This window comes from Candoia aspera, chromosome 2 (genome assembly GCF_035149785.1).
Source record: "Candoia aspera isolate rCanAsp1 chromosome 2, rCanAsp1.hap2, whole genome shotgun sequence".
Classification (NCBI taxonomy): domain Eukaryota; kingdom Metazoa; phylum Chordata; class Lepidosauria; order Squamata; family Boidae; genus Candoia; species Candoia aspera.
The window spans coordinates 178257611-178545968 of record NC_086154.1 but is presented as its reverse complement, the minus strand read 5'-3'; the positions used below and the strand labels follow the sequence as shown (position 1 = coordinate 178545968).

At 40.6% G+C, this 288358-nt stretch overlaps 3 protein-coding genes and 1 pseudogene across 9 annotated transcripts; 2 read left to right on the top strand and 2 right to left on the bottom strand.

Moving 5' to 3' along the window:
- The first annotated feature begins 32651 nt into the window (after positions 1-32651).
- On the top strand, positions 32652-32732 carry LOC134492638 (U2 spliceosomal RNA; annotated as a pseudogene).
- A 45415-nt stretch (positions 32733-78147) lies between these two features.
- SUSD1 (sushi domain containing 1) lies at positions 78148-133652 on the bottom strand. Of its 6 annotated transcripts, XM_063294966.1 has the most exons (15): positions 133532-133652; positions 131278-131409; positions 128366-128512; positions 127277-127456; positions 119179-119358; positions 117793-117972; positions 114946-115037; positions 113868-114063; positions 111728-111825; positions 110512-110698; positions 108612-108705; positions 106927-107185; positions 105384-105423; positions 103214-103307; positions 97481-97732 (listed from the first exon to the last, which is right to left on the bottom strand). In XM_063294966.1, the coding sequence occupies exons 1-15, from the start codon at positions 133644-133646 to the stop codon at positions 97711-97713; spliced, it is 2016 nt and encodes a 671-aa protein (XP_063151036.1). In that variant the 5' UTR covers positions 133647-133652; the 3' UTR covers positions 97481-97710. The 6 variants fall into 6 exon arrangements, with proteins under 6 accessions (XP_063151041.1, XP_063151036.1, XP_063151040.1 ...); XM_063294971.1 differs by lacking the exons at positions 97481-97732; positions 103214-103307 and adding an exon at positions 78148-78394; XM_063294970.1 differs by lacking the exon at positions 103214-103307.
- Positions 133653-141945: 8293 nt separating this feature from the next.
- Positions 141946-199102, bottom strand: PTBP3 (polypyrimidine tract binding protein 3). Of its 2 annotated transcripts, XM_063294964.1 has the most exons (15): positions 198982-199090; positions 186521-186554; positions 170142-170217; positions 167369-167538; positions 164540-164686; positions 161672-161836; positions 160346-160456; positions 159284-159458; positions 156566-156643; positions 155833-155972; positions 152487-152520; positions 152043-152135; positions 151310-151526; positions 148163-148240; positions 141946-147711 (listed from the first exon to the last, which is right to left on the bottom strand). In XM_063294964.1, exons 1-15 carry the CDS (start codon positions 198987-198989, stop codon positions 147579-147581), a joined length of 1659 nt encoding a protein of 552 aa, XP_063151034.1. In that variant the 5' UTR covers positions 198990-199090; the 3' UTR covers positions 141946-147578. The 2 variants fall into 2 exon arrangements, with proteins under 2 accessions (XP_063151034.1, XP_063151035.1); XM_063294965.1 differs by lacking the exon at positions 186521-186554 and having other exon boundaries at positions 198982-199102.
- Positions 199103-225857: 26755 nt separating this feature from the next.
- HSDL2 (hydroxysteroid dehydrogenase like 2) lies at positions 225858-258790 on the top strand. Its single transcript, XM_063294963.1, has 11 exons — positions 225858-226022; positions 233432-233595; positions 237835-237933; positions 238092-238206; positions 242447-242550; positions 247202-247300; positions 249063-249257; positions 251425-251496; positions 252141-252362; positions 253811-253939; positions 257809-258790. Exons 1-11 carry the CDS (start codon positions 226006-226008, stop codon positions 257919-257921), a joined length of 1329 nt encoding a protein of 442 aa, XP_063151033.1. The 5' UTR covers positions 225858-226005; the 3' UTR covers positions 257922-258790.
- The last annotated feature ends 29568 nt before the right edge of the window (positions 258791-288358 follow it).

Genomic DNA, 288358 nt, shown 5'->3' with positions numbered 1-288358 from the left:
TTAAGCTTTCATAAATTTAGGCCTGAGTTTTCTCCCATGAGATGATCTGTGCAGCCAAGTAATAGGTACATTGTGTCCTTGGCAACTTGTCTTTCTCTTCTACCGGATGTGGGCATAATGAAACCATTGCCATTTATGAGCTGGTAATCTTTGCAAAACTGCTGTATGTTTTTATGTATACGTCCACACAAACAAAACTAAAGTGTGTTTGTCTTTATGTTTATGTGTACTTTCTCAAAGATTAAGAGCACTACAATGCTTGTCACCGGATCATAAAAAGTAGATCATCCATGGGTTATAAAAGGTACCTATTGATGATTTCTGCAGCTGAAGCTGCTGATAAAGACACAAGATCAAGGTAGGACAGGCTGCTTGTTTTCCTGGTCAGGAACCCTGGCAAGATGCTGCTTTCCTGCTAGTCCTTTGGGCATTCTCACTGTTCCTTCCCCACTGTTGCCCACATTGCAGCTGGGAGTATCCCTGAACAAGGTGCCAGATAACAAGGCAGCATGACAAGATGTAATGAGAAACACACTACCATCTTAAACTAGTTTTGCCATCTAAATTTCAAGGAGTTAAAAAGGATAATATCAATGAATTTAACTTCATAGTCAAATAAAGCCTTCAGCTCAGTTTACTTTGAGCTTATGCCCCTGTTAGTACAGCGCTGTTTGAGCTACAACTACTGTACTTAAGAGGGGTTTTCTTCTGTAAGTTTTGCCCTTTTGTTCTTATCATGGCTTGCAATCCTATTGGGGAGAAGAACCATTGAGTGGAATGAGGATGCTTCTGAGTAAATGTGCATAGCATTGCACTGGAAGAAAGCTGGGCTTTCAATCCTATCAAGCAGAGTTGGGCAACTTGCAGTTTAAGGCTACTTGTAGCCCAGTATCCCTTGGCGGTTGGACCCCACCTTGGTGAAAACTTCCCGTCTACAAATGAAAATATATGGGAACTGTAGTGTAAGCCCTAAAATAAGCAGATAACAATTTAAAAACAAACTACTGCAATTGGCTCCCCTTCCAGGTGAGTGTTATATAGCCCCATTCTCTCTGTGAATAGAGCCCTCTCCCCATATTAAACATGGCTCTTGGCCACCAAAAGGTTGCCTGCCCCTGCTCTACTGATTTAGTTGAACGTCAACTTATTTTAAAATTAGTGAGGCTTATTTTTGAGTGAACAAGCATGCATCTGTGCTGCATGGGTAGGTAACCTATCTTGTATTAAACTGGATCCTTGTGAGTATATTTGACAGTCCTGTTAAAAAGCAATAGCTTCATAAGGACCAAAAAAAAAAGGAGTTAAGATGACAAAATGCTATGATGATGATGACAAACAGCAATAATTGGCACATGGCTAATGGCCTATTTATCTCACCCCTTCTGGACCAAATCCTGTTGGATGAAGCCAAAATTCCTTTCCCCAGTGGGTGTTCAGTGTTCCGTATTAAATGGATGCAAATGGCAGTTCAGCAGAGTATTGTGTTTAGAATGGAAAGACTCCATTACTTGTTAATATCTATGAATCCCTTGCAGAGGTTTTGAAATGACTTATTGTGCTGGAAACTTACTGGAAACTTAATACAGCATGTGAAAATTTAGTTTACAGTAATTCATTTTTTTAAAATCAGATCTTTGCTAATACATTTCTTTGCTAATAAACGGGGGGGGGAGGGGTAAGAAAAAAAGAAAAAAATGTGTGTGGGGAAAAACAGAAATTGTGGGCTTGTCCATGCAGGTCATAGACTTTGAGAACATAGTTCTGACCATAATACCCTATGTATTTAACAAATCTTTCTGGTGGTGAATTAAAGTTGCCACTCTTTTTCTTGGCAGACTCTTCACTTTAATAGCCACATGGGAGCCCAGTCTCTCTCCACTGTGAATAACTGTATTTATTAAACACAAAAGGGGGCAATTTTCTTCTGATTGGGTATCCTCTTGCATTGAATGGATATTGTCTCTGGGGAGCGTCTATGGAACCACAGCCAAATCACATGAGCACATTCGGATTCAATCCAGATTTTGATTCAGAGGAAATGTATTGCATTTGTTTACTTCATGACTACAAAAAAAGAGGTGCAGATGATGATAGGGGTCTTTTTCAGTCATCTTGGCTCTGGTCATACAACACATGTTTAAATCACATGGCTATCCTCGTCTTTTCAAGTTGCAGGTCACTTGCTGTGATTTTAAGAAGTACATTTATTTTTAAAAATTTCCAGAAATTCTTGTGACAGTCCGAAGGCCTCTGAAGCATAGATGAGTCTGGAAATCAGCCCAGATCATCCATCTGTTACTATAATTCACTGCTGGGAGAAAGAAGTTGCAATTTCAACTCTCTCTGAATAAAGTAATAATATCTCAAGCCAGCTGGCTACCAACCAGACTGATAATCTCAAACTATTAATTCCTTAAGGTATTTTGGTGATAGGGTGGTTTGTTTGCTTTCTGTGCCTATACTCCTAGTAACATATTCCCAGCCAAATATTAAGCAGCATTAAATCCCATTCATTTCAGTCGGAGACCGTACAGCTTTCACACTGAAATTAATTCGATTTAATTATTTTTTCAGTTATGTATCAGCAATACACACGTATGTTGATTAATATCATTGATGTGATTTTATTTTAAAATTAGTTTTGCTCTTTTATGAATGTAATTGTGGCTTGCCAAAGCTTTAACACAGGAGTGGGGAAACTGATCTACCAGCTGTGTCTGAACTATAATTCCCAGCTTCCCTTATCATTGGCTTTGCTGACATGGTTTTTTGAAAGCTGTTTTTTAAGAATATTTGGAGGGCCAAGAGTCTTCATCCCTAGGGTAGGGTATATGAATAAGAAAAAAAGAACAGTCTAACAAAACTTAAAACTTTTCCAGTTCTGCAGTATTCATATTAGTAAGAATGAAGGATGATGAATCCATAAAGTGATTATTTTTCATCTGGGCAAAGTTCTATTATTCCTGATCTAAAACTGACTTCCATTTCTCATCCATCCAATCAAACATCTTCTATAGCAGGGGTCTGTGGATAGATTTCAGGAGGTCCCTGAACTTGGAAGGAAAAAAAAATCACAACTTTATTTTCACTAACTTCTAATTAAAATTTAGCTTTTCATTTAATAATGAGTATAGGCAATGAAGTAATTTATGGCTTCCAGACTCAAAAAATCTTTGTTAACTTCAATAAACCTCACTATCTGAAATTATTATAAGGATTAATAAAGATGCACATATATTACTATATTACATATTTGTTATTTTTAATATTTTGATAACTGTATTTGAGCATAATTGGTTTCCTTTGTAACACAATCTACATCTATGCATTTATTTTATGCATTTAAATATGCTTTTCTGAGAAGAGGCCACTGACTTCACCAGATTCTCAAAGGGGTCCTATAGTATCTCTTCAGAGATGTCTGCCTGCAGAAATCGCTGTCCCTTTCATGGTTGTTGCAATCAATTTTGGTATTATGTAATAGATAATGTTTATATGAATATGAATTGAGAGCCAGTTTGGTGTGGTGGTTAAGGCACCAGGCTAGAAACTGGGAGACTGTGAGTTCTAGTCCCACCTTAGGCACAAAGCCAGCTGAGGGACCTTGGGCCAGGCACTCTCTCTCAGCCCTAGGAAGCAGGCAAGGGCAAACCACTTCTGAAAAACTTGCCAAGAAAACTGCAGGGGCTTGTCCAGGCAGTCTCCGAGAATCAGACATGAATGGCTTTAAAAAAATGAATATGAATAGATTTTCTGATTAGAATAAAATCTATTTGCACATGTAGTGATGTAAATTAGAGTGTTTATTTCATCCAGCCTCATTTATCCCTCTATTCATTTACAATCCAATCATAGAACTGATGTCAGCCCTACAAGATAGACCAGACTAGGAAACCAATGCTACAAGGTCCGGCCTACTTTTATTGGAAAGCTTTAGGAACAGAATCTTGCAAGTCTGAATGCGCTTCCCCCTCTTTCCTCTCCTTCCCTCTATCTTCGTGGGAACTAGGGAGGGGCTTGTCTGAGATGTTTACTCACGTTACATTTTTGCCCTGGGCTCAGGCGCCTTTTCTGACTGTTGCCTTGTTAGCAGCTCTACCTCTTGTCTCTCAAGGCCATTCCTTCTTCCCTCTGCAACTGGTCAGTGAGAAGTCAGTGCTGTTGTGTTCAGAATGGCTTGTGTATAATATTCTTGTTGGTATTTCGTCATTTAATCACTTCTAGCTCCTTGTAAACTGACCAACATCCTTTCACCAGAACTGTCAGCAACAATTACTTTGAGTTCTTGTAATCTCCAGCTTAAATAATCAGCGATAGTATCCAGTCACTTTGTTTTCTGTCAGCCTCTTTTACAATTGCTTTTGATTTTTCCAAGCATCAGGGTGTTCTCCAAGTACTCTGGTGTTCCCATTAGTGTCCACAATATTTAAATTTAGCTTATTAGTGCTTGCAGTCAGCAGTCTTGTTTACTTCATCTTGTATTGAATGACTTGTTCTTCTTGTGGTCCAAGGTATTCTCAACTGTCATTGTAAGTGGCCTCATTGAATGGCATTCATTTTTCCCAGCCATATGTTACAAGCAGTTGAGAATACATACCTTTGTGGTCAGTGTGACATCTGTGCACTTTAATAATGTTATTTATGGGAGGACTACCATATCTGAATGGCAGAGAATCCAGAAGACCACTAAAGAGCAGCAAAACGATAAAACTATACTCATTCCTCCTCGTGGTCATCTTGATTGTTGTCACACTGATGTGGCAGCCCCAGTTTGTAAGTTATGACTAAAAAGCAAAAAAAGAGGACAGGTTTACAGTATTTGTGCATGAATGCCCAGAATAAAGGCCAAATGAGACATCACATTCAACATGTGATTAGCTTTCCTTGTTTGTTCGCTAAACAGCAGCTATGGCAATCCCCATGATTTCACTGTTTACCCCACCTTCTTGCAGACCTGCTATTTTGTTCCAGAATGAAAGTGTGCTTGGCATCATAACTGCTTATATCCACAGCCTGACTCAGACTATTGTAGCTTGCTGCCCACCTTTCTTTTTAGTAAATAAACATCAGTACAGCAGGACTAGTCACATCTTTAATTTTCCCTTTGCTCTCTCACTGTCTTCAGTAAGGCATATTCCTTAGGGTGTTTAGGATTTAACCTTATAGTGCAATCTTTGTTGATTAAGCACCACAGAATTGAATGGCAGCAACTGCCCAGTAAGTATATACTGGGCCACAGCCTTATTTTCTTAGCTTTTGTTCACCTTTGGATCAGAAAAACAAGCATTGAGGAAAAACTGCTGCAAAGCTGCTCCAGGCCATAATAAGATTAGAGTGGGTGCAATTTTGTTGAACTGCACCTAATGATTATGATAGTAATAATAATTTAAAAGTTCATTGGCTGATGTACCTCAGTTACAAGATGAGACATGCAGCAGATTAAAAATAATTGCACATTTCACACTGAATCTTTTCATCTTTTCATTGCATGCCAGAGCCACTAGCAAGAGGGTGGTCTTGGGCTTGTTGATTTCCAAGAGGTATCTGGTTCCCTGCCTCTGACTGCTGGATTAGATGGAGCTTTGGTTCAATCTGGCAGGATTCTTCGTATGTTCTTCAAACATCCACTGAACAGGATATAAAAAAAATCTAGCAAAATAAAATGGGTCTCAAGTGTGTAGACATATTCTTTAGGAGAGTCACTCTAAACTCTTCGTTTCACCTTGGGGAAGGTAAAATATATGTCTCTGAGAAAGAACATATTGTTATCTTTACTGGAGGCTGTTTTATTTAATTTTTTAAGGAAAAATTAAGGACATTTTTTTATAACCAGAATTAATAAAGATTTCACAACTTATGATAAATGAATGGGAGGATAATTCATGGCTTTCCTTTAATTTGTTGTTTTGGTTTTTCTTGGATACAAGAATTGTAACTCCTTTAGAAGCAACTTGGAAGTATTTGTGTAGTTTGTCAAATGCCTTGGAAAAGGCATTTTCCCTGCCAGTTGAGATGCTGTCTCAAAGTTGCCATTTGTCATGACCTCGTTGCAAGGCACAAAGAGCCTCACAACGTAGATCATGATCATTAAGAAATAGAGGAAGGAGATAATCAAACTAGGGATTAACACAAGCACCCAAAAGCACCCACACCCATGGACCCATAGGCAGCTGAAAAAGAAGGGCGTCGGAGGAACAGAGATAAGCCGCACCTGGTGCCCCGGAGGACACAACCGACGCTGGGAGACAAAGGAAGACACTGGGAAAACGCCCAGGCGGCCATCAAGGGTCCCATCAAGAGGGATCGGGACAATGCAGGGTGGGGAAGCCCGGGGCAATACAAGAGGGTATAAAAGGGGCACCTCCACACCACCAACCCCGTTCCCGTTTTTCGTTCTGTCAGCTATCATTCCAATAAACCAGAAATCCTTAATACCCATTAAGTGAGTCTGTGTCTTATTGCGAAGCGAGGCTGACCCTGACACCATTCAGCCTTGACTCACAGAGAAGTACAAGCAAATATTGCAGGTCAAGCATTATAGATATAGTTGTCCTGGCATATAATCTCCCCAAATGAAATGACTCTCAATAGGCCACCCATTCACTTGTGAAGAGCAATCAAATTATGATAAAGGAAGGATGCATCTGAGAACAAGCCCTAAATAAGTTTTTCCTGCTTTTACTTGTTATTCAACTGTACACCCACATTTCCTATCAACAACAGGAATTAACTGCACACACACACAATCTACCAACCTGCACTTTAACAAAGAGGAATAAAAAAATGGAAGAAACACAGTCTGAATAAATGTATATGAATGAAAAATTTAAACCAAGGCTTTAAACTGGAAAGTAAGAGGGGATAGAGTTCTCTGACTGCCAGAAGCAATACATGACTGCGGTACTGTTAGAAGACCAACATGTAGTAGCTGCTGCTCTCAAATTCCAGTCTTCACTGATGATCCTTCTTCTTAGGTCACTCTCATTTGTCTCTTACCCTTTTTAGATATCAGTCTCCCATTCTCAGACGTTTGTCTCTTAACAGTCCTCCTCATCTCAGGATGTTTTCTTACCAACTCACCTAACTGAGTCTCTTAAAAAACTACTGCTAATTATGACCTCACAAGATTGAAAATATCTGTACTTTAGACTTCTCAAAAAGTGCTGGGATGCACAGGATTATATACCTAATGATATGCAGATGCTTTAAGTGTGGTACCAACTTCAACACAGTTTCCATATTAAAGCTTGAATGAAAAACCTGGGAACCCAGGTTGATAGAGTAGGTGCAACTCCATTTGGGCTGCAGGACTCAGATGAGTAAACCTAAACAGATTGACAATCTGCTCAGTCCTCTTATTGACAGGTAAGTATATGGGCCCTAGACTACCCCAAAAATTCTAGGTAAAAAGTGGAAAGGCGAGTATGAATTAATTCTGGGTAGCTACAGTTTTGCAAGCACTGTTTTGAATTATATAATGTCAGTTTTCATTCTGGACCTTCTCAATCTGTCCTGTATTTCTGTGGTATTCTTAATTCTTTAGATGCTTTAGAAGCTGTGCTTCTGAATGAATTCAGTGAGAAACTGAAAGAGAACACATGGGCATTTAGCTATAGCAGAAAATACTCCAAGCTGCTTCTCTTAAATGCTTGTTACTAGGGCTATACAAAGGTTTGAAGGGGTACTTTGCTTCAACAGTCTCATCTAAAGCATCCTTTTAGGAAGAAATATAGCTATCCCACATCTAAAAGCAGAGCCATGTTACTTCTCTTTGCTCCAAGTTTCTCATCTGCTAAATCCAGTAGCCAGAAGACATTTCTGTCCACAAAGAAAATGTGTGGAGCCAGGGCCACAACTGAGGGGGGTGTCAAGCGGGGCATGTGCCCCGGGCGCCGTGCTGCGGGGGCACCAACATGAGCATTGGGGGGGGCGCAAAAATGGGTGTGGAATCTATGTTTGCCCCAGGTGACACAGACCCCAGTTGCAGCCCTGTGTGGAGCAGAACCACAATGAAGCTCTATTGGAAAAATATTAGTTGGCCCTCACTCTCTGAAGGTAACTGGTGGCAAGTAAATAGATCCAACTTCTTGTTTGGGAATTTTGCTCTAGAACTCAGCACATACATAACAGCAATCATGCTGGGACTTCACATGTAGGTATTGTGTCCTATTGAATACCTAGAAAGTGTTGGAAGTTCTGGCAAATCCGGCATGCCTCATTTGCATGTGAATTAACATGTAAATTGAGTTGTCCCACAATGCAACTCTGAGGAAGCTGTTTGTTGCCACTCGCACTTCCTCTTTCTCTCTTCCTTCTTCTCCATCAGAAGCAAGCACACGGATGTGTGCTGCTCTCCTCCATTCTGGGCACCATGTGGTGGGCTTGGAATTCCCCTTTCTTCCATGCAGCTCTTGGCAGCTGTAGGGCTGAGAGTTTAGGGCAAAACTAAGTATCTAGAAAGAAAAGAAGAACAAAGGAACTTCATCTTTTTCACCACGATGGATATAGCAGAAGCAACAATAAAGTCAGTAAGAAATTCTTTTACTTATCTTAACCTAATCTGTCTAAGCGTGTGATTCTTTATGCTTGGGAGGGCTGAATGTGTAAGATCAATAACCTGTATTTCTCTGACATGCTCACTGAAGCTATCTAAGATAATTTTCTTTTTCGGTGCCAGCTTCTCAGCTGTGTTATAAGCTCTGCTCCTTTCAGTGGTCCTAGCAGGCCACTAAATTGGCTTGAGAAAGGTGAACTGAGAACGATACTCACTTGAAAAGAAATGAGAAGGTAAACCTGAAAACGTTTTCATTTGCCACTTTCTTACAATAGCTCCTGCTGTCACCAAGCCACCTTTTCCAAAGTTGGATTCAGACACCATAAAGGAAACTCATTATGTGGGAAAAACATTCTGGTGGGAATTGTATAGAAAAAACAGGCTGTGGGCAAGGTACCTGTACTCCCTCCTGCTGTTCTTCTACTAGCACTCATCCTGGTCCTTGTTTTTCAGATGCTTGGAAGCATTGTGACCTCGGGGTGGTGGTGGGGGAATGAAAATGTAACCAGCAAAAATAGTTCTTTCTTTAACAGGATTGTGCAGAGATCAGTCTCTACCTCAACATGATGGCCGGACTTAGCAGAATGTGACTTATTATGTCATAGCACATAGGGTATGACTTTGCTCTCAAAATAGCTACCAAGATATGCTATAATCATCATCACGTCCACTGTCCATGGACATTTTACTAAGCTAAGTACAGCGTTAGCCTGATTACACATGCAAAAAGAGTACTATGAAGAAGTTTGAGAATAACTGAAAAATAAACCTTGGCTCCTGAGAGGCCAAGTCCTGCCTTTAGACAAAGAGATACAGTGACCAGGACCTGCGGCTGATTTTTATTTGTATTTTGGTATCATAGGTTAATTGCCCGGTTAGTTTGCCCTGCACTGTCTGAGCCATCCTGCTGCCTTTACAATGATGCAGCCCCAACATCGCTGTTAAAGTAAAGTTGTTGCCAGCAGCCACGGCACCCTCTCCTGAATCCCTCAGAGGCAATTTATTTACTTACTTAATTTCTGCACTGTCTCACTTCCAGCAGACTCATAGTGTCTACATATACTACATAAAAACACATACAATGTAAGTAAAATTGTACCCTGTATACCTTAAAATACCAACGTTCTAGTATAATAGGTGTCCTCCAATGAAAAAAATGTAATTGCCAAAAGCTCTTCTGAACACTCCCTTCCTTTGGATTCTATCTGGATCTCTGGAGAGAGGCTATTCTGGAGATTAGGGGCCACCCCTGAAAAAACATTGACTTCTGGCCCCAGCTCCCTAAAAACTCAGAGGGGGGCAACCCTGAGCACCCCTACCCAGGATGTGCAAACCAAATGAGCAGGTTGTGAAGTAGATGACACTATAGGTATCTGGGTGCTAAGCCATAGAGGGCTTTATAAGTCTACACCAGCACTTTGAATTTGTTGGAGGTTTTGGCAAATCCAGCATGCCTCATGTAAATTAAGTTGTCCCACAAGGCAATTCTGAGGAAGCTGTTTGCCATTCCCACTTCCTCTTTCTCTTGTCCACCCAGGGGGAAGCAGCATGGATACTGCTCTCTTCATCAGGGCCATGTGCTTGGGCCTTGATGAGGGATTCTGCCCTTTTCTTTCACACACCTCTTGGCAGCTGTAGGGCTGAGAGTTTAGGGCAAACTATGTAATTATTAAGAAAAGAAGAACAAAGGAACTTCATTTTTTTCCACCAAGATGGATGTAGCAGAAGCAACAACGAATAAAGTCAGTAAGCTTCTTTTTACTTCTTAACCTAATGTATCTAGGCGTGTGATTCTTTATGCTTGGGAGGGCTGAATGTGTAAGAGCAATAACCTGTGTTTCTCTGGCATGCTCATTGAAGCTATCTAAGATAATTTTCTTTTTCTGTCCCAGCTTCTAAGCTGTGTTAAGCTCTGCTCCATTTCAGTGGTTCTAGCAGGCTGCTGAATTGGCTTCATTGGGTTATGGGCCCAGTTTTTTTCAGAAAGAGAATTTTTCTTTTGGGCTTGTTTTGTTTTTGCATGAGCATTATCGTTTTTGAGAGAATACTCAGCCTAGCCACTGAGGGGTTATCTTGCACAAAAGGAAAAAGCCTTAAGCATAAAGTGAAGGAATGTTTCTTTTTGAAGTGATTTTTAAATCCTTTTGCTAGACAAGATGGCCAGTGTACTGCCTTACAATCCAGTGATTTTTAAACTCAAACCAGGAGAGTTTTATCCCTGGAGAATTTGGGTGGAGAGGCAGGCAAAGATTCTGAATCTGTATACTGTTTTAAAGGAAGATCCTCCTAGTCCAGATCACTGGCCACCCAGGGTTATGCAAACTGGGTGGCCAGTGATCTGAAACTGCAAGGACTAATTATGAGTTCCTTGGATAGATCAATGTTGGTGCAGATCTAGCACAGAGTTACTGCAAAGGGAATGGTGGAAGAATTGTTTAAACTCTTTGGGGAAGGAGGAGATTCCCAAGTTGTTAATTTGATGAGAGAGTTATCCAACTTAAATCTGCAACCAGATGGAGATATTGTTGAGCATATTTCCAAAGTTCAATCATTATTGCACAAGCTTGCATGTAATGATGTGATTTTGGATAATAGAATTCAAGTTGGATTTGTATTAGGATCTCTCCTCCAAAGCTATTCAAGCTTTGCTGCAAGTTACAGAAATTCTACCCAGCCTCTTTCAAATTTAATCCAAGAATTAAAATCTGAGCATTCCAGGCAGGCTTTCTATTCAAATGTAAAACAACCCCATTGAGAGACAAGCTATTTTTCAAAGCCTCAGGGCAAAGATGGAGGTCAGAAGCAGAAAAGTGCTTCAATGACAAAGAAAGCCATCAAGTGCCATTTTTGTGGAAAGAGTGGGTGCTTAAAGAGAAATTGTTGGGCCAGGAAGGCAGAGCAGAAAACCAACAGAGAAAAGGCTTCAGAAACAACTTTTGTTGCATTTTCAGCAATTAATAAAAGTTGCTCTCCTTTTATTATAGACAGTGGAGGCAGTATGCACATGATAAATGATCCTTCTTTCTTTATTGAATTGAACCCAAGTTCAAAGGAAGGGATTGGTTTAGCTGATGGAAGAACAATCTCAGTAGAAGGGGAGGGGCGCGCCCTCTTAAGATGTGGAAATGGAACCTCACAGAGAAATATAACTGCAAATAACGTTTTGTATGTTCCAGGATTGCGAATGAACCTGATTAGCGCATCTGCCCTCATGAAGAAGGGACATACCCTTTGATTTAAGGGTGACAGATGCGAAATAATGGATCAAAAAGGTGTCTGTTTAACAGGATTCCTGGATCAAGGTTTGATTTTTCTCAATTGTGAGAGGCCAGACATGGCATGCGTGGCTAGCCACCAAGGAAAGGAGGATGACAGCGCCACCCTGTGGCACAGACTATTTGGTCACAGAGATTCAAATGCAATTCTTCAAATGAAGAAAAGTGGATTGGCAAGTGATTTAAAAATCAAGGACTGTGGTAAGACTGATGCAAGGCGCAAAACCTGCATACAGGGAAAGGCCACAAGGCCTGCAATTCCAAAACAAAGCACCAGGCGCTCCAAGCAGCCCCTGGAGCAGACTCACACCAAGCTGTGTGGGCCGATTCAGGCATCTGTTGGGGGTAACAGACGGGGGGAAGTAGCAATGACAGTTACCTACAAAATAGATTACCAAGAAAAGCAACAGATGAAACAGAGCCAAATAAGAATCCTCTAACCAATAGCACTGCAGAAGGGGTAGGTGATGATGACTTGTTCAAAGTACCTTACCCAGTGTTTCCAGGTGCAGTGAGCAGGCAAGTCCAGAGAGAGGACATTGAGACGGAGACTCCGCCTGAGTCAGATGATGAGGAACCAGGAGGAACAGAAGGGGCAGAGATGCAGTGTCATCCAGACCTGAGTCTTGTTCCGGACCCGAGGTTCTCATCGCGACCCAACAAGGGAATTCCAGCCAAGCGGCTGTCCTACCTCGCAGGAGTGGCGTTGCCGAAAGAGCCTGCATCGTGGAAGGAAGTGCAACAGCTCCCGCCAGCTGAAGCAAGTAAGTGGATGAAAGCAGCTCAAGAAGAGCTTGAGGGTCTGCAACACAACAACACTTGGACACTCACAAAGTTACCTGTTGGCAAAAAGGCAATTGGTTGCAAATGGGTCTTTAAGGCCAAACAGAATAAAAAGGGAGAAGTCCAAAGGTTTTAGTGTGTAAGCTTCAGAAGGGGATCTGTGGGCTGAAACAAGCAGCCAGGGCCTGGAATGTGAAATTAAACCAGATGCTAATAAAGCAAGGTTTCACTCAAGGCAAAGCTGATCCCTGCCTTTACACACGTCACAAGAATGGCAGAGACGTGTTCATTCTGACATTTGTGGATGATCTGATTCTCTGTTATGAGGATCAAAAGGGCCATTGATGAAATTGTATCCAATTTGAACAAATGTCATGCGCTGCCTACCTCTGAATAACGTTCAGACACTGGTTTGCAAAGCAGGCTCTGGTTTATTTCAGGGTAGGTACAACGTTGTTAGAAAAAAGCTGAGAGTGACAGGAGCGCGCCGGTGCGGGGTTTAAATACCCCGCGCCGGTCAGCGCCCCCTCGCTCCCGGTCACGTCACCCCCCTTTGTCCCATGCGTTGCCCTGCCATTGGTTGAGGGTTTCCAGGATCGCCCATCCTCAGGTTTTCATTCTTCTGCTGATTGCTTTCAGCTGGGCGATCCCCGTTGTATTGCCGCTGATGGCTTGGGTGGCTCCGTGATCCGTTTAGCTATTGTTTGTTAGCCGTTAGTCGTTGTGGGTTGATGGCTACTTAACTTGTACCCCTTCACCTATTTCCTTGTCATTGTCATGAGTGCCATTGCGCTGATGACTTTAGCTCAACGGCACTCATGACATACTGCCCCCTTTCCGAATAGTGTTCTCCCCCGGGTTTCTGGGTTTTCCTCATGGAGCTGTCAAAATGCCACAATTTTTTTTTTTTTTTTTTTTTTTTTTTTTAAAGTTCCCGCCGGAGTAGTTGTCGCCCCTCCCTTTGCTCCTCCCTCTACCACGTGCCTTCCCAGGGTGTGTCCATGGTGCGCATGCTCGGGTTCTGACCTGGCGTGCGCATGCTCCAGCCACACCCTGTTTGTTTGGCTCAGTTCGGCGAGGCGAGAGGCGTGGCTGGTCGGGTGCTTCTCAGCTCCAGGTAGGGCCCTTCTTTTCTTATTTAGAGTGCGTCTCCTTTGTTGTGTCTCTTGGGCGTTGCCCCCAGGTTGCCCTGTTGACTTGCTTGCCACTCCCCCGCGGCCGGGGGGCGGGGGGAGGGTGCTGGCGATCGTTTGTCACCACCCCGTGGGCCCGGGGCGGGGGGAGTGAGTCCCGGGGGGGGGAAGGTCCACCCAAGTCGCGGGCTTGGGGGGGGCCCTTTCCCTTGGGGCACGGGAGGCGGGGGGAGGCCTGCGGGGGGGGGTTTGGTTTTGCTGACCTTGGTTGCGGTTTGTCGGGGTATGCCCGGTGAAATGCTCTGGTCAGGTCAGGCGCGTTAACGTTATGCGCCGCCACCCATTCAGGGTGGGGGAAGTGTTTCCACCTGACCAGGTAGTGTAGGGTTCCTCGTTGTTTGCGGGAGTCGAGGATGTCCCTTATCTCGAAGTGGTGTTGCCCATCGATCATAAGCGGTGCGGGCTGTGGCGTGCTTGGGTGCCATCGGGAGGTGGTTGCCGGTTTTAGGAGGCTGGTGTGGAACACCGGGTGGAGCCTCCGGAGGTTGTGTGGCAGGTCCAGGCGTATTGCTACCGGGTTCACTATTTGCGTGACTCGGAACGGCCCGATGTACTTAGGCCCCAGTTTTTTCGAGGGTTGGGTTGACTTTAGGAACTTGGTGGAGAGATAGGCCATATCCCCCGCCTGGAACGTCGGTTGTAGGCGCCGGTGCTTGTCGGCCTGCTCTTTGTAAGCAGCCTGTGCCTCCTTTAGCGCCGCCGTGATTACTGGCCATGCTTCCGCGATCTTCCGTCCCCAGTCGCTGGCGTCCACCTGGGGTTCCGGGGGTTGAGGTAGCTCCGGGATGGGGACGAAGTCGCGCCCCGAGACTACTTCGAACGGGGTTTTCCCCGTGCTCGTGTGGACGGCGTTATTGTATGCGACTTCGGCGAACGGGAGCAGTTCAGCCCAGTCGTCTTGGTGGTAGTTCGTATATGATCGTATAAATTGCTCTAAGGTGGCATTAAGAACCTCAGTGGCTCCGTCCGTCTGCGGATGCCAAGCCGTAGACAGGGCCTGTTGGGTCCCCGTCAGCTTCAGGAAGGCCCGCCAGAATTTGGAGGTGAACTGTGTGCCCCTGTCGGTCACCACACGTGCGGGACATCCGTGTAGCCTGTACACGTGGATGAGGAAGAGTTTGGCTAGTTGTTGCGAGGATGGGACCGACGTGCAGGGGATGAAGTGGGCCTGCTTTGAGAAGTAGTCCTTCACCACCCAAATGGCCGTTTTCTTCTGGCTGGGTGGGAGGTCCACTATAAAATCCATAGAGATTTCCTCCCATGGGCGGGAGGGTTCTGCCACCCGTTGCAGTAGCCCCGCGGGTTTGCCTGGTGCCCGTTTGGCCCTAGCGCACGTTGGGCAGGACGCCACGTAGGTTTTTACGTCTCGCCTGAGCGCGGGCCACCAGAATTGGCGCCGCGTTAGGTGTAGGGTCTTGAGGAACCCAAAGTGTCCCGCTTGCTTGGCGTCGTGTGACCTATGCAAGATCGCCTGGCGTTGCGAGTCCGGGACGTAGATTCTGCCTTCCCCCCATGCCAGGTCTTGCGCCATTGTTACCTTGTCGGGGTTTGCCAGGAACCAGGGGTCGGTTTTGAGGGCGGCGGCGAGGTCCGTGCGCATTCCCCCTGGTAGTTGCGGTTGCCTTCTTTCCGTCGCCGGTTGTCCCGCCGTCGGCTGCGCCGTAGCGTCGAGCTGCCTCCGTGCGCCGCTTCGGGTGGTCACGGCCATCCCCAGTTGCGAGGCGGATAGGACCGTCCCAATGGTGTCTGGGGCGGGCTCTTCGTCTTGGGGCAGCCGGGAGAGGGCGTCGGCCAGAAAGTTCTTCTTTCCCGGCATGAACTTCAGCTGGAAATCAAAGCGGCTGAAGAATTGGGCCCATCGGACCTGTTTTGGGCTAAGGCGTCTAGGCGTTCGTAGGGCCTCGAGGTTCCGGTGGTCCGTCCAGACCTCGAATGGTTGGGTGGCTCCCTCGAGTAGGTGACGCCATGTCTCTAGTGCCGATTTCACCGCGAAGGCTTCTTTCTCCCAGACGTGCCATCGCCTCTCTGTCTCGGAGAACTTCCTTGACAGGTAGGCGCATGGTTTCAGGAGCCCCGTGGAGTCTTTTTGTAGCAGGATGGCTCCCAGGGAGAAGTCTGAGGCGTCGGCTTGGACCACGAACGGCCGTTCTGGGTCCGGGTGCGCGAGGATTGGCTCCGTCGTGAACAGCGCTTTCAGCTTGTCGAATGCGGTCTGGCACGCGGGAGTCCAATTCAGCACTGTGCCTGGGTTCTTGGCGCGTCGGGTGTCCCCCACCCCTTTGGTTTTGAGGAGGTCCGTTAAGGGGAGGGCTATCTCAGCGAACCCCCGGGCGAAGGACCTGTAGAAATTCGCGAATCCCAGGAAGCTCTGTAGTTGCCGTCTGTTGCGGGGCCGCTCCCAGTTTAGCACCGCTTCGACTTTTGCGGGGTCCATTTCGATGCCGTCCCCGGAGATTCGATACCCCAAATAGTCTAGGCGCTCTTTGTGAAACTCGCACTTTGTGGGCTTTGCATAGAGCTGCGCCCTTCTGAGCTTGTCGAGGACTTGCCTGACTAAGGTTACGTGTTCCTCGTATGTTTTTGTGTAAATGAGGACGTCGTCGATGTAGACCAGGACCCCTTTAAACAGATGTTCATGCAGTACCTCATTGATGAGCTGCATGAACACCCCAGGGGCCCCCGCGAGTCCGAAGGGCAGTACCTTGTACTGGAACGCGCCTAGGGGGCAGTTAAACGCCGTCTTCCATTCGTCCCCCTCCCTGATTCGGATGCGATAGTACGCCTCGCGCAGGTCCAATTTGGAAAAGACTTTGCCCGTGGACAGGTGGGCGAGCATGTCCTTCACCAGGGGTAAGGGGTATTTGTTGGACAGGGAAGCCGCGTTTAGGCCCCGGTAGTCGGTACAGAGCCGTAGGGTCCCGTCTTTCTTCTCCCGGAATAAGACGGGGGCTCCGACCGGTGAGCATGCTGGCTCTATGAATCCCCTGTCTAGGTTTTTATCGATGAACTCCCGGAGGGTTGCCATCTCCTTCGGGGTCATCGAATAGATCTTTGGTCTAGGTAGGGGGACGTCGGGCAGTAGGTCGATCCGGCAATCCGTCTTGCGGTGGGGGGGTAGTTGGTCTGCCTCTGCCTCTCCGAAGACCTCGGAGAAGTCGGCGTATTGTTCCGGTAGGTCTGCTGTGGTAGCGGCGTTGTCTTGTGTGGTCGCCTCCGCTCGTCCTACCGTGGGGTTGCTTTCGCCAGCTGGTACTGGTGCTCGATACTCGCCGTCGCCGAATGTGAAGGTGCGGGTCGCCCAGTTGATCCGCGGGTTGTTCTTCGCGAGCCATGGCATCCCCAGGACTGCAATGGGCCGTCCGATGGGCGTGACTACGAACGACGTGCGCTCGGTGTGAGTGCCCATTTGCAGGGTGACCGGCTCGGTTTGTAGCGTGGCTGGTTTCCCTCCCGCTGTAGAGCCGTCCAGCTGGTGGAATGCCAGCGGCGTGGGGAGGGGGAAGCAGCGGAGGTCGAGTTTGGCGACTAGGTCGGGGTGGATGAGGTTTTTTGAGCACCCCGAGTCCACTAGTGCCGCGGCCGTGGTGGCTCCGTTGCCGGCAGAGAGTTGAATTGCTGCCAATATTACGGAGCTTTTGTCGTTTCGTTGAGGTGGTCCGCGTTGCTGTCCCACCGCCTGCCTCGCCACGCGTCTCAGAGCAAGCGGGGAGCATTTCCCGCCGGCTGGTCGGGGTCGGTATTGTCCTCTTCCCCCCAGTAAGTGTCCCAGCCCTCTTCCGGTGTCGCTGTGGCCACGGTCATTCGGCGGTGAGGGGGCGGCCCCGGGTTGGGTGGTTTGGGGCTAATTTTCGGGGCGGGCTTGGGCGCGCTGGTCGGCGGTCGGTTGGCGAAGCAATCCGCCGTCTTGTGCCCTAATTTGCCGCACCTCCCGCAGGGCTCCCGGTTGAACTTCTTTTTTGGGTATATGGGGCCGGCCATCCCCCCGTGTGGTGCGGGTACCTTTTTCCCGACATAGTTTGTGTCTTCCGTGGTTGTCATCAGGAAGGTGCGGTGCGCGTGTTCGGCTTTTCCCGCGAGGTGGATCCACCCGTGTAACGTTTCTGGGTCGTCGCGGTAGAGGGCCCATTGGAGAACGTCGCGGTTGAGCCCCCTTTTGAAGATTTCCAGCAGGGTGGTCTCAGACCAGTCGCAGACCTTTCCCGCGAGGGCTTTGAACTCCAGGGCGTAGTCAGGGACCGTGCGTGTGCCCTGTTTAAGTCTCTGGAGTGCGCTTTTCGCCCGTACTTTAGCTAGGGGGTCTTCGAAGTAGGTTTTCATCTCTTTGATGAAAGCAGGGAAGGTGGCGAGGGCGGGGGAGCTGGACTCGTACAGTTGGACGTACCAGTCCGCCGCCCTGTCTTGGAGTTTGATCGCCACGGCGGCGATCTTGTCGGCCTCGGAGTCATAGGAGTGTCCGTGCCTCCCCATGAACTCCCTAGCGTTGGTCACGAAAAACGAGAGTTTTGAGGGGGTCCCATCGAAGAAGATGGGGAAGTCCTTTGGGGCCCGGGCGTTTTGTGCGGCCCCGCCTCTCGCTTCCCGGGGTGTGGTGTCGGCCGCCTGTGCCGTCTGCTGGCTCTCCGCTGGCCCGTGTGTGTTCGGTGCTTCGCTCGGGGTGTGGGCTTGTGCGGGGACGTCGTTGGGTGGCGCGGGGGGCATGAGCGCCTGGAGCATGGTCCGGAGTTCCGTCAGCTGAGCCCGCATGGCCGCGAGTTCAGCTCGTGCCTCCTCGTCCACAGCCCGCGCCGCCGCTGGGGCCGGTTCCGTTGGCGCGTCCTCGGGGGTGGGTTGCCGGTGGGGTTCATCGTCCCTCCGCCGCGGGTCCGCTTCCTCCTCCGTCTGATGGGTGTCTCCGTCGTCCTCCTCCGTGTCGAGCATCGTGGGGCTGTCGCTCCACGCCCGTTGCTGGGGTGCGATGTGGGGCGCGGGGTCCTCCGCTGGTTTCGGAAGTCGTGCTGCTCCCTCCCGCGGTCGGGTTGCCTCCGTCGCCATCTCCCCTTGGGGTTGGAGCTGAGGCTCGGGTCGGGTGGGGTGGGCGTCCATGGCTCCGGGAGTCCGCGGTGCCTCTGGCCTCGGTCGGTCCTCCTCTGTCTCTTGCCGCGCGGCTCGCCCTCCTTGCCCGCGTCGTTCCGGCCTCATCTTGCTGGTCTTCTCGCCGTCTACTCCTCCCGCGGCTCGTTGTCGTCCGGTGGGGCTCGGCGAGGCTGAGTTTATGACTCTCAGCTTTATGTCATGCGCTGCCTACCTCTGAATAACGTTCAGACACTGGTTTGCAAAGCAGGCTCTGGTTTATTTCAGGGTAGGTACAACGTTGTTAGAAAAAAGCTGAGAGTGACAGGAGCGCGCCGGTGCGGGGTTTAAATACCCCGCGCCGGTCAGCGCCCCCTCGCTCCCGGTCACGTCACCCCCCTTTGTCCCATGCGTTGCCCTGCCATTGGTTGAGGGTTTCCAGGATCGCCCATCCTCAGGTTTTCATTCTTCTGCTGATTGCTTTCAGCTGGGCGATCCCCGTTGTATTGCCGCTGATGGCTTGGGTGGCTCCGTGATCCGTTTAGCTATTGTTTGTTAGCCGTTAGTCGTTGTGGGTTGATGGCTACTTAACTTGTACCCCTTCACCTATTTCCTTGTCATTGTCATGAGTGCCATTGCGCTGATGACTTTAGCTCAACGGCACTCATGACAACAAAGAAGTAGAAGTGAAATGCCTTGGGAAGGCGAGCTACTACTTGAGGATACAAATTAAGAGAGAGGAGGATGGAAGTTTCCTCCTTAGTCAGAGGCAAGAGATTCTAGAGTTATTGGAGAGCCTGGGGCTGGAAGATGCAAACACAGTGCCAACTCCAATGGAACCAGACTTTCACAAAGTCAAGGACACTAGTAAACTGTTGCCTCCGAACAATGGCTACAGAGAGGCCATTGGGAAGCTGTTGTATCTATCGAACACAACAGGGCCAGATATTTCAACTGCAGTGGGGATCCTCTGCAGAAAAATCAGCGCACCCACCCAGAGGGACTGGACAGGCATTAAGCGGGTGGCAAGATATCTGAAGGGGGCTGCAGACCTGAAGCTTAAGCTGCCAGCAACTGATTCTCCTGAACTAGTGGGAATGTGTTTTTGTTTGGGGGAAGGGCTGTGAGCTGGACTAGTCGCAAACAGACTATATTGGCCCGCTCAACTACTGAAGTGGACTATGTCTCAATGGCTGAGACATGTGCAGAAGTACAATATTTCAAGTACCTACTTGAGGATCTGAGGGTTAGTGTTCCTGCTCCAATAAGAGTCTTTGAGGACAACCAAAGTTGTATAAGACTCTCTATCAAAGAAGGTGGGAGGGTGGACCAAGCACATGGATGTTTGTTACCACGTGATCAGAGAGGCACAGGAGACAGGACTAATAAATTCGGAGGATTGTCCCTCAGAGAACATGATTGCCGACATCCTGGCAGAATTGTATCTAAAAAGCCAATACAGAGCTGCAATGGCATGACAATACAGAGATGTAACAGCATGAGAAGCAGCTGTTGCCCAGCAACAAGTGAGATGCTGTAAATTCTACCCACTGTAGCTTTCAGGTCATCTTGAAGGACAACCCCATATAGATCACACTGCGGTAATCTACTCAGAAGATGACAAGGGCATGAATCACTCTCACCAGGACCTCTTTCTCCATGAACATCTGCCTCTCTTTGAGATGGCCCATGATGAAACAAAGGAGCAAAAAAACATCATTTCATCACTGCCACTTCTCACATTGCTGCAAATCCTCCACTGAGCAAACATTTCTTGCTCCCCACTCCATACAACAATGAAGAAAGTAATTCCTTTTATTCCTTCCCCCTGCCCCATCTACATCCTTATTCATCTTATGAGCATTGGACTAATCTCCGTAGATATCCCAGAAGTTCCTATGGGGATAGGTTTGAAAAGCACTGAACTATGTTTTCCCTTGAAAGAACTGAAGCTCGAAGATGGAAAGATCCACAAATTCCTACAGTGGAGAATTGGATTCTTAAATTGATGGAGTTGGCCTAAATGGCCAAATTAACAGTGTTGATAAGAGAAAATACAGTTTCTGGATTTGTTTCTACTTGGCAACCACTTTTAGACTATTTGCTCATGTTAGAAAAAATTGAAGCTTTAATCTTGGGTTTTGATGATTAAAAGGTCTGATTTTATAGAAATAATATTACTAAGGTTTAACTATTGGTAAGAGATTATATTTGTAACTCCACTTTGCACTTTTATAGTTTTTCTTTTTTCATTAGGTCTATACTCTGTCTTTTCTATACTCTATTTTGCATTTTAACTATGCTTTGAAAAATAATGAAGTTCTTAAAAAAAAAAAAATTGAAGCTCAGGAGCCCGAAGTGTGGTGAGGCAGGAGTTTCTACAAATGGAGAAAAAGACTATCAACAACTTCCACTAAGCTGCAGCATTTTTTAAAGTCTAGTTTTATTATTTCAAATAAACTGCAACTTGAATCAGAAATAAACTGACTCACCTTTCAAATATAGCTAACAGTATGGGATCATAGAGGACCACCGCTGCTTTCAGCGTGGCACAAAATCTTTGAAAATTCACCAGTCTGGCCAGTTGATGTACCCAGAATGGGCATTATCTTGTCCTTGATCTTATATAGCACTTAAGAAAAGGCAGTGCTTTTTAAAGGATCATATCTTCATCTCTTTTTTTTCTGTTTTTACACCTCTTCTCCCATTACCCTGTAGCGGGCAGGTACGTACGTACATGTGCTATGTTGCATGTAAGGAACAGGTAAGCAGGGTCATGTGGGAATGCAAATGTGAGTTGACTTTTCCACCCATTCAGCAGGAAATTCAAACAACATATGTGTCTGCAGCTGAATCTGACCCTGAGGTCATGACAGTACAACTCTTGTCAGATCTGTGGTTGTTTTAGGTGGAGGAAAATTGGGCCTCCCTCCCTCAGCAGTCCATGTTCAGAGCCTATCCAAATTGGCACCATGATCACTAAGGACAGCACCAACTTGAGAGTAGCTACAGCAGGTTGTGTGGTTGTGTGACACCCGCAGTTCCATTCTGTACTTCCCACCCATAATGTCTGCTGCTTCAGGCGGTTCCTCATTCTATCTAGTGGTATGATGGGCCCAGTGGGGGATTCACACAATAGCATCTATTAGAAGTAGTGTGGTACACTAAGTAAATGCTATCCTACCCCCAGAAAAGATCGCAAATATTTGTGTATGAGTGAGAAAAAGCCATTGCTGCTCTCGTGTGAAGGCAGCAACTTTAGACAGAAAAACTACGCTTCTGTTACCATATTGGTAACGAGTGCAACCTGGGAGTTCCAAATTTGAGAGGGATTGAACTCTGCCTGGCTGCTGAGGCTGGACTGGGCTGAGTGCAGGGTCCCAGTCCTGGGATTCTCTCTTGATGGCCTTGGCGTTTACTGCAACAGCTATGGTAATAGTCCAACATACTCCTGAGTGTTGATCAAGGCGACACCTCCCCTTTCTTCAAATTAAATTTTATTATGACTTGAAGCCAACACACTTAGAAACCAATAGACAGACTGTCTGTACATCTTCCCCCTGCCCGCCCCCCCCATGCTAGCCTCCTTGTCTCTTCCCCTTTAATCTTTTTAATTCATTTTCTGTTTTGTGGAGTGAGCTTGGTCAGAGAGCATCAAGAATTCCACAGTCCTGAGCTACATGTATTCTCTTCTACATTCTGTTTTTATTTTGTTTCTGTTTAGTCAAGCCTTTAACCTGCTGACACTGATTTCTTACCAGCCTTGATAGGTTATGTTTGTTCTAAATACCATTTTAACTCCAATGGGGAAAAAGAAGATCACTCAGAAAACCCCAGCAAATGAGCCCAAGAAAAGCCCTGGAACAATTAAGAATTGATGACTTGATTCCAGAACTGAACTGCACATCAGCAACTGCAGAAGGCTCATTTTCATTAAATAAATCAGGCTGATTTACAAGCAGTGTTGGCTCATGAGGCAGAAGCAGAAAATAAGAGATCAAACCTTCCTCCTCCTGCAAGAACCCTTTCACCACAGGTAAACAGGTGAAAAAAGTAATGCTGCATTTAACCCTTCACAGGCTGATCCCATGGCAAACCAGTGTCTCCTTGTTGCTGACAGAGTCTGGTGTATTTGAACCTAAATGCCATCAATGGGCAATACCATCTCTTAAGATGTCCCGCAAGAGGCATTTCAGTAGATAGAAAAATCAGCTCAATTTACTTCACTGAGATAAATTTAACTGTTTCAGAATTCATCTTACCACTAGCTCAAATGATGCTCTCTATCTAAAATAACACGATGAACATCTACAAAATGGGACTCTTAAGAAAGCAGCAATTGCCTTGAGTCTGCTGCCAGGCATCACAATTTCTCAAGTGGGATTATCTATGGTGAAGTGGCTTCCAAGCTCCAGGGACATTTGCAGAATCATATTTAGATTTAATGCCAGTATAATTCCACCCACATTAATTAAAATGAGGAACAACCTGGCTTCTTTTCTGATCTCTTCTAAGAGGTCTTCAGAGGCCTGACAATTAAGCCTCTGCTAGCACCTTCTGATTTGGGGCTTATTGCCAAGAGCCAAACAGGTGGAAAGAGGCAGTTAAGCACCTGACCCATATCCCAGAGAAGCAGGCCTTGGGAAAGGCATAAACAGAATTCTTGTCAGGCTGAATTAACCCCCTCTTGATCTCCTAATTTGACAGAAGAGGTGGAAGTCAGGAATTCTCTGGCCTTGCTACCCAAAATGAACCTATTTTTGTTCTTCGGAGGCTAGAGAAGCTTTCAAACAGCTTCATGACTATTATTCCATCAGACTCACCCTGCCTTCTAATAAGCAGAAATGGGGTCTTGATCTAAGCACCGATCATGACAACAACATCACTGCTTCCACCTGAGATTTATTAAGCACAATGCATCCTTCTCCCAGCTGGCATACATTGCCATCTTATTGACTCCGAAAGGAAGATCTTTTTAGACCTATTGCTCTCGAGCACCTATCACTAAATCCCCCAAATTCTGATACAGTTCCCCAAGCTGCAGTTGCCTTTGTGAGCTTATGCAAGAAAGCACTTCAAGTCTCCAATTAGTTGGAAGTTCAGTTGGGGTCTTATTAAGCAGGCCTAACTTTTTGGTATTTAGGTGTCCATTTTCAATGTTCCACTTGCTGGACTAATCAAGTAAGTAAGCTTAATATAAGAGTTCAAAGAACATCCCTTGCAATTATTATCCCTTGCAAATATTATTAAATATGCAAGCCAGCATGGTAACAACCATGTCTCAGCAGCAATTAAATTATTTAAAGCTAAAATTCTGAGTCTGATGCTATATGGTGCTCAATTGGGTATCTATAAGGAGACCTCTTGTCATGTTTACTGTTTCAATGTTCCTGGTACATCGTAACGTTTCTCATGTCATTTGCCTGATACGTGTTTGATCCTGGCTGGGAGAAGGATTCCTCTTCAGAGAGTTGTTATCTGTTGGCTGCTGGGTTGGAATGTGTTTGGGTTATCTCATGTGTTCAAGGTTGCTTTCCCAGGATGTGTGGACAATGGTTAACAGCACCTGGGAGGGGGTGGTTGCTATGGCCGGGCAAGGGGAGGGATTACGTTTGGAGCTGAGGGTTTTTAGTTTGTATTTGGCGCACTTTTAGTCATTCTCAGCTTTCTCTGTATTTGCATACTATTCTTTTAATAAATCAGATATCATTAAGTACCTGCTTGTGAGTCTGAGTATATCAGGATAGGCAATCACTACATAAAGCTGAGAATCTAAAAACTTTTACCACTAACATCCTTCCAGAGTATCTGTGAGGAAATAAAGTTAGTGATGACTGAACCTACTCCCCGCTTGGGGGAAAGTGAAGATTCCAGTGCGGGGGAACCGGATTCCATGGTAAAGAGAAGGGAAAGGACCCCCACTCCGGAATCGGAGGACCTATCGGAGACCTCGGGTTCCAGCCCAGCAACAGAAAAAGCGGTAAAATCCAAAGTGGTTAAGAAGGCAGAGGGATCACCGGGCGATCGGATGACGGGGGGTGAGGAACAGGGAACCCTATCAGGAACGCCCCAGGAGTCTGCGAAGCCAAGGTATCCACTGTCCCCAAATGTGGTCAGAATTGAGAAGAAAGGGTTGGAGGACTCCGAGGCCACTGAGAAATCACAAGGGTGGGAAGCCAGGATAAGGTCCCTGGAAGACATGATGGCGAAGATGTCATTTGCGTGGGGCGGCCAGGATGGAGGAGGAAGGGAACATCACTACAGATGGTCGTCCCCATCTATTTCGTCCTCCCCCCCTGAGCGTGAGGAAGAAGGACCGGAGGAGGCACCAGGGGGGGATCACCACCGCACAGTCCCTGGTGGGCGTCCCCATCGCCCCCTCGGCGGTCTGAGGACAGAGGAAGGGGAAGAAGTAGGGATGGGAAGAGAAATCCCAAAGTCAGGGTTTTGAATTCCGCCCCCCCCCCCGAGAGGAAAGGTCCCCGGTGTCCAGGAGAAGAGCTGGGCAGAAAGAGAGAAAGAGGAGCCCACAGGGGGCAAGATACAGGGATTTCACTGTCAAGTTTGATGGGGATCCCACGAAGCTGTCATTCTTCCTGACCAATGCTAAAAGCTATATGGAGGAGTTTGGGCGGCTGTTTCCTTCGGAAAGGGCTAAGATAAACGCTGTGGCCACCAAACTGAAGGGGAGGGCAGCTGATTGGTTTGTCCAATTAACCGAGATGGAAGCCATGGAGTTGGAGGATTTCAGAGACTTCCTGTGGGCACTAAAGTTGCATTTTGCTGACCCGTTAGCAAAAGAGAAAGCCAAGGTGGCTCTGAGGGAACTGATCCAAGGATCAAAGTCCGTGGCCGATTACGCCCTAGAATTCCAAGCCTTAGCTGCAAAGGTGGATGATTGGTCGCCAACGACCTTAATAGAAATGTTCAAAGATGGACTGAGACCCGAGTTGCTGAGATGGGCGTTGGGGAGAGCAGATCCGATTACCCTATATGACTCGATTCAACTGGCGGGGAATGTCGAGCAAGCCCACGCTAAGTTCACACAAAGCAGGAAGGGTCCTAAGCAAATGGCTATGATGAGAATGGCCAAGCCACTGGGCACCACCGGCAGAGCGGGGCGCACGGCCTGGCAGGAGGAGAAGGAGAGCCATTTTGCAAAAGGGCAATGCCTCCGATGTGGGAAGGAAGGGCACCGAGCAGCAGCATGCCCGCAGAGGAAGACTGAGGAGCGTCCGGGAAAGTCATCAGGGAAATCCCCCTCCGCGCCCAGGAAGATGAAGGCAGCGCTGGCTGAGACTGAGGCTGAGGACATCCCTTTCTTTGGGAACAAGGGGGAGCCCGAGCTGTCCCAGCCAGCGGGAAACGCCAGCCACCTGCTCTAAAGGGCGCCGCTGGGCAGGTGGTAGAGGAAGGGCGCGACCATATTTCGGTGAGTGGCAACTACCCCACGCTGGTACTGAAGGTGAAGTTGGGCTCCCGCACAAAAACGGTGGAAGTGTGGGCAATGATCGATTCAGGGTGCTCACGTTGCTTAATGCACCTTGATGTGGTGGCTGCTTTGGAGCTACCCGTGTTTCCGTTGAAACGCCCCATGATTTTTACCCAGCTGGACGGGACTACGGCGGGAGGGAAGCCAGTCACCCATTCCACGGGCATGGTGGCGTTGCAAATGGGTACCCACCGGGAGGGGCTGCCTTTTGTGGTGGCGCCAGTAGGGGGTCCTTTAGTCATTTTGGGGATCCCTTGGTTGATCCTGCAAAACCCATATATAAATTGGGTGCACAGGACTTTAACTTTTGGGGATGGTTTCTATCAAGCTCCTGAGGAAGACGACGCCTCAGAGGCTGCAGTGGGGAGGGCGGCAGCCGTGACTCTGCATTTGGCAGCCACCCCACTAGAAGGGTTGCCGGAGCAATACCAGGGTTTTGCAGATGTGTTTGGCGAGAAGGAGGCGAACCAACTCCCACCACATCAGAAAACTGACTGTGCCATAGAGTTGGTCCCAGATGCCCAACTGCCCAAACCTAAAATCTATGCCATGACCCAGAAAGAACTGGCAGCGCTAAGGGAGTTTGTGGATAAAAATTTGGCAAGGGGTTTTATCGAACCAGCTAATTCACCAGTGGGGGCACCTGTCTTATTCTGAGCAAAGAAGGATGGGACATTGAGACTTTGTACAGATTACCGCGGATTGAATGCGGTATCGATATTAAACAAATATCCTCTGCCAATAATAAAAGACATGTTAGCACATCTGGCCAAGGGGAAAATCTTCTCTAAGCTGGATTTGAGGGAGGCGTATTTCCATATACGAATACGGGAAGGGGATGAGTGGAAAACTGCTTTCAATTGTCCCTTGGGATCTTTCCAGTACAAAGTTTTGCCATTCGGGTTGGCAGGGGCTCCTGGGGTGTTTATGCAATTGATCAATGAAGTGTTACATGAGCATTTGTTCAAAGGGGTACTGGTTTATTTGGATGATGTGTTAATTTACACTGAAACGATGGAAGAACATGAGCGGTTGGTGAAACAAGTGCTCAGCAAACTGAGAAAGGCTGAGCTTTATGCTAAACTTTCTAAATGTGAATTTCATAAAACTCAACTTGATTATTTGGGGTACAGAATTTCTGACAAGGGTGTTGAAATGGACCCTGCAAAGATCCAAGCCATTTTAGAGTGGGAGCGCCCGCGCACTCGCAGGCAGCTCCAAAGTTTCCTTGGATTTTCCAACTATTATCGCCAATTCATCCAGGGGTTCGCAGAAATTGCATTGCCTCTCACTAACTTATTGCGAACAAAGGGGCTGGGGGACACACGCAAGGTAAAGAACCCCAGGAGCATTGCTCAAGTGGATACCTGAATGCCAGGTGGCTTTTGACAAGCTAAAAAACCTGTTCATGGCTGAGCCCATCCTGCAACACCCTGATCCCACTAAACCTTTTGTGGTTCAAGTGGATGCCTCTGATTTCTCCATTGGAGCGCTTTTGTTGCAGGCAGATGCTGCTGGCTGCCTAAGAGCCTGTGCATATCTCTCCCGCAAATTTTCTGAAACAGAAAGGCAATGGCATGTTTGGGAAAAGGAGGCTTTTGCAGTCAAAGCCGCTTTGGAGGCATGGCGCCACCTTTTAGAGGGGGCCAGGTGTCCGTTCGAGGTTTGGACAGATCATAAAAACTTAGAAGCGCTCAGCACGCCCCATAAGCTCAGCCCTAAACAAATCCGTTGGGCTCAATTCTTCAGCCGTTTTGATTTTAAGTTGAAGTTAATTCCAGGTAAGAAGAACTTCCTGGCTGATGCACTTTCCCGCCTGCCCCAGGATTCGACTTCAGTACCAGATGTAGTGGGTACATTGTGAACAGAACCTCAGTTGGGTATGCAGGCTGTCACTCGCAGCCAGACTCGTGCGCAGCTGCCCTCTGATTCAGTTTCACTGACTGGGGGAAGGCTCTCAATTCCTTCCCAATTGCAACAAAAGTTTCTCTCCGAACTGAAATCTGACACTTGGTTGCAAGTGAATAGAGACAAGGTTTCTTTTGATCGAGGCTTCGCATGGAAGCAAAACCGTCTCTATGTCCCTGACAGTTTGCGAAGGGACATTCTGCTCAGGTCTCATGATGACAAAGTAGCTGGTCATTTTGGCTTTGTAAAAACCTTACATCTAGTGCGGCGCCAATTTTGGTGGCGTGATGTAAAAAACTATGTTGCTTCTTGTCCTGTCTGTGCCGTGTCAAAACGGAAGGGGGGAAAGCCGCAAGGGCTGCTGCAGCCGGTGGCCAGCCCCTCCCATCCCTGGGAGGAAATCTCCATGGATTTTATTGTCGACTTGCCTCCAAGCCAGAGAAAGACTATGATTTGGGTTGTGAAAGACTACTTTTCTAAACAAGCCCATTTCATTTCGTGTGCCTCTATCCCGTCAGCTCAGCAGCTGGCCCGCCTCTTCCTAGTCCACGTGTACAGAATTCATGGATGCCCCACCCGTTTGGTCACAGACCACGGGACACAATTTACTTCCCAGTTTTGGCGGGCATTTTTAAAACTGCTGGGCACCAAACAGGCACTGTCCACTGCATCGCATCCTGAGACTGACGGATCTACGGAGGCTCTTAATGCCACATTGGAACAATATTTGAGAGCCTTTGTAAACTATCAGCAGGACAATTGGGTTGATCTCCTGCCTTTCGCCGAAGTGGCTTACAACAACGCGGTGCATCAAAGCACAGGGCACACCCCCTTCAGTACTGTGTTTGGCCGAGATTTTGTGCCCATTGCTGACCTGCCTCAACCCACCTCACCGCCTTCTTCCCCCTCTGACTGGGCTGCGCACCTGGGGGACTCCTGGCCGGTGATCCAATAAGCGCTGGCAGATGCCCAATCAACCTACAAACTGCATGCTGATAAGAAGCGGGCGCTTCAGTCTGCCTTCAAAGTTGGCGATAAGGTCTACCTTTCCACCAAGTTCATTAAATCTCCTCAACCCTCTAAAAAATTGGCTCCTAAGTTTGTTGGACCTTTTCCCATTGTTGGAGTTATCAACCCTGTTACTTTCAAATTGGACCTGCCACACAACCTTAAACGCTTACATCCTGTTTTTCATTGCAGCTTGCTCAAGCCTGTTCACCACTCCGATCGCTGGCATCTCCAACCTACACCCCCTCCGCCCATTATGATTGATGGACAACAGCATTTTGAAGTGAAGGAGGTCCTTGATTCCTGCAGGCTTCATAATACCCTGCAGTACCTTATATGCTGGAAGCATTTCCCCCACCCTGAGTGGGTGGCTGCCCACAATGTTCACTCTCCTCTTCTCGTTAGGCGTTTTCACGCTGCTTATCCTATGAAACCTGCTCCTTAGTATTTTGGGGGAGCGGAATGTCATGTTCACTGTTTCAATGTTCCTGGTACATCGTAACGTTTCTCATGTCATTTGCCTGATACATGTTTGATCCCGGCTGGGAGGAGGATTCCTCTTCAGAGAGTTGTTATCTGTTGGCCGCTGGGTTGGAATGTGTTTGGGTTATCTCATGTGTTCAAGGTTGCTTTCCCAGGACCAGTGGAAAACGGTTACCAGCCCCTGGGAGGGGGGTGGTTGCTATGGCTGGGTGAGGGGAGGGATTACGTTTGGAGCCGAGGGTTTTTAGTTTGTATTTGGTGTGCTTTTAGTCATTCTCAGCTTTCTCTGTATTTGCATACTATTCTTTTAATAAATCAGATATCATTAAGTACCTGCTTGTGAGTCTGAGTATATCAGGATAGGCAATCACTACACCTCTAGCTTCAAATGCATCCAATCTTAATTCTTCAAAGCTATAACATGTGCCCTTTATTTCACTCTCAATGTTTTCATATGGCTAGAACTAGGCTGTATGTCCTTAGTCTCATCTGAGACTTTGTCACCTTCGAATTTGGTTAAAGCAAATCTTTGGGGAACTATGTTGTTCCACCTTACCTTCCTAGATCCATTTCTTCTTTAAGGAGACAAACTATGATTTAGTATGCTGTGGCTACTCCTTTTCCTCAGTATTCACCTTCGGCTTTGATAAAACAAGTTTCCCATCTCTGATGCAGTACTATTTCCCTATTTCTTGGATTACCCCTCTCTCTATTTTTTAGCATCTTACATGTTCCATACAGGAGACTTTTCTCCTTGGTTTGAATTATTGTGCTATCCATCAGGCTGACAATGGGCAGATATACCAGCCTCCCTTACAAAAACCACAGTTGTGTATATTCTGATCTACTGCTAAAATGCCCATTGTATACTCAATGATGAACATGTCTCATGTTACCAGTGGTCTGAAAATTGAACTCTTCTTGTGATTGTGAGGTTTCCCCTCTTGCTTTATGACAAATTCCCAGAGGTGTCTGAGAAGGTTGCAATTTTTTTTCAACATCTATGGTTGTAGAAGTTGTTTGATGCCTTCCTTATATTACTAACAGTTTCAGGCTTGTCTTGCAACCACACACACACACACACACACACAAATATGTGTATATATATATATATATATGTCTGTGTCTGTGGCATCTGACATCTTTTTATTATTGGTCTTAGACCATAAACAAGTAAACTGAAACTGTAAATGTATAGATCTCCCCTTCTTCCAAAGGTGGAGTTAGGCCTCACACAGCTGGGCAAGAACAAGAAAGCAAGAACTATACAGGTTTCAGTAAGGTCTCCTTAATCTTGGAAACCATATAAGGAATTTCCCACCTTCATTTATTATGAGTTCATTAAGTCAGAATCTCTTTGAATGATTTGAAACACGTGTTCCCAAGAGTCTTGTCACCTGGAGCAGCCACTTATGACCTAAGCTGCTAAGGGACTTGTTTTTACCTTTTGATTGTTTATCTCACTCTTCCTTCCATTCTTTTGCCATGTTCTGCACAATCTCTCCTAGGCTTCTTGCTGGGGAGGGAGTCAGCTGAATCCTGGCATGGAACCTGCATGGCTTCTTTAAGGATCCAAGCACTGTGCCTCTTCTGTATCTTACAGGAGGAAGACCCCTCATGAGAGGACCCCCATTGCCTTTGGGCTGCTGGGCCCACTGATTCACCAGCAGGACTCTCCCAGGAAGAAGTCCAGAGTGGCTTACCTACCCTTTATATACATCATGTTGTTACAGTATTGGCTACTTTAAGCAGCCATGTCAGATGGAAAGAAGGAGTATAAAACTAAGAATCATAAAACAATGTTCCATAAGCCACTTCAGCCTGTTTTGGGGTATATATTGTCCCATTCACACTATTTCTGAATGCTTAGCAAAATGGGCAAAGTAAGTAGGAGATTCTCAGAATTTTGAGAATCTCCTACTTATTCTGAGAATCTCCTACTTACTTTGCCCAGAGTGCCTTGGACTGCCAGAAGATCAAACCAGTCCATACTCCAGGAAATAAAGCCAGACTGCTCACTTGAGGGAATGATATTAAAGGCAAAACTGAAATACTTTGGCCACATAATGAGAAGACAGGACACCTTGGAGAAGATGCTGATGCTAGGGAGAGTGGAAGGCAAAAGGAAGAGGGGCCGACCAAGGGCAAGGTGGACGGATGACATTCTAGAGGTGACGGACCCGTCCCTGGGGGAGCTGGGTGTGTTGACGACCAACAGGAAGCTCTGGCATGGGCTGGTCCATGAAGTCACGAAGAGTCGGAAGCGACTAGACGAATAAACAACAAGCAACAAGTAGGAGATTCAGATATCAGTGCATATCAAGCTAAAAAGATCATGAGGATAATCTCAGTCAGAACTCAAATTGCACTAATAAAAACAGGAAATTGGACACACACACACCTCGCCTTTCCAGTGTATTAAATGGCTGGTTTATACCAGTGACAGATAGCCATTAGTTTGAAGGATGCAGAATACCCTTCCAAAGAGCTATGCAGGGCCCCTCCCCCCAAACCAGGTCTAATGCTACAACAAACTTGTTCGACTGTGCCGAGAACAACAAAACTCTCTTTGTTCTACACACAGACACTGGATTTTAACTGAGGAACACTGTTGTGTGATTCTGGATTCTGGCCAGAGAGATTCCAGTCAATGCTGCTGTTGGAGAGAGAGATAAGAATAAATGGGCAAAACGGTTGAGTTTCACATTCTTCATGAATTTGTTTTAAACATTACACAGAGTCATTCCCATCTTAGATCGGGAGAAACAGCCTATGTTCGGGTCACAGAATGATGTTCTAAATGAGATACTGAAAGAAAAAGAGCTGTCAAGAGAGAAGAAAAAAAACGTTAAAATGCTCCCGCGGTTTACAATGTTTTATGCTGCTAATTTAGTTATATTGTGTTAATCGCTTCTCGGCCTTTTGGCTAAGATCAAGTGTAGTTATGTTGTGTTAATTTAAAAAAAAATCTATTTTGTAAACTGTCTCCAAGAGGACCAGCCTGAAAAGGCAGCCTCAAACTATTTTATATACATTAAAAAAAAAAACTCAAAATATTGCTCTTTTGGATGAGGGTTTAATTGGTTTAATTTTGCACACTATAATACTAACCTACGTTGCAAAATTGTGGCAAAATTTACTAAGATCATGTATGTGAGAAAACTTTTGATACTTTAATACGCCGTATAAGCACTAGGACAACAATTCATTCTTTCATGAGCATGACTATGCCAAAGGGTCTCCTCTGAGTACAATACTTGAACTTGCAGACAGTAAACTTCTTCACTCAGTGCATAAAGCCAATCCTGGGAAACGGTTGCACTTGAGAAATACCCAAATGCAATTTCCACCATCACCATCACATCTAGCATGGCCAGAGAATGTGGGTTGTCAAAAACAAACAAACAAACCCCCTACAAGTGTAGAGGCTCCCCTTTTTAAGTATAAAGCTTATAACTTTTCAAGTTGGGGGGAGGTGTTGTATGCAAATGCTTCTGTTCACAAAGCTGGCCCTGAAACTCCAGACCATGGTCAATAACCATCAGTATAGCTAGAGATTATACTAAGTACTGAAAGAGAAGATCAATATTTCAACACTTATACATAATACACTTATACAATCAGCTAATCCAAATTTTGTATATTCAAAAACCTGCATCCTTTTCTTGAAACAACAACAACACAACTTGCTGGAAATCATTCTTAAGGTAATGAATAGTAGAAAAATGAGTCTTCAGAGAAAGTCCTATCACTTGTCTTCTTTCATGCAACAGAATCATCCTCTCAAACAAGGATCTCCGCAGATCTGATGGAGGACTGGGCACTGTTATTTTTATTTTATTTATTTTATATCCCACCGTTATTATTTTTATAAATAACTCAAGGCGGGGAACATACCTAATACTCCTGCCTCCTCCTATTTTCCCCACAACAACAACAACCCTGTGAGGTGAGTTGGGCTGAGAGAGAGTGACTGGCCCAAGGTCACCCAGCTGGCTTCCATGCCTAAGGCAGGACTAGAACTCACTGTCTCCTGGTTTCTAGCCTGACACCTTAACCACAAGACCAAACTGGCTCTCTAGCTTATAAGAATTTTGCAATGCACAGATCTGCTTAGATCTACATAAAATGGAATAGGCCCATGAGGTTAAATCTGATTCAGATTTCAGTGTTCATCATTGTTGATTACCTTATCAAGTGCTGATATTCATTTATATTCATTATTATTTATTTCTAATTGTCAACCTAATTTTCACAGTTAAAACCAGATCATCAATTCTAATGGCTACAAATACAGCTATTGTTCCCAGAGGCACTCTCATTATATATAAATGCTATTCTCATGGAAGATTAAGCCCTAGTATTTCTGTAGTAGAAATATAAGAGACTTAAGTTAATGTAATTGCTAAAGACACTGGATTATGAACAGGGAGATCTGTGTTCTAGTTCTCCCTTAGGCACAAAAGCCAGCTAGGGGACTTTGGGCCAGTCACTCTCTCCCAACCCTAGACTGGGGAAGTTGAAAAACATCCCAGCAGAAAGTACTGACAAAACCACTTCCAAAGAGGTTGCCAGGATAACTGCCATCACCAGAAGTCAGAACTGACTCAAAGAACCATAAGAATTTATGTAGCACATTCAGTTATTGAAAGCATGCTTGAATGAAACATTCAAGGATTAATCAGCACAGATAGCAGTTGTTTATAACCAGCATGCTCTCAGTCACAATATTTCTCATAGGAAATAGTTCAGATGCTTGTCTGATACCTGTAAAAGCAATGAAAAATTGAGCCAGAAGAGTTCATGTAATGTACATATATGCCTGTCTGTCCAACAGCTCACCATGTTCTGATGGTCTTTGGGTTCAGATATACAAAACAGAATTATGAAGCTCCTTTGAACTATGTCAAAGGGTATGGCACCAGCTGAGATCCCAGGGCAGGGGAGAGGGGTGGCTGTTGTCATCTGAGAGTCTCTTGTGGCCTTCAGGGGCCCTGCTCCACAAGTGGCTGGTTGTGAGACCCTGTTCTTCAAGTTGGGTTCTGAGAACAGTTGGGAGTGTTGCTGCTCTACCAACCTCCCTGCTGCGTGGCAACCTCCCTGCCTGAGCTGCTTGAGGCCGTCTCGGGGCTGGTGGTGGAGTTCCCCAGGCTTATGGTTCTGGGGGACTTCAACCTGCCATCCCTGGTGCGTGCCTCAGAGGCAGCTTGGGAGTTCATGGCTACCATGGCAGCCATGGGCCTGTCCCAGATAATTTGGGACCCGACTCGAGACAGTGGTCACACCCCAGACTTGGTTTTCTTGTCAGAGCAGTGGCAATGTGATCTGAGGGGAGAGATAGATCTGTCCCCATTATCATGGTCAGACCATACCCTGGTGGCCCTGAGATTCTCTTATTCCACCCCCTCCGCAGGGAGGTAGGACCCATTTGATTGGTCCGCCCCTGGCGACTGATGGACCCGGTAAGGTTTCAGAGGGAGCTGGGGGGTATACCCGGTGATCTGCTGCATGGTCCAGCAGAGGCCCTAGCTGCAGCCTGGAATAGGGAGGCGGCCGGGGCCTTGGACAGGATTGCGCCTGTGTGGCCTCTCCTGTCTCATCGAATCTGGCATTCCCCATGGTTTACGGAGGAGCTGAGGGTGCTGAAGAGGGTTAAGAGACGCCTAGAGTGCTGCTGGAGGAAGACAAAGACTGAATTGGACCGAACACAGGTAAAAGCCGCCATTAAGGCCTACCTTGTGGCAATAAAAGCGGCAAAACATCAATATTTCTCTGCTCTTATTGCTTCTGCAGAATGCCGCCTGATGGCCCTGTTTAGGATCACTCGATCCCTTTTGGGGAAGGTGGGTTCAGTGACCCACCTACAGGGCCATGCAGAGGAATTTGCTGAGCATCTGCAGGACAAAATCGCTCAGATCCGCTCCAAGTTGGACTCCAGGCGTGAGGCGTGGTCTGGAGAGATATCAGGGGAACAGGCTTACTGAGTTATCTGGGAGCAGTGTGATCCTGTTGGACCTGAGGAAGTAGACAGGATCCTACGGACAGTAAATGCCACCACATGCCATCTAGACCTGTGTCCCTCCTGGCTAGTAAAAGCAGTCCGGGAGGTCACATGCGGTTGGGTCCATGCGATGGTTAATACATCCTTGGGAGAGGGGGTGTTTCCGGCAGCCTTTAAAGAGGCGTTGGTACACCCCCTTCTCAAGAAGCCATCGCTGGACCCTACTGACCTGGACAATTTTCATCCAGTCTCCCACCTCTCCTTTCTGGGGAAGGTGGTTGAGAAAGTGGTGGCTTTGCAGCTCCAGAGGGTCCTGGAGGAAACGAATTATCTAGACACCTTTTAGTCAGGTTTCAGGCCCGGTTACGGGATGGAAACGGCATTGGTCGCACTTATGGATGATCTCTGGCGGGAGCGGGATGGTACCAGTGCATCCATCCTTGCTCTCCTTGATCTCTCAGTGGCTTTCGATACCATGGACCATGGTATCCTTTTGGGCGGCTCAGGGAGTTGGGGGTGGGTGGCATAGTCTTACACTGGTTCACCTCCTTCCTCCAGGGCCAATCCCAGTCGGTGTTGATAGGGGAGGAGAGATCGGCCCCGCGGCCCCTTCTTTGTGGGGTGCCACAGAGATCAGTACTCTCCCCTCTCCTTTTTAACATCTACATGAAACTGCTGGGTGAGATCATCCGTCACCATGGGATGAGGTATCATCAGTATGCTGATGATACTCAATTGTATATCTCCATCCCGGGTGAAGTAAGTGATGCCGTGACCACCCTCTCCGAGTGTCTGGGGGCTGTGGGGGCCTGGATGGGGAACAATGGGCTTCAAGTGAACCCTGGTAAGACCGAGTGGCTGTGGGTTAATGGTTCTTCTGTATCCCGGACATTAACATCTCTGGTTCTGGATGGGGTTGCGCTGCCCCAGACAGACCCGGTGCGTAACTTGGGGGTCCTCCTGGACTCACGGCTCCTGCTCGAAGAGCAGGTGGCAGCCATGGCCAGGAGAGTCTTTGTGCAGCTACGTGCTGTGCACCAGTTACGCCCCTTCCTGGACCAGGAGGCCCTTCGAACAGTCACTCATGCCCTTGTTATCTCTCAGATAGACTATTGCAATGCGCTCTACATGGGGCTACCCTTGAAAAGTATCCAGAAACTTCAGCTGGTCCAGAATGCAGCTGCGCAAGCTGTTTTTGGTCCCCCCAGAAGGGCACATGTAACACCACTGCTGTGCGAGCTGCATTGGGTACCAGTTTGCTTCCGGGTCCAATTCAAGGTGTTGGTTATCACCTTTAAAGCCCTACATGGCATGGTGCCAGGTTACCTGAGGGACCGCCTCTTCCCCATTACATCAACCCGTCCCACCCGATTATGCAGAGAGGGCATGCTATGGACCCCGTCTGTAAAAGAATTTCATTTGGCGGGGTCCAGGAAGCGGGCCTTCTCTGCAGTAGCTCCCACCCTGTGGAACATGCTGCCTCTGGAGGTGAGATTGGCCCCATCGCTCCTGGCCTTTCAGCGGAGTCTGAAGGCCTGGTTCTGCCGCCTCGCTTGGGGTGGACAGGGGAATAGAGCTACATGGGGATGGTTGTTATAGACCACTCCTCCCACACTTGGACTGTTTTAGATGTTTCATCACTTGGATTTTTTATTTTTATTTCTATTTATAGTATTTTTACTGTATTTTACTTTTTGTATTATTGTGATGGTTTTAATCGCTTGTTGTAAACTGCCCAGAGGCCTCCGACAGGAGGAGATGGGCGGAGATAAATTAGATAAATAAATAAAATAAATAAATAAATAAACTTTGCTTGATGCAACACAGGACACCCTCTCTCCCAAGATGGCTTCAGTGCACATCAACTGTCACTTCCTATTTTCAGACCTGCCTATGCAGATGAATAGAGGAGAGGATAAGAACAAATGGCCATGACCAGAGAGGTGATGGAACCTCAAAAAGCGGGCGGTGGGGGCTTTAAACCATCTGATACCACCACAGCAGAGGATGATAAAATTCTGGGGCTGGCCCTTTATGAGTTTTGTGACATTTACTATTTATTAAGAACTGAATCATTTTTGTTAAATTTGATTTCAGCTAGATAATCACAAATCCTGTGCTGAGTACTTTGGAAGTGACAGCATTTTATTGTCTCAGAATAAGCCTGCATAAATTAGTATGCAATTTTGCTTTGCTATAAGCAATGTTACAATAACTGATCAGCACAGAAAAGAAAGTGGCAGACCTCATATGTATGCCATCCCTTGACATACTCCCTGTTCTTTCCGGGCACTGATTTTCTAATAAGAATGCCACATTATTCATCTGTCATATTCTGGAATCTGCCGACCAGAATCACACCCACTTTCGATTTTCTGGTGAAGAGTCCTTGCACGCTACAGAGAATTCTAAGAGAACATTTCATGGCACATACAGTGATCATGTGGATTGAAGCGCATGTTGAAATATTTAGACTTTCCCTGCAATTGGGCATCACAGGGGACTTATCTGATGACAGGTCTTGCAGAGAAAGTTTCCTGGTCTGTCGTTACTAATCATCCCAGACCCAAGCTATGCATTCTTCTAAAGATGGTTCCTCTTTTCCTTTTTCTGTAGAATAACCACAGGAGGCCTAATCTGGATAGAGACCCCCATTTCTAGAGAGAGTTTCAGCCACTAATGCAATTTGCTATAGACCCAGGCCAAACCATTCTACATAATCATACTTTATACTGAGAAAAGTAATGCAAGTTTTGTACTGTGTACTTTGACACTCATTAAGAAGGTCCTGATTTCTCAGGGGGGACCCAATCATTAGGATTAAGCAGGAGGACTGGCATGCAATGACAATTCTTTCAATGGGGATGCACAAGTTCTCAAGTGATTGGGGGCCACAACCTTCGAAGGGCCACAAAAGATGTGGTCAATTTCTTTCAATGCTTTTTTTTAAATGGGGGTGGCTTTAAGAGGGAGATCAGAGCAGTTTGCCTTTGAGAGGCCTCCCATGCCTGTCCCATTCTTACAATTATTCTGAAACCTCCACAACCAAGCTATTCTGTGGGGTTGCGTGAGGTGGGGTGGGTGGCATGGAATGGAAGTAGGAAATCTCTTAGAGGCAACCTCCTCCCATCCCATTTTTGAATCCATTTGGCAGCTCCTTAAACCAAGCATGACTTTTCCCATTATTAGGTGGCAGCAGCTGGGGAAAAAGATGCAGCCACCTTAAAGAGCTGTCAACAGGTGCTGGGTGGGCATCCACACCCTTTACCCTTTGAATTCAAATCACTACCCAGTCCTGATGTGTACGTATACAGAATCAAAGCCATCTGTGGTTTGGTGTCTTCTGTCCTAGAGAAGGTAATATTTGGTTTATTTGTTGCAGGGAAATGCTATCCATTATCTTTCAGTTTCATAGAAAACCAGTCAGATCTGGACATGGTCCTATAAAAGCCTAATTAATAAAAAGCCATGAATATTTAATTTTCAATATTCAGAGGAGATGCTTGCCTCATGATATGACACAAGAAGAATATTTTGTTTCCCTTGTAGGCTAAATGCACTTTCTTCAGCCTGTCAACTCACGGTCTCCAGGCCAGCTCACGGGAAAGCACATTTGTTTATTTTCCCTTTCATGCCAGAGTTTCAGCCAGTGTTGCAATGGCTGCCAGGCCACCATTATGCATCCCTGGAATGCCCCCACTTGGCCTCAGGGCTAGTAGAAAATTGATATTATTGGTCATGGCAGAGATTTCTGTGGGCACAACTTGGGAGTACTGGTGGTGCGTCACTCCCCGGGCAGAGCTGCCTCTCTGCTAACCAGGCAACATCTATGACATTTCATAGATTCTTCCATCTGTTCCAGTTAAGTGAGGATTATTCCCATACCACCTCCCTACCACTTTGTTTTTTTAATTATTACAATAATTACCTTTATCCAAATACTTGGGAGCTTTTTAGTTACTGGTGTCTCAGGTACCATAATCACTGAAAGGTATTAACAATTTTTTAAACGTTATTTCTGCCAGTTAGATGATTGGGGCCTGGAGGTTTTGTAACTGAATTTTTGGTACCATCCGGAGAAACAGAATGCTTCAGATATGAATTGCTTTGATCCAGATGCTACATTCTTATAATCACTAAAAGGAATTTCTGTGGTCCAGAAATGCCACCGGGACTTGAAACCTGGAGTAACCATTCAAAGTCTGAACACTGTTAATGAGATGCTACAAATCTCTTGCAAACATTCCAATATTTTTATGTGCATAATACATCCATGAACCTGGTACTTCAACATTTTGTCCACAATGTCAAACAGGTGGGCATACATTATCGGGTGCACACTTTCTTGGGGCTGTGGGCTATACTGGGTTTTGAGTTCTGTGCCAGGGGCCACCTTTCAAAGACAGTCGTTGGGACAAGAACAAAAGGTAGATTTCATTTCATTTGCATTTAATTAATAAATAGTTAATATAACTATTTTCCCTTTGTGTATTTTATACTTCCCTCCTTTTGTCACATTAAAAAGTATTAACTTTGTGCAGCAAATGGCTTTTGGATGTTCAGATAACTCTTATTCATGGACACCAAATAATTTCAGAGAAGAAGAACATGTTGGCGAATAGCTCATGGATGACGCATAGGATTATTCCACTTGCCTTAATTATGAGGTAGCTGAGTGAAGTGGTTGAATGCACTGTCTTTCATTGTGCAATCATCTCTCTAGGAACCTGCAGCCACCCTGGTTTCCCAGATTTCAGTGACATCCCACAAGAAGACATTTTTCTCATGGCTTCATCAGAGCATGGGGTTGGAACAGCCAGGGAGGTGCAGGGTGTATAACAATAACAACACCAGCACTATCCATCACAGAGTAGCAGTAAACTAAGTTCAAAAACTCCATCAACATCCAAAAAACATTTATTTATTTATATTTCAAATTTCTTCACCACCCATCTCCCTCAAAAGAGGGACTCTGGGCAGTTTACAATAAAACTAAAACTAAATACAGATTAAAATACAATGAAAACAGTACCTTGTCAATAAAAATAAAAATATTTATTTATCAAATTTGTCACCGCCCATCTCCTCCCACCAGAGGAATTCTGGGCGGTTTACAGTAAAAGTAGTCAATTAAAACAATAGGCATAAAATATAAATACAATATATAAAAATGTAATTACAATTAACAAATAAATATAAAAATAAGAATAAAATCCAAGTGGCAGAAAGGTCTAATTCAGTCCATGTCTGTGAGGAGCACTCTAAGGCACTAGCCATCCCCAAGCATAACTACTCCCCTCCCCGCCCCAAGCAAGGTGGCAGAGCCAAGTCTTCAGGCTCCTCCAGAAGGCCAGGAGCGATGAGGCTAACCTCACATCCGAGGACAGGATATTCCAGAGGGCAGGAGCTACTGCAGAGAAGGCCCACCTCCTGGACCCCACCAAATGGAATTCTCTTACTGAAGGGGTCTGCTGCATGCCCTCTCTGCATGATCGGGTGGGACGGGTTGATGTGATGGGGAAGAGGCGGTCCCTCAGGTAACCTGGCCCCATGCCACTTAGGGCTTTAAAGGTGACAACCAACATCTTGAATTGGACCTGGAAGCAAACTGGTACCCAATGCAGCTCGCACTGTAAAGGTGTTATATGCGCCAAGGATAGCCCACGTGGCTGCATCCTGGACCAGCTGTAGCTTCCGGATACTCTTCAAGGGTAGCCCCATGTACAGCACATTGCAATAGTCAATATGGGAGATAAGAAGGGCATGAGTGACTGTTCGAAGGGCCTCCCAATCCGGGAAAGGGCGTTCAACACGAAGTTGATATTGGTGATGTTAAAAGTTCTTAATTTAAATTCATAAATGCATGGGGGCCTCTTTAAGGCGCTAAACACCCCCAGAGTTGACTACACCCCCTCCCACCCCAAGCGAGATGGCAGAGCCAGGTCTTTATCCCTTTCCAGGAGGCCAGAAGAGAGGGGGCCTGCCTCACTTCGGGGAGAAGAATGTTCCAAAGGGCAGGGGCCATGGAAAACTCTAAAGCCACCCTTAGAATTTGGGTTTTTCCATAGGGAAAGATAACTTAATGTTGACAAAATATTATCAGAGACACACCCATATTTCTTACAAAACACAATAAAAGTATAGCAGAATTTTTCAGCTCCCATATAATGACTCACCCTCCCTCCCTCCCTCCCTCCCTCTCTCTCTCCCCATATGTATAACAGTTTCTCTGGGGAAATCTTCATTGCATCTTAATTTTTCCTTGCATTTTTCTTGGAAACCTAACCATTGGGAGAATTCAGATTGATTTTGGTGCATAGTTTCTCTTGAGAATTATGTGTTGCATCTTAGTCTTATGTTCAGTCCATTTTAGGAACACACCCATCCCACTCTGGGAAAAAAATAATAGCAGACGTCCTTGCAAGCTTCCCGACCTGTTGCATTTGCTCATTGGAGCATTTGTGCATGTCAGCTCTAGCTAGTGCAGGCATCCATGTGGGTGGGACCCTCCAGTGTACTTCATTCCCTTCTCCGTTTTCCAACCATTCCACTACATCCAGGAATTTAAATTCTGACAGAATTGTTGCTGACAGAAAGTTTTTCAACTATTCTGTATTGGTTAACCAGATTTATGCTTTTCAATAAGGTCCTGGAAACTTGTGAAGAGTTACAGTTTCATGACAGGGAGAAGAATTTTTTGTTAATATGTTATGGGCACCCTTTCGCTGACAACTCTCTAACTTCCCATGTGTTTTAACCATTAACAGCAGCTTCTCCACTCCATTACTCCATCAAAATTACAGGAACTGCCTGCTTGCTCACCACATTAGATACTGATGTAGACATGTCTGAGGTTGCATAACAGAAACTACCTTGCCTATCCTGCCCATTTAGACAGCTGGGAATTTAATCAGGCTTATGCCTGATTAAATAATCTCAGTTCTGTGACAGGGGAGTGGGTGGCTAAAAATCCACCTGTTTGTGCAGGGCTGAGTTTTATTGGGAAGAAGAATTCCAGGGAATGAAGTCTTCTGGAACTGTCTTGGTGTTGTAATAGGAGGGAGGTGGGCCTGACATGAGGACTCAGCCTGGGCTTACCCAGGAGGGAAGCTGTGATTGCGCAGCTGCTAGGACCTTTCTCGTGGGATGATTAAACCTGACAGGTGCAAAGAAATGGGCAAACAATCAGCAAACGTCCAGTTCAAATCCCTCATTATCTTCTGGACACAGTGGAGGGTGGTGGGCTTTGGGAAAAAGGAACATCCCTGTGTTGCAGATGAAGTGGTCCTGGGCCACCACAGCATGCTGGGGATTGGCCAAGTGATAAAGGAGTGAAAGGAAACAGAGAAGAAGGGAAAATAGGGAGCAAAGGAATAAAGGAACTATGAAGTTGAAGAGGGATGGGTCAAGGCAACAATGGATCTGATCCTGGGGACAAGTGGGACTGTGAATTTGGCAAAAAGGGAGAAGCAAAGGCCTGAAGGCCTGAAGCAACCACAGAAATACATTTAGCCCAGAGTGTTTTGGGAACGTTTCAATTTGCCAAATCTTTGTCATGCAAGTTATCAGTCATATAAATATTTCATCTGAGAAAAATAAATGGCTCTTTTTTTAAAAAAGAAGAGATTTCAGGCAGAATCTAAATGTTCCACCACAAGCCCTCCTTTCTGGCATCCCTCTGAGGAATGTTATTTCAACCTGAAAAAAAGGCAGCAGGAGGGCAGCCTACTCTTTCCTTCCCCATTCCGACAGCCCTACCGGGCTCCAGCTCACAGTCTATCCAGGAAATTGCTTCAAGCTTTGGGGGCAAAGGGTTTTTTGGGGTTTTGCAAGGAGGGACTGATTCATACTTACACAAATTTGAAAAGGCAAATGCAATTGCTTCTCTTCTTAAAAAGTTTAGTCTAGTACTACCACAATACTGCATTTGAAATTACCCAAGAGTCCAGGGCAGCACCAGGAGGAAGTATCTGATTTTTATACCAATAAGAATACTGGAAAGAAAAGCTACACTGAGAAAGAGGGTCAAACCCAAGGCCATTTGCCCTGAGCTTCCTTCAAGCATCCCAGCCCATTCAGTAATCCAGCTACTACACAGATTTTTCCAAACTGGATGCCCTCCAGATGTGTAAGGACTACAGCTGCCAGAAATTGGTCACATTAACTAGGAATTCTCATAACTGTAGTCCCTACATATTTGGAGGGGATCTGCTCGGGGAAGATGGCAGAGCACTGTTTCCATTATTAATAGCCTATCTCCCTTTCTTTTAAGAGTTTATTGCCTATGCTGTTTCTGCACTACTTTTGTAAGGGAACGTAAGATTATATTGCTGTCACTGGAAGTTCTGTTACCCAAGGGTTCTGCTCCTGAGATACCAGGGTGGGGGTATCTCTTTGCTACTCTCAGCCTGGTATCTCAGGAGCAGAGCCCTTGGATAACAGTACTCTCTTTGCTAAGTTGGGTGTAGAGACAAGCTTGGGATCCTGGTGGTGTCCTGGCTGCCCTGCTGCTCAGCACAACCCCCTCCCTGAGCTATTGCAGCTGGTCTCCAGGCTGCGGGCAGAGAACCTCCACCTCCTGGTACTGGGGATTTCAACCCCTATGCTCTGGGAGACAGTTCTGGCAGGAATCAGGAATTCATAGCTTCCCCAGCAACTATGGGCTCACCTCAAGTAATCTGACTCACATACATTCAACTTAATTTTTGCCTCTGAGCAGCTGTTACAGCAGCTGTGATTGGAATATGGAGGGGATTTCCATCACCCCTTTGCTGTGGTCAGATCACACCCTGATCCTGATGGAATTGATAGCCAGCTGTGACCTCTGTGGAACAGGCAAACTTACTCGGGTGGTCTGTCCCAGGCAATGAATGGATCCAAATGGCCTCCAAAACTCAGTTGTCCCAGCTCTGTAGCAAGCAGCTTGGTTCAGCGGAGCACTGGCAATGAGAGGCAAGCTGAGTTCTGGACATGATTCCCTTGAGCAGCCTTTTTCTATTAGCCAGTCCCACTTAGCCCCTCCAGGAAATGAAGTGACAGAAATGATGCCTGATGGAGGAGGACAAAAAATGAATCTGACTGAACATGGGTATGTGCCCATGTGCCAGCCTATACTATGGCAATAAGAGTGGTGAAGCACTGTGTAAGGTTTGAGTCTGACTCTGAGGTTCAGAAGGGGGAAACCAAAACTTATGCTGAGCAAAATGGGGAAACTGAAACTCAGGGTGACTCAGCAGAGCGGGAAAGTTCTGAGCCACTAATTGGAGGAAAACAGGAGTACAGTTTAAAACCCCCAGTCAGCGCAAGGGAAAGGCGAGCCAAAAAGTGTGCCAAACAGGGAAGCCCAATTGGTTCCAGAAGGGAATGGCATGAAAAGAACCGCTTAAAAAGGAGCCAGCACGTGGATCAGATCGCCAGAGACAGACGTTCCACTGAGCTAACAGCTTCTAGAGACAAGCTGGAATCATCATTGGAGCCCTGCCCTGTAGCTGCTACGGAACCAGAGCCTTCCCAGCCTTCCAAATTCCACCTGGCTGCCTCGCATCGAAGTCCAGTCACATCTTGCCTTGCCATCTTGCCCAGAAATCTAGCCAAGTCAAGTCTTGCTGTCTTGCCCAGAAGCCCAGCCGAGTCTTGCCGCCTCATTGCAATCCCTAGCTGAGTTTTACCTTGCCGTCTTGCCACTGTCTCCAGCTGAGTCCTATCCAGTAGCCTTGCCGCCTTCGTTAGTCAAGTCCTGTGCTGCTGCCTGTCCACGAACTCTGTGTGCGTTCCTTCCAGTCACCTTGCCTTCAGCTCTCACCAAGCCCTGTCCTGTCGCCTGGCCACAGTTTTCAGTTGATCCTAGCAATGTGGTTTTGCCCAGCGCTCCACCATTGCCCGCTTGGGTTTGACCCTGCTACCGTAAATAGTTTGGTTGTAAAGAAAGATTCTAATTGACTGAGACTAACCAGAACACACTGTCACTTCTTCCTTGGAAGGCAGGTGGTCATCCAGTGACATTTTAAGGAGAAGCCAGCATCAAAATATCCCACTGGACCATTTGGCCAATAAAGATGCTCCAGGCTGAGGGTGGAGAACCCACACCTCCTGGTAATGGGAAACAACCTCCATGCAATGGGAGCTAGTTCTGGCAGGACCCAGGAGTTCATAGCCTCCATGGCAACCATGGGCTTGTCTCTAGTAATCTCAGGAACATTAAATCTCATTTTTGTCTCTGACAGTGGTATGTGATTGGTAGACTCCTTTTGACCTCCATTCTTGAAGAAGTGAATGGGATGCTCTCTAGGCTTTCCCCTCTTGCCTGTGGGCTGGATCTATGTACCTTTTGGCCTGGCCAAGAGGTTTTCAATGCCTCTTTAGAAAACTGTTAACAGCTATGAAAGAGGCTGTGATGCACTGTCTTCTGAAGAGCCTGTCTCTAGATCTGGTAGATTTAGACAACTATCTCCTGGTCTCCAATCTTCCCTTTCTGGGAAAAGTTATTGAGATGGTGGTGGCAGAACAGCACCCAAGTTGAAACAGATTATCTGGATCCTTTACAGTCAGAGCTCAGACCTGGTTTTGGAACTGAGATGGCATTGGTCCCTCTAAATCTGGGTTTCTCAACTAGGGTTCCATGGAACACCAGGGTTCCAGGAGAGGTCACTAGGGGTTTCCTGGGAGATCACAATTTATTTAAAAAAATATTTCTAATCCGGGCAACTTCACATTAAAGTGGTAGGTTTCATTCTTTATTTTTAGTTTAAAAACAATGCATATATACAGGCCTACCCATGAAACAAATATAATAATTTTGTAACTTCTGGCCTATATCTGAGCCTGAATGTGCAGGGGTTCCCCAAGGCCTGAGAAATATTTCAAGGGTTTCTCCAGGGTCAAAAAGTTGAGGAAGGCTGCTCTAGATGAATACCTTTGTCAGGAGCTAGATGGGGGTTGCGCATCTCTCCTTGTCCTCTTAGACTTCTCAATGGCTTCTGATACCACTGACCACGGTATTCTCCCAGACTGCCTGCTGGGGTTGGGGACTGGAGGCTCTGTTCTGCAGCGGTTCCTCTTCTTCTTTAGCGGGCAGTGTCAGTCAGTAGTAGTGGAGGAAGAGCAATTGGTTTGGTGACCTCTATCGTTTGGGGTGCTGCAGAGATTGGTCCTCTCTCTCCTCCTTTTTAATATGTATATAAAGCAGCCGAGAGAAGCCATATGACAATTTGGGGTGCACTGTCATCACTATGATACCCACCTATACATTGCCATCTGGGCTGTAGGGGAGATGCTGTTGATACCTTATCCTGGTGCTTGGAGGCCACTTCTTGTGAGATGGGCGGCTATATATATTTGATAGATAAATAAATAGATGTGAGAGAACAGGCTGAAGTTGGACTCAAGCAAGACAGAGGTACTATTTGTACTCAGAGATTTTCTATTGACTCCAGTGTTATCTCTGAACAGGCAAGGACTGCCTCTGAAGAAGCGGGTTCACAATTTGGGGGTGCCTTCTGCAGTGATGGCTCCTGATTGAGCTGGTGCAACAGGGCTTTGCTAAAATAACTCACACCACCCAATTACATGACTGCGATGGGCACTACAGACTACTCAGAAACTGGAAACTGCTTTTAACTGGTTCTCTGTACTGTTAATAAATTGTTTATTTTAAATATAGTTTTTGTTGTTGTTAATTAGTCACCTGGGTTTTTTCTGGATAGATTTAATCATCATCAGTAGCCCTAAAAGTATTTGGAGGAACAGCAATCTCACTTCTGTGGAAGTTGAAAACCCTGAGTTTCCTTCTTCAGCTTTTTGCTCCTAGAAGGCCATGGGAACTAAAACAAACAAAATATTCCTTCTCAAGGGAACAAGCCATCAATGCCGTATATAACTGGGTCCTTGTATGGGGTATAGAGGTAAGTCTTTAATCTTTGTCATACAGCATTTCAAGGGAATGATGAGAAAGATCCTTGCCATAACAGCTTCACTCAGCATAAACAATGCAACCAGCGGTTCAGTCACTTTCTTTAATTTTCTCAGATAAACTTGCAATTCAGCATCCTTCATAAGTGTGCACTAGGATAGCTCATCTTAGGAAATCTAGGCATTGTGACCAGGAATCTGTGAGTCTGACATTCCTAAGGGCACCAGGGTAGAGGAGATTATAGCAAGGTAATTACGTTGACAGGAGAGAATGAAATGTGACTTTACAAGGGAGATCCTAAAGATGGTGGGGTGGGGTGGGGTGGGTGAACCACATCCACCCACAATGCTACTAATTTGTTCTCTATTGATTCCTTTTTATCCCCTACACCACTCACATGCAAACTCCACCTTTGCTAATATAAGAAACAGTTTCTTTCTGTCCTCCGTCTCGCAGGGAAAAGATGGATTTCACTAAAGCCTCTTCCAGAGCTTGGTTTTTATTGTTGTTGCATCATCAGTGCAATAACAATAAAATGACTTTGGGCCAGTCACTCTCTCTCAGCCCAACTCACCTCACAGGGTTGTTGTTGTGGGGAAAATAGGAGGAGGAAGAAGAATTAGGTATGTCCCCCACCTTGAGTTATTTATAAAAAATAATAAAGGCAGGATAAAAAAAAACTAAAAAAAAGGCAGGCAATGTTCCCTACCACACCCCCACCAAGACTGGCAGAGCGGGCTACTTTATATAAACAGCCATCAAACTCTAGTCTCCTTCACACTGATGATGTTAAAACAAAGCATAGAGCCCAACAGTTCAACCCTGAGCTAACATATTCTCTAATATTGGAACAGAATTATTGGTTTTGTGGCCTTCCAAGCCTCTGCTGTGAGATAGGTAGTATTCCCTGGGTGTTATACTTTTTTTTTTTGTAGCAAGCCAACCCAGCCATGTATTTGTCCATGCTGCAAGGGCATGGTGCAGCAATATCTCATAACAACCAGGAAGTATAGGGAGACTGATGGAAAGGCATCACAGCCCCTGCACTTCAGGAGGAGAGGGGAGAGGAAATTAAAGGACTTGGGAACCAAGAGTTCCCACCTATGGGATGGGAACCACTTGTCCTGCTGTATAGAGGAAACACAGTAAAATTATCTCTGCTGTGTTTCCTTTGGAGCAGCAGATGAGCTGAAGAACTTCTTAAGGCAATCAGCTCAATGAGGGAAGCCTAGTGAAAGCCTCAAGATGTCAAAGGGATACCCAAGAGTTAGCCAATTAGTCCTTGCAGGTGGAATGGCCCTTAAAAATGTAGTTGGATCTTAATAATAGCTCGCCATTGTATCTTCAAATATGAGCAATCTGGCACACTTGTTTCTGTGTCAACAGCTTTGGTGCAACCTGAAACGTAGCAGAAGTTAATCCCATTTTGTTTGTAAATCATCTCAAGAGCTTTATATTAGAATGTCACAACTGCAGACTTACGGTTTCAACATCATGCCAGGAGAGATTTTTCTTTCTTCTCCATGATCTTGTTTCATCTTAGTGAAGGCTTCTGAAGAACACTGAAACTCAATCACTATTTTGTAACACATTGGTTTGATTGGCCATAATAAAGGCCGAACAATAGAGCAAGACTAAGCTTTGAAGACTTGTGCTTTCTTTATAATATTTGCTTTTTTAAAACATATATACCAAAGCGTTGACTAATCCCACCTTCAAGACAAAAGATCCACTCATTCCCATCAGATTCTCATCATTTCCATGCACGCTATTTATATTGCTCTAGAACCAGTTCTGTACCTCTTATTTTCAGCTCATCACCTGTGCTTGGCAGCTAGGCTGATTGATACCTTTTTCTTCCTGACTTGTGTGCTGAAAGCATTAGGGGATTTTGGAAGTTCCACAGCCTTCTGTTTTCCCCCTCCCCCTCCCCCCGATAGTCATCCTTCAATGTCTTATTCCTGGTGTCTAGGCACTGCTAGAATGTATTGTTCCCTCTCAGTCACTTCAGCCTCCTTTGCAGCCTACAATCATGGTTGCTGATGTTGGGAAAACAATCAGGTTGCAAAACTGATGGCAGGATATCCTGCCACTTTCACAGCTCTCAGTGGAATTTTTAATAAAGGAGGAATGATGGCTTGGTAGCTAAGTAGCTTCATCCAATTATAAATGCTCAGATTTTTGAGTGTAAACAAACATACACAAGATGCATGAAAACACTGAGGGGCATGCTATCAAATTGATTTATTTTTTATGGAGTGAGGAGACAGTTTTTGTTGCTCTTGCTTGAGAACCTTTGGTGGTTTGGGATGAGGACTAGACGGAATTATGCTTTTGTAATCTCCTATTAGTCAGCTGGAGGGAGAATACAGATTCAAAGATGCACAACTGTCTTCAGAACAGCTTGGAGGATTGAGGAATGGAAAGAGTGCTGCATGGATTCAATAAGCGCTTACCCACCAGCTAAGTTAGGAGGAGACAATCCCTAGATCCCAGCGGGTTTACGTATACATCCTTGGGTTCCTTACTGCCCATTAGGCTTCCTGTCCTTTCCTGGCTTTTTTTTAAATAAAAAAATTAATGGGAAGCTGGCCCACTGCAGGGCTATCATCTTTATTTGCAGGGTGGGCTCTAGACCTCACTTAGGCCTCAAAGGTGGTCTTCAAAAATAAAAATGGCAAACCAGCACTTTGGTTGAAAATGTGCCCAGCTGCCCAGAAAAAAAAGAAAAGAAAAAAAGGAACCCAAAGAAGGATTAGAGAAGTGATAGCATGGGACAATTTGGTAAGCAAGTCTTTCAAGGCAGACATTTTATATGAGAAGCCACAACATGTTTTCAATTTTCCTAATATGCTCATCAGCCCCAAAGGCCTCACAACTGCTTCCCTGCCTTTCATTTAAGTCAATGTACATATTCCACTAAAAATGGAGTATGTGCCCCTACCTCCTTCAAACCCCACTTTTCCCACCAAACTCAACCATTCACGCTTCCATTAGAAACAGTAAATCCTCCTCCTGCTCTTCCTCTTCATCTTGTCAATTGGTGCCAATGGAAACTGTTTTTACTATTTTGGTCACATGGGGGAAGCAATTTAGAGGCCCCTCATAAACATATACATGTACTACAATCCCAGTCTAGCTTGGCATCTCATCTCATTTTTGATAATGGAAAACAAGTAGGTATATTGGCAGGTAAATACTGAAACATCAGCCTTGCCATATTGGTCACAAGTGTTGAACTGTACACATATAAGCAGATTTGAATGACTTGACCCTACCAAATGGCAGAGCTACGGCAAGTTTATCTGGGGCAGGTATAGGTAAAGCAGAGTTGTGCATATTTGATAAATCATGTGCATTGAGTCAGATCAAGGGACATGGTTTATCTGATGCAGCCCATCAAATTATTTTACCCTGTCATGTTGATTACCAGTGAGTTGAAACTGAAATAAAGGTTCTGAGGATCCAGAGGCTAACAGTCCTCTTCTGTTAAAAGTCAGGCTTGGGCATGATATCGAACACATCTGTTGTACCAAGTGTGGGGAACTATAGTAACCAATCACCAGTAAGATCCAAATAGTCAATCGTACATGAAATGGCCAAGAGACACAGTCTTGTCCTCCCTGTCTTGGGCTGGCCCTGCACATTGTGCAGAATCTGTTCTACATAATATACTGAATGACAAACCGGCCAATCACATTTTAATCTAGTTCTGTTAACCCAGTTCAGTCAGTAGTTCAGTGGGTCGTGCTAACCTGGAAAATTGGATTAATTGCATGAAAGCTAGATCAGTTAACCCAGGGTAAGCGTGCCACATATATACAGCCATAGTGTAATTTCAATTAAGTTATTACACCTCACCTTCACGAAATGAGGAGGAGCAAAAGGAGGTAGAAACTTTTCTTTCTACCTATCCTGACCCACTTAGATTTGTTTGACTCATTTACAAAGTTAGCAGAAATCTCATCTGACTGAGGATGGATGCTGAGTTGGCTGTTTATTTTTGCAGGAATAACTAAAATCAGTTGACAGCTCTCTTTCTGCTTAATGAGCTTCAACCATGTTTTCTTGCTTTCTTTCCAAAATGCTGTGAAGTGTTCCACTTTGCCAGGACACAAGCAACAAAGGAGGCAAAATTGCTAAATCAACTAAATCAGTAAGTCCTGTAACTCTGTGGCTGAGGAGATTAATTTCTGTCCATATCTGGCACAAGAACAACGGTTTTTCAAAGGTCCACTAACTGAATATGATGGGGGAAAAATAGATTTTATTAAACAAGTCGTATGTCCTTGGAATGAGTTTAAGTATTGCAAGATTAATACCAGTTTATAATTTTAAAAATATATATGTCTGCAGTCTAATTGGCGTTTTTGGCTATGGTACTCATAACAATTCTCTCAGATAATTATTGCTCCTATTGTTCTGAATTTTCCATTGTATCCTGACAAAAGGAATAGTAACACAAAAGGTTTTGAATTTCTGTTATTGTGTTGCTCCTAGAAAAGTTGTAAATGTGTGCATTATATGGAAGAGGAGGGACACAGAAACTTTTTTCCTCCTCCTCCTCCTCCTCCTCCTCCTCCTCTTTCTTCTTTTTCTGAAGAAAGATGGAAAGGCTGTTTATTAAATCAGAGAGAATACACTCAGAAATTGGTGCTGCTGTAATACCCACCTACTTCTCTTTCTTCATGACCCCGGAAAAGTGTTCCACAATGCAAAACATGAGGTGTGGTTTCACAGATGGACATGATGCAAACAACTGTGAGATTGTGAGCAATGTAAATGTTCCTGAAGCTGGCAAGATTTTCTTCCTAGTGGAGGCAGGGCAAAGGATGTCACTGATGCCAGATATACTACTCTGGGGCCAAATTCCCCACCCCACCTGACTTAACTGATTTATGTACTTTTAATTACAGCAACAAATGAAAAGGAAACCTGGCATGTTGCAAAGCATCAACATTCCTTCCCAGAACGCCTCTGGGCCCACATAGCCCCCGCAAGCATTCATAAAAAAATTAAAATTGTAGATACTGTAGGTGTTTGGAAGGATGCCTACCTTCTGAGGGAAAAAAAACAAAAGCAAGATAAAATGGTGAGCAATCATTTTGTGAATGTGCAAGGCATCACTCTTCCTCTCTGAGTCAAGCAGCTGTTTTGTGAGAGCAACCACAAATGTTCTCAAAATTCCAGGTGGGTCCCCCCCTCCAAAGGCTTCCCACTCCTGAGATGTACTAGCCCATATAACTTAAGTTATATTTGCTGCAATTCAAGGAATGGAATTACAATACTCAAACCAATGGCTTTTACCATCCAGCAAGAGAGGATGGCTGCTCCTTCATGTGCTCCCCCACTCCCCATTTAATAAGAAGCTAATTTCACCAGGGGAAAAAAAACCCAGCAGCCCTCCCATCTCACCACTTCCTTGTGTGATAAGAACATATGTCTACTTAGTTCAGCTATAGGGAAATTATTTCCTCAGCTGCAACCAGAAGTTAATCCGAGTTGTGATATCTTTGATCACCCACTGATCTCTGAAACTTTCCACTGGTGGGCAAATGTTAAAACCAGTTTCCAGATACGCAAGCAGCAAAAGCAAACATGAACATGAGATAACATTGCCCGAGGCCAAGGATTCCACCTGCTAAAGAGCCCAGCTCTTTGCCCTGACTTCTGAAGGCCATGATTCACAAAAACCATTCTCCAGTGAGTGTTCAGTTTTTCCCAATGTGATGCTCACCAGTTGTGTTGCACAATAACACTTTTAGACACCCTGGTGAAGGAATTCTGGGAGCTGTGGTCCAAACACATTTAGATAATGCCAATTTGGGCAAACTACTATGCATCATAAGAAGATGATGTTCACAATGAGTTTGGTATATTGCTTTTTTAACCCACATTTTCAAGGTTTTTCACAAGACATCGGCCTGTGTATCAGTAGGATTCTAAGCTTTCACAAACACTGTCATCATGCTGGAAACTGTCAACACAAAATCAACACACAATAATAATTGTACCCTCTGGGCATGTTCCTTTATATATTTATCTTTATTATTACAAGTTTTTCATTCATTCATATCCCAGCCAGGTTCATTTGTAACACTGGCAAAGCAATTTGTTACACACTAATACAAACATATTTAAAATAAAAAAGCCTTTTCCATCCTGGAAGCCTTCAAATGTATTAGACCCTAACCCCAATCATTTGTGTTTGGGTTGGCTGGGAATGATAGGAACTGGAGTCTAACGCATCTGGAAAGTGCAGTTTGCAGTGATTGGGGTTACAATCCAACACCTCTGAAGGGCACCATGTTGAGATAGACTCAGTGAAGAGTATGCCAAATTGTAGACCAAATACTAAATTTAAGTTAGGGTCAATTAAAAATGGCGTCTTTCAAAAAAAAAACTATTTACAGCATCAAATCCCAGCTAATTTCTTTGCTTCGTTACACTGAATGTATGTTTTTGACTAGTTTTTAAAACTCTCAATTTATTGCAAACAATCAACTCTAAATTAAACTGATCATGCTTTACAGAGTCATTCAGAATGCCAACACTAGCCCTGATAAAATTTGTACTCAGCGGAAATTAAATAAGTACATCCAGACAAATCATGTGAGCTTTAATTCAGCTTTGTTACACAATAAAATGATTATGTTCAGTTGCAGGAAAGCAAAAAGGGAAGGGTTGCAGTTGACCACAATTTAGTACCAGCATCCAGTTTAAGAATATTTAAACCCCATTCATTCTAGCCACTTTTTGGTGCTAGTTTAGAGGAAAAAAGTTTGCTCAGCACTATTTCAGGTTATGGCCATTTTGCTCATTAATTAATATTAATTACAGCACACATCCAAATAAATAAGTTAAGACTTTCTGGCAGGGCTACCATATCCGGGCTGCAAAAATCTTGATGTCTATTAGAAAGTTAGTTTTATTGATTTCTTTGCTCCCATCTCATGGCCAGCTGGATTTCTGCAGCCCAGGGATGTATATATCTACTGTATGTATGTAAGTACTTATTACCTTTATATCTTACCACAAACCAAATCACCTAGACCTAGCTTTGAGCTCATCTGGACAGCAGATTCAGTTGAGGAGGCAGCCCAAGAGTTTGCTGGCCTAATTCGCTGTCCCAGCAGCTGATCTTGATTCTGCTTCAGCATTGAGGCCTGCAAGTGATGAGGCAAGTTAATGGCAGCAACTGGTGCCAATTTCCCCTCCCATCAGTGTTCCCATCTCCCCTGGCAGCCTGGGGCAAAGGGAGCTTGTAGGGATGTCTTCAGGGCATGATCAAAAAAGTCAAGATGGTGGCCACAGTGGTGTGATCAAATCTCTACCTGCTTTTGATGTGCATCACAATAAAAAAATGGGCAGAATAAAGGGGTAGCTCAACCCCTTTAATGAAGCCTGAGTTGCTTGTGATGTCACAGCAGCTTCTGGGTTGGGCCCACTATTATTCCCTGTTCAAACAAAGATAAAAGAGGAAGGATGCAGCATCAAGAAGAAAGGGAGAAAAGGAAAGGTTTTTAAATGAACGTTGGGGAATTTACAGCTACCCGTTTATTTTTGCTTCAAGATTCTAGGGAAGGCTGTTTGCTTAATAATAGGAGCCAGACTATGAATGGAAAATAGGTGCAGAGAGCCAACAGATGGCTATCCAGTTTGTGTTTTCTCCCAAGGTCTGGCTGTTGCCTAGGGAACTCCCTCTCTGCTGGTCTCCCTCTGTACTTGTCAGCTTGTAGAAGTAGTGGGTGCTTTAAGGCAGCAGAGCTGGACAAACAGGTTAGATCACTGCTCCAAAGCCAGCTACGAGGAAGAAAACAGTCCCCACGCCTTTGGTCATGCAGCTGTTGTCCTAAGTAGGGAAGGGGACCATAACAGGGTTCCGACTGTCCAGTTGACTTTTCCCCCCTCATCCTTAAGTCAGTTAACAGGAGAGGCCTGGATCAAAGCAGCAAACTCTCTATTACCTATTTACACTGACACAGTTTTCCACAACCTGATGCTGTTCCAGATGTGCTTGATGTCTCCCTTCAACCCAGCTGCCTGGCCAACATATCTGCAAGACAATAGGCTGGAAAAGGCTCACCATTAAAGAATGAAGTGCAGCTACAGTATTTGCCTCCAGAGGTCTACTCATTACAATGGCCTATGCTAAGGTAACAATGGACCCCTTCACATCACACAGCAAATCAAAACAAAAGGCAGGGTGGGAATTATGGGAGCACAAAGTTGGAGAAGAGTAGTTTTAGACACAAAGCGTCAAGCCCTAAACTTTCAGAGTTAATACTTAGCACTGCCTACTACAAGTATGAAGACATGATGGGAACTCTACATATTGATGAGCATTATTGACTCAGGGTCTGGATCCTTTTCTTCCCCACAGGTTCCTCACCCCTGCATTAACAGTTGAAATGTTCCAAACCTAAGCTCGCAGTCAGGTTTTGTACTATCTGTGGCATGTCTCACCTGACAGCAGCAGTCCGTGATAATGGCCCCTTGTAACAGGGTCCAGCTGGAGACAGTGGCCCCATCATGGTTTCTATTTTGCAAGGGATGCAGAAAGACAGGAGGTAGCATGTGCCCCATCTGATTCACCCTCAGGGTGATGGATCAGGCCTGCTTCTTATAAACTGGCAAGGCCTAGGCTGGAGAACCTCAGATGCTCTGAAGCAGCTCCTCAGCTTATATCCCTTATTCATTCTCCTTTTCCAAGATAGTAAAGCTGTCTGCCCACTGCCCTGTATGTATCAGTACAGTACAGTATCTACAGGGCTGTTGATTCATCTTCTCCACTTCCTTATAATACATCAGGGATGGGCAACATTTGAGGAGACAAGGGCTGGTGACCTTCTGTAGAGACACAGATGAAGCGAAATGTCACCCCAGGAGAGGGCCAGTTTGGAGGATTTTGAAGGGAGAAACAAACATATGTTGCCTTCTAAAGACCTCCTGCTCCTTTTCCCACAGTTTTGGAAAAAATGAAAAGTCCTGTTGCCATTTTAACTGCTGAATTTCAGCAGGGCAATCTCCAAAGGGGCTTGTAAATGATAGAACAGCAAATCACTTGTCTGGAGCTTCCTCTGAGCATGGGAGGAGATTTTTTTAAAACTAAATATTTTAAAGCATAATCAAGACAAAAATCTACAAAGAAAAGTAGGAAAGGCAAAAATAAATGAGATTTACAAGCACTATGAAATTAAATGAACATTTCAGAACAGCACTGGCTTGGTTCTACATATATCTTACATCAGTTTAAAACTTTGGATCATTATTAAAATAGCAATAACCAAAAATTGTGGGGCTTTATGACATTGTCGCCAAATATGAGGATCTGATCTGATCATTTCCAACAATTTTTAGAAAATGAATTATCTATTTTTAGCAATCAATACTGGATTATTATACCATTGGTAAAACATTTTGAATCTGTTTCCTTGAACTTTAATATTCATTGTATTTTTCTTCCATTGATAGTCCCGTTGTTGCAGGTCAGTTTTATTTGAATTTTGCATCCATTTAATCACACAGTCTTTGATTTGTTTGGTTTCACCAGCAATGTGGGAAGAGATGTAGCGATAGCCATCTTACCCAAGCCCCCTTCCTACACACCAGAGCTTCTGAAAAATTTAGTTTTTTAAAGCAATTGCTGCTTGGTGCTCTTCTCTCTTCAGTGCTGCAGTGTTGCTCGGCAAGTGTTCTTTAACATTCATCACCAACTAGAATGGAAATGTCTTTATTTGGAGAATAAATCTGTTAAGGCAAAAAGGGTTTTGATTATCTCTCTCAGAATCAGTACACATGGCTAGATGGAAGCGTTTGCCTCGTGATTTGAATTAAAAAGCAGTTCTCGGTGTTTCAGCTCAAAAGTTTATCCTGTTGGCATTTCCCAAAGAAATTAAGTAGACCAAAGAAAATTGCACTAAATCAGCAAGCTGTACAGGTTGTTTTTGCTCAAAAAGCTGGGCATTTTTTGATAGGCATGATTGGGATTTGAGTCAAACTTGTTGTGGCTGCTTCAGGAAAAAATATCTCCTGTCTGTCCAATGGTCTGGAAACAGATTAAGAAACAGGGGATTATATCATGCAGAAGAGTGTTGCAGTTAAATTCTTTTAAATAAAGAATTTAAAAACCAGCACAGCATTGAGGGATTACATATGGATCCAGTGGGCCAGCAGAAATTTCATGGAGATGCTGTGAAAGGCAACTAAATTTTGAATTACCTGTCTATAATGTTTTAAGCCCTCAAAAATACTAATCAGCAAACCCCTCCATTGGGCTTCCATACCCTCTAGGCAGGGATGTCCCCAGGGTCAAAAACATCAAGACGGTGGCATGATGGTATGATTGAAGCTCCACTTTTTATTGTTGTGTCTGCCATTTTGATCTTTTGGAACATGCCCCATGGAATCCCCTGTCTCTGGGTGATACTGGAAAGAACCAGCTACATCTCGGTTATTTTATTTTCTTTACTTTTTAAGGCTGTTCTTTCTGTCACCTCTGAAAGACTGCTCCACATATGACATGGAGGCAAAAGTGAGTTTAAGGATGCATTTGACAAGAAGCTACAGCAAATCTTATTACTAAATAAATTTTGGTTATGGCAGTTTCTAGACATATCCTTTTTTCAGTCACATCTCATGTTTTCAAGTATTCACCTGAAAAGTGTAGACCATGAAGTGATGTTCTTATCAATGCAGGGGTGTCTGCTGGGTAAAAAAAAGTCAGGATGGAGGCCACAAGGGTGGGATTGAAACGCCACCTGTTTCCTATGTGCAAAGCTGCCAAAACACCTGTATCAATGTATCAATGTATTTTAAAAAGTCATGGACCTACTTGGCCAAGATAACAATAAATTCCAGAAAGCTGCTGGATTTCTTAAAGTATTTATTTCTGGATTAATTGTGCACAGACAATTAGCATAGCATTATTTTCATGGATCATTTTCATGCACTAATGGGTATATTGAGAAGGGGTGTGTGTGTGTGTTCAGGGACATGGTTTTTCTAGAACTCTAGAATGCATTTTCCCTCAACATGGTGTTGTGATCAAATGCAGAAACCTACAACTAAAATAACTGGTAACCGTACAGTATGAAGGACCTCCTTCCAGTAGAACTGCCCTATGTAGTATGTTTGCGATGATCTGGGATATTGAAAATCTTTCTACTAGTGAAATTAGAGGAGGGGGCAAGCATTCTGCTTTTCAGCTTATGCTGTACCCCTATGAAGTAGTTTGCCCCTAGAGACCCATATGGTGCTTTCTCCAATGTTTCAGAGGCCACTTAAAATGGAGGTTCTCTGCAAAGCTTTAAATTTATAATTTTTAAGAATGGGCATGCCCATTTAACTTAGGCACTGGGGTTGAAATTATATACTGATTTGAATGTTTTAATGGTTTTATGTTCAGTTTTGTAAAATGCCATGAGTGCCTGAGTGATATAAAAATGCAGCAAACAAAGAAATAAACACATTTGCTGCTACAATATAATACCTAGAAATATTTTATTTATTTATTTATTTATTTATTTATTTATTATTCAGATTTCTATTACCACCCATCTCCCCCCAAAAAGGGGGACTCTAGGAGGTTTACAATAAAATTATCATTTAAAAAACACAACACATAAAATTACAAAATCAACGTCCACAATACTAAAATAATAAATATAAATATAAAATCCAAGTGGGAAGATTTCCATTTGGTAGGGAGAACTCTATGTCACCAGCCACCCCCAGGAAGAGCTGTTGCCCTTCCCATCCCAGGCGAGGCGGCCAAACCAGGTCTTCAAACCCTTCCGGAAGGTCAGGAGCGAAGGGGCCTGCCTCACTTCAGGGGGCAGTATGTTCCAGAGGGTGGGTGCCACTGCAGAGAAGGCCCGCCTCCTGGACCCCGCCAAGTGGAACTCCCTTGCTGACAGGGTCTGTAGCATGCCCCCTCTGCATGACCGAGTGGGCGGGTCAATGTTATGGGGATGAGATGGTCCCTCAGGTAACCTGGCCCCATGCCATGTAGGGCTTTAAAGGTGACAACCAACCCCTTGAAGTAGTCCCAGAAGCAAACTGGCACCCAGTGCACTCGAGCAGCAGTGGTGTCACATGTGCTGATCTTGGGGCACTCATCACTGCCTGCGTGGCCGCATTCTGGACCAGCTGAAGCTTCCGGATACCCTTCAAGGGTAGCCCCATGTACAGCACATTGCAATAGTCTATATGGGAGATGACCAGGGCATGAGTGACTGTCCGGAGGGCATCTCAGTCCAGGAGATTCTGGAAATATCCAGAAACCAAGTCTGTGCAGGTTCCTAAAAAGGAGAAACCTCAAATAATGGCAGGCATACCAACTTAATTTTCAAAGAGGATTCCAAGAGACAAGGATTCCTTTCCTTGTCAGTTGCCCTGCCTAAATGCATCTGATAGGCCACTGTGGGAGACAATGCTGGATGGGATGGTTTTTTGGCCTGATCCAGGAGGCCTCTCTCATGATCTTACGTTTGCATGCTTCATTTGGGCAATGCATTTTCTCACCTATCTTTCTAATCTACAAAACTGCTTTTGAAAAATGAAGTTCAAGATACTAGGATTACAATCCTACCATAGTGTAAATCTCACTACATTCAGGTTCTTGCTTCTGAGTAGACTTGTATAGAATGGCACTGTTTGAAACTGAGTTCTGTGAAGAACACAATATGTACAAAATACAGTGCTGTATCAGTCTCCATCCTGGACCTGTTTGGGCATGATGGAAGATGGATCTGGAAGGGTGTTCTACATTCATTCCTACAAAATGTACTAAACTTTTATTTGCCATCAAGGCAGACTGAAAAAGACCTGATCAACTTCATTGTGTACCATGTCATGGTCAGGCTGAACTGCTTTTCCTGGAAACAGTAGGTAAAAGTAAGTTATTCAAACTGAGAATTACATCTGTTTTGGAAGGTAGCAAGGAAAAGGGGAAAATCTCTGATTCTGTTCTATGTTTAGCCTGTTTATTTAGGCTGGCAGCAAACAAAACAAAAACCTCTAAGTTAGAGGTTTCTATGCCATACTCAAATTGAGTTAATAACTGTTTATCTCTTTGGTCTCTGTGTGCTTTCTGTAAGTAGACACAGATCATTCTCATCAACAACTCAACATGTAGGTACTCAACTGCTTGGTCTTTGTTTTTCCGTTCACACAAAACTCACCCTCCCAAAAGCTGGGCCAGGGGATGGATAGGTGGGTGGGACAGAGTACCTGTATATAAAAACAAGCATAGCATCTGAATGGAAGTTGCCATAATATAAAGAAACATTATAATAACTAGTGGTATGATCCTAACCAGCAGTGTGCCAACTGAGACCTTGGGGCAGCATGCAATCCTTAGCTTAATTTTACGTGGCCTTTAGCAAGTGAACTGTTCTGACATTTGGAACAGCAGTGTGTGTGTGGAGGGGAACCTTAAGTTGTAGGGTAAGGTGAAACAGGATGAGAGAGAAAGGGAAGTGACATAAAAAGGAAAGGCATAGCTCTAACCCTACCCCACAGCCATATTGTGGCTCAGACAAGCTTCCACTGTGCAGCATACACAGACTACTATATGCTTGCAATCATAGTGGAAACTTGTGCTACAGTATTGTTAAGTTTTACCAACCCTTCCTTTTCCTGGCAGAAGGCTGCTCTTTCTTTTTCCTGTCATACCGTAGATCTTTGGAAGTAGACGCATTTGTATCGCAGCTTATAGAAATCTTCACAAAAGCAGTTGTGGAACAGGTCAAATGAAAAGCAGGGAGAGAGGGAGAAGGAACAGTTAACATCTAGGTGGCTAGCCAGTGAGGTCACAGCTGGCTTTTCTCTGGTTCAAACTGAACCACGCTGGAAGCTTGCCGAACCAAATTTCTAGAATTATTCTTTCTGTGTTGGAAAATGTACTTTTATTCTTAACATGATGGATGTGGTTTCCTTCCAACCAATCCCATTTTTTCTACAATGTGAGATCTGTCGCCTCACCCACCCCCATGATTAGAGACCAATTGAGATCTGTCGATTTCTCAGAATTTATAATTTTCCCACCCTGGAGCTTGTTCTTTCTTATTTCTGTACTGGTTCACAGCTATATTTAAAAAAAGAAAGGAAAAAAAATCCCTATTTTTGGGCTAGTTTTTGCAAACCATACTGCCTGACAAAAACAGTTTTGCATTTGTTGTCCTTAATACAATACACTGTTGCTTTATCTACTTTTCCCACTAGAATATGGACAATTTTCCTGTTGGGAGCTCAACTGAGGTCCTAGCCTCTACCTGGAATGGGGTGAGCAGAGTTTCAGATTGGACTGTTAGCAGATGGCACATAAAGTTTCTAGGTTTTCCAAGAAACTCCAGGAATTGAAACAATAGAAGAAACATCTAGGGTGGAACAGCTTTAAGCTCGTCTCCAGCAATACTAAGTGGATTTACGGATTTATGATTCTTCTGGAGCCAGGGATTTTCCATCTGTAGTTCTGAATGAGGTTGCACTGTGAGGCTGTTGCTGGATTCACCACTCCTACTGAAAGAGCTGGTCACCTGGTGCACCAATTGCACCCTTTCCCAGAATGAGATTCTCTTCTCACAGTCACTCGTGCTTTGTCACCTCATGAGTGGAGTATTGCAATGCAGCCTACATGGGGCTGCTCTTCAGAAGCTATAGCTGGTCCAGCATGCAGCAGCACGAGCAGTGAGGGGCAAGCCTTGCTAACTTCTGGGTGCAATTCATGTGGCTGGTTGTCACCTACAAAACCTTCCATGGCACAGCAGTTGGTTATCTGAAGGACTGCCTTATTCCCATTGCTTCTGCCCATCCTGTAAGATCCAAAAGATAAAGTACACTTTATGTGCCGTCTCCTGACAAGGCCAACTGATGGGGCTAGAAAGCATGCTTTCCCTCTCATGGTGCCTGTTCTCTAGAACAGTGTCTCTCTTCCCCTGCCCCCAAATTTTGAAGAGCCTTTACCCTGCCCTCTTTAAACAACCCTTGAAGACCTAGCTTCTTCCCCAGGAAAACCAGTCAGGTTGTGTCCACCTTGGCTGTATTATGTTGGGTTTGCTTACAGCATGTCTGTTTCCCTTGTTAATTGTTTGTTTTGTCTGGTTCAATGTATTGCGGTTGGGTTTTTAATTTCTACCTTGCCCAGAATTGTTATGAGTTGGGTGGCCTTAGAAATCTATATCAGAAATAGTGGTTTTTCCCTAATATGAACACTGCTGTAAGAACCTTTGTTTGGAGACCTGAATCACAACTTTCTGCTAATTTCCAATACCAGAGGTGCATTCTGATGAGCATATAGCAGAACCAAATAAAATTTGTCCTCATCCGTACTTCTAATACTTATCAGTATGCAATTAATTTGCGGATGCACTTAGAAATTTGCATATAAATGCCAACAAAGTTGAGTAGCTGCAATGTATTTTTAACTGTGCAGAGAAAAACATTGTGACACAAGTACATGAGGAAGAATTAGTCATGGTACTGACTGAAAATCGTTGTTAATGAAGCCTGAAGTAGGCATATGTCCAAAAGGGGCATATAATGCAGTGCATAAATTTTTATGAGCCTATAGAGACTGTATTAAGGTTCTGCTATTGAATAAGGAGTTGAGAATGAAAATGGTATCATTTCTCTACTCCTAGACAACAGTTAAAAGTGAACCACAAACTAGGCCTAGGTTGGCTCCTGATTATAATAAGCAATACTTATCTGGTGAGATCTCACACTCGCAAAGCATGGGTGTGTAAAAACACAGCATATATCTTAAATCTTCTGACATCTTTGTTTCAAGCAGAGCTGTGTTGAGGTTTGTTAGAAGTGTCTTAGTATCCAGGCGTTTTGTCATTCCCTTAGCTAAAACATGCTAACAACTTTAGAGACAGCATGTGCAATGTACTGCAATATGAAATTAAAAGCAGGAGCAATGCACTCACAGTCATGTTCTTCACTGTACATTTCACATATAGAAATAAGAATGTAAAGCAATATCTGGCCCTCTGACACTAATTGGAGAAGATACACATGGAGATGATACATGTTATAATGGGACTCTGCAGCCAGCAGAAATGGTCTTGTAGAATTAAACAGGAGGGAGCACTATGAACACTGCTTTCAATCCTGAAACATTGCATAAATAAATAAATCTGCGGCATTACATACAATGTGGCAGCATTGGCAGCTGTCCTATTGCAGTCGCTGAAGAAACTAGGAAAGGCAGCCAAATTCTGTTTAGGAAGAACAGCTACAGCAAAGCCGTAGACATAAAAGAGGGATTCTCCAAGACCAGGCCTACAACTGGGCAATGTGAGGCAGTTGCCTGGAGCAGCAAATACTGGACGATAGCAACGAAGTGTTGGAAGGGAAAGTTAGATGCCATGCAGCCTGCCCTGATCTTCCTGTGAAACCTACTCTCTTCAGGGCTGTAAAGCACCTGTTCATAGTGCTGAAGAAAGACCTAACCAGCTTTTGTACGTGTGAGAGAGCATTACCATATTTGTCAGTTCAGGCAATGGGCTCTGGGATGCTTTGCTGTTGACCTCCTCAAATCCCTCAAGTCAGCTGTTCTCACATCCTTCCTCTACTCCAATCTTTAAAATCCCATTTGCTCCAGCAACCCCTTTGCTAGCTAGGAGAAAGCAGTGGGAACTCTCTCCAAATTGATTCTTACTTGGAATAAGTAAACCTACCCTGCTGAATATTCATTTTTCTTTCAAAGATCATCTAATGGATAGTCTCCAAATGCACATCTGGCCATTTTAGGCAACAGACCTATACACCTTTAGACTTACCAGAAATCACAACAAATTCAGAGTAACTAGAGACTGTTCCCTGTGAACCCCCTTTCCATTAAAAAAAAAAACACCTACTTCCATAATTTACTTAGAACAAACAACCATCTTGACTAAGGCGTCTCTGGACTGACCAAAGAAACCATAATTCATTTGATGGATTTTATCCAAGTTGGCAGTCCGTGATGCATGTAACTAGGCATGCATCCACTTGCTTTTCAAAGAAACATTTTCCAGGTGCCTCTTAAACAACATTGCATGCCTTGCCCAAGTCAACAATTCTCCAAGGACTTCAGCATTACTATAATGAAGTCTTTGCTTGGAAAGCAAGGGAGTAACAGAGGATTCCATTCATAAATCCATTTCACCTACTGTAAGTGAGTTTGTCATTTTAAAGTCTTTAAATGCTGTTCCTTCAGTCTTAAAATTCAGGATCATGTCTGCCAGTCTTATCATGCACATTCCATGAAAGCAGTACTCAAAGAACAGGAAGAACTCACGAAAGTCCAAGCAATTAAAGAGAGTGTCATGAAGTGCAATAGATTTATGATTAGACTGAAGGGAAAAAAAACTAGTTTAAAAGATTCCAACAGGTACAGCTAGCAATCACGGTTAAGTGACTTGAGTGTTTTGTAATCCTCTTGGAAATTCTCTTATTTAAACAGCTGCTAGTTTTGTGCCTGTAGAAAAGAAAAGAAAAAAGAAAAGAAAAGAAAAGAAGGCTCAAATGTTAAGGTATAAATCCCGCTGCAGTTTATACCTGTGGTACTGAGGTAGTAAGGTAGGGAGGATGGTTATGACTACTTCCAGATCATGTATCAGCCTGAGATGTGCTAAAGCAGCCAAGGGTATTAGAAATAATCAGTAATAACTGAACATTTCAAAACATCCACTTCGATTTCTAATTTCTTCCCATTTGTGGTTAAAATAGTCACCATTCTGGAACTTCAAACTACATTGCCCACCTAGATTAGATTTACTCAAAGCAAAGTTTGAATGTCACTCTGTGAATCAGGAAACTACAAAGACTAAGGATTTGATCTCATTATCCATGTTCTTAAAATTAGATTGTCCTTTGATTTTTTAGGGGATTAGGACACATCAGAATGCAAACAACATGTCTGTTGCTACCATATCTAGTTTTCATTCAAGTATGGGGATGTGAAATTATTTATTAGCACATACACAACAACGCACGCGATTGGTTTCAGAGAGTGTCGTTGTTAGTGAAACATTGACCAGGTTCTTCCCTTTACCCACTATGAAACAAATGACAATTTCCTCACTGTTTAGAACACAACAGGAACATCTTGAGAAGAAACCAACGCTGTATTCTAAAGTAAAGGCTACTCTATACCACTGCATGGAAATCCCAGAGTCAGGGGAGAGATTTTAAAAGCCCTTACTACATGCTCTGGTCTCATTAACTATCAACCACTGCCTTCCCATCCAAAGCAATTCGCACCTTTAAAAATTTGCAGGTTAAATGTCAAAATTTTAACCACCATGTGTCATGATCACCGTTGCGATGCTTGTGACATCGCAACGGCTCACATAACAATGCAAGGAAATGGGTACCAGGCGGATTAAGGAAAAAGGCAACTAGCTAACAAAAGAGAGCAACAGGTGCTGGTAACAAAGTATCGATTCTAGCAGAGGTGCGGAAGGAAGAGATACAATGTTGTAAAGGAGGTAATTGACAACACCCGACCACGAGGCACGCCCGAACTGTCAGAAAGATTATGAGCCTGATCGCCCAGCAATGACCCATCACCGGCCGGGAAAAACAATCAAGGAAACACCCGAGGCACAGGAGGGACTCCATGACCGCTCACCTACCGGCAACGGAACCAACGGGGCTCAGGGCACACTCAGAGTAAGGAGGGGTGGAGCGCTGACCAGCGCGGGCTATTTAAATCCCGTTACGGCGCGCTCCACTCACTCTCAGCTTTTCTAAAAGGCATGCACTCTGTTCTATCAATAAAGCCAGAACCTAAGCCCATGCTAGTGTCTGTGTCTTTACTGGTTGTCAGGCAGAGCCTGACATAAAGCTGAGAGTCACCAAACCAAAATCGCCAAGCTCCGCCGGATGAAAATTTTTCCACAGGAGAGACCAACTGGCGAAAAACGGAACCGGGGACAGCGATGGAGCCAGCACTTCGCACCAGAGATGTGAAGGACGGCCCGCAAGAGGCAGAGGCAACCCGACAGCAGCTGGAGGCAGTGCACCCCAAAGGAGACGTGGACACCCTCCCTGCCCACACCGCACCCCAGTTCCAGACCTGGAGCTCCAACCCAGACAGGAGAACCCCGACGGAAGTCGAGGTCGGGGACCAGCAACTCCTCGCTTGGGCCGACGGAGCAGGATCCCGGACCGGAACACCCTACTCCACCTGGAGGCTCCGCTACCCCCAAACGCCCGAGCAGGAAGGCGCAAGACTATGTACTGGACAGCATCTGGCAGCACCGATGTCGGATGACCAGGGCACGCCAGACAGGGTCACGGCCCTGGAAGCCAGGGTATGATACCTTGAGCACCTGCTCCTGTCCCCGCCATCGGCAGATGAGGACACGACCCTGAAAGCCAAGGTACGAGACCTAGAACATATGCTCCAGTCCCTAGCAACAATCGTCAGCAAGCGCTCCAAGACTGAGGCGGCACAGGGGGTAAGAGGGGATCGGGGCAACATACCCACCCCGTCAACAACCCCGAGCAGAAGGGGCCAAGCACGAGACTCTGTCGCAGGGATTTGCGGCCCCAGGCCAGTGGGAGCTATCCTTCAACACCCACAGGTAGGGGACCCGCAAATTGGGAGGTTCGCCAAAGACTTCACCATACAATTTGACAGGAACCCCACAAAACTGTCCTTCTTCTTAACTAATGCGAGGGACTACATGGCCCAATACGGCCATTGCTTCAACACAGAAGCCGCCAAAATCTCGGTGGTGGCCACCAAGCTCCAAGACAGGGCTGTGGACTGGTACGTACAGATGTCCGAGTCCGGAGCCCCAGCTTTGGCCGATTTCCATGACTTCCTCGCTGAGCTGAAACATTACTTTGAGGACCCCCTGGTGAAGGAAAGGGCAAAGTGCACACTCCTAGCGCTGTGGCAGGGAAGAAGAACGGTGGCCGACTACGCCCTTGAATTCAAGGTCCTCGTGGGCAAAATCACGGAATGGTCGGAGGCCACCCTGATCGACATGTTCAAGCGTGGCCTCAACCAGGAGGTGCTTCAATGGGCACTCTACAGGGATGACCCAGCCTCCCTTCACAGGTGGATTTGCCTAGCCGGTAAAGCAGAGCACGCCCAGCGCACGTTCCTGCTTGCAACTGCAGATGACAAAATCCTGCCCAGCACAAGAGGACCAGTCCCACAGCTGGGCCCAACCTGGCACGCAGACCAACAACAGAGGCTTGCCTGTGGCCAGTGTACCAGGTGCGGGAAAACGGGCCACCGAGCGGCAGACTGTTTCACAAACAGAACAACGGATTGGCCGCCCAGACCCACACCGAAGATGCTGCACAAACCATCCAACCCCCCCAGACGGCTGACAGGAGCGTTAGCAACCCTGGAAGAGGACGCGGACGCCTACCTTGCAGGGGACGCGATCGACGCCCAAGAACAGCCGGCGGAAAACGCTCCCCACCTGCTCTAAGCAGTGCCGCTGGGCAGGTGGTGAAGAAGGAGTGCAACAACCCCAGGGTGAGTGATGATTGCTCCATCCTGGCAGGAACAATTGAACTTGCTTATGGCCCTAGAGCCATTGCGGCCGAAGCTATGGTGGATTCTGGGTGCTCCAGAAATCTGATCCACCTGGATATTGTCGCCGCACTAAAACTGCCCTGTTTCCCCCTCCCCAAACCGCTGGCGTTCCATCAACTAGATGGTTCTACAGCGTGGGGGAGACCGGCCACCCAGAGGACCGGAATGGTCACCCTGACAATGGGCACCCACAAGGAATCAATAAACTTTGTGGTGACCCAGATAGGGAAACCCATAATAGTGCTCGGGATCCCCTGGCTAGCACGCAACAACCCACACATAGACTGGAGGACACGCTCCATCAAGTTCAAAGACGGGGTCTACCAGGCACCGACACCGGACAAACTAGCTGCTCCGACAGTGGGGAGGGCAGAAGTCGTCGTCCACAACAACGACCCCCCCCCCCAGAAGGACTACTGGAGCAATATGCAGACTTTGCAGATGTCTTCGGAGGAGAGGAGGCGGACCAATTACCCCCCCACCGCAAGACGGACTGCACAATTGAACTGCTCCCAGACGTCCCATTACCCAAGCCCAAGACTACCCCATGACCCAGAGAGAATTAGCGGCGCTGCGGGAATTCTTGGATAAAAACCTCTCCAGGGGCTTCGTAGAACCAGCGAACTCATCGGTTGGAGCACCCGTCCTATTTCGGGAAAAGAAGGACGGCACCCTAAGACTATGCACCGATTACCGCAGATTAAATTCCGCTTCCCTATCCAACAAATACCCACTACCCCTCGTAAAGGACATGCTAGCACACCTGTCAAAGGGAAGGGTGTTTTCCAAACTCGACCTCCACAAAGCATATTACAGAATCTGCATCAGGGAGGGGGACAAGTGGAAAACGGCATTCAACTGCTCCTTGGGCTCCTTCCAATACAAGGTACTACCATTCGGCCTTGCGGGGGCTCCGGGGGTCTTCATGCAACTCATCAACGAGGTGCTGCATGAACACCTATTCAAGGGCGTACTGGTTTACCTGGATGATGTCCTCATCTACATGAGGACACAGAGGGAACACGAGAGGTTGGTGAGGCAAGTCCTCACTAAGCTACGAAAAGCCAAACTCTACGCTAAGCTGTCCAAGTGCAAATTCCACAAATCATGCTTGGACTACCTAGGGTACAGAATCTCTGACAAAGGCGTAGAAATGGACCCCGCGAAGGTCCAGGCAGTTTTGAGCTGGGAACGCCCACGCACCAGGCACCAGCTTCAAAGCTTCCTCGGGTTCGCGAATTTCTATAGGTCCTTCGCAAGGGGGTTCGCGGAAATAGCCCTACCCTTAACTGATTTGCTCAAGACCAAGGGCGTCGGGGAGACGCGCAAGGTAAAAAACCTGGGGGCCGTACTTAATTGGACTCCTGCCTGTCAAACTGCATTTGACAGGCTGAAAGTGCTGTTCACAGCGGAGCCAATCCTAGCTCACCCGGACCCCGAACGACCTTTTGTGGTGCAGGTGGACGCCTCTGACTTCTCAATAGGTGCCATCCTGCTGCAAAAGGATTCCGCGGGAATCCTTAAGCCATGCACCTACCTCTCAAGGAAATTCTCGGAGACAGAGAGGTGATGGCACGTATGGGAAAAGGAGGCGTTTGCAGTTAAAGCAGCACTGGAGGCTTGGCGTCACCTTTTGGAAGGGACAACTTGCCCGTTTGAGGTCTGGACAGACCACTGCAACCTCGAGGCGCTCCGTACGGCCCAACGCCTCAGCCCCAAGCAAATACGATGGGCTCAGTTCTTGAGCCGGTTCAACTTCCAGCTGAAGTTCATACCAGGCAAAAATAACTTCCTGGCAGACGCACACTCCCAACTGCCCCAGGATGCGGAGCCTATCTCCGACATTGTAGGGACGGTGCTTTCCGATTCCTAACTGGGTATGGCAGCGGTCACCCGGGGTCACGCTCAGGGACAGCCTGCCCCCCCCCTTGCAAACAACTACAACGCAACCCGCCCCCAGATGCAGGCAACCTCAAATACCAGGTGGGCTACGGGCAGACTTCATAACGGCATTGAAATCTGACCCCTGGCTCCTCGCCAACCCCAACAAGGTCACCATGGACCAGGACCTTGCATGGGCGGAGGGAAGGCTGTATGTACCCAATTCACAATGGCAGGCGATCCTCAACAGATTGCATGACAGCAAACAGGCTGGTCATTTCGGGTTCTTGAAAACCCTACACCTGACTCGGAGGCAGTTTTGGTGGCCCTTGCTGAGGAAGGATGTCAAGACGTATGTGGCATCTTGCCCAGTGTGCGCTATGGCCAAGCGACCAATAGTGGCCGCTTGTGATTGGGGTGAGAAAATCGCAGATTCCTGGCCGGTCATCAAGGACGCGCTTAAAGAGGCACAAATAGCGGACAAATCACAAGCAGACAAGCACCGGCGCCAGCAACCAACGTTTCAGGTGGGGGACATGGTCTATCTATCCACCAGATTCATAAAATCGCCGCAACCGTCAAAGAAGCTGGGCCCCAAGTTTATTGGACCATTCCGGGTGACACAAATAGTGAACCCAGTCACGGTGCGCTTAGACCTGCCCCATAATCTTAAGAGACTGCACCCGGTATTTCACTGCAGCTTACTCAATCCGGCAAGTGATCCCTCCCGGTGGCACCCATGCATGCCCCCCCCCCAACAGTGACGATAGACGGACAGCAACACTTTGAAGTAAAGGAGGTGCTTGACTCCCGTAAGCAGCGGGGCTCCCTCCAATACCTCGTAAAGTGGAAACACTTTCCACACCCTGAGTGGGTCGCTGCCTGTGACATCCAGGCTCCTGACCTGATCCGCACCTACCACACCACCTACCCCTCCAAACCCACGGCTTAACCTTCCCGAAGGGGGGCAGTATGTCATGATCACTGTTGTGATGCTTGTGACATCGCAACGGCTCACATAACAATGCAAGGAAATGGGTACCGGGCGGATTAAGGAAAAATGCAACTAGCTAACAAAAGAGAGCAACAGGTGCTGGCAACAAAGTATTGATTCTAGCCGGAGGTGCGGAAGGAAGAGATACAATGTTGCAAAGGAGGTAATTGACAACACCCGACCACGAGGCACGCCCGAACTGTCAGAAAGATTACGAGCCTGATCGCCCAGTAATGACCCATCACCGGCCGGGAAAAACAATCAAGGAAACACCCGAGGCACAGGAGGGGCTCCACGACCCCTCACCTACCGGCAACGGAACCAATGGGGCTCGGGGCGCACCCAGAGTAAGGAGGGGTGGAGCGCTGACCGGCGCGGGCTATTTAAATCCCGTTCCGGTGCGCTCCACTCACTCTCAGCTTTTCTAAAAGGCATGCACTCTGTTCTATCAATAAAGCCAGAACCTAAGCCCACGCTAGCGTCTGTGTCTTTACTGGTTAGCAGGCAGAGCCTGACACCATGTCTTGGGTGGTCTTACATCTTAGCATAAAAAACACAAAGCACTTCCTTGCCTTCGATTTACAAATGCTTTCCCTGATCAGGTCAAGTTGATAAGCAACCAGGGTGATGGGAGTTGTAGTCTAACAACATCTAGAGATCCAATACAGTGAAAGTCTCAGCTTCATATATTTTTCTGCTAAGTTTATATTTATTATTTTTTCTAAAAGATGAACTTGATACTTGTATAGATTCTCACTACTGAGGTTGAACGATTGAAGATTATCTGATTTTTTTAAAAAATAGTTTTCTATTATATAATACAAAAGGCCAAGAGGAAGGAAGGACATGTCATTCAAGAAGGAAAAGAAAAGTAAATGCAGCTATATAAATTGAACAAATCAATAAATCAATAAAAATAAACATAACAGATTATTTTTCGTACCATTAACTGTTAATCCTGAATAATCACATTATCCTGCCCTGTCTTCTGTGTGTTTGGCTGTGGTTAGTGGAATTTATCAGAAAGGCTCATAAATTCAGCATTTAGTTCAGAGATCTGTTATTCCATCTTTTGGCACTCTGACAAACTTTGGGTGAGAGATGGGAAACTTATGAACTTTCAGATGCTGTTGAACAAGAACTCCCATTTTCCATGACTATGTTGGCTGGGGCTGATGACATTTGATAGATATAACAGTCTCTGGAGAACCCAGAACAAGGCTCCTATTTAGCCAGTGTTGCTTTAAGATGAAGACCATTTGTGGGTGTGTACTTAGGGCATTCTTGTGCCTAATCTTAACAGGGCTTGCTCAAAACCACAAAACACTCAAAGGCCAGGCCAGTCACCCCTACCTTTTTTCTTAATAACTTTTATTGAAAAAGTTTTTTCAACAGAATTAAAAACAGTACAAATTTTGAATTAAATAAGAATAAATAAAAATATTAAGCAAGTGGAATTAAATAAGAATTTATTTATTCGTGTCAGAAGCATCACAATTAAAATAAGGCATACTGTAAAACATAATATAAAAGTTAAAATATATAAAAGTTAAACAGATTTTGCCCAGAAACTGGCAACATTAATTGCGTTCTGTCGGGCTGTCATGAGGTCCTCAAATGTACATTGATCAGGGCACAGAGGACAAGCGTACATATGTATTGTTGTCTGCATGTCTCACAGTCACAAAGGGCAGAGGCCACCAGATAGTCCCATTTGTTCAGAGTATCTCTGGATCTTGTTATGCCTGTGCATAGTCTGTTCAATGATTTCCATAATTCCCAACTTTCGCCAGACCCAGGTGCCAGGTCCTTTGCTGGTTCCATTAAATAAGAATAAAGAAAAATAATAAGAAAGTGAAAAAGAAATATAGAAAAAGAAAAAGAAAAGAAAAAATATTGTGAAGAAGTGGCTTCCTATCTTTTTGACAGCAGTTATAGATACATTTATATTTTACCCTCTCTCTTTAAGGTTACATCATAATTTCCTTCTTTCCATAAGTTACTTTTCTGATCTTCAAACCCATAAATCACAAGTTCATTTTTCTCTTTTTTCAGCAAAAAGTCCATAAGGGCTTTCCAGTCACTAATAAATGTAGTTATTGATCCTTCTCTAATCAAACAAGTTAATATGAAAAATAAATAAAAATAAAAATTTTGTCCAGTCACCCCTACCTAAAAGGAAACCACACCGATTTCAAGGAAAATGTGGCTGAAGTAAACAATATGGGATCATTTATATTTATTTATTTAATATATTCCAGGACCATACTCTTTCCTAAGCTTGGTATAAAACATAAAAGATCAGTATTAATAAAAATAATTCATTAAATCCTAAATCTGCTTTAAATAATAATTCAGCAGAGAGTTAGCTATAATCATATACTAAAAAGCACTCCACACGGGGCTGCCCTTGAAGAGTATTTGAAAGCTTCAGCTGGTTGCAAAATGCAGGGGTGTGGGCAGTTATATAGTAGAAAGTAGTGAAGTTTATTGTTGTAACCGCAGGTCATAATGTAAGAATGCAATAAAATAAGATAAACTATAATAATAACATTAAAACAATAAAATGATGAAATTATAAAATAAAATAAAATAAAATAAAATAATAAAAGAAGCATTAAATATGAAAAAGGTTACAACAAAATAGAGCCAAAGCTACAACTAAGAACTTAAATATTTCTTCCTAAGTTTAAGTGAGAGCACAGCAAAAGTAGCAACTTGGTTGCTAACAGTTGGAAACATGTCTGCAAGAAGATAAATCAATTTTTCAACATCAGAGCCCTTGAGTGGTGTGGGCAGTTATGCCTAGATCTGCGCACATTACACCTCTGCTCCATGAGCTGCACTGGTTACCGGTTTGCTTCTGGGTGTAATTCAAGGTGCTGGTGATAACCTATAAAGCCCTACAGGCCATGTTATTTTAGGGACCGCCTCTCCCCAGCGACAGCTATCCACCCCATCAGGTCCAGCAGCAGAGGCTTGCTGAGGGTCCATCCACTAGAGAGCATCATCTGGCGGGACCCAGAAGGAGGGCTTTTTTTGCTGCTGCACTTTCCCCCCACCCCCCGGAACATCCTTCCCCCGAGATCAGGCTGGCCTCAACTTTGATGGCCTTCTGAAAGGGCCTGAATACCTGGCTTTGCCATCTCACCTGGAGATCAGAGAGAGGTATGGAGCCCCTAAAATGGCTGTACTGTACTTGAATGGCTGTGCTCTCCCAGGGATTATACACTAAGGCTTTTAATTGTTGAATTGTTTTTAACGTTAGTAGGTATGGCTGTTTTATTTTTTGATATTTTGGTGTTGTTTGTTCTAATTGTAAGCCGCTGAGAGTGACAAATGTGAGATGGACAGAGTCCCCTTTTTGGGAGAGATGGGCGGTGATAGAAATTTGAAGAATAAATAAAAGAATAAATAAATATATATATATTGAATACATACCATAATGTAAGGATGTAAACAAACAAATAAATAGCCAAAGAAAACCATTTAAAAGTTAAAAAAAAAAGGCAAAACTATAAGGCTGTGAAGACAAATGTTTTAAAAAGCTTTAAATGGAACAATAAATGGAACCAAGGACATATTACTAAGGAGAAATGATAGGCTAGTAGACAAGGGGCTCAATCTATGGGATCTTGGTAAAGGCATGACTTATGGCTACCAGTTCTGAACTGCAAAAATATGGTTGACTACTAGATGGCTGCCAAAGATTAGCAGGTTCAGTTCTCCCTTTGCTGCCATCTAGTAATTAACTGGATTTTTGCAGGGTGGGCTGTTGGTTGTAGCGTAGCCAGTTCTTCAGATGACTTGGACTCAGTTCAGGTGGGTCTAGAAATATCCTGGCAACTAGTTCAGCTGTACAGAATTGGTACAGTACAATCCATCTCTCTAGTCCAATGATGCATTTGACATTTGAGGGGGATTGAAGCTTGTATGGAGGATTGGGCCACATCACACATACGTATACAGCTGGTTTTAAGAGAGATTTCTTTTTTCTTTTGTTATCTTAACAGAGTCATGCTTATTTTAGAATTTACACTACAGCCCCCATCCATTTCCCATTTGAAAAGAGCAAAAAATTATGCCATTAGTTTCCAACATTCTTTCTAGGAGAGGAAGATTTTGTGCTCTGAGAACCACAAAATGGAGAAGACCTGATGAGCTGCATGAGGCTGCATGATCCCAGGTTGCCCCTCCCCCAGTTTAGCCCCAACAAGAAGCCTGGTGATTGCATTCTGAAGTTTCCAAGTTATCTTAAAGATAGGTCTGTATAAAATATAACTCAGTGTTGATGCATAGCTGAGGATACATTCATTTGTGCCCTCTGAAGCTGATAAAAGGCATTCCTGCCTATTGCCATTACTTGTGTTCTTCCATGGGCATCATCAGGTCCAGAAGCAACTCCAAGCAATTAACAGGAGCACCAGTAATACTGATGCAATTTGAGAGCAGCACTGAAAGTAGAAACAAGAAGAAAACTCCATACAATATGTATTGTTGAATATAGGAGAATAGTTATATTCCACATCTAAAGCAGAAGGCCAACCAAGGTTTCCTCCTTTTTGGGGGGGGCCTGTGATGATGACTGTTAATTGCCATCAGGTTCCTGTGAAATGAATGGATCCTTTCATACATTTATATACCAGGGAATTAATCAAAGGAACTGGGTTTAATTCATTTTAATTTAAACCTATACATAAAATCCACCCATCTTTGTCCTGGACCACCTCCTTTTTAGAGTTTGGATCCTGGCATGCCATTCAAAAGCCAGGCACTGCTTTTGGCCTGAAAAAACTTGCACACCCTTTGTATAGGTGAACGGCATGTCTGTGTGCTGATAGCAATGGGTGTATGTGAGCATGTGGGAGAGGGAATGTAGTATATGGTGGAAGATCTAGACAATCCTGTCGGAAGGACTTTATGCCAGCAGAACAATGTCCCCAGAGACTTGGGTTGTGGTTTTGGTCACAGCATGTGATAAACAACAAATCAATTCAATATTAGGACAGAAAATAATTCACCTTCAGCTTCCACCCTTTAGCTTTTAGCCTAATTTATCTTCAGCTTTCACCCTTAAACCCTTTAACTGCATTCTTGTTTTTCTTTCATTAGTTGTTTGCCGTTTTACTTTACCATGTTTAAAGAAACTGAACATGCATAAAGGCATCTTTACTGAACTTTTTTTGCGTTGATAGATTGGCTTCCATCCCAGCACAACTTCTTGGCTGGATTACTATGAATACTGTAAATGAAAAAAAGAGAGGGAACTTTACTGTCCTGAAGTCACCCTGGATATTCTTGGGCACCATCTACTGGATGCATTTGGTATCACAGAGTTGGAAAACATGTGACATTTACTTACTGTCTGCAGTACTCAACTCCAGAGGCTACACACTTTTTCTCATGACACAAGGTTAATAATTCATTTAATGATAAAACATAGGCATAGTTGGATTTCCTGAATCACATGGTAAGTCCAAGGCAGCCTTTCTTCAGTATGGGCCTTTCCAATTTTGGAGTTTTTGTTTTTTTAATTACAGCTCCCCTCAACCTCCACCAGCAGAGATAATGTTTGAGAATAATGTAATCAAAAAATGGAAGGTTAATGAATTGGATCTTGAGGTTTTTTCTTCTGTGAATAAAAGGTGATTTATACTCATGGCATGTCCTTTCTCTGAGTGCATTTCTTCTTCAGTGTATGGTTTCCCATATAGGAACTTGAAGAGGGGACCCGGGAAATTTATGGTGGATTGGGTTGTTAGCATATGCCCACGAATCATAAGTAGTATATTTGAAATGCCAGCTGCTGGGGCGCTTGTATGAAAAAAGACATCTCCCCCCCCCTCTGTGGGGGGAGATGGGCGGTAATAGAAGTTTGATAAATAAATAAATAAATAAATAAATAAATAAATAAATAAATCTTGCTCCTGACCATGCTGGTTACTTCCCAACTGCCTCTGACACAGAATATAAATCTAGATCCAGCAGATCTCTTCATATGTTCTAATGAAAGTGCCATCACTTGGCATCAAATTAGGAGTCAAGCTATTTTCAATGATCCAACACTGTGACAGATCAGGTAGATTTCAAGGTGCTGGTTATTACCTATAGAGCCCTCCATTGCATAAGGCCTGGGTATCTGAGGGACTGCCTATTTCCCATGGTTCTGCCCAGCCGGTATGTGCCAGCAAAGTTGGCCTGCTCCTGGCCCCTTCACTTAAGCGTTACCATCTATCAGGACCCCAGAAGCCCGCCTTCTGTGCCACAGGGCCTGCCTTCCGGAATGAGACTCCCACCCTGAAATCCATATACAGTAGTTCCCAACTTGATGGCATCCCATAAAGACTTGGAGCTGGTTGTTCTTCCAGCCCTTGGATTGAGCTGTACGGGGGCCCTTGCTGGGTGTGTCTTTGTTGTTTTGTTTTCTGTCTGTATGTTTTTGGTTTGTAGTAGTTTTTTATACCGCCCAGAGTCAGCTGGAGTTGGGTGGGGTCCAAATGGAATTACATAAATAAATTAATTAAATTTTAGGAGTCCCCATGCAAATGGCTATCAGGGTTTTCCTAATGGAGAAAAACATGAAGGAACAGAGCATGAAAGAAGAGGCCACTTTATGTCCCAAGGTGTTATCCCAAGTAATCCTTGCTTGGCCTATATACCAGCAGTCCCCAACCTTTTTGGCACCAGGGACCGGTTTTGTGGAAGACAATTTTTCCACAGACCCGGGGGGTGGGGGTGGGGAATGGTTTCGGGTTGATTCAAGCGCATTACATTTATTGTCCACTTTATTTCTGCCATTGCTGCAGAGCTCAGCACTTTTCCCACAGTTGCTGCAAAACTCAGACTGCATTCTAACAGAGAATCTAATGCCGCCACCGATCTGACAGAAGGTGGAGCTCAGGCAGTAATGCGAGCGATGGGGAGCGGCTATAAATACAGATGAAGCTTCGCTCACTCACCCACCGCTCACCTCCTGCTGTGCGGCCTGGTTCCTAACAGGCCACAGACAGGTACTGGTCCACGGCGCAGGGATTGGGAACCCCTGCTATATACCATTCAAGAATTCTCCATTCCCAATTTTCACGAGAACTGACAATGGCACTGCTCCCCTTTGTCCTCCTTATCATCTTCTAGGTCCTTACTGACCTCCAGGCTTCAGCACATGTCCAATCATGCTATATACCTGCATTTCAACAGATTCCAGTGAGACCAAGCAGCCATCTGCCCTAAGACCAGCATCTGGTTTTCCATCCTGTTGAACCACACTTCTCATCCTGGCACCTGGTTCACTTCTGCCACTGGGTCATGCGTCTTCAAAAAATAAACAGAAGGGATAAGAGGACCAGGTTAAGGACAGATCTTCATGGAGCAAATGTTATCTAAGTGATCGCTAAAAGTTGACACTGACTTGACAGCACATAATCAATCCATCAATCAAGAGGACTTCTGCCTGAGAATATCTTGGTGAATTAGGCCATAAATATACAGTAACAGGATGTGTAGAAAGAAGCATATTGAAAGCAACAGTTTCATAATGTGTTCTCTTAAGTTCTTGTTTTTCTATGGGGAAATAAAGCAAAACAGGTACACATTAGAAAAATACTCTCCCTTGTCATAGAAGTCAAGATGCAAAACAATGACAATGTGGAAAGCCACATTTTGTAATTACAAAGGACAATATTCCAACCTCCCAGATGTCAAAAGCATTTCCACAGTTTCGGCTGCAGTATTACAGCCGCCTAAAATGATTTGTTCTGCATTCATTCAGAATGGCATCAAAGAGCAATTGAAATTTCAATCTTTGCAGGAGGGAAGTAGGAAAAAAGAAAGATTTTAGCCTCAGTGTTGTAACACCAGCTGGATCTCATGATTCATGTCCACGGGCTACCAATTGGGGTGGGGTGGGAGGTTGGCCAGAGTGTCAAGGGATTAGGGAAACAGCAAATTGGCCCACCTCTTTACATGAGGAATGTTGGAGGCAGATGACAGAGTATTTCCAGTATTAATGTAAATTTATGTTTGATTTGTTTTCTTAAAAAGTTGTTAGCTGGGGGTATAAATAGAATATTTGTATACAGTTTGTCTATTTACCAATATAAATAGAATATCAGTCCCTCAAGACTCCTTTGGGCAGGTCCAGATTACGTGCTCATTTAAGTATTTCACTTCCAAAATATGGTCCTTTTGCCACAAGAAAGTGGTGCTTATTCCCAGATAAAGTCTGAGTACTGACTTCCATTTTCTTCTTGCAGATGTGGCAGTGTTCTTATTTAATAGCTTTTGAAATGCAGAAAGGAGATTCTGAGCATGCAGAGTTTATCAGAGCAAAAGGAGGTTGTGGTTGCTGTTAATTTGCTTCAGCAGGAGGGGGAAATATTCCCAGCTGGTTTTAGTTTGAGAAGGGAACACTAACAGTCTTGCTTTCTGTGCTGTAATCCAGCTCTTCTGGTTAGGAATGGCAGCTAAGCAACTTATAAGCACCGGTTTTGGAAGCACACAAGTAGACATTGAGAGATTAATGGTACAAGTTCACGTTTAGTTCTTATCCCTGTAGCTTCCAGGATCATGGCAGAAGTTTTCATAACAGCAGTCATTCAAACTTTAATGTGTTGTGACCTTGTAAATTGTCTGCTTCTTTCTTTCCCTCATCTGTTGACAGACTTGATAGCCTAGATTTACATTATTTAATTCATTTCCTGATTCCAGCAATTTGCTTTAATCCAGCCCCTTCAAATCTACAATCACAGGAGTCTGTAGATCATGTGACTTGAAAAGCGCATCATTTATGATTCGATATTATTGCTAGCACATGGTCTTGAAAATAACGATTTGTTGGAAAAATATTGCAATTGAAAAACCAGTCTTTCTGATGCTGGAAAAAGTACATTCATATACATTTAAGCATAAGTACATTTTCGCTGTAATTTTTGTTGCAGATGCCAAGAAAGTTGGTTCTCCTCCCCCACCTTTTGTCCTCTTTTCCAATTGTCCGTGTCCTCCTTTGCCTGTTCAGATATCTGGTAACCCTAAGCTACAAGGGGGTTGATGGATCAGTTCCTAGTCACTAGCTGCTGCCATCTAATGGTCATCTGGATTTTTGCAGCCCAGATATGGAAGTCCTAGTATAATTTTAACATGATGATGCATGAATTTTCAAAAGCAGCATTTGCAAACTAAGATCCTATGAAATCACACATACTCCAACATCAAAAGTCTCTCTGGGCATTAGAGAAAAGATTTATTGTTCATTCTCAGATTGGAGATCATGTTTCTCCACATCCCCCCTATTCTTACCAAATTTCTTTTAATTCTTTTTTTCCTCTCTAAAACTTCAGTCAAAAGTATGTATTCATAGAAGGAGCTGTTCTAAACTTCTTTCTTTCAGAGAAACAGATACAATTCAGAGCATTATCTTCCAAACTGATTGCTGCAGCACACTTGGTTTCTAAAGTTGGAAATGCAAATCACATTTACATTGACTGAAGAACAGTCCACTTTTAACTTACTTAAATGTAAGAGAAATAAGAACTCAGTGAAGCAAGCATTAAGCTGAAATTCTGTATCCTTTGAAGGAGGTTACTGAGACAGGTGGGTGTTTTTGGACTGTAGAGTTTATTTACCCAAATGCAGAAATTAAACACAGGTGGAGACCAGAATACCTATCAGCTGTGTTGTGAGCCTGTGGAGTACACTCCTCACATATCTGATGCACATACAGCCTTCCCTGGAAGCTCAAGTTCAAGAGAATGAATCCTTTCCTTTGAAGCAAAAAGCAGGTCTGCATAACTGTGTAGGCTTGCTCCTACCTCGGCGATGTAATAAGGCTGACTAGAGCTAAGTAGTCCCAAAGCTAGAGCTTAAGAATGGACATTAAATGTTACAACACCCAAGCAAACAAAAGAGAATATCGTTCCTGCCCCACAGGTCAGCAGCCTATTTTAGGCAGCCCAGAATAACATCTTGTGTCTGAATCATCCCTCTGTTTTTTCCTAGAATGGCCGTATTTACAGTCCTTCCTTCATTCATTCATTCATTCATTCATTCATTCATTCATTCATTCATTCGCCAAATGGCCGTAGACCAAAAGAATCAAAATCTGTGGAATTGTACAATAATCGAAGGAAAGTAAGATCAAGCAAATAGTGGCATTTGTTACCTAGCAAAGGTCAATATGATGGGATACATAAAATTTGAATAAAGAATACTGTAACAAGCAGTAAGCTTCTATACACTGATTAATAAAAGAAATGGGAGAACAGCCAACAAATGTAAAAATGAGTGAATAGAAAAACAAAAACTTGGGCTTAGCTAGTAATAGAGCAAACACTTTGGTTTCTGATGGCTCTTGCTACAGCTAAAAATTCTGTGACCTTCTTAGACATTTCAGTCCACTGATCTTGCAAAGATGATCTGTAATCCCAGATTATGGTAAATGGGGAAGATTACTAATAAGTGGTTCAATAAATTCAAGACCTCAGTTGTAATATAAGGGTCAGTCTAATAGCACATGTACTATAGACTCAGCCTTGTTCTTTGAGCACAAAGGTGATTGTGATAAGGAATGATAAGGATGGTGATATGGACTCAACCTTGTTCTTTGTGATAAGGAATGATATGATGTTTACCTGCAGTAACCAGTAAGGGCAGGGCATCAAATCACACAAATGTAAAGGCCCTGCTATGTGGGGCATGAAGGATATGATAATACCTAGGTATGAAAAAAAGAAGACATGTAAGCTTGAGATAATGGACATGTGAAATTCTGTATTTATATCTAAGCCCGAGACTTCCCATTTAAACTATGTCAAGCCTTTATCTGCACCCCATAGAGTGGGGGAGGGGAGAAGATACCCACAAAAAGTCAAATACAAATCTTTCTCTTTTTTTTTTTAAGGAAGAGATTAACTATCTAAAAGTGTAGGCTGGGGCCAGACTTTTTATTTTAATCAAAATTTAAGTCCGCAGACTTTCAGGTGAGCCTCAGAAACAATGCAGCCAAGTTCCAGCCAAGGGAGTATATATGTAGTTGATCAAGGGACACAAAGAAGAGTCTTCAAAAAGTTGAATTGTTTTCAGGGTAGATGTGTCCTAGTTAAATACACAGACTTGCACAATTTACAGCAGCAAACTTAAGACTTTTGCTTTAACTAATGTTACTGCTGCAGGCACATAAAACCCTTTATGGCTTGAAAATCTGATAATATTATTGAGGGTTTCTTTGCTCTGGACAAAAGCTTATTCATTTGGTGACTTCAGGAGTTGGATGGTTGGAAGTGAATACCAAGATATTAGAAGCCCTTGAACTACTCTATAGATTTATCATTAAATTTATTTATTTGTTCGTTTGTTTATTCATTCATTCAATTGGTATGGCTGCCCATCCCAACAAATGACTCCTTCCAATTATAGGAAATGTCAAAACACTTTGGTAAAAAGTAGGACCTTTTTATTAATGATTAATAATTAATTTCTAAGTTCTTCCTAGAACAAAAGGATGCTAGTGCTCCTTGGCATCTGTGAAGGCCAACAGGGGATATAGGTTGAACAGCTGCATTGTCTGCATAGAGTACAACAGAAACAGGCCGGTGGATGAGGACTGGGGATGGAATTTTGATTTAATAAAGGCCAAAACAATACTGTTGCTATAGAAATTAAACAAGGGGGCCCAGAATACATCCCTACTTACCTCCATTTGAGATGGAAATAGGGGCAGTTAATTCCCCATTGTTCTTGCATCCAATTTGTGTAAAAGTGTTTTCATGCAATGGCATTACCATTCTGAGAAGATGACAATTCTTTATTGAAGAATTCTGCTTGAAGGGCTGTTCAGCCCTAAGGCCACTGACATGAACATTGTATCCCTTTACATATCTGATCACTCTTAATTCATACAATGCAGGCTCAAACCTGTCCTTCTGTCATTATTTTCTTGCCCAAATCCTTCTTTGTTCAGGTAGAGCCATCAATGTAACAACTCAGATTTACAACTCAGATGAACTTACCTCACACTGCAACATGTTATTCCAGTCAGCCAAGGCCTCTTCAACAATACTCCATCCCACTCCATTCCATAATACTGTCCCACCCAATTTTCTATCCCTTCCTTCAGTTACTTTAAGCCCTCACTCCTATCTAGGATGGGATTTTTTTTAATTGCAGGTACTTCTGCAAACAATGGGATGTTCCCTTAGCCTACCGATCCCTCCTCCTTGTGTGTGGATAGTGCCATTACAAAAATGTTCAGAAACATTGGTACTCCCCTTTGAACTCAGAGGAAAACCAGCTGACAGTTTTCTATCTCAATGGAATTGTGGGAGTTCTGAGTGGCAGGGACAGAAGAAATGAGTTCAGTTGAAGTCAACTGATCACTCCAAAGACTGCAGATTTATTTGCTTATTAATACTTATGGATTCACAGTTCATCAAGATGACATGTGCAGTATATGAACACACACACACACACACACATACTCAGATTACAGAACTGGGAGAAGAAGCACTTGCAGATACCAGCATTTTTGCCATTTTTAATAATGGAAATCCACTCTTTGGGTATATGCCCAAGAGTCCATCAAATAGAGGCTTGAAGTTCAGAGATCAGCTTTTAAAATCTCTTGAAGTCTATGCTGTGCTACAGCTTCAACATGTGAAAAGCAACCTTCTGAATGTAGGTGAGTGGTGTAGTCCAAAATATACTTTCTTGGGAATGAGTCCAACAAAATTCAGTGAGGCATGCACAATCTGTGTGAGTGTGACAGAAGGTATTTTTTAAACAGTTCTTTTCTCCCAGGGATTTTGGGAAGCATGCATGTATAATAAAACAATGCCGCACCTGAACTATTCATGCTGATACAATCTATTTTTCCTATGGTAGCAGCAAATATGGCAAATAAATGAATGGATACAGTAAAAGCCTCTCCTATTTACTCAGCAGATATATATCTGAACTCAGGGGCACTCCTTCCACAGTAAATGGGGTCAGGACTGGAGACTTACATTCTTATCTTATGGATGAAAGGTGCCAACTCCCACAAACTGACTCGTTATCAACATCAAGGAAAGACTGGGCATTATTGTTCTGCAAGATTTAGTTTGCTGTTAGTTATAGTAGTGTGTGTGTGTGTAATTATTGTTTTATTGTCTTGTATTTTTTCCTGTTCGTTTCTTCTGTTTTATGTCTTTTGTTTTATTTGCATTTACATGTTTTGTTCTGTCTTCTTTTTCTGTAGTTGTATTAAAGCTGTACAGTAAAAATTAGTATAATTTCTTTTCTTATATCTAGAAGCACAAGCTGAAATATACCAAGTTCTGGTGCTCAGACTGGTTCTGTTGAACACTGTAATGCTGATTAATGTCTGTGTGCGTAAAAGGATATAAACAGATACATAAATACACACCCTCTGCTTGGGAAATCTTGTAGATAGAAACACATAAAGGCTAATAATGGCCTTAGTTACAGCAGGGCATGGGAAGGCTTGTTTTAAGGGTGGTACTGCTCAAAGCCTGAGAAAGAGTCCTGATTGGATAGAGACTAAAAGACTATCAGAGTCATATCAGCTTCCCAAAGCAGCAGCTGAGCATCACCGTGACTCACAGCGTATCACATGAAAAGTGTGGCTGTTTTTCCAACTTCCACCTCATCAGCTTGTTCATAAAACTGACTGTGGCTTTCATGCTCAGTTCACAGGCAGAACGCCCCATCTACTGGCCACTTGCTGGATACATATCTAATCTGATACATGTTCCTCCCTAATAAAGAAAAACTGTTACTTTTCTGCAATGTTACCAACATGTATGGCCTGCAGATTAGGAACCTCAGTTGCACTTACACAATCATGACTGCAGCCACGTTTTCATGCCCCTCTCCTGCCCTTGTCCTCAGTTTCAGCACTACATTTCTGTAGGAACCTAGGACACTTCAGCATTGGCAGCCAATTTTCTTCCCTGCTCCCCAACCCTGAGAAATGGACTATCCTACTCATTGGGCTTCCAATGTCTTAATGCTTCTATACGCATTATTTAAAACTCATCCCACCTCTATTACCACCGTTCAAAAGGGATTCAGAAAAGCAGGCTAAGTATGATGCCACCACATTTTGCACTCCAAAGAACTTCTTTGTGCAAGTATACTGCTGTCTACAGCCATGGAGCTGCTGTGTCAAGAATGTGCGTATGTGTGAGCGAGAAAGAGAGAGAGTGTGTATGCAAACCAAAAGAGAAATATAGACAAATGATATATTGTGAGGGAGAGGGCAATGTGAGCAAGGTTTTTGATGTTTGTGGAAGGGAACAAAGGCATTTTTGTTAATTTACATTAATCCAGCTAAGCGATAGACAGCTGAGGTCATGTGACCTGTGGGCAGGGCCAAAGAACATTCTGCTAATGGCCATCTTGGAGGTAATCATTGTGAACACTGATGGAACTTCCCTGTAAGCCGTAGACCTGACAAAATTAGACATGTGTGACTACAGTGCTATGGATTTCAGCATGGAACTGAAAATGATAACGGTGTTTCACCATCACCATTTTACCATTCATTAATTCCTGTAAAAGCTTCAGAAATGCATGGGTTGATGGCCAACAAAGCCTCTTTGAGTGAATTGTCACCCTTGGGGAGAAAGAAAGAAAATGATTTAAACACTTGAGGTTTCAGCCCATTGCACACTTGGGCTACCATACTTATGGGTATTGCCCATCTCCTTGGTGTGCACAGAAATATTTCTCCATACATCCTTGTGCACCAGGGTAAAGTAAGGTGGCTGTGCCTATCTTGCCTTTTTTTCTTGGACAACACAGAGTTAGTGTGTTTAGATGGATGGTTGGTTGGTTTCAATTTTAAAGCTATAGGAATAAAAATACTGAAGTGGTGGGTAGCTTCTGCCTTTTAGGATCAACCATCAATAATAAAGGGACAAGCAGTCAAGAAATACACCGCAGACTAGCACTTGATAGAGCAGCCACAAAGGCCTTGGAAAAGATATCCAGATGTGTGATGTGTCTATACCTACAAAGATCAGAATCATGCAAGCCATGGTATTCCCCATGACACTATATGGAAGCAACACTTGGACTTTAAAGAAGCAGGATAGGAAGAGTATCGACGCTTTTGAATTTTGGTGTTGGAGAAAACTCCTGAGAATACCGTGGGCACAAAGGACCAGGCTCAAATTATCATACTTTGGGCACATTATGCAATGATCTAGCTCTCTGGAAAAGCCTGTAATGCTGGGGAAGGTGGAAGGAAAGAGAAGATGAGGATGACCAGCAGTGAGGTGGATAGACTAAGTTACAGTGGCGATTAGTGCACCATCGGGAGACTCAAAAGAACACATTAGCAATAGATTGTCTTGGAGAAAATCCATCTATATGGTCGCTAGAAGTTGAAAACGACTTAATGGCACATAATCAATCAATCAATCAATTCCTACAGGGAGGGGAAGCATAAATATCATTCCCAATGTTTCTAAAGTGTAGATATTAATGTGGATCATTCTGTAGCCAAAACTGCATAATCATACAAACAGGAAAGTGTCAACGAACTTGGAGGAAGCCCAAGGTTCACAGTACAAACAATACTTTAAGGCAAAAAAAAAAAAAAATCTTAAGGATTAAAATCTCCCAAAGCCCAATTGATGACTTAGCTTGGACTGTGACGGGAGAATGCCAAGAGCTTTTTGGGGTGAAGACTCAAAAAGGAGGAATTAAATGTCCTGGATATGTGTTGTTAGCAGTTTGAAACCCTGAAACATTTGGCATCTTATTGCAAACCACCATCCCCCTTGTAAAATACCAGTTGAAATGTATATTGTATTGAAATTAAAAGCAGACCCAATGCTTTCTCCTTCTGTAAAAACAAACAAAAAAGTCTAACCAGGAAAGCGTAACAAAACTTTTCAATTAAGTCCCACAGGCACTGTTCCCTTACAACATGTCTGTGGGATGCTTTGCTGGGGGGAAAGAGACCTCCTCAGAACAACGGAGCTACATTCATTCAGGAAGATCATGTGTAATAGAGATTGACAATCCACAACACACCTGCCAGCACCCCGATTTTGTCTCCCCAACCCCTCCATATTGCACCATCAAATCCAGCACACAATAGTCAAACTGCAGTGGGGTCCTGTTCTGGGGGGATTTGAAGGCTTTAAGGGTGATGATAGGAACAGTTTATCTCCTAGATGTCTCCTGCTCCCATTCCCATATTAGTACTACCGCTCCCCAGAATAAAATCACACCATAGATTACCCCAGCTGCTTTTGGTGACGTCATAGTGACACCTGAAGGCCACTTGCGCCTCTTCAGAAGATCATAAGGCCCAAATGAGGCCCCTGATCTCTCAAATGTTGCACACACCTGACAGATAATATCCCTGCCTGTAGCCCCTGGGGAGGTGCAACCTTGACAGAGGATATTATGCCTCCCTGAACTTGACAAAAGGCAGTTTGAGGTACTGCTGCTGTCTTGATGGAGCCCACCAAGCATAAGTAATTTTTCAGTTATCCTCCAAAGTTAAGGTAGGACTTCTGCTGCTCCTGTAAGCCAAGGGGGCTCCATCACTGTTTAGAAGCTATGGAGGTTCAGCCTAGTTGTCATATGTGAAGCAGGTGATGTTCTCTTGTGGAAATCACTTTCTTCACCCCCCACCCTACAGATGATGCTTTCTCACTTCCTTTCGCTCTCAGTCTTCCTTGAACATTCATCTTTCTCCCTCACTTGTCCTCTCACTTCTTTCAACCCGCTGTTGCTTGGTAGTCTGTCTTTCATGTCACCCATCTCTCTGTCTCATTCTTGCTCGCTCACTCACTCGCTCTTCTTTCTCCTGCACCCATCCTTCTCTTGCACTCTCTCTCTCTTGCTCACTCTATGGTTTGCACTGCCCATTCCACCATCAGCTCCATCTGTTCTTTCTTTTTGTCTCCTCTCTCTTTCTCTCATGCTCTTGTTCAATCTCTTAATCACTCAGTTGTTCAGCTGCTTGTCAATTGGAGGCATTTATCTACCCTTGTAGATAGGAGGCCTGTGTAATGCCTGACCAGTGCTGTTGCCTGTTACCTGATCTTTTCTGCTACCCAAGCCAAAATAGCCATGGAGGGCAGTCACCAGTACAGTCACCAGTGTCAAAGTAGAGGGCATATGCTTGCAAGAGCCAGAAGCAGCCAATATGGACTGGACAGATCCCAGTTCATGTCAGCATCACCATGGTCATTTCCAAAGCACCACAAATCATGCATATAGCAAGGCTTCAATCAAAAGATGGAAAAAGCAATTTGAACACCCAATCAGATAAATATGAAATTAGGTATCCTCAGTTTGGAGCTGGGGATGAAGCAAAGGCTGTGCCATGAAGACTTGTCCTTCAAGAGTGGTTAGCAAAGTATCTCAAGGTACTGATAAGAGGACCACTAGGAAAAACTGGGAGGGGAGGGGTGTTTCCAAATCTCTCTTGGCCATGCAGATCACTCAACATGCTTGATCTAATTCCTAATGATAGTGACAAAATCAGCAGAGGCAAATCCAGCATATCAATTTCAGCTCCTTAGAAAAGGATGGAATAAAAGTATCATAATGAACTTTATGAGTTTGAAGATGGCAAATAGGGAGAAAAACAGCAGAGAGGACTGTTTTATGATTTATGTCCCCAGTCATGAATTATTAAGACTGTACTACTGGACACAAGGTCAGGGCATCAAATCTCAGAGGGCTCCAATATCATTCAAGTTAAATAATAACAATAATAACAACAACAATAACAATAATAATTCTTATCCTGCCTCATTTCTGATCCTCCTCTGTTGGAGGTATCAGCAAATCAGCATGCCTCATTAGCATGTGGATGAGTTCTTTTAGGATGCAAATTCTCCATGTGCTTCTGGAGGAAGCTATTTGTTGCCCCTCCCACATTCCTTACTTCCTCTTCCTCCTTCTTTACCTTCTGGGAAGAAGCATGCAGCTGCAGCTCCTTCCATCTTCAGCCACATGCTTGGTCCTAGAGTCAGAAGGTTCCCCCTTTCTCCACATAGCCTTCAGCAGCAATGAGGGCTGAGGGTAAATTAAGTTTAGGGAAAAGAAAGAAGAACCAGAATAATCAACTTTTCTTCTGAGATGGATGTAAGTGGACCAAATAAATCAGTAAGATTTCTTTTTACTTACTTTTGAACCTACTTTGTCTAACTGTGTAATTCTTTATGCTTGGGTGGGCTAAGTGTGTAAGATCAATAACCTGTATTTCTCTAACATGCTCATTGAAGCTATTTAAGATAATATTCTTTTTCTGTGTGCAGCTTCTCTGCTGTGTTAAGCTCTGTTCCATTCAGTGGTCCTAGCTGTCCACTAATGGCTTCACTCTCCTCCTCTTTCCTCCCCTAGAGCAGGGTTACAAAAATGTAGTGCAGAATATCGTTTTGGCCTTTTTTTTTTTTTTGGTAATGTTGAGAGGGGTTTGTTAAAGGACAGAATAGGTGTCTTAATCTCAGCAGGCCTTAAAACTCTGGCTCACTCCTTTTGAAGTGTAGCTCTTGGCAAGCTGTGCATGTTCATGATCTGATGGGAACTACACCTTCCTGCCTTGGAAGCCGGGCTTTCTTCTAAGGCTCCCCCAAACCGCTTAAAAAGTTAAAGGAATGAGAGGCTCTTCTCAGCTACAAAACTTTGCAGTGTAGCAGCATCTTACCAGCAAATCCTTCCTTTTCCAGATTCTTTCACTCTTCTTTCCATTAGTTTTGGTTTTGTTTCTCAAAATCAGTCAGTATTCCAATACCGCTAACCCTCATTGGAGTGAGTGAATAAATACTTCATTATTCACAAAGGCATGGGGGTACCCCCCAAGGATTCTTTAATTCTGCAAATTTTGGGAATTTGCCAAACCAACAGGTAGAACCCAGTGTATGTGAATGGTTCAGTTCTATTTAAATAAGATTTTTCAGTCAGGGAAGTGTGTGTGTGTGTGTGTGTGTGTAGAACTGAACATGACTATAACTGCAAATATTTGAACAAACTATGTGCCAAACACTTCCATTTTTCAAGTCATGCTTTACTAAGAGAAATTAGATGATGAAGCAGTTATATTAATAGATGGCTGCCCTGGAGAAAGCATATAATGAAAAATCTCACTGTAGAACGTAGTTTCAATAGAATGGAAATTTTTATCCTTGTAAAATAGACTTCACACACACATACACACACACACAGGCATAAGCGTTATCTTTTTTTCTCCACACGATAGGATTTCAGAAATGTTAGACAATCATTCATTGCAATAGCATTCATTGTTCATTCAAGAGCCGATCTGGAGAACATATTTATCTACAAGGTAGAAGCAAACAAAACCTGCTCTCAGCTTGCACTTGGCACATTCAGACAACCTGCTTGCAGGCGACCATACTCTTTTCTCCTTTAGGGCACATATGATTGCAGGTGAAACCAAAGCAGCCAAAAATAATTCTATAACAAGTAATATTGTGCATCCCTTTGTAAATGTAAAAAATGTCAATAAATACCTGAATGTTTGCCACCATAATGCACAGCTGTTTGACGTACAATGCACAACCACAGCTGTCTGACATAGAATGCACAACAAAAACTTGGAAAACACAACCGTCTTTTCCAAGTTTTTTTTTAAAAGCCTGCATGTACTAAAGGTGTATTGAAAAACAAGGATATTTAAGCTATTCTGTGAGCTTTCTATGATGATTAGAATCGTACAACAGAAACAGGAAAATAAATGCAATAGAAGGATGTTGCACATTCCTGATAATAGTTATGTGGTAAATATAGCCAAGAGATAATTAACAAGACTTGAGTGGGAGCTTGTTACATACTTACAACATTTTATAATGAAATATTTGTAGCTACAGGAAAAGTAAGTCTCCTATAAATTTCTTACCCACAAAATTATTCAACACAGGAAATTAGATGACCACATACTGTGGAAAAGAGGCATTTGTGCCGCTAGATCCATGAACTGAGGCAATAAGTACAGCCTGGGCCTACTCTTTCATTAATATTCTAACATTTGAGTCAACCATCTCATCAGCCCCCTTTGGGGGGAAAGACAGAGTATAAGTTGAATTAATCATTCAGGTTCAACTCTCATAAAAGACCCCAAAGCATCTTGGGAACTGTAGTTTAGTCCAGTGTAATGGTGCTCCTATTCATTATCCAGAGTGTAAGACAGAACACAAGAACTTAGATGTTCCAGAAATAAGCCACAATGGAAGTTCAAAAAGAAATGCAAATGAAAGGATCTCTACTTCTCCTAAGCCTTTGGGTAGACTTAGCCTTCACATCAAACATTTCATTTATAGCTCTAGGCATGTGCTTTGAACAATAGGGGTGTCAGCTGTGAAAGGCATTCATCGCATGAAAGGATTGAACAAAGATTACCCATACATTGATGGGATCACATGAATGGAATTTAAGAAGATAAGTCATAAGTCGTAACATAGAACAATACTGGTGGATGATATACAAAATCACCAGAGTGGGATCACCAAACACTAGTATAGCTAAATAATAACTTTAAATTTCTGGGCTTAATAGTTTTATTTGGGTTATTTGGGGCAGGGGGTTGCTAGTATATTTGGTTGATAATGATGACGACGATGATGATACCATTATATTATTTAGCTAAGAGAGATTTGGATTCAGAATCTTTGAAAAAATAAGCAATAGCTTCTAGCTTCTGCAAAGTTCCTTGTATCTTATTCTTAGGATCCTTTAGGGAGACTAAAAGACAGAAGGCTGGAAGAATCCTAGATGTGAGAACCCTGGTTTGTTCTATGATCTAAATCTCTGCAATGCTTCACATTAGTTTATTTATTTGTAAGTGCATCTGCCAAGGTTTTTTCATAGAATATCTCTATATTCTCTGTCATTGCAAGAAACTAAAGAGGTTGGTGCTCATTACATGTATTTCAGTATAGTTATGGAACACTGTAGAGCTGAAACCAACACAATTATCTTCAGAAGAATTTAACATTTTATATAGCGCAGCTTTCAACATCTTTGTCCCACCCTCTTCAACAGAATAAATAGAATGTCAAATTGAGATTCTGAGACATCACTCTGATTTCATATGATATTTTCAAAAGCTGTAAATCTGTCATACTTGTGAACATTGCCCAAAATGTTGTTAATGCAATATAATACAAATGTAAAATACTTTCTCACATGTTAAGTACTGCTGAGAAGTGAGTTAACCTTCTGTGGGTACTTCTTTCCCCTTGAAATGTTTCCAGTCAATTCTCACACCCCATTTTCAGGATCACAGGCAAAAATAGGCAGGCAGACACTGAAGGAAGAAACTTCTTGATGTCTTTAGCGTTATTTTCCTCCATTTCTGTGGTACTCCTAAGACTTCCTTTCACTAGTTTGCAACAGTTTGGCAGCTATACTAACCCAATCCTTATGTCCACCACTTCCACTTAAAAACGAAGTAGAATTTGGAAGTGTTTGTTCTAGCAAAGAATAATCACAGATGTAGTAAAAACAACTTCCAATCAAGATAGATCATTAGAATGGGAAACTGGGAGATATCTGAGGATGGCTATTCAGTTTATCAATTATAAATGCAGGAGGTCAAAAGCTGATTGAGTTAGAAAGATCTAATCTACTTACATCACTGAGGGAAGATCTTTTGCTCCGCCCAGGCAGAGAAATGGACAGAAGGAAGACCATACTCAGGAGTAAACAAGTTCAATGACAGCCAGCAACCATATTATTTATGAATTGGAAATATATATATACTGTTCCCCATAAATTAACTCAAAGTGGGCTGACAATTAATACAAAATATATACATTAAAATGGATGGAAGGAAAGAGAGGCATAAATCTTCATCTCCCATTTGCACAGAGAAGGTCAGGACAGAAGGATAGGTTTTCAGTGAGGGCGTGGGTGATGTTAAGTAAGCAATGTCAGGGAGAAAAGATTTCTTGAATCCTTAGAATCCACTGGTTGTGAAGAAAAATGTTGAACTGAGTTACTTATGGTCTGATCCTGCATTTTTTTCCCCAGTTCACAGACATGCATTCTCAGAATCATGAAATTCAATTCAATGAGATCTTCATTATTGAGAGATCTTAGAATACTTTAGTATACTGTAGTACAATATATAAAGAATACAGAGATGGTTCTTTCAGTGTTCACACTTCATTAAACAGTTTGGGGAGTCCCTCCCACATATTGGAAGTTTCCCTCTATTTTTGCAAACCTTGGTATTCTTACAAACCTACTGGTAATCCAGCTTTATATATGGATGGTGTTACTTTAGCTATGCAAGAATAGTCACTCAGACAGTTGAAATTATTATCAGATGTAAGGAACTAAATAAAACATTACAATATGATGTTGTACTGTTCATGATTCTCCATTCCACTGCACTGCACTGTTTGTCAAAATCTCCCTCTTTCCTCCATATCCAGAATCTTGTGCCTATTGAGCATGGTTAATCCTCTTAACTAGGTTTAAGATCAACAGAGCTCTGACTGTGGCCCTATTTCAAAATAACTAGACATCTCACATCTTTATTTCTAAGCAGGGAGCAATCCACACCATTGATCAATAGGCTGTGGCTGAAAATCCACTTAAATTCAGGCACTGTGATTGCGAACTGATCATGTACAAGTGCAATCACCACTATGCAAACATCACTGGTCAGATGTTTGTATTACCTTGTTTCATATCATTAAAAAAACCCTGATGTAATTCAATATTTTCAGGTACTCAACAGCAATCTTGCTGTGTATCATATTCATTTTGCACATACTTAAGCCACAGTCTGGTCCATTCAAGAGGCACTTCAAACTTTTGGAGAGACTTTTGATTATATGTGAGTAGAGGAAAGGAAAGCGTAGAACAGTATTTTTCAAACTTGGCAATTTTAAGATGTGTGGACTTCAACTCCCAGAATTCTGGGAGTTGAAGTCCACACATCTTAAGGTTGCCAAGTTTGAAAAACACTGGTGTAGAATTTCCTTGGATGATGTAAGATCGTATAACCCACAATTGCTTTTTTCAAAGAATACTTAATAAGTCAATAGAGCCATTTGTGTTTAAACTTTCAGACAAAAGCCCATAGAAGCAGATAAAGCTAATATTAAAACTAACCATGTGTCTACATCTTCAGAAAGTCAGGCTGACCACCCAGTACCCTATTTTCTCTAAGGTCCAATGAGTTGGTATCTCTATCAGCTACAGGAAAACTACTGAAGTTATCATTGTCTTCCTGGAACTTGCTTCATGTTTTCACCAAAGAGTGAAATGTTCAAGGCTGAATTGAAAGAGATAAACCTACCTAGGATGCCTAATGTGTTGATGTCAGAAGTCTGAGGCATTTCCTGATTAATCTATCTCTGTTTTTCTTGTCTTTCCCCTGCTGCAAGGATTCCCCTAAGCAACTCATGTGTTGTTCATTGGGTTGTCATTGAAAAAGGGAAGGTCACCTTCTTAACTTTAAATAAATCATTCAGCATCTGTATTCAAAAGGATAATCTGTATTGAATGTCAGTCCTTGCACATTCTTCAGAAGTGAGATTAGGGTCTTGCCCTCCTTCCTAAAACTATTTCCCAAATAAATGGCAACATGTCCTATCTAATCTCATAATGAATTTTGAAAGTTCTTTACAATATAGTTGGTTCATTTTATTAAAAACTTCATATACATCATAAACTTAATACATTAACAAGCTTTCAGAAAATCCTCAACAAACTGATAATGAGATGAATACTGGCATGGCATGAGTCAATGTTATCAACCTTCTACATTTCACAGCTAGAATAATATAAGGAAAAATCCCTGTATTAGCCTAGCTGTGAAATTTAATCTGTCTAAAGACAGCAGTCACATGAATCAGAAAAGTGAGAGTAGGGTGGTCCTTACTACAATATTGACACCTCACTCAAGGGTTATTTGAAGGAAAGGAAGACAGACTGCAAGGAGTGCTCTCCTCAAAACTGCCTACTTATAGTGCAGGTAAAGTTCTAGTTTTCTTTGTAAAATTGTACCATCTTAAAGATAAAATAGAGGATAGGTTCTCCAAATCTGGATCCTTACACAGACATCAGATGGTAATACTAGCAGCCTGGGAGGGGTCCAAAGTTTGTCAAGGCACCAAGAATAATAATATGGCAATAGCTAATGTTCCTTGTTGGGAAGGGAGAGAGAAAAAACAGTACATTTTATAAAATAACGTAAGTTACTTGTAACTGGAATCATTTCAAATGTATACATACTTTTACTTTCCTTATAGGCCATACATGGGCCTGATTACCTAGGGAAGGAGGGTTGTGTGGGGTAGAGCATTACTAAAACTACAATAAATTTGAAAATAAGGGGAAAAAGATAACTAAGTGAAAAATAAATGCTTTTAATACTCAGGTGATCATCAAAGTTCTGTAAACAATTTTGCTTAATTGGTTTCCACCGATCATTTATCAAAATTGTAAGTCAAAAACTAAATTTAAAAAAATTCTAATGACAAATGCATTTCAGTTAGAGGTTCCCTGGATTTGAGAATATGTTGAAATGTATCTTCCAATTTCCCCAAAGTTTTCTTTCCTGACAGAGACTTGTTTTTTTCTCTTGTATTTTGCTTGCAGAATTGTGTGTGTGTGTGTGTTTTTGAACCAATTTTGCTTTTGAACAGAAAGTGCAATTGTTTTTTCTGTTGCACATCGTTCAACAGCAGGAGTGAGCAATTTGCAGCCCAAGGCTTCCAGAACTTCCAAAGGTGTCCACTAAAATTCAGTGCCAAAATAGCAACTTTTGATGGCAAGATTTTTCCCATTTTCGATTTAAAGAGAAGATGAAATATTTTTTTATTTAAAGCTATAAAAAGGATGTGTTAAGCCTCTGGGAGACCATCCAGATGGCTGAAGACTTTGGCTCCAATCTCTCCAATGTCAACACTGCCTTCCATAATCCTTAAAAGCTAGTAATCATAGGCCTTAAAAGTTGACCTTCAAATGATTACCATTTCTTCTTGCTGGCTGCCCATGCTTCTGATCTAAGAAAAGTCCTTTGAAAGATCTTTGATCATAATTTAAGTGCAACATGGGAAATGTGGGAGCCTACTGCTGTAAAGCTCTCTGCTAAATGAACATTTCACCAAATTTTGCTTTTTTGCAAATTATGAAAGTACAGGTAGTCTTCACTTAATGACCATCCGTTCAGCAACCATTCAAAATTACAATGGCACAGAAAAAATGGCCTTACAACCTGTGCCTGAAATTACGACTGTTGCAGCACTCCCAGTCATGTGATCAAAATCCAGGTGCTTGGCAGCCCGCCTGCATTTACGACTACGGGGGTGCTTCAACTCCCACCCACCCACCTAACTTCCCCCCACCTCTGCCATTTTGGAAGCCCTGCAACCTGCCTTGGGGGGGCGGGAAGCCCACCCGTGAAGCATACCATCCTGTCCCACCCACGCAGATGCGAGGCCACCAATAGCAAGTTCCACCCTTCCCAGCCTGCCTTCCTTCACCCAGCCACCTCCTCTCCCAGTTCCTGACACCTACCTTTGCCTTTTTAACTCAGCCCCCACAGGGGAAGCAGAAGCAGCTGCCTGCCGTTTTGAGTCCTTTTCAGACCCAGCTTCTCTGGCAATCATTGTTTCTTCCACCATGTGGCTCCCTTCAGAATGCTATCATCTCAGCGCCTGATTGCAGGGCTTCCAAAAAGGCAGAGATGGGGGGGAGATAGGTGGGGGGGGGGAGATAGGCAGGCGGGGGGGGGGTTGAAGGCAGTGTTCAGGGCTGAGAGGAATCAAGCCTGGAATGGCTTGGATTGGGGTGGGTGTTCAGGCTAACAGCGGGTAAAATTCACTTAATGATGGCAAGGGGAATTTCTAGGATTGCCATCACTGAGCAATGCCATCTTGCTTTACAACTGCATGGCTTAGTGATGGAAATTCTGGGCTCAATTACTGTTGTTAAGTGAAGACTACCAGTGATAAATTTTGTGAACGTAATGAGAATGGTTGAAAAAAAACACCATAATTTTTCAGCCTAGTCCCATTAAACAGCTCAGCAAAAACATGTACCAACTGACTGGATTCAAATTACCAAAGTAAGCATAGCTCTAGTGAAATCAAGGGGAAAGTCCTGCTGATTTCAAAGGGAAACATTTTACCTGATTTTCAGAAATGTGTATTTTTGCCTTTAACTTGGGCCTCTAATATAAATGTTCTATTATATTTTTGAACGAAGAGTTACTAAGAGTTCTTACTTTAAAAATATTAAAAATGTTTTGTAACTCCCCATTCAAAAATAAATTCAGTGTCTTCCTTGAATGGAAAGAAGATACACAAGTTTGCTATGGACTTAAAGTGAGTATGTGTGTAAACAAACATGACAAGTTTACATGAATAAACAAAGTTATCAAAACCTATTTCTAAATGGGAAGGCGGGAGATGATATTTTGCATATGGATTTCCTTCTCCTGAGTGCTGAAGGACAGCTCCATATTTCTGTGTCTTGTTTTTATTCTCTTCCAGATGATCAGGAGTTGTACCCATTAGATAAAAGCAATTGCAGAATCCCTGAGAAGATGATTCGCTGCTTTTCTGGACAGTATTGATAGCAGTTGATAAATATCCAATCTTATCAAAAAATATTTTCTTGGTGGTTCAGCTGGAGTTTAATGTGCTGCTGCTGCAAAAAAGCAGAAGAAGGTGAAAAGAGAGCCCATCAAGTCCAGTTAAACCAGCTGAAGCACAGAAATACAGAAAAGAAGTCAAAACAACAAGGACAGTCATTAGACATTTGGAAATGTGGTAATCCGGGTATTTTGAGCTGCTTGTCTTTCTCAGCAGCAAAATTTGCCATATTTTAATAGGTTTTGTTGATGGATATATCATCTGTGTGAATCCCTTATAAAATGGTAGCCTCTAGTGATAAGGTTTTATGAGATTCACACAAGTAATAATTTTGAAAAGTAAACCATACAGGCGGATCCTATTAAAAAAAAGAGTTCCACATGAATATATCAACTTTTATAAAATACTAGAAAAAAAACAAATAGGTAAATGTTTACAAAGTTAATAAACATTTATATTGCTCTTCAGTATATAATCAGAATAGTCATACAATAAAATATTAGCAACACTTATGAAAGTACTGGGAAAGATAGATAAAAGGGGCAGTGAAATCCAAGACAGTTAAAGGCTTGAAAAAAGGGAATAAAACCCACTTGCTTGGGACCAGAAAAGACATCATGTAGGTGAGGTTTAGAAGGGAGAACAAAGGTGGCCCTTATTTCAGAGGGAAAGGGGTCCACAGAAGTGCATTTGAAGATCAAGTCAGAAGCAAACTGCACTTGACAACAACTCTTCCCAAGCTGCTTCCCTCCAGATGCATTAGGACTGCCACATCCACAATTCCCAATATATCTGGAGGGCACCAGGTTGGGAAATGCATTACATTTCTTGTGTTTCAGACCACTGATGCTACTCTTTTTACTTTGAGAGAGAAAATGTGTGGGATCCATATCTGGAATGAGAGTATTGTATGCAAACTGGGGTACCTTAAATATTTCAAACTCTTTCCAAATTCCCCTGCATCAATAACCCAACCTGGGGAAGACTGAAAAGGTTTTTTTTTTTAACGTTCAGTATAAAAATGCATACTTTCCAGTAATTCCACTGTTGATTAGCAGGCAAACAAATATTAAAGCTTTCCAGTCTTCTTCCTTTCCCCAACTGTTCCCTAGATATATTCTTCTTGCTTAACATCCCTGGTCAATTCTACTGTGTTTACTGTTTATGTTTACTATGCTTAGTACAGCATTAAGTTTATTGTTTATTTATATCATCAATAATAACCAATAAGAATATATCAATAAGGATCAATAAGAACCCTTAAAATTATAAATTCAGCTAAAAACCTACTTAGAAGTCTCACATTGGGCAATTTGTATTAAACATTATATAGTCAACATCTTGTATCTATTTTCTGCACAATTATCATTACAACTTGGAAGCTCTGCTTTAGGATTTAGATGGTGGGAATCAAATTAGTTTTTCTTCTTCAAAGATTACAAACTCTTTTCTCCTCTCTTTAAATGCGAACGATTTCTGAATGAGAAAGAAGCAGTTTTACTCAATCAGTCCTCTTTGACCTCAGGACTAAGAGTACCCCTTTTGGGGAGATGGGCAGTGATAGAAATTTGAAAAATAAATAAATAAATAAGCAAGCAAGCCAGCCATTCAGCCCTCAGAAAACATGTAAGGAAAAAGGGATAGAACAGAAATTGAGCCTGTCTAAATCTAAAGTTATCAAAATAGTAGAGCTGTCTGGGAACGGGATCTTGCCTAACTATGAACAAAATGATGTACAGACTCATAACCAGCTGAAACGGGAAACATGGATTAGCCCTATTAACTCTGTGTGGAAATGCTCAGACTTATGTAAAATGAAAAATGGAGAGCTTTTGCCTCCTCTTTTAAACAAGATACACATTTTCCTTACGTCTAAGGTCAGAAATGGGTGATTTGTTTAAACTGTGATTTATTGGAGCAAGTCAGATTCTGCACAGTTTGACTGCATTCAAACAAGTGGCACTCACTGTGCTTGATCATTCTTGTGGGGCTCTTCTTGCTAGTTGGAGCAGCTAAATAAAGCAGGAGAGCTCGCCGAATCACTGTCTACATAGCATTTCAGGACTAACGCTTTTGATGGCTGTATATGGAGTCCAAGATCAATTGTTCCTTTTAAATATCTTAACACACGTTTAATGCCAGTCCAATCAGTCTGTGTGGGTTGTGCAGTGTGTTGACTTAAAATATTCACTGCGCTGGTTATGTCTGGTCTCGACCATTGCGAAATGTATAACAAACCTCCCACAGCTGATTGAAACAATTCAGGATCGCACGGCCTCTCCTGTTCTAAATTCTAGTACTCCATGGACATCGGTGTCTGAACTGGTTTACAGTTCTCCATGTGATAATTCTGTAACAGCCTTTCTATCTTCTTTCTCTGTGTCAAAATGAATCCTCCTGTGTGTGTGTGCATGTTATCTCTAATCCTAGATAATTCTCTATTTCGCCTTATTTCTTTAGCTGTATTTCCTTTCCCAATTGAGTGGCAAATGTGTCTACTTGCTCCTGTGTCTTTGTCATGAAACATAAATCATCTACGAATACCAGTAAGATGGATAATGTGTCTCCATCCATCCCTGTATAGAGGCATGGGTCTGCTTTACCAAGCCTGAAATTTAGTTTCTGTAATTTTGCGTCTAAACACAGGTTCCAATTATGTGCTGATTGCTTTAGCCCATAGAGGGCCTTATTTACTTTTAGGATTGCGCCTGATCGCATTTTATCGTACCCTGGCGGTTGGTACATATAGATTTCTTCATCCAAATTTGCGTGCAAGTAGGCAGTGTCCACGTCGAAATGATGCACTACATATTTGTGGACAGCTGCCAGAGTCAATGCCAATCAGATGGTTTCGCTTTTTACTGTTGGTGCAAACACTTCCTCATATTGTTCGTGTTTTCTCTGAGTAAAGCCCTGGGCTACCAGCCTCGCTTTATATAATAATTCTCCATTTTTCAGGATCTTTCTCCTATATACCCATCTGCATCCTATCACTTTCTTATTGTGTGGTACTTGTACCTTTGTGAAAACTCTGTGCTCATTTAAAGAGGCCATTTCTCTGTCCATAGCCTCTATCCATTTTTTCTGTTCAACCACTGGCAATTGCATTACCTCTTGATAGGACTGTGGCTCAATATAAACATGGCAAGCTGTTGCTCTACTAGCTTTATACCGATCAGGAGGAATACCCTTGTTAGTCCTCTCAGACCTTCTGGGCTGCGGTCTTTCCTCCTCTGTGCCTTCGCTGCTGTACTCAGGTGCCTCTGTCTCCTGTTTTATTTCATGTTTTATGTGCCTAGGCTGGTAAGGAGTTGTTTCAGGCAAATATACTTCTGAGTTGGCATGCACTCTATGCCAACTGCTATGTTCTGTGAACGTGGCAGATCGTGATATAGTTACATGTTTACTGCCGTCTGAAAAACGGTATGCCTTGGACCCTGCCTCATAACCAATGAATCTCAGTTTCTTGGCCCTTGGCTGTCCCTTATGCCTCACAGCTTCTGGTATGTGAACCCAAGCATAGCTGCCAAAGACACACAAATGTGCCAGTGCTGGCTGCTTGTGATATAACATGAAATAAGGTGTCTCATTAATAGCTGAATTCCAGATTCTATTAATAAGATCATTGGCAGTATCGCTTCTCCCCAATAGGCTTTGCTCATGCCTGCATCAGTCAACAGGGAGCACATAATGATCTGTAAACATCCTCCTCTTCTCTCCACCACACCATTTTCGGCTGGCGAGAATGGTGATGTGCGCCTGTGCGCAATGCCTTTATGCCTTAGCCAGTTTTGAAAATAGTTCGCCATAAATTCTGAGCCCCTGTCTGTAAAGCCTTTACTTTATGTGTATACTTCTGCTCTACAAACGTGACCCACTGTTTAAATGTCATGAATGCTTCAGATTTGTTCTTTAACAGATACCAGAAGCTAAATCGAGAATAGTCATCTATCATGACCATGATATACCGAGCCCCTCTCATGGAGGGTGCCAGAGGCCCAATTAGGTCTGCATGTACGAGCTGAAATGGTTCAGTGGATATTCATGGTTCAGTGCATCAGACCATTAGACAGCGCTTTTTCTCTGCCTTGCATTCTTACATTTCCCAGACTGCTTTGCCATGGAAATAACATCCCTGACACTCTGCTCATACTTTTTTAGGTAATGCGTAAAGCAGAAACGAGAGACAGCTTGTTTCTGTCCTCAAAAGCCACAACTATAAGTCAAGAGTAAATCAAGTTTATGATTGTAGTTTGCAGTAAATGCTAAACAAACCAATGCAGGAAGAGGCAAGGAGCAACCAAGAATATTCTTTAAATAAGGAATATTTGGACAAGTGTACAAGGCAGACACTTGTGCAAGTTCAGGAAACAATTGTGTATCATAAACTCTGAACTGATCTACCATGTTTAAAGTAAGTTCTAAACCAGTGTTTCTCCACCTTGGCAATTTCAAAATGTGTGGACTTCAACTCCCAGAATTCCCCAGCCAGTATGGGGAGTGGCTGGCTGGGGAATTCTGGGAGTTGAAGTCCACACATCTTGAAGTTGCCAAGGTGGAGAAACACTGTTCTAAATATTCTTAATCTTGAAAATAAAAAAGATTATTTCTCTTTGTTGTCCGAAACAACTGCCTTTTAAAGGGATAATGCTTTTTTTTTTTTCAACCTCTGAGTCAGCCTTAACACTTGGCAACTACATGGACAAGTCCATCTGGTTTTCTTAGTGGCATTTTCAGAAGTGGTCTGCCTTTGCCGTCTTCCTAGAGCTTTGAGAGAGAGTGACTGGCCCAAAGTCACCCAGCCGGCTTTCATGCCTAAGGCAGGACTAGAACTCACCATCTCCCAGTTTCTTGCCTGGTGCCTTAACGCTTTAAGTGCTACACCAAACAGGCTCTTGATGGTGCTACTGCTCTCTTTCATATACTATATACTTTCTTTATTTTGCAGCAAGGAGACTTGGTGAGCTGTAAATTGTTCTGCAGTCTTTCAACCATTTTTTTCTTTTCTTTTTAATAATTTGGGTGGTGAAAAGGATTACTGACATTGCCAATATACTACCTACTCCCTGGAACATGATTCCAAAGTACAATATAAAGATCAGTTTTGTGATACAGGCAGTTTGCCCGATAAAGCAGCAAAGTGGACATGCGCTGTGGGAAGCAGATTTGTACTAGAGTGTTTGGCTTGATGGTTTTTCCCCGGGACCAGCCTTTGAATTTTTTTGTTAACGTGGTTGAAGGTTAACCTAAAGGATTATGTATTAAAAAGATTGTATCAAAGATCCCCAAGCAGCAATAATTATACAACTGCTGGAGAATTTTATCTCTATATATCGTTTGTTTCTCTTTACAATTTTTATTTTTACTTTATTGAATGTATTGGGAAAGGGAGAGCTGGTCTTTGACCTTGAATAAAGTATAATTTCAAGTATGTCCCTGTTTCTCAGGTCAGATATTTAGCTTGTTCTTTTGTACAAATCTCACTCTAGCAGATGAAAGAACATTACAAAAGGAAATATTTAATGCTACCTACCATGCTAGACAGAGTAACAATAAAAAGATGGAACCGGTAGCAGCAACTGAGCCTAAAACAACAATAGTCAAATGCTGCAGTGGGAATGATATATCTGAAAGAAAAAAAAATTAAACAGCACTTACCAAATGTAAAAACATATAATAATGGAGCTCAGCAAAACAGTCTGTAGTCATTTTTATTTATTTATACACACACACACACACACACACACACTATACTTATTCTTTGTTTTACTTTTCCCACATTTTTCAGTGGGAATTGCCTAGAAATCTCCCCTTTATCTTGCAATTTGCAAGGAGCTTTCTCATACTAAACAAGCTGCACAAGTCAAGTACAAGCCAAAGAAAATCATCAGTACTGCACTAAAAAAATAGGAAGAATATCAGAGATGGTGGCAAAGGTAAATTGACAGGCAACACACACAGTGATGTTGCTCTTTGCTCTGACATGTAGGCCATCCTTTACGCACAAGGATTAGTTGCAACTACCGTCAAAAACAAGCAAACAGCAACAAATGAGTCAAATAACCTGAATAGTTTCTGGGGGAGAGGAAAGTCCAGGAAGAGATAAGCAATGAAGTTCAGGATCTGTAATCACCATCAAATTACAACTTGTACAAACCGTCCTCCATAAAGAAACAACATTCCTGCAATCCACAAAACTCCTGTACATTGACAATTTCGTCCTCCTCCCAGTTACAAATAAACTTGGATTAGATAGGCAAATTATCAAACAGATAACTACACCTAAATTAGTACACAGTAAAATGCAAGATACTTTCCCATGCAAAAAGAAAAAGGTACATATAGCACACGTGCTTACATGTGGGATTAAGAGAGCTAGGCACCAGGGTTGTCTTTGGTAGCAATGGAAAATAAACATCAGTAAATAGAGATGCCATGAAGGTTACATACTCAAAAGTTAAATCCTTTTAAAATTAAAATTGTTTTTAATTTTAAAAATTAATTTCTAATTAATTAAAATTAAAAGATAAGTCTTTGAGGTTACACTGTGCTCCCTTTTTAGGATAATAAATAAAATAAATAAAAACACTTTTTATTCACACTGCGCAAGTGGGCACCAAATCATGAGAAGTATGTCACAGTTCTATGCAGCATTCAACTCAGGTGCAAAAGTGTGAAGTCAAAGAAGAAGGTGAAGCATTTTCCAGCTGAAAATAATACAAACTTTAGGAACACTGACCTGAATGCAGGGTTTACTTTTTAAAATAAACTTACATTTTGTTCATTACTTTAAGAACATGCAATGTATTTTGTACAACCAGGACTGCAGGCCTATGGTTCTTGTTGGGATGTCTTGGCATTTCCCTCCTCTGGATGCACACAGTGCCCTCCAATTTGGAAAGGGTGGGTGCCTGAATTTGGAGATCCCCTTTCCAGGCTGATTCGGTTTTGGAAAGCGGGAAAAGAAGGCATGCCTGTGTGAGACTAGGCTGAAGCTGCCATAACTAAAGGTAAAACAGGCATTAAGCAGACAGGACAAAAAGCCAGGAAGCTTGTCTAAGAGATCCCTTTGGGGTGGTAGCTAAGAAGGAAGCAAGTCCTTAAGGAAACAAAGGAAAAAAATGTCACCTGAGCCAGACAAAGGAAGTTGGGCCTGAGCACATGAAAAAAAAAACCCAGTCTCAGCTAATCAACAAAGCAAGAATTTGGGGGGATAAAAAGAGGTCCTGAAGCCCACCCACTCCTTGACCCAGTCTTTGGATCCAGACTTGGCGGCTTCCGTCCCTCTAGCTAGTGCCTGGCAGCCTAGCTGAGAAGGACATGGGTGTGAATGAGCGTGTGTATGTGTGAGAAAGAGCAAGTGTACATTGTAACCAGTAAAGTTTTGCTGTTACTTTAAATTCACTGGGTCTCCATGTATTCCAAAGAACCTGATGTGCCTTGGTGTCCAGTTGAAAATAATTTGTGTATCTCCTTAATTATTTCCCAGCTTCGATCTCCTAAATCTGGATACAACAGTGTGGGATGAAAATAAACTGCTATTAAAAGTATCTCACTTGACATTACAGAAGAGGAAATATTTCGTAAGAGCTGCTCCCATCTGAGTTCCACTTCTGTGTATCCTTGTGGAACTTTCTTTTTTTCCTATAATTTTGTCTCTCTCCCCCAACAGCCCAGCCCTGGTTTCTCAACTGAAAACCTACCTCTGATATGGGCCCATATTACACAGGACTGTGTTCTCATCTGAGGAAAAAAAACATGAATGTGCATTACTTCTTTTCTCAATACATAAAGACTCTAATTCTCAGTAGGGATGGGCAAATCTTCCAATCCTAGGAGTGGGGTGTTCCTCACTTTCTCATGTATCATCTTACATTTTTCAATCCATTTCCACAATTTAAATTTAAACCTTTTTTAAAAAAACTACAACAATATTTGCATGCATTTCACCTAATGCATACATTTTTGCATGGCACTCTGCCACACACACACACAAGGGCCCTGCCCTTGTTCCCACATATGCCTGCAGGAAATATATTCAGAATCTTAAGGATCCTGGGATTGAAGGTTTGATTAGTGGTCCATTTAAGAGATCAGCCACAGAATACCACATACAGGTAGTCCTCACTTATCAACCACAGTTGGGATTGGCAACTCCATTGCTAAGTGATGCAATCATTAAGTGAAATGTCACGTGACCATGCCAGACTTGTAACACCAGTTCTGCAGCAGTCATTAAGCGAATCACTGCAGGTCATTAAGCACAACAGTTACATGACTGCGACTTGCTGCTTCCTGCCGGCTTCCCCATTGACTTCACTTGTCAGAAGCTGACTGTGAAGGTCACAAATGGCAATCACATGACCATGGGATGCTGCGACTGTTGTAAATGCATGTTGGTTGCAAAGCGCCTGAATGGTGATCGTGTGACTGCAGGGACACTGTAATGGCCGCAAGTTTGAGGACCAGTCATAAACCTACTTTATCAATACTGTTGTAACTTTGAATGGTTGTTGAATGAGGCAGTCAGTAAGTGAGGACTACCTGTACCACCATAAATGTATTTGATCGCTGAACTTATCTTTTTTCTCTCCATACAATAACCTTGGAAACAATTGTACTTGATCACACACTATCTGTATCTGGAATCTTAAAACACATTGCATCACATTTCCTGCCCTCTGTTTCTATACTTTTTTTTTACCAAAATAGAGAAATAATACAAACTGGTCAACTCAATATTCCAATATACCAATACTGAGTTGACTAAGTGATGAACTCAGTATCACCTGATTTTGACTTTTGGGGGCAGGAAAAGAGGTCTTATAAAATGGGGGAGAAACACGGCCCCACCCTTGTTCCCACATATGCCTGACAGGAAATATATTCAGAATCTTAAGGATCCTGGGATTGAAGGGTTGATCAGTGATCCATTTGGTGATTATACTCTAATTACTGATTTTTGTTTTTAGGGTGGCTGAGCTGATATCACTCTTCAATTGAACTGAAATCTGTCTTGATCTTATTTCAGAGCCAAATTTCTCAGACTTTCTTACCTCTGTAAATTGTTCTGATGCTGTTTTTAATTCTAACTGCTATTATACTCTTTGTATATTGTCATGTTTGAAAGCCTGTGTTTTCAATTTATTTTATTACCAAGTTCTATTTTGTAAGCTGCCCAGGACCTGTTAAAATGCAAACATAAATCAAGCAAAAGAATGGAACAAATTTTAACAGTATTCTTACCTCATTCCATTTGCTGACAGTCCTCAGTACAATGCAATATTCTTTTCTTGGTTTCAGGGGAGCATTGTAAAATCCCCCATAATATAGTCGGTCTCCAAGGACAAAGTTTAACCTGTTCTCAGGAATGCTCTTGGCTGAGAATTCAGCTGTCACATAGCTATCGGATTCTGAACCTTTGCTGAAGTAGGTTAGGTTAGTCAAGGAATAGCAATTAAAGTTGCAGAGTGGAATCCCAGGAATGACAATCACTTGGTAAGAACTAGAAAGAAAAAGAGAAGCATCAAGTCAGGCTAAAAGCCATTTTTATTCCTATTGAATTTCGCTGCCTACACTGATTTTCTTCAAAATGCTTTCAGTGTTGTTGCTCAGGTGGTCACCATTAAATGGTTTGTATACAAGTGACCCTCCTTATTTGCAGGAGCTCCATTCCAGCCCTAGCCACCAGAGATGATAATACCCTGACTGAAAGTACTTCATGCACCTGCAAAAGCCACTGGCCTTCTGTGCATGTGAAAAGTAACAAAAAACAAGCCAAAACCTTTGAATATGCAAAAACCTCTACTGTAGATACCAGATTCTATTCTCTTTTTCACAATGCAGGTAAGTAAAACTGCAAGGAAGAGAAGAGTGGATAATGTTCTAATAAAGCAACCTGAAATCTTAAGCAATTGAGTAATACCAATGAAAACCAATTAAGGATTTGCAAAGAACAAATGCAGAACTTTTATTTCTGAAAGACTCTGGGCTACAGAGGAAGTTCATATAGTACCGGATATATATTTTCGGTAATGCAAAGCTTCTCTATGTTGTCCACATAGAGCTATGCACCATCCCTCTGTTCTAAAGGCCTGCTCTTTCTTAGCTAAAGGCTGGGGCACTCAGGATCTGTCAGTGACGCTTACATGCAATAGCTACAGTTTTGGACTACGCCTGGGGAGATCCAGGATCAAATCAATTGTGAACTTCACTGGATTATTTCAAAGAACAAAGGCTGAAGTCCCTAAATCCACTTTTGCAAGAAGCAAACCTACCCTTAATCTAGTAGCCACCACTGCTATTGATAAAGCATTGTGAGTTAATAATACCACATTACCCATTTCAACTAGAGCCTCACAGAAATCAGCCCCACTCTTTCTGAACACTGCCCAGACTTCATGTAATTATTCTGAGGCTTGGCAGCCCATATCCAAGGCCTCCAAATGGAACAGTGAATGAGGAGACACTCCCTTTCCAAGACAAACAGCTTACTTAATGCAAATTAAATGAACCTCATTACTCCTTAACTTCAAAAACCTCCCAGAATCAATGTTTGTGGCTATGGTGAAATGGAAGTTATAGCTGTCTCTGTACAAAACTCAAGAGTGATACAACTGTCTGAATTAATTAACAAAAATGATCTGGTAAGTTGGACTTTGGGGTGTTAAACAGCAATCCATCTGCAAATGGAACAAATCTGGATGTATAATATAGTATTTTATTTATTTTATTTTATTTATTTATTATTCAAATTTAATTACCGCCCATCTCCCCCAAGAGAGGGACTTTCTATCATTTCCTTGAATGATAGTAATATTTGAAAGGATAGGAAACAAAATAATCAGAGCAAGTAACATTAAAAAACAAAACAATTACATGAAAGTAAGTGTTCTTGGGTGTCTGAAATATGTAGCGTAAAAGCCAGAGACCTGATTGGACCATTTCTCCCTTCTCCTTTCACAAAGCTCAATAATGGTATAAAGCCTTGTGTTGACATGAATTCTACTTCTGGGGATGGTGGATCTAAAAAAGAAACAGGTGGTCCTTATTACTATAGCATTTATTTATTTATTCATTCAGCATTCATTCATTCATTCATTCATTCATTTTAAAATTTCACACTCTTCATTAGGAATCCAAAATAACTTGCAAGCAGAAAAATCAAATCTGTACCAGAATTGACAACAACAAAACAGAACAAAAATACGGTAAACTCAGCCTTATTTAAACAAAAGCAGCATATAGATTTTTTTTTCCTGAACTGAGGTCATCCCAAATGCAGCAGCAATATAACAGCAATAAATAAAAATAAGATTAGTCCACACCAAAAGCTTTTTTTTTTAAAGCCATTTTTTATCTATTGGCTAAAAAAGCTTAGCCTACCAGCAGTTTTGGCAACTTCTGCCCATTCTCCCAAGATGCCCATTTCCTCATACGGTCCCCAAACCTCTACCCTTAACCTCGGTGTGAAGGAAAAAGTGACAAGTATTTCTCCCTGATCAGGAATTTTCCCACTACTGCCAAGGCTTAAAAATAACCCAAATGGACATAAATTAAGGCTGTTTTAAAAACGTATTGTCACTGGGGGACAGACCAATCAGTAATGTTTTATATAGTAACTTTTAGTGTGTAAAAAACTGCCTGTATGCATTTTATCATATTTGGTCCTTGCCTACAAATGAACTACTGACCATCAGTTTGGTCTAGTGGGTTAAGGCAACGGGCTAGAATCCAGGAGACTGAGAGTTCCAGTCCCGCCTTAGGTCTGAAAGACAGCTGGGTGACCAGCTGGGTCACTCTCTCTCAGCCCAACCCACCTCACAGGGTTGTTGTTGTGGGGAAAATAGGAGGAGGAAGGAGTATTGGGTATGTTCACCACCTTGAGTTATTTATAAAAAAAATAAATAAAGGCAGGGTATAAATAAACACATTCCATTATATATTTATGATTATTATAACCATAGCACACCCTAGAAAGACTCACTAATGGATTCAGCAAGATTCCAGATGGCACTTGAAGAGTTTCCCAGTACCTGGGGGAATATTATTTTAATTTTAAATTCTTTTCACTAGCAGATGCAAGTTAGGGATGAGCAAAACTCACTGCTTCAGAAATAGAATATTGTGCAAAACTCTGGAATTCTCCGTTCCCCCTCTAGACCAATCTGAACTCCTCCTGAATCACATAGCAGTCTGCCCAACTGAGGTCCTCCAGATGTTTTCAAATCCAACCCCTATCATTTTGGCTGGAAATTCTGGAAGGGTAAGTCCAGCACACCTGGAGAAGTCCAGTTCAGGGAAAGCTGCTGTACAATTAGAAACAGTAGTGCAGTGATTAAGTTTTTTAAGTTTACAGATTCTGACATAGCAAGCTTTTAAAGAAAATAACAGCCCTGAAGATGCTGAAACACATTTATCTGCTGAAGACAAAGAGCTTCACCTAGTGGATGATCGCAGATTGGGAGAAAAACAAAAACATGTGCCAAGGCTGCTTTCTGTGTGGCAGGCTTATTAATTATGCTCATCAAAAAGGGATGAAGAGCCACTGGAGGAAGGAGGGTTCAACCATTATCTCCCACTTCTATTAAAATTTAAAGATCTTCTACCTTGCTTCTTATGTGCAATCATGACTTGTGGGGAAAACAGGTCATGTTTAAGATCATATTTATGCAGGAACATTGAAAATTCGACTGTATATGATGTTATTTAACCAAACAAAGGAGCAGGGCTTTGAAGGATGCAAAGTATGTTAAGTTGCTGTAGATTCTCATACTGAAGGGATAACCTTGAGATAAGAAAAACAAGAAAAAATGTAAATCAAGGCATTACCCGCTAATGGGATGCTCAAATGGATGAGGACACTATAATTTAGGTTAGCAGTAGAGATGTTTACAGTGTAATTGCTTCCTGAAGATAAATTGAGGCACAATTCTGGCTTCCAAGAACCTGTGGTGAAGTTAAGAATCATCTCATGACTGAATTCCTTCTGATACCAGCGTAGACCCACTAGGTGAATCTGTAACAAGAATGCATAATTAAACATATCTGATACTTTGAATTATGCTGTGAATTAAACATATCTGACACTAATGGACAGTCTAAATATGTGTACTGAAAAAATGTACAATTTGAGAGAAAAAATCATATACAATGCATGATGTATGTCTCCAAGCAGCTTTCCCCAACCTGGTGGGTTCTTGATATGTTGGGACTACAACTGCTAGCCAACATGGATCATTCCAAACCACCTGGAAGGTACTGGATTGAGAAGGCTGGGCTAAATGTACCCAGTGGCAGAAAAGAAACAGCAAGTGCCAAACTAGATGATAAATAATCCATGTCCTGAGCCTTATTTCAAAACTCTTTGAGGTGATTTGTTCAGACTTCTGGAAAGAGTGATGTCTATTTTGAGCAGTCCACTGGGCAGAGAGGACAAGGGAAGGAAAAAGAGATCAACTTTAAATCCATGGCATGCATTCATAAGAAAGCTAAATGCTGCATCTGCAAATCATTCACCAGACCAAGGAAGTACATGAGCCCAGCCCACCCCCACCTCACATTCTTCTACAGTAGGAGGTAGATTGCCTTGTTCTTTAGGTTTATAAAGGCTGGCTGGTGCTACTGGGAACTGTAGTTCTTCAACACCAGAATGGCCCCAGCTTTATACCTTACAGGCCTATTCAACTTTTGACAATGTGTACCACAATCTATGAAGAGAAAAGGGTATGCCTTCTTCAGAACAGGCATAAGAATACTTGTAATTCTATGCCACCTGACAAAAACTCTTAAGTGAAAACGACATGACATGTTTTTCTTACATAAACCTACACTATACCTTTAGTCCCACTTTGGCTTCTGAACAGGCATCTAAAGGGTTAGCAAAATCAACAAAGCCTCTGAATCTGAATCATAGGCTGGGTCAGCCTATGTATTTCAAACAACAACAATGCCACTCTTGCAGCACCATCAAAAAGAAGTGTGAAAAGAAGTATTTCTCAAAGCTTTTCCATTACTTTCCATTCAACTGCAACTGCGTCTAACTTACTAGGTAGGTTTCCTCAGACTGTGTTCTTCCTGGTACTCTCTGCCATTTAATACAGGTGTCATTAAATATGGAGATGTTGTTGAATTCAACTGTCTTTTCTGGAAAGAAAAAGGGAAAGGGGAAGACACTGAACTAAATGCTCACAAATCTTACTTTTTATCGGGATAATTTATTAATAAAAATATTGAATTTATATAAAAGCAGAGGCCTGGGGCCAAAACAACTGGCTGGTTAGAGCAATTCAGCACATGAAACTACAGTCTACTCTTCTCCTTGATTCTCAGTCTTTTCAGATCAAAATGTCGCAATGGCAGAGAAGACCTTACTGATATATACAGTAATTCTCAAGATTCTAGCCAAGCCATTCCCTTTTGGCTCCTTGTCTTGCCTCATTGCTTTTGGATCAAAAGAAACTGTCTTTCCTGTCTCTAAATACCACATACACTTATTCTCCAGTTGCATTTACTCTTTTGTTCTACACCTTTCTCAATCTTTCTAGGACTTTATATCTTCTTTTATTTCTTCAGCAGTCTATTTTCTAAGCCAATGTATACTTTGAAATACACTGTATTTGAAATGCTCTTTTCCCCCTCTGAATCATACAGAATATTCTGTTTCCTGATCATAAGTACTACCTTATGATCAAACAACCAGGCACCAAGGACTCAGAACAGTTCAGCCCTGAGCTACATATATTCTCTTCTATTGGAACCACATATGGGCATCAAACACTTCAGAAAGCACACAAATAGGAGAAATCTGCATGCAGGCAAACCTCCACCAAGGAACAACTGTTCTTCCTGCATGAATGCCTAAACAGCGAGCAAACCCCCCACTCACTAGCACTGATCATGTTACCTAGTCGGGTAATGAAACGCCTGCAAGCAAACAACCAGGCATAGAGAGCACCAAGGACTCCTCAGTTCACCATTCAGTTTTGCATTGTAAACTACACAGTATATTTCAGCTAAACTAAGTAGCAGCACCTAGCTAACCTTGCTTGATCTTGAAAAGCAAAGCATTGAACATGGTTAATACTTGGATGGGAGGCAATACTTGGATGGGAGACTACCACGATGTACTGGAGCTACAGGTTGCATTGGAAGGTTGAAAAAACATCACAGAAGCCAATGGCAAAGCACAGGATTGAAGCATGACTCAATGGGAACATTACTTTTAGCTTTTACAATTTTTACTAAGAGAAGAAAAGTGTTCATGTTCTGCAGACAGAAAAAACGTTGCTTGTTAAATCCCACTTGGTACCCTCCAGAAGTGTTAGAATTGCATAGCAGTGTCTGGGTTATTTGGAAACACTATATTAATAATCCCTGTAGTGTGATTCTTGTCATGTCCATTATAATTTTAAGGCATGAAGAACATTTTTTTTTCCTTCAAAATCATCATCTTAGGAAATATTCACACTACAAATGAACTGGTTTAATAGTTATTACCATTTCCCAAAGAATTCTGGGAATTATAGCTTTAGAAGTAGAAGCTAAAGTTCTCTAAGAGACTCAGGCTTCAATTTTCAAAGGCAATTAAATTATTTAAAACTGCCACAAATTGCACAGAGTGAACAGTAATAATAGCAATATAAAGAGACCCCCAGACATGCTGAAGCTTCACTCAATATTTAGGAACACATTCTTTTTATTTATTTTATTTATTTATCTAATTTATCCCCGCCCATCTCCTCCCATCGGAGGCCTCTGGGCAGTTTACAACAAATGATTAAAACCATCAGAATAATAAAATACAATAGAAATATTATAAATAGAAATAAAAATAAAGAATAATTTTTGCTGTAGGTATGTAAGAAAATCAAATCTAGGATCACCTTTACACATACAAGTTTAAGAGCTTGAGTTCTGCTACCTCCCAGGTTGTTTCTATACCAGTTTGCTTCTAAACGAGTTTGTGTCAGTGTGTGTATATTTCAGAATTGTGTTTCCATAAAATACAAACAAAATCTCTCCCTGGGAGAACTATCAACATCAATACAAACTGCTAAAAAAACCCCTGAACTTCCCTTTCTTTCTCATCATTAAAAGGTCTGTACTCTGTGTTCCACAATACCATTTTTAAGGTAAATTATCTATTTATTATGGATATCAGTATTTTCTAGAAATAGGGAACCTACCAACCACTGGAAGTATTACCGGATGTGTTATTTTGAGCCGTAAAAGCAAATTGATGGAGTCCGCAATAATCTCCACAGTGTAATTCGAGTGTTGATGTAATTGCAGACACACATTTACAGCCATCTCCGTGGCAGGAGGTTTGATCAACATATCTGTGATTTCCTTTGATTCATTCCCTAGCATCCACATAGTAACCTGTAAGCAAGATAAAAGAAATAAATTCTAAAAAGCAAGAGTCCAAGATCTATCTGTAGAATATAAATTGTTATAAAGTTTAATTAAAACTCTCCAGAGAATCTAGAGATCATAGTTCTGCATCACAATATAGATTTCCAAAATTATTTGAATATAAAAGTTACGGCAATTGATTAAATTACATGACACTGAGTTGGGCTCAACTTCTGGTATGTACATTGATGAATGCTCACCATCCTTTTCTGTAATCTGCTTAACCCCATCCATCTGCTATCCTTCCCCTTCTCAAATTCCCTCAGCCTGGTCAAGCACAGTCACCTAAGATCGCCTTATTTCATATGCCCCAAAACCCACTATAGATTTGCTTCATCCCTTCCCCTTCGATCCTACAAGCGAAGGTAACTCTGCCAGAAGCTCATAATCCTGCCGGCATTGCCTCAGAACTACTCTCACGTCAGTGAACCACCTCACCATGGCGAAGTGGTAATTGTCTGGGAAGGCATGGCAATTACACTGGCAAAAATTTAAAGGGGTTTATAGTGCAGATATATTCTTATAACTCCAGAGACAGCAAGAAACTAGATCAAGATAATAAATCTGCATTAAAAATGGTTTTGTTTTACCAAAGCCTCTTGGGCAAGAAAGAAGCAGTTCTACACAAGTACAATTGTCTCCTGAAAGTTTACAACGAATTCAGAACAATTCTGTCCAGTGTCCAGCAAGAGCCATCCAAATAACTTTATTTCAAAAATCACTTGCCTTTATTACCAGCATTTTAATAAATGCTTATACACTCATACCTACAGTAGACAGTCTGCCTGTACTAGGTAACAAAGACAATTCTATCTTTCAAAGACAGAAGACATCAAATGTCTCACGAACTTGATAGGTTTCATTTACTCCAGCACTTCCATAATGTCTCTTCCATGACACACAAGGGTCTTTCCATGTAACATTAACAAAGTCTTGCACTTCTACAAAAGAAGACCAAAAAAAAAATCAATCACATATACATTCCCCAGAAAAAATTGTAAGAAAAAGCCATTTATCAAGCTAATTTCTTATTTTTATCATGTATTGCTAATCAATTATAAATTAAAATGGCAAGAGTGTAAGAAGAGCAATCAAAGCCTTATCTAGTCCAATATTGTTATTATTATTAATAATTATTATACTTTTCCATGACAGTCAACCAGATGCCTGTCAACAGCCCAAAAGATAGATAGGAGCATAAAGCTACTTTTCCACTTTTGTTCCCTAAACTGGTATTAAGAGCCATGCTGCTCTCAAGAAGGTGTTAATATAAAGTCATAATGACTAACAATACAGCTAGAAGCAGAGGGGAAAATAAAGGTCTAAATCAGAAGGCAGAATATAAATTAACTGATCAGTACTAGGTTGCCCCAGACACAGCTGAAAATCTTGGCTCTCCAGACACTGACCCCTTATTCCGGAACTGATTTACTCAGCAGAAGACTCCTAGACACAGCTCAGCTAAATTAGGTACTTCGTTACTGACTTGAATGAAGCCATATATACGTAAGAGAACTGCCTTCCGCAGTTCACAACAATCAAAGCCACTCTGGGATTTAAACCCTTGGCTTTTTCCTCCTACCTTTCTAAGTCAGTGGATATTTAACCATTCTCTTCAAGGCCCACTGAAGAAAAGTGGATTTTTTTAAAAAAAATTGTTTAAAACGTGTATAGCCGCCCATCTTAAAACCAAACTCTGGGCAGCTTACAACCCAAATAAACTAAAACCAAAACCAGAAAATCCTGGTGCCACAACTACACTTCACAGACCCAACTCACCACATTCTCATCCTGCTCTGACCTCACCCTACCTCAGCGCCTGGGGGAAGAGTCAGGTCTTAAGCACTGTCCTGAAGGGTAAAAGGGTGGGGGTAGGACAGATCTCAGCGGGGAGGGTGTTCCAGGGGTTGCAGTGGAAAAGGCATGCTTCCTAGGACCCACAAGATGGCAATATTTAAGGGGAGGGACCTGGAGCATGCCCACCCTATCCTCTCTGGTGAGATAAGCAAACGTTCTCAGGGAGAGGTGATCCCACTGTATTTTTGTAGTAAAATAAAAACTGAATATTTTACACCCCATCTAATTTTAAATGCCACAAATATGATGACAGGAAAACTGTATCCACAGCCGAAAATGGAAGCATAAAGACATAGCATTTTCTTTCTCCCCTCGCTACTCACACATTCACACAAGAAATATGTCACAGATGATACAAGACTTTGGAAACCACTGCAGACTATTTCCCACACTTAGGAATATAAAGTTCAGATGTACAGTACTTTATTGCAGATCAAAAACCAGATTAAACAAAAATTCAGTAAAGACGTATTTATAAATACCGATTAGTAGTATTTCAATGCAACATGCATTAAATACATAACTTAAAAGCACACTCTGCCCAATTTATAAATAAAGAATTTATTCTTACCTTCCAAATCACTAATCCAATTCATATTACCGAACTCTACAATTTCTTCTGGATCAAAAAGAAGCTCCAACAGGCTCAGATATATGACAAAATGGAGGCTTCATTTTTCCCCACCCACAATGAACTTGAACCAAAAGGATCGCTCTGTGCATTACTGAAAATGAAGCTCTTGCAAGACACAGGAGCTCCAGAAGACTCATACTCTCTTAACTTCACATTATCATTATGTGCCCAGTTTAGTTTCAATCTGCATTACTAGATTTGCTGCATGTGTGCTATTAACAAAGAAGGCCACTGGATGCCAGTACTGTTCTATTAAAATGCAAGACCTCAAAACTGTACCATAAAAACTTCACAACCCTTCTTTTCAAAGCAGTCCTAAAAACAGATTAAGGGAAAGGGTGACCGGCTGAGACAAAATCAAAAACTTGGAATGGCAAATGCATCATGGGTAATAGACTTCATTTCGCTATAGTTTGACTTACTGGTCCAACCTGCATCGCAGCATAATCAATCTCAGCAACAAAAGCTAGTACCTAAGGGATAACGGGAGGACTGTTCTAAATATTCACCTTCAGTTCTATTGTGTTTGTCAAGAATCTTTTTTATTGTTAAAATTGTCTGGATTAGCTACCATGTCATTATGCATGTCAATTTGAGATTGTATAGGCCTGCCTTTCTAAACTGGCCCATCAAGTCACCACCTGAGAATATTCAGAAGAAAAGTTAAAGATGTCCTCAAGTCAAGCTCAATGCTTGATGACTGTATGGACTCATCCATGCATTTTTCTTGGCAATAGCAAGAAGCAGTTTGCTATCCTTCCAGGATGTCTTTTCTATTTCATAGTCTGGCCTCCAAAACCTGGAATTCCCTGGTGATTGTCTATCAAAGTACTAACCAAGCATGACCCAGCTTAGCTTCTGAATCCAGAAAAGATCAGCCAAGTGCTGCCAGCTGCTGAAACACATGCACGTGCACTCGTGCACACACACACAGAGAAGAAAAACCAGTCTAAATGAACCCTGGGGAAGTGGGAGATCTCTTTGAAAATGTGAAACTGTAGCTCAGATATTTGGAAAAGCACTGCATCTGGGGAATTCAAACAGATCTTTTCTACTCCTAGATCAGGAAATACTTGTAATATTGCTTTCAATCTGTTTTCAGAGTGATATTCCCACTATAGCATTATAAATGCTATAGCAGTAAAACAAAACAAATAATTAACATAACTTCTACGATCACACTGAGGATTTCATTAGGCACTTACTTTTACATCTTAAATCCAACATTTCCCAAGATCCATTTCTGGTGCAAACAGAATGACTTTTTGTGCCTGTGGAATAGAAACCTTTCATGCAGTTGTATTTTACGGTGCTTCCCAGTTGAGAAGTTCCATTCCATATCATGTTTGAGAAAGATAGTACAGGAGGTTGGCCACAGGTTATTTCTAAATGGGATAAGAAGGAATTTTAATTAAGAAACACGTTTCGCAATATTACATCATGAGGGTTTATTCCTTTATTTTAAATGGATTCTTTAACAGTGCAATTTCTCCACTGTGTTCTATAATTTGTCCTGAAATCCCACTAATTGTGGCAGGCAGGGTGTGGTGAGGAGACTGCTACTGTAAAACTCCCCTCTAATTCCTACTTGGAGGATGTTAGACAGCTTTGGCCAACAATAATCTTCCCACTTTGGGACTGTATTTTTAGGATAAAGTGGGATCAAAACAAATTTAAATAAAATGAATAATATCAATCAGAGGTGCACAATTTTACAGCTCAGTTCTGGTGGCCCTAATATTAGCCTCATTTAGACATTTGTTATCTGGAGCCTTCAAGAACTCCAAATAAACTCTCCCCCAACCAGTGTCATTTCAGTGACATTGGCTATGGGTGGCTGATACACATACATTCAGCATAAATGTCTGCAGCACTGAAGCCACACTGGTTTTCATATGAAGTGATAATGAAAACAATATATGAACAGTTGCATATATGAAGGTTTCCATGCTGCAAACACTTACATTCAATGGGTGGATGGCTGCAACAGCCTGCTAAGTAATATTGGCAGGAGAATATGGTTGTCTAGATAAGGAACATCTGAATGGGACTCTGCCCACAACCAAAGATAAAATGGAAACTAAGAAATAACGATTAGAATGGATGGGATGAGAGTCATCTACCTAAAATGTACTTTCATGTAACCATTCTGATTCTAAACTAGTACTGGTCGCTGTTATCAGGAATGAACAACTTGACAATAGTCATGAGACTTTTTTCCCCAGCAAGAGAATTTTATTTATGCTGGTAGAAGCAACCTTCTGGTACCATGACAATGGACAGGATGTGGGCAAGGCCATGTCAGTATCTAGCTGGGGAATGAATTCTCTATTTTTTTCTATTGAGGGGGAGGGTGTTTTTATATATTCAAAGTATTAACTGTATGTTAAGTTATATGCTAGTTTTTCAGCATTCCTGCCTCAAAATGACAGGAAATTGTGTCACCAATTTTGGACAGCTATGGTAAAAAGAGGCTCCACAGGCTGCAGAAAAGGTTCAGAGATCAGATATGGTCCTGAACTCGGAGCTGATATTTGATTTTATTCACCTGTAAGGAATACTTGAATGAAAGTTACAGACAATATGTTTACCTTTGCATTCAAAAATAATGTTTTCCCAGTTGCGAGAGATTTTACATTGTGAAAAATTATGCTCTCCGAAAGACTGAAATCCATTTCTGCATTTATAGTATATTGTGCTCCCTAAGGTTGTGCTGTTATCCCAGATAATGTCTGTATTTGGTAGCCACGGTGGTTTTCCACAGTCAATTTCTATAGGGACAGCAGATTAAAAAAAAAAGATGAGCGTTGAAAGTTGAACATACATCAAGTAGTTTAATAAGTAGCTACATCTCTCATTGATTTACATCATTAACGTCATATAAATAGATCTCTGCTAGTGTAATGGGACTTCTGTTTTCCACTTCTTGCTTCCCAAATCTGCTCAGGAAGATCTGGGGTATAGAGAGAGAGCTGAAGGGGGGTATTTCACCAGCATTATCCATGCCACTGATAAACAAATACGAATGGCTATAAACCTTTGTTTACTCAGTGTGTTCATTTAAGAAAAGGCAGTAGCTGCTTTCCAACTGATGAATGTATCGTTTATGAGAACCCTCAACTGTGACTACGGGTCACTGTTGTAACACTTCTTTCTTTTTTTAAAAGAGAATACATAAATTCTCTTTTTTCTGTTTTTTAATATTCTTTTTAACAGAGATAGCAAGGAGAAGCGCACACACAGAAGTTACTTTTATTTCTAGCTTCTGGGTTCAGTTGGATAACCAGGTCAGTGTTGGGGGCAAAACTCTCCTCCGTGCCAAAGACATCTTTGTCTATTCAGCCAGCAGGAGACATCTCAAAGGACACGTCAGACTGAGACTGCCATGCCATCAATTGGAACCACTGACCTATTTGAATTCCAGAACTTAGAAATCCAAACTCAGATAGAACTTAAAAGAATGTATGAAAGAAATGTATTAAAAATTGGAACTGGAGATCTTAAAAAATTGAATTGGGAAAGAGGAGAAGAAATGAAGGTAGAATTTAAAAGACCGAAGACAGACAGAGAGAATAAACAGCATGCTTATCAGTTAGAAAGGGAGAGGTTGTACCGGTGAGTGTGTTCTAGTACAACCAATCCAACACACCCAGAGTTCCTGTAGAAAGGTAGAGGTTTCCAGAATATAGGGAGAGGGAGAGTCTCACTTCCGAGACAATTTGTAAAGGACTTGTCACAATTACAAGGGGAGAGGAGCAGGACAGATGGTCCAGAGACCTTGTGCTAGCAGTATAGTTTTAAGTATATTCAAGGGAAGACAAGCAGAGTATGAATGCATTGTCCAGAGGCCTTTTGAAGAAGCCAGTGGTCCATAGGAACTGTGAGGCAAAGTGGATCCAGTAATGGAGGAATAGTGTCTACCACATAGGCATATAAGTTCCTCTATTGGCATATTCTCTGTATAATGTGTTCAATGTCAAGTCTAAGCATGATTGTCTACTTCACAGGTACTCCTAAAACACATATGGCAGTCTCAAGTCAGCTGACCTCTTAAGTCTCTTTTAAAAGGCTGTATGTGTTCTGTCTGTAGCCTGCACAAGCTACTAACTCAGGCACAGAATATCCTTCTTATCTGGCAGATTGCAGACGTCCTCAATCCACATCCACAAGTAAGGCATAGCTCCTACTCATGTACACAAGGAGTCAGTTTTCAACCCCTCTCTACTGGAGATAAAAAAGATAATTGATCATAAGGCTCATCACTGATCATTTTAAATCTTTTTTTAAATAATTTTTATTGAAGAAATTTTAACAAAGTAAAAACCATAAAAGAAAATAAAGATAATAAAGAAAAACAGTAAATAGTGAAAAAAGAAAAAAAGGAAGAGAAGGAGAGAGAGAAGGAGAAGGAAGATCATAAACAAGCATTTTCCAATTTTCTTGATAGTGATTATAAATACATTTATATTTTGCCCTCTCTCTAAAGTTATATCATAATTTCCTTCTTTCCTTAAGATACCCTTTCTAATCTTCAGACCCATAAATCTCAAGTTCATTTTTCTCTTTCTTCAGCAAAAAGTCCATAAGGGGTTTCCAGTCACTGATAAATGTAATTGTTGAACTTTTTCTAATCAAACAAGTTAATTTTGCCATCTCTTCTAGTTCTGTCATCTTTACCAACCATTCCTCTGTTGTGGGTATTTCAGAGTCTTTCCATTTTTGCGCATATAATAGTCTCACAGCAGTAATCATATATAAAAATATCTTCCATGACTCTAATTGGCTGTCCATTAATCCCAGCAAAAAAGTTCTGGTTTCAATTGAATGTTGATCTTTAAAATTCTTTGTATCATTATATTTATTTCAGCCCAGAAATTTCTGGCTGTTTTACAAGTCCACCAGGCATGATAAAATGACCTTTCATGTCCACATTTCCAACCTAAATTTGAAGTACCTGTATACACCATAGAAATGTTTCTGGAGTCATATGCCAATAGTACATCATTTTACAAAAATTCTCTTTTAGATTATAACATAATCTAAATTTCAATCCTTTTAACCACATATTTTCCCACTGTTCCATCAGTATATTGTGTCCAAAGTTCTTAGCCTATTTTATCATACAGTCTTTAATTTGTTGTTCTTCCGTTTCAAATTTCAATAAAAGTTTATGTTTTAGCAATTACATGTTCATCATGTGTATATAGTTCAACTTCAAATTCTGTCTTCTGCTGCTCAGTTCCAAATGTCCTATTATCTACTTCAAATATTTCTCTTAACTGTGCATACGAAAACCACTGAAAACTAAATCCCAGTGCAGCCAATAGCTCTTTTGATTTCGTCTTATTTTCTCCAAGTGCCTGATCTAACTCTTGATAAGTTAACCATTTTTCTTTACCTGCTGTTTTTTTCTGTAAAATGATTCTTGTGCTGAGACTCATAAAGGTATTCTCAGGCACAGTCTGGGTTTATACCTGTATTCTCAATATGGCACTTCTAATATAATGATTCTTAAAATCTATATTAACCTTAACTTTATCATACCATAGAAAACCATGACATCCGAACCTCAGGTTGTGCTCTTCTATAATTCTTTTATTTCTCAGCAAAATCCACACTTTCATCCAAACTAAGCAGCAGGCTTGAAAATACAATTTCAAATCAGGCAATCCCAGTCCACTTCACTCCTTTGCATCTTGAAGTATTTTATATTTAACATCTGTCACTCAAACAAACAAACAAACAATACTGTTTCCATTTGCACAGTATTCTAACTGGAATTTCTTTAAGTACAATCACATCTGCATTGTTAATCTTCAGTCTGATAGTTAAGTGCTCCGCAAAATTTGATCTCTGGTCTTCTTTTTGACAAAGTGCACAAGAATATCCCATGGTACATTTCTTTATTTTGCAATTGCGTATTGATTTTATAAACTTTATCAATTTCTGCCTCCATATCATCTTCATCTCATCCCAGAAAGACTGAACAACCTTTTCTCTAGTGTCTTCTCCAGGATCCTCTGGAACTGCTCTAAGTCTCAAGCAGAATTCTTTTTCTCTCAGTTCCAGCAACACCAGATTGTCTAGTCCCTCTCCATCTCTCTGTTTATTATTTCTGTTTTACTTTATAAAATTTCCACTTTGTCATTAATTTGTTTAACTTCTCCTATAAGCCACCCTATAGATTCTTCAATTTTTTGTAACTTCCTTCATCTCCTCTTTCATCTTTAAAAAACCTTTTTCCATTCTCTCTTCAAATGCAACCAGCTCACTTTTAACAGATTTGACAGATTCAGATACCTGTTTTCTCATCTCTCCAAACAATTTTTAAAATATTTCTGGAGCAATTCCCTCTTCTGTCAGTTGCTCCAACGAACCTCTTCTTCCTTCACCCTGCTTTGCAGCTTTTCTGGTGATCGCCATTTTTTAAATTCATAATCCAAAAGCAGAACAGCCAGTTTGGTCTAGTGGTTAAGGCTCCAGGCTAGAATCCAGGAGCTTGTGAGTTCTAGTCCCACCTTAGGCCTGAAAGCCGGCTGGATGACTTTGAGTCAGTCACTCCCTCTCAGCCCAACTCACCTCACAGGGTTGCTGTTGTGGGGAAAATAGGAGGAGGAAGGAATATTAGGTATGTTCCCCACCTTGAGTTATTTGTAAAAATAATAAAGGCGGGATAAACAATTTTAAAAAATTACAAAGCTAAGGTAAAAAGCAGGCTTTTCTTTTTTTTTTTTCTCTCATTCGCTTTCTTTATACTCTTAAGGCTTTAATCCATTCTGTCTTTCCATAGTTTTAATGACACAGTCCATCTCCTGCTACACTTAACTGCTTGTTTGGTAAATTCCACCATTTACCTTTACCCTTTGGTGTCAGGCAATGAACATTCCCAGGAAGGTCTGGTCAGCTTGTTTAATTAATTCCGCGTAATGCCAAAAGCACCTTAGCCAAAATCTTTATCTTTCAAATTAATACCATCCCTATTATGTTTATAACTTTCTTAGTTAAAATCTTGATTAAGCTCTTTGCTGTTGTTTTAAAGTATTTTAAAAGTATTATTTTCCTCTTTATTTTACTTTCTGTAATTTGGGAGGAAGGCTGATCCACCAAGAAGTTTTCTTTATCCCACTGTTTTCAAAAACCTCTTTTCAACTGCAAATTGATTATATCCCAAAGTGATTAAGAAACTGAGGGTTGGTGGAACTGTAGCTTCGTTTAAAAGGCTGCGTGTTGTAAGTGCGAACAAGATGTTTCTCCCATGGCCCCCAACCACTCTACTCATGAGAAAACCACAAGACTTCCACCCTGCAGTCACCTCCAGAGGAGCAGCTGTCCAGGGCACATTTTTTTCTCTTTCTCCTTTATCCGGAAAGACTTTCACTGGCCAGAAATCACTGCTGGCTGGAGTTTACTACGCTGCACTGTCCCTGCTACTTTGGAGATATCTAGTCCGCTACAGAACCTCACTCGGAAGCCTTACTTATCATTTTAAATCTTGAGGCAGAACCAGAGCAGAGAAAGGAGTGAGAAGCTAGATATCAGGGCTAGGAAAATGACAGAACTAACACAGTTCTTCTGAGATTTTGATTAAAGTACAGGGAAACAAGCAGAATTTTGCTTCAGATAAGCAAGTCTAGGCAGAAAATTGTGTTAGAATGTTACCTCTTTGTGTGTTCCTCATTAGCCCTTATTGTCTCTTCTGCTTATTTTTTATAAAAATAGAGGATTTTAGGTAAACTCAGCTTTCCTTTTTATTCCGACCTCAGGCTGTGACCAAGATGATTGTTTCTTCATTAACATCTTGTGGGCTGAAATATAATCTAAAAGTTGTGTCTCTTCTAATCTCTCATTATACCATCTTGTCTGCCTGGAATGTGACATGTATTTTTAAATTAAGGGTTTACATAAATTAAAATGCTTTTAAATTAAGGCTTGTGTGCATAGTATCCTTTTTTTTTTTCTTTAATAACCTCTGATTTTGTTTATCCCTTGTGAGCTTGGTCAATCTCCAAAAATGGGTAGGGTTGGCAAAGAAGGAAGGGCTGAAGCCTCTAGTTACATGCATTTATGCTATAAGCCTAGGAGGCTACATTGTAAGAATTCTTTCATTTTTTTCATTTTTACCTTTTAGTCACCCTAAAGGTAGCACAGAAAGTGAGAAGTTTAGCAGGAGGGTGCACAACAGGTTTAGAGGGAGGGTGCCAAGATAGGCACATAGTAGAATAGAAGTGGTGGTGGTATGAACTACCAAGCAACCAAGGGCGGCGAGCAGGGCTAGGATGTGAAGACCCAGAAGGTTTTTGAAAGAGGAGATTTTATTCTAAGAGCTCAGTTGTGCTGTTATATCCATTACTTCGATAAAAATAGTACAAAGGGTTTCAGAAAGCTGCATGAAATATTCTGAAAGTAGCTTAGCATTAGCCATATTCAGATATCATGATATGAAATACCCGTAGGCTCTTGCATGTTCTATTACTCTTCTCTCTTCTAATATAGTTACAATTAGGAAGTGGGGAAAAAATCATTTCTGTTTTGCTTAACCACAGCTTGTACAAGAATTGGTTCTCAGACTGATAAAGATTCAAGTGACTGTTATTCAAACAGCCAGCAGCAGACTTCCCTGTTATCAAGAAAGAGAGCCACCATGCCTTCAGTTCACAATAAGGCTCTGAGAAAGAGATTCAAAAAGTCTTTGCCCTAATGTACACTAAAAGAGATTGGTTCCATACTGAAAATTAGTTCACTTGTTGGAATTCTTATATCCCTATTCCTTTCATCTGAATAAATCTTGCTAAAGAAAACTCTGTGAGAATTATGTTTGGAAAAGAATGACTTTCAGTTCAGGCAGTTCCTCAATAGCCTGACAATTTGTCATATTGACTGGATCAATAAACCGCCAACTATTGTTAAAAGTTAGCATTGTGAACTATTAACTATCAAAACAAAGGCAGCATTTAATTTTAACTGAACTGGACATAAAACATGGAATAAAACAACTGCTTTGCTTAAAACAACAAATCAGGTCAATAGACATATTCATGTGAGAAACAAGTTTTTTACCATCACTTTTCATATTTAAAGTTCCGTTTTTGCCATCATCCTGTAATAAAGTCCATATGGAGTATGCATTTGGGAGAGGAACTAATCCTTGGTAAACCGAAAGACACTTAACAAAACAAAAATCAAGGTTGCCGTTTTGTAGAGATTATGAGTTGACAACATCCTGTGTCTATCAGTAAAAACACAGCATAGTTGTGTAACAACAATAACCCAGTAGGAAAAGGTATCCCGTATGCATATTTATTTATTTTCTTCATCTGCATTCCATTAAAAATAATCAAACAGCTATTTTAATATCCCTTCAGGGCCAGCAAAGGCCTTTTTTCCCTTAAGTTTTCTAGTTACAGCTTTATCCTATTAACTAGTTTATGCAGATTTTGTGCTTTATAGGCTTAGCTATTTTTATATACATTTAATTTTTTTACTTTCTGAAAACTACCATGAGAATACAATTCAAGTGTAATATAAAAATGGTATGTAAACAAACAAGCCTGGATCAGTAAGTCAGAGCAAAAAAGTAAACTGTAAGACATTTATTAAAATTAATTTAAAAACAACACTGTAAAAGTTGTTTTTAAAAATAAATACAATAAATAGAACTGATGTTATCATTAAGCAGAGTGAGGTGATTGCCTCAGGTGGCCAATGCTGAGAGAAGAAAGAAAAGGAGTGATCATAAAATACTGTCTCTGCCCCACAGAGCCAGCAGTGACCCTATTTCCAGGGCTGCAACTAGGGGGGGGGGCAACCTGGGCATGTGCCCCGGGCACCATGCCGGTGGGGTGCCAAAATGAGCGCTGGGGGGGCACCAAAATGGGCACGGAATCCATGTTTGCCCCAGGTGACACAGACCCTAGTTGCGACCCTGGCTATTTCAACCCTGCCAATGGGATAGGATCCTCTCCTGTGTGGGAAGGTGAAAGTCTACGTTGCAGTTTGTGCTACCCTTCTGTCACAGAGAGATGCTGTCTAATGGCCAGCACTGAACTAAAAGTCAACTGCCAAATCATTTTGCTTCTCTAGGAGAAATTTTGGGGAAACCATCTCTCCTTCCCATTATACTCTTAGGCTAGCCTAGGCAGCAGACAATCAAACAACAGCAACAAGCCAAGATTAGCACAATATCTTAAAACATCCCCTGAAAAAGAGCTGTTTTTCCGCTACTGAATGCATGTTTTTGTTTATAATGTCTACTCCTACTATAGATTAAGAATAGGAAGAACTAAGAATTGAAAGCCAGTCTGGTACAGTGGTTAAGGTGCTGGCTTAGAAACCAGAAGATTGTGAGTTCAACAGTCCTCCCTTAAGCATGAAAGCCAGGGTTGTTGATGTGGGTAACATAGGAAGCAGAAGTATTAGATATGTTCCCTGCCTTGATTTATATATTAAAAAGGTGGGATGCAAATCTAATAATAATAGGTAAACTTTTAAAAAAATCTAGAGGACTTGGGGAGCATAGAATGGTTTTCCTGAGCAGGCACAACACAAGAGGATCTTGGAATTACATGAATTTGGCTTTGGTTTCTATGAGATTTAAGGAAGCCATTTTTTTCAAATACTGTATGCTGACAAGTGACCACTCTCACTGGAATAATTACTTTTATCAGTAGACTTCTAAAATGCTTTCTTTACCTTTGCACACCATATCTGCACCTTCCCACTGTCCTCTAGCATTGCAAACAGCAGTTGAGTTTCCACTTTCAAGGACATAATTAGGCTGACAAGAATAACGAACTTGGTTTCCATACGTGGTTTTATCCACAGGAGCTGAAAGAGTGTTTGGGATAGAAGATGGAGGTCCACAATCCACAACTGCAGCAAAGTGAAAGGAAAAATAAAATTCAAGATGCTTCTCCCCCAAATCCTTTGACTTCCCCAGATCTATGAACCGGAGAGGGAAGTGTTCCTTGAGAAGAAATATAAAGCCCCAAGTCTCATTTTCCTCAGAATCAAATCCTTGGAATGGTCCCAAGTATACTAAACTGGAAGAACCAGAGAATCCCACCTGCTTAAGGAGAAAAGCAACTTTGAAGGGAATGACTTTCCCTTCCCATTTCTCTATTTATTACCCACATGAACAGTTCTTTCCCCCACAGGGTTCAAATCTGTGGCAGACTCAGATTTATTTTGAGAAAAATGGCCATGTGTTTAAATGACTGTTTTTCTTGGTAATATAAGAAAAATTAAATTAAAAATTATTTTTTTTAAGAAATCAAGCATTTTCTGCTGATTTAAATCAATATCTTCTAATTTGATATGTTTAAGTAACTGATAATTAGCAAATAGAAGAAATATGATGTTAATACCACATGTGGAATATAAACATTAAGAACAGAAACAAGATGAACTGACAAGGGGAAAAGGAATGAATACACTTGGTCTGGTTTATTCTGACAAATCCAAAGTAATATACTAATTTTAGTATTGTGTCATAAGGCTGATCCATATGATATCAATACTATGAAATACCAATATATTTTACTGGTACTGTTAAATGTGCAGATGTAAATTTAATTTGCACTACACTCACTGTATAATCAATTAATTATATGTGATTTCAAGCGAATCAGACACAAATGCATCATGCTCAAAAAGTTTAAAATATGCATCATGAAATGAAAACAGTCCATAGCCAAACACTGAAACTGATTGTAACAAGTGCTCTTAAATGAAATGAAAACAGGAAAAAAAATACTAACGATTTATTGTTGGGGTACTTACCTATACATTTTGTGCCATCATTAGGAATAAATACTTTGTGCTTATTGGAAGCCTGGAAGCCTACATGGCAAACACAGTAATAGCCTCCTTGTGTGTTATGGCATGAAGCATGCTCTCCACAAATGCCAGAAAGACATTCATTTTTATCTGACAAAGTATTTAAAATATATGACAGAGATTAATCAAATTAACAAAGAATACAGATAACATTATAATAAGACTAATAGTATTATGTTCTACCAGTGTAATAAAGGATGAAACTATCCTGAGTGCATGTCAGTATACTGCATATACATCTGTCGGCCCTCCTAGGTAAACCAGACAGGAAACACAACCAGATGAGCTACTTCTACTTTATTGTAAGGCTACATTAACAGAATCTTGCAAGTCTGAAAGTACTAATCTCCCGCTCTCCTTTTTTATCACCTGATCAGTTTAGGGTGGATTCTTTCTAAGTTTCTTTCTCTGTCCATTACTCAGTTGTGGGCTCCTCCAAGGTCATTCTCACATTCCATTACAGTATCTGAGCTGGAGGGAACTAGGTAACAGCATTTGTTATAATTAACATGAATTAACAAATGAAAGAAAGATGTCTGTTGTGAGACTGCAAAACCAGCTGAAAAGGGGAGGATGCAATAGATCTGAATAAAAGTAGTCTGATTTTCTGAAGTGGAATTGATGAACACTTCAGGGAAGTGAAGGTTTAGGCTTAACTGTGAATGAAAGGACTAACAAGTATGTCAGAAATTATAAACTAGCGTTATCTGGGTTGTTGTAGGTAAGTATCCACAGGTTGGTGAATGCTGATAATGGAAGAACCAGATATAAGTTTGGGGGGAAATTGTGTGACATTCTTAATGAGTATGTTCCAGGGAAAAATTGCTAGCTGAGGCAAATGTACGGAAAATTGGGCTGGGCCATTTGGAGACCCAAGGATAAGGAGTTGTGACTGGTGAACATCTTTTAAAAAGATCTGTTTGTTTCAAACACAGCTACAGGGGGAAGTGTCAGAAAAGACAAGATAGCAGAAGTTCTGTTGTGATACAAACCACAGCCCTTTTGCACATGTGCACATAAGGGCAGGGATCACATGATGCTGCTGCTTCCAACATCCTCCCAACCCCAATATTGATCTCTTGAATATTAGATAGATAGTATGATACAAGTAAAATAAATATATCAAAGAACAAGGCAGTTGTGTTTGACAGGGAAAATACCATACCTCAGCTGCACAAATCTTGGTGACCACTAGATGGCAGCAAGGGGATAGAGTTTTCTGCATCTCTTTGCTGCCATCTTGTGATCACTTGGCTCTTGCAGTTCAGATAAGGTATATCTATTCTAATCCTTTCTTTTTTAATAAGCTAAGTGATCTTGGACAACTCATCATCTCTCAGTCTAACTTACTTCTCAGACTGGTGAGAATAAACGTATGTGTCTATGTATATGTGTGTGTAAGGGTATCATCAACACCAGCAATAAGCTCCATTCACTGAACTTACAGAGACTCTTTGAGCCTCCTTAAGATCCTGACCACAAAGGATGACAGAACAGTTCATAAGTTTTGCCACCTCAAAAGCCTCCCTCTCCCTCCCTCTCTATTTTTAGATCCATACTGTATTAACTTGTCTTCTAAGAGGAGGAAGCTCTTTCCTTTCAGGCAGTGATGGCAAAGTGAAATAAAAGAACGGAAAGTTGCATGCCAGGAATGATTACCATGCAATTTGTTCAACAAAAATTATCTTAAGGTTGGGAATATGGCAAAGCAATTTTTAATGGACAATTCCTGAGAATAGCAGAGTTGGAAGTCCTGGATCAGGCCTGGGAATAAAAAAAGAAGACATGTGCCCCACTCTCACTAAAGCTCCACCAAAGCTTCAGGCCTTTGGCGAGGGAGTGTGAGACCCCTCCCTTTATTCCATATCTGTCGCACCTCCAATCTTTCATCTTCTACCTTTCTTTTTATGTTTTATTGAGGTTATTGTAATTTCTTTTATTGTTGTGAGTCGGGCGGCATACATGTTTAATACATTATTATTATTACTATTTTAGAAACCATTTGGTGCTGTTGTGCAAAGTCTACAAAAGAGCTTCACAACGTGACACAAGAAAGTACTAACAAAGCACCTCTCTTCAAATCGTTAAAGTAGCCACTTCCTTCCCAAGCTGACAGGGCAGTTTGAGAAGCTGCTCCTAACTGTCTCTGCTGGCATATCCAAGCACAGCCCCTGGTCCACAAGGAAAAAAGGGAAAGCCACGTGAGTGTGCATGGATAGGCATGCAGCGATCCATGGGAGCAGATTCTGAAGCAGCCATACCTTTGGGAGCCCCTACTCTCTGGGGAGGCTAGGAGGTAATGATGTGACCCTCTACCTTATAGGGCTAATTATATATCTGGTAAGGTCAGGGTCTGGTTGTACTACAGCCTAGGCCCTTTCCAGAGAGCTGGTTGGCTGCATCTTTAGGAGGGTATGGGAAGTTAAGGGAAAATGGGTGAAGAGGCTTAAAGGATCAATTCCACCTTTTAAACAACAACAACCACCTCCAACTTCAAGCTGGGTTCAGTCTTACTGTTTGCTGGGAGCCTATGTATCAAAATGGGTACATTAAGCTCAAGGTTTAAAGAATGCTTTTTGCCTATTAACCCCACACCCCATGATGATGCTGGCCATGACCCTGGTCATCCCTGGGAGGCCAAAATTTTATTTATTTATTTTATTTATTATTCAAATTTAATTACTGCCCATCTCCCCCAAAAGAGGGACTCTGGGCGGTTGAATTGCTGTATTGTGGTCCCTGGTTGCAAGGCAGCTGTCTATGCCTGCATGATCTGACTAACATTTTTAGTGTAATTGAAAGCATATTGCTGTAGAACTGCCAAAGTTGGATACAGTTTGTAAATATTCACCTACCATGACAGAAAGTCCTCCCATTTCCAATAAATCCATAATTGCATTCACAGGTGTCTTTGCCATCTTTTTGTACACATGTGGCATTTGCATGGCAAGTGGCACAAACATCAAGAAGTAGATCTCTGGTGTTTTCTGTAAAAACAAAAAAAGAAGAAGGTAATTTAAGATGGGGAGATAACCTGTTAAGTAACCTAGACCATGTTTTTTAAACTGTTCCACAGAACCTTGGGATTCCGTGAAAGACTAAGAACAAAAAAATAAAAAATAAAAATAAAATTCAGTTGAACACAGCTATTTTCTATCACTAGAAATTTGCCTCTTGATCAGGAGTTCCAGGGTTCTTTTTTTTTTTAACTTACCATTTCTGTGGACTGAAATAGCTTGAAAACCTCTACACTAGACAGCTGGCATTTTCAGTGCTGTTATTTTCCCGGCATGTCCTTGCAACCTAGACAACTAGGCACAAGAAACATATGGACTTATACTGAATTCTGGACCCAACATCTCATAAACATCTGAATCCACAGGGTACAGGATCACAACAGACCTATGCTGGTCTATGAACATAAAATTTGATTGACAGACCTAACATCAGCATTCTCAACTGACATGCCTGGGTGGGCCTGCTCTCACAAAGACCTGGGAAATTGCCACAATGATAGTATATATTTTTAAGGGAGTCTAAAGTAGACTGTAAGCAATGGGGGCTTATGGAAAACTGGTCCAAAAGGAGGGCATCTAGGTGAGCTGTTTGCTAACTTCTATACTTGTAATGCTGCTAGGTATCCCACTGAGTAAATTTGAGGCAAATAGGCATGAAAGCCAGCCGGGTGACCTTGGGCCAGTCACTCTCTCCCAGCCCAACTCACCTCACAGGGTGGTGGTTGTGGGGAAAATAGGAGAAGGAAGGAGTATTGGGTATGTTCCCCACCTTGAGTTATTTATAAAAATAATAAAGGCGGGATAGTAAATAAATAAAATAAAATAAATTTCCAAAAGCTAGGCCAATACTGTCCTCAAATTATTCTACTGATCTGTAGGGCTCTTTGGCACAAAGAGAAGCTTTCCTCCAGTCCCAGTGCATCCAGCAGCTTCAGAAAAGCTCTTTTCTTTAGGAGAGCAGCATAAGGTATCTAGAGTATTTTGTAACTTGGCATGAAGGGCTGTATGGCTTCCACGCACTTTTTAGCATGTAGAAAGTAACGTGCAACCCTTGTAACAGGACAACATCCGCATTTTGGAAGTGTTGGGCAAGCCCAATGGCACATAAACCTCTCTCTCTCCGCTTTGCTGTTGCTTGTATTTGGTGTTTTTTCCATCAAGATTAGGGCCAGCCTTGTCAAAAGCTAGACACTGCTCAAATGACTATTACATTTTTTAAAAGTGTTTTTACATCACTGAACATAAGGATGCTTGAAAGTCAGGGGAAAAAATAGAATAAATAAGTTGGAAAATGTTATGAAAAAGCAGGATTCATTCTTAAAGCGCTGAGCTGTATTTATCATATCCCACCCAGATGTGTTTCCCCTCCAAAACAACAGACACGTGATGCATTCTACAGCCATTTGTCCACCTGCATTCTACACATGACCAGAGATACTCTCTCAGCACTATTCACAGTCAAACAGCAGAGGAGTGAGCTGATAACTGGCATTCACAACACATCTGGAGGGCAACATGTAGCGGCTTTATCATGTTGCTGTAGGGACTCACTGCAGCCCTCTTTTGTATGTTGCCCCCTTGAGATTACTTGCCTCAGCCTTTCTGTACCATGTTGACTTTTGGGGGAAAAAAATCCCTAATCATAACTGAGTAATACTCCTTTTTTAAAAGATTTTTTTAATCCCACCTTTATTATTTTTATAAACAACTCAAGGCGGGGAACATAACCTAATACTCCTTCCTCCCCCTCTTCTCCCCACAACATCCACCCTGTGAGGTGAGTCGGGCTGAGAGAGACGGACTGGCCGGGGTCACCCAGACGGCTTTCATTAACCGCCTAAGCTTTCGAGTTCCCCAGGGCTCTTCGTCCGACAAGATGTTTCAGAAAGCACCGGAGGAGGAAGAGTGAAGATGCAAACATTTTTCCAAAATTCGCCCCCGGCTCCGCCTGTAATTAACTGCCTAACCCTCCGCCAAATCCGGCCCCGGCTGTTTCGGAAACCAAGATCTGGAGCAGGAGCGTTGCCCCGAATTGAACAGTAGGTCGAGCCGAAATGCTGGATTTAACCTGAGGTCTCCCGCGAATGCTTACCCCGTTTCTTCTCTTCCTCCGAATAGCGGGGGAGAAGCAGCAGCGCCCACAAGAGCAGCAGTAGGCACTGAGGACGCGGACGGGCCTGCGTCGCCCCCGCGGGCTCCGCGTTCATGTCTCCTGCAGCGATGGTCCCCACCTCAATTCGTCTCAGCTCAGAGAGGCCCCGGCATGGGCGAGGATTAGCCTAGGCGCGGTCGCTCCCCACGCCCTCCTCCCTCAGCTCCAATCTGTCTTCGCCCCCTTCCTCCCGTCGCCCTTGTGGGTTGCAGGAAGGAACCGCTCAGCTGGGCTCGACCCTTCCTGCCCTCTCTGTTGGGTAGCAGAGCGTATATGCGCCCTAAGCCTCCAGTCCTCTGAATTGCCCCTCAGTCACTCTTCCGCCTCCATTTTATGGCCTTTTTTCTGTAAACCACCAAGAAGCTAAATGTTATACGTGCATATAAATGCAGCAAAAGCATTTATAGTTTGCAGCATCGAAGACAGAGAAAGGTGGACCCGCGTTCATACACTACCTATGCTTGAAGTGGAAAACAGGTACAGTAGTACAGTAGAAATCGGCTGCACTTTTTTTAAGAGGGTCGATTTGCCAGGCTTTTTATATTCAAAGGCTTTGGGGCCTTTGAATTCTAAAGTGAGAACGTTGGAGCAGAGACTATTGGAAATCCACACCTCTCACCAGAATAGATCTGCTGAAAAAATAAGACCAAAGATCCCTGAAAGTAAGTTGCAAATATAAAATTAGTTATTATGTAAAGTCTCCTCTGAGCCCAGCTACAGGTTTAAACAACAAAACACATCTTGATCTTTCAGTTCTGAACTATTTTTCGATAGGGGTCATCCTGTCCAAGTGGCTGTCGTGATAAGGATATCAGTTGACTTTACAAGCAACTTCCAACTAGCAGCCAAAAAGGAGATAATATACTGGTTGCTGTATGATTTCTCTTTCTAGCAGGTAAACCGTTTTCTTGTTCAGATGGAGAGTCACACTTCAAAAAATACGTTAACGCAGTCAAGGACTTTTAAAGGTTTGGGGAATATTTCTAGCTTCCCCATCCTTTTCTCCAGAACATACTGATACAGTATGATTTAGAGCAGAGTTTTCAAACTGTGTTCAAACTGTTTCAGATTGTGTTCATCAAACTTGGTGGGGCTCTGCAGAATTAGGAGCAAAAAAAAAAAGTTACTCAAATGCAGCCATGATTATCTATGGAAATTGTTCCAAGGTACAGTAGAAAAGCCAGGGCTTGTCAGCTGACATTCATAAGCCCTCCTCCCGTTCCCCCCCCCCCCGCATGTTTATGTTTATGACTTACTGTACTGCATCTTGATCAGGAGTTTTGGAATTTTTTTAAAACAAGATCTGCAGCCTGGAAAGGTTTGAAAATCCCTGATTTAGAGCAAGAAAACAGCATATGCTGCCTTGTGTGTAAAAAAAGCACCTTCAGGACTTCCTGTGGGGACATGGTGGACTGAACAGCTGTGCCCATGGGCTCAGTGGGCAGAACTGATAACACAGCAGTTTTTTGGGGCTCAGGCAGGTTTTTCCTGAAGCCCAGGAATGTTTTTCCGGAAAAAGGAAAACACCTGGAATCACCCCATCTGTCCTCCAGACGGCTGCTTGCAGCCAGAAGATCGCAAACAGCATTCGCTCTCAACTGGTAAGAGCAGCCAGGAGGCTGGGACATCACAATTTCTAAGCCACGCTGTAACCTTAAAGGGGCACTAAGACCGGCCACCCCATTTCTAAATCACCCAATTTATATTTCTTTTAAGTATGTGTACCCTAAGAGAGGTTTTCTACAGCAAGGAGAAGCAGGTTCTCTTGGTGCTTATTGTTATTTTTTGGATCAATTTTTTTTAAAAACAATTCTTTTTAAGTTTTGGACTTTGTTTTCCCTCCATATATTAAGGAGGATTGAGAGTAAATAATTCTCTCCCTGTTATTATTTTTGTACTAAATTGGAAGATATTAGCATTTTCCTACACGTTGAATCAGCTGTTTTGAACTTCCAGTTTTCTGCTTCTACTTTCCCTGGGGAACTGTCTGCATATCTCACTTTCGCTTATGTAAACACATTTTGGAATTCTTTCATATCTTTGACTTTTGCTGGTTAAGCTTCTAGGGGGCACCATAATCCACTGCTTGAGACATGGAGGATTTTAAACAGACTTTCTCTGACTTCCACCGAGATTTTAAACAGATTTTTCTGATTCCTATCAAGTTTTATGCAAGGCATTCAGGACATTGTGGACAAATATGAGGTCTAAAATGTGTCATCTGGTTGGGGATGTCATGGATGAGACTGAGGAATTTAACAGCGAGAGAAACATCTCTTCTAAGAGTGAGATTGGGACTTCTGTTGAAATGCTGGGTGAAGATCAGATAGTCAAGTAGAAGAAATTAAAGGGAGAGATTCAGTGCAAGCCCTAAGTGAAATTGATCTTCTGATGGAACGCCATTGAAAAGAAGGGGTTATTATGTATTGGAGGTCTCCTGAAGAGAAGTTGGAGTTTTTAAGGGGGGCAGTTGGGCTGTTGGATTTTTTTTAAGAAAAAAGCTCTGTGAGCATTGTGGGGATATGTAAATGCTCTGGTTTATTTTGAAGTGGGATATGGGTTTAAGAATATCTGGATTGCTTTTAGGGTTTGGCTGATTTCATTTATCTTTTAACGATTTGGATTAAGATTATTAAGGTATCAAAAAATAATAAATGTCTGATTTTGGGTTTAATTTGATTAAGATTATTAAAATTACTGTATTATCAAGTACAGTGGCAGACAATTTATATGTTTTTTAGTTTGATCTTTATTATAGTAGACAGGAACGTGTAGAATAGTAGTAGGAAGGAAATAAATAAATGTTATCTTTTGGGAAGTTGATTAGGAGCTTTTTTTTTTTCTTTTAAGATAAAGGGAGGGAGCAGCTGTATTTAGTTCTTGTTATAATGTGCCAGTGGAATGATTTATGAAAATAATGTGATTTTGGTTTAATATAGAGTAAGGGATTGATTATGGAAAATTGTTGTATATCTATGCTGTTAAAGAAGAAGTCTTTAAGAAGTCACCTTCTTGTAATTTTGAAAAAAAATATCTTCTGTTTCTACACTTTTTTAGTTTTTTTTCTTTGTAGCTCTTACTTTTTCTGTAGCTTTTCTCTTTGCTTGAAACTTAATAAAATTATTAGAAAAAAAAAAGCAGCTTCAATATTGCAGTTCCAATCCAATGAAAAGGGGAGGGGATTCTGATGTAAAACAAATAAACAACTTTGAAATGTTCAGACATCTGATGTAATTTGCTCATGGATGTCTTGTATTGTCTTGCCTTTGGTGACCGTCTCTACCTTCACCAGTGTGGAAACAGCTTTTGCATCCACTTTCTACAATCATGTCCTAGGTATAGTGCATTTTGACAATGAATAGCCATTACCTGTAAGTATAGAGGCGACATCAGCCCCACTAGGTAGACTAGATCAAAAAATAACTCCACAGGTAAAGTAGAATTACACTTTATTAATATAGGCTATAACAGAATCTTGCAAGTCTGATTGTGCTGTACCTCCCCTCCAGGAATCAGGAAGGGGAGGAAATCAGGGAGGCATTTGCCTGATCACTTCTGAATATTATCTTGTTTCCCAGGTCCTAAAGAATGCTTCATCCCCCTTGACTAGGCAACGGTTTCTACATATTTCTGTCACCTTCCTTATTCTTTACTGGTAGGTACCTGAGGAGTGACTCTCCCAATAAGAGTCTACCTACAATCAGTCTTTGCAGTGCTATGCCATCACTTCCTGTAATGGTGCAGCTAGGATTTGCTCCTGAGTATCAAAATCCAAGAGTTCCCCAAATAACAGAGAACATGAGATGAGGGAGTAACAAATGGACTCTTTAATCTGGCCTTACATGTTAATATGTTTTAGTCAGGTGGCCGATAAATTATAGGTTTCAGATAAATCTGTAAATTATAGCTTCCTTGCTTGCCTATGTGCTATCAAGTCAAGGTCAACTCTCAATGACCACATAGATAGATTTTCTCTAGAAGGATCTGTCCCCAACCTTCAGATGTTCCAACAGTGCACCTATCTCTACTGTAGCTGAGTCCATCCACGTTGCTGTTGGTTGTCCTCTTTTCTTTCACCTTTCCCAGCATTATAGACTTCTCCAGAGAGCTAGGCCTTTGCATAACACATCTGAAGTATGAGACCCCTGAAGTATGATAGCTCCGAGTTGATTTGTTCGATGATCTGTTTGCTTTCTTGGCTATCCATGGTATTCTCAGGAGTCTTCTCCAATACCAAAGTTGGAGAATGCTAGTCCAGTATGACCATTGGGGAGCATAATCAGACTTTACTCCTGTAGTTCTGATCACTGTTTTTGATTTGTCCTACTACACTGTGATTATAGAAGTGGTTATAATATGTGGGATGGAGAAAGGGGAGGCAGAACTGGTCTTTTTAGAGGTTGGCATGAAAGTCCTGATGGGCCTGTATCAAGGCAGAAACTGTTAATATGTTTTCTACTACAGATTAAGGTTACTATGGTAACTAATCATTTTGGCTGGGTGAAGAGGTTGAATTTAATTGTCCCCTTTTCAAGTGTTAATGGTTGCATTGCCTAAGGGAGGAACTTGTTTTAGTTTCAGTTTCCCTTCTGTGTAGGCTTGCAGAGAATATGCAGCTGAGAGAAATCTCTCCTCTCAGCAAACAGCCTTTAAATATGCTTGTTTTCTGTAAATAAAATTATTTTTATAGAAATGCCTGGTGTGTGACTTTTCTGATCTCTCCTGGGCCAAATGCTTTCTAGCACTCTGCCAACAGAAACCACCTCCCCCCCTGCCTTGATGGCCTTATTTTTGAGATACAGCAGAAGGAGCAGTTTCCCCATCTTCTTTCCCCATCATTGCATATTCTGTTTTCCTTTTATTTTTCTACTAACTAAATCCCCCCAGTTTCAGTAGGACATTCCATAAATCCTTCATATCCTTAGTCAATACTGTTAGAAATGAAACACAACTCTCCTGCATTGTGCTGGACATCTTGCACTGGAGCTGAATTATTTTTCCTTGCTTATGCTAACTTGGGGGTACCTATATGTGTCACTCCCTCACGTAATTAACAAAAATGTCTGGCCAGTGAAAGGTTCAATTGAACCTTCCGAGATGCAGGCAGAAAGGTTCCCATGATGCCTGTCCCCATCAATAAACACTGGTTATTTTGAAATTAGTCTTAAAAGAACTTCAGCACTGAAATCTGCAGAAGACTTTTTATTCAAACACAGTCTCGTCTTTAAAAGAATAATAACAGTTTAACAATATCTCTTGCGCCCTTCAACATTTTACGTTCTTCTGGGCAAAAACAAACAACAAAACTAAACAAAAAAGGCATAAATCTCTACATTGCAAGCTACCAAATATATATGAAAGACATGAATGGCTGGGGCAGCAGTTGCCTTTTTTTATAATGAAATTAAAATTATTCTTCTCTAACTTAGATAAATGGAAGTGAGCCCAGAGCCTCAGTGAATACAGATCACCCATTCACAATGGAACTTACATTTATTTTTATACGTGTTGCTGTCAGTTGCTTCCTGCTGAATGGCTGAGATGAGAACAGCAGAGCATGATGGAGGGCTGCCATTGTGCACATGAAATAGAGAGCAAATACTGTCCTTCTGGCTTGTTTGTAATCAGATTAATTAACAATTGCCTCCTGGTTTGCTGATTAGACAACCATGCAAGCATAAGCAATAAAGTGTGCTGGAGCAGATAGAATTGAAAAAAAAAGAGTAAGAGAAAAAAGAAAGGGGGGGAAAGGGAACCGCCTGGAGTCTCTGGTTCCCATCAAAATGCTTCAGTAGTTATTGTGATGCTTGAGTGTTTTTCCTGTAGTAACATGCAAAGGGAATATAGCATGCCTTATGATGTTAAGCAACAATATCTATTCCATGGACTAGGGTTTATTGCTTAGCATGCAGCTGTTGTGCTAAACCGAACTCTGTAGAAATGGCAGTCAACTGAAATCAGCAGAGTACAGAAAAAGGGAGGCTATTGATGCTATGTAAGAACATTGATCAAGCCAGATGCAACAGCAGAGCCATTAAGAACCTTCTCTTGTAATCTAAGACAAGGACACATGGCTAAAGTTAGTATCTAAACCAGGGTTTCTCAACCTTGGCGACTTTAAGATGTGTGGATGTCAACTCCCAGAATTCCCCAGCCAGACAGCGTGCTGGCTGGAGAATTCTGGGAGTTGACATCCAGGCCGCAACTGGGGTCTGTCTCACCCGGGGCAAACATGGATTCCGCACCCATTTTGGTGCCCCCCCCAGTGCTCATTTTGGCGCCCCTCCACGCAGCGCCTGGAGCACATTCCCCGCTTGCCCCCCACCCCCAGTTGCGGCCCTAGTTGATGTCCACACGTCTTAAAGTCACCAGGGTTGAGAAATGCTGTATTGCAGAAGTCCCCAGATCATTGTTTCCCCTCATCTTCGGCCATCCCAGCCAAGCTAACTCAGGAAAGGGCCCCGCTATCTAGAAAACACTAATGCACCTGAAATTCACTCTTCCTCTTTAACTGACTATAGCCCAGGCTAAGTGTTTCTTCCCCAAACTGTCCCTGCCAGTAAGTGGGTGGCCAACATTAAGAACATTACTACTTCAGAATAGTGGATGCATCCAAATTGGATGATCCAACACTGCAATTTTAATCCCCATCCCCGTTTTTCATGTAATATCCTAGTACACCATTGGAAGTTATTTAGAGACCTCAGTCATAGAAAGATGACAAAAGGGCAAAGTCCATTCCCCTTTCCTCTTTTACACTTAGCAAATCTTCCACAGCTTTCCCACAGGTTAAAGGAGCAGGAACATACTGAAACTGGGCAGCTTATGAAAGCAGGATGTGATTGCTACATCACTGCAGCTCTAGTCAGGAACCTCCGGTGTGCTGTTATGATTGCCCCATCATGCCTCAACTTTTTTTCCTCCACAACTTTTCTTAATGTAAAGTGAACATTCGGAGTGCAAGAGCTGGAAATGAGCATGCTCCAGCACAACCCCAAATTTCCAATTCTTAATATTTGTATCACACCTTTCCTCCTCCTCCAAAGAGCTGAGGATGCTGTAAAAAGTCCTTTCCGATTTCATCCTCACAGTCAGCCTCTGAGGTAGAATGAGAAAGGACCCTGGATTCAGTCAACTAGGAATTTCAGGGTGGGATTTCAAGGCACGAGTCACATTAGTGAATTAGGAGAGATAAGCATAGACACATCTGCAGCAACAGCTATTTTTAGATGGTGATCAGGGTATGTGGGCAAGAACTTGGGAGTTAAAGTGAAAATTTGAGAAGTAATGGCATCTGCTGAGGGACAAAGGGGAAATGGGACAGATGTATTTAACTGCTGCATTTGCATGATGATGTCACCACACATACAGTATGCCATCATTGCAGTTTCCTGTGGCCACTGCTGGATAATGGAATGGCATTTGATAAATTTCTAGCTTGCTCATCACTGCGCCGTTAACAGTTTTTGCAAATGCTTTCATGACCTTTAGAATACTGTCATCATGATAAATTAATCAGCTCTTCTTGTGTGTTTGACTACATAGCACAGCCTAGCAGCAAATAAAATAGCATGACATTGGTCTAGTGAAATGGCAGCCAACGAGGTGTCCAAACAGAGAGGGACAAGATTATGGGATCACCTCTGCTGAAAGACTTAGCTAAATGTCAGTGTGAAAAAAATATTTGCCCCATTTTCCTCAAGTCACTCCCCCAAATGAAGCAGAGTAGAGTAAGAGGTTGGAGACAGTATTCTGAATTGATGAAATGAACAAGGACAAAACAATTTGGAATGTTTTACTCATGGCAAAAAGGTTCTTAACTTTTGTGGGGTGGGGTGGCGAGTGATAACTTGTAATTGATCAACTGTGTGCTGTTACGCTTTCTCCATTAAGTCTGCCAGGCAGGCTCAGATGGCCAGGTGTGCGTGAACTACACTGGATAACTATTTCTTCTAAGAGAATTTGTCTGAGAACAAACTAAAACAAAACAGTAAATTATTTGTCTTACATTATGTATTACTTTTATAAGGCAGTTTTGTGAAAACATGATTATCAAAGACTTGAGACAAAATCCAAAGAGAGCAAGTATAGATGGCCAATAGAAGAAAGAAACACAAATAAAGAGACAGACATTAGCTTAACAATTAAAAGGAGAAACCTAAAGTAATAGACAAGAACGCAGAAAAATTTGAGAGTACAGATGTCATGACATTTATTAAGAGGCATGCTACAACTAGAGTTTTAGAAAAAGAGTTAGGTAGATACTCAAGTAATAATCAGCAAGTACACAAAACTTAAAAGAAATGGAATAAACAGCAGTGTACAGAAATTCAAATTAACCATGCACTACGCAGTTAGAAAATAGGTTTCTTTAATATTTCAACTTCTTTGCATTTATAACATCAAGTCATCTCAACATGGAATCCTTTCTCCCCTCCAATGCCACAAGCTGCTTAACAAACAAAAGCTGGTACTGTTGCTTATCAAAATATACAAGACAATTGATGTTCTTTTTTTTAATAATATAAAAACCATTTTATACTTGTTCCCAAAAACCTTTTTTTTTTGCCAGGTAAAAAAATGTTGTTACAAATATTTACAGCATTTTTTTGTGTTAGATGAATATTTTTACAAACTTAAAAAGGGATTCGTGAACACATGAAAATTAGGGAATGTCTGGCTCCTGTAATTGTGTGCCTTTATTTCTCTGAATACAGTATTAAACATCCACACCCCTTCACTTAGGCCATTTCATTTGGTTCACATTTTTTTAAAAAACTTGTCTCTCATCTCATTAATTAGTCCGTTCACCAACAGCAACCGCATAAAAGGCCACCTTACATGGAGTCTTTCAAGAAAAATATCTCAAGAGAGAACTGGCAAGATGTCTCAGTAAAACCAGAGCAAGCAATCTTTGGTCATTGCAAATGAGGTGACAATCTGATGCAACATTTTGTTTGGTCGGCAACTGTATTTTGAGAAGGTGGGATGATTTCCCCCCCCCCAGAAACTGGAGAATGAATTGGGGGGAAAATGAAAACACAATTAAAGAGATTAATCAAAAATATAACTGGTTAGGGTTTCCTCCTCCACCCATCATCACTAATAATGCACATTAATCCAAGAATGGGAATTTCTGCAAGAGCTCATTTATAATAGAGGATCTTTGGATATAAGGATCCTCCTACAAATTTATTATTTTCCAAGTTAAAACCTACTGTGAGAACCATAAAGCCAGATGTCTTGAATCCTGCATGGCGCGGCATGATCCATGTAACAATGGTAGAAAGCAAAAAGAAAGAGTATAAACTGACTGAAATAGTAAGCAACCAACTGCACATAATGACATTATGTGTTCATGGGTCATTTGGTATTTTACTCTATATAAATGCACATTTCTTTGAACACAAGAGTACTTATTTTAAAGACTGAAAGAGATAGCAAAAAAAAATTACAGAAATCTACTGAAGGCACATAAACTTTGGTCCCATTTTGTTTTCTTCTTTGTAAAAACCCTGAAATTAGATTTCTGAAGCTTTCGATCTTTAAAAAGTAATTCCTAATTGTTAAGATTTGCTTTAAAAATTAAGAACAGTCTCATATACTACATACAGATTTTTGCAAAGACAATTAGGAGTGTTTGCTTCAAGAACATATTTGTGCAAACTTCAACAGTTTTCAGCACACCAATTCAAATCTGGCAGTTGTAATTAAAATTACTAGTCCATAAGAGTGTCAAGGCAAACAAAATGGCTTTAATACAGTTATCTACTCAGCTCTGCTCCTCTGAACATAGCAATATATGCTATATATGACAAGATGAAGACTGGAAGGGCACAGCTCAGATTTGCTATTCCCAGAAGCACCACCATGGCCTTACTCAGACATACTGAAATAGGCAGCAATGGACTTCCTTCGCAAAATGCACCCTACATGCTAAACTTTAGAGTAGGTTTCCATTGTACATGGAGCCTTTCAGTCTGGGAAAAAGAGATGCTGCACAGACAACTCAAGGCTACTTTTGAAAATATAGGCACAAAAAGCCTACCAGCAGTGTTTCTCAATCTTGGCAACTTTAAGCTGTGTGAACTTCAACTCTCAGAATTCTGGGAGTTGAAGTTCACACAGCTTAAAGTCGCCACGGTTGAGAAACACTGGCCTACAGAGTATCCTTCAAGCACAGTAAGAGTACAAAAGGTGAGAAACAGGGAAGGCAACCAAGTTAGGGCAAGGCTTCAAATGAATGTTACTTTGATAGAAAAAAAACTGTGGACCAATACTGAAACTGAACCACTGATTACATATTAAAATTTGGGCACATATATACCAATTTATTACTAAAGACAGAGTGCATGGTATGAAGAGGCTGTAAGAGGTTGCAGTTCTGCCAGCATAATGCAGTCATCCTTCCTGAGCCAGCCTTGAAAGAGAAAAATTAGGAATTTTTCTTCCCATCTTACATTCAAAGGTAGCCACAGTGTGTGTTTCATTGTTAAGCTATTATGGCTTTACCTCTAGGAGTAAGATTCCTAAGGACTGTGGGTGATTACTTGGTTGAAAATGTGAGCCAATACTGTTTTAAACTTAGGCCCTCCACACCCCAAGGAGGCTTGAACTTGGATCTTTCTGAAGGCATTTTAGCTCTGATGTATTGCTGTCAGATTAGGAATATGCCACATTCTCTAATTTAGAAGGCATTTCCATCACAAATAATGTTGATTTATGAAACTGCAAAATCCCCATTCATAAAAAGCACTATTCAATATACAAAAGGGCACCTCTGCTGCTACCTTGTATGTATATAAATATGCACTATACATTGATTAAAAACCAATTATCTTCAATGCTTCAACCCGAATACTAGAGGTGACAGAAATGCCTGATAAAGATTGTTACTTCAACTGCACTTCCAAAGGAATTGCAAGGACCACAGAGCTTTACAGCTTAACTACGGAAAATAAAGGCTAAGAGAACAAAAACTGATTAACGTGATCAAATAATTTGGAAAATTAATTTCCTATACTAGGGTGTTTGACAAGGCAATTTCTGCAGAAAATTATGCTACCCAATAACCACATCCTTAATTAAGCCCCTTAATATTCTATGTTAACATTAATTATCTGTTGCTAACGTTCTGCAGCAAAGGAATAAAAGGACAAGAAATGGTAACGTCTGCTTTTTTCTTAATCCAAATTCAAGAGGTTGCCTTCTAAAACATTTGACCAGAAGGAGAAAATCAAGCTATTGCTGTAAATGGAATTCCTGTTTTAAATGCAAAGTTTGTACTGCCATTTCTTATATTTGCAACTCATGGAAAAACAAGCTTGCCAAATAAAATCAAACTCAATGTTAAACACATGTACACTACAACCATGATTTATATAGAATATAATATAATTATGAGACCTCACAAAATGAATATATCCAACATAAAATCCAAAACATTTGCCAGCATGTAACTATAATTATATGTCCAAAAACTCAAGACTGGAAGTAGGAAGTCTTATAGGAACTAAGGTATTTTTTAATGTTAAATTGTCCATGTATTTCTCTTAATGCTACAAAATTGTTTTGTTTTTAAGATTAGTAAAATCAATAAATTAAATGCTTGCAATGTTTATCACCATAAAACATAAGGTATTTCACATAATAGACATGCGCACGCGCACACACACAACACTCTTGATATTATACACATTAATGCTCTCATTTTTTTCCTGCTTCAGTTACATTCATCAACTCCAATTACACCCCCCTCTGTAGCAGCATTAAACACATGGTGACCAAGCCTAAAAGTAATTTAGCAAGTTACAAAATGAGGCAAATTTATTGGTTCTCTAATCCAAGAAGCTATATAATGGCTTAAGGGGCTGTCATCCTGAATATACTTACTTTGAGCCATGGTCCACTAAAATTGATAGAATGAAGGGGACATACTAAGGCTCATGTGCCATACCAGAATCAAGCACTCGTTTTAATCACTTTGCTAAACTAAGAAAATACATTGCTACCCTAGGGTTGGTTTATTTTAATTGACTGTTATTTTCAAACAGCTGCAAGTCATAGTTAGAGTGGGATCAGATCTTACTGGACACTAGTGTAGCTTTACATAAAGAAACACACGTTGACAAAACAAAACATACACATGCTAATCAAGTGTCCAAATTGTAATTATCAACAAACTATCTTCCACGCACAACTGTATAAATTTAAGGCAGCCAGTGTCTCACTGCGTATCCTTTCATGCTACAGCAATGTTAGTAAGAAACTTGCATCTCAAAGGTAACTTATGGTTTTATCATTTAAAGGAGTTTAGAGATTGATCTAAAGCTGTGAAATTCTTTTAGCCAAGCAAAAGCTGGTATTCACAGAATGATCTGACCTACTAAACATTCTGAAGACAATGAGCACACTACATATTGTCACATTCCATTTCTTTTTCTAAATCTTTGTCTCCATTTTCAAATCAATGGAAAGGATTAACCATCCTTATTTACGAGAGGAATATTTTATAAAACAGTGAAATTTTTCAGTAGACATAACATCTCGAGACACCTCTAAAAACATTGTATTACAATCATAGAAATAACTTGAGTATACCTATATTTCACAAAAAAATAGTAAGATTGCATCTTCCTCTCCAAAAAGGAGCGAACATTCAGTCCTGAAGTTTTGACATTTATGAATGTAAGCCCATCTGCACTGAGCACAACAAGCCCATTACTGTTGGGTGAAAAGAATCCTGAGGCAAAATATTCTCAGAGTCAGTAACTCAACTGTTAGATATCAACCAGAAACTGAGAACATTCTCTATAGCCCAACAAGGGCACCGCTCAACTGCAACCCCTAAAATATTGTGAAGAGGCCTAGAAGGATGTGCACTGAGTTATCTTCAGTCCCAACCTACCCATCCCTATACCAAAGCACCAAAATCTGATTTGACTATTAATTATTAAAAACATCTTTAAAATCACCAAATGTTTAAAAACTAAGACAAAGGGAAAAAATATCACAAAGCCACAATACAGTTAAAGATATTTCAGATAAAATTCTAAACTATTATATCATTATAAGCACATAATAAGGCACATAAGAAATTAAGTAAATACACAGTAATTCTGATTTAAGTATTAGAGATTATAGTGGTACAAAAAACCCTTGAGGTTTAACTTTATATTTTTAAACAAGACCTTACCAAAAATAACCTTTCTAAAAATCTGTCAAACCATATGACAGACCTGTTTTTTTTTTCCTTAGGAGTGTAAACAAATTTTTTTTCTGAAAGAAATGTACAAAACTTGAAATCAGGACATATTTCTTCTTACATTTTCTCCAATATCTTATTACACTTCATCTCATAGTAACAACAGCTAAGTTATCTCTCACTCCATGATTTAATGCCTAGTTAGAATTGTCAACAAGGTCACCTTAGGACAATTTACCTGTGTTGGTTACAGAATTTATTGAATTTCATTAGTTTACTCCATGGAGAAATAAAGCACTGCCTTTTCTCCAATATTTTCAGTAGAGAATGATTAAAACATTAGCTAATTGGTAAAAAAAAATATATTCCCACCAAAAAATATTTTGAATGTAATTATTATATAAAGTAATTTGCTAAAATTATTTTTAAAACATTCCATTGGTCAAATTGTTTGACAGGGAACAGAAATGTTGTGTAACATTGTTTGGGAGTAAAAACTAAAATTATGTTCCTGAAATCACCAAAAAAAAAAAAAAGATGGGTTCTACTAAAGATGGTAGATTATTAACAGAAAACTTTGTGGAGGACTATTTGCCATTAGAGCAAAAGATATGGAAAGGTAACCCCATGATTTGTTACAATGTATAGAAGTACACATGAACCACACAAGTTTCATTGTTCAAGGATGCAGCATTGGTTTTGTCTACTATGGTCTCTGCCTGAATTTTTTACTGGAATTATGGGCAAAGCGTTGAACTCCAAAAGGTCCTCAATGCATCAGATTCAGATTGTAGATTTAGAAAAGGAAACTCTGAGGTGATGATTTTCTCCAAGGTCATGATTATGAAGCTCAGTAAGGGCCTGGATTGCTTCTTCCACAGTGCCCAATTGGATAAGAGCCATTTTGTGGTCTTTTCTAGAAGGGAAAAGGTAACAATTAAGTTCAGATATTTATAATTCATCATCCTCATTACCACCACCTTTACGTTCTGCCTGTACAGTACTTATTTCTCAAAACCTTCTCATTGGCCCTTCATACCACTTACATTGCAAGAGAAAAACAATGCTAAAAAGCTCAGTTATTAGTCGGACTATTTCTGAATAATATTTTGCTTCTGAGTCAGTATGCTAAAGTATTGCTAATGTTAACTCTGTTAAAGCAAATACTTTTCAGCTATAGCTTCCCAGTTCTATGCTTTTAATTTCAGAAAAGGAGATACAAAGACACAGCCAAGCTGTTCAGGTTTATGTAACTATGTTTTTTCCTCCCAAATGAGTTCAATCAATATTAATTCAGTATCATATTATCTTCTTCTATCCCTATGAATGAAACTGATGCATTCTTTATACAAAGTGCGGAAACTTACGGAAAGAATTTGAAGGCTTTCACAGTACATCCAGTACTAGCAAAAAGATTCTTCAGGTCATCAACTGTGATAGAAGGCCTGTAACATGTAATTAAATACCCAATATTAGCAAATATTCATGGATTCTTAAAAAATTCTTGACACATCCCCTTTGGTCCTGTTCCCATTTGCACTTTACTACAGCATAATCATGTGCTGATGACACCCATTTCCCCCCTTTTCCTCATGGTGTTCTTATCTCATTCCCAGCCCATAGGTTAAGACAGGTGTGAGAACTAGTATAAAAGTCTTATTTTCACTCTCCTTTGGCATTACCTAAATACAGACTCAAGGTACACAGAATCTGCGAAGCTTCACTACCAACTATAATGGAGCCAACGTCCTCTAACTGATACAGGGGAGCGCTGGGAGGCGCTGGCATGGCCCATCTGCTCCGGTCACTAAGCAGCCTGCGCTGCAGCGATTTCTCTCTCAGCTCTTGCCCTTGCCAGGGCGCTTTTGTTTCCAGAGTGCTTTTCATATCTTTCAATCCCCTCCTCCTCTCCATTTTTGAAAACTCTCCTCCAGGCTTTTAATAAGTAAAAGACATGGAGAACTCTGCTATTTGATTTGGGGAAGAAGAGGGGATTTTTTCACTATTTCACTTTAGCATTTTTACTTTTAGATGCAGCAGCTCCACTTTTTCTCACTGCACTATTGAGAACATAAATAAGAATGTTGAACTGGGCTTTTGTTGCTTATTTTGCTGTTCCCTCTATTTGTCAGTCTCACCCACCCACCCACTCACTCACTTGCACAGTCAGAGACATCTTTGCACAGCTAGTTTCAGTTTTCTGATTTCACAGAACTTAACTAGTCGCACAACCAAGGCAGAATCTGACTCTTTCCTCCCTGAGGCTACCTTGAAGGGCAGAGAAAAGAATCCAGTGAAACCCAGGAAGACCCCAGCACATCTTGCTGCAGATTAGTGGATATTTTCTCTACTGGCTTGTGAGGTACTGAAAGGAGAATCACCTTGCCTGTAACAAGTGGCCCACTCGTAGTTCAAGACCCATCCAGCAGTAACTCAGAAAAGTTCACTAGAATGATAGGGACTGTCTAGGGCAATGTTTGCTAACTTTGGCAACTTCCAGATGTATAGACTTCAACGCCCAGAATTCTCATCAATGGCCAAGCTGACTATGGAATTCTGGGAGTTGAAATCCACACACTTGGAAATTGCCACGGTTGGGAAATGCTGGTCTAGGGGGACAGCAAATGTTATGTCAGCATTGTTTTGTGCCAACTCAAGGATGAGCAGATAGCACGTTAATTCAGAGATCCACAGTCTACAGTATCAGATGCACCAAGCAATGCTAATTCATGACTGTTTATGACATAATGAAGGATTAGCATTAAAGTTGCCAAGAAGTTGTTTGTTGCTGCATCAAATGAATACAGCTTTCCCCCTGAAAATAAAACAATAGTCTTTAGTTTATGAAGGCCAAGAATGGAAACAACATTATTCCTGCATTAGTCAAATTATCTTGAGCTAAGGCACTGAGCCTTCCACCAAACGGGAACAACCTTACACTTACAAAGATATAATGCTTAGAAACAACTCAATTAAAATGTATTAGAACTATGCTTAACGTTTCCTAATCCATGTCAAATGCACTTCCTTGGCTGGAACTGGGCAGTGTCTCTCTGTAGAACTGCATGAAAATGAACTATTGGCTAAAATTAATTGTCTGCTATAGGCCCTTGACTCAATTAATCCTTGCAGGTAAGTTTACCTCCTTCTGGAAAAAAGTATAGCCTCAGGCTTGCCTCACTGTGGCCTTTCAGCTCAATCTCTGCTAACATTTGGGCCAGAGAAACACATAAGTCAAACAGAGTCCCTGATTTGGATCTGCAGAATAATAAAGTCTCAGCCCATTGCAAATGGGGTCTCTATAGTAGACTTTTTGCTATACCTAACTTTTTCTCCACCAGTCTCTCCATTTAATATTTCCATTACCAAGGATTAATCTTTTGCCCTTGCATGTATCAGGGAAGAGAGTGGAAAACATCACACACTGAGAGTGCATCTGTCCATGTTGGAATGAGGTTATTTAGACAATCCTAAATATCTCATTGTGCTGCCCCTTATACCATTGTTGATGCTCCAAGTTAATATTCCCCTACTTAACCCCTACAGGTTAGCCTGATATTGAAGTTGCACATTTTCTTTCTCATCTATTGAGATTTCTATGAAATTTGCCAAATTTTATTCAAATGCAATTGCTGTTAGAGGATGCTGGATTTGAATTATGCTCAAGCTTGGATGTTCTGGCTAAATATGTCTTGCACAGAAGATTGTCAGCATTTATGTTTGTCACTAACTTCTGCCCTCTCTAATATGTTAATTTCTCATCTTGTTTTATTAGCTAATATTGTTTTATTGCTTTCCTTTTGGTCTTTGACTATAAATTAAACAAACAAATACACTCCTTTGAAGTTTTATTTATTGTCCCACAGATAATTAAGGCTTTTTATAGTCTACTGGCATAAATACATTTCATAATACAAAACTGCAATGAGACAGCGGAGTTCATATTTAGGGCAAAAATAAAAGAGTGTTCTCGGGATTGATGATTTTACCGCTCTGATATTTTTGACAACTATAATCTACCCTTCGTATTTAATTTATGCACATGAAACTCAACAGCTTATGAACAGGCACAACAATTTTGAGATTCAGATACCTGTAACTTCTGAAAACAGCTTACACATCGTATAATGCAAACTGCTGCTGGCAAAAAGAAACTTCATTTCTACCCTATATGCAAATTCATAAATTCAGTTTTTTACATTATTATCACGTTCTATCAATCGGTTTCATATTCTGGTAATAAAAATTGGCAGGAGAATAGTACAATGGTCTCTGGATGCTCCATATAAAATAAGAAACATCCTTCTTGAAATGCTCTCTTAAAAATCGTAAGTGCTGTGCCATTACCAACCTCTCAGATCAGCTACTCATATCCAGAACTGGCCCTATGATACGGCAGATTCCCTCAAGCAGCTGATGAAGAGGGCAACAAATAATTAACTTTGTTAGGCTGAATGCAAAGGAGGGAGACAGGACAGAGACAGGTAGCGATCTTAAGCGAGACTTAGACTTACGGAATGTTGGAGAGGTGAAGAGTGGCAGATGGAGGGAAGATATTTTGGAAGTTCTTGGAGCCAGGTTTCTTAAAGCGATGCAAAGGGCTACTGCTATAGTCCTTGGTTAGACCCTGGTCCTCTTGACCCTCACGAGGGAGCTGTACTGTCTGATGCTTTGAGAGTGTAACACGGAGCACTTTTCCATACAGTTTTTGTCCATTTAAATGATTCATGGCTAAAGTATTTAAGACAATGAAGTTAAGTTTAGGGGAAATTAGATAAAAAGATACTGTATCAAGGGGAACTTCTAAAAGACCTATTCCAATAATCAGTCAGTAAATTAGATTCACCTTCTGCTAATTCTCAACTGATTTTTTATGCTGCTTTCCAATATGCTATTTACAGCAAAAATGCTTCATTTTATAATTTTTCTGAATTAAGATTGGGTATGCTCTAATTATTGTTTATTAGAGAATCAGATCCCTATACATAATTAACAAAATGTAGAAAATGAAGCACATATTAACTTCACATTAAGAAACTTCAGTTGAAAAAATAAAGTTCCATTTTTAATCAAATGGAAATCAATATCCTGTTGCAAAGGTAAAAGCAGCAGTAATGTTAAGTTTTAATTCTTAAAGTTTTGCTGAATTTTTAAAAAGAAAATTTTCATAGATGCCTACTATAAAGTACAAGGAATGAGCAGTTTATACAATGCAATCACACTATGTTTTATTAGCATGGTTAATACCTAGTTGGGCTTGAGTTGCATCTGCCATCTGAACTAAGGCATTTTCCTTCTTATTAAACATGATTTTTACACGGTGGACATCACCATAAACACCTGCAAAAGTAAAACACATTTTGAATTCACTTTGTCCACCAAAATCATTCTAGTTGTTATAATGTATATAGAATATAGTGCCTGTGTTATGCTAAGAATAGCTTCAAAAAGAACATATCTAAGAATTGTGCAAGTACCAGCAGGACTTCATCACAAAACAGATATGAAAAGCTACAAGTCAGATATACTCTTATTATTTACAAGAGAATCAAGTTCCTATGCATAAACTAAAAAATATACAGACATCACCCAGTATTTTTATGAACACAAACTAATACAATTTGTATTCCATCATGAAGCATTAGCTTCTCAACAATGTTAATTTATGTATGTATACAGAAACTAACTTACCAAACAAGATAAAAAGCCCATCTGGTGTGATTGCCTGCACAGAATAACAAGACAACAATTTTGCAAGGTATAATTTGAAAAATCCTGAATTATCATATAGTATCAAGGAACTATGATAGGAATTTAGTACATTAGTAACTATATTGGAGTACTATTGGGCTGTGTATGTTTGCTTTAATATATTCTATACCATAGTACTGTATATAATTCACATCATTTTAGCCACATTTTTCATTGATAATATTGGTCACAGGCCAAATGGTTTTTTAGATCTTAACAAGCAACATAGACTGAACTGCCAACTATTTTAATTTGAACTAAGTCTGAACTGAGATGTTGGGGGGTGCATTGTTGTTAAAATCAGCTCTGTTATATATCTATGGCTGAATTTAAATGCATTGTTATTGGAAAAAGTAAGAGAATTTATTTATTAATCTATCAAATTTGTCACCTCCCATCTCCTCCCACCAGAGACTCTCTAGGCGGTTTACAATGAAATAATGAAATAAATATGTAATAAAAGTGCACTATATAAAAACAATTACAACTAGCTAATAAATATAAATAAAAATAAAGTCCAGATGGCTATGACCTAATTCAGTCGGTTGGGAGGGGCACTTTAGGGCACTAGCCAACCCCAGGCATGACTATTCCCCTCCCTGCCCCAAGCCAGGTGGCAGAGCCAGGTCTTCAAATTCCTCCAGAAGGCCAGGAGCAATGGGGCTAACCTCACCTCTGTGGGCAGGATGTTCCAGAGAGCAGGAGCTACTGCAGAGAAGGCCCGCCTCCTGGACCCCGCCAGATGGAATTCTCTTACCGACAGAGTCGGCAGCATGCCCTCTCTGCATGACCGGGTGGGATGAGTTGATGTAGTGGGGAAGAGGCGCTCCCTCAGGTAGCCTGGCCCCATGCCATGTAGGGCTTTAAAGGTGATAACCAACACCTTGAATTGGACCTGGAAGCAAACTGGTACCCAATGCAGCTCACGCAGTAAAGGTGTTATATGTGCCCTTCTAGGGGCACCAAGGATAGCCTGCGCAGCTGCATTCTGGAACAGCTGGAGCTTCTGGATACTCTTCAAGGGTAGCCCCATGTAGAGCACATTGCAATAGTCAATATGGGAGATAACAAGGGCATGAGTGACTGTCCGAAGGGCCTCCCGATCCAGGAAAGGGCGTAACTGGTGCACAACATGAAGCTGCGCAAAGGCCCTTCTGGCTATGGCTGCCACCTGCTCTTTGAGCAGAAGTCGTGAGTCCAAGAGGTCGCCCAAGTTACACACCGGCTGTGTCTGGGGCAGTGGAACTGTCCTAACAGTCAGAAATCACGCTGAGACGAGGAGTAGGTCTCCAGTGTTTATTACTGCTACATAAAACAGAATCCTAACAAACTGAAGAAGCATGGGAAAAACCCAGACAGATAAACCCCAAAAGTTAAGGCGGGTCTGATCTGTGTCTCTTTGAATGGCTGCTTAATTCCTCAGTACTACGCATGTGTTTTCTCCCCTGGATAGAGGCCCCTTCCAGCTCGCCATCAGTACTCATGACAGGAACCCCATCCAGAACCAAAGATGACAAAGTCCTGGATATGGAAGAGCCATTAACCCACAGCCATTCCGTCTTACCAGGGTTCAGCTGAAGCCTGTTGTCCCCATCCAGACCCCTACAGCCCCCAGGCACCGAGAGAGGGAGGTCACAGCATCACCTACCTCACCTGGGATGGAGATGTACAATTGAGTATCATCAGCATATTGATGATACCTCATCCCATGGTGACAGATGATCTCACCAAGCGGTTTCATGTAGATGTTGAATAGGAGTGGTGTGAGAACTGGACCCTGCAGCACCCCACAAAGGAGGGGTCGAGGGTTAGATCTCTCACTCCCTATCACCACCTATTGGGACCAGCCCTGGAGGAAGGAGGTGAACCAGCACAAAACCACGCCACCCACCCCCAGCTCCGAGCCGCCCCAAAAGGATACCATGGTTGATGGTATCAAAAGTCACTGAGAGGTCAAGAAGAGCAAGGATGCCACCATCCCGCTCTCACCAGAGATCATCCATAAGTGTGACCAATGCCGTTTCTGTCCCATATCCAGGCCTGAAAACTGACTGAAAGGGGTCTAGATAATCTGTTTCATCCAGAATCCTCTGGAGCTGCAATGCCACCACTTTCCCCAAAAAAAGGAGGTGGGAGACTGGACAAAAATTGTCTAGTACAGTAGGTTCCAGCAATGGTTTCTTGAGGAGGGAGTGCACCAGCGCCTCCTTAAAGGCAGCTGGGAACACCCCCTCCATCAAGGATGTATTAATCATCACCTGGACCCAACCACATGTCACCTCCTGAGCTGCTTTCACCAGCCAGGAGAGACATGGGTCTATATGACAAGTGGTGGCATTTACTGTCCAGAGGATCCTGTCCACTTCCTCAGGTCCAAGAGAATCAAACTGTTCCCAGATAACTAGGTAAGTACACTCCCTTAGTATCTCCACGGACCATGCCTCACACTTGGAGTCTAACTTAAAGTGGATCTGAGCAAAAGTTCAACATACTCTTTTTATATAACCTATCATCACTATATTAGATACTCAAGAGCTTGAGGCATGGAATAAGGAACTGGAACGTCTGGTACACATATGTAGTAAAGACCATTCTGGCTATATGTTATATTTCTACAGATTTATAAGTAACTTAAAAATACCACTGCACGTCTATCAGTTAGGTATGTATCTTTTTAGGAAGAAATTGGCAGGTTCAGTTAGTAGCAGAAATGTGGTGCTCAAAATGCAACACTGGTTCCTAACAATGAGGTTGTGTGCTATAACATTCTCTTTTGAAAAGAAGTTACTTAACATATTGATTTTGTTCTGAAATACTCAATGGTCTTTGTGGATGCTTACATTCTTCTACCAGTATTCAGAAACTAATAGGAAAACATTGGAAAATATCACTGCATGCTTTTACAGTCACAAAAAAAAAATCTAATACTACAAGGTGGGAATGACACTTAGGCTCAGTGAATTACCCAATGGTCTGAAGAGCATACCCCTCTTTCTTTATTTGAGCAAACATTTTACTAGGAGTCCTACTGGGAGGATTACTTAATATTTGGACTGCATATATTTGTATGTTTGATTACCCCTTTTCCCTGTTTTCAGGTGCACTGACAGATGTTAACTAAGGGCATGACTATCACATTAACATATACGTAGGAGTTTCTTGTTTACAGTGTAAGATGTACATGCTTTTGTGGGATTATGACTTCTTTTCTTTTCCAAAAGAATAAAAACTATTAAAACAAAAGCTATGTTGGAGTTGCGACATGTGCGCCACATGTTAGCCTTACATCAGGATTGAGATTGCTAACAAGTAAGACAGAATTTCCAGGCAATCCTGTAACTCCAGGGAGAGCCATCCGCCCAGTCATTGCAGAGGTGGAAATTGCAAGAGGACCAAGTGCGCTAGGAACAGCCGGGACTGATAAACCTGGAAAAGCCAAGAGTTCCAAAAAGGATTTCAGTAGAAGCAAAGGTAACTCTTATTTTAAAAACTAAATATAATCTGGAAATGCACTGCAATGTATTTCTCCTCACTGGATTAAATATCACAGATGTCTCCAGTCCATTTTGAAACAGCAAATCAAATCAAATCAAATCAAATCAAACTCTCATGCCAATCTCTTAAACTCCTCTCCATGTTTTATGGAGGAAGGATTCCTTCAAAACACCATATTGCTCAAGGCTTTGGTTCTCATGCTTCCTGCTAGTAATTAAATACAGATAAAACAACGCTCTTATGTTTCCCTGCCCAATGACAGTCTAATAACAAAATGTCCTTAATTTTCTAACTGGAATTCAAAAAACCCAGAACAAAAAAATAGTCAAGCAGTATTAAAAGCTTTGTTTTTAGTGCTTCATCGATGTGCTGTTAAATATAATAATAAAATGTGAAGCCCACCATTAAAAAGCTGCTAGCACATTTGTCAGCTTTTGGTTCTAAGACATGTATAAACATTTGACAACCTAGACGAAGTATTAAAAGCAAAAAATCAGATCTTTAATATACTAAGAAAGACTCACCTGCAGCTTGGGGAAAGCCAATGGCAGGAGCAAAACCAGCTGCCCCTGCATAAGGTGAGGAGATGATACTTGGAGTGCCTGAAGAGGGAAAACAAATTAACCCAGACTGCAGAATTTTAATTTTATTTTCTAGAGGAAGCAAAAAGCTAAAAAAGTTCCTAAAAAGATTCCTAAAAAAAAAAAAAAGATCCTTGTCTTAGACTTATTGCATGGGATGAATATACCCTCTGGTCACTTCAGTTTATGTGGCTTCTCTGCCCTGCTTCTACTTGAAAACTATACTGGCAATTAAGGGATGAAGAATAGCTGTACAATCTTTTCCCTCAATATTGGTATAATTCTGCTAGGCATTTTAGGGCCTGCTCCTCTGATGCTACAGAACCAAAACCCAAGTGCAAACAGATGTACACATGCAAAAGCTTCACCTTAGTTTATTAACAGGAGCCAGGTGTTTCAGCCTTCTTTTTATATTAAACTAGGTAATGTTATTTAATCTTTTCTGAACTCTGATGAGATAGCAGAAAAAAATGCAGTGGCCATGTCACCTGATTCATGCTATCAACTCCTTAATCTCTGAAGACTATTTAACTGATTTTCAATTTTTAGGTGGAACCACAGAATTAAAAACAATTGGAGCAACTTGTGGAAAATGTAGACTATGATGTGCAGAGGTAAGCCCTGAACAAAGAAATCAAGTAGGCTCTATTTCATGAGGCCTGTTCACATGCTATAGCTATGACACTTTGGAAACAGCAGGAAATTGCCACATTCAGGGCTGCAACCTTTCATGCTGTCTGAACTCAATAGCTTCCTAAACCTCTTATCTTTAGTCACAATATGGCAGTTACACAAATACTGCAAAACACTATATATTTTACACTTATAATACAGCATGCATTGGTACTGTGACTTGTTTTTGGCAATATAGGCATTCATCATTTAATTCACACTTCTGCTCTCCATTATAATTCATTATGCAAACAGCCAGCAACAAAGAGCTTATTCAGCCAGATAGGGCCTGCGTGAATACTGATACCAAATACATACAATACCCTGTGTTTTAACACTAGAGTTTTTGCATACAACATGTAAACTCTCTTTGCTGTGTATCACACAAATGGATATCCTAACAAACTAATTAATTCACTTGATACTGGGGCAACTTATGGCTGCTTGAAAGAGAAAGTGAACACATTTTCTCGCTCTTAACACTGCCACTTACCTGTTCTTCCAATTCTTTAAGTTTAAGTCTACAGTTTACTGTAGCTGTTTTGTATATTAGATAGTTACTGATAAAAACAGCAGACTAGGAGGAGAGGAAATTCACAAAATTCTGCATTCACCTATGTTGAGCAAAAAGGTCTGGGTTCAGAATGCACCTTGTTCACCAAGATACAAATGCAGTATTTTGGGAATTCTTTCCAGGACACAATTTCTGCCTGAACATTGCTCATCTGGAGCTCCCAATTGAGTAAGTATGTAGCTTACTTAATCAATTATCTGCCTGGATGAATACCTGAGCAAACTACAAGCTCAGGCCAAATCTGAGATCAATATAATTCTCAATAGTCTGGTTCTGTTTTAGTTCTGGGGACAGCCAATTCCTGTTGGGCTGACCCCAGAGAATACCATGGCTAATCAGAAGAGAAAGTCTGCATATGAAAAAACTAAGAATACCTTTCTACAAGGGGGAATGGTTTCCATTGCACATTTAGAAGCAAGGGTAACAGTTTTTTCTCTGGTTACTTTAGAAATGTTCAGGTTTTAAAAATGTTTTATTATGAGCTACCTTGAGATCAATATGTTAAACCTCAGTATGTTAAATATAATTAAAATAAATTACTGATTATTTTCAAAGTACCATTTCTGGGCAAGGCTGACAGTGATTACTGCTTAACACTGAGAAAGTTTGGATAAAGCTGAGTTTGATACAGTTCCAAAAGCTTATGGATCCAATGCTAGATTCAAGACTTCGTTTCACTGGAGATGGACAGGGACAGCAAGACCCCATTAGTTCTTTTGTCCCACATACTACAATGATAGTAATTACCATCTTGAGTAGCATCATTGTGAGCAAGATGATATCCTAATCAGACCTTCCTAAAATGTCAGTGTCCCTTCACTCTTTATAAATAAAATTTCCCCTGGAACAAGGGGAAGCTAAATTTATCTTCATTATTCTTCTGGGAAAATTTTCTAATATTTTCTAATTTTCTAAGGAAGAAAAGTTTGGTGATGATTTCCAAGAGACGCTGGCAAAGGGTTGTGCAAGTATGCACAAAGCAAGATTGTCAAAGAGAAATTTTGCCAGTTACTTCCAGTATGCAGGGTTAACAAACTCATGTTCCTTGCTGGGTTTTTTTTTTTTTTTTTTAAGCCCAAACTTGACAAACTCTCTCTCACATCCTCAGAGATGCACAGGACACAAAAAGTACTTCGTTAGAGAATCTCAACTTTTGCTCTTAACAGTTTCATAATTTAGATACCTTTTACAGTTTTTCTTAAGCAGTAGTGCTACAACTGAAAAAAATTAACCTAACACTATCATCTATATTCATAATCAATATTTTTCAGAGCCCTGTCTTCCAAATGGTGGGATGCACATTTTACAGCTCTCTAATACAGTATGTCTCTTGGTGCAAAGAAAAATCTCAACAGCCCATGGTCAAAGGCAAGAGCAATTTGCTCTATCTCCATCTACAAAGGAAGAGTTCTTACCAAAGGCAGCAGCCATGGTGGGGTCGAGGGAAGGCTGCCCATCCCCTGAAGGAAGGTCCAGACGTGTGAAGTCTCTGCTTTTATCATTGTTATATTTTACATTAAGGCTTGTTAGCTTAGAGAAATCAATACGAAGAGTGCAGCAAGCATTATAAATATTTTGACCATCCAGAGCCTATGAAGATACAGACAAGCTAGGGTTATGAAACGCTAACTTTCAGGATTTTTTTATAATCTAGATCGCACAGATACATGCAGAGTTGCAATGTGAACATACTCTGGCTGGAGCAAAGGGGCAAGTGAGTTCACATTTTCTATGTTTCTCTAAGCCCATTGTTTTATGTGCTTTGTAATATGAAGGAACTGTGTTGCTAGAGTTCTGTAACTTTGTGATACATAAATTATACATCCAAACATAGTTTTGAAATTGCATTTCTTAGAGACTAACCACCAATCATGCTTCTATTGTAATATTAATACTGTCAGGTTAGTAAAATATGGCTGCTAAATGGCAGAAAGTGTTAGGAATGCTCTACTAGATGATTTGAAAGGTTTGTACTGTTAGCCAGACAGGCTTCGTGGAGCACCTGCTTAAAACTTGCAGAGCTATTCTGAAAAGATTCTATTATCAGTCTTAACAGCCTGCCAGAGTAATCTTTCAAACTGGAACAATCTCATTAGCATCTGACTTTTATTTACAGCAGGGCCAGGGTAAAGAAAAAAGGGGGAGGGGAGAAAATTGTAGGCACCTCTGATAGGAAATGAAATGGACCTTTTGAGAGCTACGTTTTATGCACTGCGCTGTCATCATTTAAATGAAGCATGATTATGATTTACAAATATGTCCCATCATCACACATGAACTCTTTATGCAAAATCTTTGACTGTATGCAAAAAAATAGCTGTATAGATTATTATTGCACTGGTGTGGGCTGGAAACATATTTTGTACTATAAAATTCCAGCATAATACTTGTGTGACGTAACGCCAGAAAAATAAGGCAGTTCATATGCAGAAAACTCTTAGAATGCAAACATATTAGGTATCTAGTTGCACACTTACCATTTTGGCATACTGTGCATTCAGAAGATCAGCATATTGAAGCAAGGCTTGAAACTGATTGTTCTTTGTAAAAGTTATGATCTTCAAAACTGTTCCAAACTTGGAGAAGATCTAAATAAAAAGTCCAAACAGTCAATTCATACATTAATACTTTCTTGGGAGCTTGAGATATAATGGATATTTCAAATAATCTAAGTCTACAGGCATGGGGATTTTTATTATAATTCTGAAGTGTAGCACTCTGAACATAGTATTAATGTTAAGAATGTTACACACTGGGAGTTGTAACAAATTTCGTAAGTGAAACAGTTATCTCAATAAAGACAAAAAAATAATAAAGACTGATTTTTCTTCAATATCTACAAATTATAATTGAACATTCTGTAGTTAAATTGGCCAGTTACATTACTGTTTATGCTGCAAAGAAAATTTCACTTCAGCTTGAAGGCTTTTTTGTTTTTTTTTAAGATTTACAGACTAAATATTTACATTAAAAAAAAAGACTAAAGTATACCACAGATCTGAGAAGTATGTTCAAATGACCAAACAAGGCTGCAGAAAGCCTTTGAAAGAGCCATTTTGCAACACACAACATATCATCTCTCACTGAATTGTTAAAGCAGCTGTGTCTTTTGCAAGGCTCAGGCAACTGTTTTGGAAGCTATTCCCAGATGTCTCCACATGCATGTGTGTGAACATCTGTTTTGCTTCACTGGGGGGGACAGGACTTTCTTTTTTGAAAAGCAAGCAAAACAAAATAGTTGTGCATACACAAACAGGTAGAGATAGCCAGAAACAACTTTCAAAGCAGCTATGCAACCCTTGCAAAAGACATGGCTGATTTAACAATCCAAAGAGAGACATTTCATTTGCAACCCTGCCATTCAAAAGATTTGCACAACCTAATAACATTAATCTTGGGATTAAACGTACCTCAAAGCTATGATCTAACAAAATTTATTCATTCCAGTTTTAAGTTTCTCCTTTTAATTCTACAGAATCACATTATTACAAGCTGATTGTGCTCCTTGATTTGCATCGTGTTCATAAGCAAATAATTCAAGTGGCATGTATAAGGGAGAGAGGAGGATGGAGTGGACATGTATGACCTGCTGACTGGCTCACCAGCGCTGTTTGTGGTATTGTTTACAGCATGCAAGTTATCCTCTAGTAAACAAACTTTTTCTTTCTTTCTTTTTCATTTAAATCAGAGGAAGGACAATCATTCCTGTGTTAAGATATTTGGGAGGGGAAAACACCTGATAACCGTATTTTAATGGCAAACATACCAGCATAAATAATTACAAGGAGAACATTTGTTTATACCTGATATAGGACTTCTAGAGTAACAGGATAGAAGAGATTTTCCACGATAATTCGAAGAACAGAACTCTGAACAGGAGGCAGCCCACTCTCAGTAACTGGAGCACCTGTGAGGGCCATGCCTCCAGACTGCACAGCGTTCACTGCTTGTAATGCAGCTTGAGTTCTCTGAGAGGGAGATAAAATTTTGATATATCTATCACATATGCTAACGATATGACATACAAATTATGAACAAAATCCTACAGAAATCAGTAGGATTTCAGGGGATAGTCTTATGCTCCCTTTCTTTGCATCCATCTCAGTAATAGTGCAGATTACTGATTTTTCATTCTGCTGCATCTCAAGCTTATGGAGACATCTAAAATACGTTCTAAGTTTTTGGAGCAACAGAATATAAGGTAAAATTAATCCATTTCCAAATCATCGTTTCTTTTGACAAATACTAGCCAAACAAGATATATTCCTTCAAAAGCTTATTCAGCTGTGCTGTGGCAGCACAATTCTACATCAACCTCATCAGCAAAACCCAGGGAAGTAAGTCATAAGAGATATGGATACAGATGATATAGTTGCTGCTCTGAGAAATGTACTTGTCTGAGACCCGCTAGACACACTGCTCCACTGCCATGTTGAATTCCAAATATCATCTTGAAGTGGTATATTGGATGAATCTTGCAGACTGCTATGATCCACCATCCTCAAGTGATTTCTTGCCAAAAAGCACTTGCTGCTATAAAACAGTTGACTCCAGCAGAACATGAATTTGAATAGACAACTCCGTACACATCACTGTGTTTTCTTTTAAAGATTCAAGACTATCTCAAACTGGTCTGCAAATTCCATTTTCTCTTGAATTGGTGGGATACAAGTACAAATATCAAGATTCCTTCCAGCAGAACAGTTAACTATGCTTTACCTTAGTGGCTGAAAATATGGAGCTTCATTCTTCATCAGATCTTTTCACCATAGTCAAGACACAAATTTTATCTAAAGTCTAAAATAATAAATTGTTCCTGGACAGAAACATATGCAAAGCTCCCTGCTTAATTTGGATGTGTGATTTCACATTCATTCTGTCTTTGTTCCTCTATGGCATTTCCCAAGACCAATTATGCAATACTGTTGGTTCTCAAAGTCTAACGTAACAGAGGCCTAATGGGTGTAATAGTTAAGGAGTTGGGACAACTGCCAGGGAGACCCAGGTTCAAGTCCATACAGCCATGGAAGTTCACTGAGTGGTCAGTCACTCTCTCTCAGCCCAACCTACTACCTCACAGGAATGTTGTTGTGAGAAGATAATAGGAGGGAGCAATGTATATGCCACCCTAAGCTCCAGAATGAAAGGTGGGATAGGAATCTAACAAATGAACAAAATATATGTATAATGGGTTTATGGAGTAAAGAATCCTTAAGAATGCTGTTAGGTCCTTCAACCTTGAATTGAAAGGAAATCGTCCTCTTGACTAATTTACTGCTTACTACTGTAAGTCATTAAAGTTTTATCTCTGTTTGCTGTGTTGAATATTATAGCTGATAGATATAGATTTGAATTTTGATCAAGATGAAGACAATTTGGCAGTATTTTCCTTTCTACAGGGCTGAACTCTGAGATACTGGATCCTTAAATCAGAGCAGGGAACCTCAGAGGTTTGGGACTATAAATGATAGATTTGGTGTGCAAAAACAAGGTATTTCGTTGTTGCTGTAGTCAAAAACATCTGGAGCATACCAGCATTAGGTTCTCTACAACATTTTTGCAAAACAAAGGCTTTGTAAACAAAAATTTATGAGCTTTGAATGTGATGCTAACAAGGGAGTTCTGTCCTATGGGCATAAACTAATCAAAAATGACTTTGTAAGTAAAACCTAGTGTAATGTTTTAATACCATATCATATACAGTATGCATATCAAAGCACAGAAGAGACAGAATGTAAACCTCAAGTGAGAAAAAGTTGCCAAGAAAACTAGATGGACATGTCCATGTAGTTTTGCTTTTAATATGTGCCTGAGGTGATTGGAGTTGGGCTGTTTTGACTGCAAAGGTGATCATCTACATATAGTAACTGGATACTATGGGTGCTCTGTATCAAATACATAGGTTTCTTATAAGCATCTGATGAACATTTTGTTCTTGGACCAGCCAAACTGGATCAACATTTCTCCTGATGCAGGTATTTTCCTACATGTACTGTATACTTCCTCAAAGATCTTCAGTTCCAATCAAGTAGCTAAGTCTTTTCTCTTCAACTGTCATTCATCTGAGAGGGCACAGTATATTTCTCTCCTATGTAATCTGCCAGAATTTGGGTTGAACAAAATTGAAACCAGATAATTTGTTGAGGAGAAAAAAGGCTAAGTGCAAAAAAGGCTAGGTATTTTCAATTCCATAATGAAATATTACTGTTACATCAATTTAACATATATGGAATGAGAAAGAAGAAAAATTGCAGCACTATCAGCCAGACATCCAACAGTAAAGTATATTTCCCAATTTCACAAGCAGTTGGAACAGCAGAATTACCACTTCTTGGAAACAATCCATGGCCCTTCTGATAAGCTGAGGCCTTACAAATACACACACACAACACAAAAAGTTGAAGTGGGCCATAATAGTAATAAAGAAGTGGATCCTCATTAATACTATTGAATCTGGGATGGTGGCAGGGAAATGATGCAACATGCACGACTATATTATTACACAAATGACACAACTTGGTACTCGCATCAGAAATTGGGGTGCAAGTATATATTGGCAGCATTTGTATGATGATGTCATGTTTGTAGGTTGTCATTCTGATAGCACTGCAGTTTGCTGAGACATGACTGTATTGAAGGTCACATATTTTACTCAGAAGTAGCATACTTACAGCCTGGTTGGGTAGATTGTCAGTCTTAAGTTCTCTATGATTGGAATACTGAATATAAACAGGCTGACTGCGAAGGTGCGGAGTAACAGGAGTGTAGTAGTTCACCATAGTAATAGCAGCTTCTTCTGAAGCCATTTCTAGAAAAGCCTGAAATTCATACAGAGAAATATTTTGACTGGAAAACCACCACCGTAACTGGGGAAGTATGTAATACAAATACATGCCATCTGTAGTACTGCCATCTGTAGTACTGTTTCGCTGTAAGCCACTAGAAGTCTATACCAATTAAAGCAGTATATAAAGGATAGAAATAAAATAGCAAAATTGCATTAGTGTTACCACCAACCAAAGAAAATTTTTAAATATTATTTTTTATCTCACTGAAAAATGTATTTGCTTAAAAGAAGGTTTGGGGGTTGGGGGTGTGCGCCTTCGAGTCAGTGTCGACTCCTGGTGACTGCTTGAACGAGTCACTGCAGTTTTCTTAGCAAAGTTTGCCCTTGCCTCCTTCCTAGGGCTGAGAGAGAGTGACTGGCCCCAAATCACCCATCTGGCTTCCTGCCTGAGGCAGGACTAGAACTCAGTTTCCAGTTACTGGCCTGGTGCCTTAACCACTGCTCCAAACTGGCTCTCAGTTCTTTATTAGTGTGATGTAAATAAGAATTAGTTGTAAAACCTGGCCAAGTCAGTATTTGATTACGCCAAGTACACATCTAGCAACCTGATGTGGCCACATGCCCTACTCTTATGGAGAGAGACCCTTATAAATACATAGCCAAAGCCAGCTTGCTTTCACACCCCAATCCCAAGTGCATAATAATATTATGCTGCAAAAGGGCATTGCAGAAAACTAATGAAAGTCTTTTTTAAATCAATTCTAAATAATAAAACTGCAGCAGGAATTATTTTGGAAAGCTTTTTTAATTTTCTGAAATACAACAAGAAACCTAGTTTTCCTCCTATTGGAAGAAATACTGAACTGATGCTCTCCATTCTTTTCATCTTCTGCGAGCAGGAAGAAAGGATAACATGTTGGAGCTTTTCATTTTTAATTAAACCAATCAAATTTCATGTGACATCCAACTAGGGGAACTGAGATTTGTTCAAAACTAAGCTCTGGAGGTTCATGAATTGAGTACATCAAGTCACATTTTCTCATTTTGTACAAAATCTACCCAGTATTTTGCACATTCCAATTAACATCTTTCATAACCAGAATACAAGATACACTTGTAATTATCCCAGTATACTGCCCCAAATCATGAATCATGGTATTTTTTAAGCTAAAACCCTGGATATTTTAAATACAATTAAATAGTTCATGAAGTTGGTAGCCGTTAACCTTTAGGAACCACAAAATGTTTACAAACTAGACATTACATAGTTAATATTTTAATGGAATTATATTCAGTAAGAAAAATAAGTTTTATAGGGTTATTTGCAGCATCTGAATTCCAACCCGTTCTTAGATTAGCTTTTGACCTAGTCTGGAATTAGATTTAAAGTTCTAGCCATTTATATGATTGGCTAGAGTATATAGCACCATCTTTAAAGGAAGCAGTTATGCTGAAATTGAAACATTTTCACAAAATCTAAATTAATGTCTGAATTTAGGTGTGGCTGTATACCAATGCCCAGTCTCTTCCAAATAAATAATTAAGGCAGTGTGAAGTATATGAAAGACGTGCTTCTCAAGGCATTAGTGAAGAACCCCCGCCTCAAACATTAAAGGGGCCAAAGCTTTTGGAAGATTTGCATGGCTGCATTGAAGGCTGTCTGGATTGCCCGAGACCACCATCAAAATGAGGCAGCTGTGCACCAAACACATATGTATTAAGAACCAGTAAGAAACTTTAAGGGACCCACAGAGCTTTCCAAATGATGCAGCTGCTTTAATGCTTTTGAGAAGAGGGTCTTCACTCACATTAATATGATTTGCAAAGCACCTTTTCTATTTTTTTTTCACCACCCTATAAAAATAGCCAGTATTTTCAAGCTTTAGACATATTTTGTTTTCAGTAATTTCTAGACATGTCGGTAAAGCCAGCATGTCCACATTTGGATATGAACTTTGGAAACTTACATTTCTATTAAAGAAGAAAGTATTAAGAGCTCAAACCTTCAAACAATACATGCATGTAACCAGAAAAGATCCTATGCAAGAATTCTCCTGCCACACAAAGCTCATTTTCCTCAAGGAAATTTGAGTCTTACTAGGACTCCCTAGTTGGCCACATAATGAGAAGACAGGGCACCCTGGAGAAGATGCTGATGCTAGGGAGAGTGGAGGGCAAAAGGAAGAGGGGCCGACCAAGGGCAAGGTGGATGGATGACATTCTAGAGGTGATGGACTCATCCCTGGGGGAGCTGGGGGTGTTGACGACCGACAGGAAGCTCTGGCATGGGCTGGTCCATTAAGTCACGAAGTGTCGGAAGCGACTAAACGAATAAACAACAACAAGGACTCTCAATCTGAAGGCTGGAGTCACGCTCTCTGAAATTCAGGAGATATCCTACAAGCTGCTTTTTTGTAGAGTGAGAATCACAGAAGCTTGAAAATGTTATCTCGAAAGAATAAATGATCCTCAGCTGAAAATGAATATTTAGTTGCTGGAGATGTAGCTGGACAGCTGGATTCAACTTGCATTCAGAAATGAGTTATTTCCCAGTTTCAGGTAAGAATATTTAACTTATATCTGAGCCAAAACCTATGTACCACAACTGATGTGGTACTGAAATCTAATAATTCTAAAGGTATCAGACAAATTCATCATATATTACACACATTATTTTCTGTAGTAGTTTATACAATGCAAAACATGCACATACCTGGCTTTTTCCCTTCAACATCAAGAGATTGGTTACTTTGCCAAAAGGTACACCTAGAGAAATTACTTCTGCTTCAGTGACATCATTTGGAATTTTACGAAGATGAAGAACTCGAGAAGGGGAGCAGGGAGATCTGTCTCCTTTAAATTTCTTGTTGTCATTCCCATTAGCTAAAACGTATACACAAAGTACTTCAGCATATGAAGTATACTCAGTACAAGTTGCATTTGCTGTGTGAACACTAAAATGTAAAGTTACTTCAAATTAACTAGAATCAACAATAGTTAACTTGCATTTTGTTTGCTTATTAATCTTGTGCTTGTTCACTTGGTTTCTTTGTTTTAGTATTAAAAAACCTTAACACAAGAGATTTAGAATTCTAATTATGATCAGTTAACCTGCATAGTTTATTTCACTAAGTCTTTTTCTTTTGGCATGTTTGCAAACAGAAAAACTGAACCAACAGTCAGAAGATTTATGAAAGTAGGATCTGCTACTAGTGGCCTTCTTTTGCAGAAATGTTTACAAGTACATGACCTAGGGATTGTTTTTTTTAGAGATTATACAAAGGCAAAGGGAATGACAGAGCTGGAAAAGATCAAAGATCCAGAGTTTAAGAATGAGAAAACCAGAAAATAAATAACTGATTAAGCAGTGTTATTTATGGGCATTTGCTAAAATATACAGTAGTATGAGTATACCAAGAGACCAGGATGAGGTTTAATGCATCTTGGAAAAGAATGTAACAGAACACATTGTCAAGTATTTGCCAGAAATGCTTAATCCAGATCCCTTAGCCAGCATATGCATAGTAATCACAGGTTGCCTTTGCAGGAAATAGTTTGCCATCTGTAGAGTCTCCAATTTAAATGAAAATGCTTCCATTTGCTGCTCAACTGGCAGAGGGAACCGGCTGGCAAATTACAGAGGAGGAAGTACAATAATTGGACAAGGTTTATACATGTGCCTGTCAGTATCGGTCTCTGTCCTGGGATCAGACCAGGAAGTTTAGAAACCATTTTCTGTCAAATTTTAACAGCACTTCTAAATATCTACAACATACCAAATGGTTAACAGATGATGTTTTTATTAACATAGAAAGGATTCAAAATTTAGTATTTGTTACATGCAAAGATGCTTTTCAATGTTTTTTTTTTTTTATCATATCAAGGTTCAAGTGGATCAGACACTGTCATTCCTGCTCTCCTTGTACTTCTAAAATTATTTAGTTTGTAAGTTAAATACAGCCATTTTTTCCAAACTGGGTGTCTTCAAAATTCTGACAACTTCAGCTCTTAGAATTCTCCAGGCAGCATTCCGTCTACCAGTAGCTTCAATGTGGGAAAACAGAAAGTGAATCATCATGTTGTGATTGCAGCCTGCACAAGCTGTGAGCACAGACACCCATATGCATTTCCCTAGGCTCAGATATACAATAGATACTCCCTTGTGGGAGAGATGCATGCTCTGGGTCATGTATAAAGCCCGGTTACCGCTGCTTCTCTGTTGGAAAAAGCAGACTGGTCTTTTCACTAAACATGGGGCAGAACTGAAGGAAGAAATTTTGTCAGAGATCTGTGGATTGAGGCTGAACTCAAGTGGGGTGTATCATCTCCTTCGCAGCTTCTGATTAAAGTGGAATCTCCCTCAAAAGCTACAGTAAATTCAGGTAATGAAGCAAGATAAACTTTTTAAGCTTCAGCAAATTGCTATTTTGATGGTGATCTAGCCAGGAATTTCTATCAGATGTTTTCTTTGTGATGTTAAGCCATGCTGGATGTTTTTATTTCTCTGTATAAACCCTCACCTCTTCCCATTCTTCAGGGTAAGCATGAAGATAATTATTTTATTTATAATCTTCTTGTAATCTGTAATATTATACTGCAATATCTCAAGAGAACAGGAGAATGTGCCATTTGTAGCCAACCATTGCTATCTAGGGGTCTGCTGGGAGCACTGTATTCACTTTTGTAATTTGTTTTTTCAAGATGGCAACTGCATCACTGGGATACAAACAGCTGTCATTTATATTTACAAACACTAATTATTTGCATTTTAATATTTAAAGTTAAAAGGGGGGATTACATTTTACTTCTTTTAAAAAAATTTTTATCTCTGATAAGATTGGTCTATCTTCCCAGGAAAGAAGGGTGGGCTGAAATCTCTAGGCACACACCTCTATGCTACATGGCTATGAGATTACATTGTAATCTCACACACACCAAGGTTGGGGAGAGGGTGCCAGGTAAACGCTCCCTGGAAGCAGATGGTGACAGCAGGAACTACTAAGCTGCTATCCCAGGAGACAGAACCAGGATGTGAAGACTTAGAGGGCTTCTGGGAGAGGATGCTTGAGACCTCCAGCCTTCCACTCTATGGGCTCAGCCACCTGCTACACCAGCCCAGCCAGTTTAATCCATGGTTAACATCTCATAAAATCAGGAACTCTGATATGTTCCTCTTGTAAAATTCCAGTCTTAAAACGTAAGAACAAACTATAGTTTCATACTTTGGCTTACTTCAAGAAGACATGCCAGAGTTTCTGGTTCATATGATGGAGTAAACAAACAATGGATGCATGCAAACATGGTCACTGATTTATTCTTTGAGGTAAGACATTTTTCCCACAGTTCTAACCCATCTGCTTTAAAAAAAAACCAGACTGGAGTGGTTGCAGCCATCCCTATGTGTCTCTACATTAACCCATTGAGAAAATCTTTACAAATAGGTAAATGTTTACAGCAGAATGTGAAAAATGCATTCTTAATCATACCTGTAGCAGGAGTAGAACTGCTCATCGTAAGAGGCCCGTATGTGATACCAGAAGGAAGAAGCTCATCAGATCCACGCTGAAAAGGAAATTGTAAATATATTTGTTCCTCATTCTGGTATTTATAGAATATACTTTCTGATATCAGTTAAGGCAGGGTCATTTTTGTTTGAAATACAATAAAAAGACATTAAAATCAATTTTAACATAAATGGAACATCTATTTTTATTCCATTATGTGTTGCATTTTAAGATGATTAGGATGCTGAGCAGAAAAACATGATATATTATATGAACAGTATATAAAAGCAAATACTTGAAGAACAGTACTTGCTAAATAGATTCCATATTAATATATTTTCCCATTTACTAGTTCACAATAATTAATTGATCATAGCTTTATATTCTCACACAAGCTGGCTGCTCCATATACACATCTGATACCGCTTTCTCTTTTTGTTGTTCACTTTACTCTACTTCCATACATAATTAAATATGCCAAAACATTCTAGAACCATTCTGCTAACAGTATGTTGTATTTCAAAATTGTTTTCTAAATTACCAAGAGCTTACTCTTTTCACAAATACATCTGATCAGGAGATGAGATCAAAGGGATCTCAGATACCATTACAGACAAAACAATGGATGCTTCCGTTTTAAAAAAAAGAAAAAACAAGCTATATTGAGGTATGAGTAAGTCAAATTCTGACTCATTTAGCTTACTGCTATTTCTACAAGTGACTTTATTGGGTATAGACCTTGCTAGCAATATATAAGCTTATGGGATCTGCATATCCTGTAAAACTGGATAGGATATTCCATAGAAGTAGCCATATCCACTTGATGTGGTGAGACAAAACATTACTATGATGTATAAAATGTTGATCAACGCCAAGGAGATTGAAACATAGCTATCATTTTATGACACAATTATGTTTTTCTCCAACAAAATTTTCTTTCAATATCTTGATGCATCAAAACTCACAGCAAAGCTTCTGAATTAAAAAATATTTCTTTTATTTGCAACTTCCCAGGAAAAACAGAAACAACATATCATGTAGTGTGCCAGGAGATACAGCCTAATATACAATAATAAAATTTAACTTCACACACTAAGAGAAAGGAAAATCAGCACAAGGGAATTACTTTGTTTGTCAGTTCAGCTGCTGCTGTACCTACTTATAATGCCATTAGTCATCTTTTAACTTTTACTGCTGCGAATATCAGTAAAAATAGAGGACAAGTATTTCAAATGTCATGTGCCACATATGTCCACATGAGAAGGTTCAATGCCTAACACTAAAATTACCATATCCCAAATTGACCAACTTAAATAGCAACAAACCATCAGATCTTTCTATGAGCCACAGTACATGGTATCTGTGGTACCCCATGTGAAAGGCATGGATAGTTTTTTTGTTAATTATTAAATAAAAATTACAGGAGTTGCTTAAAATTCCAGAGAAAATTGTGATCATAATAGGTGTGTTCTTAGAGGATGCCATTCAACTTCAGAGGAAGAATCCAGCTTCACTTATTACAGATAAAAGGACCAGATCATTCAAAGTTTTCCCTCAAGGAAAATGGAATAACAGCACAATGGAGAAGCCAAACAGAATTATTCTTGATCATGTATTAGCATCAGTACACTTCCAAAGATTTGGTGATAAGTTATCTATTTGATCTCAATAAATTAAACAGGCTTTGGGATAAAATTAAGACTGTTTATTCAGCAAGAGGGTAGAGGTGACAACCACAATTCCAATTAATGCACAGATTAATATCTACAATCCTGAAATGATATATACATAACTGGTAAAAAGATTCTTAAATTACCAAAACTACATTTAAAATTAAGCTTAAAATGCATAATCAACTGATCAGTAAGTTCAACCACAAAGGGTTTAACTCTCTCTAAATTAAGATACTGAAATTTATTCTCAAGCCACAGTAATCATTCTGAAGATCAAAGTCTTATCTGATAATGGGCATGGATTTGTTTTAAAAATGACTGGAAACAAAATGAATGCACTTCAATTAATTTTATTTTTTAAAATATAACACTAATCACAAATATAAATATCAAGGGCAGATGATACAATCTTTTGCCACTCTAGCTCTGATAAAATTCCTAGTTCTGATTGCTAGACCTCTCTCTGGCCAGCTGCTTAAACCTCTACCTAGTCAATAGTTATGCCTCAGTACTACCATGTTTTACAGCTTTACTCATTATATTGTAAGTACTGTATGCATTTTTTTAAATTAAGAGCCCCCAACGTGGTGTTTTCTGTCCATTCTGCTGACAGAAATCTGGCAGCTTTGATGTTTTGATATAAAGCCTGTAAGGTTTATACAATTTAGAGGTAAAATACCAAATTTACAATCAGTGTAAGATTTGCAAAATCTTCCACTACAATAAGTAGTGAGCAACTTAGCAGATGTCCTCCTTTTAGCAACCTGTGAACCACAAGTACCTTCTCCATTCTGTTGGGAATTTGGCAGGCATGATGCCATTAAAGAATGATGCAACTTCTACACATTCCATTTGGCTGGGAGATACCACAATTACAAACAGTGGAAGGTCAAGTGGTTGCCCACTGAAGTCAAAAGAAAAAGTTAAAGAAGCCTTAAGAGAGAGAATTATTTTCCCCACTGCAAACCAGGGGGATTTAAATCTGCCTAAAGAAGATTTAAACTACATTTTCCATTGATACTTCATATATTTCCTAAACTGTTATCTAAATCTTCCGAGTCATCATGCCTGCAGACAGAAGAATAGAAGCAGAAGGGATTGAGCAACAATCACCAGCACAAGCCAGCATTTCAAAGAATTATGGTTTAGCATTACTTACATATGTAGCTGTTGATGCTTTCTTGGCCTACTGAAAGAATACAGGAACCTGCAATCATACTAGTTTTCTTTTCCAATATTGCTCCCTTTTGCTTACTTTTTTCTTGGCCCATCCTTCTTCTCACAGAGACAAAAACAATAAACAAAACTGAATGATCATGACTGACATTCCAAGTAAGCTCTGAATTACTTAATGAATTAATTAAACTTGTTAGTTAAAAGAACATGATAGTTTTGGAAGCCAATCAAGGATATGGAATTTGCTGACCTGCCATAAGAGCAGACATTGATAATATGGCTAATGGTAAAGGACACTGGAATTTGTAATTTAGTTACAAACTCATAGACTCACAATCCTCATGCAAATATTGGTATTTGAAGAACAATCAAGCTGGTCATAGAAGACCCTCTTATATAATTCAATATATTCAGCAAAAGCACTGTTTTATATAGCAATTAACTGTAGGGTTAGTGTATTAATATATCCAGATTTAATTGAAATAAATCCAGTTTAAAACAAACAACTAATATTCTTTAGTCCAAAAGAAAAAAAAATCTGTTGTAAAGTTGCTAATAACTGACCACTCCCTATTCATATTTGAAGAAGCAACCGACTTTAATATCCAAGCCTGAGTCATTCTTAGGCAGCACTATAAAACCTACTTGGGCTGGAATCTGCTACATACATACATACATACATACATACGTGTGTATGTGTGTGAGATGGGGTACTAGCTGCACATTTTAGTAAACAATAATTTGTTTAATATTGGACAAACAGTATGCTAGTGCTCACTGTTATTGCCTATTCCTCTCAAGATAAGGCAGAGAATACCCAGGGTTTGGATTTAACTTTCCTCTTCAACTTGCCCTGACAAATACAAGTTAGAGCTCTGCATTCATACAACACAGTAAACAAACTAGGTACACTACAACCTGTAGGTAGAAATTCTATTTGCTGAAGGAGTCAGATAATATGATTTGAGCAACATGAGGGGGATAACCACTAAGCAGAGTTATGGCTTAACTTGCCATCCAAACACGATCAATGAAAAGGACTAAGTATTGCTTAGGGTGGGAGAGGGAGGATATGACCTAACCCTAACCCCCTAGCATGGTGTAGGCTGTATGTCAAAATAGGAAAAATAATTAAGGCCTACAGTGCCATCCTTCATTCCCCATGTACATCAGAGACAGACTGAGAAATGGACAAGGCAAATTAATTCATAAGCAGATATGCCATGTTGGCTAGCAGCAAGCCTACTTTCCAACTTGGAAAATCCAGAACTTTGCGGGACTAACTACACAGTTCTGCAGTGACTGCCATGCACACCTACATACCTCAACTCCAAAGCTAGAAGGAAGGCTGGATATTGTCTGGCTGCCATGCAATAAAACCATCTAAAGAATATTAGATGTACAGAGTAAAACAGACAATCTCCTACCTGCTATGAAGCATTAGGTATAAACTGCTTGAATGTCTTTGGGCTGCAGCACCCAACAGTGTGTACCCTGGCATTTCACTTGAGAAAATCTGGGGGGAAGATCTCATCACTACAGTATTTGGCATTGTTGACCAATCCATTAAAAGTTATCAATCCTTGTCATTGCCAATGATAAACGGTTAAGTGCAAAGCTGTATTATTAAGTTTACACAGCATTAGTCCTAATATTAAATAGTTATATTTTAAGTCTTAATATTTTTAGTCTAACATGTTATCATAAAGAAAGTTCTTACAATCTCTTGCCAAGGTGTCTAATTCTTTCTAATTTTAGGAGTTTCATATTCAAGAAAAATATATATTAAGCGTAAGTTACTAGTTGCAATCAAAGTATGCCAAGCAGTTTCTTTTTTGCTCTAAATAATCTATGTCCCATTAGCAGAGAATTTCACTTTAAGGTTTGCAATTTCTATTACTTTAGACTTAATTTGGTGAAATGTAAAACTTATTTCTTAAAAACGTAAGACACACATAACTTAACTAGGCCTCCAAAACCACCACAGAATGCTATGTCCTGATCTACAATAACTGTCACCTGGGACCACCACAATGCATCCATGCTCCTGCAATATATTTAATACCGTTTAGCCAAAAGAGTTGTAGCAGCAAATTTCTTGCATACTTTGCTTAGAAGAAAAAACATGTATCACCAAAGAAATGTACCTCATTTTATGAAATTATTTAAAGCAATTTAGGCTAAAACAATCAATCCTGACACAGATAAAAATATTTTGGAGAAGAATTAAATGAAAAATAATTTGAACTTCCATTTTATCATTTATATTGTCCTTTAAAAAAATTAGCATGCAAATCTCAAAATTTTACTCAACGAATAAAAGGACAGGAAATATGCAGAAACACGCCAAGTTTATTTACAGGTAGTCCTTGAGTTACGTCCATTCATTCAGTGACCAAAGTTACAACGGCACTGAAAACATGGACTTGCAACTGGTCCTCGATGTTCTGGCCATCCCAGTACCCCTACAGTCATGGGAGAAAATTTCGGGCCCGCCTGCATTTATGACCACATCCCTGCCACTGCCGCCCCCAGCTGGCCATCATTCTTTGCCTGGGAAGAGGCGGGAACCCCAGGCAAGCAGGCTGGCAGGTGAGAGCTACAGGTGGGGTGGCAGAGAGTGCGGGGCTTGAAGTAACACAGCACTTGCTGTGGTGCGGAGTTTGCTGCAGTGATGGGACTTGCAGCTGGCCAGCACTGCTCAGGCTTGATCAGAACAATTCCAAAGGAACATTATAGTTCTCCTACAACCTACAGGTTTGTTCCTCTGGAAATCTGCCTACTGCTTATCATCTAAAGGTTTACAATTTATAAGCAAACAGCCAACACCTCCCCTTTTTCAAAACTTTTGGAGGGTGTTCCTGGGTACCCTTCACATAAATGTGTATACATGGAATCAGCAAAGACTGCAGGTAGCAGCATGTCAACCTATCTTCCAGGTCTGTTTTTATGGAAAAGGGAGAAGGAAGTGCTATGTATGCCATCTTGAGCTCCTGAAGAAAAGGCAGGATATAAATCTAATAAATAAATAAATATGGCTGGATTGAAAAATTCCATCTTCACTAAATATTTGTACCATTTGGGGGACAACTGGAAATTCTTTATAATGAAGTAATTTGACACATGTAAACAGCTTCTGGTACAGATATCTAAATTCTGTATAAACAAAATTTGATTCAGCTACAAACTTAGCAAATCCACATTAAATCCTATGCATGAGTTAGGCTGTTGTAAAGAAACAAAATTAAACTGATCTCAGTTTACAAGAAGCACCAAATGGAAGCATATTCAAGTATTTATATAGATTCAGAAAACAAAAGGGGGGAATCATTTAGATTTACAAATGGCCTTGGAAACTAAATATAGAAAATGTTTAGAAACAAAATATTGTGGAAGAGCTAGACCTATTCAAAGAATGCAATTTCATTGCACCAAATTACTTACATAAGATAACAAGCTTCACAAAACCAACAACATGCCTCTTTACTACTGGTTCAGTGAGTTGATCAGCAATCTCCCTAGAAACAAGGTTCTTAGTTTAACAGAGAGAGTGAGCAGCTGTTTCAGTCTTGCTTTCTCACTGGCACAGTTTGCGTGCAGCTAATTTCATTGTCTAATGTATCAATTACTCAAGTTTCCTGCTAGATCAGTATCAGGATCTGGTGTGTCTTTTAAAAAAAGCACACAAAACTGTAATTCAAGAGCCAATAGAAAATATGACAATCATTGAGGGAATTAATTCAGTATCTGTATATAGGACTAATAAAAATAAAGATACTTGAACTTCAAGAGATTCTTACCAGATGGTCAATCAGAAAGAGCTTAAAATATTCTTAAGAGTTCTCTTTTTACCAAATTGTTTAGGGGAAGAAACAAAGAACTTTCTGAATCAGTGGCATAAATAGACTCATGAAGTCTCCAAAAATACCTCCTGTGCTTTGATTCCTTAATTGGGAAACTCCAAAAATATCCTAAAGGACTGCTTTAAGTTCACTGTTACCCCTTTCATTTCTATGAAGGCCAGAATGGGGAAGCCAAGAGATCAATTGCATAAAATTGCATAGATTCTAAACACAATAGATCTTTGCAAGGAATCAAAGAATCAATGCAAGGAGTTCAAATAATGAATTTTTATACATGTAAAAATTGACCATACCAATGAGTATTAGGCAATGTTATATTAAGAGTAAAACCTCTTTATTCAATGTTTCATGGATTTGGTATGGTCAGAATCTATACTGTCTATGTATTCATTCTAGCTAGATTTTTGCCAGTCCATTTGAACTTTTAGTCCCAAATTATGCAATAAAGTGAGAGTTATGCTCCCAAATTTTCCACCAACTATGTGAACTGAAAAGCAAAAGACCTTCTGCAATTTCTGTAACAAACCTAAATGATTTTAATATTCTACCTGAGACATTTAGTATTTATGTAAAGTTACATGACATAAGGCTAGGATTTTATTTCACTGCCTCATTAAGAAAGCACTTTTAATAAGACTGATGAAGAAAAAAATAATCTATTTCATAACTATAAACTTTAACTATTTTTATAACTCCAAAATTTAGGGCATGTACCACTGAGACAGTGAAGGAAAATAAGTTATTAATACAACTTAACAACTGAGTGGTGACCTTTGTTACAAGTAAAAGTCTTTTTAAGGATTTTGTTACTGGTCTTATAACAAGATGAACTATGCTTTAAGCCCACAACTCTATCAATGAAAATGGAACTGGTGGTTTATGGATCTGCTGATTAAAAACGGGTTGAATATGGGAATAAGAGAACCTTGTTGTAACTTTAAAGAGGGAGAGATAATGAACTTGTTTGTAACTGCTGTAAAGACTGGAAGTCGCTTTTCTTTTCTACCTGCAGTCTTTTCTTTTTCTTTTTTCTGTCTTTTTAAATTTCACTCTATATAATTTCATATTTATCTTTTACTTATGTGAAAATCTTTAATAAAAATTATATTTAAAAACATTAATGAAAATATACCCTCTTCAATTACAGTGGATATAAAAAGTCTACACACCCCTGTTAAAACGTCAGGTTTTTGAGATATAAAAAAATCAGACCAAGATAAATCACTTAAGAATTTTTTCCACCTTTAAAATAACATACAAGCTGTACAATTCAATTGAAAAACAAACTGAAATCTTTTAGGGCAAAAAAAATAAAATAAAAATAAAAAACTAGAATAATGTGGTTGCTTAAGTGTGCACATCCTTAAACTAATACTTTGTTGAAGCACCTTTTGATTTTCTGACAGCATTCAGTCTTTTGGGGTAGGAGTCTCTCAGCATGGCACATCTTGCCTTGAGAATCTTTGCCCACCCTTCCTTGCGGAAGCGCTCCAAGTCTGTCAGATTGCAAGGGCATATCCTGTGCACAGCCCTCTCCAGGTCACCCCACAGATTTTCAATTAGATTCAGGTCTGGGCTCTGGCTGGGCCATTCCACAACTTTGATCTTCTTCTGGTGAAGCCATTCTTTTGTTGATTTGGAGGTATGCTTTGGGTCGTTGTCATGTTGAAAGGTGACATTCCTCTTCATCTTCAGCATTTTAGCAGAGGCTTGAAGGTTTTGTGCCAAAATTGACTGGTATTTGGAACTGTTCATCATTCCCTCCACCTTGACTAAAGCCCCAGTTCCAGCTGAAGAAAAGCAGCCCCAAAGCATAATGCTGCCACCACCACGCTTCACTGTGGGTATGGTGTACTTTTGGTGATGCACAGTGTTGTCTTTGCACCAAACATACTTTTTGGAATTATGGCCAAAAAGTTCAAAGACAAACATCCAAGCCTGGGTACATTTTGCAAAAACCTACATCAAGTTTGACAAAAGCATGTGGGAAAATGTGTTATGGTCTAATGAGACCAAGACTGAACTTTCTCTCTTAAGCCTGTCTTATTATGGAACTAGTATAATCATAAGCAGTCATATGACATAAAAGTCTATTGCTGAGAATAAACAATTAAGAGAAGACATCTTACAACAGAAGGGTTATTTTGAACAAACTCAGAACAATATGTGTAGGACAATATTTAAATTATTCTTATGTAAACTTCAGAAACACATTGTGCTATCTAAATGAAATAACTGACCAGGAACCCTGTTGCTTTTATTATGATGAATTTCTTCTGGTCATGTTTCTGATTAATTTAAATTTTAAGCAAGCAGAACAATATTTACAATTCTATTTGAACAAACTGCTCCAAGATCCCGGATTTCAAACTATTCTACTGTAGTATATATTAGAAACTTCTGGCCATGTTTCACTTCACAGGTCCTTTTTTTTTTTCCTGGAAAAACAAATTCTACCAATTCTACCAATTGGAGCCAGGAGCAAACTGGTGCTAAAAAATATGAACCCAGAGGTGTAGGACGAAGTGACATGCTCAGTGTACAGGTTTCTTTTTAATGCCAAAATTGGAGCTCTCACACGCATATACTCCTTCTCACAAAGCTTTATGACCTAGTTTAGAAGGGGAAAAACAATTTAATGTTTGCTATTTTGCCATTTTTTAAACCAGTGGTATTTTGAAACCACAGCACAAGTAACCTAATGCATCTTTTCCCAGGATTGTGTATCAGCTGCAGAGGAGAACACCAGATGCCCAGAAAAAGACAAAATCTCCTTAACAGTGTTCATGAGAGGCGCTATATGCATCTCCACACATCTGCAAATCATACTTTGCCCTTTCAATCTCAATTACTACTTTGTACTACAATTTTCCGGAAGCTTATTAAGGATTTCTTAGAAAAGGGGTTCTCAAATAATTTCAGGTTGTAGAACCAGTCAGTTAAAAAAAAAATTCCTGGAACCCCTGATCAAGAGACACAGTTCTAGTGATAGAAAATTGGCTGTTGAAGTAAACTTTTTTTTTTTTGCCCTCAGTCTCTCATGGAACCCCATTAAGTTCTCCTGGAGCTCCTTTTCACCTCTAGTCTAGAAAATCCTGTCTTAGAGATTAATGATGATAGTGACTCTTTTGACAAGACTCCTAAAAACAAAATGCTGAAGATTTATTCATCAATGCATACTCATAATAGATTGGGTATGTTTGCACTTCTAACTCATACAGTGTATACTAAAGCCACACTAAGAACTTTCAGTTAATTAAGTACATCCTCTACTGCCAAAAGTGGCACGTGTCCTCCAGATGGCTACATAACAAACATCACAATCCCTTGCTACTGGCCTTGCTGTTTTGGAATGACAGAAGTTGAATTCTGGGAGATCTCTGGAGCATCAGTTTGCCTACTACTCCTTTAGCAAACAATCTAAACAAAACAATCTAAACAAAAACAACCTACGCTATCAAAGAATTATTTTGCAGATTAGGACACCATAAAGCTAACATTGAACAGCTCAATGTAAAACAAGTTAAGAACTTTGCCAACAGAATATAATGACTGCTTATTAAACTGCTAGTGCTAGGAAAGAACAAATAGGCTCTTTTAAAATGTTCACTGCTTCATATTAGTTGTTAGGATTTGCACATTATAACAACTCTCTTCTACAGACAGACAGAAGTGGTGAAGCAGATTACAAACAGATTGAAGAAAAACAGCAAATCTAGAATGAAAATATATCTGTAACCAAACAAAGTTCATGGCATCAAGAGAAAGATACAACTTAAGCTAATGAAAGTGTCAGACCATATAAAATAAGCTTATTGTGCATCTGACATGAAACCTAAAGATATTCAAACAAAATTGTGATTAGCAAGAAAATACACTGATTTTTTAAAAGCCACTGCATGTAATCTGTATAGCTTTCTATTGTTTATTTCTCTGAATTAGTCAAGTATTACATCCAAAAGTCAACTTTCACCTGGTATGCCTGAATGAAATGTCAAGATGTCTACTGGTAATAAATTACCATCATTTGAGAGGCAGAGCAGACCAAATACTTGCAGAGACTAAGGGTCATATACATGCAGTATTCTCTTTCTGCTGTATATCCCTGACAATAGAGCGTTCTCCATACAGGTGCAAACATCCTAGAGCAAAGAGCACAACAAAAGACAGAAGCATCTTTTTGCCATCTTCTTAAGGGAGAAAAAATAGTTCAGAGAATGCGTAATTTCTGGAAGTTCAAGTCCTCTAAGCCAACCTTCTCTGCAAAGGATCCCTTAATCAAATGAATGAATGAATGAATGAATGAATGAATGAATGAATGAACGAACGAACTGTGAATTTCACCTTAAAGCATGGGTAAGGAATTCTCCATTTCAATAACCTTCCATCCAATTCTGCAAATTCTTCTTGTGGAATGGGTCCTTCTTTTTCCTAACGCTAACATGTTTCCCACCAGTGTTTTTTCTCCATGAAGTCTCTGACACCTATATTGCTCAGGAGAAGACTAAGAAACCATATATGTGAAAAAAAGAAGGAAATCATATGTGTAAATGGATTAATAGTGTGTATATGTATGTGAACACTGGCAGACAGAAAAGTGAGGCATTTGTGTTTACTCTTGACTTTTGATGTATCCTCCTTTTCCAGGCCATCATTACTTTTGCTTGGGGAAATGTGACCTTCTGGGGAAAGGGAACTCTTGCTCTTGCTAGAAAGACCTTGAATCTGACAACGCCTTGCTTGGGAGGGGGAGAGTGATAGCTCCACCTGGGGATGGCTGGCCCCATAGCACCTCTTAGTGATTGTGTTCCATCTCCACTTGGATTTTTCATTCATTTTATTATATCTTAATGGTAATTTAGATGGCTGTGTTTTTAGTGTTATTTTACTGTAAACCATCCAGAGTCCCCCATTGGGAGAGAAGGCCGGTGACAATCAATCAATCAATCAATAAATGTGTTCCCCCTTAGCCCAATTTTCGTCTCTTGACTCATGAAAAATCTGATACTGTAACGCATTATATAATATATTGTAACGCATTATATAATTTGGTAGTGGTAGGGGCTTGGATGATTCAGAGCATATACAAGAAAGGGAGACTTTGAAAGGTTCCCTTTTTAAGCTACAGGTAGTCCTCGACCTACAACAGCAATTAGAACTGGAATTTCCATTGTAAGCAGTGTGATCATAAAGCGCGACTGCATTGCTTAGCAATAGCAATCCCTGCAGTCCCGGTTGCCATCATTAACTGAAGCCCGCAGTCGTAAGGCAAGGCAACTTCCTGCCTGCTTCCCACAACCAAAGTCAGTGGGGAAACTGACAGGAAGTTGCAAGTCCCAGGCCTGCAGGCAAGTAAGTGGCTGCTGCTGGATGGGGGAAGGGGCAAGGGAGTGAACTGGGGTGTAGGGGAGGGCGTGAGAGTGCGCAAGAAGCACTGTGGATTGGGGAGGGTTGGGGAAGGTACATGAGGGTGCGTGAGAGGCACTACGCAGGTCAGGGAGGGTGCGCGAGAGATGCAGGGAGGGTGTGCAAGGGCGGGCCAGGGAGGGTGTGCAAGGTGATGTGTGAGAGCCACCCCGCAGATCAGGGAGGATGTGCAAGAGGCACTGCGGGGGCCAGGGAGGGTGCGCGCGAGTGCGTGAATGGCCAGTGCAGTGCAAGCACAGAGGGGCTGAAGGAAGGTGCGCAGGTGGGGGAGATTTACCCCAGCGACTTGTGACCTTTCCTGCCAGCTTCCCCACTGGCTTTCTGGGGAAGCTGGCAGGGAAGGTTGCAAATGGCAATCATAATGATTGTGGGGCACTTGGCAACTGGTCATAAATGCACCAGGATGCCAAGCACCCAGATTGCAGTCATGTGACCGCAGGGGTGCTGGGATGGCTGGAACTCTGAGGACCAGTCATAACCACCATTCGCTCAGTGCGGTCATAACTTGAAATGGTTGTGGCTCAAGGACTACCTATATATTACTTAATGACTGCCCTGTTCAGTGACCATTTGAAGTTACAACAGCATTGAAAAAGTAACTTTACAGCTGGTCCTCATACTTTCAACCATTGCAGCATCCCTGCAGTCATGGGATCAAGATTTGGACACTTCTCAACTGGTGGGCATTTATGACCATTGCTGTGTCCTGTGGTCACATGATTGTCACCTGCGCACTTCACAGCCAGCTTCTGACAAGCAGAGCCAATGAAGAAGCCAGCAGTAAAGTTGCAAGTCACAGTCATGAGATGTCTTGCTTAACAACCACAGGTGATTCCCTTAACAACCACAGCAGAAGTGAGGTCATAAGTCTGTCATGGTCATGTGATGTCTTGCTTAACAACTGCATCGCTCAGCGATGGAGTTGCCGGTCCCAATTGTGGTTGTTAAGCGAGGATTATCTGCATACCTATTTTAGGCCCTGCACAAAAGTTTTCATGTGTTTCCTCTGCTACCAATTTTCAGCAATAATATTCAGAGGATCATCAGGGCCTGCAGATCACCTATCCCTGCTGTTAACCAGAAATAATGGATGGCATCCTAATTATAATCAACACACGTAGTAGTAAGATACATTTCTCAGACACCAATGAGAACTTCTAACATGCCACAAGAAGACTGAAATGGTACTACTTCTCCCTCTCACCTTTTTGGAAAGACGAAGGACTATTTTAACATTTCAGTAATATATTGCTACCAAAAATAAACAGGTGAAATTCTTGTCACATGAAAAGTTGCTTACGTGAAGCCATTTTTTATTCAACTCATAAAATATACTTAGAAAATGGTGTCTGAATGTGTGCTTCCTATTTTGGAATTACGTTATTCCACCTTTCAGCAATAATCCAAGCTGTCTTCAATTCTAGAACGTAGAAGGATCTCATAAGACTTCAGAACTATGCTCTCAACATGATCTACAGCTTTTCTTCTCACTGATATGCTACAAAACCTGAAGTTTGCTGTTTGTATAGTACTCCTCCAATAAAATCCAAGCACAGGTAGACCTCAGTTAACAATGATACTTGGGACCAGAATTTTCATTGCTAAGTGATGTAATCATAAAATGTGACATCACATGACTGTGCTGCTTGGCAATGGCAGTTCAAGCAGTCCCCAGTTACCGTTGTTAACTGAGAACCACACAGGTTGTTAAGTGCAGTTCTCAGGTGATCATGACTTCCAACTTCTTGCCAGCTTCCCCACTGACTTTGCTCGTGGGAAGCTGGCAGGGAAGGTCGCAAATTGTGATCACGTGACTGTGGGATGCTGTGACGGTTGGAAATCCGGCCCGGTTGCCAAGCTCCCAGATCGTAATCATGTGACTGTGAGTGCGCTGTGCCAGCCAGAACGTTGAGGACCGGTCATAACTACCACTCGTTCAGCACTGTCACATGTTTGAACAGTCACTGAACAAGTGGCCATTAAACAAGGACCACTTGTAACTTAAACATTCAACCTAAAGAATAATTTAACCTAAAGACCCTAAATAATTCAGCTCTGCTATAACACACTGTTAACTTCCTGGTATGAATATACAGCAAGAGAAAAATAAAAGGACAATAGAGGGTTTTACTTTCTAAGCCTGTCAATGATACTGCCCTATGTCTGTAGTCCAGGGGCATACACATTCACCAAACTCTTCGTTGACAGCATACACTGAGAGCAAAAACTCTGGAATTAAGGTAATTTTAGCATTAAAAGGGGATGGCAATGACACATACATCCTGGAGAAGGCCTACTGATGTGGTTGCTAACTGTTGACAACAACCCGATGGCACATAACAATCAACTGTGCATACAGCTCTACTGTGACCATCTGCAGCTATTTTAAAAACAAAAATATCCCTACATCACCTGAACATTTGTGCTTTCATCTGTGTGCAAATACATACTATTTGCTATAACACTATAATTACAGCACTCAAAATATTATATGAATTATCATATTACTCATTAGCAGTACCATGATATTAATGATTCGGTTCAATAAGAAGTCTAATCATCAACTCTCTATAGCTCTTGTAACAAAGCCATAACATGATGCAATAAGTCTCTTTTTGAATTCACTGTAGTACATTGCCAGAATTTAGTTTTGTTTTTAAATCCTATCCCTTATTAAATCAATGTTCTAACAAATTATGGTATTTGTTTATATGCTAAACCTTATCTTTAAAAAATGTGCGACAAACGTCTAATAAAAACATTCTTCCTTTAGAATGCATTTTTTTGTACATCTCTTAAGGATGCATTTGACAGTAATGTATTTCTTTTTCCAAAGTTTGTTTAAGTTCATAAATTGCGTTGCCTTCTCAAATAGCTCAAACAAAATTCAGCATGCATTTGCTCTATGTTTTTATATTATATCTTTTTTGTTTTTGAGGTCACAAATCTATTGTATTCTCTTATCTGGGAATGAGACTCAGTTAGTTCAACAATACTTACTTCTAAGTGGATATACTGTACTGTATATATAGAATTATAATACACGGGTTCTTTAACTGAAGTGGCTCCTATAAATTATGCATAGTCAGAAATTTTCCTGAAAACATTTATCATTAGGAGTAGGCAACAGGATGCAACCATATCTTCAAGGTTACATATCCCCCATTCATTTGCACTGGCCATACTAATTAAGATACTGGGAATTATAGTCCATTGAATTAATGATGCTCATAATGATGCTTTTAATTTGGGTTGTATTTTTATTGTTAGCTGCCTGGAGCTTCATTTTTTTTAAATAGGAAGGCAGAGTAATCCACTGAATAAATAAAAGTCCTAAATATCTGGAAACCACCAGTTGCCTATCCCTGCTTCATAACATTTAGCAAAGATTAGGATACAAATAATCTTTGTGTAGTTCAAAACTAAAGCTCACAATGTCATTTTCATTGTATATGGTGCTTAGGGATTACAATGCTATTCTAGACAGAACTTCTGAAAAGCATAAGAGTAGTTGAAGAAATATTCATCCATTTGTCCCTGCAAAACATTTGAAAGCGATGCTTCACAAAAAGTATTGGCATGAACAAAGCATCTCTTTTTGAAATGTTAACACAACCTTTGCAAGGCTCATGTAGGTATTCTGAACACCTCCCCTCCCTGACTCCCTGTGACCTGTGTATGCATGCCCAGAAACACTTCAGCTGGGACTACCAATACAGTGAATGAGCTGTACACATGTGAAGACAGCCAAAGACAGTTTTCCAACAGCCACACAAACCTTGCAAAGGGCTTGGCTACTTCAGTTCTTTGAAGAGAAGGGCTTCATTCACACTGATGTGCTCTATGTTCCTTTTTTTAAAAAACGCTTTGGACTGCTCTATTCAGCACCCAGAGTTCAAAAACAGGTTGCAGATTTTTATAGTTACTTACCTTTGAACAGCATTCCAGCACAGGAATGGGGTGAAATGCACATATTTTACAGCTGGACTGAGACGCAGCATGTTAAGTTATTTACTATCCTTAGTTGAATTGGAAGAAACATAAATTACGAACTCTTTTAAGAATTAAAGAGTTAAGATCCACTTCATGAGAAAAGAAATTGGACGGAAACAAAGCAATGCCACAAGAAAAAAGAAATGATGCACAAGTTTCAATGTGTTATCCAGAAATAATAAAAATGTGGATAACAAGTTTATATGAAAGGACAGAAAAAGATTCCTACCTTTAAACCGACTGCTATAAGATCTGTAACAACACTGTGTGAAAACAAATGGGAGAAAATGGAAAAGTTAGAAAAGCAGTTATTGTACAGGCAATGATAAATAAAGCTAAAGGAAGAAAAATTATAAGAATGAAATGAGTTATGGAGTGTTTTTGCAAAAGAAATGGGACAGTTTAGTAACATATAATATGAAAAAGAGAGGCTTAGAAAGAGCAATCAGATAAAACTTTGACCAACTATTGTTAAAGGATTCCTGTTCTATTACACAGTACAAAAGGCCTTTTTAATTTACTTGCCAAGCACACATATGGATAAAACATGTCATACTTTTTGGAGAAAAAGTCTCTACATTCACATATAAAGAATCAGAAGAACTATAAAGAATCTAATGAACCATGCAAATAAGACTGCATCCCACATTACATCTTTAAGGATGGTCACATTTATTAGTGAGAAAAAGTATCATTTCTTTTATGTGTTGTCTATATAGTGAATGCCACTATCAGAGATATGTATCTTTAAAAAGCTATAGTAGATATAAGTAATGGGAAACAGGTAGTAATACTCTTTTAGGGAGAATGTTTTCATAAAAATAACAGTTCAAAAGCAGTATCATACAGTCTTCTCAAAGAAGCAAGACAACCCCTAATGCATCCAAGCCTTATCATAGAAATATATTTCAGTAGGAATCAAAAGCTATGACCATGCTGGCTGAGGTTGTAATCCAACCCATTTGGAGGGCACCCAGTTGGAAAAGACTGAATTATATTAAGCTAAACAATGTAACCACATTAACCATCATTATATAATTATTTCTGCCTTTCTTAAATCCAAACATAACTAATCCAAAATGGAGGTAACATTTTCCACAGTGTGCCTCTATAGCTAAAATGAACTGTAGTCTTCCACTTTCAGTACTAGTACTCTCGGACATACTCTAGCTAGAGCGAAATATCACTATCTTAAGAAAGTCTAACACTTGAGTTGCTGAAATAATGATGCATTGCATCAATCAACTAACTTCCTTTCTATTAGTCATAGATATAAACATAAATCACCATAACAATGCAGCACCACTGAGATTGCTAAACAAGAAATTTGACTGAAGGGGAATATCTGTTCCCAGTTTGCATTACCTGGACAAGTAGTTTCAGATATGGTTCCACAAATTTTTATACAACCTCTTTCTTAATCACAGTTCTTTGACAAAAGAACTATGCCTTATTGGATAAAAATGAACATTCCTGAACAGGTATCATCAAGCTATGGTGGTCTTCATGCTTCAATTAATTCTTTCATAATCCCTAGCTATTAGCCATTCTGTCAGGAATTTATGGGCCGTTGTCAAGTTCAATTAAAAAAAATCTCAAGGTCAACATAAACTGAAGCAAATTTAACACAGTAACTCAGCAATACACGTATTAACTCAGGAGAGTCTGTACATTGCCTGGTAACAGCCTTAGGTAAATCATAATAAATGAATACAAAAAACTCTTGTGTATACATTACAATAACTAAATTCAAACCTGAATGGAAAGGAGGAATTGACATGTAAAAGTTGTCATGTAAGGAGTATTACATGAATTTTCAATTTGCTCTTGCTTATCCAAAATTAAAGGACTGAACATCCATACATATACACCAAGAGTTCTTATGGCAAGACAGACATTTCTATAGCCAGAATTGAAGAAAAGGTCACAAGTCTCATAAGCATTCACAATGTCTTTCTTACGATATGTAACAATAAAAAAATAAGCAAAAATATTAATAACACAACAGTGTATTTTAATAGAATCAGAAAATACAATCAGAAAGAAATTTAAGCATAATGATTAGAATGAACTAAAACTGAAGGGTAAAAAATCCATATAATATTAAATAAGCATTTACTGTGTGACCGCACTATTTATCAGAAGCTTCTAGACTTACTGCAATAATTGTCAGAAAATTTGTCATTTAGATCTACTTGCCCATAGCCAGAACTAGGACGTTAATGAATGAATAAGCTTAAAGTTATGACTACAGGCCCAACTGTCAAATAAGATTTGGTTCTTCTGATAATGCTGTTTAAGACTTGTACAAGAATAGGAACAGCTAGATTTTCCTAGTTAAGGTGTTCAATTGTCAGAAATTAAGTGCATATATTTAATCCTGAATCTACATCGTTTACATCTGAAAAGTTTTAATTCAGAGGGTAGACTTTGTAGGAAGAGTAGACATTGTAGGAGAGAGCTCTTCAGTCTATGACAGCAAAAAAGCTTCCACACAGAACACACCACCAAATCTATCATCTATAGCCAGGCTCTATACTACAACCACATTTGTTCTGACCCACTTGACACAGATATTCAACTGATAGAATTGTAAGAGGCATTCAGGAGAGTGAACTACCCACCCAATGAGATCAGTAGACAAATCAATACAGGTAGGAGACAAATCAATACAGGTAGATCAATTTCAGAGAGGACCTATTAAAAGGCAGACCACAGAAAAGAGAACAAAAAAACACCACTGGTTGTCACCTGCAGCTTACAGCTCAAACCACTCAAATGTATCATTAATAAACTACACCCCATACTGAACAATTGACACTGCACTTTCTCAGGCACCGGTTGGCAGGCCCATACTTGAATACAGACAACCACTCAACCTAAAGCAGATTCTCACAAGCAACAACAAATACTAGGACAATGATGCCAACAGGGGAATCAGACCCTGCAACAAACCCAGATGTCTGCCTTGCCCCCATGGACCCCAACAAGTACACAGATGATTAGAAGTGCCTTTTGCATGAGCTTCCTCCAGTGAGATATATACCACCATCTGCCAGCAATGCCTCTCTGAATTCTACAAAGGACAAACAGGAGAAACTTTGTACAAAACAATTAATGGACACAAGTTTGTTATCAGGACTTAAAACAAGGGCAAAGTAATAACACAGCATTTCAACCTCCCAGGATACTCTGTGGCAAACTTCAAAGAGTCAGTCAGTTTTGGAAAAATGGGACTTCCAACAACACCGTGAGAAATCAGTGAACTCACATACATCAACATGTTTCAGGCAATCTCAGAAGGTCTTAACAAAGTGGGTTTTTAACACATTACAATTGTTAATTGATAAAGTATTTGTAATCTGTCTCATGTGTAATCTGCATCTGCTTAACCAACATGTCTTTCTCCCCCCTCACCCCAATTTAAATCCAACACCAACCTAGCCACTCCATGCATCTGATGGAATGAATTGCAGCTCATGAACACTCATGCCTTTTAGTAAAATTTGTTAGTCAGAAAAGACTGTAATTCTGAATTGTTATTGTGTTAACAAATCATATGCAGAACAGTTTGTATTGGGGAGTAGCCCAGAACAGCAAGAATCACAAAATGTACCAGTTCAGCTAACCCAGAAGGCCAGGTATAGCCAACATGTAGAGATGGGAGTGCATGGAAATAAATCAAGGCAGGGGAAATTTCTTCTGAGGATTTGTCCTCTGAATGAGGAATAGCAACACTGCAATTATCTAAATTGGTATACAAATATATTCACCACTTTGATTATACAAACCAAAGTGTTTAATTCTCTCTCAATCTAGCATATCTCAAAGGTGAACTGAAGGAAGATAAAATAGAGAAAGTTCAGTCCATACAACATGGAAGCCCTTGGGGAAGGAGACAAACTGTAACATTTATATTATACTTCTTCTGTTTAAAATTCCATTTTAATATTCAACAACTATCCAATTTTTCTACATTTATTTATCAATGTCAATGAATTGTGGGTTCTAAACGCATCCACTGAGTACAATTATATCTCCCAGCAAATATTTAGCATTTCACAGATACCGGATGGCATCTTTTGGCCATCAAGGTTTAAAGAAATAATTTTAAACATTTACATGAAACTTGTCATTTTAGATGTTTAGGAGCTAGGTACCGCAGTCATTCTAATGGTATAAACATTATTGTTCATACTGTTACATTATTATAATACACTTTTTTCTAACCTAGCAACTATAATATGAACAGCTTCATCACGACTAACTAATGGTCATACTGTCTGGAGCTGATGAAATATTCAGGCCCAAATACTTGGAGGGCTCCACATTGTATTGGAGAAATATAAATTTCATGTACAACTACAGTACAGGCTTGTCAGAATTTGCTCACCTAGGGCCTCATTTTCATAATTTTTAAAAACAGGCTAATTAACCTCCTGTTCAGTAGGCTTTCTTTAAAGGTGGATATACCTGTGGATCAAATTAGTGATCATTGCCAAATAGCTATTTTCATAATTAAAAAAATTAAATAATCATATTGTTTGCCTTTTGAAACTCATCTGTGTTCATGCATCCACATGTCTGCAATGGGAATAGGAACTGCTACAAATATCATATGCGTAAGCATTAACTGCATCCTGTCCAAATTGGTGGCATGAAAACAAGCACATGAATTAACAGTTTGTCACATTGTTCTGTCATGAAAGTCTTTAACATTATGGTAGTATGATTGCAGCTCCTAAACTGTATTTTGAAGCACATTTGCCATGTAATTTACAAAAGTTGGAAATATTCCTTTCAACCATTCAAGCAAATTACAGATAAGTAGAACTGCTAGACCAGCAAAGGGAAATCTAAGCATCGGGTCTTTTAAACACTTCATTACGTTGTCAATTCCCAGCTCACTCACACTGTAGCAGTTATAATACAGTGTGTTATTAAAGTCATTTATTAACAGTTACCTTAGATTATTGAAGCAATGGAACATACCTTAGATTATTGAAGCAAGAAACCAATCTAAAATGTTTAGAAACAAGTTAGATTTTTTTCTGATGAATTATCTGCAACTTGAATAGATTTTCAACATCTGAATGTTCTGACATTCAGAATACCTGCAAATCCAATTCCTACACTTGTAATTTCTCAGTTCTGTGAAATTCAGGGGGCTGAGGCAAGGAGGTGATTCTCTGTCATGGCCCCTATGTTACGGAACAAGCCTTTACATGAAAGTTCAACTTGCCCCAACACTGACAACTTTTTGGAAGCAAGTAAAGATGGAGCTCTTCCAGATGGCTTTTTAAACTTGCGTGTGTGTCTGTAGTTAAAATGATGCCACCTTGTGACTTTTTTTCTTTATGATGCTCCATTTTTAAATTGTACATTGGTTTTTAGGTGGACATTTTATTTCGCTGTGGTTGTTCTATAGGTTTTTGCATACCACCAAGAGTCTCATAATTATGGCTCTATAAAAATTTAATATACATGAATATTACACATAAAATGATTTGGTCTAGTGGTTAAGGTGCTGGGCTAGAAACCAGGAGACAGAGTTCTAGTCCCTCCTAAGGCCTGAAAGCCGGCTGGGTGACCTTGGGCCAGTCACTCTCTCTCAGCCCAACCCACCTCACAGGGTTGTTGTTGTGGGGAAAACGGGAGGAGGGAGGAGTATTGGGTATGTTCACCACCTTGAGTTATTTATAAAAAAATAGTAATAAAGGTGGGATAAAAATAAATACATAAATAAAATGTTAGATCAAAATATAGTTTTGACAACTGGAATAATATTTAAAGTGATTCTTAAATGTCTTGTTTTGGGAGTAATGCCAAAATATTCAGTGGAATTTATTTTCAAAGATGCTAGCATATTTAAAATTGAACTGATAATACACTAAACATTCTACAATATGGTCAGACTTCAAATGAGTTTCTAAGAAGCAGCTGCATCCTCAAGCCACCTAGCTGCATTTGAGGAAGGCAAACAGCAAAACCTGTTTTTCTAGATCAGTTGGAATCAACTGACATTTTGGTTTCTCTTTTGCCAGAATGACCTCCACAGGAATAATGTATTGGACCACTGTAAAATCAGTTTAAGAATTTTAAGGACTGGTACCTGGATTTGCTTGCTTCTAAACTCTCAGTATTTTCACTATTAGGTAATAGGCTCATGGCAAGGATTGTCTTTTTTTTTTTTTTTAAACACTACATAACATTTGAAAATTATAGATCCTTTATACATTGTTACATGTCCTATGCATGAACCATTCCATGTCCAGAACAGATGTTTTGGGGTGATCTGCGTCCAGACTAAAATAAGCACAGAAGTATTTGGGAAAGGAGGGTGGAAGGAGAAGAGGAAAAAACCACACCAGCAGCAACACTGCCACTGTCTGTGGGGTAGGGAAAGGAAGGCATTAAGAAGATGGGGGTGGCAGTCTGGTTGGATATGCTGTTCTTGAAGCCAAGGACATTGGTATCAGCTAAGGAATAGTGGTGAAAGGAAACTGCTTGAAGATCAGTGGGCAGAGCAGCACACAGGCCATGCAGAAAACCCAGTGCAAAATGGGTACAAAACACTGGTATAGGTTTCAGATGGAAATACAATTTTTGGAGTTATTTTGAAAGGAATGGAGAGAAATAGAAAGTGAAGTGGAAAGTACGAGTTTTCTTGCAGTGCAGAAAATTTGAAGAAGAAATTTCTGACCCTGAAGTTAGCCTTCTTTTGACTAAAACCAAATCAAGGCAGCAGGCCATTCCCTTCCAAACCTGCTGCTAAAGCATTGACTCAGGCCCTTGACGGTTCAGTATGGCTTCTTGGAAACCCCATCCACCTTCTGCGCATACCCGTGCATGAACAGAAACTCTTTCTACTGGTGCTTCATTGAAGTGAAGCCCTATTGTCTTCTATTTCAGAGTTATCTGATAGCAGTGTTCCACCTACATCACCTGTGCCAGGTGACATAGTTTATCCTCCATAGCTGCAAAAAGAAAATCCATCCTGCAGAAGCAAGTATGAATAACTTCATAATAAAAGTCAGTGGATTACAGCACAAAGCAACAGGCAAAAAATACTTCTTAGTTTGGCTATATAACCAACTCTCCTTTCCAGATAGTTGAAATTGCGGATTTCATTGATAGGGTTCAGTCGTTTCTTACCAGGATACAATTCGCCCAACAGAGTATATATTGCAAAGGACTCATTAGATAAGTGTAAGAAAGAAACTAAAGAGGTCAAACAATCTAGTGGATAGTAGCTATCCTGTATCTGGATGGCTAGAGCAACATCTACATGTCCTTGTCCATCAACCAAAGAATCCGTTTCTTCCATACTGAAACAATTAGGAAACACACATGCTGCTGAATATTTACAGAAAAGGCTATCACAAACTGTCAAAATAACTTTAAATGCCTAATACAAAGCTTTGTCATGGATAATATTGCCAGTGTACCCAAGATGAGAAGAAATTTAGAATTAGGACACTAATCCCCAAGCTAATGGCATATACTTGAGGTTACAGGTCATGTGAACGGGAAAGCTACATTCCAGAAGTACTGCCAAACCAGCATTACTCAGTCATAGTAGAAGAAATAAAATCCAAATGTTTTGGTTGTTCCAGGTTTTGGCCAAAATAAAATCCAGAAGATTCCCAGCGATTTTATGGAAGGGTCAGACATGACTCAGTGCTTGCACAGGGAACCTTTCACCTTTCACAATAGAGCAAAGCTGGTATACTGCACAGACACCTCCTCCTCCTCCTCCTCCTCCTCCACACAGCCAGCTTGCTCACCCCGTTTCCCAGCCCCTTCCTTTCCTTCCCTGCCTCCTCTCAGATACCACTGATGTCCCATGCATTATCTACCAATCTACCCAGTGCCTTCCCTCCCAAGCTGTTGTTGCTCCCAATCTCCATATGTGATTGCCAAAGAACCCCCTCAGCTTTGGTTTTTTCCTGCTCCCCACCCTGCTCCCCACTTCCCTTCTGCCTGGATCAATTGCATGCTGATCTGCATCCAGTACTATCTGGTTCCTCATATGGACCAAAATAGCTGAAACACACTTATAATGGTTGGACCACGAAGCACCCAAAAGCAGCTGTTCTGTATACAGAACAATTCATGCACAGAATGTTTTGCACAACCCTGGTTGCAGTACTTATTTTATGCACCTCCTATCAGGACACTTCAGTGCACTTTGCAGCAGCTGCTCGGAAGAGAGCACAGGGAACCAACTTAATTTTCCTACAAGATGTCCAATAGGACACATTAGTGGAATGCTTGAAATGCTATTATCAAAAACTAGCCTAATCCAATGAAAATTTATAAACAAATTTGTGAAGAAATACCTGAAAATGTGAGGACCAAAATTCTTAATACAGGTCTAAAGAAATATTGAAATTTGATAACAATCCCAAAACCTATTTCTATAGCTTTGAATAGCACAAAGAAATGTTTTATTTCAGATTGTGTGAAAGTTTGAAAAGAAAGGAAATTACAGAATTAAACCACAAACATTAAAAAATGTACATGGATGAACCATTCCATGTACAGACTAATCTATCCTGGCAAAAGTATTTCAGAGGAAGAGAAAAAGCTAATAATACAGAAATGCAGTGGCAACTAAGGGGTGGAAGGTTAATGGTCAAGCCACCACACAGGATGTCCAGAAGAGAAAGGGTCAAGTTAGCAGTGGTTAAGGGAAGCTAGGGAAAGGAAGGCACTGGGAATATCAGTAAGGGGACACAGGCCATGCAGAGGAGGAGGGGCAAGGTCCACTAGCCTTGCTCCGTTCCCTCTGAGATGCTTCCACATTTGTTTGGGCCAAAACAAAAACAACCAAACTGTTCTGGGTTTCAGTTTTACTAAACCCAAGCTCACCCAGATCAGTTGACAGAACTTCTAAAACACAATGTGTTTACTTCAAGTTTGAAACAAAATATATTTTCTATTTCATGCACACCTTTATTAACTATAATAATTTCAGAGCAAAAATTGATCCATTAAAAATATGTTTACTGAGAAAATTTTAAAGAAAATCGCATTACTGATTTGGTGGAAATAACTTAGACATTTGGATTCACAAATTCCTGAAAAAGTAATCCAATATGTATCAGAAATATTTTTTTCTGCTAGTGTAGAAATAATTTGAGAATTGAAAATGCAGGAAAACTTGCATGTCTCTTTCAAACTCTAAATAAAAGAGAAAGTTATTGATAGGGACTAAATTAATCACCTTTGTAATATTCAATGTTTTTTGTTACTGACTTAACCCACACTGGTAGATTACTGCTCATAAACTTCAATGAAGGTGTCTTCATCCTGCACTATACTGATTTGAGCTGATAATAACAGTAATAATATATGCACACACTTGTTTTTTGTTAAAATAATCATTCTGTTATTGTTGGCTAAGAAAGTTAGCTAGAATAAAATTAATACAAGTTACAGTTCGTGATGGCTGGTCCCCAACTTACCACGGCAGATGGCGAAAAGGTGAAAGGTCCCCTGTGCAAGCACCGAGTCATGTTTGAACCTTTGGGAGGACGCCGCTTTTGCAGCGTTTTCTTGGCAGACCATAGGGTAGATATCCTCCCCCCAAAATTCTGACAAAATAGTTGTTTATGTATCTTCCAAAAAATAAAATTGAAATCTGTATCTCCTTCTAAGTGAAAAATATGAATTCAAGTTACATCAAATATAAAGATGTTATATTCAATTGATTTAATTGGAATATAACCTGTGAGATTCTTTGACAAAGAGTTGCAAAGCCCAGGAGTAGCCACTAAAAACCCTGTGTCTTGCATACCCACCAAAGTGTCCCAAATCACAGAAGAATAAAAAAAAGTCTCTCATACAAATCTTAAAACACAGGCATATAAGGAAAAAGATTTCAAATCTATCTGCTCATCAGTCATATAGGTGAGGCTTTTATACTTATTTAGGACTTTGAGGAATTATTGGGACACAATCTCAGAAAGAGTGCCAGGGTATCAGAGCCAGTAAAAAAAATTAAATGTTCTTCATAAATCATGTTTAATTATCATTATCAATATGTTCTATGAAATCACTTGTTATTCCCATTTTAGAATAAGACACATAAGCAAAACTAGTACCATTTTGGGCATTTCCTGCTTCTGTCCAATTCCTCCATGCAGTGACCACAGTGCATCTATATATAAAGGCACAAACAACATGTTCTAATCCATCAGACACCCCCTCCCCCAAGACAAGGCATTAGACACTTATGCAGATCCTGAATGTCCCAGTTTCCTTGCTTTAAATGTTTTATTATTATTTATTAGATTTAATATAGCCGCCCTCTCCAATGGCCTCTGGGTGGCTCATGAAATATAATTAATAATTAAAACATACATGGCATTTTTTTGCCATGTTACATACATGGCAAAAAAATACAAGAAAGACAGAGGAAAAAAGCAAGAAAAGAAGTATAGGCTAATCATATTAGTGCTTTCTATTTCCTGAAGAAAATGACATTTGTATTACTACCAAATACTGAGCTAACAAAGGGAGAAAATGTTGGAAATCTTTTTAGAAATGAAATTCAACATGGTTTAATCATATGATCACTGATATATCTCCTTAAAATTTCCAAGATAGTGTGTTAGTGTTTCATACTGTATTATGAGTAGTTGAACCTATCTTTTTGCAATATAACATTCAACATGGTCAATGAAAAAACTTTAACATGCAATAAAGTTAGATCAACCCAATAATGTCAAGCTACCACTGAATCTCTATATAAGAATTACTATATATCAAGAACCTGAATTTCATTAAGTTTTAGAGCTATTTAAATTACAACAAAATCATATATCTATCTCCTCAGAAGTCTCATTATATTCCATAGTTATTTTCCCAAGTTAATTGTTATAGAATTGCAATCTTAAACAAAAAGGTGATAATACCTTACGTAATTTCCTTATACTCAGCAAGGCTTGAATATAAATATTCCACTACACATTTGTTTAGACCTAAAGGTCACTACCAATAAATTAAATTCACATTTCTTTATACTTAAAACACTTCCTTGCCTGGATAAATCTGAAAAGAGGTTGTATTACTAAATCAGATCAACGGAACTTCTGCAGAAATGTTTCTTATCCTGTTTTTTTGCTGAAAGCTGATACCTCAGAGAAAAAGAATGTTCAACTCAAATATTAGTGTGAAATTATGCTCAGAATAATAAATATCCTATCCCAGAAAGCAGTTATCTAAACATATTGCTTATCAACAACCACAGAACATAAATTACATATTCCAACGAGTTTTAAAAGCAGTCAATAGAATGGAAACTATTTCTAGCACTGGAGTGTCAAGACAGCAGCACAAAGACCAAGGTACAGACAGCTGTCTTTCAGCCATTATTTAAACATTTTATCAGCCAAAACTGCAATAAGAAACATTAGGTCTGGTTTCATGGTGATGTGAGACAGGAGTTCCAATTAATTAGTTAAGGGATTTCATCAGTTCAAAATCGAGATTACACTTTTACGCTTTCTCAGTTCTCACTCATGACAGTGCAATATATTATGGAAAGCTCCTGCTCACTTCGGGGGAGAAAAAACACTTTAAATGGTCGAGTTTTGCAGTATTTTCTTGGGCCCGTCTGCTACCTTTAACTTAAGGCGGCGCTCTCGATTTCCTGGTTCTATTCCTCTCTAGTGGTTGCAAAGGCGTGACGCGCTCGACAACTCTCCCCACTGTCTCTATGGGAGCCTCCCATCCTCGAGCGCACATTCGTCTGGTTCGCGACCCCCCCCCCCATTTGTTTGCACCTCTGGACCAAGAGCACAACTTCGAAAACGATCCCACTGGCAACTCCTAACAGAACTAGTCAGAGCCACACCTGACAATCCGGGGGGAGGAGGGGCGGGGAAGAACCCTGCGCACCCTTCGTCCTTTATTGGCGCAAGCAGAGAGAAGAGGAAGAGAAAGCGGGTGGGGGGGGGGGGAGAAGCGATTGGCTGCTTTTTTCGGAGCTGGCTTTTCCTCTACAGAGACAAAGGCCATCGAGGAACCCATCCCAAATTGCGCGAGAACTTTGGGGCTGGGTTATGGGCGCCGGCCGGCCGGCCACACCTGAGGAAAGTTAAGAGCGCGTTTGATCTCGCCTCGCCCGGGGAGCGCGGAAGCCCGGTTTCTCCTTCGCCTTCCCACGCCTACCAGGAAGCAGATCTAGCAACAAACTCCGGAGCACTCCCTGGTTCGGTGGGGAAAAGAAGAGGAGGGGAGAGGGAAGAAAACAAGATCTAGGAGGGGCGGCGGGACTTAATCCTCCGCTCAGAAGCCGTATTCCGGGTGAGGACTTGACCGCAGTTTCCGTCACCCCCACCGTAGGGGGGAACGATGAGCATTGTAGTCCAAGGCATCTAGAGGGCGGTGGGCTGGGGACCGCGGCTCTCCCTCGCCGCCTCGTTTCACTTCCTCGCCTGATAGCCGGACCGATGTCTTATTTGCTCCCTCGCCCTCTTCCTGCGTCTTACTCTGCCTGCCCCGCCGCCAGCCCCCTCAAGCGCTGCGTGATGTTTGGCATCTCCAGAGCCACAGCAGCCGCCACCGAGCGCAGGACGGCCACGCGAGAATGGAGGGGAGGGGGGTCCTTTCGCCTCCTCCTCAGCGGGCGGCGGGGAGGATCCGCCCGTCCCCAACGGCCGGGGCAATGCAGGTACTCACCCATCCATGGCAAGACAGGAGGAAGGAAGCGGCGAGGGACGGGACCGGGCGAGGGGGAAGGGAAGGGAAAGGGAGCCGAACAACCGCTCTCTCAGGAAGAAAACGAGAAAAGGAGGGGCGGAGGGGGCGGGGTTGCCGGCGGCGCGCATGCGTGACAGATGCACGACGCCCTGCCAGCCTCCGCCTCTTCTTTCCCCGCCCCCCGCCAGGCCTTCGGGATGTGCGCGAGAGCGACTGGGGGAGGGGAGCACGCAGGGAAGGTGCGTGGCTGCGTTTGCCGGCCACTGGGGACTGGACCGCCACCGCTCCTGTCCTGCGAGCGTGCCTGTTCGCGTGACTGGACGTGCCCGAGAATGCGAAGAAAAATGTAGGAAGGTGCGCGCGGCTGCCTGGGAGGTCGCTCCGCCTGAGCGCTTTGGAGGCAGCAGCAACAACAGGCGGCCGCCGCAGCAGCTGAGGGGGGGGATGCGCTCTAGGGGCATTGTTTTAAATTAAGGAACCAGCAGACGGGCAAAAAAAAAACCACTCCCACCAAGGAGGACAGAAATGTACAGGAAAAGTCACTCTTTCGAGTACCCAGCTTGAGGTGTCTCAACGTTTATCTTAAAAGTTTTTCCACCGTCCCGTTGTACTTACTTCCTGATTGAATACATTTTTAAAAAGCAGTTTAATCAAAACACTACGAGAATATGTGTAAGCAATTAGGTATTTACTTTCACATTTGTATACTGCTGAATCTTCACAACTCACAGTGACTTACTACCACTGAAATATGTTAAAAATATACACAGAATAATAAAACCTCAAAACATGGTGAAAGGTCCCCTGTGCAAGCACCCAGTCATGTCTGACTAGGCTGACCATATTTCCTTGAGACAAAAACGGGACATTGGGATGGCAAAACGGGACAGGGTTAAACTTACGTAATATTATATTCCATATTCATGAAAAAGTAAGACGATAAAAAAGTTTAGTTTTTAAGATCCATTTGCTGGTCCTTGCTGGGAAGGTGCAGGAGGGGGAGGTGTGGCAGTGGTTGGGTCGGGAGAGGCTGGTGCAGGGGTGGCACTGGGCGGAGAGGTTGCAGGAGGGCTGAGGGTGGCAGCGAGCTGGGACAGGAGGACAGGAAGGAGGCAGCAGGCTGGAGAAGCACAGAAGGGCTGAAGGCGGCGAGCTGGGGCAGAAGAACAGGAATGGAGCAGTCTAGTGAACGGTTGACCCCGACAACCTGTTCCTCTCTGGAGCGCCCTTTTATTTTATTTTCTTCCTGCTGTTTTGGCCTGAGAGCCAATCGGCTTCTTTTCTGCTGGGCGCGCTTTTCTGACTGTCTTCCGCTGCACTGATTGGCGGCAGCGACTCTTCCTCTTGCTCACCGCCAATCAGTTGTTCCTGCAGTTCCGCTCTAGGTTTCCCGCTGGATTGAGAACTACTGCCAGTGGGTAAGTCAGCCTCCTTTTCAATTTCAATTTCAGTTTTTTCCCGCTTTTCCCAATAATGGCTCCAACATTTTTTTAAAAAACAGGACAAAATTGATATTTATATTAAAACAACAGGATGGTTGGGAAATGTTAAAAAAAGCAGGACTGTCCCATTCAAAATGGTACATATGGTCAGCCTATGTCTGACCCTTTGGGGGGATGCTGCTTTCGCGACGTTTTCTTGGCAGACTATAGCGGGGTGGTTTGCCATTGCCTTCCCCAGTTGTCACCTTCCCCATCAAGCTGGGAAGGATGGAAGGCTGAGTCAACCTGAGCCAGGTACCTGAGAATCCAGCTTCCGCTGGGATCAAACTCAGGTCATGGGGAGAGTTTCGGTTGCAGTACTGCTGCCTACCACTCTGTGCCACACAAGGCAAAACACAGTACTTCCTCATAATAATTGTAGTACATAATAATTACTGTAAAAAATAGACATCCAACTAGACAATTGTCGTAATTCCTGAGAGGCCCTCTGCAAAAGCTGGGTCTAGAGGTTTTTGGCAGGCTGTCGGAGAGGAGACCACATTATTCCTAGAAGGCAGCTGCTTCTTCACGGAGGGGCTCCTCAGGTCAAGTTGGAGGAGAAGATTCTGTAAGTACCTGGGTGTCATCCCATGTATGGCTTTAGAAGTCAAAACTAGCACTTAAAATTGTGCTCATGAACCTATTGGCAACTACACAGAGTCTGCAAAATAGGTGTAATATAGTCACACTAGCCAGCAAGAAGGCCACTGTATTTCCAAATGGTCTTCAAAGGCAGCCCCATCTGCAGCACACTGCAGAAGTTTAATCAAGTAATGGTACAGGCCTGAGTCACTAGCCAGATCCTGCTGCTCCAGAAAGGGCTGCTGCTGGCACATAAGACAAAGCTGGGCAAAGGCCTTTCTGATCATGGCCTCCATCTGCTCATCTAGCAGTAGCTGTGAGTCCAGGAGGATTCATAAGTCACAGGCCTGCTCCCTCAGGAGTAACACAAATCCTTCAAGAGACCAAACAAGCTGGCAAAAAACGGTGATGAACAAACTAATTCAGTCTTACCTGGAGTCAGTTTAACTTTTGTCCCATCCAGATCTCAATGGCCTTCAGGCACTGGGACAGCCCTTCAGAAGTATCTTCAGCTGGGCCCAGGGTGGTAATATAAAAAATGGTATCATCAACATATTGATGGTATTACTCCCTGAACCGCCTGATGACCTCGCCCAGCAACTTCATTTAGATATTAAACAGTAGGACAAGAAGACCTACCTAGGGCATCCCATGAATAGCTGACTTTTCCTCCCCCAGTACCAGTGACTGGAATTGCTCTAGGTAGGAACAAGAGAGTGCCCCCAATCCCCAACCCTCATAGGTAGTCCAGAAGGATACCATGGTTGAGGGCATCAAAAGCTGTAGAGGCATACAGTCCCTCTATAAAGGTTCCAACAGTTTCACTAGAGCAATTGATGCTGTTCCTGCTTCATGCCTGGACCTAAACCCTGTCTGAGAAGGGCCCAGATGTTTCCTCTAGAAAGCTCTGCATCTACACTCATTATAATTAAATATACCACACAACATGCTAAGCCATAGTTTGCTGGAGTCAGAAATTGATTAAACTGGAACTGGCTGGGTTCACACAGCATGCTAATCACAAACCATGGCTTATGACAATAGCTAAATTCATTCAGTTGTAAATTACAGACAGGCAGACCTATAGATACTATGTTGTGATCACTGAAATATTTTGGTCTGCTATTAAAATGTGACAGAATTGTAATTTTACACATTTACAATAAAAAGCAGGCTATGTCATCATTCTCAGGCTACGAACAGTCAAGACCTTAAATTCATATACTGCAATGGGCAAACAGTTACATTCTGTATGACTACTCAGAGATAAATCCCCTTGCGTTTGATAGTGTAGGCTAATACATAGCAGGGAAACAGCTCCAGCAAAACATTTGCTTCTGAATGGCTGTACTGGCTGGGAATTCTAGAACAGTCCCAAGATGTTTTGGCTATGTTCCTTGTATGCTTTGCTAAGATGTAACACTGGCCTGGTTTACACAACACACTGTTTTATTTATGGGATTTTTACACTACCGTAATCTCGCTGGACTCTTACATGTAAACAAACAAACGATAATTTCCTATGTTGTGAGAACTTAACCAGTGAAGGTATCATGTTTGAAAGTTTTATGCAGGGATGCTATTCAATAAAAATATTCAAAATGGACTAGACATTGAGATAAATTCAGAAGTTTCCAAGTTGACATAGATATAAAAATGACTCCTGGCTGTCTATTTTTGCTTGCCTTGTCTTCATGAGATCGTTCTGCTTGTTTTTCTGAATGCATTGGAAGAGACTGCATAAGGATTTGCATAACCACATGTGAAAAAGCCATGCTCACTTTGGTAGGCTGAAAGAAATGAACATAATTAAAGACAGAAGGGAGCATCTGTTTTTTTGAATAATCTTTTTTAATGTACTTCTAATATTTTAGTTGCAATTCCGTACTTGCATTGGCTTTGGGCCAAACAGTGAAAAGTGATTGATTGATTGATTGATTGATCATGCTTGCATTTTTCATATTTGTATACTACTGTAATCAAAAATAACTCCTGGCTGTAGGTGTTCATGAGGGGGTTGTTGAATAAAGGGGGCCAGTGATTTCACGATGGTCCAATGACTTACATACTAGTGACTGATACTGGGATGCAAATATTAAACAGCAGGTTTTACATTGTGATGTCACAATGTGTGCATTGTCACTTTTATACCATGTGGCTAGATGCTAATGTCCACACTCCTGGCATTCATGCAGACTCTTAAAATGGGTTGACACACTGTGCTCATTTGTAATGCAGTTTGTTTATGTGAATCTAGCCATTGCCATTTGTAATACATACTGCATTATTTATATTTAGTATGTTTTATGAACCCAACCTTGGATTATGCAAAAAAAAACACCAATTAAATCCTGGCTTACTGTAATGTGTGAACATGATCGCTGTGAAAGAGTAGCACAGATGATGGATTAGGAATCATGTGGAATCTGTGGCACTCCCTTAGGATTCTTGAATGGACTTTGCATATCCAACAGTTGCTGAGATAGCAGTAACCATGCTATGTGAAAAGATTTCAAATGCATGTTTGTGTTGAGAGCCAATCCATATTCACATAACTTTTGGCCCTTTTCCCCACCTTACTGAATGTGAACTAGGGCCCATGCTTTTCAGAAACAAGAGGAGAGAGTTAATTGCGGTTAGATGTCTGCATTAGGCCAAGAAAACAAGGAGATAGGAGCCTCAGCCTGAAACTGTGTTTTAGTTGTTGAAGCTGCCAGTTCTGTTTGTTTTGATAAGAGATGCCTAAGCTTTTATGTAAGAGAGGAAGAATTGGGCCTTGAATTTCTTCCATCCCATAAATACATTAGTATAGAATGTTTCCCACCAGATTGTTCAGTTCTCGGTATTGCCAGCCTTAGGCTTCTAAAAATGTGCATCACATTTTTTTTAGTTTTCTTTTTTAATTGCTATCACGCTTTAGTACTCAAAACGTTTGCTGGCATAATTCTTTTTTACACCAATGGATGAAAAATGTCCAATGAAGCAGTCACAGCTATGGTTCACACATGCTAAATCAGGATTTGTTTTAAATATGGTTTGTTAAACAATCAAGACATGAGCCAATGTCAGGCTTGATCATAAGGTATGTGTATAATAGCTATAAATATATGGCAGTCCTTTTTAAATTGCTTTTGCCTTGCACCTGTGCACTGGACAGAATACAAAAGCAAGGCATAAGTTCATGTGCACAAACAAACCATGCATTCTTGTTTGTGTATCATACTTAGGCTGCTATTTTAAATGTAATGGGTCTGAGGGGTTTAGCATCTTCAGATGGGCAATATTCTTAATCTTTTCAAACTATGGCACATAAGGGACATTCCAAACAACAATCAGACTCAAGTTGAGGCAGTAGCTGGGTATATAGGTAGTCCTCAGTTAACAATGGTAATTGAGACCGGAATTTCCATTGCTAAGTGATATGGTCATAAAACGTGATGTCAACTGACCGCATCGCTTAGCAAAGGCAATCCCTGCAGTCTCTGTTGCTGTTGTTAAGTGAGAATTGCAGGTTGTTAAGTAAGGACCTCCGCATGACTTCCTGCCAGCTTCCAACAAGCAAAATCAATGGGGAAGCTGGAAGGAAGTCGCGAGTGCTGGGCAGCTCACAAGGAGGCCAGCAAGTGGGTAAGTGGCTACCAGGGACCAGTGCAAGTGCAGCCAGGCCAGGGGTGGCTGCTGCCAGGAGCAGGAGGGCGCACAAACTGCCCTGCGCTCTGCCGCCCCTGCCACCCCCAACTGACTTTTACTGTCTTCTTCCTCCCACTGCTAGGCTGACCATATGTCCCGTTTTGAACAGGACAGTCCCATTTTTTTAACATTTCCAGACCGTCCCATTGTTTTAATATACAGTAAATGTCCATTTTGTCCCGTTTTCTTAAAAACCTTACTTAAAAATTTGAAAGTTCCCACAAACCTGTCAGAATGCAGTCTGACTTTGAGTGGAAGGAGGGGGAGTTCAGCAGAAACAGTGGGAAAAAAGCAGCAGAGCTCAACCCTGTGGGAAACCTAAAAAGAAAAAAACAGGATCAGCTGATAGGCAGTGATCAAAGGAAGAGCTGATTGGCTCCTGCCTTGAAAAAGGCGGGAAGAAAATAATGTAAAAGCACAGCCAGAGGAGGAATGGCTTGTTGGGGACAACCATTCACTAGACTCTCCAGCCCAGCCTTGCCTCTCGCAAATGAAGGAATCCAAAGATTCCCAGCCCAAGAAAACCAGAGAAGTTCCTGCCTGCCGATCCAGCCCATCGCCCAGCCCTGCCTTGTTTTGCCATCCCAATGTCCCGTTTTTGTCTCAAGGAAATATGGTTAGCCTACCCACTGCTCTGCTGATGAGGCATGCCCAGCCTGGCCCTTTGCACAGCCCTAGCCACCCCAGCCCACCACCGTGGCAGAAAGCCTCAGCTGCCCCAGCCCGCCCCAGCCCTGCAGTGCAAAGCTGCCCCAGCCTGGCCCGACACCGCAGCACAAAGCCCTGGCTGCTCCAGCTGCAGCCACCTCACCACCCTGAGCTCCACGGCCTCTGCCACCCTGTGCTCCACTGCTTCCAGCTGACCCTTGCTGTCTTCCCGCTCCTGCTGCTGGTGAGGCACATCTGGCCTCCCCCGTCACGAGGCAGATGCTGGCCGTGTGAGGCTTGCTTCCTGAGCTCTCACAAGGACACCATACAAGGCCTCAGGAAGGCCACATGTGACCTTGGGAAGTAGGCCTTGTACACCTAGCAGCTGCCTCATGAGTGGCCAGGCCGGACACGTCTCGTTAGCAGTTGGAGGAAGAAGGTGGTGAAGGTCAGCTGGGATGGCGGAGTGTGGGACGGCAGGGGCTGCAGAGTACAGGCGGCCAAAAGGGCATAGATAGGGGGAGATAGGCAGGTGGGGGTTCTTGAAGCACACCCTGCAGCCATAAATGTGGCTGGGGGGCCAAGCGCCCAAATTTTTTATCATGTGATCTCAGGGGTACTCCAACAGCTGTAACGTTGAGGACTGGACATAAATACCATTCATTCAGCACTGTCATAACTTTGAATGGTTCCTGAATGAATGGTCATTACATAAGGAGTACCTGTAGTTCAATCTGGAACTGGGTGTGTATGTGTTCCATCTCAGATTTCTGGAGATAAGTTGCTGCCAATGAAAAAATGAGCACAAATATATCAGTGGAAAACTGCTTTTATTGATCAGTCATGGACAAAAGACCAGGCCCCAATATTTATACTAGGTCTGGTCATCCCAAAGGTTTAATATTGCCTGACAACTGCAAAGATGAATGTGGCTTTCCCTGCCTCTGTTCTGTGCCTGAAGAAAGCTGAAAGCTTGATTCACATACTGCTCTAAGATATGGTTTGTTAAACAAGCTTTACTTTATTAGGTAAAGGGCCAACATGTGAAGCCAAATGATTTTGATTTAGAATATTACACAAATCCAGACTATTGTGGCTTCTAACAAATTATGACCAAAACAAACACAGCTTATTGCAGTGTGTGAACACAGTCTTAAAATGAAAGCAAATAAAATGTATACTATTACTGAATGGAACTATTATCAAAGCCACTGTAATAGACAATAATAGTTTAACATCCTTTTTTAATGTATCTGAAACATCCAGCCATTCATCCCATGGGAAAGAGTTCCACAAAATAATGGTCACCTCTACAAAGTCTTGCTTCAAACATTGGTCTAAGCTAGTGTTTCTCAAACCTGGAAATGTTAAGACATGTGGACTTCAACTCCTGGAATTCCCAAGCCACACACATAAATGATAATGGCTGGGCTTCACACAACAAGAGCTAAGTCACAGCAGCAAAACACATTACAGTTAATATATTTTGTGAACCAGCCTTAGGGATCTTAAAGACACTACAGGAGACGGGACTCTGATAATAAAGGACAGATAGGTTCGTGTGGGTACAAGAAGAGCTTAAAAATATCCTGTCTTCTGGCCATTTAGAGTTTTAAAGATAAAAACCAGCATTTTAGATTGGGGGAAAAATATACTAGTATCCATTCCAAATAGTGCAATATCCATATGATGTGGCTGGCCTCAGTGAACACACAAGCAGCCTCAGTCAGTACCAATTGAAGAGTTCAGGTCATCTTCAAAGGCAGCGCTATGTAGAGCACATAAATATGACATAGCCTGAATGTAATTCTAATATATTCATAAGTTAAATTAGTTTTTCTAAGCAGCCTTGCAACTGGCGTAATCATTAATAAAAATTACTCCTAATTACTACTGCCTCCTGTCTTTCAAGAGACAGTGATTTGTCCAGAATCCCATCTTGCAAACATTCTTTCTTTTGAAAGAATGTAGCCTGACCCAGATTAACTAATTTCCCTACCCATGGGAACTGTGCTTTGTCAGGATCAAACCTAACCCACATTCCAACTTAAATTGCCTCCAGACACCTGGCATTTGTAGGTGGAAAAGATGAATAGAGTTGCATGCCAGTAGCATTTTGCTGATGCCATATTCTAAACAGTTCAACATGCCAGCATAAAGCAGTGTACTATCATGGTTTAGGTTTTAGATTAGGAGACACAAGTTCTAGTATATACTCCATTGTGGAAACTCACTGGGTGACTTTGGTCTAGTCACTCTCAGCCCAACCTCCCTCACAGGTTGGTTGTTGGGGGGGAACTAGGAGGAGGAGGGAGTGCTGCGTGTGTGATCTTGAATTCCTGACTTAAAGATGGACTATATATCTAATATACAAACAAATAAGGCATGGGACCATGATACCTTTGAAACTGTCTCCTTCACGAACAATCTGCCCATCCTGTCTTGGATACATGGGTGGGGATGCAATAGGTCCGTTCACCTTACAAATAGGTGGGGAGGCAGCTTGGAATCAGACTTTCTCCACAATGTCCTCAGTCCACTGGAATAAATTCTAATGTAAGACCTAGTTCCCTCACTTGCTATAGAGAAGATGTGTCTTTTCTGGAAAGCTTTTGGAGATGAATGATCATTAAAGATGCAGGGCTATTTAAATTTCCAGTCTTAGTTTTGTTGCATTTTGTTTGAGTCCATTTTTGACTGTGTTTATTATATTTTATTATGAGAGTTATATACAGTTTTCAATTTATGAAATCCATTGCATGTCACTTAGATTTTGAGAAGTAAGTAGTATATTAGTAATGCAAATAAACTTCGGGACAATTTTCCTCAGCATATCCCTAGAAATGTTAAAAAGCATCTAGTAAATCTAAGGCCCTTGGGAAAAACAGACTTCTCAAGCATTACACCTGAGGCTGACCTGTCACAAAGATCTAGAGCACTGCAAAACTGTGGTTTTGAAATCCCTTATTCAGCATCCCAATGGCTACTAAAAAGTCCAGACCTAATCTATTGCATTTCTGTTTCTATTGTAAGTTATTCACCAGAGTGAACAAAGCTATTTCCATCCTGAATTTGACCCTGACCTGAAATCTGAATGGATCTGAGTAATCAGTTTCCTTCAAGGCTATTTGACTGGAGAAATATCTGCCTGCTCCGACATCTTGCTAAAACATGGAAGCATGGATACTTAGTGGTAATATTTTTTTGACCATAAATTGTTTATGCTTTTTCAAGGGAGACCGGTTTAAGAATAACAGTCATCTACAGAGAAATATAACACATTTTAGAGATGAAAACACTAATGCTTTGAACCAGTAATCAGGGAATGTGCAACTTTAATTGGACCACACCAGTCTTGGAATGGAATATCAGGGGCTACACTGCAAAAGGAAGCAGATTTTAAAAATGGAAAAGTAAGGTGAAGACTTTTTGGTTAAGTTCAACTGCAGTGACTATATGAATATATTTGGCCTTTGTCTTATCCCAAGATTTTTATTGAAGTTATAATAATTTTTTTATCTCCTAATTTGCAGCCCTGGGATTTTGGGGCAGTTTCTCATTCAAGTACTAACCATGTCCAACATTTCTTAGCTTTTTCAGATCAGTAAAAAAGAACACAAGTGTGGAATAGAAATTTAATTAATTACATTACTGTAATTTGATTAATTAAACTGTTAAATATTAACATACACAATTTCTTATAATATTCACACTTGCTACTTGTTGTCAGACCCCTGTACTCCAAAGGCAGATAAAGAATGAGAACACTATCCAATATTATCGAGAACAAAATGAGGACTGGGCAGACACAGAAACAAAATTAAGCAAACTGTGGCAGGCAAATTTGATTTATTTCATTTTATACTGCTAAATATTTGTAAATACATGGATGTCACTTTGCATCTTTTCTGTTACAATATATTTGTAAATATTCTGTAATATTCCATTTGTGTACTCATATAACCCAAAACCCCAACCTTATACGTATTAAAAGGTTTTTTACAAAAACAAAACAAAGTATTGGAAAACAGTCCATGAGTTAGAAATCTGTCATTTGCTTTCTTTACCTGGAAAGGGATGGTCTGGAAAAGAAGAAAAGTAACTAAGCTGGTAGAACTATCTGGCTAATGATCTGTGTCCATTATCAGGCTATGAGTTCCAAATCAGAGCTTCAGAATTGCTAATACATAGGATTACACTGGTGGGATGGCCTAGAACATAATTTCCCTTTAGATGTTTCCTCAAGAATGTGTGAATCTGCATTTGTATTTCCTAATCTAAGAGCTTTGATGTCACTGATGAACATTCCGTGAAAGCTCACAGTAGCAAGGGGTGGAAAAGTAATTGATACAGTCTTGTTCTTGCCCTTCAGGAGGCCCCTTCTTGTAAAAACCAGGCTTTTGACATTGGCACACAAGAAAAAGAAAAGTACTTCATCTCTGTATCCTTAAAAATATCTCCCTTAGTGTCATGTTCACTGATTCAATGTAGTTTATACATCGTAATGTTTCACATGCCATGGCGCTGACATGCATTTCTGTTTGGGAGGGAGCTGCTGTGAGACCTTGTACCAAGCTCTGCATGTGAAATCAGTACAATGGAATGTGTTTGGGTTATTTTCTCTGTTCAAGGACTTTTCCCGCAGACCATCAGAAACCGTTAGGAGCACCTGGGATTGTGAACTTGAGAAGATTCTATGGGGGGAGGGATTTCAAAAACCGAGGGTTTTTAGTTTGAATTTGGCGCGCTTTCATCATTCTCAGCTTTCTCTGTGATCCTGCATACTATTCTTTAATAAATCAGATATCTTTGAATTCCTACTCATGAGTCTGATGGTGTTTTAGAATAGGCAACCATTACACTTAGAAGTTTAGCAAATAGACCCTTTTTTTTACAGGACACGTATGTTTCTTATTAAGGCTAAATTTAAAATCTGACTTAAAATACTATGGAGAATATTTATATATTTGGCATATAAAAAGAAGTTGTCAGTGCTGTCCTGCAAGGAAGCCAGTTTAGCTGCTATTTCCTTTTGCTACTTAGAGTTGTAGCTAAAAGAAAGTGCTTACTATGTACTGTAACTGCAGCCATGGCTATTCAGAAATAGGGTCCATGAATTCAGTGGAGCGTTCTCCCAGATAACTAAGCTGACAGATTTGTTGAAATCAGACAGAAATTGTCAGAGAGGAAAGCTAGAGAAATATTACCCAGGGATGAAGTAGATGGGCAGATAGCTCAAATTTACATGAACTTCTGATATTTCAGAATGCAAAGGGGTTATTAGACTCAGATAAACAAGATAATACTATCGTTATTCAGAAAGAAGCAGGGGATTTATTTATCTTCATTATAATTTGCAATTCAGCAGTTTCACAGTGCAGTTTCCCCCTCTAAGTATCTTTGTTTAAGAGCTGGGGAAGACTGTGATAAATGAATATATTACCCACATTTCTTTTTTTTTTTTTATTGCCAACTCAGAACCAACGTAATTTAAGTGTTTAAAATGCAAGTTATGAATACAAATAATTGTTTGATGATTAGTAGTTACACATATATGAAATTATACATATTTTATATTGGCTTCAATGCTCTCAAAAATACTGACTGAAGTCCAAACTTTTGGAAGTTTCACCCAGCTATCTTTTGGAAGAAATTAGGTGGGAAGAGCCAGGCACTTTTCTTCCTTGGACAAAACAATATGGATGTGAGCACTTCAAGAACCAATAAAAGGTTGGGGGTTGAAGTAAATGGCCATAACACATTTTTAAAAATTAAAAAATAGAACATTTCCTGCCTACATTTTCATCAACATTGTGATGTGTCTGGTTTTATGAGATTTTATTGTTTATGTTCGGAGTTTGATTTTATTGTAAACCGCCCAGAGTCCCTCTCTTGGGGGAGATGGGCGGTAATTAAATTTGAATAATAAATAAAATAAAAAAAAACATCTAGTTCTGATTAGCAGCCCTGCTGGAATGTGGGACACGTAACACATCCTTTCCTTACACTGGCTGCTACTGGCAACGGATCTCTACCTAGGCATCCTCTCTACCCGGAATATACTAATGTCAGCTTTGATTCAATATCTTTGTTCTTTTCCTGTGCTTTGACTGCTTGGCTCAAAGTTTTGGACTGGCCCTCCGTAAACTGCTTTATAGTGTCTTAATGTTGCTTCCATCATTTTTTTCAAAGCTTTAAATTCACTAGTTTTGTATACAGTATTGAGAAAACAAATCTATTTTTCTGAAGAAAACCATGAGACTTCATTTTGACCTGAGAGCTGACTTTGCTTCATTGCATTCCACAAATTTATTTAGTGGCAACAACTGTGAATAGATGAGATGCAATTCAGTTCCCTTTCCCCCTTTCCTCTTCTTTCTGCCCTCTCTTCTCAATTGCTCTACCACAGCCTTTCTCTACTTTTTGACCCTGGAGGAAGCCTTGAAATATCTTTCAGGCCTCGGGGAGCCCCTAAACATTCAGGCTCAAAGATAGGCCAGAAGTTACCAAATTATTATATTTGTTTCATGTGTAAGCTTGTATATATGCATTAACAGTGTTCTTAAACTAAAAATAAAGAATGAAACTTACTTTTATAATATGAAGTTGCCTGAATTTGAAATAATTTTTTAAATAATTCATGATCTCCCAGAGAACCCCTAGTGACCTCTCACAGAACCCTAGGGGTCCACGGAACCCTGGTTGAGAAACCCTGCTCTACCATTTCCTTGCTACCTAATTGTCCTGTTCAGACTATGCAACCAGGCAGAGTAATATCAAAAATACTCTTTATTAAATAACTATTTACAATAAGTAAGTCCTTGAAGTGCAAAGAGCTGGGTTCAAACAAGCCCAACTGGGCCACAACGATACAGCAGAATAGGACTCCCCAACGGGAACTGGAAGGCTGGAAGAGACTGGAACGCAAAGTGCTGCTGAAGCTGAAGACACAGGTCTCGAACTGGAACAATACTTGAGCTGCTCTGGCACTGGAACACTGGGTGGTGCGGGTGTCCCACGCTGGACTGGGAGCCAGTAACTGGATCTCGAAGCAAGATTATGAACTGGAAACGAGGCTGGACTCAACTAGGAACTCTGGACTAGGCTGGAGACTTGGAGCAAGGCTGGGAACTCGGAGCAAGGCCAGACTTGGCTGGAAGCCCTGGACTGGGCTGGATTCTCTGGACTGGAGACTTGAAACAAGGCTGGAAACTCAAAGCAAGGCTAAACTGGGATACAGGTTCACAACGAGATAGGTGTGAAGCTCCTGAGCAATGCTGAGCACCCGGAGCACGGTTGGGCTGCATGAAAGGCAAGCCACAGTGCTGAGGATCAAAGGTGCAAGGAAGCTGCGCGGAAGATCATGGAGTTTCAAGGCTGGATGCAAGGCTGAAATCACTGGGCACAGTAGATACAGAATCCTCAATGGCCGCAGAGGCAGGAAATAAGTCCTCTTCAGAGAGGAGCAAAGGCACTGATTCCTCTTCAGCAACAGATGCTGTCTCCGATGCAGGTAGGGACTCTTCTGCTGAAGCTGCAGGCTTGAGGGATCGATTGTAGCTCACTCTTTGCGCCTCTGCCTTTTATCCCGATCCTTCGCACGCCTAGACCCTTCTGCAGCCAATTGGGCTGCCTTCTCTTTCGCGCACTTTTCTGCCCATCGTTGGCGTGCGCTGATTGGAGGATTCAAATCCTCCCCCGAATCCTGGCCAATCAGCGCCTTGGACTCTTCCTGCGCTGCTGGCTCGTCTTCAAGTTTCGTTTTCCCTGTTTCAGCCCAGTTAGTTTCCATTTCCTCCTCTGACTCAGAAGGAGTTTTGCTTTCTGAGTCAGAGGCAGGCTTGACTCTGACACTAATGAAATAGTACAGTCCTTCCCAAGAACAGCATTAAAACACCTTGCATACTGTATATTGTGGCAGATGTTAGGAAGTTGGTATTTACCAAAAGTTCAACCTAGCCATATTATTTGAGGTTCCTTTTTGTTCCAGGTCAGAGTTGAGCCTATATTGAATTTAACAAATACAGTTTATCTGTCATGAGTGCCGTTGAGCTGAAGTCATCAGCGCAATGGCACACATGACAATAGCAAGGAAACAGGAGAAGGGGCTCAAGATAAGTAGCCATCAACTCACAACGACTAACGGCCAACAGACAATAACTAAACGGATCACGGAGCACACCCAAGCCATCAGCGCCAATACAACGGAGATCACCCAGCTGACAGCAATCACCGGATGAATAGAAAACCCGATGATGGGCGATCCCGGAATGCCAGCGGGGCCTCACAACCCCTCACCCACCGGCAGGGCAACGTATTGGACAAAGGGGGGTGACGTGACCGCGAGTGAGGGGGCGCTGACCGGCGCGGGGTATTTAATCCCCGCACCGGCGCGCTCCTGTCACTCTCAGCTTTTTTCTTCCGACGCTGTAACTGCGCTGTGAATAAATCAGAGCCTGATCCATCGAACCAGTGTCTGAGCCTTATTCAGAGGCAGGCAGCGCATGACATTATCTCTTGTGTTATTGCCTCCTCATAAACAAACACATGAGATATTTATTATATACATTTAGGGTCTATCTTCACCCTAATTTGCTCAACTAATCCTAACCACAGCCCTGTAAATATTAGAGTCCTCACGCTGCAAATGAAAGTCTAATATACTATATCCCTTTTTTTAAAAATCCATGGCAGAGCTGACATTTGAACTGGGGACTTCCTATTCGTTGGCTCATTCTCTCTGGTTCTGTTAAATACTGACAAAGCCACGTCTTCATACCTGAATCTGCCAGTATTTGGAAAAAAAGGAGCAGCAGACTCTCAGTTCTCAGGATTCAATACCTGATTCATTTCACATTGTCATTTGGCAACTGCTGTGCCATGGCACACTCGATGCCCCCACTTCTGGAGCTCACCTGTGAGATGTTACGCTGATGCTGGGGGAAAATTAGGAGCTGTGGAAGTGGCCTTAGGCAGGAGTAGAACAAAACAAGGATTTTGTCACAAATGTGCTGATAGAGATAGATTCATAGGAGGAAGGGACAGATAGAAGAAAGCAAGAATTCCAGTAAGGAAGTATGGGAAAGGGAGAAAAACAATATAGTAGAAATATTGCAGAAGGCACAAAAGGGGGGAAATTATATGAATTTAAACAAAAAAGAAAAGCCAGAAGAAAAGCCAATCTTGTGCTTTTATCTTTGCAACAGGAGCCTAGATCAGAAGATCTGGCCTTGCCAGTCTTCTAATAGGAAGACACTGGCTGAGCAAGGTCCTAAGCCAAAATGTACTTGCTTATCAATGTCTTAGCGCTAAGTACGGCTTAGTATGCTGTTTGAATCCAGCTATCAGGATTCAAGATAGCTCCTTTCTTGAAAATATTATGGAATAATATTGCAGGGCAAAGTCCTGTAAAATAGGTCTCTACATCAGTTAAATAACTTTGAAAAATAGAATAAATGCAAACATTTACAAATTTTGAAACAGTGTTAACAGTCTCCATGACTAAAAGGGACACTCCAAAATCTCAGGCAGGGATCTTTCTCAGTTATCTTACTTTTTCTTTTTTAACTTCTGCAAAACACTTTTAAGCGATTATAGAATTTCGGGACATGACATTCAGCTCAATGAGTGGGTGTCACTTATTTATTTATCATATTTATATAGCTGCCCATCTCACATAAAAGTGACTCTGGGCAGCATACATTATTATTGCTTAGCACGGTACTGTATGTCCAGGATAGCTTCCAACATAATATTTATGAGAAAACAACAACATAGCATTACAGCATCCAGTGGGTGCAAAATAGTTTAGTATGGGGGGAGTGGGACCTTAATTTCTGCAGTGCAGGAGAAAGAACATACAGCAAACACAATATTGTTTAGCTTTACAGCCATGTATATGTGGATATTTGGCTGTCTTTGTCAGATGCTAATGATTTATTTCATGTATGTTAATCTGCCAAAATATGATAAGTGTATGCAATATGTGTGCTTAAAATGAAGGAGGATATGTTAAAGCTCTAATTCTCAATCCTAATTTAAGAGTTATCTTCATTAAGTTGACATTAAATGGCTGATCTAGAATATTTAAATGAAGCATAGAAAGCAAATCCTGAGTTCCTGCTGTACAGAATTATAATATTTAACAGCAAAAACAAAAAAGCACCCCAACCCAAAATTATCTATAGAAATGGTTAATTTCCAGCTGTTTTAGAATTTGCAATTAACTATAAAATGGTAGGCTAATATGAGATGTTATATTAAATAAATATTTCATGCAAGGTGTTAACCACTCAGATACAAGTACTTGTCACTTTGACAAATGCATGTTGCCATCTTCACATTTGGAATGGAAGAATTGGCATGAAAGAATTAATATGCAAGCAAGCAAGATGGGTTGCTTAGCCTGCCCTCTATTTTCCCACCCAGTTTTCTCTCTAGCCCTCTACGCTCATTTTGCAACTTGTTTAGTTGATCTCACAGAAAGTATAGGAGCCACTAGGGATTTGCAAAACTTCACCATGGGTTCTATTTTTGATCATGTTAGGGTTTATAATAAGATAGAGTCAAAGCAATATAATAAGTTGATTTTAAAGTTGACCCAACACTGACAGAAGGAAAATGTTTTTCAGGAAGCCACAAATGCCTTAATCTACAGAAAAAAATAGTACGTAGGCATTCAAAAGCAGTATCCACCGATGGAAGGAGAGGAGATTTTTATGCTAACTGTTCCTCCAGCTATTAAATAAAACCATTTGGCTTTTATATGTTTATTTACTATTTAAATCTACTTCAAACTTTATTAACATAAAAACTGTCTAGTTTTACTTTTCTGTTTACCAAATCTTAAGGAAACTATAGATCTAAGTTAGCAATCTGATTACATGTTGTAAAAACAAAGTCTGAGCCATTATTTATTTCTTAATTCAAGAAGCCTTTGAAAGAATTCTGTGAGGCAAAAATATTTCAGCATCTAATAAAGCCTAATTTAAATGTCTGTAACCTATACTACATCCATCCTTCCACTTCCACATACAAATGCAAATTTCATTATTTGAAAGCCAGCTGTTTTTCCTTTTTCCATTCCCCAGTGCTTGGTTTATAATCCTGAGACTTGAAGAATTCAAAAGCTTACTCTATACTTTATGACCTTTTGTTGGACAAATAAAGGGATATTTCTATATGGATTCCTAATATTTAAATCAATGTGCAAAATATTTTCCCATTTGACCACCAATTTGTCCATTGCAGCCATCGAAAAATAGTTAAAGTGTTATATTTAGCTTGATTTTATTATCTTTTAATATGGATCACTTGCTTTACTCAAAAAATTTCCCCCATTCCTTGTGTTCAGTACACCACTTCCTAAACTAATTCTTGGAAACCTAATTAGTAAAGGGGGAAGCAGAATCTATGGCCCTCTATGTATTATTGGTCTACAACTTTCATTATCCTTGACTATTGCCCATGCTTGCTTGGGAACCATAGTATTTATTGTACAGCAGCATTAGGTGCCAACAGGTTTTCCACACATACAGCATAAGGAATAATCTGTAAACATGGGCATAACGTGATAACCCATAGCAGAGGATGCTTTATTAGAAAATTGTACAGGCATACTCTTCAAGTTTTTCTTAATAAAATTAAGTGTGTGTCAGTAGGGTTCTGCTGTGTATCTAGCTCTGCCTTACTAGAGGAACCCACTATGTGGAGCAACAGAATAGTGAAAATAATGGTCCTCTGCTGACATTAATTAATTATTAAGTAGATGTCTTTTACCTGTTGTACACATTTTGGATTCATTCAATTCAGAAATCTTCATTAGCTGATCATCAGTTTCCCTCTATTTCTTATCACCCAAATCAAATTTAATGTTCCCTACATCCCTAATGCCTTCTTTAATTGCCAAACCTTTTAGGTATATGGTTAATTATTAGTTCACCAAAGGCCTGCAGTAAGCTGTTTGTAGATTCAGAACTGATAGGAAGCTCAACTTCTTTCTACTAGACCGGTTCAAGCCCCACACCACACCCTTTCACAACTGCTTGGGGTGCCAAGATTCTTTCAGTTGCCCCTTCCTTCCTTCCTTCTAATCCAATCAACAGGCTGTGACCTTCCTGAGAGGAAAAAAGTGCAGTTGTATCATTTTAATATTATTATGTAACTCTAGAAGGAGTATGTATATTTTTTGTCCACTGAGTTATTTATTTATGGTTTACATTAATAGTTTTGGAACATACCCATTTCATTCAGAAAAAAAAAGGAAAAATATAAATATTTGCTTATGTGTTTTGAACATGGTATCTCTGTTTTTGCCCCCCAGGGTCAAATGTGATTGACTGAAATGTACATTTGATTGTTTGTTTTTTTTCTTTAAAAAACAAAACAAAACAATGCTGAAGGAGTCATATGGCCTCTAAAATGAATTAAATAGATACAGAAATGAAAGAAAGCAAGAAAGCAAGCTAGCAACAAATCATTTTAAAACAGTCTTAAGCTTCCTGAAGCTGCAAGAGTTTCAAACAAAAACAAAACGTTGTATTTACCATTGGTTTAAAATGGCTTGCTTTTTAGTTTACAAAGTTTCAATTTTCCACCGAGGGAATACGAGTCCTGAACCAAATTCTCCTTATCTAAAATTTATGGTGTGAAGGTTGTATGCTCAACATTTTTTTACTATTTTTATTTGCAACAGAAACTTGTGAATCAGCACATTTTATTTTCTGTGCATGAACTCTGTCTGTTCCCCTGCCGCTTCCAGTAAGGTGGTGAGATGGTGTTCTTCATGGACCCCAGAAAAATGAAACATCTATATCACTGCAGGCTTTTAAATTATACTTTGTACTGCAGTATGCGCTACTCTATTAAAGAAAGTTGATGTCACTCTATCTCAGCCTTAAGGATCAAGCATGGCAATAAATTCTGAAGTATGAAGCAGGCTTGTCTCTGCTTGTGGAAGCCAGGATAACATGCCTTTTCCTCATCTAGTTAAACACAGTTTTTCTTATACTTGGAGTAGATACCGTTCAAATCAAAATGGGAGGGAGAGGAAGTGAAATAGCATTTCATTAGTTCCAGATTATAAGTGTTTTGTTGCACAAAAACAACAAAGCTTTCTGACACGTTTACAGAACAGCATATTAAAAGAAAAATGTATTTTGGTGTTATGGTATTAATAGTATTTCATTGATTTTGCCACTGTTTCTAAGACAGGGAAGTATATGGGATAGAACTTGTGGCAAAAATAAAATGAAAATCTACTTCTAGGATATTCCCTCTTGGCTCTGCAAATGTAAGAAGGACCAAGTCCCTCTCCCCATTTCATATAATCCTGTCATGCTTAAAGGAACTACTGCCTATAAACAAAGCCCCATTAATCCTTTTCTGAATGGAAGGGAGTATTACTCACTGTAACAAAGAGGTTCCTAAACTTTTGTGGTTCACAGTGCCCTTAATGTCTCAGTAAATTTTTCATGGCCACCCTCAGGCCAAAACTGTGAACTACCTTGAGCTAGTACTGTAAGTCATTTTTTCAGCACTGTTGTAACTTTGAACAGTTGCTAAATGAATGGTTATTTCGTTTCTTGGGTTATGACCACTTGCTCAGCGACTGTCCAAAGTTACGATGGTGCTGAACAAGGGGGACTTATGACTGGTCCTTGAAGTTGTGGCCATCACAGTGTCCCCACTGTCACCTGATTGTGATTCGGGTGCTTGGCAACTGGCTTGCAATTATAACAGTTGCAGCATCCCGTGGTCATGTGATCACCATTTGCAACCTTCCCTGCCAGCTTCCCACAAGCAAAGTCAATAGGGAAGCCAGCAGGAGGTCACAAGTCGCTCCTGCTTTTTATGCTTGATCTATTTCTTAAAATTAAAATTGTGTAATTATCCCTGATGAACGTTGTTCCCAGTCTGATGCATATGTACTGAATGGTTATTGTCAAATATTATTTTATTTATTCATGTATTACCAGATTTATAAATTGCCTCACTCCAGAGGGTCTAGATAGTGCTCCAAATAAGATCAGAATACAATACAAATACAATAGAATGCAAAATAAACAAAAGCAGTATCACAGTAGTGCAGATCTTAACTTCAGCTGTTTACTCTCCAAAGGCCTTCCAGAAAAGCTTGGTCTTAACCATTATCTGAAGAGCCATAAAGAGTGAACACGATTGTTGCCTTGCAGGATAAGCAATTTCAAAAGAGGGAAGCAGCCAAGAATACCTGACTCAATGCCCCTCTCGTTTATCTTCCTGTGATATTTCTTGATAGGAGGGGACCTTCAGCTGCTCTCTAGTAACCCAGGTTGGAGAGGCAGAATATACTTGGAATAGGCAGTTTCTAAGATATCCAGGAACTGGGCCATTTAAGGCTTTACTGGTGATAGCTAGCACCTTGATTTGCACTTGGAAGGAAACAAACCAGTAGTTGATGCAACTTCCAGAAATAGTGTTATGTGTCAGATCTATAGTTGTCAGGGCCAGCCTCTCTTCGCAATAAGACACAGACTCACTTAATGGGTATTAAGGATTTCTGGTTTATTGGAATGATAGCTGACAGATCGAAAAACGGGAACGGGGTAGGTAGTGTGGGGGTGCCCCTTTTATACCCTCCTGTATTGCCCCGGGCTTCCCCACCCCTCAATGCCCCGATCCCTCTTGATGGGATCCTTGATGGCTGCGTGGGCGTTTTCCCCGGTGTCCTCTTTGTCTTCCTGCAACGGTTGAGTTCTCCGGGGCACCATGTGCTCCTTATCTTCACTCCTCTGACGTCCCTCTTTTCAGGTGTTGATGGGATCATGGGTGTGGGTGTCTTTGGGTGCTTGTTTTAATCCCTGATTGGATTATCTTCTTCCCCCTTTTCCTTAATGATCATGATCCACGTTGTGAGGCTCTTTGTGCCTTGCAACGAGGTCATGACAATAGTCCAATAAACTCATGGGCAGCCACGTTCTGCACCACTGGTGTTTCTGGTGGTCTTTAAAAATAGCCCCACTCATATTGGTGTGAGTGACCAGTATGTCTCCGTCAAGTAAAGGCCACAGGTGACATACCAGCTAAAACTGGAGCCACACCTCCAGAACTCCCAGGTTACAAGTCTATTCTTGCAGGAGTGTAATGGTATGTGGGGATGACCTTGGGAGACAGGAAGAAGAAATGCAGCCTAGACAATGGTCTGATAAATGAAATTTGAGTCTAGAGGAGGAGGGGTGGCAAAAATGTCTCAGAAAGGACCCTCCCTAGTTTTTCAGGAGAGTAAAAGTGAAGAACAGGATGGGTACTTTCAGATTTGCAAATTCTATTAATGTAACCTTACAATAAAGATAGAACTAGTACTCCTAGTTGTACTTCTTGTCTGGACTATGTCGCAAGACTAACAAGGAGTGCAATTCTATCAAGAACTAAAGTTGGTATCAAACTAGTTGGATTTTGAATTATAGCTACTCTGACTCTCCTGGACTGAGTCTGACCACACTTTTAATATTGATATATACACTGATTTTAAAAAATACAATGCAAAAAAATGTGAATAGAACAAAGATTCACTTGTATGTCTTATCTTCATGTTCCAGAAAAAAATATGTATCTACATCTTCCCATTCTATTTTCAAATAGTTTCTGATACTGGCTATTTTACCAATATAATACTGGAAATTATTTCATATTCTTGCAAAAATTATTTGAAGTAGGTCAGACTGAAGGTAACAACTTGCTGAAGAGTAATGTGAACTCACATCTCCCATATTCCCGTTCAAGACTCTGACCTATATCACATTAGCTCTTAATGTTTTCGAATTATGGAAACATCTTATACACAGAGACTAGGAACTATAAGGATATTTATTTTTTAGATTTTTCTTTTAATAGTGAGTTCTTTTCTCTGAATGCATAAACTGGGTTAAAGGACAAGACAGTTAAATTTTCCCACCTATCTTGAAGCAATAGATATCTGTTGCTTCTGGTCCCCTATGATACTTTAGTCAAAACACTAATTGTGATCCCAGAATATCCTCTCTCACACATTCCACTGCAAACATGTTCTGTCATTCCCATTAATGAATGATATGTCTCTTAACCTTAACAATGGTACTACTCAATAGATTTTTGTAATATTTTCCTTGTATCAGTCTCAACAATTCAAAAGAGCCTTGACCTTAACATTCAAGATGTTGCCAAGGATGTTTGTTTGCTTTTGACATATTGTGACAACTGTAGCAGATATTAAGGTAAAGGTAAAGGTTTCCCTTGACATTAAGTCCAGTCGTGTCCGACTCTAGGGGGCGGTACTCATCTCCGTTTCAAAGCCGAAGAGCCGGCGTTTGTCCGTAGACACTTCCGTGGTCATGTGGCTGGCATGACTACACGGAACACCGTTACCTGCCCGCCGAAGCGGTACCTATTAATCTACTCACATTTCATGTTTTTGAACTGCTAGGTTGGCAGGAGCTGGGACTAGCAACGGGAGCTCACCCCGTCATGCGGATTCGAACCGCTGACCTTCCGATCGGCAAGCTCAGCGGTTTAACCCGCAGCGCCACCGCATAAGTAGCAGATATTACTAAGATTATTATTGATGATGATGCAACCAGGGTTCTACTGAAGCATTTTCTCCTTGCGATTGGCATGAAATAAAACTAACGACCATTGCCAAATATTCCAGTCCCAGCTCTGAGGGTGACTCAGTAATCTAGGACTGCTAATTATTCATTAGGAATCTCTTACATTCAGAATATTTGTAGCTCTCCTAAAAATCTGACATGGGTACAAATTTTAAGACAGCCATGGGTAACAAACAGTAAGGCATCTCTGAGTTGCAGTTAGGGGGACATGTAGAGAAACACAGGCAGAGTCCCCAAATTGCATAGTTGTGCAATAACATCAGAACAATCCCATTCAGATTGCTATGCCCTAATTAGTGGATATTTTCCTACTGGGTTGTGAAGGTAAAGCAAAGCCAGAAGGAAAGATCAATAATCTTGCCTGTATGAGCAGAAACCCACAAATCAGGATAACATGATCCAGAAGGGAGTTACAACAGAGGTAGGATACTGAATGATGATGCAGACATCTGGTTTTGATATTGTCTTGTGCAGACAGGAGAGGTATACAGTGCTTTAACTCAATACTGGAGAAAAGGTTTTAATCTCCTTCATTTATCCCTTCCTTCCTCTTTGTACTTTAATTTGCAAGCCTGATAGTTATGTCCTCTCTTCTTCTTTTTAAAAATGATATAAAAGCTTCAGACTATGTATGGGAAGTGGAATAAAAATATAATAATTAAATTAAGTTGATGAAAATATTATTCGGAGGTGTAAATCATGTGCCAAATGAAAAATGTTTTATATAATTTTATGTAAAGTAAAGGTAAAGGTTTCCCTTGACGTAAAGTCCAGTCGAATCCGACTCTAGGGGGCGGTGCTCATCTCCGTTTCTAAGCCATGGAGCCGGCGTTGTCATAGACACTTCCGGGTCATGTGGCCAGCATGACGACTCGGAACGCCGTTACCTTCCCGCCGAAGCGGTACCTATTGATCTACTCACATTTGCATGTTTTCGAACTGCTAGGTGACCAGGAGCTGGGACGAGCAACGGGAGCTCACCCCGCCACACGGTTTCGAACCGCCGACCTTCCGATCGGCAGCTCAGCGGTTTAACCCGCAGCGCCACCGCGTCCCTTATAATTTTATGTAAGAAAGGACCAAATCAAAAAACGAAGTGGTATTTATTATACTGAAAGCATGTCCTAGTTTCTTCCTAGTACCTTTGAAAGTCAGCTGGCTCCATCATTTCACTCTTCAGCAAGCCATGTCTTGCCAAGCAGAATGTAGTAATACTAGAATTTGGGTCTCCCTTAGCCATGGAAACTTACTGGGAGAGTGACTTTGGGCCAGTCACTGCCGTGGGAAGAAGTTGGATGAAGGCGTGCAGGGTTTGCCATCCTAAGCTCCAGGAAGAGCAAATGAAAGAAATACATCTAACTGCCCAATTGGATGAAAAAAGTTAAGTGTTCAATAATTCTAATGTGGGAATAAGATAGGAAAATCAAGGTAATATGCAGGGAGCTGGACTTGCATTAGTCACACTTAACTTACTTGCATGATGAATGTCCAAGCTGTGGACCTACAACAACAACAACAACAAATTTTCTTCCTGGAATGGAATACAAGAAAGATAATTCAACTATTTGATCTTACAGCACTTAGGCAAACATTTTTTAACTGTGTCAGCTGCTGGCATATTGTTGGAAGTGAACCAAGGTTTAGGTGAAACCCTGAACTGTATTCAGTCTGTTTCAAAGTGCAGCAGAAGGCAGATTTACACTTGCAATATGTTCAGATATTGTCTGGCCATGGCTAGCTTAACAACAATTTACTGAATAAACCATACCTGGCTGTGTTTGCATAACATACAAAGCTGTAAGTCATAGATTGCAAAGTCCAATGACTAAGATCACAACCTTAAGCCAAAACTCCAAAAGGTGAACTCCCTAGTTTAGCTACTCAGTCTGTCACCTGTTACTGTGAAGGATTTTTTTCTAGTAGCAAGGTAATCATTTGCCATTTTCAGCTTTTTCTTTCAAATGGGAGGCCAATTCACACCCTTGGCTGTTCCAGTATTTCAGGGGAAAACATCTGCACATGATATGAAGACCTCTGCCCAAAAAGGTTTCTATCATTTTGAGAAAGCACAGCCTAAACTTCTGAGGATGATTTTTAGACTACCGTTTCCTAGATGCTGCTCTACACATTGAAACCAGCCTTATTTCCCTAGTTTTTGGCAAAGTAGACTTATAAGGTTTAGTCCCATTAACCTTATGTGATTATTACCATTCCAGGTGGATAATAATAATTTATTAAGCTTGCATGCTGCCTGATTCTGGATGGCTCACAACTATCAAAGAAATTACAATCAACTCAATAAAACATGAGAGATAAAGATAAAAGATGGCAAGTGCAATGAAGCAAGGGATCTCGCTCTTCCTTGCCAAAGCTCTGGGTGAAGATCTCTAGAAATAAAATTAAGGGGATATGCACCTATGCAGTATCTAATAGCCAAAGCTGCTATAAAATAACAATGGCTTTAGCAAAATGGCCTGATATGGTAGTAAACTTTACAAAATTCTCTGACCTAACTTCTTACCCTTCCAATGACTTCCCTCCAAGCATATTTATCAGCCAACTGGGTAGGCTGCAGATGGGCCATATTTGCGGGTAGGTCTGAAGGTATCCCATGTTGAGAATGATTACATCTGTCTCCCACAGGCTGGCAAGTCAGTGGCATATTTCATCGCATTGTTCCTTCTATAAGGACTCCTGACACCCCAAAATCTTTTAAGAATTTTCCAAGATTGACTCATGTTATGTTATTCTGTGTTTAATTCCAATCCAGACGTATTTACAAAATAGCAACATTTGTTTCTGGGGCTATACTTACTAGGAAACAAATGGTATTGGTAGTGATATAAAGGTTGATCCACAGATTTAAGTCCAATTCTGCGACTGCATTTTAAAATTTACAATTTCATCTATTTTGTTTATTGTTTTATTGTGCTCATAATGGTTTTCTTTTAGTTGCCTGGTCTTGAACCTATCTACCTATCTCAGTGTTAAGTCAGGCCTCTAGTTAATTTTGATCATGTTTATGCTGAGGTTTTGTCCACTGAGACAAGCATATGGACAGCAGCCTCCCAAACAAGCACTAACCACCGATGGAGAAACTCCGCCCTACTACATCTGGGCTGCAAACATCCAGGCTCCTATTAGGTGGCAGCAAAAAATATATATGAACCATTTGCCATCATCTAGCGGTTGCGTGGATTTTTGCAGTCCAGCTTTCATAGCCCTGAAGACACTGGCTTTCGAGGTGCTTCTGAACTACAATTCCCAGCAGCCTCAGCCAGACAATCCAACTGCAAGGAGTTTAGGTTGGTATCATCTAGAGGGCCACATGTCTCCCACCCGCGGTAAGGATAAAGTTACTAAAAGATACGTGACTTCCAATTCTTCCTCTCACAACAAGTACCTTACAAAATATCTTGATCAGATTCATTCTTGATGGAAAACATCGACAGAAAATCTAAGAAAACGGGTGTACGAAGAAAATCCTCCCGCCCCCCCCCCCTTCCCGCCCATCCTCAGGCCGACAGCCCCCTCTCCAGCATCCGCCAGCTCCGAACACGAAAAGAAAATGCGAGGCACCCAGTCGGGGGCGGGGAGGGAGACGGAGCTTCACTGAATCACGTGGCTCGGAAAGGCGGTGTTCCAGAGCACTGAGTGAGCGGTTGCTAAGGACGCGCAGAATGAGGGACGGAGTCGATGACGTAAGAGCGGATTCCGGTGGGCGGGGATGGGAGGGATCAGACTAGTGAAGTCTGGCGAGGGGCGGGGCTCAGAGGAGGCTTCTCTTTCCCGCGTGGCAAGCCGAAGGGGCGGGGGCTGAGGGATCGGTTTCGATTGTTGCGCCCTTTGCTCTAGTTGAAGGTTCTAAGCAAGTGCAGGAGTCTGAGCGGCCTTGCGAGGCACCAAGGCGCTGTCCCGTCCAACCCGGGCCTGATATCTGCCCGGCGGTCCCCGCCTTACCTCCGTCGGACCTGGCCATGCTGCCCAACACGGGGTAAGTGGAGAGCACGGCTCATCCCTCTTGTCACGGGTCTTCCCTCTTCCCTGGGGACTTGCTTTGCCCGAGAGGTGGTACCCGGGGTTTCCGATCGCTGCGTGAGAGTGGCTTCAGAGGGTGACAATTGGCCAACGCGATCTACTTCTCGTTACTGACAGCGGCTTGATTTGCCGAAATTCTCAAGGGAAGCTTCTCAGGGCAACACTATAACCAACAAGATTTGTGACACTTCACATTCTCCCGCGCTTATTATTGCACAGGTAGATCCATGAAAGCCGATGCGATATTTTTTAAAAGAAGTACAAGATTTTGGGTTTCGATGCAAGAGCCTAGCATTACTCCTTATCTGGAAACCGTTGCGAGGGTAAGGGGAAAACCCTTCGACGCCCCCAAAATGCAAAATGTCCGAGTCGCGAAGTTCGTAGATTGTACTGAATCAAGCAGAATTTAGAATCAAGCAGAATGTGGACAGCTTGAATACTGCTGCCAGAAAAGCTGCGTGGATGTAAGACACCGGCAGCTGAGTTTGGCTCAGAGGTGTTTAGACCTTTAGAATGACAAAATCCGCTTATTCAGAAAGGGTACATCTTGGACTACTGTCTGGCTAAATATTATTGGAAACCTGGTAGCATTGTAGAGGAACCTTTAGGCTGATCTAGAAGTACTTTTATATTTAATGCACGCAAAAGTTTTTTGATTCCAAAAAAAAATCATAGTTTAAGATAAGCAGTTAATTACAGCGAAAGGTGTAGTTAGTAAGAAAATCAGCCATTGCTGATTTTCATGGATTAATCAGGAAACTTTGAAATGGGATTGTTACTGTGTTCAGCTGACTGTAGGTCTGTTAACTGTGTTCACCCATATAGGTTTTCTGGGCTGCACAAGGCATTTTAAAGGGTGGTTTTGTAAAATATGATCATGCAAATAAAGCAGTGGTGTTAAAGCCTCTGCAATTTCTGAAAGGTTCAGCAGGGTTAGTACAAAGTCTCTCTCCAGTTGTTTCCACGTGTGTATACATACCCAACGGCTTTGTTTCATTGGTGATGCCAGTGAGCAGACAGGCAGGGATGGCTTTCAAAGCAGCCATGTCAAATCCTTTCTGAAACGCCTTCCTCAAACGCATTGCACAGCTGTAATAATCTTTCTTCAGATCTTTCTACTCAATGGGTGAAAGTGGACTGAGCACGGTACACAGTTCTTGTGTCATTCATGGCTGAATGCCTGCAGAAGTGTTCTATTAGTACAAAAATATAGCTTTCCTGTTGGTCTCTTTGCTCCTTGAAGAAAGTCTTTAGTAACTTTGGGGAGGATTCTAAGATAAAAGAGGCCAACTTTTATGGGCTGGTAAGTACTTATGAATTGTGAGGGTATGTTGTGGGCATTCCTACAGGGCTATGTGGAGACCTGAGGTTTCACAAAAGATCATTTACCAGAAAGCAGACTGATGAAGTCGCTCTCCCCCATGATTCAGATATGTTCCTTATTTTCTCAGTTTACTTTTCCTTTTGAGGGGCTGGTGGGCACATTTCTAAACAAAGCACTGAACTGCAGCCAGCCACCTAAGAGTCCCCCAAAGGCATTCTTGGGAATAAAGGTGATACTGTAGGAAGGCCTTTTGCTTAGCAGCATGCTAGCTTCTATTCAATTTTTAAAAATTAATCTTCAAAGAATTAAAATCAGGTGTGGCGTGAAGTCTCTTGAGCTCCAAGGGAGATGTTCACAGACATTTTGGCATAGGACACCTCTAAAACTGAAAGAGGTGAACAGGTATTGGGTTTCGATAGCTATTTTTTAAATACTTGCAAGTTTTCTGGAGCACCTGATTGGAATATCCAGTTAAAGGAAGACCAATAGATTATCCTTCTGTTTTGAATGAAATAGGTGAAAGGTAAAAGCAATCTCTGTTTTCAGGAACTGCTTCTGTCATTTTTTTTTCTCTTGTAGTCTATCTAAGCTATGACCTCTTAAGTATACTTATGCAGCCAGAAAAGTTCCAAGTAGGTTTTTAAAGTGTTTTTTAAATAACAGTATAACAATTTTCCCTTGGGAAATAGCTTCCTTGAAACATGCTACAGGATGAGCAGCTGCCTTTGGTATATTTTCCCCTCCCATTCTTGTCTGTAACTGAACTTATTATCTCTGCGTGTGAATTTTCAGTATTTGTAAGCATTGTACTAAGTTCAGTGTAGACTGGTTGAACATGAAACAAATTGAATCCAGCTGCTTCAGCTCACACAGTAATTGTCTAACCAAGTGTTTCTCAACCTTGGCAACTTTAAGAAGTGTGGAGGCTGGTTGGCTGGGGAATTCAGGGAGTTGAAGTACACACATCTTAAAGTTGCTGAGGTTGAAAAACTCTGATGTAGAATATGGTGGTTGAAGCAGGAGGCAGATTGCAGCCACTTCCTGGAACGAGAGGCCCTTTGGTCACTCATACCCTGGTTATCTCCCATATAGACTACTGTAATGCACTCTACCCTTGAAGAATATCCAGAAGCTACAGCTGGTCCAGAATGCAGCTGCGCGGGTGATCTTAGGCGCCCCCAGGGCGGCACATGTGACACCTTTACTGTGCAAGCTGCACTGGGTTCCAGTTTGCTTCCAGGTCCAATTCAAGGTGTTGGTTTTTACCTTTAAATCCCTACATGGCATGGGGCCAGGTTACCTGAGGGACCGTCTCATCCCCATCACATCAACCCATCCCACCAGGTCAGGCAGAGTGGGCATGCTACAGACTCCTTCTGTTAAAGTGTTCCATCTGGTGGGGTCACGGAAGCGTGCCTTCTCTGCAGTAGCTTCCGCCCTTTGGAACATTCTCCCCCCAAAGGTGAGACAGGCCCCTTTGCTCCTGGACTTCTGCAAGTGATTAAAGACTTGGTTTTGTTTCCACGCCTGGGGCGGGAGGGAGAATAGTCACTTCTGGGGATAGCTAGCTCCCTAGAATGGCCCTGTTTTACCTGCGGATTTATAGAGAACTTTTAGCCATCTGGGCTTCATTATATTTATATTTTATTATGTACTATATTTATTGTATAGTTTTATATTCTATTGTTTTAACTGTGTTCTTATTGTAAACCGCCCAGAGTCCCTCCTTGGGGGGAGATGGGCGGTGATAAATTTGATTAATAAATAAATAAAATAAAATTTTCCGAATTAATTTTCATTAAGAAAATCAAAAGATAGTTATATTATTTAGTACCAAAGCAGATGCATATTTGTGAAATTATTTATAATGAACTGACTAATTATGGTTGTTTAGAGGATATTTTGTCATTTTTCCAGAAGAATCCCCCCTTCTTTTAAATTACACTTATATTGTGTAATGTGTTTGTTGAAGAAAAACTGCTTAGAAATGAGCAACTAAAATATTTTAACAGGTACATGTATTTTTTAATTACTATAATTACACATTTTAAAAAAAAGTTAATTAGGCAATTTCAACCAAAGCAATAGGGAAGTCTTAAAATATTGGGTGGTTGGTCCTGCTAACCAACCTTCACTAGAATATTATTGCTCAGCGTAGAATGAAATATTCTAAAGAAGGGGGGGATCTCCTAAATTTTGGAGAAGATATTGCTTCTGAATTCACATCTTGCTTCTATCAGATCACTGGTATGACTTTCAGGTAGTGAGAGTATTGGCAAGAAAATGAGCTGGAGCTAGTACTTTTCTTGTTTGTGCTTAGAATTTGTCATTCTGCATTTCTCTTTTCAAAGTTTGACTAAATTACTTACGAACTTTGCAGCAGTAATAATAAAATAGCTGTTTTCCTGCATTTTGCTCTAGAGCAAGGGAAATCAAGAGAGTCGATATGGTATTAATATGGTTTTATATGTTTTGGCTGTTTTTACTTGTATTTTGATGTTTTTATTGTGAGCTGCCCAGAGTCATGTATGTAAGATATGTCTACACAAATTGAATAAAATAAATAAATAAACATATATACATACAGTAGCCTCTCAGTTAACTGGCACCCATGGGGATTGGTAGATGCGAGATAAGTGTAGTTTCTGGTTGCTTGAGAGTTACTATTACATTTTATTTAAAATATTATTTATTCAATTTTTTGCTGGTTGCTTGAGAGTGAGTTCTGGTTGCTTGAGAGTGAGTTCCAGTTGCCTGAGAGTGAGTTCTGGTTAACTGAGAGTCTACTGTATTATTTACGCGAATTTTTTTTGCCGGTTGCTTGAGAGTGCCAGTTGCTTGAGTTCCGGTTAACTGAGAGTCTACTGTACATCCTGGCAGGGACAATTCACTCTATTCCATCAAACAAGTACTTCTACTATATTATTGGTTTTAAAATATCTTTTGTGTGTGGGTGGGTGTGCACGCACTCCTTCAAGTCAGTCTTGGTTCCTGGCAACTGCCTGGATTAGTCCCTTACCTAGTTCTAAAATTCTTCTCACCTTAGGTACTGTATGGGATAATGCCAGATACTCAGCCTTTGGAATTATTTTACCACTTTTTTACAACTTTTAACACTGCTTCTAAGTTTTTAGTAATGTGTCAGTTTTATCAGTTGTTCAGTAAGGGAAATCCTTCCTTCTGTTGGCTCATTGGGGATATTGTTCCAGCCATCAAAATTCAGGCAGACAACTTCTTCGTTTGTATTTTTTGCACGACTGTGTCCTGCTGAAGGAAGTGATCCACGGCAATGAAGAAAGGAGGGTTTGATGCAGAAGCAAATCATACATTTTTTTTCATTGATTATCTGTTGCTCTAACCTATTTTTAATGAAAACCTATTTATGTCTGTTCATTGGTGATAGAGGGTAGAGGTTTTATTTGGTGAGGGAGAGCATTTTATAGTTACAGGTCTCTCCTTTTTTTGGCAGCTTCTAGGTTTTTCTCACTGAATGTATTCAATGTGGCCAGGTTGACAGCCATCAGAATCCTGTATGCATTCTCCTTATTAAAAGAAGTCAGTGCAGTTAATCTCTACTGTTCTTTATTATCACTCATGGTTGGATGCCCTGAGCAAAATGTAATTATAAAAGACATATCAACCTGCTTTATTGCAAATGCATTAAAATAAAAGTACTGTAAACAAACAAGAAAAACTGTTCAAATAGTTGAGAGAGGCCCTCTTGAAATCTGTGGACAAAAAAGAATAGGCCTAATTTGTTTTTAAAAAGTAGTATGGTAAGAATAGTTACTGATCTGGAAATCCTATGTAATGCACACACCGTCTCTCCAGTATTTTCAAGGAGGAGCAGTTCTTACATGCTGTTTCAGGGAGTCAATCAGGCTTTGCATTTCTTAGTTTTACCTGCAGTTAACAGAGCTTTGTTAAATTGTTCCCAGGCCAGATCTCATTTACAGCTGTCCACTATTATAGCTTTTGTTTTTGACTGTTAATTGAAAACACTGAGACTATATTCCTTTTGAGCACCATGAATATGTTCTGCTTATATTCTGTTTCAGTTTATGCTCGCCTCTTCCTTCCATTGATAGAGACTTCTCTTTCTTGCTACTCCATCTCCCCCACTCCCACCCTGTCTTATATGTATTGACCTTCTTTGATTTTCCATTTTCAGCAAGAGAATAAGGGCTTCACTGTGTGTGCTGTGCATGTATACTTCCTCCAAGATAGGACCAATTGGATCTGTTAACCCTCATGTCCACACACTGCTGTTAATAAGCATGCAGTAGCTAGGGATGCTCTTGATGATGGTTTCTTTGAGCCAACTTTTTTACACCATGCTTTAAGAAACGTTAATTCTATTTAAATGTTCAAAATCAGTGTTTCTTTTAAATCCTTGATTTTCATCTGCTTTACATACTGATTGATTAAGTGCCACCAAGTCGGTGTCAACTCTTAGTGACCACATGGATTTTCTCCATGATTTATATACAATAGACTAACATGTGGGGTCTTAAATTGATCCTGATAGCATATGGATAAAGTCTTTATTTTTTAAGCAGTAAAATGGTTATTACTATCCATACTATAAAGCTAGCTCTGTGAGAAAGTTAATTGGAGCTCAGGACTTAAAGGCAGAACCCATCCATCAATGAATGCATATAAGATTTGAAGAGAGCACAGCCCTAATATCTGCCTGTCCAGAAGGTTTTAAGCATCCTATTCAAAGATAGAGGGTTCCCCCCCCCAAATGGATATCTGTGAATTACCTGTGCATTTGGGGTGGGAGGAGCAAGAGTGAAGAATAGTGTTACATTGCTGAAAATAGAAGTCACTGGGTGGAGGTGCAGATGAGATGCAGGTACATATGAAGATTAATTTTCAATCCTAGGTCTTTGTTGCCATGTGGCTTCTAGCAGTGCATATGTACACACACATGCAATAAATCAACACATGTCTTACTTGCCCAAATGCCTTACTTTCCAGAATTGGTTTCAACTGGTGTTGGCTATTGTAGAAGTGACATGATGGGAATAGCTGTGCATTGCACAGGAGCTTGGTCTATCTTTATACATTTTTCCATTACTGTTTTGGGAGGATCATCTTATAGGTCAATATAGTAGGTCAGAGATCAGAGTGATGGTGCTGTTGATGGTACCAGAAAAAAAAGAAGAAATAAAGGTGCAGAGGAAGGAGAAAGTATATTTCTGAGTAGTAAGCTTTGTCCATGTTCGATATCTGAAAGGTATTTCAGAAATCTCAGATTTTTGAAACTCATCCATTAAAATGGCTTTTCTGAAGTAAATCCTATTAGTTTTGTTAGAGTTAGTTTTCAAGTTATCACCCTGCAACCTGATTTTAAATTCCAATAGATAATCCAGCTATTTTCAGATGCAGGTAGCAGGGTTTTTTTTTTCTGCTTTCAAAATAATGGAGCAGGAAACGTAACTGATTTCACAGCAGAGTGCAGCAGTCAAGGGCAGATGGGATGGAAGCATCTAAGGCTGGTAGTCACCTTCCTCTGCTACCCCTTACACAGGAAGGCCATGATACATCAGTGTCAAATAGTAAAATCAGACGTTTGTTCTTTTAGCCCACTGTTGTTGGTTCTATCTCCAAGTCTCAAACAGTTCCTAAGATTTCTTAGGTTTAGGATTGAACCAAAGACCTTCTTAATGCTAAGAATCAGACCATATATTTTGCATGCAAAAGGTCCCAGATCTAATTTTGAATATTTCTAAGTAGGATTGCGGAAAGCCCAACCTAAAACCTAGGAGAGCAGATGTCAGTCAGAGTAGACAGAGCTGAATTAGATAGTCCAGTGACAAGACTATAAGGCAGCTCTAGGTGCATAAGTATTGTTATTGGGATAACTTTTGGGATGAATTTAAATTATTAAGAAAAGCAGTTCTTGGTGGTTGCGGAATTTAAATTTTCAGATACAGTATGTACCACCTCGAAGCAATTATATATTCCCATTGTTTAAAGGTACTTTTTTCTGTATGCATGATTCCTGATTTTCTATTTTCCTTTCTTTGTTTTAGGAAGTTGGCTGGATGCACTCTTTTTATAACAGGTGCAAGCCGTGGCATTGGAAAAGCGATTGCCTTGAAAGCAGCAAAGGATGGGGCAAATGTCGTTATAGCTGCTAAGACGGGAGTACCACAACGCACACTCCCAGGAACAATCTATACTGCTGCAGAAGAAAGTAAGCCTTGAGAACGAGGCATGGGTGGTCTGAGATCCATTTGCTATAATCTTCAAGTCATTTTGGAATTTAATCCTTCAACTGAATTGACAGAAAGACATGCATGGCCAGTTTGTCTCAATTCTATTGCTGCCCCAAAGGGCATTGTCACTTTTATTCTTCTGCTTAAATCTGCCCAGTGTTAAATGCTATGGTATAACTGAAAGCCATTCTTCCCTCTACCCTATTCTCCTCCAACCTCCCTGCCTAAAATACTCGTAAATTTTAACTGTGCACTTAAGTGGACCACGTAGCTTTGTTAGTTGTTCTACAATAAAGAACAACATGTGGGGTTATGATTAAGGTGTTGCACTGGGAGTACTCAGGTTTAAGTCTCCAGATGACCATGGAATTCACTGGATGACCTTGAGATTATCTCTATAGGAATTTAAATGTTTCCTGCTAACTACCACAACTCCCAGTTTAGGAAATAGGTGCAAGCTATGTATATACACTTGCTGGATATTCATGCACCCAACCTAGCACAGCGCAAAATTCCAATTCTCCTATATGCTGACGATGCTGCTTTAATTTCGCAAACCCCCACTGGATTGAAAAGAGCAATTGCAGCAACACTAAGGTACTGTAGACAAAACCATTTGGTTCTCAACTTTGACAAATCAAAAATTTTAGTTTTTGCCAAGAGAGCTAGGCAGCATTCCTGGAAAGTAGGAGGGCATAAATTAGAACAGGTCAGTGTATTTAAATACCTTGGGGTGGTCTTCCACTCGAAAGGTACTTGGAATGCACACCAGAACTACGCAACGCAATCAGCCCTCAGGTCAACAAACACCATTCAACTTTTTTTTTATACTGGCGGAGTACAATTAATACCTGCAGCTTTAAAACTTTTTGAGGCCAAAACATTGGCTCAAATTCTCTACGGGGCACAAATAGGAATTTATATGAAGAAGGTGCCGCAGGAAACAGTCCAAACAAAATTCCTGCGATTAATTTTGGCCGTACCCAATGGTACATCAAATGCCCAGTTAAGGCTCGAGACAGGAATGCCGTCAATTCAAGTGAGGGCCTGGAAGCTGATGATAAATTATTGGTTAAAAATCCAATTTTTCCCAGTTGGTTTAACTCCTTTAGTCCTAGTAGATAATTTCTCTTCACCCTGGAAGCAGGCGGTAGAATATAAGCTGGCTTCGTATGGACTCTCTCCTCTATTCTTAACATCATTAGGCTACGATCAAGCCAAACAAATAGTCATCCAAAGAAAGAAGGATATGGAGTTCCAGAATGAACTTAATAGGCTCCTACAACATAACAGAATTTGGATAAACAGGGGCGTAAGGTATCTCCTAAATTTAACATTTCCTAAGTTGAGAATCGCATTCTTTAAAGCCAGGTTCAATATTCTCCCCTCTGCACTACTCCAAGGCAGATACAACAAAGTCCCCATAGCTGAGCGAATCTGCCCAGGCGGTGAAGAGGAAGTTGAAACCATCTCACATGTACTGCCGCACTGTAAATTTTATAAGGATATCAGGTCAATTTACATTTTGCCCCTAATAGAAAAACTCCCTGGGTATCCAGATAATTTTTACGTGAACTATCTACTTCAGGATTTGAAACCTTACGTTACGTGTACAGTTGCCAAATTCTGTGTTGCTGCAATGAAAATAAGACAAATCCAGACAAAGAAATAACTCCCTATTTTAAAAAGTACTTTTAAATTTGAAATATTTTAATAGATAAATTGTCAGGGGATATATGTTTTTACTTTCATTTTATAATTCCTTACCATATAATTTCTAATGTTTTAGGCTCACCCCATAAGGTAACAAATGCATTAATACAGTAATGGCAAAGTGAATGCTGTATCATTATGTGATATATTTTGTTAGTTTGTAGTTTATTATTGTATTTCTTGATTGTACTTTTTTTCTTTTAAATTTTGCTGGTCATTGACCGAATAAATTATCTATCCATCCATCCATCCATCCATCCACTGAATTTTAATACATTTAACAAGATACACATACAAAAACAATACAGATCACTTTATTAAAACTTAAACAATATATAAAAGCATTCGCTAAGTTCTTATGCTAGGTATAGGATACTGAAGTTTCTTTGTTGCAAGTAGTTACAGACAAAAGGCATATATACAGTGCACATTGCAACATCCAGGCAGGACTAGAAATAATAAACCCCAAATAAATCTCAAAGGGATGCTTATTCAATATCTAGAAAACATGCCCTGCACATAACCGCAGAATACAGCTTCCCATGCTTTGGCCACATCACGGTGATTTATAACTATGTTTGTGGGAAATTAAAGTAATCACGGTTATTAATTTTGAACACAAATAGGAAAAGTGATTCCTCTTTCTGAGGAACAGAATTTTTTGACACTGGAAGTTTTCACTTCCTATCTAGGCAACTGCCAGTGTGTTAGATGAAAGAGGAAACACCATAGAAGAACCGTTACGTTCAGAAGGTACAAGATCATTCATTCGTATGTATGTATGTATGTATGTATGTATGTATGTATGAATGAATAATAATAAAGAATGAGCAGAGATACTAAATAAAAATACTGGTTAAAGATCCCTTTAGCTGGATACAAGATAACCTAGCATGCATATTTGATAAAATCCAAACAGAATTGGAAGCCTGAGATTAACAAACATAACAGGTGGAGTCTGGAAAGAATGATGTGGCTCTCGAGCAAAATGAGGAGTTGCTCCGGGTATGAGCCCTCAGCACCAGGTCACAAAGCTTGTGTACCTTCTCTGTTAGGCCTGGGGGCTGCCAACTACAAGGAGTAAAGGAAACCAGAACTTCCACAGATCCCTGAATCTGAATCAAAATGGGCTAAAGGGAACAGAGAAAGCAAACATAAGCCAAACCACAAGGAACAAGAGATCACAACCTTTTATGAGGAAAAAGAGATAAAGAGAGCATACATTGGACAAAGGAGGCAGCTAGCAAAGATGGAAGGTTTTAAGCTAACCTAAGAAACCAAACACAGAGCAAGGTCACTGACGAGCAGCAGGACCATCTGGAGATTATGCGTTGTCTCATAAGGAAGGACAAAGAAAGCAAGCAAACATAGTGATGCTCATCCATAAGTGGATCATCACTCAGATGTTTAAGGCCAGGAGTTTCCAAAATCAGTATATCTCAATTTGACCTATGTCCACAGGAGTCTTGTGTAGCTACACTGAGGAGAAAGACCATGTGAACTCCCAGAGGAAAGATCAAATAGATACATAATATCACCACCTCATTCCTGTCTATCCAAATCCTTCAGTCAGTCTAAAAAAGAAAAAAGCATTAGTTGTACAGGCCAAACACAAAATTGGAAATGCATTTCTTAAGCAACAGCGTGTTGTGCTGCATCTGGGGTGGGGGAAATCTCTAAACTGTTTGCAATACGGACAGAGTCAGGGTTTTTGATATTTAAACTCTTGCATATGTTTTTAACTATTTAGATCCCAGGAAAATATAACTATTTGCAGTTTTTGAAGCTACATTATTGTAAGGCAGAGACACTATTCTCTATATTCAAGTTGGTGCCAACTCTGAGAAACTTGTAGCTGCTTTTATTATTGATAAAAAAATAGGTATTAATTTGTAAATTTGATAATTGTATACCATCAGTGGACTTTAACATATCCAGGCCCACAAGCAAAGCCTTGGGCTTGAAAAGTCCTTCTTTTTCCAGAGCATCTGTAAATAGATTAGAGGTTACTCCCTTCTTCCACCACCTCCCCCTTTTCACTTTGGATAAACTCCAGTTTATTTTATTCAGTTATTTTATTTTTAATTCTCCCAAGAACCAGAGTTCTTTAGGCAGATTAACAAATGATTTCAAACAGGGAAACGAGTGAGATACATCAATTAATTCCACAAGAGAAAAGCATAATGATAAAAGCATGCATAAGCTGTAGTTCATGAACTTGGCTTGTTTCAGTTAATTGTATGTAATGTTAACATTGTATGTAATCCCAACACATTTGGAAGATATTAGCTTGGAGATTTGTAACCATGGTTTAGAATTCTGTAATTTCAGAGTTGTATTTTCAATGGTTCCATATTTGGGGTGTAACTTTAAAATTTGGAGAGTTCCATGATTTTCTTTCTTTCTTTCTTCTTTTTTTAAGGAATGCAATTAAGTTACCATTTTTAACAGGTTGATTTTTTTAAAAATTGACTGACTATATATATTGATTTTCCCCTTATCAGTTGAAGCAGCTGGAGGAAAGGCTTTACCATGTATTGTTAATGTAAGGGAAGAAGATCAAATTGCAGATGCAGTGGTCCTGGCAGTTCAGAAATTTGGAGGTAATAGCTTGTGTTCAGTTCTGAAGTATATGCTAAATGTATTCATTATTAAAAGCCATTTTTAAGGCTTATTTTTAAAACAATAAATGTCCAACAAGCAAATTGCTAGAATAAATTATGACTTTTCAGATATTAACATGGCTTGTTTTTAAAACTAGGAATTGATGTTCTTGTTAACAATGCAAGTGCTATTTCTTTGACTGGCACACTGGAGACACCTACAAAAAAAGTGGACCTTATGATGAGCGCTAACACAAGAGGAACTTACCTTACGTAAGTGTTTGTGGATAATACACCTTTTGAAATATGGAGGTTTATGTACCCAATTTTTTTTAATCCACTGCATTTAAATGAGAGTCATCACAAATGAAATACGTTTCTGGCTGACTCAGTTGCTCTCTAGAGTCTGTTTCACCTTTTGGTTAGAAAGAAAATGAATTAAATAAATGGCTTGAGCAACTGCTTGGAGGACAGGTAGAAACTAGTAAGGGCTAGGAGGACAAAGCAGAGAACTAGTACAGCTAGTCCTCAGTTAACAACTGCCTCGTTCAGCGACTGTTCAAACTTACGACGGTGCTGAAAAGGTAGATTTATGACCAGCCCTTGAACTTACCGCTGTTGCAGCATACCTGCAATCATTTGATTGTGATTTGGGCACTTGGCAACCAGTGCACATTTACAATGGTTGCAGCATCCTGTGGCTGCAGCATCCTGTGATCACATGATTGCCATTTGTGACCTTCACAGCCAGCTTGCAAGAAGCAAAATCAACGGGGAAGCTGGCAGGAAGTCGCAAGTCACGGTCACATGACATCATGCTTAATGACCTGCCATGATTCAGTTAACTACCACAGTGGAACCGATGTCATAAGTTGGGCATGGTCACATGATTTCACTTAATGACCGCTTTGCTTAGTCACAGAGTTGCCAGTCCCTATTGCGGTCATTAAGTGAAGACTACCTGTATTCTGGGAGTCAGTTTGGTGTAGTGGTTAAGGCACCAGGCTAGAAACCAGGAGCCTGGGAGTTCTAGTCCTGCCTTAGGCAGGAAAGCCAGCTGGATGACTTTGGGCAAGTCACTCTGTCTCAGCCCTAGGAAGAAGGCAACGGCAAACTGCATCTGAAAAAACCTTGCCAAGAAAACTGCAGGGACTTGTCCAGGCAGTCTCTGAGAATTGGACATGATTGAACAGATTTAAAAAAACCACTTGTATTCTCAAGCTGCGAAGGCATGAGGCTCTTGGATTGGAAGGAATGTCTCGTCTTCCATATATTTCTTTTTGAGCTCTAGAATCTTTGGAGCCTTGGTTCCAGATCTCCCTGTCTGCTGAGCGGCGGCAAGTGGATGTTTGGAGGCAGGATTTTTCAGTGATTTCTCACCAGCTTTACAGTACTTTTTCCAGAGAAGTTGACCTAATGCTGCCTTTGCGTTGCCTTTTGAAGGTCAGGCGAAGATCTTTTCTTGCCTCGAGCCTTTTACGTTTAATTTTCTGCAATATGGTCTGTCAATCAGCTCTCTTATTATTGCCAGTTAACAGCTGTCAAATGATTGCTTTAATTTATTGTTGATGTTTCTGTAAGTATTTTTAGCTAATTTTTGTTCATCACTCTCAGCACTGCGGCTGCAAGATGACTAATACATTTTAGAGTAAACAAATGAAACCACGTTTTGGAGAAACTCTTTCCACGCTTCCTTGCTCCACCGCCAGACATAAAGTTTAGGCAATTTACAAGTGAAACAGGTTTAAGAGCACTGTAGAAACTACCGTTTTCAGGGAGAAAGGTTCTATTTCAGGACTGGGTAATAATGGCTATCCAGATTGCTAAATCAACCCCTTTAACGATTGGTAGCTTTTCTTAGTGTTGCTTCATCTGTCAGTCTACCTTCTGCACTGTTTCTTATGCCTGGCGTATTGGACCCATCCATGTAGTTTTCTTGGCAACGGTACAGAAGTAGTTGTGTTTTTCTAGGATTTTCCAGTTCGCAGTGTCGTTTAGAGCTGTGCTATTTCCTGGTAATTCCCCATCCAAAGGCTAAATAGGCCCCACCCGTAGCTGTCTCCTCCTCCTCCGCTCTATCCAGGTTTCTAGAAAAGTAGTCTTTGCCTATTTCCCTCTCCCACTGCAGCCCACCACCACCACCGTCCCACTGTTCAAGGGGCCTGAATAAGGGGCCAGTAAGGAAAGAGGGCCTTACACATCTTGCCAGTGTAACTGCTGTGGGAAGCATTTCATAGGCAGGAAGAGGGGCCTTTTGCTAAACAAGGAAGACTCCGGCTTCAGGATGGTGTTTCACGATTTCATTGTCACCTAAATTTCTAAAAACACTTTCTCATTATTATATTGTTGCTTTTGCTCTTTTCTAGCTTAATACATTTAAAACGTACAAGGCATATTTCCACAATTCTTAAAGAAAGCAGTTTCTTTTTAAGTGTTGCAGGTCTGAAATAAAAGGATTTTGTACTAAATAAATGTAAATCATTGGTAATTAGCCTATCAGTGAGAAAAATGCAATGGTGTACATACTTACCTGATTTCATGAGGCGATTTCTGATAGTTATAATTCATTTCCAAAACAGTTTTGCTGAAATGGAGAGGGCTCTCCCAACCCCCCTCTCTGAATTCTGGTATTTCTTTTTCTGACAGTTAGAAACCCACTGTTATTTTGACTACTCATGATTCTGGGATGCCTTAATTTTGAAAACGTCCATTTGAAACAATAATCAGGCAATTCAGATGTTTACATTTACCCTATGGCTATGTCCGAAATCTTAAATTATTAAGATAATTCTTGACTCAAATGTGTTATTTGAGTAGAAACCCCAGAGGCTCAGGGCATTTTTTTTAAAGCATACCTGCTCAGTTTTAAATGATTTATTGAATTAAACAGTGGCTTTACAATTGTGGGTATGTGCTTCTCAGAAGAAATTATCTTAGAAATAAAATAACTTTCCTGTATGGACATATTTCTAGCGTATACTTTGTTAACACCTCTGGGTATCTCCGTGTTGGAGGCATTTTTCTTGCTAGTGACACATTCTCTTTGTGATTGTGTAAGCTCTAGCTAATATTTGCAAGGAGTATGGATAACACTTTTATTTTTGTAGAGCCTCAGATATTACTTTTATTTTAATTCTGTAATATATTAAGTAGGGAAGGGAACTTTTTCCTCTTACTGTAGACCAAAAACTGAACTGCTGTGCAAATGTAATTTTCTACAATCTGTTAAAAAGTTCTTAAGCATCTTTAGCACTTACAGTGTTACTCAGATTCCTTTTAACAATGCAGTTTAGGCAGCGTGGATCCTGTCCATCTCTTTCTTTGAAACTTGTTTGAAAAAAATTCTGAAATTGAGTTGCTGTTATTTCTGTTCCTCTGAGATAAGTTTGTAATATACAGTACTTCCTTGATTTCCATAGATTCATGGTTCATGCATTGCTCTGGACCTTTTCCAGCAATTAGACCCTGCTTTTATTTGATGCTATTGGTTATGCCCCAATATTTTATTTTATTTTATTTTTTATTTTATTTTTGTTTGTTTGGCCCTCCAAAAAAGTAATGTTGCAATTGCTATGGATGGGGAAAACTGTTATAGAGTAGGAGAAGAGATTTGATTCCCCAAACAAAGCAGTTGATCAAGTCTGCTATCATGCAATTATGGGCAGAATATTGGGGCAAGTCAGATATTAGACCCATACCAAATATGTCGCAACATTCTTTATTGTTAAAGGATAGAAAGACAATTACTTAAAATAACACTCCACATATATATAATATTGAAGTTCCTTGCTTAAGTAGGAGAGAGATCTCCTACTTGAGATGTTTTTGATGTTCTTTGTTTCTGCTTCCACATGTACCCAAGAGGACATTTGAGGAAGAAGGAAGTGGGAAGCTCTACTGTTGTTACGATGTCTTAAACGGATAATGATGATCTCTTGTTGTCATTTTGCTCTCAAGTGTTTGTTGTTTGTCTGTGGTATTTATTTACTTTCATGCCTTGAAAGAAATCCTAGAATACGATCCTAATTCTTTTTGTGATTATTTCCTAATCACTAAACTGTATGTCAGGGCCAGCCCAAGAACAATGTCGAGTCAGTGTTATCCAAACTCCAGTTCTTTATTGCTTTCACCATACAGACAGAATCTTGCCAGACTAAAGCTACTCTTAACTGACCTAAGGGTAAAGAACCTCAAAGACTCTAGGGCAGAGCTACCTTGAACCTCTTAACTTTCCCAGCAACAGTCTCTGGACTGTGAATCCTCTTACCAGCCTAGAATGCGCTCCCTCCTTCCTGGGAATTAGCTGCAGGGCTGAAATCCACCACACTATAGCAGCTATCCTGAATCTGCTTACCTTTACTTATTTTTCAAAAAAATTAGCATGTATAATTTAAACTCAGCCTTCTCCAACTTGGAACAGGAGGGGTAGTAATGGTAAAAAAAGGCAAAATCTGACTAGAGTTCCTGCTAAAGAGTACAAATCTAATTAAGTTGTGTTTGTTTATATCCTCAGATCTAAAATATGCCTTCCTTATTTGAAAAAGAGTAAGATTGGTCATATCCTTAATATCAGCCCACCTATCAATTTAAATCCTATCTGGTTCAAAAATCATTGTGGTAAGTAAACTTTTACTACTCATTCATACTAAAATTTTCCTGCACAAAGAAAGCAGTTGTATGCACAGGTGTGAGGGGACATAGAAGTCAAGAAGGTAGCTGTGATTGCACAATTGAAGCCCTAGCCCTTGTACATGTGTGGGATGTTAGCACACATAAAAAGGCACAAGGCTTTGATTTCATGGTTGCAACTCCATCTTGACTTTTGATCCTTCTCTCTCCTCCTGCAGATGTCCCTGCAAGAAATAGAAAGATTGGTGCCTCTAATGAGTATTTTCCAACCTTGGCAACTTCCAAACATGTAGAACAGTTCCCAGAATTCCCCAGCTAACAAAATCCTTGCTGAGAATCTAGAAGTTGCTAAGGTTGGAAGGCAGTTGGTACAAATCCCTCTTGGTTTCTGCATTTTGTGTTCACATCAGCAGCTCCCCAGCTTAATCTCAGATTAAATATATAATACATAAAGTGGAAGATGGATGGATTTTCCCCTTATCCTTCCTCTTTGCTTTTGATGTTCTAATAGAATTTCACCTTGTTTTACTATTTTGTACTGTATTTATATTTGGTTTGTAAGGGAGACATGGCTTACAAAGTCCTTTTTAGGTGCACCCATGTGGTAGGCAGTTCTTCTGCAGGCTTTTCTTGAGAGTGAATGTGTTACATCTTCAGAAGCCTCATCCATGAAGGCTCTCAACGGCAAGCTTTTTTCAATTTCAGAACATTAAGGACAGCAGAAATGGCTGGTACTGGTTCATGACATTCATCTGGCTCTTGTGATTACATTTCCTGTTGGAATTTGATCAGTTTCAGAAAGGGATTTCTCATTATGTTGGCCTCAGCTAAGGGAGTTGTTCTAGCTGCTGCAATGCCAGGTTCTGCCTGAATCTTCATGGCTAGTTTTTCCCTCCCCTATCTCAAGTGTTAAGTGTTAAAATTGGGCAAGGTGACAGTCATACCACCCTTGTATTATGATAGTCTCTTGTTAAGTGTTCAGGTGAAGTACCCTCCCTAGAAGAATTTATACCTAATTCATTTTGTTTGTTGCTTTATTATAGTTATATTTTTATATTCAAGCTTTCTGCTAAGTGTAATTTCCAAAGCAGCTTTCAATATTTAAAATATACCATAAAGTTGCAATATACAGTAAAATATGTAGCTTGAGATCTCTCTCTCTTCCTCTCTCATATCTACAATTCTTTGTTATCTAAACACACATACAGTATACACACAAATACTTTTTTGGACTTAACCTAGTGATCTCTTATGTATGGGATATTATTTGCAGAGACTATAAAGTCACCAGTGAGATTTAATTTCCTAATCAAAAGGTCAGAAGACTTTTGTCCTGTATGACCGTGTGCCGTGGCATTGTAATTTAGTTCTTATGTGTAAGAGAGAAATACCCAAAGCAATCCAATAATCTAGGAGGGAGCTCCAGTTGCCTTCCTTTCACCGATAGCTGCTTTAGCTGTCATTTTAATATTATTTTCAAAGATCAATGTCAAACCACTTTTAAAGCTGGATTACCTGCTGATGTATTGTATCAGCAAGATAATACTAGCTAGAATGGGATCTAGGCAGGATATGTATCTAGGACATGTGTGTGCACTTGCTCCTTTGAGTCAGTGTTGACTCCTGGCGACTGCCTGGACAAGTCCCTTCAGTTTTCTTGGCAAGGTTTTTCAGAAGTGGCTTGCCATTGCCTGCTTCCTAGGGCTGAGAGAGAGTGACTGGCCCAAGGTCCCCTAGCTGGCTTTGTGCCTAAGGCAGGACTAGATCTCATGGTCCCCCGGTTTGCAGCCTGGTGCCTTAACCATTACACCAAGCTGGCTCTCTAGGACATAGAAATGTTCAAATCTTGCTGCTTTTGCAAGGATGTATTGCTGAGTAGCTCTCTGCTTTATTTGTACCAGCCATTACTTTCCCTGCTCCCTCAGCAACTTGCATTGTCATCGGAAACACTTCCACCATAGTAGAAGGACATCCTGAGGCTCACATTCATGTTATTTCTTAAGTGACAGTACATGGGAAGTGGGAAGGTTGGGAGCTAGGCAGATAGGCTAGCAGTTACTGCAAAAGTTGCTGCTTTTGTTCGCTTAAGATAAAAAGAATGAGAAAAACTGCAGAAGAATTTTGATTGAAATGAAATTTATTTTGGAAGTGGGTAACAAGGGCTAAACAAAGAACATCCAGCAATGAGCATGGAATTAAACATAAAGGTGAGGAAATTATTTAAGATAAAATTGAGGCAAGGATATGCTGGAAGGAACATTCTAGAGATTTGCATAGGAACGATAGTAATATAATATCAAATACTGGAACTGAAGTGAATGCCAGAAATGCTTGTGCACAAGAAAAATGATGAAAAGAAGAAAGTTGAAAAAACTGTAAGACTGCAGATGTAGATAGTGTAACTGGAAAAATGTTACAATTTGGCTATAGCTTGCTAATGGAATGGTTGTGTGAAGAATGAATCTGATCTTGATGGCTGACTGAATGCCATTATTGTTTCCATATGAAAGTAGTCAAAGCAAACACAAGAGCTACAGGATGATTGGTTTGTTAAATGTGCCTGGGAAGGGCTTTTGCAGAATTTCAACTTAAAAGTTGAAAACTTGCAAGAAGTGCTAATGAGCAAAATCTGGGAAATGCAGTGTGGTTTTCTACCAGGCAGGCGTACAGATAAATTTTTGCTCTTAGCAGGTCGTTGAGAGGTGAATGAATGTGAGAAAGAGAGTATATTGTATGTTGATTTTAGAAAGCTTATGATAAAGTGAATAAGCTTAAATTACGGAGTTGAAAGTTGATTGCTGAATGTGATCCCCTTGGTGGTCTAATGTATTTATGGAAAAGGTATGAGGAATGTTTGTGGTGATATCAGAGATGTGGTTGGGGGCATGGAATGTGCATGTATTTTTAGAGATGGATGATGCTGGGTTGTTGATTGAGAACCCAAATAATTTTGAGTGAAAATTGTATGATGAAGTAAGGAATATGGATCTGAAAATCAGTATATCAGAAAGCAACATAATTGTGCTTGGTGAGGGAAATGGACTGAATAATTGCAAGCTATACATAAATGGCAAAAAAACTCTAGAGCAAGTTGATGAACGTGTGTACCTTGGCAGAATGTTCACTAAAAAAGGAAAAATGTAAGGAGAAAATTTAAGCATTTAAATGCTGATAGAAAGGTAATGTAATACTTGGTCTGTTGCAAGAAATAAATGCTTGTTGAAGGAAAAGAAAATGGCTGTGTTTAAGAGATGAGCTTCTCCTACTTTATTATATGTACATAAGAATTAGGTATGTCAAGAGAAACACAAAAGTTGACTGCAGTAGGACAAGAGACAAGAGACAGGGTCAAAAATGAATGAGGGCTGAATGGATATGGATTGGATACAAAAAATAGTAATCAGGACAAAAGTAATACATTGTGGTGGTTTGATCATATGTGAAGAATAAATGGTGATAAAAATACAGATGGTCCTCACTTAATGACCACTCGTTCAGCCACCGAACTTACAACGGTGCTGAACGAGTGACACTTACGACTGGTTCTCAAAGTTCTGGCCATTGCTGCATCCCCCCGGTCACACAGTCACATTTGTGACCTTCAGTGCCAGCTTCTGACAAAGTCAGTGGGGAAGCCAACAGGAGGTCACAAATGGCGACTGCATGATGTTGCCCTTAGCAATGGCATGGGATTTGCTTAATGATGCCAACTGGAAGTGCTGGAATTTCCACCACTAAGCAGCAGTCAAGTGACCTTGTGCTTTATGACTGTGTTGCTTAGTGATGGAAATCCTGGTCCCAACTGCCGTCATTAACCGAGGACTGTCTGTGCACAAAGGAAGAGTAAATAGATTAAAAGGAAGGGGAAGACTGAGAAAGTTAGATGGAGTCAATGAAACCTCAAAATGAGAGAAGAGCAAAAGGGAAAGCAGGAAGTAGTGTATGGATGTGATGAAAGCAGGAATGTTTTGCAACTAGAGAAAGGAACAGAATTGTAGCAAAGGGTGTTGGTGTAAACTAGGTTTATCTATGTTTCCTTTTCTTTTTCTTATCAGATATATTCATTTTGGTGGCTTACTGTTTCTTGTTTACTGTACTTTTCATAATGCTGCTTATCCCCAAATGGAAGTGTGAGATGGGTATGTGTGTTTGTGTGCAGTGGTATAGCTATGGTCTGCCCCGTAATCTTCTTGAGCTTGGTCCCTCTTTTCCCTGTGCAGTGCAATGAGCTAGCCAAGACATTTAGCTGCTTGCCAGTAACTGCAATTGCAAAACTGGGTTTCAGTGTCAGGAATTACATTCCTCTCGTAGGCTGGTTGATAACTTTTTCTTGACTTGCACACAAAGGAGCATCAATGTACAAGACAAAGCTGTGTTGATGATATTCCAGTGAAGTGGAAAAGAAAGCAATGCAGATAAGATGATCCCTGCTGGATCATATCAGAAGCTTGTCTCAGCCAGCATTTTATTTCCCACAATGAAAAAGCAGATGTCTCTTGTTTACTTTCTACCTCTCTCTCCTCTATTTATCACAATGGGATTTTTTGTTCTTATGAAATACAGCACATTATGTCTGTCTATAAAGGACATTAAACGTTTTACCTATTCGGAAGGACTGAATCTTTGTGTTCCATTTTAGCATATACCATTTCTAAATATGGAATGTCCATGTGTGTGCTGGGAATGGCAGAAGAATTTAGAGGAGAAGTTGCTGTTAATGCTTTATGGCCTCAAACAGGTATGTTATTCTCTTGTATGGTCCTTAGTTTTCTTTATCAAAATGTTTACTGATCAGCTTCTGGTTTTAAATGTGTTACATTTGGATTATAGTCTCATTTGTTCACTCATTCAGTTGCTTCTGATTGTTCATGACCTGAAGGATATCATTTTCCCAGTCAGTAACTGCTTCTCTGAGTGCGTGTAAGCTCCTACTTGTGTCACCTATGACTGTATCTGGCCAATTTATCTTCCATCTGTCTTTTTTTTTTTAGTGCCTTCCATTTTTCCAAGTATCAGGGTCTTCTCTAATGACTCTGGCCTTCACTTTATGTGTCCAAAATATTCCATCATTAGACCTTCTAGTAAGCAGTCTGGTTTTGTACTTCGTTCTTTTTGTGATCCAAGGTATTCTTGAGTTTTCTCTGGTACCACAATTCAAAGGCACCCATTGCTTTTCATTCAGCCTTTCTGATGGCTTTCACAGCCATAGGTTACAACTGACAATATGTACCTAGTTTGTTTAAAATATATATTCATTGGTATTTGGGTCTTGTGGAACTTGGGGTTTTGTTTCCCTTTTACTTTACCTTTCTGGGCCTTTTAAACCATCTGCCTTCATAGGATTCTGAAAGAACTGAAATATAAAATAAGACTAACAGTCACCTGGAAAACCTCTGCTGAAGAAGTTTCCGGAAGGCGACCAGAGTTGGGGCCAAGCCTGTTTTAATTGCCTAAATAAGTAGGCAGCCCAGTAGCTATTCTTGTTTTTGTGCTATCTTTTTTGGCAGCCCAGATGAGCATTCTTCGCTAGTAGCTTTGAACATGTTAATAGTGGTCACTGAATCTTTTCTCTTTCTTCAAGTGAAAAATGCTTGTTGCAGTTTCTTCTGACTGCCTTTCAGAAATACTGCTCGCAGAGCATACAGTAATGTTTCGGGCAGCATAAAAGTATTATTATTTTTGGTCGCACTGTCAGCCAGATGTTTAGACTGGATTTGGCATTTTTGTCCACCGATCAAGTCCTTCCCACAGAACTGGGATAGGCAGATGTTGTTGTTTAATAATATTAAAGGGATGATGGTGGTGGTGGTGGTAATGATTTCCCACAGAACAGAGTTAAGCTGAGATTGACCATGAGTATACACATCCCTGGGCTTACAGTTGAACTCTTGATTCCTTTTTGTAAAGTGTGTTCTTTTTAACAGGATAGCCTGCAGAGTGTGGTTTTGGGAATTCTTTCCAATCCCTCTAGGTCATGCCTGGGTAGGAAGGGGATAATGGAAGAACTGGCAACCTTTCAAGCCCTGTCCAATTGCTTCTTCCATTGGCAAGCATTGGAGGATTTTTTTCTGGAATATTTTTCTCCTTAGCCCAGAGCCAGATACGGCTCATTTTCTCTCCACACCCCAAGTTTCGTCCAGTCCTCTTTTGTTTTCAGAGTGTTATTCTTCTGATGGATGGACAGAGTCCTGAACTTCTTTACATAATTTCTTTCCAATATTCTGATGGGGTGCAAAGAATAAACATTATAAAGTGGAGGTCCTAAAATGCTGTTCTTAGAATCGGGCCTGGTAAGACAAAGTGAAGAGTGGAACCAGATAAAAGGCTCTTGGGATGGTGAAAAATGTGGTTGAGAATGGGCAGGAAATGCAACAGGTGTGTGGGGTATGAGTGGATATTGTGAGCTGCATCTGACCGTTTACCTACTTTCTACATTCCTGTTGCACTACAGGCAAGAAATCATCATTAAATGAACTCCCTTTATTTTTCTGTGTTTTTAGCTATATACACCTCTGCGATGGATATGCTGGGAGGAGCTGGTGTGGAAAAACAATGCAGGAAAACGGACATTCTAGCAGATGCTGCCTATTGTATTTTATCAAAGCCAAAACATTTCACAGGGAACTTCCTTATTGATGAAGTTTTATTGAGAGAAGAAGGAATTAAGAATTTTGATGTGTATGCGGTTGCTCCAGGTAATGTAGGTGTAGTTTTTAACACATTGTATTGTACTATGCCAAGACTACTACAAATGATGTGTCAGATCCCTAACTGACACATAATTGCTAACATAAATCACATGGATTTCAGTTGTTCAATTCTTATGTATGGCTAAGTCTGTTCCCAGCCCAGTGCATTTGTACTTGCATTCCCTTGATTATATCAATATTTTCAATTGGCCAGATAATGACTGTTTTATTTATTTATTTATTTCAGCAATTTCTGTGACATCTACTCATTTTACTCTGGGCAACTTAAAATGTTTTGTGTATGGGTGTGTCTGTATATAAAATCACAAACAAGACCATATCTTCCTCTACTTCCAAAGGCCTTGAAAGAAAGGACAACTTATACCTCTTGTTAAATGCCAGAAGGGTGGGGGTCATCCTAACCCAGGAGGAGGAATATTCAATAGTTAGGATTCCCTTGATCTTGAGAGGGGTGGTACTTGCGTTGCTCCATCCTGGCTAGATCTTCTTGGCTGGGTAGATTCTGCCTTGTGCAGATGGTTGGAAAAGTAATTAGAGCCCAAGCCATTTCGGGCTTTATAGGAGATCATTAGTATCTTGAATTGTGTCCAGAAGCCTACTAACAACCAGTGCAGTTCCTGCAAGATAGGTGTTATTCTATTAAAGTACCAATCAGTGAACCACCATGTTCTGTATCAGCTATGGCTTCTAGATCATAAGGGCAACCCAATGTAGAGCAAATTGCACTAGTTTAACTGAGATATGACAAGGGCATGAATCACTCTCCTGAGTGCCTCTTAATCCAGGAAAGGTTCCAACAGGTGGTTGAGTTGGAGCTGGTCAAAGGTTCTCCTAGCCTCCACCTGCTGCTCTAACAGGAGCTGAGTCCAGGAGTACCTCCACACTATGTACCTGTTTATCATGAGCTTTTTCTGAGTTCGCAAGATTTGATGGAGGTCACATTTGAAAACACTTCTTGATTCATTTTAAATTGCTTTATTAAGACAAGCAATATTTCAGTTTCAACCACATTCTTTAGCAAGTGCTAGCAAGGTTAGTTACACTAGGCACGCCAAGCTTGGGCTCACCTGCTGATTTCATTGAAAACAGCAGGAAAGGTATGAGATTTAAAATCCATTGTAAAAGGTGCCTTTTCCTCTGCTGAATGTTATGCAGCTTACATGTTCCTTAATGCTGTATGTATCACCTATAATATTGGTTGAATGTGTTGTATTTCTGAAACCCAACTGGAACAGGTCCAGATAATCTCTCTGCTCCAAGATCCTCTGCAACTGCTGCTGAAGCACTTTCTCCACAGTCTTCCCCACAAAGGATGAACCTGTCCAGCAACTGCCTCTTGAGAAGCCTTCAAGGCTGGAGGAACCACCCCTTCCCTCAAAGAGGCTGATACCATTGCATGGACTCACCCACATGTAACCTCCTGGGCCACCTTAACAACCCAGGAGGAACTGGGTCTAACAGAAAGGTAGCTAAACTCTCAGTACTGTACAGAGGACCTTGTCCCTTTCATCAGGCGTTACAGAATCATTCTTAGTCCAGATAACATCATGAGACTGTGCCCCTGGCAACTCATTTGTACCTGCCCAGAATCCAATTCTGAGCGAATCCAAATTGCAAATTAGGAACGCAGAATATGTAAAACTTTTTGAAAAAGAACGATTTCCCCAAACTACTACATCTCTCCCATGAAATTCTGCATCCCATCTGCATACATTTCTCTGCTTGTATACGCCATAAACATACATGTACAGTATACTTAACACCACCCCAGATCTTTTCAGATAGTAGATCAAGAAACAAGGTTAAAAAGGAAAATCACATGAAACAACATTCACACATTACATGTTGCTATTGGTGTGTCCTAAACAATCGCTCCAGGAAATAATTCTGATGCACTAGTGGGTTACATAGCCTGTATGTGTGTTTACGTTTGGAAATCATAGCCCACTCTGGTTTCTGAAATGGATGCTTGCAGATATTTAAGGATGTGTGTGCACATATGATTGCATTTGTGTGTGTGCTTTAAATAACACCAGCATCTACCACAGCAGATTTGGAAGTGCATTTCTTTAAAACTTTAAATTAATAGTCTGATACTATCATATGAAGGGTAAATCTTTTTTAAAAAGTATTATTTCTATCTGCATTTTAGGTTATCCTTTGATACCGGATTTCTTTTTAGATGTGGATCCTGATACGATAGCAATGAAAATGGAAGCACAAGGTGAGAAGCTAATGGGTCTCTATCACTTGCAAGCCTCAGGACTGAAGAGAGGGAGCCTCTTCCTGTCCTTCATCTTTTCCATTCTTCTCCAGATCAACTCTGGAAAGTCTTTCAGTCCTGCAGAACATATAAAATCTGCAATACTGGGAAAAATGGATCAGTTCTGTCAAGACTTTGGCTGTTGGATAGACTCATTTGGATACAACCCAGTGGCTGGATTCACAAATCACAATAAACCATAATGTGCTTTGTTGGGTTTTTATCTTAGCATATTGTGCTAAACCAGACAATAGAGTTTGTAGAACATGATTTATGACAAAGCATGTTTTGTGGACCTGACTAATTGTGGCTCATTCAGTTGGTTGGTTAAGCAAAAATGGCATAATGCTGTATCTGATTATTAATTTTGATAGTAAACTTGTGATTTTAGTCTGTTTTCTTCCATGATAGTTTTTATGATTGCTGATCTTTTTTCTGTTCAATAGAAATTCTAAGAACACTCTTGACTATTAGGAGAAGATCTTGCTCCTGAATACAGAATGGTAGAATTAGACTGAATTAAGAATAGGCATTTATAGGAGATTTTAAGTCACCATTTACTAAAACACAAGCACTAACTTTACTTGTTACTGATTGTCCTACAGGAGCTTCTCCAACCTTCAAAGAAGGAAAAAAACAAGATATTGCCAAAAACGAAGGTCCTGATAAAACAAAGGCTGAAGGTCCTGACCGAAACAAACAACATGTGCACTTTGCTGCAGAAAAACCAGCAGGGCCTGTTGCTGAAACATTTAAGCTTATAAAAGGAATGATAAACGAAGATATTGTAAAGGCAACTCAAGGAGTTTATCAGTTTGAATTATCTGGTAAGGGTTCTGTACACATTTTAAGACTTTGCATTGTACTGGATGGCCTGAAGTTCCTTAGGTGACTAAGAGTCCATGACATTAGAAGGTGTATCTTTGCTGCGGTTGCTGGTTTCTCAACTAATTTGCACACAGGGCAGTCTCCTATGTCAGCACAAAAAGTTAAATATGATAATCTGCTTAAGACACACGGTGATTATATTTGTGGACGTTCAACTGGAGGCTAGGGGAAGCGGTCATTTTTATAGCGCATTAACCTTTAACAAATGTGGGATGTCGTTGGGCATGAAAAAGACTTGGCTGTCTCGCCACAACCGAATCAAAGGCATTAATAATAAATAAGAGCAACATTCTGCTTATAATCATATTGTGGCTCTGGTTTTAGCAGTCTCTGCTCTCTGCCCTCTCCTTCGCTAGCAGCTGGATCAGGTTGTACAGAAGGGGCCCCAGAAGAGCTCAGTACAGAAGATAAAAGCTGAGAGTTACAAGGCCCTGGATAAAATTCTCACCTCAGCCTCAAGCATGTCAGATGAACTGAGGCCAATTTTTCATCAGCCTGATGATCTCCAAATGTGTGGGACTGCATATGTCCAGGAATTCTGCAAGTTGTAGTCTCACACAATTATTGTGCAGTAGTCTGGAAGAGGCTGCTTTATATAAAAACTGTCTTCTGATATAAGCCCTGCCTCAATAATAGGAAAATAATATGAACCTGTGTGTAAATAGGGCTGCAACTATTATATATGAAGATTATATTTAGAAAATTGAGATGTAAATACAATGGACTGGCTTTAGACTTTTAAGTTAATACAAATAGTCCTTGTTTAGCGACCATATTTAGGACTGGCAACTCGGTTGTTAAGTGAAGTGGTTGCTAAGTGAAACCGCGACTATGCTTATGATCTTACTTCAGCTTTCCTTTGCTTTACAGACCTGTGAAGGTCGTAGATTTGAGGATTGGTCACAGAGTTATTTTTTCATCACTGTCATAACTGTGAACAGTCGCTAAACAAGGCAGTTGCTAAATGAGGACTACTTGTATGGTGAAATAAGTAGTCCTTAACTTATTAATGACTCACTTAGATTTGCCCTATATGACTAAATTTGGACCAAATCCTATATGATACCAGCTCTTTTAATTAATTCTGTTGCTAAGTAGCTGAAAAGCTTGTATCACATGCTCTGAGACTGAGACGAAGAGCAGGATACAAATCTAAATTACAAGGGGAAATCAAAACAGGATTTAAAGTGATTCAGAGGCTAGTTAAATAATCCCCAGCAGAAATAGGATCACACACACACTGGCTTTTAGTTGTATTCCCTTTTTTACAGGCATTTCAGTGAAAATTGCAGTTCAGATGTTATTATATTGAAGTTGTTTAGCTTGTAAATGAAAGAAACATGCAACTAATTTATCTGGTATACATTAATGGTTACTCCTGTTTTAGGTGAAGAAGGAGGAACATGGTACATTGATCTTAAGAACAAAAGCGGCAGTGCAGGAAGTGGTGAGCCACCTGGAAAGGTTGATGTGATTATGAGCATGTCTGGTAGTGACTTTGTAAAAATGTTTTCAGGTAGGTGTGTTGGAAATGTTCATCCCTGTTTAATCAGATTTTTCTTCAATTCTTCATTTGGGTTATTGCCTCTTGAAATGGATATTACTTTTAGAGAGAGCTGCACAGTGGGAATGGTGTTGAATTTTGTGTTCAGTCAATGGAGATAGTCTGAAGTAATACTGGCTGGTACTAAACTCAACTTTTGGTTTCTATCCAAAACCTATGCTAGCATTTTGTACCGTTTGTTCCACCAAGCCTGACTTTTGTTCTTCTGCAGATAACAATATACAGGCATTTCAAATTGGGATTAAAGGGGGAAAAAAAAACACTCCAAAACCCACAATAGTGCTCTATTTACTCAAAACTGACACCAACGTATCTTTTACCAATGTACTACTTTCTTTAAAAAAATTAATTTTATTAGAGATCACATATACAGATAAAACTAATACAAACTATATAAAAGAAAAAAGTGCAAGGGAAAAAGAGAAAAGGAAAAAGAAAAGAAAGAAGTAGCTTCCCCCTTTGTCCCAGCAAGTATACACAATTTTAACAACTTATCACCATCTCTTAAAATAGAACAAATCAACTCTTCATCCCATATCTCACCTCCTCCTCTATAAACAAATCTTTAAAAGCTTCTCCTCTATCTTGATCAGCAAAAGTCCATTAAGGATCACCAGAAATAACAAGATATCTGTTAAAAACTTAATCTAATAAACTCATCAAAGTTCCTTCCTTTTACATATATATCCCATTTTCTATTTTTCAAATAAATCCCCCAAACCTTATCATTCAAATCTAGTCTATAAACAACCAATAGAAGTTTACAGAGATAACAGTGTAACTGTTTTAACCTTGATCAGGTAAATTTTAAATGCAGTCAATAACCTCTCTCTCATATAGCTCTTATTTATAAACAAAACAGATCCAGTTTGGTCTAGTGGTTAAGGTGCTGGGCTAGAAACCAGGAGACTGAGAGTTCTAGTCCGACCTTAGGCCTGAAAGCCGGCTGGGTGACCTTGGGCCAGTCACTCTCTCTCAGCCCAACTCACCTCACAGGGTTGCTCTTGTGGGGAAAATAGGAGAAGGAAGGTGTATTAGGTATGTTCGCTGCTTTGAGTTATTTATAAAAATAATAGAGGTGGGATAAAAAATAAATAAATAAAACCTTAAAATATCATCATCCAGTCCTGGTTAAAAAAATCCATTAAAAATTGCCAGAAATAGCAACCTAGCTATTTTAACCTTGGTCAAATAAACCAACATTATATTCCTTTCCCTTACTCTCAACAATCTTGATCTTTTTGTTGTTTATTCATTGAGTCGCTTCCGACTCTTCGTGACTTCATGGACCAGCCCACGCCAGAGCTTCCTGTCGGTCGTCAACACCCCCAGCTCCCCCAGGGACGAGTCCGTCACCTCTAGAATATCATCCATCCACCTTGCCCTTGGTCGGCCCCTCTTCCTTTTGCCCTCCACTCTCCCTAGCATCAGCATCTTCTCCAGGGTGTCCTGTCTTCTCATTATGTGGCCAAAGGATTTCAGTTTTGCCTTTAATATCATTCCCTCAAGTGAGCAGTCTGGCTTTATTTCCTGGAGGATGGACTGGTTTGATCTTCTTGCAGTCCAAGGCACTCTCAGAATTCTCCTCCAACACCACAGTTCCAAAGCATCTATCTTCCTTCTCTCAGCCTTCCTTATGGTCCAGCTCTTGCAGCCATATGTTACTACGGGGAACACCATTGCTTTAACTACGCAGACCTTTCTTGATCTTTAGTCCCTTCAAATAATATCCAAATTCTTGAATTTTTTTCATTTTCTCTTTGTGTCTTCTCACAAAGTCTCTGGCAACATTAACAGATCTCTCTTGTAAATCCAATATAGAAAAGTTATCCAAGTCATTCTTCTGGTCTATTATTTGTACATCCTTTTTAATTATTAAAACATCAGCCAGTTTTGTTGTATACTCAGTATTTCATCTTTTTCCATATCCTTCTTGTAGCCTGTCATTTTCAAGTCCACATTTGAATCAATTTCAGTTTTGTCCAGTAAAATATGTTTTTCTGACATAGCATCATTTAATCTACAAATAATAGCAGAAATCTTTAAAACTAGTTTCTGTGCCCATTTTTCCAAAATACCTCTTGATACATCCATTATTTTACTTCCTTCTGGTGCCCTCTAGTGTCCAAATGTCAAAGTCTCATCATTTATTTTCCTTTCCAACGCAAAAACATAAATAGTTTCCCACAGGAAGGATTCTTATATTTAATTTCCAAATTCTATCAAATCCATCTGGACCTTTAGTCCATTTCCTATACTTGGGAGGAAGCCTACTTCAGTTTCTGAGTAAGCCTTCTAGAGGAGAGAAGTGGCCCCTGTTGACTCTGGAGGAGGGGGTTCGCCTCAGCCTTCATCCTTGACATGCTGTTTTCCTATTCCAACGGCCTTGACTTGATGACTGAAACCATCCTCTTCTCAAGGTACTCTGCCACCACAAAAATCTACCTGCTAACCTCTCAGACCTTTCAAAGATGGTGCAAGAGAAGCATATAGAGGAAAAATGAGCAAGATTCTAGAACTCTTGAGGGTCCTTCAGCCTGGAAGGGAGAGCAGCAAATTACAGAGGGAAGCAGTTGCACTGGTTTCTGTCCTTTTGAATTGTAAGGGGGTGCCCAACACCAAGTCAATCACAACTTCAGAGATCCCTCCTTCTCTTATCAGCAATGAAACACTTCCCTATTTGGGATCTAATTCTAGCCCATCAGTTTCTGACAGCACCATTTGAATCTATTGTAACAGTCTAACCTGGAATATTGTGTTTCTGATGGTACTAATCTCAGTGTGGAGGGTAAAGGAACTTTCAGTGAAAAGAGTTTTGGGCATCTTCCATCAAGGCAGGGTGGCCTTAAGGGTGGATCCCTGCCCAGTTCTCAAGGTGGGTTCAAGCTTTCAGAGTTCATAAGAAATTATATTACTGGATTTGTACTCAGTTTTGGCATAGGTTTTGGATAGTTAACACAATTGTGTTAAATTGTAAGGTGGTTTGTTTGATTTTTGTTTAGCATCAGCAAACCCAGCCAACTGTAGTTTATGCAGTAAATCACAGTTAAATTCTGGCTTAGCAGGATATGCAAATCAGATTACTGTAATTTTGCTTGACTAAATATGGTTAAAGTTTTATGTAATTTGGAACACAAACTGAGTGTTCTTGTTTCAGAGCCTTTTCATGGGATAGTAGAGGGGATAGCTACTGTGTACATCCCCTGTCCTCTTCATGTGTTATTTGCCTGAGATGTTAGAACTGTGATTTTAATAAAAAAAGCAATTACGAGCATGTTGATCCTTTCAGGGAGGCAGAGAACATCAATCCATAGTTTAGTGATATCTTTATTAAAAGCAATTAAAATGACACAGAAAGGTTGACTTTTCAAGCTTTCAAGATCTTTAGAGGTCAACATTAGGCAAGATATTACCAAAAATAGAGGAAAGGGAAGAAAAAAGAAACTTTAAAAATTAGGGCAGAGGTTTAACTGTGACCAGCAGGCTTAATGGCCTAGTATTTAGAGTTTCTTGCTTCTTGCTTGTTTTTTTTGGTAACATCTTGCTTGATGAATTCTTCTGGAGAACTTGAAAGCCCGTATATCCTTTTATGTCATTTTGATAGTATCACGACGATACGGATTTTGGCTATTTTTAAAAATGAAATTAGTAAACAACAGTTTATAGAATCCCACATTACATCATTGTTGTTTAAAGTAAGGAGGTGTACTTACTGAAAAACTGATCAGATGCTATTATTATTCAATTTAATAGAAGGATTCAGGGAGGGAGGGATTCCAAACATTTATGATGTCTTAAAGTATTTTATCCTTTTTTTTCAGGCAAACTAAAGCCAACTATGGCTTTTATGTCTGGAAAGCTGACAATCAGGGGTGATGTGGCCTTGGCAATCAGATTGGAAAAACTGATGGGTCAGTTCAATGCAAAACTTTGAAAATAAACGGCGGAATTTGGTGTCACACTGAACTTTCAATAAATACGTAATGCTTTGCTGTTGAAGACAATAATGTCTGTTATTTAGCATATTTTGATTTAATGCATAATTTCCCAGTTAGATTATATTTGCACAATAACTGGACCGTTCCTAACCTGATTTGCTTGGAATTAAAGACGATTGATTAAAGCATATATTTGCTTTGAAGTGATCACGGTGGGGCACACCTGATAAGAATTAATGGATCATCAACTTGCATAAAACACTGATTTGTTTTAATCAGGCAATGAGTATTTCTATTTTAGAATAGACAATATTACCATTTTGTTTTGTTTTTTTCTGAGATTTCTGTTTTTCTAAATCTGAGAAGCTATAAGCAAGAACTTTAATACTATGCAGGAAAAATCAGTTGTTTGTTTTGGTGATTTTTAAAAAACTTGATGGAAGTGCAAATTTTTGTAAACCAGTGGATAAATTCTGGCAATTTCTGTTTTTTCCACATTATTAATGCTTTGGAAGCACAGGTGTCGTATAGAAATTTTCTCATAGGTTTCAATAATTAAATGTAAAATCTTTGGCATTTTGTTAAGTTTTAACTCTCTGGAACCAATCTCAAGTACTCAGAGATTAACAATCAAAAGATTTCTATGTCCTTATCAGATTGCCTCATATACTATTTTAGAATAATACCTTTTTAAATATACTGGCTGCTATGAACACTTGATTCCTGTAACTGTAACTATAGAACTAGTTGAAATAAAACATGGTTATGTGTGTATGCCTGGTTAACTGCAGGGCTTATATATCATGCATGATTTGTTTCTAAACACTTCACCAATAAACTGAAGCTGCAGAATGAGGAAATGATACTGAAAGATCCTAGGATTTTTTTTCTCAATATAAATGAAATATCTCACATGGTATTTATAGCCTAAAGTAAGAACATACAAGAAGCCTGGTTTCAGCAGGAACAGAAAAGTAGACATACTGTATGTGCAGTAGGTAAAGGTTTTCTTCTGGCACAATCCTTGTGTTATTCTCTCAAGGTAAACTTGATGGATAAGGTGACTTTTCAGTTATAACTGAGTAGAGGAAACCAGTTGTGCCCCGGCATTTTGGACAATATTGACTTAGTGCAGTATATTCATTTGAACCAGAAATTAGCAGAATGTTGGTTATGAATCATTTCTCTCCACCTTCCACATTCAAACATTTTCATCAGCCAACCCCCACTGCAAAGGCCTGTGGGCCAGAAATTCTCTATTGCTTGATAGAGCAAAGTGATTGTGCTTGGCCTTTGAAATGCCACGGCATTACCCTGCTTGTAATGTTGCAGCTTGATAGAATTGGAGAAGAGATAATGAGATTTTTTCCTTCCGTAGTTCAATTTATTTGAAAAGCTAGTAACAGAAAGCATAGATGGAACAATAATTAGCTGTGGAAATACAGGTTGAGATTCCATTTGTAAATATATTTACTAAGTGATATGCTTGTTGAATACAGACTTCTGAGAAAGCATGTGTACATAGTTAGACTTAGACGCCATTGGGCATTGTGTAGTTTCCCCATGTTTGTAAATGTGTGTTTGTATTCACCTGGACTCCGGTTTCCAATCAAAGTCAGCAGTTTGGAAGCACATCTTAATCTTTTCACCTCTACTAATTTTCAGTTCTCAACTGGAGGAGCATCTTGAAGATGAAAAGCTAGAAGAATGCACTTCCTTCCTTTCCCTCCCCACCCAATCAAGATACTACATTACTGAAGGGAGCAAACTTTAAATGTTGGGTCAGCTATCCACGTGATCGATGCTTTGTTTCATTTAAACAATAAGTTCCCTGATTCACTAAGTCAATGTTTCTCAACCTTGGCAACCTTAAGATGTGTGGACTTCAACTGGCTGGGGAATTCTGGGAGTTGAAGTCCACACATCTTAAAGATGCCATGGTTGAGAAACACTGCACTAAGTGGCAAAGCTCTTCTCCTTCAGATTGTAAGTGGAAACCTATGAAGGAATTCTTAAATAGAAAAAACAAGATTCCTTTAAGAGAAAGCAAGGTAAATTCTAGAAAATTAATGAGGAAAATGCCACCTTTATAGATTCCCTTCGTTTGAAAAAAGAATACAATTCCAGCTGCTGAGGGTGTAGATGGTGCTTCAGTAAATACATTCAGAATATTCAGGATTCTACTAATTTGCATGGAGATGTTTCCTACCAGGACAATGTATGAAAATCTGACAAATTCCATCTAATGTACAACCAGTGATTAAATTACAGTAGGTTACAAGATTTCTTGGCTGCCTCATCCAACTGCTTGATTTTTACATGATTTAGTTAAAATGGAAGGAGAGAATGACAGCTGTGGATTTCATTAAAAGCCTCTTGATTTTTTCCTTATACTTCAAGCACTAATACAGCCCAAATCTTACAACTTTATCAGCTTATTCTGCTGTTCATGTGGTATTGCCTTTTCAATTTGTCTTCATGAAAAACAATACACGAAAATGAAAACTTGGTAAGCTCTTGCCCCTCCCACTTTTTCTTGGAACTGTGGATTTTAATTGGTAGATTAATATACCAGTCAATTAAGCTCTAGTGGATTAGATTGGTAGAGTCCATTTTAATTAATGTACATTTTGGTTGATGTGATTTTGGGTTAGACAGTGACTCTTACGATTTATTACAACTATAGGCTTTGAAAAGGGGGAACCTTAAATGCCTTTGCCCTAAGACTTCCTGCAGTGTTTCAGAGACGCAAATGTTGAGGTTCTTTAGTAATCTATGCTGTAATTATATGTAACCAATCTCTTTATAACAGTGATGACCAATAGTGCAACCCTGCTCGTGTCTGCTCAGAAAGCAGTCCTAGTTAGATCAGTGGGCTTAATCTGAGGAAAGAAGCTGTAGGTTCTTAAGTGTGGGCCTAACAATAAGTCCCAAAACATTCAAATAGTTACAAGTCTGAATAGACTCGGATAGGATTATATCTGAAAAATTCAACTTATGGAGACTTTTAAGGAAGGCCAATTTTTGTGACTTCAGATATATTGCATTGTTAATTTTATTGTCCTGCTTCAGGTTTCAGTGGCACATGCACACACAGTTTCTCAGGAGATTATCAGTTTTACTTCTAAGCTGAAAAATTCACAGTGAAGCAAAGGAATGTAAATGAAGCCAAGGCATGCCTGCAAGGTTTGCTTTGAGAACATGAGCACACTGAAGACTCATCCAGAGTCAGTCCAAGGTTTCAGAGCTGGGTCAAGCTTGTCAGCCCATCCAAAGGTCAGAGAGCCAAGAGTAGAATCCACACACAAAAGTCACATGTGAGCTGGGGGTCAGACGTTGTTTCCTGGAAAGAGAGCCTGTCTCAGAGTTGCTTGTTAAATAAAGCTGCAGCCAGCTATCAGGAATCAGATTGCTTGCTCCTTTGCTTGGTAAGTAGCCTAATAGATCTCTGTCTACTGTCTTTTCTACTCGTCTGGTGTGGAGACTGGGAGACCTTACATCATCCTCACCTGACAGGTCCAGCTGCTCAGGTGGTGCCTGTGATTGAAATGCCTCATGTGATGTCTGGCTTTGGCCTTCCTGACATTCCACAGGCTCAGCTGAAGCAGCTTCAGACTCAGAATCTGAGTTCAGAGTCTGGGCCATGACATTTATACAAGTATAAATGCGAAGAAGGCTATGTAAGAAGAATGTCTGGTGCAATTTCCTGTAGGTAGACACCTAAGATTGTGCTGTTAATAGCCTAAGATGTCACATAATACACCTTTGAAGCATATGTGGCTAGAGAAGAAGGGTGTTGACCTTTCTTCATTCTGGGATGGAGGCTGAATTAATCAATTGCAATAATACCAAGTATACCAGATTTCTCTGTTCTAATACAGTTTGTGGTTGGGTTCATACATCACAATAAGCCTTAATATGCTTCATTTGATATTGGCTTTTTCATATTGGTTTACAGTGTTGTGTAAAGTCTTTTTTGTGTAATACAAAGAATTTGTAATAATTCGTATTTTGCTAGTTCAGGTGTTTCAAATTATTTTAGGACAGTGCTGTTATGCAGGGGCTAAGGTTGAATGATGAACTACTGATTTTCTGGTCACATCTGACCTCTGCCATGAATTCTTTGATATTTCTCTGTCTCAGTTTCCTCATCTCTAATACAAAAAATTATAATATTGATCTATATTTCAGGTTTATTGACATTTTAACATGTGAAGTATTCTGAAAACTTGAAAGTCTGTACAAAAAATCAGGAATTTTTAAAGGATGGAATAAGCAATAGAGATACTTCTCTGAAAGAGACTTTGTTTCCCTGTGATTGATCTTTCTATAGAACCGCTTTCCGCAAACTTTGGTCTGGGAATTATAAAAGACCATCTTGATGGTACCAGGATGAGAGTGATACAGAGATTGCCCTTAATTTCTATAGGGTTTCACTGAAACTCATGGTTGGCCTGCATACCATTTGAACTGGTTGTACCGGTATGCTCCAATTTTTTTTTGCAACATGTAAGAATTTATTTATTACATTTGTATAGCCACCCATCTGACGTAGTGACTCTGGGCAGCGTACATAATAAAACAGTCCAAATACATAAAAACCATGAAAAAGCAACCAATTTAAATTAAGATTTTTAAAAAGATAATAAATGAAACAAGATATTGGTGTAGAAAAGATTAGATGAAGATAAGGGATTCCAGTCTGCAGGCCACTGCTTGTTTTTTACATTTATTCTTCTTTGTATATACCAGTATCTTATATTGCCCCTGTAACTCTGTCCTTGCAAAAGGTGGCAAAATAAACTGAAGTAATACTCCACTGAGGAATTATCTGATCTCAAAATAGTAGCAGTGTGTCCATGAACAAGCCTTTTAAAATTTGTACATCTGATGTTTATGTAATCAAAATGCTTGTGTTTGCCAGACTGATGGGCACTTATTTAAAGAGACACATGTGGAATGTGTATGTTTACAATCTCCCTCCTCCCCCAGGTTTTCTTTATGATTCTTTTGGAATCTCTTAGCTTCCATGAAATTGCAAGATAAAATTCAGCCTGGATGTGAGGTTGTGTATATTTTGTTCTCAGCTGGATTTATGTGGTCCCACCCTCACCCTATTTCATACGCACTTGGTAACAAAAGCAAACAGCGCATACCAGTGGGAATTTCGATCAGGGCAGTGGTGAACAGCAGTGAAAGAAAGAAAAAGGAAAAGAAATAATTATACCTCCTGCAAACAGTATAGATGGGATTGCTTCTTTTTTGGTTTCCAATCCAATGTATAGGTCAGTGTTTCTCAACCTTGGGAACTTTAAGACATGTAGACATCAACTCCTGGAATTCCCCAGACAGCATGTCCACATGTATCAAAGGTGCCAAGGTTGAGAAACACTGGTGTATGTGCACAGAGCTTCTGTTAGGAAGAGCTTTTAGATCCTAACCCCCATCTCTATTTTCTTCACAATTGAATGTTAGACCTTGCTATTTATGAGGGTAATGTTCTAGCTGTCAACAATGGATAACAAGACAGTAAGCGTATGGGAATTTAGGTTAGGTTCTGAAGTGCCAGAAAATGACTGAAAAATAATCAAAAATACAAGAAAAAGCGAGAGCTGTGAGACCATGAGTTCTAGCCCTGCTTTGGGCATGAGGCCAGCTGGGTGACCTTGGCCAGTCAGGCTCTCTCAGCCCCAGGAAGGAGGCAGCGGCAAACCACTTCCCAAAACCTTGCCAAGAAAACTGCAGGGACTTGTCCATGCAGTCACCAGGAATCAACATGCAAAGGCACTATCTATCTATCTATCTATTACAAGGAAAAGCAGCAGTATGTGCTATGCAGTATCTTGGTCACCCACTGTACCTTCTTCCCCTTCCATTTTATTTTAAATAAATATTCAATATTGTTTTTATTGCAAGTAAAGAAAATAATTTTCTTCAGTCTCTGGCCTGCAACAAAATGGAAAGAAATAATAAGAAAGCACCATTGGGGTTCGCACCACTCCGACTTTCTCCATTGTTTGGCCTGTGGCAAAATCAAAATCAGGCAGAAGGAACAAGCCAGCACTGAAGTTTCTTCACTCCACTGGATGACTCAGCTGTGTTAAGTTAAACTACTGCATGCTTGCAAAGTAGCTGATAGAAGGTGCTCTTAAGGATTGCAGAGCAGCCTTCAGCTGTCATTTGAATGTGAAGCTACACTCAGATAGGAAGTTAAGTTCACTATGTTTGCTGAGGCAATCCCCAACGTTCCCTTTGTGGTGAAGGGCTGGGGAAGTATCTTTTTCTTTCTATCTCTATGTTTTGCTCTCATGTACAGTAAGTAGTTGAGATGGGAGTCTCAGAAGGCCCCAGTAGTGCAAGGAAATGTTTTGGGTTTTTTTTTAATGTTCAGGTTGTAAATCAGCCTTTCTCAACTGGTGTTCTCAGAGGTTACAAGGGGTTCCACAAGAGATCATGACTGAAAAAAACCCCAACAATGTGTTTTGATGTTTGACATACCATGAATTGTAGATACAATAATTTTTAAGCAGAGGTTCCCTGAGAGTTGAAAATTACTTCAAGGGTAAAAAGTTTGAGAAAGGCTGGTGCAGAGCTTAGACACTAAGAGTATTACATGGACGTGGGGTCTATCAATATTATTTTCTTAAGGATTTTAAAAAACTGTTGATGTTTTTATGGTAGACAACCTCAATCTGAGCCCTTGTGGGTGCTTTGGGCTACAATCCTGCCAGAATTTAACCCTTTAAAGTTACCTGAACCTGATTGCCATTTCACCTCTTGTGGCCATTGCATGGGAGGGAGGACATCTGGCAGGAAAGTGGTGCTTTTTCTTTCTCACAGTTGTTTTATTTGTTAACTACTCACTGAAGCACTAGAGAAACCACATGAATTAGTTTTCTATAATGACTTGAGTCCTGATCCTGCACGAATAAGCTCCTAACTGTTCAAAGCTAAGAGAAGATGAAAAGCTACAGTAAGTGTAGCTTTCAACGAGGGAAATCTTCTTTAGGTTCCTTGGAGGAGGAAGGAAATTGAAGACATAATCCTCAAAGCAGTATCCTTTATTTTTTTTTAAGTTTAAAAAACTATTTTGAGATGTGGATGATCTTATACCCTTTCTTTTTCTTGTTACCAGTTACATGTGATAAAGTAGATAAACACTACTCACTTTTTACCACACTATTCAGTTTAATGCTTGCAAATTCTTCTGCATTTTATTCTCTTCAGTTGCTTCCCATCAGCCTTAAGGAAGAATAATGCATTTCCTTGGAGAGATCTCTGCATAAACTCATTGCTAACACCAGGTGTCACTGCTAACTCATTCCGGTTATTTGTTAATTTGGACCATTGGAAAAGACTGTGTTTATATCCTAGTGAGTTATGAGTGAGAAGAATTCTGAAATTGTCAGTCACACTTGTCCATATGACTAAGTGGGCAGTTACAACCTTTGTGGGTATGATGTGTACTCATAATGACATACCTTTTATTAGAAAACACATCGCTTCTAGGGAAAATCCAAAAGAGAATATGAAAGTAAACTATGACAAAGGGATGAAAGAAATCTGCCGTCCCTGTCTCCACCCGTGTACCTATCCAACCAGCTTACTGTCTGTAAAGATTAATCGCTATAAACAATTTATAACCTGACCATGAATTCCAAAGGAACATTAACTCTTCATTGGTGATCATGCTATACTATGTTGGCAAATACAGAAAAATGCAGCCATAGGCATCCACCAGGGGAGGAACAGTGGCAAGTGAAGAAACATGCAGCATAATGTCGCTGTGCAAATTTTGTCATTTTTGTGTCATTAATAAATTGTGGTGGTGTTATTTTGATTAGTAGTAGAAGCCTATGAGTGCAGTCCAGTATTTCACAGATAGAAAAAGAGAAGGTAACTTATTCTTTTCCTGCCAAGCGCTATTGCCTCAAACTGCTCCCTGTTTACACTTTATTGAAAGTTTTCTTCTCCTGGTTAATTTGTTTACTTTGTTATCCTTTGTTCTGAACTGATTTAAAGGCAAAAAGAATGTGTTGTTCTTTTGGCTAAATATATATTAGAACAGCCTTCCCCAGCCTTATACCTTTTATATATGTTGGGTGACAACACAGTTTCTAGAAAGCAGGAAAAAATAGGAAGGGATAATTACTTCTGACAGAGAATAAATTTCCCATTCCATTCCATTGTTCTGTAAGTACATGGTGCCCTGCATGAATTCAAGTGTAACTAGAAAAAAAGATCTGAAATTGAACAGTTAGCTCTAGCTTTCTACTCTTTCAGTTCAATAATATTTTTTCTTTTATCTATGTGCATTGATAAAACCTTGCAGAAAAGTATATTGGCTGGCTTGATGCTTGCATCAAGGTTAATTTTAGAGATTTAAAAAGATGCACATTAAAACGGGGAACAGAAAAAGGTGGCAAATTCATGCTACAATTCTAGAATGCCGCTTTGAACAGTATTCATACTGGGATTTTTTAAACAACATTATCAAGTTTTTTTTTCCTGTGTGCTGTTTTATCAGTGCTTGGGTATACAAGTTGCTAATGTAGACTTTTTATTAATTATTACATATATGTCCCATTTTTCCTTTAATGAATTCAGAGGAGATATTCTTTATCCCACCTCCTACAGGAATTGCTGAATTCCTTACAGGAATTTTATCCTGTAAGATAAAATATTGGAGGTTTTCAAACCTTCTGTCCAGCAGTCCTCTGAATCTTCACATTCTAGTCCCCCTTCCTGCTTTGGGGTTACATTGAAGCCTAGTACTTCCTTCTGCCACCACCTGTCTTCCAGGGGGCACCTCACCTGGCATCCTCTCCTTAACTCTGGTGTTTGAGAAAGATAGGTTTCTTACAACCTGTGCTTAAAAGGTAGAAATGTAAGAGAAATGAAGTAATTGGTGTAATGCAGTCTCTTGGCAATGTAACTTAAAGGTGCATGGCTAGAAGTTTCAGCCTTTCCTTGGAAGATTAGACTAATCTCACAAGAGATAAATCAATCTGTATTTTAAAAAAGGTGCATGAAAATAATTTTACTTTAAAAGAAATTTACAGAAGTACATGTCATGTTCCCAGCCAGCCACAGAATGGTGGTGGTCTGCTTCAAATAAGAATTTCTCCAGCAGAATCCTGAAAAAGAGATACTGCAGGGAGTTCAACTTACTACAGCTCATAAGAAGATTATAAATAGAAATAATACGGTTATGCTCAACCCGAAGAATGGAATGCAAGGCTGAGAATACACATGCAATTTTCCAATTTTGTATAGAGTAATAAGAACTGCAGACTTTGATAAAGCTCTATACAGAAAAAATATAATGAATTTTCTAACTAGTCTTTATCTCTATAGAAAACAGCAATTTTCCAAAGCAAAAGTTCCTATACTTCATTTACTTGGACTTGCTTCAGGTTTCTGGGGCAGCTCCAGTTTACTCAGAGGCTGCTAAGGAGATGAACTTCCAGTTTTGTCCAGGCTTTTCCCAAATTCAGTTACGCTTTGTTCTTAAAAAAACAACACCACCTTTCTATCTCTAACAGAGGGAGGTGCTGGGATATGTGTGAATCTGTCAACAGGCATGTAGGATACAGTCACAACAACTCTGTTTAATCTTTAGAACAATCTGGAAAATAGGTTAGGCTGAGTATGTTTAGTCCAAGGTTTTCTACTGAGCTTCATAGTTGAATGGGGAGTCAACCTGAGTGTCACTATTTGCACTCCAACATTACACCTCATTGTCAAATGCAGTGAATTGAAGTCTTGAAAATTATACCAAACTAACAATCCTTATTGACCTATTAAACCTAATAATGGCAATTGTAATAATATTGAACTCCTGCTGCACTGGTTCACTGCGTTCTGTGAAATAATAGTCTTTGGATTTAGTAGTTTCTCACTGCACATCCAGAAGAAGTAATAGCTTTCTCTCTCCACAGTTATACATTCATCCTTGGCAGAGCACTGATATTATGCCTCAGTGGCAATATATACACTATGTATTTAAAAAGTAATAATATAAACTATGTAGATAAATGTAAATCTGCCAAAGTTCGTGTGATTTTCCTACTATATTTATCTCTGAGATAAACACTGAAATTTACTTCAGTACTGAAGCAACATATGCAGATAACAGCAATCTCTTGTTTGTTGTTGTTTATTCGTTCAGTTGCTTCCAACTCTTCGTGACTTCATGGACCAGCCCACGCCAGAGCTTCCTGTCGGTTGTCAACACCCCCAGCTCCCCCAGGGATGAGTCCGTCACCTCTAGAATGTCATCCATCCATCTTGTCCTTGGTCGGCCCCTCTTCCTTTTGCCTTCCACTCTCCCTAGCATCAGCATCTTCTCCAGGGTGTCCTGTCTTCTCATTATGTGGCCAAAGTATTTCAGTTTTGCCTTTAATATCATTCCCTCAAGTGAGCAGTCTGGCTTTGTTTCCTGGAGGATGGACTGGTTTGATCTTCTGGCAGTCCAAGGCACTCTCAGAATTTTCCTCCAACACCACAGTTCCAAAGCATCTACCTTCGCTCAGCCTTTCTTATGGTCCAGCTCTTGCAGCCATATGTTACTACTGGGAATACCATTGCTTTAACTATGCAGACCTTTGTTGTCAGTGTGATGTCTCTGCTCTTAACTATTTTATCGAGATGTCATTGCTCTTCTCCCAAGGATTAAACGTCTTCTGATTTCCTGACTGCAGTCAGCATCTGCAGTAATCTTTGCACCTAGAAATACAAAGTCTTTAACTGCCTCTACGTTTTCTCCCTCTATTTGCCAGTTATCAATCAAGCTGGTTGCCATAATCTTGGTTTTTTTGAGGTTTAGCTGCAGGCCAGCTTTTGCACTTTCTTCTTTCACCTTCATCATAAGGCTCCTCAGTTCCTCTTCGCTTTCAGCCATCAAAGTGGTATCATCTGCATATCTGAGATTGTTAATGTTTCTTCCAGAGATTTTAACTCCAGCCTTGGATTCCTCAAGCCCAGCATGTCGCATGATGTGTTCTATGTACAAGTTGAATAGGTAGGGTGAGAGTATACAACCCTGCCGTACTCCTTTCCCAATCTTAAACCAGTCTGTTCTGTGGCCTGTTCTTACCGTTGCTACTTGGTCGTTATACAGATTCCTCAGGAGGCAGACAAGATGACTTGGTATCCCCATACCGCTAAGAACTTGCCACAATTTGTTATGGTCCACACAGTCAAAGGCTTTAGAATAGTCAATAAAACAGAAATAGATGTTTTTCTGAAACTCCCTGGCTTTTTCCATTATCCAGCGGATATTGGCAATTTGGTCCCTAGTTCCTCTGCCTTTTCTAAACCCAACTTGTACATCTGGCAATTCTCGCTCCATGAATTGCTGAAGTCTGCCTTGCAGGATCTTCAGCATTACCTTACTGGCATGTGAAATGAGTGCCACTGTTCGATAGTTTGAACATTCTTTAGTGTTTCCCTTTTTTGGTATGGGGATATAAGTTGATTTTTTCCAATCTGATGGCCATTCTTGTGTTTTCCAAATTTGCTGGCATATAGCATGCATTAGCTTGACAGCATCATCTTGCAAGATTTTGAACAGTTCATCTGGGGTACCGTCGTCTCCTGCTACCTTGTTATTAGCAATGCTTCTTAAGGCCCACTCAACCTCACTCTTCAGGATGTCTGGCTCTAGCTCCCTGACCACACCGTCAAAACTATCCCTGATATTGTTATCCTTCCTATACAGGTCTTCCGTATATTCTTGCCACCTTTTCTTGATCTCTTCTTCTTCTGTTAGGTCCTTGCCATCTTTGTTTTTGATCATACCCATTTTTGCCTGGAATTTACCTCCAGTGTTTCTAATTTTCTGGAAGAGGTCTCTTGTCCTTCCTATTCTATTGTCTTCTTCCACTTTCACACATTGCTTGTTTAAAAATAATTCTTTATCTCTTCTGGCTAACCTCTGGAATTTTGCATTTAATTGGGCATATCTCCCCCTATCACTGTTGCCTTTTGCTTTCCTTCTTTCTTGGGCTACTTCTAGTGTCTCAGCAGACAGCCATTTTGCCTTCTTGGTTTTCTCTTTCTTTGGGATGTATTTTGTTGCCACCTCCTGGACAATGTTGTGAACTTCTGTCCATAGTTCTTCCAGGACCCTGTCTACTAAGTCCAGTCCCTTAAATCTATTCTTCACCTCCACTGCATATTCCTTGGGAATATTAGTGAGCTGATATCTAGCTGAACTGTGCGTCTTCCCTAATCTCTTTAGTCTGATCCTAAATTGTGCAATAAGAAGTTCATGATCTGAACTACAGTCAGCTCCAGGTCTTGTTTTTACCGACTGTATAGATATCTGCCACCTTTGGCTGCAAAGGATGTAGTCAATCTGATTTCGGTGTTGTCCATCTGGTGAAGTCCATGTATAAAGCCGTCTCTTAGGTTGTTGGAAGAGAGTGTTTGTTATGCACATTGAGTTGAATTGGCAAAATTCTATCAGCCTATGTCCTGCTTCATTTTGTTCTCCCAGGCCATGCTTACCTGTAATTCCAGGTGTCATTTGACTGCCCACCTTAGCATTCCAGTCTCCCGTGATGAAAATAACATCTCTTTTAGGCGTGTTGTCCAGTAGGTGCTGAGATCCTCATAGAACTGCTCTACTTCAGCTTCTTCAGCATCTGTGGTTGGGGCATATATTTGGATCACTGTGATGTTAGATGGCTTGCCCTGAATTCGAATTGAGATCATTCTGTCGTTTTTTGGGTTGTATCCAAGCACTGCTTTAGCCACTTTACTGTTAATTATGAAGGCTACTCCATTTCTTCTGTGGTCCTCTTGTCCACAGTAGTAGATCTGGTGGTCATTTGATGTGAAGTGGCCCATTCCAGTCCATTTCAGTTCGCTGATGCCCAAAATGTCTATCTTTAATCTTGACATCTCACCAATAACCACATCCAATTTGCCCTGGCTCATAGATCTTACATTCCAGGTTCCAATGGTGTGTTGATCCTTAGAACATCAGATTCACCGTTCACCACCAGCGCTGTTGGCCGCTAGCCGTCCTTTCGGCTTTGAGCTAGCTGCGTCATCACATCTGGGGCTAGTTGAACTCATCCTCTGTTCCTCCCCAGTAGCTTTTTGACCATCTTCTGACCTGGGGGTCTCATCTTCCGATGGTATACCGACATATCTCTGGTTGTACTGATCCATTTAGTTTTCACGGCAAGCATACTGGGGTGGGTTGCCATTACCTTCCCCAGGGATCACATTTAGTCTGACTTCTCTGTCATGACCTTCCCGTCTTGGGTGGCCCTTCATGGTTTAGCTCATGGCATCATTGAGGTGCTCAAGCTCCAGCACCACGGCAAGGTAACAATCCTTTGCTGAAGAACAGCAATCTCTTACCAACCCTTTATATCTTTCAGTGTGGGAAGGGGGACGAAAACATTTATACAGTTGACAACATTCAATTAGGAAAGATACACTATGCATATTTGATGCTGAATTTCTGTATCTGCCTAACCTGTTTGTCCAACCTATGTCTATCCAGCATTCTCAGTTCAACTTTTCCTGATAATTGTAATTACCTATGTAGTTGATTACTTTCTCTAAGAAATGACTTTCAAAACCACCTGCAGCTGTGAACTAGGAAGACAGCAGAAGCTGTGATTTAAAAAGGAAAAACACAGTATCAAATTTCTTCTCAGTAGATATTCAGAGTATGTGCAGTAAACACCATCAAAGTTCCTCTCTTTCTCTCCCATCCTTTTCCTTCCTTCCCACTTTTATCTGGAATATATTTTTGAGTATTTAACATTCAGTTTGAGGAGACTGAAACGTGATATGAATCATATTCATCTTGCAGAGGTTTTTTTCCCCCCTCTCAGCATAAAATGTTACCCAATATAAAGCCTCATTAATGGGAGAGGTTCACTTTATAGCAACCTTCCCCAAGTGTGTGGAGTTATAACCCCAATCAATTCCAGCCTGCATGATAATTGGCTGGGAAATGATGGGTATGGAAGTCCAGCATATCTAAGAGACACAGGTTTAAGAAAGTTCATCTCAGGCAGGGACCGCAACCTGTGATTTATGCAATCACAACTCCCCTTTTCATGATCCCCCAGATCACAGCTGCTGAAAATTGGTGATGGTTTCCTGCCATTGAATCAAAAATTGTACCACAAAGTCTAAAATAATTTTAACGTTTCAGAAATAGCCCCCCAACCCTCAGAAAATCCCAAACAAACTGTTTTGCATCCTCCTCCTTCCTACTGTGGCCCCTGATCACCTAAAAGATGTTAAGTGTGATTGACAGCCATCAGAAGGCTGCTTGCCACTAATTTTCTCCCAGTCAATGAGACTTTTTATTGCAAAGATTTGTTGATTTCATACTCCCCCCACCCCAAATCTATGTTTGATTCTAGCAATGTAGACCTTAAATAAAACATTTGTGTGGGAGGTGGGAGAGTTCCTTTGTTTTTTACTCATCAATATGTTTCACATACCTTATCTCAATACAGTAGTAGAATATTCTATTAAAATTTAGTGAACTTGTCCCCTCAGCAGAATAAAAATCTACAGGCATGGGATGGGAAATAGATTTGAGTTAATTGAATGAAAAAGATTTATGGAGGTAGCTATTGTCTCAATATAAAGAGGATATGTTTTCTCTCTCTATATATATATATGTATATTCAAAAGCAATGAATAGATGTTGCAAAGTTACAACCGTATGTTGAAAAATGCAATGAGTTAATCACTACAAACTAATGTTGCATTGTTTGAAATGTCTCTGCATATTTAATATGTTATTCTCAATCCATTAACAATGCCCTCCTATACATATTTAATAACTTCATTCAACCATCTACCTTTCATTAGGTTATTGGCTTAGTGAAAAATGTAATTTCAAGTGGGTTTCTTTTTCATCATGACAATTATTACTAAGCATTCTTATATACCCTTGACGTATTCTTTAGATAAGTACAGGACTTTCAACCTAAGGTTTTATCATATGGGTTGATGAGAGTCATCTGGGTGGGGGTGGGGGTGGGGGATGGAGAGAATCCACTTTCCAAGCTGCTTTCTGACAAAATATTTCCACATAAGCAATTTTTCCAGAATGTTTCTTTCTTTCCCATGTTATCAGTTTCTTCAGCTACAGTGCAGGATTAGTTTCAAGTAGGTCCCACAGTTCTCAGAGCCAGCTGTCTTCTGCCTGAAGCTAAAAACAAGATGATGCTCTTTCCTCTGTCCACATGTAGAAGTCGACTGGAATGGAATATGGATTTAAATCATCACTGGTGGTGGGATAGTGGTTTCCACCTCAGCTGTTCCCCAGTGGACTAATTTAGACGGCTCAGAGTTCACTGAGCATTTCTAACTGTCAGGAACTCATGGAGAGTTCCTGAAGACGCCTTCTGCTTAGGGTTATCTGATGTCCAGCAAAAGGAGGACATGTCCTTTTTGTCCTCGTGTCTTCCATCCAGCAGGCATGGCCTTAAAATCAAATATTGTCTGGCTTTTTAAGTGTCTTGTTTTTTTTTCTTTTTGGACTATTTTCACAACAGTAGAGATTCAAACTTTTGTATATTGGGACCTTGTAAATTGTCTGCTCCTTTCTTTCCCTCATCTGTCAACAGACTCGGAAGCCTAGATTTACATTATTTATTTCCTGATTCCAGCAATTGGCTTTGATCCAGCCCTTCAAATCTATGTTCACTGGAGTCTGTAGATCACATGATTTGTCATACGTTTCTATGGCGAAATTTGAAAAGTGCATCGTCATCAATTCTATATTATCACTAGCATATATTCTTGAAAATAAAGATTTGTTGAAAAAATAGTGTGATTGAAAAACCAGTCTTTCTGATGCTGGAAAAGTAAGTTCATACACATGTAAGCCTAAGTACATTTTTGCTGTAATTTTTTTCGCAGATGATAAGAAACTTAAACAGTGAGTGTCCTCCATTTCAATTGTCAGTGTCCTTCTTGCCTGTTCAGCTATCTGGTAACTCTACTCTGCTGGTTCCTAGAGCCAGCTCTGAGGATGCTTCTGTCTACCTAAGGGCCACCTTTGGTTTATTATGTAGGATCATAAGACACATTCCTTAATTTCTTCTTCCACCTAGAATAATTCTACAAACTCATTAATTTTATTATCAACTATATTTTAATCTTTCTTGGAAAGTGTATTGTCACTGCAATACTTCCAGATTGCATCTATGATCATTTTGCCTGAATCATGCAGCCAATAATGCTTATAACATTTTTGACCATTCCTGTTTAGCTAATATTAGTATAGCACCAAAAAATGGGAGAAAAATTGGGATTTCCTCACAAATTCTTACCAAGATTTTTCTCAGGGCCATGGCAAAGAAAGACCAATTCATTTTTTCTCCATGCCTGTGCTGATCCCATGTTTGTTATATACTGCTTGGCCCACCTGTGACGTCTTTGCCTGCAGGAGCTTTTGTAGGGGAGAAGGTCTTTGAGAAACAGGAAGTGTTTTGTAGATCCAGAAGACTGGCAGATGAGAGCTTATTTTCCAATCTTCAGATTACTTAAAAATGAACTTTTAGTGTGTGTGTGTGTTTATATATAAAGGACCTTTGTCCTTTGCCTAAGAACAGAAAATAGCCTCTAGCCAAGAAATCTTACAGTTATAGCCATAATAATGATTACATATCATACTCTTTGTTTCCAAAGATAGAAATAGCTTGGATGCACAAGGCTTCTATTGTGCAATTGCAGTGCCTTATTCACAGCATTTTAGGTGAAATCCATACATTAATCAGCTTCAATTTGTAACTCTTTCTGCCCTTTTCTACTATCTCTTCCATCTCTTTGTTTTCCAAAGAGAGAAAGAAAAAAGATGGAATATCTCTGTAATGCCTTTTGGTTAATGATACTTCAAGACCTCCATCTCGAAGCATCAAAGGAAGATAGACAGCTGGGCTTTGGGGTTTCAGTGGTGATGTTAGGTTAAGGACTCACAATACAGCCTCCTTCAGAAAGTGAGGGAGAATTCTTTAAAGCCATTTTCATAAGGACTTCTTTCCGGTATTGCATCTAAACAACTTCTGTTGGGAGTGAAAATTAATCCCAGTAGATTTATGAAGATGGAGAGAACTCTTAGTGTCTATTTGAATAAGAGCAACTTTTCAAGGCTGTTTTCAGTCTTCTGCTCAGATTTTAGCTAGATGTCAAATTCCAGATGTTTCTAACTCACTTTTTAAATTTTGGTACTAGCACGACTAAATTCTCAAGGAAGTTTATATTTGAGCAGCCCATGAATTTGGGCTGCATTTTAATCCTCACTGAACAAATCAGCCAGGATATTGACCCACAATGAGGGCTTCTTGTGCTTTCATTATGAATCAAGATATTCACAAAGAAATGTAATATGGGGTGGAGGGGGAGAACAGGCTAGGACTAGGATATTTCCCTGCCTGCAAAAAGAACAACAAATGACACCCCCACCCATTCCAGGCCAAGTAGCCAAAGTTTTGGTATTTCGATGCTTGAAAAAATTCACAAGCACCTTTCTTCATCCTTGGTAGTAAAAATACAATAGTGCAGATAATTGCCTCTCGACGTAGCCATTGTTGTTGTTTATTCGTTTAGTCGCTTCCGACTCTTCGTGACTTCATGGACCAGCCCACGCCAGAGCTTCCTGTCGGTCGTCAACACCCCCAGCTCCCTCAGGGACGAGTCCGTCACCTCTACAATATCATCCATCCACCTTGCCCTTGGTCAGCCCCTCTTCCTTTTGCCTTCCACTCTCCCCAGCATCAACATCTTCTCCAGGGTGTCCTGTCTTCTCATTATGTGGCCAACGTATTTCAGTTTTGCCTTTAATATCATTCCCTCAAGTGAGCAGTCTGGCTTTATTTCCTGGAGGATGGACTGGTTGGATCTTCTTGCAGTCCAAGGCACTCTCAGAATTTTCCTCCAACACCACAGTTCAAAAGCATCGATCTTCCTTCTCTCAGCCTTCCTTATGGTCCAGCTCTCGCAGCCATATGTTACTACGGGGAACACCATTGCTTTAACTATGCGGGCCTTTGTTGTCAGTGTGAGGTCTCTGCTCTTAACTATTTTATCGAGATTTGTCATTGCTCTTCTCCCAAGGATTAAGCGTCTTCTGATTTCCTGACTGCAGTCAGCATTGCCCACTTAATGATAGGATTTGCATTTATCAAACGAAAAAGTTGCTATCAGAGAAGTGACATACTCATGGCATTTTTACTTATTTATCTTAAACGGGATGTTTTTAAAAAGTTAGGTTTCAAAATCAAATAGCCTCAAATTTCTCTGACATCCTAAAATTTGGCTTGATTGCAACTCTTTATACTTCCTTTCCTTACCATGGATAACCTCTTAGTGGATGAAGCAGCCTTAATATATCCTTAGGTATGCCAGAATTAAAGTAGGGATTTTCCCCCAAATCCAGCACTTCTAAGGACAGCCTCAAAGTGTGTAAAATCTGTTAGGCTTTGTCACCTATTGCCTTAGAGAGAACTCATGTCATGAGTACTGATGGCGAGCAGGAAGGGGCCTCTATCCAGGGGGGAAAATGCATGTGTAGTACTGAGGAGTTAAGCAGCCATTCAAAGAGACACAGATCAGACCCGCCTTAACTTTTGGGGTTTATCCGTCTGGGTTTTCCCACGCTTCTTCAGTTTGTTAGGATTCTGTCTTATGTAGCAGCAATAAACACTAGAGACCTCCTCCTTGTCTCAGCGTGATTCCTGACTGGTAGGACAGCTCAGGTGACTGTAGTGCCTGGAAACAAAGGCAAGAGAAGCAGAGGAGGGATCAACAACAGGACAGCAAACTTTTTGGAAGAAGGCCAGGTAAAAAGAACCAGGAGCAAGGGGAGAAACCACTCATAGCCTAGCCCGGGGTTTCTCAGCCAGGGTTCCGTGGACCCCTAGGGTTCCACGAGAGGTCACTAGGTGTTCCCTGGGGGATCATGACTTATTTAAAAAATTATTTCAAATTCAGGCAACTTCACATTAAAGAGGTAAGTTGCATTTTTTTTAGTTTAAAAACGGTGTTAATGCATATATACAGGCCTACTCATGAAATGAATATAATAATTTTGTGACTTCTGGCTTATATTTGAGCCTGAATGTGCAGGGGTTCCCCAAGGCCTGGAAAATATTTCAAGGGTTCCTCCAGAGTCAAAAAGTTGAGAAAGGCTGGCCTAGCTGAATAGTAAACTGAGAAGGTAGACCTACTGCTTAGTCACAATCATTACTACATACACATAGTGTATTTCTGTTGAAATTATGTCTCCCTATACAAAACCAGCAGATGCAAAGTCTGAATCTATGTACTTTCTCTCTAAATATCAACCCAGCAGTTGCAAATTTGGTAGAGATGTCTGTCATCTTTTTCTTCCTTTTGGATGACCGAGAGCCTTTTCTTCTTCAGTGCAGGAGTCAAACTCCACTTCCCTTTTCAACAGGCACCTTAAAATAGGCATGGGTGAAATGGGTATATTCTTCTGCAATTGCCATTCATTCCAGCAAGCAGCAGCACTGCCTCAGACTCCTCTCATGATGATCTACAGTGCAAATAACTAAGGAAAGAGGAAACTGCCCCAGATCTCCCCTCTGCTCCCTCCACTTTTCCAGTTTTCAAACATGAACAATTAAAAAAAAATCTCTTGCGAAAGACGTTCATATGGTGTTCAGAAAGATTCCCCTTTTGGTCTCCTGGATGGAGAAGGTTCCAAAGGACTGGAAGGGTTTCCTGCTGCTCTTCCACAGGCGGACATTTGCTTGGCATTGTATTTAAGGAGCTGCTGTTATTGCCTCGTCATTGAATAAGAGACTCCCTCCTTCTTCCTCCCTCCGACTCCTCCATCTTTCTCGCCCCCCTTTCTGCGTTTCCTCGCGGGGCTGGAAAGCGGAGAAAAGGCGGTAGAATCCGCTCGCCACAAACAATAGGAAGGGTTGCACCGTGACCGTCTTACCGATTTTATTATTTTTTAGCTCGAGCCCTACGACACTTGGGACCATGACCGTAGCGCACAGCTGAGATGAGTTTTGTTTGGTTATGAATTACCTTTGGGAAAATGAGAAAGCAGTTTTAAAAAAAAAAAGACACGCCGCATGAAACAAATGCCGAAGAATCCAAACGGAGAGACCAGGATGCGATAGGACGATCTGAAGCAGAGACACGCATATCCTGTGTTTGACTGAGATCGCTAGCAAACGCACACAAAGGCGTACACGTGTGCGTAAGAGTGATGCTTATTAATATGACATTGAGGGCACCTCGTTATATTATGCAATGCTTGCATAGGGATGCGAATATTTTGAGATTCGTGTCCCTTTTCTTGATTTAGGGTCTCCGACTGCGTGAACAACTTAAATACCTTTATTAGGTCTCTGCATTTTTAGGTGGGGCGTCAATAATCGTCATGAGGACACCCTAACCCTGAAATCACCTCGTCTGCAGGGCGTGACTGAAACCTTGGGTCTAAAGAACACGCTGAGTTGGGAGCGCTTGTAATCGCACACTTTCCCGCACTTTTGCCCCCCATGAATTTCTTTAAAAGCTTTGGAAATACCCTCCCCGCCTTCATTTCTCTGACTTTCTCTCTACGGTCATATTGCCGGCTGTGCGTTTACAGGGTGATATTTATATCCCAGATGTTGCATTATATTGCATTTATCGGACTTATCTCATGGCCACGTGCATTCATGCTCTGCTCTTCTATTTACCAGAGAACATTTTCTTAGCGCGAATTTGGCAGGGCCCCTCGGCGACTGTCTTAATAGTGGCGAGGTTGTCTTTTTCATGCGTTCCTAATCACAATTTACTAGGTTGCGCGTGTGTCTGCGGATTGAGGCAAGGGTACCAGTCGGTCGCAGAGCCGCCTCTTTCTAGGGTGGGCGGCTGGGTGTATTGAGGCCGTGGGAGGTGGCGGCAAACATTGGCTAAGCAAGTAACAATAGGGAGGGGGGAGATGTGTGTGCGGTACTTCCTGTGGTATATTTATGGCCAGGGCTTCGATTTCCGGTAGCTGATACGGGCTCTCCCCCCTGTGTCTCACCGAGCGTTTAATAATATCGCCGAGAAAGGAGGAGGGTAGCTGTCGGCGAACACGCGCACAAACACACAGAGTGGGGGAGGAGGGAGGAGGAGGAGGAGGAAGCTAGGGGAGCTGCCAATGAACGGGGATGAAATTCGCGTTCCCCTCGCCCAGACACAACACTCTTCCCTCCCAGCCTAAACAATATCTGATTTATAAGCAGCTCGCTATCCAATATCACGAATAGACCACGCTCTCCTTTTCCTCCTTCCTTCCCCCCGCCCCATCCCCACACATATCGCACAGGGACACACATCACATTCCTATGGACAGGCACGTGCAGGTAGGTGGATCTCAGTCCTGCGAGGAGCTGGAGGGCGGAAGCGGCGCAACGGCGAGGTTGCACTCGGGGCGCTCAGGCAAATGTCCTGGGAACCCCTGGGGGAACGGGGGCCGCTTCGGAGGACTTCGGACACCTGACTGGGGAGAAGAAAGGAAGGCGGGGTGGGAAAGCAGCTCGTGCGAGAAGGGGTGAATCACTTGCGTGTAGAGGCAACTGCTTGTCCTCCTCATTTGGAGAGAAGGAATGTGGGGGAAATAGGGCAGTTGTGGAATGGATGGAAGCTTTGTAGGTGAGAAGCGCGAGCTCGCTCTCTTTTTGTAAAAGAAACCCCAACACTTCCGCATAGAGAAGGACCAGTGGAAGAAGCTTTCACAACTGCACCCCGCACTTAATGAATACTTTTTTGATCGGAGTTTATTTTGCTTGTGTGTGCGCGTGTGCAAGTTTATTAGAGCATGAAAGGAATGAACTGCAGCTCTTTTTTTCTTCCTTCCCTGGCGGGATTGAAGACAGTTGAAGAAAGGGAGGCATCTTTTGCGGTGGTGATTCAAAGATGCGAGTCAGTGCCTCTTTTGAGGAGGAGAGGGCTGAATTTAGAACTGTCTGCCTGCTGGTGGGAGAGGGAAATAGACGGAAGTATGTTTGGGGTCGTGAAAAAAGTATATCTTTAGTACAAAAATGATGATTTGGTTCAACGGAGAGGTTGGTGTATGCCTGGGGAGGAAGCATACAGTAGTTGCTCCGGGTGGGAAGTCAGAGAAAGACTGAGGATGTTTAGGGGCAGGTGTACCTGTAACAGGTTATGTATATTAATCACACAGTGAATGGTGTGAGTCTGTAGCCAAGGCAGAGACACACTATATATGCACACAGTGGAGCTGGTAAATGTGGCAGGATGGGCATTTTAACATCAGTTTCAAAGGGCGTGATCCTACCTACATCTGCCCAACAGAAAGTCCCATTGAGTTTAATGAAGCTCTCACCCAGGTAAGTGATCATAGGGCTAAAGCTTCTAGACACATTTGCTTGGTTCAGGGCAGGTGCTGTAATATGGAAAAGCATTATATTTTATGGATTAGAGAAAGGTGCGTTGTTCAGGTGGGACAGCAGGTAGAAAGATACTTGGACAGAGGTTCCCTTCTTTCTTTGTATGAGAAATTCGCAATGACCCCTTGTCTGATTCCTGGAATTTCACTCTACAAAAAGCTTTAGTTTGACTTTAAAAGGAAAGAGAGTGAAAAGCAGAAAAAGAAGCGGGAGAGAATGGAAAAAAGAGAAGGAAAAGCTTTCTGTTTTGTTAAGTGAGGGATCTGGGTGGTCAGAGTTTAGAAAAGAGGGTAAATTCCTCTAGTTGTTTTGGAATTCTTACACACAAGTTCAACAATTATTGTTTTTAACAGTAGAAAAGAGGAGGAGGAGGAGGCGGAGGAGGCGGAGGAAGTATTTATTGTCTGGTAATCCTGTGCACAGGAACTGATGTCTGGTAGCATATTCATTCATTACAGCCCTTCAAGTTGTTTAAACTGATATAATCCCAGTTGTATTGAATTCAGTAGGCTTTATTTCTGGGTGTTCATATAGAGACAGAGATACAGGACCTTGAAGTTAAATTTTTCCTTATTGCCTGCTTTTCTGGCAACAAAAAGGAAAAGTGCACAGTAGCAGTATTTGTATTTAACCCTCAACGATGCTAAAATGCTAATTGGTTTTCCAGAATGAATTAAAGGTGAAATTCAAGTCATGGTGAGCATGGAAAACTCTGTTACAGAGCTACAACTTCAAAATAGGATTCTTTATCCCAAGATTTTTGTTCTCTTGTTCTACTGTTATCAAGACCTGTAGAGCAACAGTCTGTATAATGGCAATTACTAACTCTGCATGGTCTTCAGTAGGATAGTTTAGGTTCTCATATGGTTTATTAAGAAAGCCTATGAGCAGTATGTTCCTATTCAGGATCTGCATATTCCAGTCACATTCATTAACTCTGAAGTCATTTTTTTCTCCCACACTGCATTCAGCATCCATCATCCCTTCTGCTAAATGAGGCTATTATTGTGTTGATTCTAATAAGATGCGTAAGCTAATGTTTCTACGTTTCTATTGATATTTATATAAATTATGATACTATCTGGGTTAAATATTGCTATAAATATAGTACCTTATTTAAAAGGAAAAAAAAGACTTATTTACATCTTGGTGGTAGTTCTATTGAATCCCTTGGATTAAAATCCTGGATCCTATTTATTGCTTGTTTGTTTATAGGTTTCAGAAGAATATAAGAAGGGCCATGGTGAATCAAACCAAATGCTTATCTACAACAACTTTCTGTTCTTAGCAATCAGCCACTTACATATGGAAAACCCAAAAGATGGACATGAGTTCAGTTACAACTTCCTACTCATGTTCTTCATCAACTGGTATTGAGAGGCATAATTCTAGCTATCATGAATAGGAGTCTTTAATAGTCCATGAATTAGTTCTTCCAAATCAAGCTGTTTTGTGGCCATTAACAAATATTTCGATCTGAATTTCACTGTTCAGCTTTACCGGGTGACTCCAGATTTTAGCATTATAAAAGTAGCCTATTGGATACTTTTTTCCATACTATGTATAATTTTATAAACACCTTTTTGCTCCTATTTTCTATACTTTGAGTTAACCGCTCACACAATTTTTTTTTCTTATAGAATGTTGTGCTATCACTATATTTTAGGGTTATCAATTTTCTGTCCACTTTTTCTCAAGTCTTCAATACTTGTACAAAGTATTTTATGTGTGGCCATAGTTAGCTTACACCCTATCTGTTCATATCTGAAGTTAGGGTTCTTTGTCCTCCTCTGTCTCACTTTATATTTGCTTACATTACACTCATTTGCCATTTTAATGGTTTTTTCCCCAAAGTAAGGAGATTAAATTAGAACTCCTGTTATAGTTTTTATTTTAGCCACTCTAAAGAATTTGGTATCATCATCATACTCGGCTGTGTCAGCGTTCATCTGTAACTCCAGATCATTTGAGAAGACATTGAAGAGCACCTTTCCTGATATGGGTCCTTGGGGGACCCCACTGTTTATGCCCTTTCATTGTAACAGTTTAACTTTTTTTTTTTTACTCCCTGCTTCCTGTTCTTTAACTCAACAGTAACAGGACTTCTTCTCTTATCCAAAAATTGCTAAATTTGCTGAAAAGTTTTTGGCAAGGGAGTTTTTCAAAATCTTCTAGAAGTTTGTATGTTGATCAGCTTTCTTTTATCCACTTGTTCGTGGACACCCTGAAATACTTAGCTGATTTACACCCTGCTTTTCATTCTATCAGTTATTCAAACTGGCTAACAAAATAAAATACTCAAAACAATACAAAAAAGGTAGAAACGTATATTAAAATTAGTAAGATAATCAGCTAACAGTTAAAAGTCAACTAGATGCATATAACTAGATGCATATATACAGATTTCCTAAATATTAAGATAGTGGAAGCTACATGAGTTCTGATAAGGTGCACTGCGTAGCCTGCGAGCAATGGTCATGATAAGCCCTCTTCCATATGCCAGAAAGACAAGGCTTTGAAAGTGCGAGATACCTTGAAAAGGATCTTGCCTGCAAATAATAGACAGGTTCATTCAGGGAAGACAATAACTTAGAGAGTTAAACCCTACACTGTTTGGGGTTTTAAAAGTTTGTACCAACACCTTAAATTATGCCTGGTAAGCAGTTGGCAACCAGTGAAGATGTGAAGACTGGGTTTACAAACCAGGAAATGATGATTTGTTTTAACTATGGTTTATTTTATAAATTTAGAAACTTTCCACAGAAGCAGTCCTTAGCACAATCTAGATCTTGGTGTGGCAATAGAAAGACTACTGGCATCATCATCACTGTTCAGACTCTCTTTACTATTTTATGACTAGCTAATGTTTCTCAGCATGGAATACAGAAGGATAAAATTGCATGAATTATGACCTGGGGTTGAAACAAAGCCAGTAACATGGGGACAAGGAGTAGATTGTCAGGCCATTCTAGGACACTAAAAAAAATATTGAATAAGCTTCCAGGTGAATGAAATTAGCGTTGACTGTTCTTCAGCAAGAATTATCCTTCTTTATGCTTGATGATGTTATCTTGTATATTGCTGTATAAAGATTTAAAGATGTTAAACTAACTAGTCTGTTAAGTTCCTGAATCCCTCTGCATCTTTATTGGCCAATTTCCATGTCTTTAATACAGAGGCCTGTCTTAATGAAAGGTGCAAAACTATTCTTCATTTGAATGTTCAAATGTTAGATTACAGCTAGAAAGACCTATGTTCCAATTTTCATAAAATTAATTCAATGACCTTGGACAGTTGCTACTATTTCTCAGACTTACCTACCTCACACATTTTTTCTCTATAAAACATGGCCTTATATACTCTGAGGTGTGAAAGGTCCCCTGTGCAAGCACTGAGTCACATCTGACCCTTTGGGGGGATGCCGCTTTCGCGACGTTTTCTTGGCAGACTATAGAGCGGGGTGGTTTGCCATTGCCTTCCCCAGTCGTCACCTTCCCCAGCGAGCTGGGTACTCATTTTACTGACCTCGGAAGGATAGAAGGCCAAGTCGACCTGAGCCGGCTACCCGAGAATCCAGCTTCCGCTGGGATTTAACTCTGGTCTTGGGAAGAGTTTTCGATTGCAATACTGCCGCCTACCACTCAGCGCCACACGAGGCTCCTTATATACTCTACTGAACTTCATATAGGAAGGGCAGGATAATAGTATAAAATAGATATTTTTTTCAGCCCTTTCTTCTGCATATATCTCTGGGTAAGCACTTGAATGTTCTTCTGTTCAGGTTCATACTAGACTGGAAGAATTTGGGGCAGCTACTATAATGCTGATAATGCCTCAGTGTGATTACATGTGCAAGATATACACTCTATCTCTAGTATTTTCTGTTTGAAACTCTTGTTATTACACTATAGTTCTAAAATAACATGCTATTTCCCAGACATTTATAGAATATATGAGATACTAATTTTTATTACATCATCAACCAGTACAAAGGTTTGCGGAGTTTTTAGTTTCACTGAACTTTTCATCATCAAAAGAGGCATTCAAAGCATAAAATACTGACTTGGCTCTTATATGTCCCTTATTTTTTTCAACCCTTGTTTCTAAAGGATCAAGTCTAACAACTGTGTAGCATACCTAAAAATTAGATTACTTCTTGAGTTATGTTGGATAGTTCATAGGGCTTTCACATTCTAAAGATTTAAAGAACAAGTGCAATGTGCATTAATTCTCACTTAATTTTGGGAGGCTGACTTACATTCTTTAAATCACTATTCAGACTTTTATCATAAGTGTATATTTGCTACTAAAAGCAGTTTGGGTCATTTTCAGATCATTGTACAACACTGCTTTTAAATACATGTCATGTGTTATTGAAATAATTATTTGGCTTTGCTCCCATTTTATATGTGGTTATGATCAAATGTACTTTGCTAAGGTTTGCTATAAAATTCCTCTTGATGTTACTTTAATTGGATTCTTCAAAGGAGTAATGCAATAAATCTTAATTAAGTGATAGAAATCTGATGCCTTAGCATATCTTTTTAACCATAATAGTCTAAGACAGGATACAGTTTTTGACAGTTGTTTTATTCATCACACAGCAATAAAACTGAATTTATTACATGAAGGTACTCTTATTATGTAGCTAAATCTGTCCTACTTTCCTCCCTGAAGTGTGTCTGTATTACCTGTGTTTGCAAATTTGCATTGACATATTTACATTTTGTTTCATTTGTTCTGTACACTACAGAAAGAGTGTGCAGAATGACTCCAGTAGTTAGATGGAATCCCATTTCTGCTATTAATATTTTTATTTTTAGACTTGCAATGGTTTAATTGCCTCAGATAACTGGGCTCCATTGACATAGGCCTGTATGTTCCTTGTGTATATGTTCAAAGATTGCATAGCTAGTCTCCATTAATATTAGCTCCTTTAATATTAGCACTAACATTACTTGTCTAAAGCCCTTTACCTTAAAACCATCTACAGTATTATTATTACAAGAAGTGGTTGCAGGGACAGCTTAAAGGGGCAAAGTAGCATCTCTAACTTTTCTAGATAGATTGTTACCAGTTTGGTCTAGTGGTTAAGGCAACAGACTAGAAACCAGGAGATTGAGAGTTCTAGTCCCGCCTAAGGCCTGAAAGCTGGCTGGGTGACCTTGGGCCAGTCCCGCTCTCTCAGCCCAAGAGCCAATCAGGTGTTGTATGAGAGTTCTAGTCCCACCTTAGGCATGAAAGCCAGCTGGGTGACCTTGGGCCAGTCCCTCTCTCTCAGCCCAACCCACCTCACAGGGCCGTTGTTGTGGGGAAAAGAGGAGGAGGAAGGAGTATTGGGTATGTTTGTCACCTTGAGTTATTTATACAAATAATAAAGGCGGGATAAAAATAAAATAAAATAAACACATGCAGAGATATGTGATGGGAAGAGAGGTATTAATTGGTTGTAGCATCTTTCCATTTTGTTTGAATTTATTAAATACACACACACACACAACCAAAATAGTCATAGGATTTAGCACATAGTAGTTGTTCCCCTCCCTTTGCAAACTGTTACTGAATTGGTCCTTCTAAAGATCTGGGACAGGACTTTCCAAAGGATAACCCCAAATGTACAAAAATTATAGATTTCAACCAACCAAAGTTAAATTCTTTAAAGCAGTCTTTTAGTTTAATCATAAAAAGCAATCATGCTTGTGTTAGTCTGTGGGAATAATATTTTATTTTTAAAAATTGTATATTACCCTAAAGGGAGGTTCTATAAGTTGTTTTAATAACCCAGTAAAGTCACAATATAATCTTTTAAAAGCTAAAATAGTGATCTGAAGTGTATAGCATGTGAACAAGATAAGCACAAATACCATGAATTTGGTTAAAAAGCTGCATATTTCATAACTTTATGAGTAATGATATGTTGAAAAACTAATTTCTATGACATTTCAGATCCCATGTTTTCTTACTTGGTATCTTCTTAATTGTATTTTACTCTTATTCTTTTTAAATGTCTTTTTTCATTTTCAAAATATTTAATAACTCAAAAAGCTGCACTGCAGCATATATCACACCCACAGCAGAGTAATATATTTATTAAGCAAAATGTTTAAGCTGTGAGGGCGGCAGTTCATTCATTCCAAGATCTGCCCCAACCTTTGGACTATCCTGCTTCTTCTCCTCTGTCTTTTGAACCGTATTGCCTAATGAAGAGTTATAGAAAATCTGAAAGCTTTCACACTTTTAGTTAGGCCTAATAAAGATAATTGCCTATCTCTGACTACTGAAATCATTGGGACTTAAAGGGGCTTAAGTTTGCTGAACTGGATCTATTGATTTTACACTGCGTAGAAACCTCTCCAAAACCGAAGTCTATAACCACCCAATTTCTTAGGTAAGTTCCTTGTCTGGGAATTGTAGTCCTAACACATCTTTAGGATGTCAAGTTGGTAAAGCTGCTATTTAGGTAGAATACACTCAGTTGTTTCTTTAAAATACTTGTTTAGTGTCAGAAGTTTAAAAAACATTACTTTGGAGCAACAACTGTTTTATCATAATTGCCTTGATCTTTTTTTTTAAAAACTGTGTGTGTGTAGGAGGGTAGTATAAAAAATCAGCCTTACTTAATAAACTCATTTGTATGTCAGCAATGATACTGTATCAGTTCTCTAGAATGTTACCTTGGTAACTAATATACTACACAGATTCCATAATAAGGTTCTTAATCTGCTAGCAACTATGTATATTGCCTTGCATCTTGAACTGCATATTAGGTCTGGTTGTATGACTGTTCATACACATGCTATTAAAGGTATACCAGAGATAAATTACCTTTGAAAAATGGGACTTTTCACAGATGAGAATACTTTGATACAGAGGGTACATTGAATAAGAGTATTATGTGGAATACACTGCCCCCGAGATCTGCCAGGCCCCTATCCTTCTAGCCTTCCAGAAGCCTTAAAGACCTGGCTGTTCCCCCAAGCATCAGGCTAAGGTGAAGTTAGAACCAGGTAAATGTGAATGTTCAGGTGCAGGGCAGTCTTGTTTTGGGGTGCTGAGAATTGTTTTGATGTTGGTTCTATGGTTATTTTATGTGTTATTGTGCCCTCGTGAGCCACCCAGGGTTACTGTTTATAAGATGGGTGACCATATACATCTTTCGAAATGAAAAATTAAATATTAAAGTAAAATAATAAAAAATGTGTAATCTACTTTAATATTTCATATGAAGGTGCAAACATATAATATATACTGTATTTGGTCTTCATTCATGTGTTCTAAGCCTATGCTACTGGATCTAAACAGCCTAGCTCCATTTCCTGCTTTGGTGTAGTTGCTTGGTACTGCTGCTGCCATCACCTGCATTCCAGGAGGTGCCTCTCCTGGTATCCTCCCAACCACAGTGTGTCATAGAGATTAGGATTTTATAACCTGAACTATTATTCTGGCAAGTAAAATATAAAAATGGAAAAAATGAAATAATTTCTGTAATGCAACCTCCTAGCCTTACAGCATAGAGGCATTTGTTTAGTGGTTTCAATACTCCCTCTTCCCTTTGGAAGACAAATCAGTCTCTTAAGAGATAGACAAAATCAAACTTTAATAAACAGGAATATATGGAATACTTTTGGTAGACCCCACGATGATGGTGGTCTGCTATAATTAGTGAACTAATTAAATTCTTGAGGATATTAACCCAAAATGAATTATTGTGGACAAGGCCATATCATCTGCCTAAGTAACCTGTCCTTCATTTTACATAATGTTGACAGCCAGATTAAAAAAGAATTCTCTGAGCTGTCCAATGAACATGAAAATATATTTTGTTGAATCAATCTTATTTTAAAATCATAAGAATATTCTTTAACCTTAACCACTGATTTATTAATATAGGATATGATAGCTGTAATTTGGTTAAAGAAAATCTAGATTATTGTCCTTCCCATAAACATTTTCTTAATTACTTACCAATAAAGGAATTAACATGGGAATCCCACATATGGGTAATTTGAGAGTTGGGA

What these genes read in the sequence shown, in the direction of transcription:
- PTBP3 (XM_063294964.1), bottom strand. An exon ending in TGTTGAAGGGAAAAAGCCAG is followed by an intron (nt 164,687 to 167,368) that starts GTATGTGCATGT and finishes TATGAATTTCAG; the next exon opens with GCTTTTCTAGAAATGGCTTC. An exon ending in CTCTAGAAGTCCTATATCAG is followed by an intron (nt 160,457 to 161,671) that starts GTATAAACAAAT and finishes CTTTTTATTTAG; the next exon opens with ATCTTCTCCAAGTTTGGAAC.
- SUSD1 (XM_063294966.1), bottom strand. Translation starts at nt 133,646, where the DNA reads ATGAACGCGGAGCCCGCGGGGGCGACGCAGGCCCGTCCGCGTCCTCAG. An exon ending in TGCAGATATGGTGTGCAAAG is followed by an intron (nt 119,359 to 127,276) that starts GTAAAGAAAGCA and finishes CTGTCCCTATAG; the next exon opens with AAATTGACTGTGGAAAACCA. An exon ending in AATATGGGCCCATATCAGAG is followed by an intron (nt 103,308 to 105,383) that starts GTAGGTTTTCAG and finishes TTTTTCTTTCAG; the next exon opens with ATATATCATTCCCACTGCAG.
- HSDL2 (XM_063294963.1), top strand. An exon ending in ACAAGAGGAACTTACCTTAC is followed by an intron (nt 238,207 to 242,446) that starts GTAAGTGTTTGT and finishes TTATATCCTCAG; the next exon opens with ATCTAAAATATGCCTTCCTT. An exon ending in CTGGTTCAAAAATCATTGTG is followed by an intron (nt 242,551 to 247,201) that starts GTAAGTAAACTT and finishes GTTCCATTTTAG; the next exon opens with CATATACCATTTCTAAATAT.